At 37.0% G+C, this 284,347-nt stretch overlaps 11 protein-coding genes, 1 long non-coding RNA gene and 1 other non-coding gene across 25 annotated transcripts; 4 read left to right on the top strand and 9 right to left on the bottom strand.

Annotated features, from left to right (window-relative positions):
• The first annotated feature begins 3,617 nt into the window (after positions 1-3,617).
• Positions 3,618-12,588, top strand: si:dkeyp-69e1.8 (uncharacterized protein LOC100001340 homolog). The gene is made up of 4 exons (XM_067372528.1): positions 3,618-3,870; positions 4,211-4,313; positions 9,346-9,500; positions 10,744-12,588. The coding sequence occupies exons 2-4, from the start codon at positions 4,220-4,222 to the stop codon at positions 11,536-11,538; spliced, it is 1,044 nt and encodes a 347-aa protein (XP_067228629.1). The 5' UTR covers positions 3,618-3,870; positions 4,211-4,219; the 3' UTR covers positions 11,539-12,588.
• Positions 12,589-45,247: 32,659 nt separating this feature from the next.
• Positions 45,248-46,171, bottom strand: foxd7 (forkhead box D7). Its single transcript, XM_067372527.1, has one exon. The coding sequence runs from the start codon at positions 46,169-46,171 to the stop codon at positions 45,248-45,250; it is 924 nt and encodes a 307-aa protein (XP_067228628.1).
• A 4,243-nt stretch (positions 46,172-50,414) lies between these two features.
• LOC137009995 (uncharacterized) lies at positions 50,415-52,290 on the top strand. Its single transcript, XR_010893083.1, has 5 exons — positions 50,415-50,482; positions 51,153-51,208; positions 51,454-51,541; positions 52,047-52,111; positions 52,229-52,290. It is a non-coding gene; the product is annotated as an uncharacterized lncRNA (long non-coding RNA).
• Positions 52,291-94,319: 42,029 nt separating this feature from the next.
• s1pr5a (sphingosine-1-phosphate receptor 5a) lies at positions 94,320-98,134 on the top strand. The gene is made up of 2 exons (XM_067372526.1): positions 94,320-94,470; positions 95,538-98,134. The coding sequence occupies exon 2, from the start codon at positions 95,732-95,734 to the stop codon at positions 96,929-96,931; it is 1,200 nt and encodes a 399-aa protein (XP_067228627.1). The 5' UTR covers positions 94,320-94,470; positions 95,538-95,731; the 3' UTR covers positions 96,932-98,134.
• Positions 98,135-104,474: 6,340 nt separating this feature from the next.
• On the bottom strand, positions 104,475-110,080 carry spc24 (SPC24 component of NDC80 kinetochore complex). 3 transcript variants are annotated; one of them, XM_067372523.1, is made up of 6 exons: positions 109,659-110,080; positions 108,068-108,261; positions 106,317-106,461; positions 105,949-106,053; positions 104,809-104,885; positions 104,475-104,720 (listed from the first exon to the last, which is right to left on the bottom strand). In XM_067372523.1, exons 1-6 carry the CDS (start codon positions 109,724-109,726, stop codon positions 104,614-104,616), a joined length of 696 nt encoding a protein of 231 aa, XP_067228624.1. In that variant the 5' UTR covers positions 109,727-110,080; the 3' UTR covers positions 104,475-104,613. The 3 variants fall into 3 exon arrangements, with proteins under 3 accessions (XP_067228624.1, XP_067228625.1, XP_067228626.1); XM_067372524.1 differs by lacking the exon at positions 109,659-110,080 and adding an exon at positions 109,510-109,572; XM_067372525.1 differs by lacking the exon at positions 109,659-110,080 and adding an exon at positions 109,159-109,292.
• Positions 110,081-111,269: 1,189 nt separating this feature from the next.
• kri1 (KRI1 homolog) lies at positions 111,270-120,697 on the bottom strand. Its single transcript, XM_067381504.1, has 19 exons — positions 120,318-120,697; positions 119,662-119,738; positions 119,464-119,569; positions 119,271-119,373; positions 119,038-119,098; positions 118,507-118,556; positions 116,759-116,849; positions 116,544-116,621; positions 116,312-116,421; positions 115,565-115,697; positions 115,361-115,456; positions 114,479-114,649; positions 114,249-114,324; positions 113,679-113,797; positions 113,426-113,597; positions 113,143-113,273; positions 112,385-112,449; positions 112,081-112,176; positions 111,270-111,915 (listed from the first exon to the last, which is right to left on the bottom strand). The coding sequence occupies exons 1-19, from the start codon at positions 120,391-120,393 to the stop codon at positions 111,420-111,422; spliced, it is 2,307 nt and encodes a 768-aa protein (XP_067237605.1). The 5' UTR covers positions 120,394-120,697; the 3' UTR covers positions 111,270-111,419.
• LOC137018242 (Z30 small nucleolar RNA) lies at positions 112,988-113,086 on the bottom strand. Its single transcript, XR_010894870.1, has one exon. It is a non-coding gene; the product is annotated as a Z30 small nucleolar RNA (small nucleolar RNA).
• Positions 120,698-125,058: 4,361 nt separating the features above from the next.
• Positions 125,059-135,991, bottom strand: LOC137017349 (low-density lipoprotein receptor-like). The gene is made up of 18 exons (XM_067381503.1): positions 135,789-135,991; positions 132,468-132,590; positions 130,994-131,116; positions 130,536-130,913; positions 129,749-129,871; positions 129,537-129,659; positions 129,303-129,422; positions 128,943-129,068; positions 128,689-128,860; positions 128,369-128,596; positions 128,161-128,279; positions 127,919-128,058; positions 127,700-127,841; positions 127,449-127,592; positions 127,133-127,348; positions 126,891-126,971; positions 126,246-126,409; positions 125,059-126,063 (listed from the first exon to the last, which is right to left on the bottom strand). The coding sequence occupies exons 1-18, from the start codon at positions 135,844-135,846 to the stop codon at positions 126,031-126,033; spliced, it is 2,613 nt and encodes an 870-aa protein (XP_067237604.1). The 5' UTR covers positions 135,847-135,991; the 3' UTR covers positions 125,059-126,030.
• An 8,189-nt stretch (positions 135,992-144,180) lies between these two features.
• LOC137017351 (low-density lipoprotein receptor-like) lies at positions 144,181-162,784 on the bottom strand. The gene is made up of 9 exons (XM_067381505.1): positions 162,679-162,784; positions 157,260-157,382; positions 154,608-154,730; positions 153,858-153,980; positions 151,850-151,972; positions 149,102-149,224; positions 145,571-145,693; positions 145,210-145,264; positions 144,181-145,062 (listed from the first exon to the last, which is right to left on the bottom strand). The coding sequence occupies exons 2-9, from the start codon at positions 157,318-157,320 to the stop codon at positions 145,056-145,058; spliced, it is 738 nt and encodes a 245-aa protein (XP_067237606.1). The 5' UTR covers positions 157,321-157,382; positions 162,679-162,784; the 3' UTR covers positions 144,181-145,055.
• Positions 162,785-163,387: 603 nt separating this feature from the next.
• Positions 163,388-184,705, bottom strand: smarca4a (SWI/SNF related, matrix associated, actin dependent regulator of chromatin, subfamily a, member 4a). 4 transcript variants are annotated; one of them, XM_067381501.1, is made up of 34 exons: positions 184,612-184,705; positions 182,088-182,371; positions 181,837-181,969; positions 180,498-180,947; positions 179,409-179,507; positions 179,008-179,260; positions 178,745-178,871; positions 177,576-177,749; positions 177,257-177,430; positions 176,953-177,123; positions 176,774-176,821; positions 176,053-176,183; positions 175,810-175,864; positions 174,525-174,634; positions 174,259-174,406; positions 173,985-174,148; positions 173,547-173,613; positions 173,261-173,371; positions 172,905-173,147; positions 172,655-172,768; positions 171,902-172,009; positions 171,723-171,809; positions 171,573-171,619; positions 171,324-171,490; positions 171,061-171,224; positions 169,981-170,208; positions 169,816-169,893; positions 169,499-169,717; positions 169,154-169,416; positions 167,939-168,044; positions 167,667-167,768; positions 166,177-166,315; positions 165,918-166,054; positions 163,396-164,971 (listed from the first exon to the last, which is right to left on the bottom strand). In XM_067381501.1, the coding sequence occupies exons 2-34, from the start codon at positions 182,304-182,306 to the stop codon at positions 164,939-164,941; spliced, it is 4,869 nt and encodes a 1,622-aa protein (XP_067237602.1). In that variant the 5' UTR covers positions 182,307-182,371; positions 184,612-184,705; the 3' UTR covers positions 163,396-164,938. The 4 variants fall into 4 exon arrangements, with proteins under 4 accessions (XP_067237600.1, XP_067237599.1, XP_067237602.1 ...); XM_067381500.1 differs by having other exon boundaries at positions 163,398-164,971; positions 176,774-176,824; XM_067381499.1 differs by having other exon boundaries at positions 163,388-164,971; positions 169,816-170,208.
• Positions 184,706-187,206: 2,501 nt separating this feature from the next.
• il12rb2l (interleukin 12 receptor, beta 2a, like) lies at positions 187,207-201,113 on the bottom strand. Of its 2 annotated transcripts, XM_067381496.1 has the most exons (15): positions 200,743-201,113; positions 199,452-199,721; positions 198,610-198,748; positions 198,291-198,442; positions 196,647-196,798; positions 194,711-194,855; positions 193,816-193,892; positions 193,446-193,692; positions 192,519-192,710; positions 192,236-192,337; positions 191,680-191,811; positions 190,551-190,694; positions 190,351-190,420; positions 189,465-189,534; positions 187,207-189,371 (listed from the first exon to the last, which is right to left on the bottom strand). In XM_067381496.1, exons 1-15 carry the CDS (start codon positions 200,804-200,806, stop codon positions 188,997-188,999), a joined length of 2,331 nt encoding a protein of 776 aa, XP_067237597.1. In that variant the 5' UTR covers positions 200,807-201,113; the 3' UTR covers positions 187,207-188,996. The 2 variants fall into 2 exon arrangements, with proteins under 2 accessions (XP_067237597.1, XP_067237598.1); XM_067381497.1 differs by lacking the exon at positions 199,452-199,721.
• A 969-nt stretch (positions 201,114-202,082) lies between these two features.
• On the bottom strand, positions 202,083-203,830 carry rln3a (relaxin 3a). The gene is made up of 2 exons (XM_067381495.1): positions 203,501-203,830; positions 202,083-202,756 (listed from the first exon to the last, which is right to left on the bottom strand). Exons 1-2 carry the CDS (start codon positions 203,661-203,663, stop codon positions 202,464-202,466), a joined length of 456 nt encoding a protein of 151 aa, XP_067237596.1. The 5' UTR covers positions 203,664-203,830; the 3' UTR covers positions 202,083-202,463.
• rfx1a (regulatory factor X, 1a (influences HLA class II expression)) lies at positions 203,820-239,931 on the top strand. Of its 7 annotated transcripts, none has more exons than XM_067381489.1 (19): positions 203,820-203,901; positions 206,176-206,269; positions 210,950-211,296; positions 213,330-213,439; positions 218,384-218,479; positions 222,348-222,445; positions 223,426-223,873; positions 226,220-226,419; positions 227,671-227,790; positions 227,878-228,011; positions 228,587-228,705; positions 228,832-228,941; positions 230,271-230,422; positions 230,638-230,735; positions 231,562-231,711; positions 233,209-233,417; positions 235,007-235,160; positions 235,334-235,379; positions 238,041-239,931. In XM_067381489.1, the coding sequence occupies exons 2-19, from the start codon at positions 206,184-206,186 to the stop codon at positions 238,199-238,201; spliced, it is 2,838 nt and encodes a 945-aa protein (XP_067237590.1). In that variant the 5' UTR covers positions 203,820-203,901; positions 206,176-206,183; the 3' UTR covers positions 238,202-239,931. The 7 variants fall into 7 exon arrangements, with proteins under 7 accessions (XP_067237590.1, XP_067237589.1, XP_067237592.1 ...); XM_067381488.1 differs by having other exon boundaries at positions 203,826-203,901; positions 206,179-206,269; XM_067381491.1 differs by lacking the exon at positions 203,820-203,901 and having other exon boundaries at positions 205,275-206,269; positions 223,426-223,822; positions 226,238-226,419; positions 238,041-239,930.
• Positions 239,932-284,347: the final 44,416 nt, after the last annotated feature.

Genomic DNA, 284,347 nt, shown 5'->3' with positions numbered 1-284,347 from the left:
AAGAGTGGGAACCCTGCCTTTGCACAAAAGTCAAAAATTTTTGTATGCATTTTTTTTGTATTCGTGATCCTAAAAATTCATCAGGCACAGAGACCTTGCACACTTAGTCCGATGCGTATTAATGAATCCGTTTTGAAAAAATTTGCAAAACAGTACAAAATGGAGTCTTCAAGCAGTGAGCATGATTTAGTCTTTTCTTAAAAAGAGAAAAAGAAAGAGGAAATATTGGGTCCATCCAATCCCGAGATTGCATAGAGAGGAAGGAGAGTTCCATCTCCTCATCAAGGAACTGATTCGTGTTTATTCCCGAGCATTTCAAAGTTTACTTCGAGATATCAGTGGCTCAGTTTGATGCTTTGCTACTAGGGTTGCAAAGGGGTGGAAAGTTTCCACGGGAATTTAACCTGGGGAATTTTGGAAATATTCCAATTTGGAAACTTAACAGGAATTTATGGGAATTAATTAGAAATTTTGGAAAATTTATATAAATTTATAATATTTATATAAAATGTATCATATACAAACATAAATATAAACATTTTGTTTGGTCATTACATGAAATTTCTTCTTCACATTCAATTCTAATTTAGGAAATATGTAAAATAAATATTTTTATTGCAACAATTGTTATGTGTTTATTTCAGTGTCACATGATCCTTCAGAAATCATTCTAATATTCTGCTTTGATACTCAGTTATTATCAATGTTGGAAACAGTTGTGCTGCTTTTTTTGGAACCTGTAATACTTTTTTTAGGATTCATTGATGAATAAAAAGTTACAAAGAACAGCATTTATTCAAAAAAGAATTCTTTTCTAACAATATCACTTTAATATCACTTTGTTTTTGAATTTGAATTGTTTTTGTTTTTTTTATCAATTTCACACATCAAAATTTTGACTGGTAATGTATATTACAAAATATTTCTATTTTAAATAAATGCTGTTCTTTACATTTTTATTCATTAAAGAATCCTGAAAAAAGTATCACAGGTTATAAAAAATATTAAGCAGCAGAACTGTTTCCAACATTGATAATTGAGTATCAAATCAGCATATTAAAATGATTTCTGAAGGATCATGTGACACTGAAGACTAGAGTAATGATGCAGAAAATTCAGCTTTGTATCACAGAAATAAATTATATTAAAATATATAATTAATTTTAATATTTAATATTTGTATATTAAAATAGAAAACCATTATTTTGAATTGTAGTTATATTTCACAATATTACCGTTTTTTTTTTTTTTTTTTCTCTGTATTTTTGATCAAATGTGCATGTTATGGACTGGGGGAATGCACAGTGCATGCAGGGGGTGTGGCCTCAATAGCCCTGCAGGAAGTAGTGTGCTGTGTGAATGTCAGGGTAAAAATTCAACTGAAATTGCATTAAATCTGGTTGTTTTAACCAAAATTATGCTGCAAGATGTTTTTTTCAACTACATTTAAGTACCCTGTTATAGGCTAACCTGCAATGTTGCAAATTCCCTGTTTATTCCCATTAATTCCCATATATTCCCATTAATTTAGATGCAAAGTTTCCAGCTTTGAAAATTCCCAGAATTTTGCAACCCTGTTTGCTACTGGCACAATCTGTCTTTATATTCTGTCTCTTTGTATTCCGCACTTTGTCATACAGTGCTCCTGTTTTGTGCTGTAGACGACGTGGATCAACTTGTCAGATGGCATTCAGGATTTTGCCGTTCTCTTGTACGATGGCTCTGAATTGTCAAAACGTCTCTCAAAATGCGTGCCACGGATGCGAAAAAAGCAGAAAATCGAACCTGATCTGAATTTTTTTATGACGGACGAAAGTTTCGGAGGCAGTGTGTAAATGTGATTGACACTACGTGAGATCGTATTTATTTTTTAACGTGTGAAAATTTTAGACGCAAATTTCGGACTCAGTGTGCAAAGACCTTTAATATTAGAAAAGCTTCCCAGCGCTGGAGAGAGCTAAGTGGGAAGGCCTGAAAACAGATGTGGAGGATGCTTTGATCCCGCTCATGTGAGTACACTGGGTTTTGATTGTCTGGAGCTGCTGTGCTGTTGGCGACTAACAACGAACACTTTGTATTTACTCTTGTGTACTGTACGTTCATTTTTTGTAATTCCTTGTTGTTTGTTCATCATCTGCACTTTATTTTTCGTGAAGCATTTTGTTGCACGTCAGCTGTGATAAACAGACATCCACTCTCGCATTGCGTGTGTAACAGTGGCTAGATAGTAAGAGTTGAGCAGGTAAACCACTGCGCACTGACGACCGCTAGAGAATGAGGTGTTTAGTGTCATTGTCAGTGCACTCACCTCGCATGTCAGCAGCAATTGGGCTGAAGTTCGAGACCGGAGCAGGTTGGTTAGGATTGGAGTGTGAGTTTTAGAGGTGGAGCAAGAAGAGAGGGGTGGGTTTGTTTGGGTTGATTTCAAATATCAACAATGTTTAACTGCGTTGTTCAAAATCTACTTATCCCACCTTTAATATTTCATTATTATACATAATATTTCATTATAGATTACATTTCATTACAGAATTTTTGATCAAATAAATGCATCCTTGGTGAGATTAAGAGACTACTTTAAAAACTTTAATGATTTCAGACTTGTCAGTGTATTGGATTGCATCAGATTAGAGTAACTACATTTGTGTAGTTCATCACATTAACAATGACCATTTTCCATTAAAAGGATAGTCCACCCAAAATTTAAAATTCTGTCATCAGTTACTCCCCCCAATTTCATTGCAAACCTGTGTGCAGAACATAGAAGATATTTTGAAGAATGCTGGTTATCAAACAGTTTTGGTTCCCATTGACTTCTACTGTATGGTCAAAAATTACAATGCAAGTCAAAAAGGAACTGAAACTGTTTAATTACCAACATTCTTTAAAATTATCTTCTATGTTCTGCAGAACAAAGAAAGTCATATGGGTTTGGAACAACATTAATTTAAGTGATGACAGAATTTTCATATTTGAGTGAAGTTTCCCTATCTCAAATATGTTTCGTTTTCATTTTGAACAGTAAATCCAGTATAACAGTACATTTTAACCCTGAATAACAAGTGAGCTTGTAATATTTTTCTTTAAAATAAATTATGCTTGGTTTGATATTTTTGTTCTATAATGTAAATACAGTCATGCATGTGACTTACATGTCCAATTAAATGCTGGGGTCACATAAAAAAACAAAAAACAAAAAAAACAACTAAAAGTTTAAACAATTAACTCTTTTCTTCTGTTAGTTTTTATGAACATTTCTTAGTTATTTTGCAGTTTGTTACAATGAAAATATAACACATTCTTGTATTTATGCATGTATGTTGCATGTGTTACTAGGACAAAATAGTTACTGTTAGAGGTTGATATGTTCACATTTAAAGCCTTTTCAACCCAGAAATTCCTGTATTGCCTCTTTTCCAAGAACCTTTTGTGTCCCCACAAGATTTAATTACCCTGTGGAATGACACATCGGAAGCTAAAAAGGGATATCAGTATAGATAACATTAACTATGGCACTGAGCATGCAAATGTTTGAACTATTAAGTAACTGAAGCGAGGAAGAGTGCTCAACTTCCTGTTTGTGGTTTCAGGCCATAAAAATACTGTAACGTTAGCTCTTTATCCACCCTGTTCATGAAAACAGCATTCATGGACACACCTTTAAAAAGTCTCTGTAAAAGAGCTGTTTCAGAGATAGAGAGAGGAGGAGGAGGAAGGCGACTCACAGCACCACATGTTTGGGCAGGGCCACACAGCCGGCAGTGTTTTGGCTAATCAGCAGGAGGAGAAACAGGAAGTGCAGAGAAACACAGAGCAGGCCAGCTCATAAGCTCACGGTACACACACGAGAGAGCAATTTCTCACTTGAAGGTAAGCTTTTCAAGCTTGTGTTATTCATCAGCTTTCACATAATCATAAGTAGACAGTTGTTTGGTACGGCACACTTTTAGTGGAAGCTGAACACTTAAGTTTTAGGCTGTTTTTAAGCTGTCATTTGAAATGAGGCAGTTTGAAATGTGCTTTACTGCAACTGAGGTATGTTAAATGTGTGTTTGTGTGGCCGTTCCTCTCTGCTGAGTCATCTGAATGGAATGATGTCCTCCATCATCACCCCCCTATTTTCCCATTTGATGACAACTGCTCTGTGCTTATTTTTAGGCAATTCACACTGCACACAATACATTGTTATGTTCTGTTGTGCCCTTTTAAGGTGCAGACTATGGAGGGAGCTACAACACAAGATGAAATTCACCAGGAGGAGAAAGAAAGATCGGGAAGCACTGAAGTAGGATGGACAGATCCAAAGGAAAGAGGTTTGAAGTCACATAATTTTTTAGCTGATTTACCAAAACAAACCATTAAGAGTTTTGTGGACATGGTACCAGCCTAAATATACCTTGTAGTACCATGGTAAATATACCTTGGTGTTTGGACTTGCCGAAGAACGTGTTTTCAAAAGATGTAATATAAGTCTAAGGTGTCCCCTGAATGTGTCTGTGAAGTTTCAACTCAAAATACCCCAAAGTTTTTCTTTAAATTATTTTTTTAAATGCCTATTTTGGGGCATCATTAAATATGCGCTGATTCAGGCTGCGGCCCCTTTAAATGCTCATGCTCCCCGCCCACGGAGCTCACGCTTGCCTTAAGGCCGGAACACACCAAGCCGAACTAGTGGCGACGAAAGCAGACTGCGGGGTCGGCTGGCGTCGGCAGCGTCTGGGTCCAAAGTTGCCCTGACACACCAAATAGCCGACGGCCAAATAGCAAGTCCGTTCTGCGCCTGCGTGAGATGAAATGCCTTTCCATGCCAGCAGGTGGCAGTAGTTTGTGTTCTTTGCTATGGTTCGTTGCTAGGGAGACCGGAAGAGCTACAGGGATACAAAACATAAACAAAGGTGCATGAAAAACCAGTTCTCGCTCATCACATACGGATTCGTGTTATTTCAAAAATGTCCGACACGTTGCAAATGGCACTGGCATTGTCAGCCCTTGGTCTTTTGCTTGTGGAAGAGGAAAAGAAGAAGCGGATGAGAAAAATACGGAGAAAGCGCACTAAATGGGTGAAACCATGGATACTCCAGAGACAGGCCCAAGGTGTTTTCCCGAACCTGTGTCGAGAGCTCGAGTTACAGGAAACTTGTAGTTTTAAAAATTTCGCTCGGCTTTTTCCTACTCTATTTCACATGTTAAAAGAACTTATTAGTTGGATCATGTTGATCAATTCGTCTACACTTGCCTCGTTCCAGATAGCCATGTCTTTCACGTACCTAAGGTAAACAATGTGTGTTCCCTCTTGACTTCGTCGTTTACTTGCTTCGTCACTTCCGTTTTTCTTTTCTCATGCACTGGTTCGCTAGCTGAACAGCCTATCAGAATGATCATATGGCCCGACGAGGTCCAACGCCGATTCAACATTTCGAATCGACCGAAACAAAGCCGACGAGGACCAACTTCAGCCGACGGTACGGAACATACAGAGGAAACTTAGTCGGCCGACGAAGAAAAACTGCCCAATGGCCGACCGTCGGCTTGGTGTGTTCCGGCCTTTAAACAGCATAAACAAAGTTCAAACAGCTAATATAACCCTCAAAATGGATCTTTACAAAGTGTTCGTCATGCAGCATGTCTATTCGCATAAGTACAGTGGTTATTTGGATGTTTACATTTGATTCTGAATGAGTTTGAGGCTGTGCTCTGTGGCTAAAGCTAACATTACACACTGTTGGAGAGATTTATAAAGAATGAAGTTGTGTTTATGAATTATACAGACTCCAAGTGTTTAAAAATGAAAATAATGACTGCTCTCTTGTCTCTGTGAATACAGTAATAAACGATGGTAACTTTAACCACATTTAACAGTGCATTAGCAACATGCTAACGAAACATTTAGAAAGACAATTTACAAATATCACTAAAAATATCATGTTATCATGGATCATGTCAGTTATTATCGCTCCATCTGCCATTTTTCGCTGTTGTTCTTGCTTGCTTACCTAGTCTGATGATTCAGCTGTGCACAGATCCAGACGTTAAAGGTACAATTTGTGATATTTTTTTCCGCTAGAGGTCGCTATAAGCCTATTCAAAACAAAGGCGTAGTTTGATGACGCCAAGTTTTAGAGCGGAAACTTGGGACATGTGGTCTCTAACTCAACGGACGGTGCAAAAGAATAGGAATTGGAGTCTGGAAGAACTCATGTTCGTGGATGCGATTATTAACGTTACTGTAGTATGAAGCAGAGCAGGACTGAGTGTTGTGGAGCTGAACGAGGAGCTGGAGCGATTGATCAACACACGCCTCACGAGCAGCAGGACTTTTATTATGAAACAGTCACCGGCGCCGCTTCCGCTTTTCCGGTCATGAGTTTACGGGAGCTGTCCTTGTCGACAGAACCAGCGGCAGATGGTAAACAGTAATTATGTTCCATAAATAAGTAACACAATCCACCATAAAACGTGCAAGAAGTAAATAAGGAACTGCTTGAAGCAAGCTAGTGGTTTGCTGGACGCTAGACACTACTTCCGCATTTGTCCACAGCACTGTTGTCATGTGGTTTCTACGTCAGTAAAGGCGGTAACAAAGGTAACTGACGTCATTGACAGGCGACTGCACTGCCCCGTGTCACCGTTTAGAATGGGAATTTTCTCATGATTTACAAGTAGTTGAAAACATTAGAGATACTGTTTGTAATCAGCTGGACAAAATATATAACACTAGCCTAGTGGTTTTTGGATATTTTACTGCAAAAAAATTACATATTGTACCTTTAATACTGGCTGCCCTAGACTAATGCCTTGAACATGGGCTGGCATATGCAAATATTGGGGGTGTACATATTAATGATCCCGACTGTTACGTAACAGTTGGTGTTATGTTGAGATTCGCCTGTTCTTCTGAGGTCTTTTAAACAAATGAGATTTATATAAGAAGGAGGAAACAATGGAGTTTGAGACTCACTGTATGTCATTTCCATGTACTGAACTCTTGTTATTCAACTATGCCAAGGTAAATTCAATTTTTAATTCTAGGGCACCTTTAAGGACTGTGTAATTTGTCTAAATAGTTCTATTCTAGTTTTCAGTGACAATGACATTCATTATAAACCAAATGTAAAAAACTAAGTGCAAATAGCGATAGATTCTATTTATACTAAGTTAAAATAGCATATTTTCTTAGTGATAGATGCTATTTACACTGAGTAAAAATAGCAATATATTCTATTTACACTAAGTGACAATAGCAGCATTTTCTTAGCGATATGTTATTTACACTAGGTGAAAATAGCGATAGATTCTATGCACACCATGTAAAAGTATCAGTTCTTTGCAATAGGAGTAAAGATGCCATCTTTACTTTATATGAGCAGATACTATTTGCAACTCAGTATTTTTGTACATTAACATAACTTTGCAATAATATCATAGAGTGTAAATGATTATATTTATGAAAATTATTAAATGGATGCTGCCTTATTGGGAGAATAAAAACCCAAGCGATGCTCCCTGTTTTACCCCACAGACTTCACAGAAGTTCGAAAAAAATGGCATTCTGAAAATATAATTGTATTTTCCTTAAATAACATGTACTCCCTAACTACAGGCCTTACTATTCTCATATCATATATAACTGATGTTCTGCAAAACAACACGCTTTAAAACTCTTTTTTTGGGGGGTGGGGGGGTTTCTGAAAATTAGATAATTTACCATGAAATCCGTTTTCTCTGTGGTATGTCACCAGTGTAAGCTTCATAGTGAATACGTCTACATCACTCTTGTCAACTTAGTCCATAGCAACAACAAAACGTAACTTGACTTTATCAAGTGGTTATTTTGGGGGAATCAGTAGGGGATCATTTTACCCCAAGGGGACGTTTTCCCCAACTCAACCCTATGTACTATAATACCATGGTGTTTTTAGAAGTACTTTGGAATATCACTGTAAAAAAGTGACTAATGTGACTCGTTTAGATTTCTTACTGAGATGCTTGAAACTGAGACAAACATTTTGGTTTGTTTTTTTCTTGCTTATAGCATCTTACAGTATGTTCTTCCTCAACTCCCATAGTAAAAAAAAAAACTTTTTGGTGGAAGATATTTTCAGAAAACAATTCAGAAAACATCCTTACTAAAAAATGAAAAAGCACATTTACTTTTATATGCATGGGAAAAGCAATAGAGCTTTATTTGTGAGTTGAAATGGGTGTAACCAAAACACAAAGTTACACCGTTTAATATTCACAACCTTTAGCAAATCCAACTTGAATTGTTTTCATTAAATGCTGCATTAGGGATGTTTCTTATCATAAAAGGTGTTATGTATCACTCAGTCTTTAGGTGGCGGTATTGCATCAAAATTATGTGATGCAGAACTAACAATATTGGCTTTCACATTACTGCATCCATCATAGTGACCATGCCTTTTTTTATGTATTTATTTATAAATTGAACTACACACACACAGTTTACTTTTTATTGTTTACTCCAGACATTTCTTGTTTATGTTTAGCATTTCTTTTTACTGTTTGTCCATGAAAACTATCCCACAATATCTGATCTGAAAAACAACATATATTATGGTTTTATGTTGCTATGCACTGTTATTGCTTTTTAGTTTCATTATTTTAAGTCAGGTCATGCAAAGGCATCAGTTTATTTATCCTAGTTTTTAAGAAGTATAACCCATGACTAGAATTACAAGCAGCTGAATTTGTCTGAATTTTCTCTCAGATGTTGTGCTTGTGAAACATGATTTTCCCTATTAGAAAGGAACGAAATTAAGCAATTCTTGCTTGCTGTTTGCTTTGCTAAACCCAGATTTCTAATAATTTGTCACACCATTAACTGACCTTGATCCAAAAATAATTTAACACTTAAAGGCTTTAAATTACACTCTGCATACATTTTGAACACTCGATAAAGATAAGATTTTGTTCCTATTTTGCATGTTAAGTTGCAATAATCCAGCTGATATTATGATAGAGTAGTAAAGATACAAAGATATTCAATTATTGAAGAAGAAGATTTTAAAATTCAAATTCAAAATGTTGTAAATAAAATCAAATTTGGACTAAAAAGTGTAAAAATGAATTAGGCATGCAATGATAAATTGCATGTTTTAATATGGCGGTATTGTTGGGGAATTTTCAGTAATTAAGTTGATTTATTTATAGATGAGTGAGGGATCATGATCCCATTATTTAATAAAGAGTACAACTAAAATCTAAAGTCAGCTGAAACATTTTATAGTATTATCGTACATTATTGTTTAGAGAACAGAGGTTTCTTCATGACTCGTGCCTGTCTTTAATAACTCTCAGTTTCTCTGTTTCTGTCTGTGGTTCCAGAGTTGAGACTGGTGCTGCTGGGCTCAGCGGGTGCTGGGAAAAGCACTGCGGTCGATGCCATCCTGGGCAGCCCGACATCTGAGTCCGACCGTACAGGCCCTGAGACACCAGTCACCGCCTGTCAGAAGAGACGTGTGACACTGGCAGGACGGCAGGTGGGTTCACGTCTCTCTCTTAAAACGCTGAGACGCCACCTGATTATGATTAGTCCTGCATGAATAGATTTTGTGTATAGTTTTAAAAAATGTCAAATAAATAAAGTTGCATCAAGGCAAGTAGGTGTTTTCCTATTATGTGACTATGCATATCAAAAGCATTTCATAACCTTAACATTTTTGTATGTTCACAGTTATATATGCACATCCATAACAGTTATCATACAAATTTAACTGACTTTTAGCAGTCTTTAACTGCCTTTTGGTTGGTTGGTTGGTCGTTTTAGAAAATATAATTATAAAACTAATAGTTTTGAAAACAGAGATGCCATCTGGGAAATTTAATGACATTTAATTAAAATTTTAACTTTGTAAATAAGTTCATATGTTAGCACAGTTTATATTTATCTACAAATATAAAACCTTTGCTCATGAGAATCAAATTAAAAAATAAAAATGTACACTTACATTACAATTACATTAGTTAACTGCATTAGTTAACAATGAAAAATACTTCTAATGCATGTAAATTAACATTTACTAATACATTAAAAGGTATCAAAAACGTTGTATCTGTTTATTGTTTATTATTTGATGGACCTGAGCTAACATAAACTAACAATGAACAGTTGTATTTTTATTATGCTAACAAATATGATTAAATACTGCAACAAATGGATTGCTCATTTTTAGTTAATGTTAGTTAATGCATAATGGGACCTTATTGCAAAGTGTTACCAAAAATTATAAATAAAATGTATATAAGGAATAAAATATAAAAAAAAGTATATAAAATATTTTATGCATACTAAAGTGGCCTAACATTACCTTAAACTAATAAACTATAATACCACCATCCCTTTACCATAGTAAAATCACTGTAAAGGCCCGTTCACACCAAGAAAGATAACTATAATGAAAACTATATTTGCGTCCACACCAGTGTACAATATCCTTCTGTTTATTCTAAACGTGCTGCAGTTTTGTTGTCTGCCATTTTAAATGCTCAGGATGGATTCTGATTGGCTGTCAATGTTTTGATCGTTCATCAGCTGGAACAAATCATTATGTAAGTGATCCCAACAATATCGTTTCTCAATGCCATTTTTAATATTCAGAATGATATGGTTATCTTTATAGTTATCGTTCTTGGTGTGAACACCATGGCCTTTTTTTGGACTAATAGTGTTCTCTTATGTTTATTGAAGGGGCCTTTTCTGAGACTTATTTTTCTTCTGCGCAGGTGGCTGTCGTGGACACACCTGACTGCTTGTGCATCGAGCGCCCCGCTGAGGACGTCCACCGCCAGTTCTCACTCTGCGCTGCTTTATCGGCCCCGGGGCCCCACGCTTTCCTGCTCTGTGTCCCCGTTCACCGGCCCAGCAACCTGGAGCTCCAGATTTTGGAGACCATCGAGAAGGTGTTTGGTCCTGAAGCGGTTAGTAAACACACAATGGTGCTCTTCACTCGCATGGACCGACTGCCCGAGGATGTTTCTCTGGATGAGTATCTCAGCACAGAACGGGCCGACTTACTAGAGCTCGTACAGAAGTGCGGGGATCGACACCACCCGCTGCGGCCGGGAGCGAGCGCAGAGGAAAAGGACAACGTCGAGGAGCTGCTGATAAAGGTGGAGGAGATGGTGAAAGAAACCGGGACTCAATTCTACACCTGCCCTCTCTTGAAGGAGGCAGAGAGGAGAGTGAAAGAGAAGGAGGAGGAGATCTTGAGAAGCAGAACAGAAAGAGGAGAGGACGATTCGGAGGGAATAAGGGCCGAAGCAGAGAGAAGTGTGGATGATTTGGCGGTTGAGGGAATCGCAGACCTCTGCGTCTCCACGCCTGACGACTCATTCTTACGCTGGTTGTGGGACAGTGTGGTCGGGTGGCTTCTGTGGCTCCCGAATATGGTGAGGGGGAGTGCTTTACTGGGGTCGTTTGTGGGGTTGTTCGTCGGGGGGCCCTTAGGAGGGGCCATGGGAGCGACGGTGGGCTCTGTGGCGACGGAGATGGGTAGACGGAAAAAAAAAACTAAATGAGCACTTGAAAATTTGGTAACATCTTATTGTATTTTTCACTATTAAGAAACATTAAAAACAGGATCAATTGTTCTTATACATTCCGATGTGAATATATAATCAGCTAATGAAATGCTTTTGCATGATTCTTGTTGAATACAAATTTTTTCCTTTACAAAAATTATATTATTAACTGTCAATTTGAGTGAAAAGTTGAGTTGGAAAATTAACGTGAAGTTCAGTCTTCGATTTTGCTTTTATGACAGAAGCACTTTACACAAGTTTGATGATAACGCTTGTCATTTCTGACCCAGAAATATTTCAATTTGAATAAATTTTACCTTATATCTTTTTAATTTTCAAAATCCTAAAATGTTCAGTTTAGACAGATTTTCAGTCTATATAAATTGTATAAAATGAATTGTGTATCTGTATGATTTTTTAATAAAAAAATCCAATTAATGTATAAATGCATAATATATAATATATAAACTATAAATGCACCACAGTGTGTGTGTGCACATGGATGGGTGAAATGAAGAGCACAGATTCTGAGTATGGGACACCATACTCGGCCACACACTTAAATTTTTTTCACTTTTATAAAATACAATATAAGCATAAATGAAAAAAATCTAATAACAATACAGCAATGTATGTATACAAAGTATTCCAGCTATACATGTACACATTAATTAATGATTTGTTAAGCATGACATATACAATAATGTTTGTTAATATTATTCATGAAAAATATAAAATATCATGTTACCAAATATTTGAGTGCTTAAAGAGTCAAGTGTTACAAAAGTCTATTTCTAATGGTGAGCAAAGAGAAGGGTTTAGATGTGACTTTGAGATTCATTTTAGTTTTTCACTAAAGCTTTTTTGCCTTAAAAGTTAGATGTTGTTTGATGTTTTGAGTTTAAAAAGCATCTCTTATGGAGCTAATGAAGATTACTGTCTTAACACTGTCACCAAAAAGCTTTATTCGACACACACACACACACACACACACACACACACACACACACACACACACACACACACACACACACACAATTTAAACTCACTGTATTACTACTAATCCTGAAGTGCTTTCTCTGAAGTGAGGATTGAACTTAAGCACACTATAAAGTCTGAATTTGTTTACAGACTGCAAACATCTCTGGATCTAGGTGCTTTTTATTAGATCACTGCTGCGCTAAACAGCTGCTATGGAACAAATGCGCGTTACACATTTTAAGACAGATCGCATGATCATAAATTTAATAACACTCATATAAGCGTTTTTCATGTGCAATTTTGTCACTTAATTGGTTTGCAGTTCAAATGTTTCTGCAGCTGTTCTGGAGTATGAAAATAAAGCGGCATAATGAAAACGATCAGTGATGGTGTGACTAATTTGCGTGTTTTATTTATGCGCACATTTAGAGTCTCTTTGCAATCACAGGTTTCAGTCATTCGTTTGGAGTTCAGAACTAATTCATATATGAAACTAAACAAATATGAAATGCCATGCACTTATAGCCATATAGGCATATGCAAAACATTTTAACTTCTAGTATTTATTTGTGATTATACCATGGTTTGTCTGAATACTCAGCTGGAGGTTGTGCAATAAAGCCGTTTAATGCACAGGTAGTTCCAAGTCATTTTAATCACCTTTCTATATTAAAGGTGCAGTGAGCAATTTCTGAAAAAATGCTGCAGAAAGTGGATTGGACCAAAATACACTTGTAGCCAATCAGAAGTAAGGGGCGTATACACTCATTAGGGGGGAGGTGCCTGTGTTGCATAGCTGTTTGTGAATTTGGGGGTAGAGCTATCAAGAGAGGGGTGTGATCCTTTTGGGTAGGGGTGTGTTTGTTTTGGTGATTTTAAATATCAACAGTGTTTCTCAGAAATCACTTACTATACCTTTAATGCACTGTTTTCATTGAAACACACACACGCGTATCACTCGTAAATCACACACACAAACATTCAGGAGCAAACTTATCAGCGCTGACTTTTAAAAATAAAATCGTTTCACTACTGAGTCGCAACATTATATTTTTCAGCAACGAGGGGGTAAAGTTGCTGGTTTTGAAGTAATTAAACTCACACCTTTATTGTTAATAGAGAGAAACGCTAAACAGACGCAGGTAATTTGCACACGCATCTCTTTCTCTTTCATTTAATCAAATAAATGTGATCTTACCGCTCTGCTTTATCTCTGTGTCTGATTCGAAGTGGGCAGAATGCTAGATATATTGAGCCGTAACTGATGAAAATAACCGTCATTTTTATGCTTCCGGTCAAATATTGTGCTGCAAACATTAATAACAGCTTTAAATTATCAATGCCGGGAAATGACTCGATGACTATGGTATAAGCGGGATAATCCACGCCTCAGGTGGTTCTTTGCCTCCACATTAAAGGATTAGTTCACTTCAGTATTAAAATTTTCTGATAATTTACTCACCCCCATGTCATCCAAGATGTTTATGTCTTTCTCTCATATAAGCAATTTGATATATTTTGCTATATAATATGAAGATATTTTATTATATAGCCTACTATGAAGACAAGTGCTCCCAAAACTGTTTAGGTGCCACTGTATCATATCCACATGTATGTATTATGTATTGCCTGCCACATATCACATTTCTGTATGGGATTTATTACGTTTAAACAGAAAGGATGTCTCTTTAAAAAAATATATATATATCTAAGAGAAACCCAATCAGTCCGGGCTTAGTCTTTTAACAGCTTCAGAAGCCACGAGCAGACAAGAATAAAGCGAAAAGGCTTTTATGCCACTGCAGAAAGACGTCAGACAGACAGATGCAAAGACGTCTCTCTCTCGCCCTCTTTTGCGAGAGCAGGTTTATGCTTTTGACATTGACATAAGTGATAGTCTGCTAAACCCATCCATCAAAAAAACCCATCCCTGTATTTCTGCCTTCAGTACAGCAAGGCGTTTCCTTATGTGGGTGGTCCGCCCAGGGAGAGAGAGCAAGTGAGAGAGAGACACAAGCCTGCTCTCATGTTTCTAAGCACAGAAAGAGAGAGAGCTTGCTGTGGGATGTACATCTGTCTTCCAGATGTGGCTTTTTGCAGTTGTTTGAAACAGGAAAAAAGAACGTTTAAAAAATAAAGGAAAATTGGTGCTAAACAGATTTTTATTGTCAGGGATTACGGATGTAGTGCACTATAGATTACAGTATAGCAGGCTGTGTATGACTCAGCCAGTACTGTATATTTTAACCTCAGATCCATCTTCTTAAAGAAACGGCGCAGGAATTATGTAGTGCGGTCCCCTGCGTACTTGGACTTGTGGATAACGTGTTTAAAAAGGAACACCTGTCCAAATATTATTCTGTCCTATTGGACATGCGTCCTGGAAGAGGACAGGGAGAGAGAAGGATGAGAAAATGAGGAAGAAATGCGTAAAAGAAGCAATGGAAAGAATGAAAAGGAGGGGACTATGGATTAATAGGAGGGGGGGGGGGGGGGGGGCACTTGAAAGATGGAGGGAAAATAATATAAAAAAACACCCCAAAACTAGTTTGTTCCCTCACATAAAAAAACAGCACAAACCTTGTGAACGCTCTTTTCATGAATGCTGTGGCGATGTGGTTGACTCTCAAAGGACCCGATGCCCTTGAGAGCTGACACCGTAATGATTTGTGCCGGTATGCGTAACATTGGCCAAAGTCTCGCGGATTCACAATTGGCCCATCATTAATACAGTAAGGATGAGTTATGCCGCCGCACCCCTCAGCGGAGATATTGTTGTAAGGGCCTTGTGGTGCACTCAATGAGGAGCAGAAGCGAACTGCAGACGCCTCGACATTGCCCTCTTATGATCGCGGCCTGTGGGCTAAGAAAGATGAAAGCGAAGCGGATGAAACCGAATGAAACTGTTCCCACAGCGTACGTCATCTTTTTAGCCATTAGGCTAGCTCGCATGCGTTTTTTTTAAAAATAAATAAATAAAAAAAATAAAAAAGCCGCTATCACTCCGCCAAAGGACACTTGATCAATTATAAATGTAGGTTTTCATCCTTGTATTATTTTTAAATTAATAACATACAGTAACAAGATTATTAGCCTACTCTAAAAAATAATATTTCCATGTAAAAAAAACGCTCGTCCATATAATGACACGGCAGTGAATAGCGACCAGCATCAAGCTTTTAATAAAGACACAAAAGTTCTTTAACATAAATTGAAGGTATGCACGTGACGTCGACCGTTAGGACTGCGGTCACGCCCACTGGCAAAAGACTGAGCGGCAGCATTGGTTTTCAGCGTGAATGCCGCGAAAAACACACAAAACGGGAAAGAGCTTTGTGACTGACTGTACAAATAGTTCTGACACAAAACCCGAGGTATATTTTTACAGACTGCTGAAAGCTACAGAAAAAAAAGAAGCAAATGGATCACTGCAATTCACAGAAACAGCTGGACTCCAGCAGAGAAACATGGATTTGCTGTCATCATTTTGTGTCAAATTGTTGGATTTTGAGGTAAAATCATACCGTATATATTGTATTGTTATATATTGTGTTGACAACTCGTCAATTAAATATTTACCATCTTATATTCTGCATAATTGGGTGTTTTTAAATGACAAAAACTATACAAGTTTTAGGGCTTGACAATATGACGAAATATTGATATAAGTGATCACTTCGATTTAGATCTACGTTAACGTTACCTATATTGTATTTATATAAAGCGTTCACAGGCAGATTTGCTTTATGTGTTTCCCCGGTGTCAAATCAGGCACATATAAATGTCAGGAAACACGATTCCTGGCTGCATGTCAATATGCATGGATTAGGTTTCTTTGACACGTCATTAAGGAACACTTTCTTTAGTGCAATCGTAAGTTTTACTCGCGTTTTCGCAGTTTCCCCTATTAAATCCAGTCACGCAGCAGGTTCTTTTGCCACTCAGTCCAGCTGAGTGGCACTTTCCCGCCAGCGTTCGGGAAAGTGACATCAATGCATACCCTCTATAGAGAACCTCAGGGATGACGTGTTTTTGTAGGCCAAACCCGGAAGCGAGTTAGCATTTTAGGACTTTCGATTCCATTGCCTTAAAGTCTATGGGTTTTTTGAATGGGTTTTTGCTAAATTGCCTGAAATAAGGTCTGTGGTTAACGTTTTGATCTATGACATAAAACACACCAGTTATAACCCACTTGTGTTTTTTGAAACCTTTACTGTGTCTTAAAATCGGCGGTTGCTAACAAATTGCTAAAAGGGACTTCCTTTGGCGGGGACTTTAGACGTCATCATTAAAAACGGGACATTTGGACAGCATTTCTCATGAAAAAGTGGATAAGTATTCATACACAGCGCTGATAATAATCAGTGAGCGTGTTTATAAATAGAGTTGTTTTTTAAATAAAGTTTGAGGACGCTTGATGGTGACGACGTTGATCTGCGACCATGGTGTGCTGTAGTCCGTTTATAGCCTACTGTTAGCCTTTTATATCTGACAACTTTATTTAGGCTTCAAAATCTATAAATGTTGTGTTAACTTGTAAAGATTATCTTCATAGACAAAACGTGTAAGTGTCATAACCCTTTGTTAAACACAGAGCTTATTTTCTGCGATTTTCCAATATGGGAAAAATGAATAGGCTTTCGATCGAGGGAACCCGTGCACCGCTAACTTCCGGGTTGGCCTACAAAAACACGTCATCCCTGAGGTACTCTATTAGTGCCGTAGTTCACTCAGCCTTGTATGGACGAGCCCAAGAAGGACATTGTTTTAAATTCTCTTTTTGTGATCCGAAAAAGAAAGATACTGCGTTAACCACACCAGGGTGAGTAAATTATTACTTATTTTTCATTTTAGAGTAAACTATCCCTTTAAGATAAATCACACAGATGGTTGCTAAGATGCCGTCATAGGCTATGTGCCATCAAACATTTTTTTAATAAAATGCTATTTTGTCAAATAAAGTAATAGTGTGTATCTTTACTCTTTAATTAAAATACGGTAACAGTTTAGTATAGGAACATATATACACTATTGACACTGATGACTTTTTTTCTTCAGTCGAACGCAAATTATGATTTTTAACTGCAACCGCTGCCGTCTGTCAGTCAAATAATAGCAGTGATTGGGAACTTGAACAATAAGAGTCGAAAAAATTTCCATAGACAAATCCAAATTAAACCCTGCGGCTCGTGACGGCACATTGATGTCCTGAGACACGAAACGATCGGTTTGTGCGAGAAACCGAACAGTATTTATATAATTTTTTACCTCTAATACACCACTATGTCCAACTTCGTTCAGCTTCCGGCTAGTGTGGTCTGATCGCGCTCTGACAAAGGAAGTGATGTCTCGCGCTTATTGAAGTATATGGGCGAGACATCACTTCCGTCACCAGAACGCGTTTTTTGACCTCACTAACAGGAAGCTGAACGAAGTTGGACATAGTGGTGTATTAGAGGTAAAAATGATATAAATACTGTTCGGTTTCTCGCACAAACCGATCGTTTCGTGTCTTAGGACATTAATGTGTCGTCACGAGCTGCAGGTTTTAATTTTGATTTGTCTAAGCAACTTTTATTTACTGTTATAGTTGAAGTTCCCATCTACTGCTATTATTTGACTGACAGAGGGCAGCGGTTGCAGTTAAAAATCATAATTTGCATTCGACTTAAGAAAAAAAGTCACCTACATCTTGGATGCACTGGGGGTAAGCAGATAAACATCAAATTTTCATTTTTGGGTGAACTATCCCTTTAACTATGACCTAAACCTAATTTACTGCTTATTAATAGTTAGTAAGGTATAGTGGTTAAGTTTAGGTATTGGGTAGGATTAAGAATGTAGAATAAGATCATGCAGAATAAGGCATTAATATAATTACTAATAAACAGCCAATATTCTAGTAACATGCATGCTAATAAGCAACTAGTTAAAAGACCCTAAAATAAAGTGTTACCAAAAATACAAAGTAGCAGAGGCAGATTTTGAAGCCCAAAGAAATTCATCCATCCATTATAAAACTAAAAAAATCCATATGGCTCCAGGGGGTTAATAAAGGCCTTTTGAAGTGAAGCGATGCATTTTTTGTGAGAAAAATATCCATATTTAAAACTTTATAAACTATAATAACTAGCTTCCAGTGGACGACCGTACACATACTGTACAAGTTGAATTGTGCCAAATGAGTAATCCTCTGACACGATGCATGACGCAGGATGTAGGAGTAGCGTAAGTGTATAGGCATCTCTCGTGGTTCAAACAAATAGGGCTGTGCAACAAACTCAAGCTTCTTTTCTCTTATATCTAAATCCTCTAACATTTCTCTTTAAAAATGGTCATTTTAGACTTACAATTCATGTCTGGTGTTCATCATTACATCATGCGTCGGGTCAGGGGTTACTCTTCGCCGCATACAGTCATCTGCCGGAAGCTACTTTTTATAGTTAATATGGATATTTTTATAATCTTTAAAAACCCATTACCCATTGCTTCAGAAGGCCTGTATTAAACCCCTGGAGCCGTGTGGATTAATTTTATGATGGATGGATGCATTTTTTTGAGCTTGGAAGAGCCAGGATATTTATTAATATATCTCAGATTCTGTTTGTCTGAAAGAAGATAGTCATATACACCTAGGATGGCTTAAGAGTGAGTAAATCATGGGATAATTTATTTTTGAGCAAACTATCCCTTTAGCATAGAAGTAACAAGCATGTAATAGTTACAAAAAAAGCTTTGCTGAAAACAAAAATCGAGAGACACTTGAAAACTAGGATAAACTTTTATGGGGATGCTATAGATTAGTTGTAATCTGTTACACCCGGTAGAAAAAAAAAACAGATGGCAATATTTTACATGTATCAGAATTGTTGCTTCATTTGAAAAAAAGAAGAAAAAAAAAATCAGCCTTAAAAAACTAAAAATGTGACGTAATGTAAATCAAAGAGATGCTGGAGACGAACTACACGCTGCTTAGCCACAGCACACGACTGCTGATTGACTGTAAACAGCGTGAATCTTCTGAAACACACTGATGTCCAGCGCTCCACCCGACTGGAGTCCCCTCATCTTTTTCCTATTAGAGCTGTTTTCATGTTCCTCCCTACAGAGTGTGTGTGTGTGTGTGTGTGTGTGTGTGTGTTTGCATGGCAGTGATTGTTTAGAGTCAGTATGTAACAGTGTGTGTGGCTTTCAGGCAACCTATAAAGCACTGATAATAGCCCTGGCTAAATTACAAAATAAAAATGGACCAACAAAAGTTTGCTTTCATAATAGCACGTTGAGTGCTTATTTTTTTTATACGCACACAATCAAACTGTTAATGTTTATGGGGCACTGGCAACATTTCAGTGCATAAAATGGTAGTGTTTATTTATTACATTTGTGAACACAACTGAAGTCTAGCTATGGGGTGTGTGTTCTCAAAAGCACTTTACATTTAAAGGTTTACTTTGCAGCGTCTACATTCAGCTGGAAAGTAAATTGAAGTCTTTTGAAATATTGTTTGACTACACAAGTATTAAAATCAATCTAAGGCTCCCAATACAGTCATATATATTCTCAGAATATTGCACCGATACTTTATATTCTTGAATCTTTTTTTCATTTATTTGTGTCTGCATTCATATTACGGCAGTTGATGAAGAATCAATTCCTGATGCTGCATCCAAAGAACTGAATACATTCAAAATATTTATTGCAATGTGTATCATATTGTGAAGTAGTGGGTAAAATTAATTGATTTGAATGATTTTGGTTTCTGATTCTGTTTCTATTTAATGGATCTACTTCATTTATGATTCTATTATTGATTCTTTTAGTGTTTGAAGAATAATTGGTCATGTATTGTTAGTGTGAACTATACCAAACGTTTGGGGTCAGTAAGATATTTTAAATGTTTTTGAAAGAAGTCTCTTATGCTCACCAAGGCTGCATTTATTTGCTCAAAGTCTCCAGTCTTCAGTGTCACATGATCCTTCAGAAATCACTCTAATATGATGATTTGATGATCAAGAAACATTTATTATTATTATCAATGTTGAAAATAACTGTAGTGCTGCTTAATAGTTTTGAATCATGATACATTTTTTCAGAATTTAAAAGAACAGCATTTATTTCAAATATATATATATATATATATATATATATATATATATATATATATATTTATATATTTTTTTTTTTAGAAAAATAAGTTTTGTAGAATATTTTAATGTTTGTTTAATTATTCTGATTATAAATTTTTGGTAACACTTTAGTATAGGGAACATATATAAACTATTAACTATGACTTTTCCCTCAATAAACTCCTAATTTACTGCTCATTAATTGTTAATAAGGTAGATGTTAAGTTTAGATATTAGGTAGGATTAAGAATGTAGAATATGGTCATGCAGAATAAGGCATTAATATGTGCTTAAAACCAGGGTTGGGGAGTAACGAAATTAGATCCGAAAAGTATTTTAGATTACCAAAGTGATTACTTTGAATTTTAATATCATTTATTTAATTTAAACATTAATGTAAACTGTGACGGGCAATTAATGTAAACAGCAATTGGTGATTATCTGGCTCTGACACTGCAAAAGCATCCTAAGCTACAGTTCTGCTCATAAGTTTCATACCCCTTGCAGAATATGCAATATTTTAATAATTTTAACAAAATAAGAGGGATCATAAAAATGTTATTTTTATTTAGTACTGTCCTGAATAAGCTATTTCAACAGATGTTTACATAAGACAAAATGACTGAATTTATAAAAATTGCCCCATTCAAAAATGTACATTCCCTTGAATCTTAACTGTTTGTCAACTCTTTTCATGTTTTGCAATAGTTGTTTGTGAGTCCCTTGTAATTGTAAAAAAAAAGGTAATTGAGACTTTTTATCTCATAATTCTGACTTTTTTCTAGAAAATTGTGAGTTTATATCACAATTCTGACTTATTTTCTAGAAAATTGTGAGATTATTGCTCACTACCTTTATAACTCGCAATTGTAACTTTGTATCATGCAATTCTGAGGAATTGGCATTAGCATTAGCATTCCAATGTATTCTAAAGTATTTATATTAAGTTACAAAACTTCTAACTTCTAACTTAATCTAACAAAATACGTTACAAATGACTTTTTAAAGCCTATATTTTGTAATCTTATTGAAATACATTTTAAAAGTAACCTACCCCACCCTGCGTATAAGCACTAATAAACAACCAATATTCTAACAATATGCATGCTAATAAGCAACTAGTTAAAAGACACTAAAATAAAGTGTTACCATATTTTTTAACTACAAGTCACATGAGCAATGTTTATGACTCAAGTTATCCATTTTGTCAGTTTACTGAATCAATTCACTGAATTAAGGTTCGCTGAATGAGTCAACAAAATGATTCATTCAGTGAGTGACACATTAGACTGATTCAAACCAATTACTTGGATCAAGACCATTTAATGAGCCTTTCTGGACAATTCATTAAAAAAAAAAAAACACACAAATGATTGAACGTGAATTAATTCAGAAACACTGCTGTTCAGAACCAATGCAGATCATCATCAACCTCTAACAGAACCTAATGCCATGAAAATCAGTGCTTTACCGCACATACCTCAGACTTGAGTGATCTTAAAATGGCTTAAGTGTGAGTACTAATGATCTTTCCCTCAAATCACAGCAGGATGGGGCCTTGCCGCGCTCCACACAGGTCCTTAATTGATTAATTGTGCGGGCCTCACTAACTGACATGCTGCTGCTGGTGAGTGGGTACGGCCGACGTTTGAAGTGCAGGCCTGCGGGATGTGTTTGAACATAGCATAGAGAGCTCACTGCTCTTTGTAATGGACACCACTCTGCGGTCTGATCGCGGCTCTGGGTCAAGCCAAAGCAAGCATACTGTTCCTCCCATTACCAGACACAGCAAGAGATCTGGATACTGCTTCAAGGATGAATTAATACAATGCAGATCTGACCAGGATTGCTCCCGTCCAATACAGCAGATCAGGGCCTTAATCCTGGCCCGACCGCACACTTGCGTAATGGAAGAGTCGGATCTGTTAGGATACACTCATGTAATTCGCAGCCCAATGTCAATCTGACAACCGAAGAGACTGAAATGCTAATGGGACAATTACATATACAGGGCTGTCTTTGTTTTCTGATGGATATGTTTGATCAAGAGGCTAATGTTAGTGCTACAGCACTTGTTGACCCATACCGTAAGGATTAAATCTAAAAAAAGGGGGTTTGAAGTGAAAAGAAACATAAAGCCTGTGAAACACATTTTCTTTGATGCTCCGGCTATTAGATATTTTAGAACTTGTGTTCAGAAGTACTATCCAGTTGTGTTACTTTAAATGCAAAACATGCACACGCAAGACCTTGAGCTAAAGAGTACTTTGAGACGGCGATCATCTGGTGTCAAGGCGGAGAGAAACGCTGCAATTGAGTTTGAATCCAGTTTTGGTTTCATTTAAAGGAACAGTGCACTCAAAAATTGTGTGCGTTTTTTCTTTTCTTTTCTTTCCTTTTTTATTTTTTTTATTTTATTTTGACAGACCTTGTTGAACACAAAATAGCTGTGTAAATATTCTTTAACCATCTCTTTTTGTGCTTCACAGAAAGAAATAACAGCAAGGGTTTGGAATGACATGAGGGAAAGTAAATAATGACTGAATTTTCATTTTTGCGTGAACTAATCATATAAGAACCCCGACCCCAAGTTTTTCATCACCCAATAAAAGGAAGACAGAAAATGATGAGAGGGAGGCAGAAAGAGAGAAAATTATGTCCTTCATCTGAAATCTCAAATGAAAGGCAGTGAGTTGGGCCTAAAGGCCAGACCTCTGATTTTCACTGTGGTCCTTTTGAAAGCATGCATCCAGCAGAAGTGATGGAAAAATAGAAAACAGAAATGGCTGCAATTTGTCTCGGGTAGGGGGATGGAGGGAATAATGCAGGCAAATTTCATCAATACTGTTCCTTATTTATGAAAAAAAGCTCTAAGGACTTTTCTTAATGTTGGCATGAAAAGAAAATTCATCCTTCTTTTTTTAAATGCATGTTAATGATCTTATTGTGAATTATTCATAACGGTATGTTAAATTTCTTTCTTTGTTACCACATTTTGATTAAAAAACAATTTAGAAAAGTGCTCCGTCATTAATGAATAACTAAATGAGTACCGCACTATTAACACTCTAGTAACTACTATTACCTAACAAGAAACTCAAATTAGTAGTAATAGTGCTCAGTATGAATGAGGTAGTTCACTATTAACTACTATTTTTGGTTGCACTTTATTTTACAGTACATGTACTTACTTACCTAAGAAAGTACTGGGTAATATAAGGTAACTACACTGGTTAGGGTTAGGTTTAGGGGTAGGTTCAGGGTTAGTACCTAGTTATTACACAGTTATTGCCCAGTTATTACTATAATAAGTACACGGTATGTACATGGGAAACAGGACTTTTTTATACCTCCCAGAGAACTACTGAGAACTATATATACAGGTTAATTATATATACTATATACAGGTTAATTATTAATGTGAATAATGCATAATGTATAATTAAAGTAAAGATCATGTAACCCACTAGTAATGACTAGACAGAAGGAATTACTATCCAAAACATTACAAAAATCTCAGTCATTACTAGGGAGTTATCATGCTTTTCACTTTAAAATACTGATTCAAATTATAAGTAATTCCTTCTGAAATATTTGGTAATACTTCAGTCATTACTAGTGGGTTACCATGACCTTTACTTTAGAATTAATTATACATTATGCATCATTCATGTTAATTATGAACCTGTATATAGTAGTTCTCAATAGTTCTCTGGGAGGTATGAAAAAATAGTAGTTATTGATTAGCTAATAGTGAACGACCACATTCAACTAAGCATTGTCACTTACTAATTCGCTAGAGTTTATTGTTAGTTAATAGCAGTGTTAATATTGCTTTGTTCCTGTGTAGTTTTTCATTAATGATGGAACAGTGATTACCCAAAATGTCATTCCTCAATGTTCCAGTGAAAAGACTGGTGATTGACTCCTCCAATCATTAGTCTGCTTAAACCCCGCCCCTTTCCTACAATTGACTGCAAGCTGGCATTCAGGTCTGCCTCCATCCAATCAACAACAGATGAATACAAGAACTCGCACTACAATTTATCTTTTTTATTAATCCTTTTCACTCTGATGTACGTCACGATATGGAGGATCTGTCTCTACTTCTGTTTCATCACAACTTTAATGTACATTATTTAGTGATTACATTTTATTCATAAGAAAAATGAAAAATAAAAAAACATTTCTTGATGAATATTGTTTCAATAAGACTGTTGTATTTATTTGCTTGATTTTACAAGATTTATTTATTATAAATGCATTATTTTTTTAATAATATTTTGTGTATTTTTATTTTATTTTTTATCTATTTATTAAAAAAATATATAATTATTTGACATTATTTTATTAATAATATTATTTGTGTTATTTTTAATGCATTTTTTCCTCAAATTTGCACCCAGGGGTGTCCATCCAGCCTCATGTATATGAACTTCACAGTTTGTTTTTATTTCACCTGTCCTGTGTTTTTGCAGAAAATAGGCAAAACGGGCATGTTTGTGCGTGCGTGTCATGAAAGGCGGGTAAAGCAGACGTGCTGCGGCCTCTTTGATGCACTTTGAGTCGGGCCCTTAGAATAGACACGAGGCAAAAAAACAAAGAGAGTTTGCGTCTGAGCAGCAACCACTAATGAACTGAGCACAACGTTTTTTCACTCCCAGTGACTCAAAGTCATTACTGTGTGCAAACTATCGAGCTGTCTGTCATGGCCAATGAAACTGGAAAAGATATCTTCAAAAGAGCAAGAAAAAAAAAAACCCTGTCCTGAACTTCCTGAGTGATGCAGCCCTTCTCAGAGGGAAACAAAACACTCTCTGCCACATCTGAATCTCTGTTACAATTCTTCCCTTTCCAGAAAGAGGTGAAAAAAGCAGAAAAAGGAGGGGATGTAGCATTGTGACCAATATGCTCCCCATATGTCTGACTGCAGCCGCTGTCTTTCAACCCGTCTCATGTTTTTATTTTTAATGGAATTTAGGTTTTTTTCCACACATCTATTTATCTAGCTTTTATTCTCCGGGGGATTTATATGTGTGTATTCAATGAGCGTGTACCATCCATTCACAGCTGAGGATATAGGTTGCATAGTTGTATGTGAGACGAGACTGAATAATGCACAACTCGAAGCCTTCTTGGCAGATGTCTAACGCCAACCAAGATATGAGGCACATCATCAGCACTGTATGGACTATCATCCATACAGTGGTTAAAATTGCTATCAGACGCTTCTATTCAGCATCGAGATGGCAGACGAAACCAAAGTTGGCACTTCATTTGATACCAGCTGGACTGATACAGTGATGTATTCTTAACATCTGGCAATCTGCTTTTTGACTTAAGCATCCATGTTTGAGTGAGAATTTCAGCATGATGATGTCCATCTGCCACTATAAAGGCCTGGTCGTTAGATCATAATAGTGACTGTGCGCTCCAGATTTTCCAAACTGATTGGAGAAACTTTATGAGCGTGTGTGTGTGTGTGAAAATCAGGGTGGTCTGGCTATGAGTAGCTTTGTGCGACCGTCACAACGGAGCGATTCTCGACACACTCCGACCGCTGTGAGATGCTAGATAACAAAGACACCATTGATGCTGACCTTTTGCTCCATGTAAAAAAAAAAAAAACCCTGACCTCTGACTTAACACAAACAAACAGAGATACACACATGTTTCAAACACACACGTAGACTCTCTTGCTCCCCGTCCCTCTCCCGTGTTGCTGTTCTGTGGAATGCATCTCAGGTGCAGGGCCTGCCCTGGTTCCAATTAGCCGAGTATAAATTAGCGTGACTTTCCCCTCTTCTATCCAAACATTCTCTTTCTCCCAACACATGCTATCTAAAAAAGCCCCTTCTCTCCTTCCACACCTCTCTTTCTAACCCCCTCCTCATTCACTCATTCCCTGACCACCCTCCCATTCCTCACCACATAAATTTCCTCTTTACATCTAATGTCTACACTCCCTACCGACATGCACTATTGGGCTGTGGCCCAGCAAGCGATATCTCTATTGCTCTTTCTATGGGATTTATATATAAATATATATATATAATATAACAAATACATAGTATTTATACAAGTATTTATACAAATACAAGTAATTATATATACATACATACATACATACATACATACATACATACATACATATATATATATGTATGTATGTATGTATGAAGAGTTCAGATGCAAAAGCCTCTAAGTGCCATCTGAAATTTTCTTCTAAAATTAGCATTTTTATCAAGTTTGTATGTTTATGTTCAGTTATTTCACTTTAATGGCAATGAAAAGACCTATTAATTAACATTAAAGTGAAATTACTGAACCTAAACATATGAGCTTGTTAAAAATGCTAATTTTAGAAGAAAATTTCAAATGGCACTTAGAGGCTTTTGCATCTGAAGTCTTCATATATATACACTGCCCTCCAAAAGTTTGGAAACGCCCTAGAAAAGTGGGGTTTTGGACAATATTGGCATGATTCCTTTTTAATTTGTGATAATTTTGCACTGATAAGGGACAACACAAACTATGAAATATTTTATTACATAAACAGTTTATACATAGAAAAACTTAAATTTTCGATTCATCAAAATATGCACCATTAGCAGCTATCCGACCTAAACTGGGTTCTAATTGGTTAATTGTATCTAAACTTAATTGGCAATCAATTGTTGAAGCTATTAAAGGGTTAGTTCACCCAAAAATGAAAATTATGTCATTAATGACTCACCCTCATGTCGTTCCAAACCCATAAGACCTAAGACGTAAGATCATCTTCAGAACACAGTTTAAGATATTTTAGATTTAGTCCGAGAGCTTTCTGTCCCTCCATTGAAAGTGTTTGTACGGTAGACTGTCCATGTCCAGAAAGGTAATAAAAACATCATCAAAGTAGTCCATGTGACATCAGTGGGTTAGTTTGAATTTGTTGAAGCATCGAAAATAACAAAAACTACGACTTTATTCAGCATTGTCTTCTCTGGAATCGGAATTGGAATTGGAATCCTTTCCATTGAATTGATTCCATTGAATTGATTCCATTGAATTGATTCCATTGAATCCTTTCATCTGTCGGCGTTGGTAATGCACTTTTACGTCGTTGTTTTTGGAGATTACGACATCCGCGACGTGCACACTTACACACCATTTAAAAAAATATAGCATTACCAAAATACAAACAATGTAGAATAGCTTGAATACAGCGTGCGTCTCCCTCAGACTGTAAACAAAGCTCGGATGCACCGGATAACACGTCAGCAGCGTCACTGCGGAGTCGTGAACCCGGACTGACAACAGACCCGGAAGAGAATACAATGCTGAATAAAGTCGTAGTTTTTGTTATTTTTGGACCAAAATGTATTTTTGATGCTTCAACAAATTCAAACTAATCCACTGATGTCACATGGACTACTTTGATGATGTTTTTATTACCTTTCTGGACATGGACAGTATACCGTACAAACACTTTCAATGGAGGGACAGAAAGCTCTCGGACTAAATCTAAAATATCTTAAACTGTGTTCTGAAGATGAACTGAGGTCTTACGGGTTTGGAACGACATGAGGGTGAGTCATTGATGACATCATTTTCATTTTTGGGTGAACTAACCCTTTTAGGTGTGCTGACCCAAAAATCTTTTACAAACCTGGGCCAAGTTTAAATCAGTAACCAGGCATCACAGCTGGCAAAGGATGTCTGACTTTGACATGTATATACTGCCATTATTATGTAATCAAAATGAAAATTATTATTGCTGGTCTTCAATGATGATGTCAAGTTACTGTAATGTATTTGCACCAAAAAATGATAAGGACTTATGCTGATATCGTCCAAAACCACATTTTGCCAGGGGTGTTTCTAAACTTTTGGAGGGCAAAGTGTGGTTTTGGACGATTTCATTTGACTAAAGAAAAACAGCAAATAAGTAAATAAAATGAAAAAGTCCTCTACCTCATCCTCTACCTCATTCCCATCCTCGTTTCCAGCTAATGCTCCGGTTCTGAACACCTTTCCTGCTGCTTGAAATGGATCGTTAAATTAGTCAATTTGCGAAATGTGGTTGAGTTCGTAGTACATTGAAATGCCACCAAGTGTGCTTTTTGTTTCTCACGAAAGCTTTGCTTTTTGTAAATTAGGAATTTTCCAGATGTTTTATATCGAGCAGCATCATTGCATAATGAGGTGGAATAAATGTAGTTTTTAAGCTACTTCTAAAAGGTAAATTGAATTTGAAATGTTGCCTGCGAAAGTATCTCCCTAATTTTAAAACCATTTACAATGGCCATTAAATGACGTGGAAGTGTTTTTTTTTCTTTGCAGACCCACCGTTATACCCCAAGAGACCACCAGAGATCTACTGCTATGAACTAGACCATTATTGGAATGATTTTGCAGGCACTTACTCGTGGACCTCCATTTTTTACATTTTTATACGTTCTCTCTTTATTACCACTTAAGTTTTAAAGAAAGGATCCAAAGGGGTTTAGATTTAGCTAAATCTTTTGGGAACATTTTCAAATTTGTTGTCAAAAGTCGAAACATACACTTCATCTTACGTTTGCCCTCCATTTCCGCGCGCTCGACACCTGCCATGCCAGTATTCACGTGTGTGCGCGCACGTCCTTTACCAGCTTGAACCGCAGCTTCAACAGGGAAAATAGCGAAAATAAGGAAATTAACGGAGCATGTTCTCCCGGAACTTCACAGGTTCACAGGAGTCAAATACCCCGAAGGCCGCACAAGTCTTTATATTTTCTTTCCACAGCCACTGTTTCATTTTAACTGCGCGCGAGACCTCCTCGTGCCCACAGCGCGAGACTTTCACGCGCCGCAACTCATCCAGAGGCGCGCAGAGAAAACACGAGCCTGGCCGCTTTATAGCTCCCCGGAGACCGATAAGCTCGACCTGACCCCCTTAAATAAGAAAGAAGTGTGGTTCAGGTCTGGGTTTTTACCTCCCCAAGGGGGGTTAAAAGGGAGGAAAGGACTGAAAGAAAGAGAATAGGTGAGCCATGAAGGAATTGGGGCTTTCTGTGATTTGTAAACGCCAGACACGTGTGAGGATAGATTTACTACCCCAGAGAAATACATTTATTAACGCCAACTTTCTCAAAAACAAATCAATTGTATAAAATGTATACAAATATGTGAATGTCTTTTTTTTTTTTAGTTAGATAGATAGATAGATAGATAGATAGATAGATAGATAGATAGATAGATAGATAGATAGATAGATAGATAGATAGATTTGTTTTAGAAGCAATAATTAGCTGTGGATTTTTCATTGAAAATATAGTTTCTTTGTTTTTTGCCAGAGCTAACACTAAAATACATATTTTAAGACATTAGTTCCCTTGCGAACCATTGTAATTTTCAGGAAGTGTCCAAAAATGAGTTTTTTCAGCTGTTCTTGGGGGTTTCCAGGGCATATGCAGTGGTTGCTTATACTAGCTGAAACCAAAACAATCCACCCTTTTATTATGTATATGTCCCTTTGTATGAAAATAATAATTTGTATGAGATGACTTGAAAACTTACAAGTTATAGGCAGTTCAAAAACTTCAGTTCAAATTCCTTCATCTCATGTGAATCATTATGAGTTGTCATGTGACAGTGTTGGTTTGTTTAAAACCCTACAGTATATAAGCCATAATAATAGTTACAGGTGTAACTTTTTTGGAGCAGGTGTGTGTCTTCTAGGAAGGTTTTAAAGCGCTAAGCTACTGTCCAGTCACAATATCTCTATTAACTCGCTAGTAGAAGACACAGCAAAATTTGTTTGTAATGGCGCCCCATATACTTGATACATGGAACGCTTAATGCATATTTCACCTTTCCCTGGTCTTCACTCCTCCACTCAACCTCTCCGGTAAACCTAATAGTCAGATAAGGAGGTCAAACTTTCACCTTTGTTACATAGAGGCCTGTCAAGTACAGCCCCCTCTCCCACTCTCTTTCATGACTCTTGGAATGCTGTTTTCCATCCATCTCAATCCAGGAGGAACAACTTTGGTTTGATTTGGCATGTGATAGATGTATCCCACACAACACCTGCGGTGTCCTCCAGGACTTCCATCTTTCAAAAGAGCTTTATTGTGTGCCTAGATCTGCCCCCAATGTAGAACAAAAACTGGTTTATGTGTAAAGAAGATATAAAAGTTATTGGTTCTTCCAACGTTCTGCTGTTGCCCACGAGTTTCTGAATGTGATATAACTTTCCCATGGAGTTTCCCACCAGAAACAGATGTTTGGAAGGTGTGAGTGCAACAAACAGTTGCTATTATTTTGGCAGTGTAGTGGCTTAATTAAATGCGGTGAAAAATTAACTGTAATATTTCAGAGAAACATGACGTCAAAGTGTCAGTTGAGTTGTGATTAGATCCTCAACTCTTGAATGTTCTTCGCAGCTGTAAGACCTCCAGTGACTGTAGGCACAAGGAGTGTCGTATTCTGTGATGGTGTTCCCATTCCGAATGGCAACTGCGTTGTGTCATTCAACAAAATGAGTTATTAAGACTCAAACACTTTGCTACTTTTGGCTTGGCAGGCAATACGCCCAACATCATTAGTTATTGGCACACAACAACTGGTCTAGAGGTCTCACAGTCTACAGCAGAGTAGACACCCTCCAAGTTTAGTGCTTCTAATTTCAACATGGTGGCTTCCCCCCCTCGTTCGCATCCACTCTTCTGTTCCAGATATTTGACAGGCGCACGTTTTATTTATTCACATTTTGCTCTGGGTGCAGGTTTTATAGCGCCTTTGGGTAATGCAGAGTTAATGTACAACTTTCTGTTTTTTCCCCCCTCAGCTCTTTAAATGTTCCTTAAGTGTTTAAACACCCAGGGTAATGACGTAGTGTTGTGAAAGTGAAAAACCATGCTGGAGTCGGAGACGCTGAAATGCTTCAGCAGTCCCTGAAGAGTGAAAGTGAATATAGGGGAGAGAGTCAGACAAGGCGGACAAAAAAAAAAAAAAAGGAAAACAAGGTATTTAAAAAGAATGAAACTGGGTAAGAATTAACCTAAAAGAACTATAAAGAAATATTTAGGGCCCCTGGAAACTAGAGTTGGGCACCGATCCAAAGATAGTTCTCAATTTGATTCAAAGCTCTTGATTCAATTCCGATTTCAATTTGATTCCAATTAATTTAGGTGTATTTAATTCACAATGAAAGAAATTCTCCTTCAGCTATTGCTGTAAATTGCGAACATACTTAATATATACCATTGAAATGATTAAAATAACAAATTATTATGCAGTTTACACTTACAGTTTAAGAGTGTATTCACACATGTCGGTTCACATTTAGTCCTGGTCCACTTAGTGTTCAGATTGGCATATTTATCACAGAATCAAAAGAAACCGAACCTAAAGGCATAAGGATACACTGACAACTTGATTGGTCGGCTTTTATGACATACAGCATATTTTGAGACGAAACTTACTGAACATCCAAGACAGTGCTGTGTGATGGGATAAATGGAGTCAAAACAGTGGCAGGAATCCCTCCATCACACACACATATATGATTTCCTGTAAAACCTTCGTTCATCTTCGGAACACAAATTAAGATATTTTTGATGAAATCCGAGAGGTATATGACTCGTCCATAGTCCAATAGTCCAATAGCAATATAATCACCACCGTCAAGGTCCAGAAAAGTACTTAAGACATTGTTAAAATAGTCGACATGAATACAGCGGTCAACCTTAAAGGGTTAGTTCACCCAAAAATGAAAATTCTGTCATTTATTACTTACCGTCATGCTGTTCCACACCTGTAAGACCTTTGTTCATCTTCAGAACACAAATTAAGATATTTTAGTTGAAATCCGATGGCTCCGTGAGGCCTGCATAGGGAGCAATTACATTATCTCTCTAGAGATCCATAAAGGTAGGCTACTAAAAACATATTTAAATCAGTTCATGTGAGTACAGTGGTTCAATATTAATAATATAAAGTGATGAGAATATTTCTGGTGCGCCAAAAAAACTAAATAACGACTTATTTAGTGATGGCCGATTTCAAAACACTGCTTCAGGAAGCATCGGAGCACAAATGAATCAGTGTGTCGAATCATGAATCAGTGTGTCGAATCATGATTCGGATCGCGTGTCAAACTGCCAACGGCTGAAATCACGTGACTTTGGCGCTCCGAACAGCAGATTCGATACATTGATTCATTATGCTCTGAAGCTTCCTGAAGCAGTGTTTTGAAATCGTCCATCACTAAATAAGTCGTTATTTTGTTTTTTTTTTGTGCACCAAAAATATTCTCATCGCTTTATAATATTAATATTGAACCACTGTACTCACATGAACTGATTTAAATATGTTTTTAGTACCTTTATGGATCTTGAGAGAGGAAATGTCATTGCTCCCTATGGAGGCCTCACTGAGCCATCGGATTTCAACTAAAATATCTTAATTTGTGTTCTGAAGATGAACAAAGGTCTTACGGGTGTGGAACGACATGACGGTAAGTAATGACAGAATTTTAATTTTTGAGTGAACTAAACCTTTAATTTTATAAAGTGACGAAAATACTTTTTGTGCGCAAAAACAAAACAAAAATAACAACTTTATTCAACAATCTTCTCTTTTGTGTCATTCTCCTTCACTGTTTACATTCAGCACTTCCGTGTTTATGTCAGAATGCCTGCTCAGTATTTGCCAAAGCTAATCACGTGAGCAGCCCGAGGCATGCATGTGATGCTGACACAGGAGCTGACCAATAACGAGTCAACGTTCTGACGTAGAACCTGGAAGCTCTGGATGAAAACAGCATATGAGAATGACACAGAAGAGAAGATATTGTTGAATAAAGTCGTTATTTTTTTTTCGCACAAAAAGTATTCTCGCGGCTTCTTAAAATTAAGGTTGAACCACTGCAGTCACATGAACTGTTTTAACGATGTCTTTACTATCTCTCTGGACCTTGACAGTGTTGATTATATTGCTGTCTATGGACGAGTCATATAGGCTACCTCTCGGATTTCATCAAAAATATCTTGATTTGTGTTCTGAAGATGAACGAAGGTAATTAATGACAGAATTTTCATTTTTGGGTGAACTAACCCTTTAACACTAAGAGTAAATATATGCAAAGAACTATTGACCAGGTTGAGGCTCATTTTATAAGCCTAATTCTATAGAATATGATCAAACAAGTTTAGTTTCCCTGCACTTTTCCCACCGTCTTCAACAGGACCGAGAAAATGTAATTAGTTTGGAGCTACCGCACACTTCATGTTCAACAGTTTACATTCATTCATTTACACTTAATGTTGTAACTCCCATATGTTCTTGATCTCCTCAGAAACTTCATGGAAACATCTCAAGATCAAATGCGCCAGCTGCGAAAGCCTCCTCAGTATGTATAAAATGGGAGATAACTATGTTAGACAAGGGTTACTTCCTTCCTCAGAGATCAATACAGTCTTGTTGCCCTCTGTTTAGTTCCAGCGCTTCCTTTCCTTAATTCTGTTTTTTCCTTGATATATAAAAGTGATTGGCTCTCTCGCTGCCAAAACGTGTCCTGCACGACCGTAAAAAACAGCTTCCCCACAGCAGCTTTTTCAAATTTTGGGCTTGTGACGCTCTGCCAAAAGCCACAAATTACCCCCCTCTAGCAACAGAGAATTAGGAACAATTTTCTGTTTGCTATAAAAAATGGGAAAAAGAAAGGCGAGGGTAAAATATAGCTTACACCAGAGACCACCAAGGCAGGCAGCGCAGAAATGAAGTGCATGCTCGCCCTGCTGACGGTTTGGGTGGCAGGGCAGCATTTGGCATTTCATGCACTTGCTGATACTCATAGTAATCAATTCGCTAAAACATGGTGTAATGTTTCTTCTCAATGAGGTCACGCTTACAGAGAGAAAGGCAGGCGTATTAATATCATGCCTTGATGGAGAACAGGCATTTTTTAAAATAAGGAATTGAGGAGGTGATTGTACCAGAGAAAATATGTTTTGCACCAAATCTAAGTCTATTGGATTAAGGATCAGAAGGAAATAAGCATAATTTGTTCTTCTGATACAAAGCGTGAGGTTTGGCTAAGTGTCCACTATGAATGCCAGCTCATGATTTTTCCCTTCCATAACTCGTTCCAATGCCTTTTAAAAGTCCAGGTCCAAGATCTGCTACACCGCTGCAGACGTTAACGGAGAAGAGCGGAAAACCAAACCAAAGAGTAAGGTTGAGGTTGAAGAACTGGTGAGGTTAAGAGCCAATCTCCTGCTGAAGCTCGCTGCTGGTGGTCCACAAACCTCATGTAGTTCCCATAGCAACACCCAGCGGCTGAGGGTGAAGGAGATCTCGAATAAACCACCTGACCATAGGCAGCCTGACCATCACCACGTCAGCATAATCAAGCTTTGGGCCCATTGAAAAAACACAGCAACAGTAACCAGAGACTGAAATGCACATTAACCCAGTTCTGTAGCCTCTGACCCATATGTTAATTATACTTCCTGTTCTCTTCCTGATTACATGACAGCAGATTTTTAGCAAAGGAATCAGCTAATTGTGAAATTGGAGGGGGTTGGGGGGCACCATTTGATGTTATTATGCTTTTGTTTAATTTTTAGTTGAGAAACATTTTTCATTCAAGAAACGCCACATTGTTGTGTTGCACAATGAGACTCTGACTCAGATATTCGAAAAAGATTATTTGGCTATGGTGTTTATATATAGCCTTCCTCTACTGATGCAAAAAGAGAGGCGTTGTTTGAAATAGCAAAGGCCTGCTACCAAACTACTACATACTGCTTTTTGCAGTCTATCATCCTACTCATTCTATATTATACTCTAGCATTCTATATTCGCATAATAGTGAAGTTAGCAAAACTACAAAATAAATGTTATCTCATAAAATAAAAGTTTAGAAATTGTTCAGTGACCAAAAAACATTCTGAATGGAATAGTTACTGAATGTTGCATGTGCAGTAGGTTATACTATATACGGCATTCATTTTTAAATTCAATTTTTGTCAAATTACCTCTTATTTTGCATGTGGTGTCTAGTTATCGCCTTAGAAATTGTTCACCTTAAAGGGATAATTCACCCAAAAATTAAAATTATCCCTTGATTCACTCACCCTCAAACCATCCTGGTGTACAGTGGCATGAAAAAGTATGTGAACCCCTTGCAGAATCTGTGAAAATTAGAATTATTTTGATAAAATAAGAGGGATAATAAAAAATGCATGTTATTTTTTGTTTAGTACTGTCCTGAGTAAGATATTTTACATAAAAGATGTTTGCATCAGGATTTTGAGAACTGTGTTTTCACACTGAGGACAATTGAGGGACTCAAACACAACTATTAAAAAAGGTTTAAACATTCACTGATGCTCCAGAAGGAAACACGATGCATTAAGAGTCGGGGTGTGAAAACTTTTGAACAGGATGAAGATGTCACAATTTTTCTTATTTTGTTTAAATATCATTGTTTTTCATTTAGTACTGCCCTTCAGAACCAACAGAAGATACTTGCATGTTTCCCAGAAGAAAAATTAAGTACAATTTACCTTGATATTTGAATTCAAAAGTTTTCACCCCTCGGCTCTTAGTGAAGTTCCTAAACGTAATTTAGGGAGGAGCGAGCCCATCTAATCTTCCAATCAACAGCCAGAGTATATAAGCAGCTGCTTACCTCTCTTCAGTCTCAGCTGTTTCAGCATCCCTCCACCTCCCCAAACTCCACCTTCATTTCAGGTACCTTGCCCTATGTAATCACATCCTATATTTATTCACTGGGGGGTGTATCAGAGCTCGAGTTGAAGATGCTTCATCGAGCCCCTCCTCAGTGGACAGCAAGCCAAATTAGCTAACCTAATATCCTAAAGATTATATGGGCAAACGAACTCGTTAAATGCACCGTGTTTCCTTCTGGAGCATCAGTGAATGTTTGAACCTTTTTTAATAGTTGAGTTTGAGTCCCTCAGTTGTCCTCAGTGTGATAAAATGGATCTGAAAATCATTCAGTCACTGCTGGAAAGGGATCAAATATGCAGAAGATGCTGGAAAACTGATGAATCTGCAGGAGCTGGAGGATTTTTCTGAAGAACAGAGCTCAGTTTAACTGCTCAAGACAAACAAGAGACTCATGAACAACCATCACAAAACAAACAAACAGGTCCAAGTAGATCATCAGGTAAACACACACAGTATTGAGAATCAATGGTTCACGAATGGGGTTATTTTAATAAATTCAGCTATTGTTTTGTCTTGTGAACTAAATGCAAACATCTTTTATGTTAAATATCTTACTCAGGACAGTACTAAACAAAAAATAACATGCATTTTTTATTATCCCTCTTATTTTATTAAAATAATTCTAATTTTCACAGATTCTGCAAGGGGTTCACATACTTTTTCATGTCACTGTATATGGCTTCTTTCAGAAGAACAGAGTTATATTAAAAAAAAATTGCTTTGAAAAAACAAAGCTTCGAAATGGGATTGAATGGAGCCCAAAGTTCCAAAAAGGCTCCAGTGGGTTAATAAATGCCTTCTGAAGCGAAGTGAGTAGACTCCTCTCAAGGTTTAAACAAATAGGGCTGTGCAAAAAACTCAAGCTCCTCTTCTCTTATATCTAAATCCTCTTACATTTCTCTTTAAAAATTCTTGTTTAAAGCCAGGAACGCACCAAGCTGACGCCGAAAAACTAGTAGCGATGAAAGCAGACTGCGGGTTGGCTGACGTTGGCAGGGTGCAAAGTTGGCCTGACACACCAAACAAGTAGCACGTCCGTTCTGCACCTGTGTAAGAAGAAATGCCTTTCCGTACCAGCAGGCGGCAGTATCTGAACAGCCAATCAGAATGATCAGATGGCCCGACAGACAGACGAGATCCGACGCCAATTCAACATGTCAAATCGTCCGAAAAAAAGCAGGCGAGGACCAACTTCAGCCGACGGTGTGGAACACACTGAGAAAACTTAGTTGGCCGATGAACAAAAACTGCCCGGCGGCCGACCATCGGCTTGGTGTGTTACGGGCTCTAGACTTCTAATTTGTGACCTGTGTTTTGTTTTGCACTTCCGCGTTCCTCAATACGTCATACCTCAGGTCAGAGGTTACTCTTCCACCAGAACATACGAACCCACTGGAGTCGTATGGAGTACGTTTAGGATGGATGGATGTGCTTTTTGGAACTCGAAAAAACCCGGGCGCCATTCAGTCCCATTACAGAGCTGTAAACAGCCAGGTTATTTTTTAATATATCTCCGATTGTGTTCAGCTGAAAGAAGATAGTCATATACACCTAGGATGGCTTAAATCATGGGATCATTTTCAATAACATTTTTGGGTGAGCTATCCCTTTAAGAAATCTTAAAATTTGAAATATTATAGCTTTGGCCACTTGCATTGCTGTTTAGAAATAGTGCAAATTGTATGCTGTGCTGTTCTGGATTCTGCAATTATCTGATTGTTCCACCTAAAGTTAGGACATTTTATACAACATTTAACAAATTCAGAATGGGATAACTTACTACTATTTCTGTAATGTTTAATGAATCATTGAAGTATATTTTTAAATTTTTTAATCCCTCTTGTCTTAGGGATGAAATATCTTTTCTCTTGTTCTAATGCTTTTTATATGTGTGTATACTACAATTTGAGATGGTCTGTCAGTTGTCTGTATGTTTTTATATGTATGTGTATGGAATTGTTTTTATTGTATGTGCATAAATTAAATTTTAAAAAGTGACTGAAACCATTTTTATACAGTACCGCTATATTTATTTTTGGTTCATAACACTGAAGTGTGAGCACACTGCATTACTATATTGCAGAAAGAAGTATACAATGTTAGTATGCCTAGTATGCTGTTTTGAAGCAGCAGGTTTCTAGTATGCACTAAGCGTGTGCATCAGGGCTCCATGTGCATGGAAGCAGCAGGGTGCCTCAGAGGTTAGCAGACAACCACTTCTTAACCTGGACACATTAAGCAGTCCTAATTAAATTTCTCATTTTCTTTCCCTTATGGGCCATTTGCACTTCCTTTTTCTCTCTCCATCTCTCTCATTGCTGTTCATTCATCTGCTCTGCCCATTGGTAGAGGAGCATGGCTGAGGTGTTAGCTCATACCCCTTCTGGGTGGCTTTCCTGCAGTATTTCACTGTCATCCACTGGCAAATTGATTTTGGCAAAGAAACCAGCTGGGGTGGGAGTGGGGAGGGGGCATACGCATGCACACATTTCCCACATACATACGTAGTTGAAATACACTGGCATACGTGTGCACGCAAATGTATATGTGCACTACTTGGTTACCCCTCAAATAAATAGTTTGGCTGAACAGTGAGCAGAGGCCCGCTGGTTCTGGAAAAAGGACACAAGCCCACTGACGAAAGGCAAAGGGTGGAGGTGTGGGGTGATTTATGACTCAATTCAGTGCAAATGGAGAGGTAGAGCGGCACACGTTTCGCCAGGAAAAGCACATGTGTGTGTGTGGTGCTCATGAAAGAGTGTGTGAACTGATCATCAGTCAAGTGCTGACATCATACAACAACTTCTTAATGTCTTCCCTGTCAGTAAGGATGTGCATCACTCTGCCGTAGTCTCTCGCAGTATCAGTAGATCTTTACTGTCCCTTTAAAGGGCAATTATGTTGCCGCGACGGATTATAAAAAGACTGTTTACACCTGGTATTAACATCCATCTCTTGTGAGCCGATCACAAGTGGACAGCTGAGACAGATTGCTGTTTACACTGGGTGTTTTCATGCATCTCAAATGTGTCTCCTGTGACCACTTGTGATCAGATTTCATGGAGGGGAGGGTCTCAGATACTGTATTAGTGTGTTGCTTCTGATAAAGTGCCAAAAGTCAACACTTTGTTGCTTTTTATCTCACTGTTTCAGTCGGAGCGCTCATTTTTTTAGCCGAGCACCTGGATTTGTATTGTAACATGAATGGATCAAAAGAGAGTTTGAAGTGTATACCGTGCTTGAACAAGGAGCTTGTGAAATATGAGATCTAGTTTAAGCTAAAAAACAAAACAATCTGCATCCTTGCTCAAATCTGATCACTGTTTCCGCTGCTGGAATGACCTTAAGTCCACCCAAGCAGCCTTTAGCCATTTTCAAGAAACAGCTAAAGATCATATTTCTTTCGTGAACACTTTGACCCATTAACACTAACGCACTACTTTAAAGGATTAGTTCACTTCAGAATTAAAAAACTCCTGATCATTTACTCAGCCCCATGTCATCCAAGATGTTCATGTCTTTCTTGCTTCAGTCGAAATGAAATTATGGTTTTTGAGGAAAACATTCCAGGATTTTTCTCAGTGGAAAGGTCACGCGTGATGTAGGCAGAAGTAGGTGAATCATAACATTATGAAGTTTGATTTGAAGCAAAAATGTATTTGAAAATCAGACAAAAATGCAAAGGCACAAGACTGTGTACTTAAAGGGATGATTCACACCAAAAATTATCCCATGATTCACTCACCCTCAAGTCATCCTATGTGTATCTTCTTTCAGACGAACACAATCAGAGATAAAAATATCCTGGCTCTTCCAAGCTTTATAATGGTAGTGAATGGGGGGCAAGATTTCGAAGCACCCCAAAAAAGTGCATCCATCAATCATAAAAATAATCCATACGGCTCCAGGGGGTGAGTAAATGCTTTCTGAAGTAAAGCGATGGGATTTATAAGAAAACCCATATTTAGAACTTTATTAACTATAATAACTAGCTTCCGGCAGACAGCCGTACGTATCGATTTGCGTGTCAGATAACCTCTGCCACGACGCATTACCTAATGATGAACATGAAAGCGCAGAGGATAGAGGGAAACAAATCACCAGTCACAAATTAAAAGTCTAAAATGAGAAAAAAATTTTTTTTTTGCTTCAGAAGGCCTTTATTAACCCCCTGGAGCCGTATGGATTACTTTTATGATGGATAGGTGCATTTTTTGGGCTTCGAAATTTCAATATATCTCTGATTGTGTTCGTCTGAATGAAGATAGTCATATACACCTAGGATGGCTTGAGGGTGAATAAATCATATGATAATTTTCATTTTATGGGTGACTCTTTAATAGCTTTAGTGAGATAAAGAACTACAATCCCATGAAGCATTGCGAACAGCATAATTTAATAAAAAATGGACAAATATATACGCATTTAAAAATTGTTGATTATTTATATAGCCAACTGCAAAATATGCATATATATATAAATATTTAAATAGTGTAGCGAGACCGACTCGATTACGTCATTCACAGTGCTTCATTGGAGTGGGCGGGGCTAAAGAGATCTTTTGGGCGTTTTGCTTGTTTCGACTCTGATTGGTGGAACTTTCTGTGTAGCTTCATGGTTAATGTAGTTTTTCAGCACGAATTCCATTCGCGGGCTGACGGGTTCAACAGAAGCAAATGTTACAAAACAACCTAGCTCACAGTAAAGCTGTCTTTTTGAAAATCACTTTCCCTGTGGAGAAAATGAATGGAATTTTTAGGCTACATCTGGAGCCCGACTGTTGCACTCTTGTCTGATGGATTTTGCTGTGGGATCATGGGTTGTGTAGTTGCTCAGAGGGAATTTAAGAAAAAAAAAATAAAAAAAAAAATAAAAAAAAAAATATATATATATATATATTACGTTTTTTAAGTTATTTTAACTGTACAAAACAGTCCATTATGCTGCCTGATATTGCAAACGGTATTTGTTATCTCATATATATATATATATATATATATATATATATATATATATATATATATATATATATATATATATATATATATATATATATATATTTTTTTTTTTTTTTTTTTTTCTTTATCTTATTCATAAATAGTTTTATTCTACTGCACTTTTAGGCTAATGAATCCGAAGTCTCGCGCCTAATATGTTTTATATCATCCCTTAACCCCTGTGCTGGAGTTTTCCGTCTTGAAACGTTTAGACCTGATCTAATAAGTGATCTATACTACCTTTGTTATGCCTTACATCACTTTATTAGCTTCGCAGCCTCAAACACAACACAATACACCTCAAACACACTGGGAAATTATGAGGGAACAGAATTTTCCTTTTCAGGAAGCTGTTTGGAAAGAGTAGGATATCCCACAGAGCACCTCTGCAGCTCTGCGTCTTATTTTGCGTGATTGGAGAAGAGAGGAGACCTGCACGAGCTGGTACAGGCTTTGAGGAATGATTTTAACCATCCTGTTTTACTTGGCATGGGGAAACAGGGGAAAGCGCCTCTCGGGTCAGGTACAAGCGGACCTTTAAACCGAACCTGCTCGTTCTTTCCCTTGTAAAAGCAAACCGTATATCTGGGGGTAAAATATGAATTATAATACGTCATTGCTAATAAGCTCGGGCTCATGAGAGCGCTCGCACTGGCAGCACTGCTGGGGGGTGTCATATAAATAGCAATTCATCACAATCACAATATTATTAACATGCTTAATGTGACACTGATGGAGCGTGAAGTGGAGTTTTCACAGATGACGTATTCAATTTCAGACCACAAATGTAGGGCTTATTATGATTTCTGTCTTCGTACATAAAATGACTTATTTTGTTTTAAGTTATGGGTCTTAGGCGACTATTTGACTGGAGAAAATATAATCTCGCAGATTGTTTTTGAGAAAATATGGGAAAGATGATACACTCCTTAAGCAAGATGTATGAGCTGGGTCACACATATATGCTGTGATGGTCATTGTAGAAATAAATATTTATCTCTGTATCTCTGTTGGGACGAGGCTAAATAAAGGAAGTTATTCAAAGCCAACAACAGAGGAATCTTTCTAAAGACAGCTGTACACATTTACACTGGTGAATTTTCTTGTGCTCACACACATACACTCACAAAGACACACTCTTTTGTTTCCTTTATTTTGTCAGGTGCAGGGAATTTCATCTCAGGTTCTGGCTCTTAAACGCTTGTTTTTTTTTCTCTCTCTCAAAGATTAATCCGGTGCATTTAGTTATCAAGCTCATTGTCCAACCAATTAAAAGAGAAAGACTGGAAGACGTCAAACATCAAACCACAGCTCAATGCCCTAATATTTTCATGTCATAAAATTAACGGAAAGCTATTTTTACTGTCTCAATATTCTAAGTGATCTGGGTTATGTAGCCCATATACCTACAATATATAATACAGACACAAATGAATCATTTTCGTCTGTCTAATATAGGCTATATCTGAAGTTTTATTCACATGTCTGTAATTGTTTTATAAAGTAGGGTTACGCAATATGCTCCCCAGTGGCACTGGGACAATCATCGAACAGAAAGCAGGATTAAAGCACGTGATTTCCCGATCCATTTGAGATGAATTCCACCCATCATGTCAGGATGGCACTCCAAATCACGGGATTGCATGACATTTGCATGCATTGAAACAGCACACTCAATTTATATACACTGAAGGACGCTAAATGTGGCCATGCGTGACATTCCTCTCTCTCTCCTGGTGTTTTGCTGTAACTTAGGCTATTGTTTTTGATGTTTTATTTAAAAAGGAGGCTATTTTAATAATTCCGAGGTATGCTAAAGTATGCTGTCAGTATGATAAAATATTGGCGATTAAGGATCTACTTAAAAAAAATAATAATTCGCCATTCTGCAACATAAAATTATAAATGGACCATTTTAATTGGTGGAAAAGTCAAACTTTTTTTTTTTTTTTTTTTAACTCATTAGGTGCCATTTCCTAAACGTTATATTAATATTAATGATAATTAATAATAATAGGCTAGCAGTGGTAGGAGTTAATATCAGTGAAATTTATTAGGCTATAACGCATGAAACAATTAAAACTCGGCGAGATGTGAAGCACAGACCTTTCGCACACACTATAAATAAATATTAATATATTTAGATAAACACATACAGTGTTCGTTTTAACGCTTTTTCTTCGTCAGCGACACTCTGCCCACATTATCTTTATTGTCTTCAGATGGAAGTATCTATATTTTGCACATATGTGCCATTTGACATTCTCTCCTGTCTATATATGCAGATTAAAAAGCGCATTACTGTACAGTACATCAAATAAAATCTGCAAGAGGTTGCCCTTATTCTTCATTCTGGTCTATTGTTTCTCATTAGAAATATAACTTTTTAATCATTCTATGAATTTGGTGACAAAATTATTTGATTATTATGAAATCATACAAAAAAAAAGTTAAATAATGTCAAGGGGAAAAAAAAAAGATGTTAACAAGGGACTCGGAAGAAGGATCAAAGTGAAGACATGCGGTCATTATATTGGCTGTATAATAGCCTATGCATGTTGTGTAGAATCTTTGAAATCGACATTTGAAAATTAATGTAGAGTTAAATGATTTCAGACTAACAGAATATAGTTAGGCCTGAGCATGCGCACATGCAGCTGTCATTTGGAGGATTATTTACAGTGCGCGCTCAGTTGGAAATCTGCTCATGCTCAGGCGAGATACTGCATATTTATAAAGCGCATTTGAGACTGATCTGGTTGATTATTTCCGCTTAACAAGCTTAAACAAATAAACCGACACGAGCGGACACGTGTTAAACTTCTAATTTCTTCATCTTATTTATGATGAAGATGGTCTAGCTATAAATGAACAGCCATATAGGTAGTTATCTGTGGTTTTCGTTACTATCAGAAATGACAAAACTTTTTTATTAAGTGACAATATAAATGTCCCCCTGCAAATGATTTTCAGAGCAATTTTACGTCATCAGCACGCCATCCAATTAATTCAAACACTAAATCGAATCAACTCATTGAAATCAATTCTAATAATGCACAATATACCATAATAATAAACCCTCCCATAAACTCATAACTAGGCCTAATTATCTAGATTTATAAAGGAAAGCACCAAGGGCACTTTACCTTTACATTTTTTAAAAAAAGTGGGGCATTGCCACTTTGTGAGCCCTGGTTTTATTTATGACTTTACACAATTTGAGTTCAAATATATGCCTATGCGTTTCAGAATTAAATGCCTATTTTATGAAGGAGATATACAATTAATGCACTTAAAAATGTTATCAATCGATTTCTTACCTGATCTTACCTTTTTTTGGAGGGTGGTTGCTTATTTGAAATTGAAACCCGTGTGTGAGACACGTCTGCAAAAAAGGTGCAAAAATGGCACTGTATATTTCGATGTGAATTTTGCAAGTCAATTTTGCACATTTTTTACAACATCGTCTTTTAACCAGCAGAAAAAAGAGACAGGGTTCAGGTTGTAGCTTATTTAGAAAGGAAACACTGTCTTTGCCAAATTATGAATAAATTAAGAATCACGACGTTTATTTTGCATTTACAAATGTCAGTTTTATTTCCGTCAAAATGCGAAAAGGAAATTCGTCATTTAAATAGCCTAGTTGAATCAGTCGATATTTAATCATTCCAATAAAATAACATGCATCAAAAAGAATTTTCAGCATGTAACAGAAATACACTCACTGAATTCTTTCCTGACAGAAAATAAACTCAAAAGTTCGTTAAAATGTTCGCAAACATTCGACGCGATGTTCTACACACTCTTATACACCTCGGGATAAATGAAATAATTCCTGAGAAAAAAATAAGTTTCGTGTCCAAATATGCGATGTTAGTCATTGACACTAGCCAGGTGTCTGTGTTTAGTGGACAAATCCACGTGGCTGTGCACATTTTGTAGCTTCTGGTATTCGTACTGAAAATTGAGGACCCGAGGGAAGCCCACTGGATTGAACAGTGCTGAGGACGCGTATGGAGAGGTCGGGGCCATTGCGCAGGCGAGGCCAGGGGTGACAGGCTCGATGGCCACTGTTTGGGACTGTGGGAAAGACTTGGCTGCGACAGAGTTCCTTGAGAAAAGTGTGGACAAGGCCGGTAAAATGCCGCCAACAGGTGGAACACCGATGGGTTGATGGAAGCCAAACGGGTAGATATCCAGCCCCGGTAAGTGAGCGCAGGACGCGCTGAGCCCGTACGCGCCGTAGCTGAGGTTCGGGAAAGCACTCGGCTGCAGCGCTTGATCTTTGAAGACCCCAAATTTGAAGTGCTGCCGTTTAAATCGCTTCCTCCTCCTCAGGAAACTTCCGTTCTCAAACATATCCGATGAATTGGGATCCAGAGTCCAGTAATTCCCTTTCCCGGGATTACCCGGCTCTCGTGGCATTTTCACGAAGCAGTCGTTTAGGGAGAGATTGTGTCGGATGGAGTTCTGCCAGGCTGGGAACTTCTCTCGGTAGTACGCGAACCGGTGGCTGATGAAGTCGCATATCTCGCTGAGGGTGAGACGCTTCTTTGGGCTCTGGAGGATCGCCATGGTGATCAAAGCGATGTAGGAATAGGGCGGTTTCACCGAAGGGCTTTTGCTCGAACTTGAGGGACACATGGAAGAGGGGACGTGGTCCTTGTCCTCCTTGTTATGCACCTGGTCGGAAGCAGAAAGAGAGGAGGTCGAAAGATGTTCGTCCCCAGACTCCTTGCCACCTTCTCCAACCACGTCAACAAAAAGGTCATCCATTAAATCAGTGTCCAGGGTCATAATCCACAAGTTGGAGTCCACGAGACGGGTTCCAAACAAGCAGATGGTCACGCGCGAGTCTTAAATTCTCTCACACTCGGAAAGGTCTGTTCCTGGTTCCTCGGAACACTCTGGAAGATGGATTATAAAGAGACGAGCACGCTATATCAACAGGAGATTTAATTCGGCCGCACAGGAATCCTTAACATTCGAGCGCAGGAGGTCTGGAGAGCTGCGTACACAGCAACAATGTCCATCGTCCACTCCAACGCAACTGGATTCCTGCAGCTGTTCGGGAATCAGATGACGATGATGTCATGACGAAGTTCTCAGGAAGAAGCTCCACTCCAATGAAAACAGGGCATCTCGACCAGGTTCTGCCCGCAGACGGTCCTCTGAAGGAACCAAGACTGATATCATGTCACCGAAGTCTCAAGGGTATTTATGTCGCTTAACCTCTATATTAAAAAGACAGACTCCTCTGCTCCTTTGACTGCTCGACATCAGATATCTTGTCATTTTTTTAAATAACAGAAAATAATAAAAGAGGGAATTAGCGTACACTAATAAAAGAGAGCATGAAACCTTTCACTGTCAGAATCTCAGAATAGTAGGAAATAAATTCCCATAATCTGTCAACACCAAAAGATTATAGTAGCCAATTTCTCTATTCACATAATAAGTTACATAATAATAAAATTGCCGAATTATTGAGGACACTAGAAATACATAACATGGTGATATTTTTTAGCCAGCATTATCGTCATCATATTTTTTATTAATTAATATTTAATATCTAATGTAATTTAATAATATTAGCATACTAGGCTATATGTAATAGAATTATTTGTATCTACATTATTTTATATCTTAAGGCCAAAAAGATCATTTTATATCAGTATGGTATTTTAATTTTGTCGGCCTACTATAGGCTATCTGGATTTCAAAACAACAACAACAATCGAAATAGAAAGTAAAACGTAGAAATATAAGGAAAGCATTAAAGTAAAAATACATAGGCATATAAAATAGCTAGAAATGTCGTTCAGCTTTGAAGAAACGAGGGTAAACAAAAAACAGATTCATAATAGGCTATTTATAATAAGGTGCTGTAGGCTATATGATCTTCGCACACGTTTCCTCTCTCCAAATAATATCTTGCATTTCTCATTGCGCTTAAAGTAGTTTTCTTTAATGATATGGTGAAAATTAGGTGTATCATATATAAAATTGTCGGGTCGTTCAGATGAAAGTGAAACATTTTCGCTCGCATTTGGCTGCTGAAGGCCGTTTGGTGTTTGTTTAATGTTGAAGCTCTTTGTTGAGGATTTCTACATTTCCTGCCCATATAATCTTATTGATACTGGAGCTGACGTGGGTGGGCATGATTTCACAAATCTATCACGCATGTCCTCGGATTGGAAACAGGCCCAGCGAGAGAGAGATGAATGACGGATGGGTTTGGAAGCGAAAACGGGATAATAATACAAACCCGACGCAGCAGCTCCACAGATAATGTGCTTTAATGTGGTACTCATGGGTGATGGGGTGTGTTCCTATAGGCTACAATAGGGTACAAATGCTACGACTTGCAATGTTGGGATTGTAAAATATGTAGGATATTCATATGATAGGCCTATTTTGGTTTTATATTACCTATAGTTTTCTTTTTTTTAAAGTTTTCTGTCTAAGTTAGTCAGAGCCAAGTCCTATAGCTAGCTACACTAATGTGTGTTCGGTAATAATATTTTTAATTATCTTTTTTTTTTCTTCCAAACTTATAGGCTAGTATATTTTTATGATATTTTTCGAAATAGGATCTGTTGGGTAAACGCAATAACAAAATTCTCAGAGCATGTTGTCACCACGTTATAAATGTATAATATAAAACATGATTTAGTCTGAAAGAAAAGGACTTTCAAAAACACACCTTAAAGAAATGTTCATAGAGTAGAAAGTGCGACAGCACTGATCCCAGATCTCAATTAAAAACAGACATTTAGGCTATAATTTGTTGAATTCACACAGGCTGTTTCTCTTTCCATTATTATCGACGCGGTATCGGGGTTGGCACCATATTTTATTTAGCCTATCGCGAATCAAAACGAGGCTTGAAAGAAGTTCAGTTATTAAATACAGGGTGTCAAAAGAGACATCAGCTGACGTAAACACTGAAAATGCATCTTTACAAGAATAAAACCTGCTGAAAAAGTTTTTCATTCGCGAAAGAAACAAAAACAAACATGGCGTCTTCCCAGATTAAGGTCTTTAGAGGTCTTACCTGTTCCTTCTTTGTGTTTGGCAGACATTCGGTTAACGTTTTAATGATTACACCACTATGACTATCATTTTACTACAGCCTACATTTGACACCAGCCAGAATTCACGGCCTGTATTGTATTGTAGGCCCACTTGTGCTCAAAACATCTTATTGACCTTAGGCCATGTTGCTCATTCTTGGCCTCAAAGACATGGCTGTTTTATGCAGATGGTATGAAGGCCTACAGATCGACGACTTAACAGACAAACTGAATTCAAGTGCTGCCGACTTGATGGAAAACTCTGCGGACTAAATAAACAGCGCCACCTTGTGACAAAATTGAGATGTTCTGCTGTGGTAAATGTTTTTTTTTTTTTAGTTGGTCCCACATAAAAATACTATAGTTAGTCATAGTAAATACTATAGTGTTTTTGAACCATATATAGTAAATTGTAGTATACTGTATATATTATAGTATTTACAACACTTTGTTGATGAATGCTACTGTAGTATTAACTATAGTGAACTGATAAACTGTAATAAATACTGTAGTAAGCTATACTTTAGTTTTTACTACAGTAAAGTGTAGTGTATTTATTGTAGTATAATATACCCTATAGTTGTAAAACTTAGTACAGCACTGGGTAAAGTAGTTTGTTTATATTACTTTAGTTGTTATATTAAAGGTGCAATATGTAAGAATTTTGCAGTATATCCAAAAACCATTAGGCCAGTGTTATATATTTTGTTTAGTTTGAATACTTACAATATCCCAAATGTTTCCAACTATTTGTAAATCGTGAGAAAATTGCAGTTTTAACCAAGGCTCCGGGACGTGTGAGGAGTCGCCTGTCAATTGCGTCATACCTGCGTTACCCTCAGTTTCAGACATTTTAATAGACAAGGGAACAACTGTTTTGATATATTTATAGACAGAAAAACGAATTATTGTTATATAGCTCAACACGTTTAGTCTTATTGTTTAAATCTAATTTTCTTGATTTTTTGTGAGTACCATGCTTTACCATGCCTCAGAGAAAAACACTATTTTGTGAAGTAGCTAACATAGCATAATCAGATGCAGCTTTATTTTTAGTAACAGTAATACAGCATTTTGTCCATCATACAATACGTTTTAAAATTAATTACATGCCATTTATCAACACAAGCCATCCAGCATTTAATATGATATTTTAAAATCCATCAATCTTACTGCAGTGTGTCTCGAACAAGTGTCTCACAGCAGCTGCCGAACGAACGCACAGTAACGTTTATAACATCATTTTCAACACACTCAAATGTATCTAATATGATAAACAGAGCTGTGTTACCTCACACTCATGACTGGAAAAGCGGAAGCGGCGCCGGCGACTGTGTCATAATAAAAGTCCCGCTGCTCTTGAGCCGTGTGTTGCGCACTCACTTCAGTGCCCTCGTTCAGCTCCACAACACTCGCTCCTGCTCTGCTTCATACTACACTCTAAAAAAAAATGGTTCTTCAGCGGTTCTTCAGCGGTTCTTTGGGGTGGTTAAGGTGCTATATAGCACCGCTACCTTATAAAGAACCAGTAAAGCACCTGTATGGTTCTTCAGCGGTTCTTCAGTGGTTCTTCAGCGGTTCCTTGCTGTGGTTAAGGTGCTATATAGCACCACTGCCATACAAAGAACCTGTTAAGCCTCTGTATAGTTCTTTAAAGGTTCTCTAACTCTCTTATTCTCTTAGTTTAGTTGGGGAAAGGATTAAAAACAACATTAAATTACAGTGTATTTTCTAAACATAACCTGGTTCTCAACCTTTTTGTCCCCAAGCCCCTCTACACTGTTAGTGAATATGGGTGTAAATTGGATTGCTATAACTATTTGAGTCTGATTACTTCGTCTTTCTGCGAATTGCTCTCAATATTATAGTAGGCTACACTCAACTGCTCAAATATCTCACTTTCAGCCAAAGGATAATTTCTCTTTAAGGACCCCGTGACAGACGGTTTTTTTCTGACGTCATGACTCACGAGACTTTCTGGAGTTTTCTGCTCGGCCGCCATTTTCTTTCCCCTGGACTCGGATGAAATAAGGTAGGTTGGAAATGTTTTAATTAATATACTCGAAAATGCAAAGGTTGAACATGTGTTTTAGCGGTTTAGAGTTAATTAGCGTTGTTTGTGAACATGAATACTAACGAAATCGTAACTAACCGAATTTTTGAATTTTCGCGGCCTGCAGTAACGTTATAAAGGTTAGCGCTAATTGAATATTTCTATTCTATACAAGATGTTGCATTACTTGTTTTATTCTATAGAAATGTATTGTTGTAGTGTTTGGACCATGTAAATATGTCTCTAAATAATTTTTAAAAGAAACGTCTCCTTTACCGTGTAAGCAGCGCGTGCTATTTGAAATGATGCGGGCAGGAAGTGCGTGGGGAGCGGGAGAGACGCTCGAGTCGAGGCTGAGGGATCCTCGCATTACAATTATTGAGTTTAGGTTTTTAAAGTAATGTTTGTCAGTTCTTTTAGTTGTCTTTTTTTCACGTTAGCTCTGATTTGTTCGACCAAAATGACGAATAAAGTGTGTGAGTAAAGACATATTTAAGGCTTAACGTTACTTCATTTGACTAGCGCGAGGTGTTTTTTTTTTTAGTAGAATGAAATGGCTGAGTATTTACACTACTAATTAATTACTTGTACTGCAGCAAACAAGTTTTTTTTTTCCATTTATAAACACTGATTCCCCTCTCCCTTTTAGGATCTAAAGCTCCTCAATGTTTGACGACTAAGGACACTTTGCAATAACTTTACATGGTAAGTAATTTCTATAAAAACGGCTATAATTGTTAATAGATAATATGAATTACCAATGTTTGACATGTTTGAATAAAATCCATCTAATGTGGTCTATTGACTTGAATGTCATCCTCATTAACAAACTTTAGACTAAGAATTATCCATTCCAAAACATTCATCAACTCCCTCTTATGCCATCTCAAATGCATGCGACTTTTTTTCTTGTTGTTTTGTATTAATTTTTTTTTTTTTTTTTTTGACAGTAGCCATTGACATTAAATTAATCACAGTTCCAGCTAAAAATCTTTACTGTTCTACTGAAGAAAAAAAGTCAACTTGGTTGGCCTGATGGTAAGTAAATTAACAGCTAGCTTTCATTTTTCGTGAAATATCCCTTTAATCAAGAATGATTAAATATATTAGGGTGTAAAGCTAATTTATTAATTGATGCATGTCTTATTTTCAGACTTATAATTATATATTATAAATTCATAATTTTAAATGAAACCAATGACTGATTCAGATGCATTTCTTAATTGCAAATCTGTAGTATTTTAGCACTGACGAAGGCCTGTGTGCTGAAACGCATTGGAAAAATAAAGAATTGATTTTTTTTTTTTAGCTCCTTTGTATTTATTTATTTATTTATTTATTTATTTGTTTGATCCCTCAACGCCACAAGTGTTGCTGGTATTGTCCATAAATATATTAATTGCAAATTTGGCCAGTCATTAATATGAATTATTTTCTTTTCTTGTCCTTTGCTATTGCATATCTGCAAAAATTTGATTTCCTATTACAGATTATTGTGCTTTTTTTTTAATTAAGAAAATTAATCACAATTGCTTTATCACAGGCTGAAAACATTCACCTGAGAGAAAGTCCTGAAGACCTCATCAAGGAGTACTTTCTGAGTTGAACGTAAGAATATTCTATTTTGGTTTATTTTCAGAAAAATAAGTCTAAATTTGTGTATTTTGTAGTTATGCTAGCAAAAGGTGACCGAATTTGTTTTTTTTTTTTATGTTTACTATTTAGGATAACCAGACAGATGATTGAGGAGCAGCTCACCATGGCGATGTTCATTATTTGGAAGGAGGAGAACTTCATGAACCATCTGCTGACATTGAGGGAGTTAAAGTTTTGAATCAACTTACTTCAGTTACATCAGCTTGTGCCCTGCTTCTAGGTATGACATACATCATCAACCTGGCTTGTCCGCAACCCCTTTGATTTACTTTGTATGTATATGTTAGAGCTGCACAATTTATCGTAGAAAGGTCGCAATCTCGATTCAAACACCCACGCGATCCTACTTTATTAATGACAATGATTCGCCTGCGTCTGTTAAACCTTTGACAAAAATCCTACCGGAACATTCGGTGTTCATGCTGCCACTGATCCAGAAACAGCAGTTTTGAACCACACTGTAGTTATTCAAGGATTTGGTTATTTGATTTCTTTCACAAATATTAAAATTATCACATAAGTAATAAGACAAAAGTTTACAGTTAGGATATAAACACTGGACATCAGATAGTGATCAAAATAGAGAAAATCGAAACTAACATGGTGCTTCAAATAACTGTTGTATATAAATTACCTTGTTAAGCCACTAGGTGGCAACCAGTGACATTGTCATTGAATCATTCATTCAATAGATTGGATAAGGTTAAACCCTGATTCATCCAGTAGTGAAACAAGTATTTATTAATGAGCCATTAATATATTCAAAACCATTTTTTAAAAATAATTCATTCAAATTAAACATTTTCCGGCAATTAGAGTCCAGCTATTAATATTTTGCTAGAACTAGTAAAATAAATGTTATTTTTAGTTGTCTATTTAGAATCGTGGGAGAATTGCGATCTCTATTTGAAACCAAAATATCATGATTCTCATTTCATCCAGAATCCTGCAGCTCTAGTGTGTGTCTCGTACAAATGTGAAGTTGTATGAATATCCAGTTGTGTTGTTTGAGAATTGCTTTGATTTGTGCAAGGGTAATCACCTTTAAAGGATTAGTTTACCCAAAAATGAAAATTCTGTCATTAATTACTCACCCTCATCATTGGAGGAACAGAAACCTCTCAGACTTCATCAAAAAGATCTTAATTTGTTTTGAGTTCAGAAAAAGCATACGCATAAAATACGAAGTATACTTTGGGCTTTACACACAGTAATGAATGTTTAAAAAGCAAAACAAAAAAGTATTGGGTAAAAGCATCCCCCGTGTTATGTTAACCTAATGATGTTATTTTGTTGAAAGGCCTACAGTTGGAAGCAGCTGTTCTCCTCTTGCCTGCACTGTTCAAGGTGGACCTGGGGTTGCTGTTTGACATTGAGGTGAGCCATGAACAGGTGACTACAGTGTGTGAAGCACAATCTAATCAAAGCACGAAGTACTTATTGCACATTTTGTTATAATTTAGCTTATAAGGTTTGCCTTTCAAATAAATATGTGAAGATGGTTAATGCTATTATCCCCTCTTCTCCAGGGCCATGCTCAGACCAGCCCTCCTGTCGTCCCAACACCTAAGATAGTGCCTAAAGCCTGCAGGAGGATCATCTCATGCAGTATGACCACATTTTGTTCACGTTGGATGGCCAGTTAATCACAGAGTAGAGTGAGGACATCTTGATGGCACTGGGCCTCCTCCTGTGTGTATATTTTGCGTTTGGAATCGAATCCAATCCAGTGCCCTAAAGGACTGAAAAAGACACTGACCTTTTTGAAGTATGTTGTTTTGAAATTGAAGGATGCAGTCGAACTTCCTGTCACTGTAAAATGAGTGTACAACTCAATCTGTGAGTAGACTTTTGGAGTCAATACTCTCTCTTGCTCCCTTTCTTATGGTTTAAGTTCCAGTTTCTATATTTTTTTTGAAATCCCGAAGGACAAAAAAGAAACTGCAGGACTTCAGAGCATAACTCAGTATGTAAAAACAGGACTATTGTCTTCAAAAATGTACATATTTCAAGCTTGTTGCATTATTTTGTATAAAAGGGAGTATAATGTGAGTTTATTTGCTGCTGAAAGAAATAAATTAAAAGGTTTTGAAAGTGTAATGTATTTTGTTTTTCAGTAAGCATTTAGTACATGATTTTGAATCTTTGAAGTCATGATTTGGTAAGAAATTATTAATTATCGTTCATAAAAGTGTAATTTAGAAGCATATTGACTCATCTACAGTAGTACCTGGCATGATAACGGGCCCTGCTAGCTCAAAAAACAATATATGGCACCTCTAATTTGACAAATGTGCTAGAAAACTATAAGAATAGGTGCTATATAGCACCAGAAAAGGTTCCCCTATCATAACGAGCCAAAGAACCACTGCTGGTGCTATATGGCACCTCTTATGGTTCTATATAGCACCATACGACAAGGTGCCATATAGCACCTTTAAAGATAGGTGCTATATAGCACCAAAAAAGGTTCCGCTATGATTACGAGCCAAAGAACCATTTTTGGTGCTATATAGCACCATTTTTCTTTAGAGTGTACAGTAACGTTAATAATCACATCCATGAACATGATTTCCTCCCGAGTCCTATCCCGATTATTTCCACCGGCTGTGATGTGAAGACCACATGTCCCAAGATTCCTCGCTCAAACTTGGTGTCATCAAGCTACGCCTTTGATTTGAACAGGCCTCTAGCAACCTCTAGCGGATATAATTATTACATACTGCACCTTTAACACACCAACTATATAATTACCACAACAAATTAATTAAAGTACTTTACTATAGTATGGTTCAAAACACTATAAATTAGTATTTTTTCATGTGGGATATTTCATATACAAAGCCTACGTTATTCTGTTCAAAACAGCATCAATAAACAGCATGTTCCCTCTGTGACAACCTACCTCACATTTGTTAAAAACACTGAATCTGAATGGAGACAAAAAAAGAGTCTTATTAGAGTTCTTAACAAAAACAAAGAAGAAATATGCCACATACAGGTGTAAGCCTGCAGCCGCTGCTTGCTTGTTTGTCATTCATGTCACATCATGTCTTATTCCGTTGAAGACAGTGGACAAACCTGTCCAGCTTTTTCATCCTGCTTGTACAACTTTTCAAAGACAAAGAAATGGGTGTGACATCATAATGCCATATAATAACAAATAATGTTAACAAGCAGTATATTATGTCATGATTTTTATGGGGTAAGCTACTGTAAAATGTCTGGGACATAACTGGATTATAATGAATTTAAGAATGTACTTTGAATTTCCACTAATGCAGCTCCAGCTATACTGAAACAAAGACTCCATGCATGCTATTTATTTCTTTGGTTTTCATAAACTCCTATTTTACGAAACACCCTCCTTACATTGTTACTTTAACCCACAATGTTAAAACGTGCATTCAAAGCTAACTTGACATTTGATATTCAACAGTGTTTTGATCTGCCTGCATTGACACCATTATATGCGAACTGAACTGAGCTGGATGATGATAAATTAACTAATAGATAAATTAACTAAATTATTAACTATTGTTTCTTACATCAGAATGAATCAGTACTGAATTTACTTTAAGAGCAGCTGTGCAGCCAAAATTATATACCGGTTATCACTGTAAAGCTGCATTGTAAAAAGTGCTTTATAAATAAAGGTGACTTGACTTGACTAATGATGTGGATATATGATAATGATATCACAGGCTGTCTGCTAATGCCACCTATGGCTTTCTTTCTTTCTTTCTTTCTTTCTTTCTTTCTTTCTTTCTTTCTTTCTTTCTTTCTTTCTTTCTTTCTTTCTTTCTTTCTTTCTTTCTTTCTTTCTTTCTTTCTTTCTTTCTTTCTTTCTTTCTTTCTTTCTTTCTTTCTTTCTTTCTTTCTTTCTAATATTATATCGCATGCTGGTATTTCCTGGAAAACAATCAATCTACTTGATAATGTATTGCCTTCAATAAAATGACCAGTAGGTGTCACCAAAACACAACCGTTGACTACTGGCCGATGGCACCAGAAGAGCCCTGAGCCCTTCTAAAGTCACCATGTCTTTATTTTTGATATTTATTTATTTATACTTTTATACTATAATGTTTAGGACATCACTGAAGATTTATATAAGTATAATGGTGGTTGGTATTTAACTACTTTAGTCATAAAGGCCTCCTCCATACTGGAGTCGAAAGTGCAAGCAACCTCCAAAACGAACACTTCTCTAGACTCACAATAACATCAGGTGTATTAGCCAACAGATGTGAAAAGGTTTCAAAGTTACTGTTGCAATACTGAGACATGTATGGTTTTATTCCATAGCCGTAATGGTTTTTATACTGTACAAACCGTATTTTCTATTGCCCTACACCAACCCTACACCTAAACCTAACCCATCACAGGAAAAACGGGGACATGGGGTAATGTCCTCATAAGTCACCCTCTCCTTGTAATACCTATGTCATACCCATGTAATTATACAAATTTGTGTCCTGATATGTCACAAAAACGCACGCACACACTGGGAACTGCAGTGACACTCCTTGGATAGGATTGTATTGTATTTAACATAAATAGGCTACTAACTTGATGGTATAATGGTACAAAATAGGGCCTGGAAAGCAACAAATCAGTCGTACTTAACATTAAGAAAAATTATAATCACTTTACAGGGACAAATTAAATATTATTTAGTTATTTAACACTAGCAAGGTCTTCATCAGGTATTTCCGACATCTACCAGCAAAGGCAAGCTGGGCCAAACCTTGACCTTTTAAATAGTTTTAGAACAACCCTTTAGAACAGTTCCCTTGTTATCTCTCTGAAAACTGACTAGAAAAAACTGACTGATTCTGATGAGTTGAATCACGTTTGATGAAGAAGACATCAAAAACATGCAATGCTGGGGGGCAAGAGCATTGAGAAACACGGTTACAGACCTGTGCACGCTCATATTTGGAAAGATGACACAGATCCCACAGCTGTGCTTTTTACGCCAACACCCAAAGTGTGACAGGTGACTGTTTCTGATCTTCTTAAGCTCTGTGCACACTTCTTGATTTGCTGCTTCAGGCTTTCCTCATTAACCTGACATCTGTTAACAGCCCACACACACACACACGCTCATCTTCAGTCCTGTCCTCGGCTGCTCTCTGAGCTCTCCCATTGTTGCTCACTAAGTGCTTCCAGGCAGTTTATCAGACAGCAGCCACTATGACGTATATGGCCTTCAACACACGCACTTGTATATATGGTTTATGTGGACTCTCCATAGGCGTAATGGTTTTTATACTGCACAAACTGTATATTCTATCCCCCTACACTAACCCTGCCCCTAAACCTACCCATCACAGGAAACTGTCTGCATTTTTTTAAATAATAATAAAAATAAAAAAAAACACTGTTTAGCATGTTTTAAAAGCCATTTATTTACAACAAGGACACAGGAAGTGCAGTCATAAACCATATACAGAAGAACACACACACACACTGGGAGCTGCAGTGACACTCCTTGGATAGGATTGGATTGTAAGGCTACTAAGCACTTAATGGTACAAAACAGGGCCTGGAAAATAAGTTAAAAGCAATTTTTTAAATCTTTTTTAATAAATCAGTGGCATTTATGACAATCACTTTAGGGGGACAAATTAAATATTATTTAATTATTTAATACAAAATATTTTATATGATAGTTTATGCTATTATTATTTTCTATTAATGTTTCTTGCAATAAAACATTAATATGTGTACATTTATATATGCATGCATATATAATAGATACATTTGGTAACACTTTAGATTTGGTACACATATTCACTATTAACTAATTGATTATTAGCTTGCATATTGGCTGTTTATTAGTGCTTATGAAGCACATATTAATGCCTTATTATGCATGACCATATTCTACATCCTTAATCCTACCACTTCAACTTAACAACTACCTTACTACTATTAATTAACAGTAATTAGATGTTTATTGAGGGAAAACCAGTTGAAATCTGCTAAAATTACTACTTTTCTGGACATCGAATGGCGGTAATTTCATTGATTTTTATGGGGGATAAAAAACCTTGGATTTCATCAAAAATATCTTAATTTGTGTTCCAAAGATGAACGAAGGTTTTACGGGTTTGGAATGACATGAGGGATTTTTTCATTTTTGGGTATATATATACAGTTTATGAAGACTTCAGATGCAAAAGCCTCTAAGTGCTGTCTGAAATTTTCTTCTAAAATGAGCATTTTTTTTATCAAGTTTGTATGTTTATGTTCAGTTATTTCACTTTAATGGCAATGAAAAGGACCTATTGATTGCCATTAAAGTGAAATTACTGAACCTAAACATACGAGCTTGATAAAAATGCTCATTTTAGAAGAAAATTTCAGACTGCACTTAGAGGCTTTTGCATCTGAAGTCTTCATAAACTGTATATATATATATATATATATATATATATATATATATATATATATATATATATATATATATATATATATTTAATTTCACATACTTAATTTTTGGTAAAAATGGAGTAAAATGTGGTATGACATCAGTGTGAAAAGACAAGGGACTGTTCAGAATAGTAATGAGATACAATGGTGGATTTCGGTAACAATGTGCAATTGTGATCCTGGTTTCCAGAGGAAGGTCCAGGGAAACAATGATTAGAGGGTAGTGTTACCTCTGCTGATGGACAGATGGATGGATGCATGGATAGATAGATGGATGGATGGAGCTTTCTGTGTAACTAAAGGCTCAAGGGTTTGACCTTTCAATGCATTAATAAAATGGCTGTTGTATAACAATATTCGAATGTATTCTTGTTACTTATATAACAATAATAATTAATATTAATATATTATAGTGCGGCCAGAACTTCCTCTGACACCTTGCATCTTGATGATGCTCTTCATGAAGATATCTCTGGTACGTATTTCTTGCCTTCAGAGAACATTTTCTTTTGACTAGAAACACATACCCTCAGAAAATCTAGCTTTGCTTATAATCTAGATATTTAATCTATATCCAGTGGAGCCATATTCATCATTCCAGTAAACAGCCTGAGTCGCAGTCTCTTGTTGAGTCTGAGATCATGGAAATAAAACCCTGATCCTTATAAACCTTCAGAACATCGCTGGTGGAGCAGAATTTAAACATCAGGGCTGCGAGAGGAAATGTGATAACACCGCTCAGATGTTGATGAACCACAAAGATATGCTAATGAACCACATTTTATTGCTATATAAACCCTATCTGGGTGATCAAGACCTAAATGGAAGAACATCTGGCTGTACAAGGAATATTTAGTACAACACATAAATGGACATGAAATATCGTTAGTTATTTGAGAAGAAAGAGACCACGCTGAAAACATCACACTGAATGAGGAACTTGAGCCATGCTTGCCTTAAAGGGAGTGTGCAAAGGGGTATTCGTAAGAAAAATATCCTTATCAGAATGAAGTATTCCAGAGAACTGCAATGTATTGATGCATAATGATGTAACAACAACTTAAATTGTCCAACATGCATTTGCAAACATTAACTTTCATTTTTGTTGTGTAACAATCATTGTCATTGTGACTGTGGCTTGTGGAACACTTGACAAGGACAAGTGTCAGCTGCTATCAGTGTGTGCCAAAGGTCACGACCCTCAGGGCAGGGTGGATGTGCAGAGGTCATTATCCGATACTGGAGTCTGGTTGTTTCTCTCCTTAGCTCAGCATAGTTTCCACACGGCCAAAACAACTGCTCCTGACCCTCGCTCACCTGTGCTTCCATAACGTTCCCACAACTGTTATCCTGTGAGAAGATCCACTCAGCAGTTCATCGCTTTGAATCTCGCATTGTGTGCTGCACACGTGTGCATCACTGAATCTGTGCAGTCAGGTGATTCACAAATTATTAAAGTAATCAGTCTGATTCTGTGGAGGCAGATAGGTGTCAAACTCTCCTTTACCGATTTGATAAAGGCACCATTAGAGTGTCTTGAGGCCTTCAGCACTTCTGCAGTGTGAGAAAATGAATCTTCTGTGTGATTAATTGAAGTTTTCTTTTCAGCTTTTCTTTATGAGTCAGAACAGTTGTTCTCAAAGTGCAGCCTGGGAACAAAGCAGAAAGGGCTTGAAAAACAAACCTTAATTGACCTTTACATTTACTTTTGGCTAAGGCAAGCATTACTATTGCTATTGCTCATACTTAGGGTAGGTGATTTAAAAAAAAAAATAAAATCCTAACCGTAAGTATTAAACTTTGCCAACTTGCCTGCACCATCTGTGCCTCATACATGATTCATACCTCATATCACGCAACATGTTGCAAATAGATTTATGATGTTTAGCTGCTGGAAAGATTAAACAGATTTAATTAACAGATTAAAACATCTCATAGATGTACACTGAATGAAGAACTTAAGCCATGCCTGAGGATTTCATTTTTTTTTCTAGATTATGGGTTCATTTCAGCAATGTTTTTTTTTTTTTTTATTAGCTCAAATGTATGTCACACTGGTCCAGCTAATAGAGAGAGAGAAAAGTAGACAAAAAGGACTAAATTGTGACCTTCCTCATTAGGAAATATATTTTTTTATAATATAATATAATATAATATAATATAATATAATATAATATAATATAATATAATATAATATAATATAATATAATATAATATAATATAATATAATATAATATAATATAATATAATATAATATAATATAAAAATAAACAGTGATTTCTGCCATAGTGTTTTAGACAAACATTTTTTTCAATAATTACAAATTGGCTACATAATAATATAATATAATATAATATAATATAATATAATATAATATAATATAATATAATATAATATAATATAATATAATATAATATAATATAATATAATATAATATAATATAATATAATATAATATAATATAATATAATATAAAATATAATATAATATAATACAATATAATATAATATAATATAATATAATATAAAAATAAACAGTGATTTCTGCCATAGTGTTTTAGACAAACATTTTTTTCAATAATTACAAATTAGCTACATAATAATATAATATAATATAATATAATATAATATAATATAATATAATATAATATAATATAATATAATATAATATAATATAATATAATATAATATATAATATAACATAATATAATATAATACAATATAAAAATAAACAGTGATTTCTGCCATAGTGTTTTAGACAAACATTTTTTTCAATAATTACAAATTAGCTGCATAATATAATATAATATAATATAATATAATATAATATAATATAATATAATATAATATAATATAATATAATATAATATAATATAATTAATATAATATAATATAATATAATATAATATAATATAATATAATATAATATAATATAATATAATATAATATAATATAATAAAATATAAAAATAAACAGTGATTTCTGCCATAGTGTTTTAGACAAACATTTTTTTCAATAATTACAAATTAGCTGCATAATATAATATAATATAATATAATATAATATAATATAATATAATATAATATAATATAATATAATATAATATAATATAATATAATATAATATAATATAATATAATATAATATAATATTGATGAACTTCATAATAAGATCGGAAATATTACACAAGTAAATGGGGTCAATCTTGATTGTGTTCTAAGTCAACACGAAATGTTGTGTGCAACCAATTTGCTTTCATATTGTAATGTATTTCCAGCTGAAACAGGACATTTAAGAAAGGAAAAATAATTTAGGTCAGGACCTTTAGGTGAGGTTACAGCTTGCATGGCCTATATGATGTCAACCAAAATAGAAAGACATGTCAAGGCAGAACAGGTTGTTACATTTTGCTAAAAGATTAGAAAGGCAAACATATTTTCTTTAGAATAATGTGCAGCAATAAATCAGTCACATTTAGACAGTTATTAAGAGTGAATGGATTCAATGTTCATGTAATGCTGAAAAGCACAAATAGCCACATTTCCTACATCCTGCTGCGCACCTTGAAGTGCCAAGTTTCTTTAGAAAGTGGAATTTACTTTTCATACTCTTGTCATTTAAATGACAAAAGGTAACAAATTTAACTTATCTCATCTTTACCAGAACCCTGGGACAGGTCAGAACAAGCTCCCTCAGAATCAAAATGCTTTGTTAATCATCTTGCCCAGCCACTCTCTAGCTATTCATGGGAATTCACACAAACTGCACTGTGTGCCCCGCCTCCTGGCAGCAGCCCGTGGTTATGCTGATTAAAAACAGGTTTGAAATGACACAGCTGATATCTGCATGTGGGAAAGTGGCAACACGCATCACCCACGTAAGTGACTTGAGATGAATAAGTCGTGTAGCAGTAATCGAGTGTGTTTCGTTGTCCTCTCTCACTGGCAAAAACAGCCGCAGTGGACCAGCAGGTCTCAGTGCAGTCTTAGTGCTTCCCTCCATTCATGCCTCCCAGCAAATGGAGAGTTTTATAGTCGCATGACGGCTCTGACAAGTTAACTACATGGTGAAGCCAGATAGCAAACAAATCATGTTATATAATTCAAGGTTTATTGTACACTGGAAAAAAGTTTTGTTATAACATGAAAAGGTATGTCATGTAAAACCCTGTGAAACGTCCCCCAAAAGACTGTATTTTTATTTATTTTTTTTTTTCATTTGAATTATTCTGGATTCTAATTTAATGGTTAATTGAAATGTCACTAATTAAAATGCATGTCTAATTGATATGATAAACAGGGGTGCATATAATTTTTTGGTCTGGTTCTCAAGGGAGCACCTGGAGATGTTGCTTGGTATTCACACTTTACGTGACACAAACATGGTAGATGATGATAATGTTTTTTATTTTTATTTTATTTTAATAACATTAATGACACAGAAAAAAGCAAGAATATTAGGCTGCTGTCACTTTAAGAAGGAAAGCACGGACTGACACACATCCGGTTTCTTGTTCACTTATGACATAACTGAGAGAATACTTGCCGAGACAAGTATTTTGACATAATTTTGTGCGATTAATTAATGAAATTAATTCGGTGTTGGAGCGCTGTTTGACTCTCTCTCTCTCTCTCTCTCTCTCTCTCTCTCTCTCTCTCTCTCTCTCTCTCTCTCTCTCTCTCTCTCTCTCTCTGTGTTTGTTTCAGGGGTGTGAGGCTGTGCGAGTCACGACTTTCACCTCTTCTCCCGCTTTTAAAATCATTTGAATGTGTTAACTGGCGAAACAAAACACGTCCAAATAATAAACTTTCACTCTATGATGGTTAAATTTAGCAGTTAATCCGCGAATCACCGAACCATTGGACTTTATCCATATGGATCACGGATTAACTGCAATCCGTTACACACCTACACCGTTTATTTTTACAGCACATGCGCACCTGCGTACCACTTATGTGCACCCAATGAAGAACTAATTTTTGATAAAAAAAACTTGACAAAAAATACAATTTTTCACCCCCCCCCCCCCCCCCCAAAAAAAAAAAAGATGTCTAATTAATTAAATTCATAACTGTAACATATAAATAACAAAATAAAGCTGGCAACTGTGTTTGCCAGAATAATTCTGTAAAAATACAAAAAAAGAGACATAATTATTGCATTTAAACCCTTCAAATGTGAAGTGTCACACAGGGAATTACAGGAATAACAGTTTACATTTTTTCACTGTAAATTATAAGATGATTTGTTCTTTTTACTTCCCAAAATGGTACATTTAACAGTTTTTTTTTTTACTGTAAAATTACAAGAAATGTAAGGTTAGATCTATTACAGGTTTTCTCCATATACAGTCAAACCAAAATTTATTCAGACACCTTGAACATTTCATTAATTAATACAGTTTATTCACTAGTTTAAAAAAATGGTAATAAAATATGACAATGTTGTGTCAGAAAAAAAAAAAAATAATAATTATGTCAGATAACACATGGTCAGGTCAAAGTGTCTGAATAATTTTTGGTCCCACAATTTTGATCAATTTTACTGTTAGTCCACTGTATGAAGAATTTTTGGGTGTAATACGTCACAGTTTACTTTTTTTTGATATCCTCACTTATATAAATGAACTATAGTATCCTGCACCCACTAGTAAAAATATAACAAAAATGATATCTAGTGTCTGAATCAGTACTGTATAGTACGAGACCTTACTGTTAACCATTTAACAGATTTCGCATTTTACAGTCTTTTACAAATAAAATTAAATTAAGTGTGTTACTTAAAGGATTAGTTCAATTTCCTGATAATTTACTCACCCCCATGTCATCCAAGATGTTAATGTCTTTCTTCAGTTGAAAAGAAATGAAGGTTTTTGATGAAAACATTCCAGGATTTTTCTCTTTATAGTGGATTTCAATGGACTCCAAACAGTTGAAGGTCAAAATTACAGTTTCAGTGCAGCTTCAAAGAGCTTTAAACAATACCAGACGAGGAATAAGGGTCTTATCTAGTGAAAAGATCAGTCATTTTCAGAAAAAAAAAAAAAAAAAAATTCTATACTTTTTAACCACAAATGCTCGTCTTGCACTGCTCTGCAATGCACCACACATTACATAATCACGTTGAAAAGGACACGCGTGACGTAGATAGAAGTAGGGCAAAAAACTCATCTCATCGTCCGACATCAGTTTTTAAATACCTTTTTTTTGGTCTTTGCACATTCACTGTAGACACTGTGTAGACACTGAATCGGTGATTCCGTGACTTTTCCAACATGATTACGTAATGCGTGGCAGATCACAGAGCAGTGCAAGACAAGCATTTGTGGTTAAAAAGTATACAGTTTTTTTTTTTTTTTGAAAATCATTTTGCTAGATAAGACCCTGATTCCACGTCTGGTATCATTTAAAGCCCTTTGAAGCTGCACTGAAACTGTAATTTGGACCTTCAACCATTTGGGGTCCATTGAAGTCCACTATAAGGAGAATAATCCTGGAACGTTTTCATCAAAAACCTTAATTTCTTTTCGACTGAAGAAAGAAAGACATGAACATTTTGGATTATATGGGGGTGAGCAAAGCACTTTAATTCTGAAGTGAACTAATCCTTTAATAATTTATTACATTTTTTTTTTTTTTTTTTTTACAGCAGGGCCCTATGAAATGTTTTATTTTATTTAAAAAAAAACCTGTGTTGGCTGTTTTAATTTTTCTGGATTGATGATTTAACACAAATTTATTGAAAAATCCACTTGGCTGAAACCTCTGAGGCGGCTTGCTGCTGCTTTCAAGTTAACTGTCAGTCTTAAATGACTGAATAAAACATCACAGCACAGGGTACTTTTTAGAGGGTCAAATCAGGCAGAATTGGCTCCTTGTGGTGTAATCTGCACACATTCACAACACAGAAACATTTACCTGGAAGAGCCTGAGGAATGTGGGAAGAGCTGGCAGATATAAATGAGTGGGCAAATTCTTTAGAAGTAAAAAATAAAGACTGGACTTGCCAAAGCGCCTCACTCCCAAGCATTCCCAATCATTTTGAAATCATTGCTGAGAATGGCTTCTGATGCTGATCCTTATGGCTTAATTTGGCAGCGAAGTAGAAAAGGAAAGTTTGTTTAGAAGTTTTTAGATGGGCTTAAATTGTCCATGGCAGCTTTGCACTGTGCCAAATGGTAGATTTATGAGGGTAGGATATACCGCACAGTGTCTTCATTGTGTTTTGAGCATGTGTTGAGGCATTCTGGGTAGCTGAGGTTAGATGGGAATTTCATCATGATCACCCTAGAAGAACAAATGAAACCCATAACTTTCACACTCTTGTTAAGAAGCACGCAAATGCAAACACAACTCTTGCTAAGGCTTTTGCTCATGCTTAGGGTTAGTGATCGGAACAAACACCTAACCTCAAGTAGCTATTGAAGTTCAGTATGTAACATCCTGAAACATTTGGGCTAAGGTCAAAAATGATACCTCAGATATTGGTGTACTATTTTTTGAAGTAGCCTACCCAAGTTACAGCTACACCATCATCAAAATGTGCAAAAATGTACCTCTAATGGTACACAGAGCATTCAAAGGAACACCTAAAGGGTACATGTTAGTACTTTAAGGTGAAGGATAAAGATATTATTATTGCACACTTTTATGACAGAGGCCAGAAAATGAAGGGGGTCTTTGGCCTTGGCGATCACCAAAACACACTCGCAACAGTATGTCTTTATTATTATTATTATTATTATTATTTTAACATAACTTGCTACTTCCAGTTTTTTTCAACTGCTTACACACATTTTCAAAACTTTGCCTCTTTTTTCAAAACTTTACACACAAATCCAAGAACTGCACACACAAAATTGCAAAAATCAAGCACTGCATTCAAAATATCACAAACACATCTCAAAAGCAAACATTTGTCTTATGTTGCAAACACTTTTGACATAATATTCATATATCATATACACACAATTATTCAAAACCTAAAGCTCCTCTTTCATGAGCTCATATGTACAAGATTGAAAGTAAATGGAAAAAAATGAGATGGTGAAAAATTCACGATAAACACGAATGCAAGATTGAAACCACACTTTTTTTCTACTGTAAGCATTTGTGGTTGTGAATATCATATTATGCAGTACGAAAGAAAAGAAATACATCTGTGTAGTACAGAAACAATGGTTGTGTTTGAAAAAGGAAATACTTCCTGTTAGATTTATGTGCGTTACATAGAGAATTGTGTGTTGTGTTTTGCAAAAAGTGTTTTATGAAATTGAAAACCGAGTCAAAGGCCAAGAATTGGCATATGGTTTTGCAGATTTGGTGTGTGGTTCTGGTGTTTGAGTGTCAGGTTTCAGAAATTGTGTGACAAGTAAGTATTTTGTGTGTAAGCAGTTAAACAAAACTAAATATTTAATAACAATACATTTTTTTAAATGTCATATACTTGAGTACCAGAAAGATAAAAAAATCACAAAAAATCACATTTTCACAACATTTTACATTTCACATTTTAGTCATGTTGTACTCAAATTCCTATATTTTAACTAAAATGCTCAAACGTAATGCAAATGTCATGCAAATACTGCCATGTCAAAAATAGATTTTGTTTGCAAATATAGCAGATGTGAAGGGTGTCAACACTTGACTTCAAAGTAAATACTGGAAACATGAATAATCTCTGAATCAGGTGAATAACTGTAAATGAGTAATATGAGTAATTAGCTCAAAGAAAACTCTTTAATATGCATGATGCAGTATTTAAGTGTTACTACTATTGGCACTGAACAACTCTTGCACCATTAACCCTCTACTGCACACATATTGTTGGCACATGAAAAAAAAAAAAAAAAAATCCACATCTTTTTTTGGTTCGTTTGGGAACATTTTATTGGTAAAACTTTTTTTTTGTGTTGCCATAGTCACCCTCACCCACCCCAAAATATTTAACAATGGTATAGAATCATAGATAAAATTATAAGACAATGCTCAGAGAGCAATGCAAAATCAAATTTAAAAAAAAAAAAAGTCAAGAAATCATTAAGTAAAAAGGGAAAAACACTTGAAAGACATTGATATATTGAATTTGATACATGTATAGGTTTGTATCATGTATGCCATATAATGTACTTCATGTAATAACTTCAAAAAGCACTTCTTCTCTGCTGTGAAATACAAGTGTACACTCTAAACAAAAATGGTGCTAAATAGCACCAAAAGTGGTTCTTTTTTGGTGCTATATAGCACCTTAACCACCCCAAAGAACCGCTGAAGAACCAATTTTTTTTAGAGTGTACATTACAATTTTTGCACATCACTTTAAGTGTTCCTGCACACCCAGGAACCCTGCATCTTCCCTTCTTATAACACATTATTGCCAATGTGAGGTATTGCCCAAAATCTCCTTGAAAAGTACCCCTTATCGCACAACTTTGCCCTGAGGCAATGAAAAGAAAAAGTGAATTTCTGAAAATAATTTAAAAAATGTCATAAAACCTGACAAAAGGCTTCTCTACACCCTACACACACACAGATATTTTTTATGTACAGTCCATGTCGTTTTAAATAAGATTACTAAAGCAAATAAGCTTGCCTTGTTCTCACACCATGAGCTCCTGATGCGTCAGAACAGGACATCCCACCTTTAAATGGTGCTTGATAGTGAGTCTCACACCTTACTGGACTGTTCTTTGGTACTTTCTCGACCTTTATAATTGGTTGTAATCAAAGAAAATGTACTAAACATAGGGCTAAAGAAAACTTTCCGTTGCTTGAGGGCAATGCTGGGTTAGTTGACCTAAAAAGTTTTTACTCACCCTCGTGTCGTTCCAAACTCATAAGACTTGTTCATCTTCGGAACACAAATTAAGATGTTTTTGATGAAATCAGAGACACGGCCTCTTTATATGATGATTGAATTTAGGCTTTTATTCACATATTCATCATCTCACACATCAGTAATGGTAAACAGAAGCTGTTTGTTTGACATGTGCGTGAACCAATGAGGTTAATTCTCGTGTGTGGTTCTTTATTGAAAAAAATATCTTAATTTGTGTTTTGAAGCTGAACGAAAGTCTTACAGGTTTGGAATGACATCAGGGTGAGTAATTAATGACAGAATTTTCTTTTTTGTGTCAACTAACCCTTTAATACCACAGACATGACCACATCTTATTGAGAGGTGCACTATTGCTTTTCTGGGTGATAATATTTACAGTATTTGTTTGGTTGGTGATAAAACAGGAGAAAAAATCCCACTGAAGGAGAGATCCAAGCCATAAAATGTACCTATAGATTTTATTCCTTTTCATGCAAATTACACTCTAAAAATTGCTGGGTTAAAAACAACCCAAGTTGGGTTGAAAATGGACAAACCCAGCAATTGGGTTGTTTTAACCCAGCAGTAGGGTTAAATGTTTGCCCAACCTGCTGGGTAGTTTTATTTAACTCAACTATTGTTTAAAAATTACTGTATTGCTTAATTAAAATTAACCCAAAGTATTTTGGAAATGAACATTTATTAATGTTCAATGAATAATTATTAAACAATAAACATTTATTAAATTGCTTATTAATAAATTTATATTAATAAACTATTAAACTATTCAATTTATATTAATAAAATATTAAAGCTTATTAATAAAAATTCACCTTTTGTCTATTATTGTTGCCTCTAATTGCATCTGGTTTTTAATTTAAACTATTTTGGGTTCATTAAAATAACCATTGGGCCATATAGCAATTTTTAAACAATAGTTGGTTTAAATAAAACTACCCAGCAGGTTGGGAAAACATTTAACCCAACCGCTGGGTTTGTCCATTTTCAACCCAACTTGGGTTGTTTTTAACCCAGCATTTTTTAGAGTGTGTGATTACAGGGGCAGATTATCAATTAATAAACACTTATTGTACTTACGTTCCTTGCAAAATGCCCTCAAAACACAAACACTTGACACTTGCATTACATTACACTCTAAAAAATGCTGGGTTGTTTCAACCCAAGTTTGGGTCAAAAATGGACAAACCCAACCATTGGGTTAAACGGTTGGGTTTGTCCATATTTGACACAAATTTGGGTTGAAACAACCCAGCATTTTTTAGAGTGTACCAACTCCATATGTATTCTTGCTTTTGTGACAGTGAACTTGTTCGTTAGCTCATCTGGCACAGCGTTGCTCTTGCGCTCAAGAACGAGTCCCATGAAATGCAATTCATGACAAAAGAGCTCGAAGACTTGAAAAAGCAGCTAAAATTGCATAGTTGCAACAGCAAATGTGTTTTTGTCTCACATTTGCTTTTGTTAACACTATTGGTTAGGTTTAGTGTAGGTGATAAGTTAATTTCAAACGCGACAGCATTAATCTTTCACTCACCATACATTTCATTCCTGAACTGCCATTAAAAAACAACTCATTTTGAAACTATGAAATCGATCTAAGATCTACTCTTATAACTGATGTTAGTTTAACATGTAAAGGGTAGCCAGTAGCTCTTTGGTAAGCTCTACTGGTGCTTGATTCTGTCTTTGAAAACAATCATTGGGATTGGTATGACAAATGATTTGAGGATTATTTTACACAGACAAGCCTGATTCATGTGGATACGGGCGCCTGTCCTAAAGTCTGAAAACAGGGAGGAATTACATCAAAGTCTTGAGAATAATGACTGATGTTGACCAGTGAGTTTGGTAGCTTTCCTTGGCAGCTCCGCTCTCCTTCTTTTCTCTTTTTCTTTATTAGTTTCTTTTTTCTTTCTCCATCCGCCCACACATCCTTCCACGTGCTTCCCAGGCCTTGGCAAAAGCAACTACTGCAAAACTAACAGCCTGGGCCTGTTTGTCTGCCAGTAGGGTAGGAATCATATTTCCAGAAAAATGACAGATGAAAAACTGCCTCGGATACACAAACACTCAATTCTATTGTGTTGAAAGTCTGAGGTTCAGGGCCATATCACTCAAGGAGCTGCAAAAATATTTTAAATATGGGAGAGCCTTTGCTCCAGGATTGGCCGGAGGCAAAGCCGGCTGTAGTGCACAATGATGGTGGTCTAGTTACTGAAATTATAGTAGATACACATTATTTGATTAAACTCTGTGATTTTGAGTTATTTGTCTTTGGATAAGTCGGTTTTCAGAAATCGGAGAAAATTCCGGAACCTGCTTGACAAGAATTTAAAGTAATAGTTCACACAAAAATTAAAGGTTTTGTCATTTACTCATTCCAAACCTTTAAGACTTTCTCTCATGCATGAAACACAAATGGAGCTGTTTTGCTAATCTCTAATTCTCATTAATGTGGACAAAAAAAGGACACAAAAGCATGTTAATAGCATTGTTTTAGCAAACTCACATTCAGTTCTGGCACCTTTTATAGAAAAAACAACTTTTCACTGATCCAATTAGTTATGGTGAACACAGTTAAGCCATGTCCTACATTACTTTTCTCACTGAATATAGTTTTTTTTTTTACTTGGAAACATGTTACATAATGAAACTGAGGTTACACTTTACTTTACAGTACATGCACTTACATTGTAATTACAGTCTAGTTACCCAAAAAGTACTGGTAGTTACCCAAGAAAGTACTGGTAACTAGAGTTAAGGTTCAGGGTTAGTACCTATAACCCAGTTGTTGTTAAAGGATTAGTCCACTTTTAAATAAACTTTTCCTGATCATTTACTCACCCCCATATCATCCAAGATGTCCATGTCTTTTGATGAAAACATTCCAGGATTTTTCTCCATATAGTGGACTTCAATGGGCACCAAACAGTTGAAGGTCAAAATTAGTTTCAGTGCAGCTTCAAATTGTTCTACACAAGACGAGAAATAATGGTCTTATCTAGAGAAACAATCGCTGATTTTCTAAAAACATAAATAAAATTTTATACATTTTAACCAAAAAAATTTTGAACTAGCTCTCTTCTTCTTCTTCTTTATTGGAATTCCAGCAGTGTAGACACTGCTAAGCGTATTACTGCCCTCCACAGGTCAAAGTTTGAACTAATTGTAATATACTATTGAACTAGCATATTGCATATTAAAATTAATTCAAAACTTTGACCTGTGGAGGGCAGTATTACACTTTGCAGTGTCTACACTGCTGGAATTCTAATAGAGGAGAAGAAGAGAGCTAGTTCAAGATCAGCATTTATGGTTAAAATGTATAAAATTAATTTTTTTGTTTTTTAGAAAATGAGTGATTTTTTCTCTAGATAAGACCATTATTTCTCGTCTTGTGTAGAACGCTTTGAAGCTGCAGTGAAACTAATTTTGGTCTTCGACTGTTTGGTGCCCATTGAAGTCCACTATATGGAGAAAAAAATCCTGGAATGGTTTCATCAAAAACTTTAATTTCTTTTCGACTGAAGAAAGAAAGACATGAACATCTTGGATGACATGGGGGTGAGTGAATTATCAGGAAAAGTTTATTTAAAAGTGGACTAATCCTTTAAGTACATTATAACATGTGGAACAGGACTGTAAAATAAAACGAAAATGGAATAGGTTGAAATTATTAGTGTGAACCTTAATTTGATTTACTTGATCATGTTATATCTCCTCTCCTATTGCTTCTTGCCTACACACACACACACAATATATATATATATATATATATATATATATATATATATATATATATATATATATATATATATATATATAATTTATTTCCTTTATGAATTTTCAGCATCATTACTCCAGTCTTCAGTGTCACATGATCCTTCAGAAATCATTCTGATATGATGATTAGATACTCAAGAAACATTAAATTATTATTATCAATGTTGAAAACAACAAAAAACGTAATGTTTTTGAGTAAGGCGTGATATTTGTTTTTCAGGATTCTTTGCTGAATTTGAATAGAATTCTCTTTAAACATGAAGAGGTGTTAGAATCAGATTTTAAACAGTTCTTTTTCCCACAGTTATTCTATAAGTGTCCGTCTTAGTGGTCAGCATTCCTGAGCGGGGCCCCAGGCGCTGCACTCACATTCCTCCTGACCACACTTGGTTAAATCCTGCTGCTTCCCTTCAGCTCTGCGGAGAGCAATCCCAGAAGCCAACAGCTGACCGCAACAGAGTCTTTAAAATGTGTCCGGGTTATAATCAAACTAGTGCTTGGGGGGTCAAAGGGCAAATCCAAGTCTTAAAAATGACGCTGCAGAGGTGGGCGAAAACTTTCACATTCACACTGTAGAGGACGCAAAAGAGTATTGTTTCACAGTTCTTCAAATGAGTATAGGCTACTGTAAATTTCTTTTTGAGTTTAAATGATTTGAAAAGTTTGAGCTGAGCATTGATTACAAGGCCTCAAAAACTTTTGACTTAATGCCTGACCACCCATAATGCCCTAGCAACCACATGGCAACAAGCTAAAAACTACTCAGAACGCTATATAGCAATCACGCACAATTCTGATAATATCATGGATGGAAACAACAAGTGTGCCTTATTTAATCTCCAAACCATTTCCAGTAACAGCGTCACTTTCAGTTTTACTGGCCAGGAAATTCTGTTCTTATTTATAGTGCTTATGTAACTGCACATCATGTAAAATAATAAAGTATAATGTTACAAAAGATTTCTATTTCAAATTAATTCTGTTCTTTTGAACTTTCTATTCATCAGAGGTTCCTTAAGAAAAAACTGTATCACTGTTTCCACAAAAATATGAAGCTGCACAACTGTTTTCAACATTGATAATATTAATAAATATTTCTTGAGCAGCAAATCAGCATATTAGAATGATTTCTGAAGGATCATGTGACACTGAAGACTGGAGTAACGATGCTGAAAATTCAGCTTTGATCACAGGAATAAATTACATTTAAAATGAATTACAATAGAAAACAGTTATTTTAAATGGTAATAATATTTCACAATATCACTGTTTTTACAGTATTTAAATGCAGCCTTGGTGAGCATAAGAGACTTAACGTTTGGAAGTGTAAATAAACAGAAATAGAATAAATAAAAACACAGAGAAGAAAGAAATATGCCCTTGTTTCAACATTAGTGGTCCATGACATGGGTTTTTCAATATCTGATGATATAATGATATATAACACAATTTAATGATAACAAATGAGACCATTTCTCAATTATGAAATACCTTTTACAATATTTACTCAGTACATTGACTACTTCTGTTGGCAAACATACCAGCTGATCATAAATGATATCATGTGATAAATACGATCACTATGTGAAACGCAGCACTCAAATTTCCCTTCTTCTTATAAGAAATGATCATTGAAAGGTTCTTTTTGGAACCTAAAATGGTTTCTCTATGGAATCTCTGTGAAACCCTCTTTTTGGAACTTTTATTTTTAGTAAGTCACAGTGTTTTAAAAATATAAACAGTGTTAAAGATGCACAAGGTCTGTGATGTCAAAATGGCAGGACGTGACGGGGAAACTCAAGAGTGCTCAGCTCATTTCCAGCAAAGCAGCTGTGTCAGATCCTGATGCTGCACACGCACTTGAGCATCCACCGTATAACTACGTGTGTTCCTCCACGCTGGCACTGTGCCCAACCGAAAACACCCCTTAACCCCACGACTTCTGACCTTATGACCTCTCTACCACTCGCCTACAACCACAGCTGCTTCCCACAGATTGGATGAGATTGTATATTTGTGTAAATTGCAGAATTGTATGTTTCTTTTTTTTCCCCAGCCCTTCATGATTTGAATTACTCAGGATGCAGGGTGCACAAAACTACAGAGAACAATGAAAAATAAATTCTTTCCTTATATTCAGAAGCAATTTCTAACTTACTGTAACACATTATATATATATATAATTTATTTTTATAGATAACTGAGGAACTGTGAACATTGGAAAACATTCCTGAGGTAAATGTGATGTTATATGACATATTGCTCAGAGACTGTTTTATAGACGTCTTTCCGCAGTTGAAACACAGATAAAGTGATTACATGAGACATTATACATTCTGGTAAGTTGTACTGTATCTTTCAACATACCTTTTGATGTTCATGCATGTTTTTCAAGATATAACTTGTATTAGTGTGGAAGAAAAGACTGCTGCTTCAACTAAAAGGCTCTACAGTGATATGTCATGTCACATTTAAGAGCATCAAAATGCCATTTATTGTTTTAATGCCATGATAATATGGACAGAATTTGATAGAGGAGACTTTATTTCTTATCAGAAGTAACAAAGCACAAAGCTATTTGCGATTATTGGATAGGAGTCTATCGATATCAGTGGAGAAATTTAGTATCTAGTGTATATATATATATACTAGATACTAAATTTCTCCACCGATACCTGATACCGATAGCCGATTATTCAGAATATCTGCTGATACCGATAACAATACCGATAGTTTGGGGGTTCTGCCCTTTATACCTTCGTTTAAATTAATGATAATTTCATTATACTTAATAATTAATCATTATATTTTGAAAGAAATGCAAATAAAAACTTTATTCTCTCAGTTATAAACAAACACATTACTCAAATTAATATTAACACACATTTAATTACTTTCTGAAGATTAAATGAATATTTCTTAACTTTCAGAATTTTATTAATTCATATAATTACTCTTAATATTGAATATCAAACTGGTTTCTTAGCATTTTCTTTACACAAAGCCCAAATGCAATGCATTTTTCCTGCCCTCTTTTGATTGACAGAATATTCATTGGCCCTGACTATTGGCTGTTTTTAGGGTAAAAATTGCTTTTATTTATTATTGCATCAAATATATATATATATATATATATATATATATATATATATATATATATATAGAGCCTACACACAATCAAGTCGCGCCTCCTGCAGATACTTTAATTTAAAATGAAAGTTCTTTGATTATTTGCAGACAGCTTCAGTCATGTTTTATTTTGCCTCGGGGTGGAGCCAGGACTGAACAACTTGATGCATGAAACCCCTACTTATACCAGCAGGAAACATCTATCTTTTTCTTCATCTGTAAGTGTGGGAACATAAAAAAAGGCTATGGTTGGTTTGTATTCAACTTTTCTTCAGGGACAATGTGATGATATGAGTATTTGATTACAAGACACGATAAGATCCGGTGGAAGACGAAGGGTTTGGTTGAATGTGTTCACATATTGAAAACCCAGCTATGGATATCTCTCTATGTTGTGACACGCCATGATTGTTGACAGGAGAGCTGTCCAGGCAAGATTTTAGAGCATAATGCAACATAATAATATGACCTACAGTATTATCCTAAAAGATAATATACTTGGATTAACAACATTAAGATGTTTCCCTCAATTTGATACTGACTGTAGGATTTCTCATTACCAGTATTTGGCATTATTTACACTATACATTAATATTTGCTTCCTCTAAGTTAAGTAACAGGTAAGAATTGTTGGCTGTTGTTTCTTTTCTAGAAATACTCCTTACAATCACAGAAAGCCAGACAGCTGCCCTCCACCTCAGATCAAAGGAAGTAAACTCAAGTCAAGAACAATCCATGTGACCGCCGGTATCCTGTGGCAGTACTGTCACACAGCTGTAGGGGAATTCACAGATAAAGAGCCAAAGACCAGATATGATGACTAAAGATTAAAAAAAAATGAATTGAAGAAAATTGTACTAAAGAATAGTTTGCAGTTTCATCCACAGAAGTCAGCTTCAGGTCTCACAAGGAGTTTGTAGGCCGCTCTGCATACATTCACATTTCCACAACAATATACTCTCTAACACTGTCCACTAACTACATTATTACCTCAGGTTAAATGATTCTGATTGGATAAAAAACAGATAATGTCCACACATGGAGTGATAGAAATAAGCATGTGTCCAGAGATTATACAGATGACAACAAAACACTGGTTTAGGCACGGAGTGACCTTAGAGGTCATAGAACTGCTCTTTTATGCACCAATTTGTTGATGATGATCCAGAGTGCAAGTTGTTGGTTGTTAATTTCACCAATACTGATCTGTAACAAAGGATATTAGCACACAGCTACTTTGTTGAGCAGGGCATTTCCCTAAAACATACTGATAACATGTTCTCAACACTCAGAGTAGAGGTACAGACACTCTGTTTGAAGATGAAAAGTAAAATAACTGCTTTAACATACGTTGAAGAAGTCATTCAAATTATTAAAAGGATAAATGTGGATTAATAACTTGATTATAAATCACTCAAAAGATATTATATATATATTGAAGCGGCAGTGGATTCCAGAAGCCACATCCCTTCCTAGCTCATATCCAAAAACAAGAATTTTATCAGTCTGCAAACTCATCTTTTCCTCAGCACAATGCATTCTGGATTCTTTCTTTGTCAATTGAGGATAAGGAGCAATTTAGATAAGAGTATCTCAGGATCTGTGGAAACAAGCAAAGGTCTTTGAAAGTAGTAGTAGTAGTAGTAGTTCAGGGGTATTCAATATTTACAATGTTATTTCGACTTAACAAAAGGACGAGGAAGTTCACAGTAAAATTCACAATGCTTTAAAGTGAGACTTTAAAGGTTTTCCATAAAATGAAAGCAAAGGGGATTATTTGTTGTCAAGGTTAAAAAACAAAAACAAATAGAGTATTGTATTTCTTCTGAAGCTATAAAAGCAAATGAACAGATCAAAATTTAATGTCATTTTTGAACATTTTTTTAATATAAAAAATTGGGCATGTAATCCATATGGCTCCAGGGGGTTAATAAAGGCCTTCTGAAGTGAAGTGATGCGTTTTTGTAAGAAAAATATCCATATTTATAACTTAATCACTGGCTTCCACACACAAGTCGATTCTGGCGGAAGAGTAAACTTTGACTCCACGCATGGCGTATTGATGAACACGGAAGCACAGAGGACAGAGCAAAACAAAACGCCAGTCACAAATTAGAAGTCTAAAACGAGAATTTTTAAAGAGAAATGTTGGAGGATCTTGAGTTTGTTGCCCAGCCCTATTTGTTTGAACTGCAAGAGGCATCTACTCTCAACTAAGCTTTCACTACACTTACATGCTACGTCATAAGCCGGAACTCAACTCTCTCGTGAACGTGTGGACGGACGTTATCGAAAGCTAGTGATTATAATCTATAATGTTATAAATATGGATATTTTTTTAACAAAAATGCATCGCTTCGCTTCAAAAGGCCTTTATTAACCCCCTGAAGCCGCATACGGATTACTTTTATGATGGATGGATGCGCTTTTGGGCTTCAAAATCTCTGTTACTATTCACTCCCATTGTAAAGCTTGGAAGAGCCAGGATATATTTTAATACAACTCTGATTGTGTTTAACTGAAAGAAGTCATAAGAAGTCATATACACCTACACTGTAAAAAAATATTTTCATGATTTGTCATCACAAATTTTTTTCTTTTCTCAAATCAGATCATTAATATGGTTCAGATAACAAAATATTTTGAGTTTCTGCTGATTAAACCAATCGCCTTCATTGTATTAACTCAAATTTTTAATTTCAATGAACTCAAAATTTGAAGGCAACCATGTAACTTACTTTTTAAGTTAAACTAACAATTCTTTTTCTACAGTGTAGGATGGCTTGAGGGTTTTTTATTGGATAATAAACCTTTTTGGGTGAACTAACCCTTTCATAAGTTCATTCTTATGTTACAAAAAAAAAAAAACATTGGGCTACATGGACTGCTTTTACGGCACTATTTCTTGGTCACTAAAAATTGTATGGAAAAGAGCTCCATAAAGGGGAAAAACATTGCAACGCTGATAATAATTTTCCAATAGTGTGTTAGTGAAAAACTGTAGTAAAACATACAGGGTATATACAGAATTTGAAAAGTAAAAAAGAAATGGCACAGTAGAAACTGTCTCTCTTGTTACGCCATTCAAGATCTCCTTCAGATTGTGGTTCTGGAAATAAACAAAGCAAGTACAGGAATGTATGTGATGTGGAGCGTCTGTTTTGTGTGTGTGTGTAATGGAATAAATCATATTGGTAAGTAAAAATTTCCCTCGATAAAAAAGCGACACAGACATCAAAGCAATATTTCTATACATATTTTCAAAAGCGCTTCCTGTTGTTCATCCAGGCTTCCATATGTTTCAGAGTCATCTCAAATATAAAGGAAACAGCAGGGATTGGTTTCTTAGAGACCATTAGACATCATGTAATGACAGGCCTCATTCTCCAACCCCCAAAACCAACAGAACAGACACAAGGCCAAGAAAAAGGAGGAGAGCACAAGAGGCCGAGAAAAGGGAGAACAAAAGAGGGGTGAGAGGGATGGGAAGGGTGGAGAGGTTTGGGAAATTGCCCCATTAAAGACAGAGATGAATCTCTGGTGGATCCCGGGGTCTACTAAATTACTGGCTACGTAGAGGTTAATGCCAGAATAACGCTGAGAAGAAATGAACTGATGTGTGGTTCTCACTATAATTTCAACATTTAGTGTTTAGTACAGCGAAAGCGCCGACACCTTTCTCTAACACATCTGCAGTTCACAATGCATTCTGTATTTATAAATATCTCCACATGTAGGCACATTAAAGAGCGTGCACATTTACCAGCACTTCAAACGGGGTCACAAAAGAGGCTGTAAAACATTACACATAGAATGCAAATCTATTCTATTACACTCATATTGCCTACACTGAATGTGGGCTTACATGCATGACTGTTTCCAAAGCTGATTTCAATGATATGCAAATCCTTTTCTCTGGAGATTTTATCTCAGTACTGTGAGAAAAGGTTGGTTTTTGGCTATGCTGTTTTGAGTGCCATGTTTCAAATTTTTGAAAAACACCATGAATGATGCCAAAATGTGAGGAACATGAGAGAGCAGTGCATTCAAAAAACTTTTTTTTATGAGCTAAAGAAAATGTGTGTGTTGCTTGCCTGTGCAAAAGCCAACATCATGATGGTAGAATGTTTTCAGTTAATAGGCTTTTGGGTGGTTGCTAGGGCATTGCTATTGGGGTATCTCAATGATTTTTAGTGTGTGGCTGTATAGTTGATATAGTGTTTTGGGTGGTTGTTAGGGTGTTACTATGCTGCTAAGGTGATGTAAGTGATTTCTAGCATGTTGCTATGCAGTTGATAATGTTTTGGGTGGTTGTTAGGGTGTTGCTATGCAGTTGCTAAGGTGTTATCAGTGATTTCTAGCATGTTTCTATGCAATCGATATAGTGTTTAGCCTAAAACACAACATCACCTGCATAACAACATGCTAGAAATCACTGATAACACCTTAGCAACTGCATAACAATGCCCTAGCAACCATCTTAAACTTTCCGTGGTTGCTGTGTTTTAACTTAAACACTATGTTGACTGCAAAGCTAAGTGTTATGAGTGATTTCTAGCAACACCCTAGCAACCACCTAAAAGCTTTTATGTGGTTGCTAGAGGACTGCTATGCAGTTACTAAGGTGTTTTGAGTGATTTCAAGCATGTTACTATGCAGTTGAGGTGTTTTGGGCAGTTGCCAGGGTGTTGCTATGAGGTAGCTATTGTGTTCCAAGTGATTTCAGGCGTATTACTTTGCAATTTATATACCATTTTGGGTGGTATGTAGATGATAAGATGTTTAAGTGATTTCTAGCATGCTGCTATGCAGTTGATATAGTGTTTTGGGTGGTTGCTAAGGCATTGCTATGGTGTGCTACATGATTTCTAGCATTTTTGCTATGCCTAAAATCTTTTGGTCTTAGCAAACATCACAATTATTCAATATCCAAGCAAAACTGACTACTTTTAGTAGAAATTCCCTGGAACTATAGGACATTGAATAAGTCTTGAGGAAATTGCCTTGTATGTGCAGAAGCCTAAACAAGAGGTCAAAACATAATCAGCAAAAGATAAAAAAGGAAATACAACAAATCTGAGAAATAACAGGATGTTCTTGATTACAGACTCGATAACAGCGGTGTATGGAGATCCTCACTGTTAGCGCTATCAGCTCAGACAGTGACAGCATCTGACCCCCTGTTTCCCAAATGCAGATTAGCACATTTTTAATACTGTCCAGTATTAAGGAGTAGTTTTCCACATCTTAGTGGTAGTATTTCATGTTACATTAAAACATAAAACAATGCTTATGCTTTTCATATCCAGAAGGGTCAGTGTTGCTACAGATAACATTATCAAAGTTCCTGAGAATAGTAACTTTACTACTATCTAAAATAGTTAGCCACAGAAAGGGTGCTGAAAGTCACAGATACTCCACCCTGAAAACCACAGTTTCAAGATGCATAGTTCAAGTGACTAGCAGAAGCATAATGCTGCAAACACAAATGTGAGAACTGTGCTCAGTAACAGGTTGCATTTAGTGGAACACAAGCGTATTGACACCTACAGAAGCTGTTAAACAACAGTGCACTTATTTCTGTCATTATTTCTCAGGAATCTAAAAAGGGTAAAGAAAAGCTTTGACCACACTCTTGGTGATAACTGCTATATAAGTACTAATGCTGTCTATTTAAATCATTCAAATCTTTTCATTCTTTTTAATACTAAAATCTGATGGGTCAATCACTGGTCGATATTTTATTTAATATTTTCAAATCATGTCCATTTATTAGTTTATTTGGAAAGTAGCAGTACATAAGCAGAATAATGTAGTAGTTTGGTCATCATCACACACAAAGAATACCTTGATAATTTAGCAGCCTATAAGCATAAGGTGCCTCATTATAAATGGTTGCTTTTTATGAACAGGAGCAAAATCGAAATGGGCAGAAATTGGTGTAGCTTTTGCAAAATGTATCTTTAACGAAACGAGGATTAACTGGATGGTCAGATGACACCATATGTGTTGTATGATGGACAATATGGTTTGCCAGTTCCTCAGCGTGAACTGCAGGTGAGAAAGAATTGCTCACAGCAGCTAACTTTCACATATGTGACAGATTTCACATCTAAGTTCACCTGTTACACCTGTGAATTGTGTTTCCACCTGGAGCTCATTGGTCACTGCCACAACTATTTGTATACAGACTATTAGTTGGTACGTCCATTGGCAACTAACCTGATGGAAGATGTTTGCACAATTTCACTTTATTACACCTGAGCTGAGAGAAGAAAGATCGTATTGTTTCTGATTTTTATAATGAGGTGCCATCTGAAAAATGGCCAACCTTCACAGCCAAACTTCCATCTGAGGAAAAAAAAAAAGTGAGAAAACAGCCAAACTTCCATCTGAGAAAAAAAGTGAGAAAAGACACCATAAGGTGAGAGATCAGTTTCAGGTAAAGTGTGTCTGTTTTTTTTTTAGGCAATTGACAGATTTGGTCAACAGATGCCACAAAAAAAAAAAAAAAAATGGAAACAACAAACTCAGTGACCCTATTTCTCTCTGTTTCCTCAGGAAATCCTACAGGGCCACTTCTGTCTGCTCACTTTATACATGTCTGACTGCCATTTAAATCCCAAAGCAGAGATGCTGGGAAAAGACTTGGGTATAAAATAGAAAAATTGCATTTGCTTACATACTACAGCGAGGCACATACTGTATTGCACAGATTGGACTAGTGTTACTAGTGTCAGTGAGTCCATTACTATTACTGCTCATTGAAGGTTTATCTTTGTCATAGTGATTATAACTGTGAGGAACAAATTGAGGATAAGGATGATCAGTGATTCTCAACTGGTTTTGCTTCAGGACAATTACAATGGACATCAAGTGGCAACCCAAAACATCAATTTTTTTTATTGTACAACAGTAAAGAAAAATGTCTTTGGTCAAGCTTTAAAATGTATTATGATTTTGAAGATTGTCAGATGACCTACTCTAGTGTCTGGCTGGATGCGTGACATTTGACAGTTGTATTTTCGCCTCCATTTTAAAGCCTGTTTATTTTTATTGTACTAACTATGCATGCTTATACTGTTAAATTATTTTTTAATTGTTTTTACTGTGCTGTCTGCAACCCCTTGAGAATAGACCTGTCACCCACCAGTTGAGAACCACTGATATGGAGATAGAGAGGGTTTGAGTGATGTGGTTCATATGAAAAAATAGGTCATCTATTTAGAGTCCCAGAAGACGTTTGGAGGAAGATGAGAAAGAAAGACCAAAGTCTTGGGTTCACATTTTGGTATAAGGGCCCCCATCATCACTATTCACATGTGTATGTAAGCAAAGGCCAGCTGGTCAATTAACTTAACACAGTCCAGATCAGCTTAAAAACCACTGTTAGAAAGAAAAAGTTAGAAAGAAATTATAAACATGGCATGTGGCCAGAGAAAGTCTAATGCCAAGACAACATTCAGAGACATTTTGATGGGAACTATACTGTTTGTTTAAACTAAATTTCTGTATAGGCATATCTTCAAATCTAGGCATAAAAAGCAACTGAATGTTTTCGCAACTACAGTCCAGGAAATTTAGTAGTGTTTTATTGGCTTTTTAATGTTTGTTTTTTTTAACCAAGCACGATTCAAACAGTAAATCAAGCATAAAACTACACTCTAAAAAATGCTGGGTTGTTTTAACCCAAATTTGGGTCAAATATGGACAAACCCAACCGTTGGGTTAAAAAATGCATTTAAAAATGTAACCCAATGGTTGGGTTTGTCCATTTTTAACCCAAACTTGGGGTGAAACAACCCAGCATTTTTTAGAGTGTATGAATGTAACAGCATAAAATATAAAAGCTAACGAAAAATGTAGCAATACTTTAATTTAGGAATGCGTGACATCTCGCCAATACATATCAAACAACTTCTAAAAAACACACATTTGTGTAATTGGCCTTTTGACTCAAAAACTCAAAATAAAAGAGATATCATTTTCCTGCCCCAGTCTGTCTACTGTGTATGTCCAACTGGTTCTGTTGTTTACTTCTTTCATAGAATCGGTGATAAATAGGAACTATTGTGGGGTATGGAATTTATTCAAAGGAAATGTTAGCTTCTCAGCTAATGGAATTTGTTTATATTCCATCTTAAAGGATGTTTGACATAAAGACATTATGTGAATGACTTCAGCATTCCAGTCCTGTCTGCCAGCTGAGTACATTTCCTAATTCGCCTCTGTACGAATGTAAACACTGCAGTCACAGAAAAGCACATCTGCTCCTAATGAATGATGAAATAATATCTTTATATATTCCTTTTGTCTTTACTGGAGACAATGAAACTGTAAGTAAAGTATATGTTATGAATCAAGCATGTTAATTTAGGGTGTAATTAAATTTGGTCAGTATTTTTTGGGTTATATATTATTTTGCATTTGGCAATGTATGCTAAGCTACTAGCATGTGTTAGCCCACTGTGGTTTCAAATACACACCGGCTAAAGCTTAGTTGACAGGGTACATTCCCTCAAAGTTATGTACAAACGATCTTCCAGTGAAGTTAACAGAACGAGCTATCTGGTCTGGTCTAGTTATCTGGTCGTTAGCTAAAGTTATTGTTCAGAGAACATTCAAAAGTAACGTTTCCATAATGTTTGCAAAATGATAAAGTAGAATATTTTATAAATAGCATATTATTTTATAATAACAGAATATTTTTGTTTGCTGGGAGACCACATTGTAACGTTTCCTTCCTATGACAAATAAAGGATAAGCACTGTGTGATTTTTAAGTTACGCAATGCCACCACAATAAATCACTGTAACCAGCATAATCTCTGGATTTAGCAGATTAATCCTTTGGCTTGTCTTAAAAAGTTTGCACTTTTTAACATATAAAAACAATGGATCTCTCTCAAACTGGATCTCTCTCTAGTGTAGGGCAATATTCCAGTTTTAAAGCCAAAGAACTCCCGAAAAGGAGTTCAGAAAGAGTACACCTTTTGAGCATTTTACAAAAATTCCCCACATTATCCTCGCCTCAGAGTTTTGCCAAATAGTAAACCAGCCGAGTTATTTTTTTTCTTTGTTAATGAACTGCTCCCCCAGACAACAAGCTTTAATGATTTCCAGAGGCACACTTGAGTCAGCCAATAACAACAATGCCACCAAAGGAAGAGCAATTCACTTCGTGTTGCTGCAGTGCCGTTGTGACCGGATACCGGTCCAGAGTCCACATGAGATTTCTTACACAGAGTTCATGTGTTCATATAAGGGTAAAGGCTTGTTGTGCAGATCAGCGGGACACAAGCTATGTATAAATCCAGTGTACCACCCAAAATTAAAGGTGGAACTGGGTAATGGAAGGTGAGGTAAGGTTGGAATACATGAACACGGATCTTCCAAACTTTCATTTGGAATGGCAACTGTTATTAAAGAAGAGTCTGTACTGCTTTCACATTATTTAGGCCTTTGACTGCTTGTTTTTAAAATATTTGTAAGGCTTAACTCAAAAATGTAATATTTTAGGACCCATCAGATGCGGAATGCGTTGGAAAAAAGTGTTTCAATCTGCATTAATGTTTAGGAATATCAAGCCACAGTTTCTTTCATGAAACCCTATAAAATGTCCTTAAATGCTTTGAAGAGGTTCAGAGCAAATAATGAAACGCTCTTGTGTAATAACTTAAAGCTCATCTTGTAATACCATCCTTGCATGGAGTAAAATGCATCTTTATTAACCATCTAGACACCTCAAAATGAGAATGGAGCGACTAATTTAAGGATCATGCACTAGTCCATTCTTTAACCATTTAGCATTCCTGTAGCCTGTGGACATTGTTAGTTTCTAGTGATGAAACTGAATGAAATAATGGATGTTTATAGTACTTTATATTGACTAATTCATGCAGTCATCCTAGAATTACCAGCACTGAGTGCTCTGAACCAACCACAACTTACCAACCACCTCATTTCTGCTCCACTCAAGAATCTTTACAACCACTTTAAGAGGTTTTCATCTTTTAACTGCCATCTTTCTAAAACAAAGCAGGATATTTGGATGAGAATAGTCTAAACATTGTATTTCAGCTCCATCTATGGCCCTTAATGTTGTGTGAATTTATATTCACAGGGCTTAAAATTGTGAACGCTTTCTACGTCACTTTGGATCTTTGTTATGATTCATTTCTTGTTCCTCTGAGCAAATAAACTCTAGATTACAAAGTGTATATACCATTCCTCTCAAGAATGTGTTTATATCTGATCTTTTTACTACACCAGACCCCCCTAGTTGTCTTCTCGAATTAAGCACAACTATTTTTTAGAAATATTTTTGGTGATTGTAGCTGAAACAGCCTCAAGTGCCAAATCGTTCGGCATCTGGATCTGATTATGAGGAAATTAGTCAAAAAATTACTCAAAAAAAAACGAGTAGGACCATGTGTGAACATGTGAACTTTCAAGCACTTCTGTGGGGGTGGATGGCATTAGTATCTTAAAAAAACATTGCACACTGGATTTTTCCCATAGTGCGTGTCTTCTCTTATTCCGTAAGCAACATACATCACACCCCATGAAGAGAAATTTAGAGATTAGCAGGACTAAAGACCACAACAATGGTCGCAAAGGTGACAAAATCTAGTTGACAAACCTGCGCCGTTAAAGACCCAAATACTTTTTTTACGGGCACGTTAGCATATGCATATAGTCAAAAGCGTAGCTTTTCAAAGTAGACTATATTTCATTTAATAGCGTGAGCAAGCGCAGGTGGAAGACACATGCACTCTAGAAAGTTTCATCTTTGTCCAGTGTCTGCGCCATTTTTCTCCAGAAGTTATTATTTTTCCAGTCGTAAAGTTGCGGTTATCTCATTAACCCCTCACACAAGCGTTTGTCAATTCATTGCATATGTGCGACGGTTACAAAAATACAATAGTACATGCGTACTATTCTGGTGACGTAATTTGCATCGCATACACTGTACGCAGAAGTATAGGCTTAAAGGGTTAGTTCATCCAAAAATTTCGTTCCTCACCCATAAGACCTTCGTTCATCTTCAGAACACAAATTAAGATATTGTTGATGAAATCCAATGGCTCAGTGAGGCCTTCATTGACAGCAAGATAATTAACACTTTCAAATACCCAGAAAGCTACTAAAGACATATTTAAATCAGTTCATGTGACTACAGTGGTTCAACCTTAATATTATGAAGTGACAAGAATACTTTTTGTGCACCAAAAGAACAAAATAATGACTTTATTCAACAATATCTGAAGAGTTCAGATGCAAAAGCCGCTAAACGCCATCTCTGTCAAAAATGAGATGACATTGAACGAATGCTTACGTCACATAGTACACGTTCAACATATCGCGTTCTTCAAATCCTCTAAATCGCAGCGTCAGCCCATTCAGAAATATCGGTTTGTTGGCAAAAGCCTCTAGACGCCACTTCCCTTTGGCAGCAAAAGCCGCTATATTCCGAGAACCAATCAGAAGGCGCGAATCGAATCATATGATTTCGAGCGGTTTCAATATAGCGGCGCGCTGAGGAGATTTTTTTAGATTCAGATTCAGATTGAGTTTTTTAAAATAAAAGATGGAGTACGATGAAATGGATCAGCCTGTCCTACTAATATTGAATGGCAGAAGAAAACATTATTTACCTCAAAACTCCGCCTGTCATAAGGCCTTGGTCGCAATTGTATCATGCACTCATAACAGTTCTTCGTGCAGTGCCGTTACTTTGAAGGAATCGGATTTATTATACATCAAACAACAGCTCTATTTCGCCAAAGACAAAGTCAAACAAGATGCTATCCTTCTGTCTCATATGGAAGCTGTGCCATATAAACGGAGGAGGCAAAAAGTGGAGGCTGAATAGAAGAGACGTGTTAGATCCCTGTGTAAAGAGGTTTGTCTACTGTTTAGTTTTGAAATTATTGTGCTATCATCTTTTTCAGGGTTTCTAGTTGCATCTTTAGTGATTTTTCAACTATTTACTATGTCTTTCCACAAATAGGTGGATTTTTAGGTTTTTGCAAAATAAGCACAAGTGGATTTAGCTGGTTTTGACGCAAAAGAAAATCTAACTCGTTAAAAACCAATAAATTGTCTAGAGTGACATTTTTGAAAAAAAGTTATTTTATTCACTAGCTAATAACCTTATCATTACCTTTAAAATGAAACTCCTGAACTTGATTGTAAAAGCCTGGTAAAAAAATGCTCATTTAAAAAAAAAGATGTCTGATGGATTTAGAGGGTTTTGCATCTGAACTCTTCAATGATGGGCGATTTCAAAACAGCTTTAAAGCTTTACGAATCTTTTGTTTCGAATCAGTGGTTAGGAGTCCGTATATCAAACTGTCAAAATCACGTGAACCATTGAAATTTTGAAACGTTTCGAAACACTTATGATGTAACAAAGCTTTGTTTACTGAAATCACGTGACTTTGGCAGTTTGATACACGCTCCGAACAACTGATTCTAAACAAAAGATTCGTAAAGCTTCATGAAGCAGTGTTTTGAAATCGCCCATCACTAGATATTGTTTCTTTCTGGGCTTTTGAAAGTGTTAATTATCTTGCTGTCAATGGAAACCTCAAAAATATCTTAATTTGGGTTCTGAAGATGAACAAAAGTCTTACGGGTGTGGAACGACAAGAGGGTGAGTATTTTTGGGTGAACTAACCGTTTAAGTAAGGTTTCATGTGCTTTTGTCAGATGTCATCTCTCTAGAGCATGTGCCACAGTTTCCTGTATGTGACAACAAACACATAGGAGGCTGTGATGTCTGATTTGCAAACAAATGACTCTAATGAACTGGTTCTTTTTAATTAGTCAGTCAAAAAGATACACAAAATGTCCTTGAACTCTTTTGTGATTTAGCTTTTGCTGGGTTAAAAACAACCCAAGTTGGGTTAAATATGGACAAACCCAGCAGGTTGGGTTTAAGGGCACCTACTATGCCCTCTTTTCACAAGTCTCTGGTCTGGTCAAGTTTCAGCTTAAAATATCCCACAAATTTGCCCCTATTTGGGGGTGAGGAAAAACATGCCTTTTACTATATTACTATATTGCTGGCTAAAAAAATAAATCAAAAATTGGTTCAAAAAAATGGCTGGGTGAAAACAACCCAATCCTTGGGTTTGTCCATATTTAACCCAGCATTTTTTTAGTGAATCGCTCAAGGCCGTTACCTTTCAAAACTGACTCCCTGGTTAAACCGTGAGTCATTTTTCAGTTATTCAAAATTAACCCGCAACCATTATTGCCAAGTTGGGCTTCTATAATTTTGCTACTTTTAAATTGTTTGATTTTTTCCCCACGGGTTAGAGGTTGCCCCCTCCCCCAACACCTCTGACTGTTTTTTCATACAAAAACATAATTAAAGATGCAAATTCAATTTTGTTTTAAATGTCAAGATTAATCAACTGTAAGAAAAAGTTTGTGTGGGTATCATAGGCCTATTTGAACCATAACACAAATAAAAATTTGACTTTTTTTCCAAACAGAATGCTGTTATTTGGCACAAATACAGTACGGTCACACCATCAACCTGAAACTAACGTATACTTAATACAGCTAAAAAACCACCACAAATTCATAAAATGCAACTTCAAGGGCAGGCATGACTTTTCAGAGGGGTTTATAGACTTCTTAAAGAGGGCTTTCACATGAGTCACAACCATCCCACTTCTGTAATCCCCCGCTTTGAATGTGGGAAAAGTGAAATTTCCCTCCTTCTTTGGTTCATAGGACTGAATCCCAGACTAATGACTAAATACAAAAAACAGCCTCAGCCCCCAGATGTGTGTGATGAGCTGTGGGGTTGCTGGACTGCACAGTGTCATAAACCACTGCCTTACTGTTGAAGTTAAAGTCAACAAGTATGTAAATACAAAATAACAATGTGGTGGAGAAATACTGGAGAACGTGAAACTATTTTGTCAATGGAGATGGCGGCAATTGTATATGTATGGGAAAGGAATGACGCATTATCTCTAGTGACTTCCAGGGCTTATCGGAGAATGCGTCAGATAGAGAACAAAGCAGAAAAGAGGAGAAAGAGAAAGAATGGGGGAAGGTGTTGAAGGAATAGTTCACCCAAAAATAAAAATCCTGTCATCATTTACTCACACTCTTTTTCAAATAATTAAAGGGAATTTGGGCCATCAAACTCCAAACTGAGAAATATGAGAACCAGTGGTGTGTGCCATTGGAGTCTGTACGCTATTTTTGTAATGCATACATAGTCCACTTCAGAGAGTAACAGTGAATACCAACAACAGTGGGATGATCAAATGATGACAGGATTTTTCCCCTATGTCTGTTTTGTTTAATACTGTATCTGACTGTATGTTTAAAACATTAATGAAAGAGGAAACAGGAGGTTTATGTTGTTGCAATTTAAATCTCGAGTGGGAAGAATTGGTCAAGAAGTTCATGCAGGAAATGATGAGGTTTGTAGCTCCATATAAAGTCTATAGTATACATGTTAGCTTTCAGAATAATCAAAATGGTCCCAAATGGCCGTTTCTTCCTGTGTTTATTTGTAGCAGAAATCCCTGCTGACCACAACAACATCCATTGCCGCAAATCGCTCTATTCTGTCTCCCTCTGTTTTGCATAAACGGAAATTCTGATTTGGCAATGAAAGCTGCACACTGGGATGCATTCAACTGTAATCTAAAATTTACAGCTTTGAGACTTGTCAATAAAGCCGTCTTTCTCTCGAATGCAGACTTCTTAAGTAAGTTTGCTTATTAAAGAAAAGTAATTCGAGCTATACTCCAGAAAGCTGCAAACACTAAAAATGACAGACTAAATCAATATATTCCCATACAGGGTTTGTTTTTGTGCATTTCTGTCTGTCAAACAGAATCCCACCGCCACCAGACGATGGTTGAGTGTCACGATAGGGGGCAGATTCGAATAACAAAGGACCCATCATTCAAAGTTTGTTATGGCTGTGATAGGCTCGCTGTGTTTAACCAGCATTCTGGCCGAGGGCTGTTTACCAAATACAAAATGGTTGAGTCGCTTTGGAGACAGACAACGTGGCCTCAAAATGAGTCCCCAAAGAGTGAAAGACAACAAGCAATGGAAGAGAAACCAATCCAAGATGTTCTTTTAAATAATAGCGTGACAATGTTAATCGCTGTTCTTCTGCAACACCACTGAAACTATTTTTTAAACAAAGAAAAATAATACAATCTTATCGTGATTTATTTTGATCTCTTCCATTCCATTTGGAACTTCATCTAGGCATTCAAATGTTTCATCCAGATATGTATTGCTTTAAAAGTACAAGTTATGCTTACTTGCAAGAACTTAATAGATCAGGTCTGTCGTTATTTCTGCTATCTAAGGCTTTAGACAGTTGGGCAGGGTCAAACCCACCCCCTCATAGGACACAGGAAGTCTCATGACCTCATAGGTCCAGCCTTTCCAGCAAGCCGAGGACAAGAAGACACAAATATCAGGTCTATTCTGAACTGAACTCTCGACTGGGAAACCTGAGGAAACAATTCTCCTATTTTTATTGACTCTATGATAAGCATTGATTACACATAGATGAGATCACAGTCTTCTGAATTGGTAGGGAGTATCAAATACATTTTGCATCAAAGTTGGAAAAACATCCAGGATGGGTCAAATAAGGCCTATACAGCTTGAATTAATTGATTTAATGGTCATCTAAAAGCTTGTTGGTTTGACACAAGTTCAATAATTTCAGTGACCAATGAGTCTCTTTGTGCGACAACACTGAGTTTAATTACTGACATTTACTGGGTTTTTTTCCCCACACCACCATAGCAGAATTTAATTAAGGGAGTTTCTTTCCATCACTCTCAACCACAAATAACAACAATAAAATGAATTGAAAAAGAAGGCTGAGCTGTTTAAATTTTGTGTATTCAGCTAATGCGATTTTGCCCAGAGAGAATGAAGTTAAAATTGATTGATTTGGCAAAAGCTTTGTGATCTCTGTAAGTGCTCGACAGTTAATTTGGATCATTTGGGTTAAAACTTGTGATTTCAAGCTTTTTAACACTTAACTGATGATTTGAACACTTAACTGATGAAATTTCAGTCAATTGAATAAGACAGTCATCACAACAGTAAAGAACTGAATGGTCCATTGAAGTCAATGACAATGCATGAGTGATGAATAAAGACAAAAGAAAACACAACAAACAAACAACATTATACATGTAGTTCAGCTGTAGCATTGCAGTTTCACCAGTTGAACCTAACAGAGTGTTCATGCGTTCTTAAATTTGATTAACTTTTAATTTAATATATATATATATTAAAATTATTAGTTTTAAAGAGGGATTGTTTTCATGTTGTTTTAATAAAAACAAAAACCTAAAAAATAAATATGGTTTTAATTTTTTACTTGAAACAAATGTTTTTGGAGTTGTTTCTGCCACTGGATAAAAAAATAAAAAAAGATAAATACTTTTTTTTGCTGACTTTTCTCAGAATTGCGAGATATAGACTTGCAATTGTGAGTTACAAAGTCAGAATTGAGAGATATAGACTCACAATTGCGAGAAATAAAGTCAGAATTGCGAATCATAAACTTGCAATTCGGACTTTATAATTTGCAATTCTGACTTTAAAGCTCGCAATTGTGAGTTTATGTCTCGAAATTCAGACTTTAAAACTCGCAAACGACTTTATAATTCGCAATTCTGACTATTTCTCGCAATTGCGAGTTTATATTAATTTATTAATATTATTTATTAATTCTGACTTTATAATTGGCCATTCTGACTTTAAAACTCGCAATTCTGACTTTAAAACTCACAATGCTGACTATTTTCTCGCAATTCTGACTATTTCTTGCAATTGCAAGTGTACGTCTCGCAATTTGGACTTTAAAATTCATAATTGTGAGTTTTTATCGTAAATCTGACATTCTGACAATTGCGAGTTTATGTCTTGCAATTCAGGCTTAATAATTGGCAATTCTGACTTGGAAACTGGCAATTCTGACTTTATTTCTCGCAATGGTGGATCTTGCAATTCTGACTTTATTTCTTGTAATTATGAGTTTATATCTCGCAATTCGGACATTATAATTGGCAATTCTGACTTTAAAACTCGCAATTTTGAGTTTATATCGCTATTTTGCCTTAATTTCTCGCAATTGTGAGTTTATATCTTGCAATTCTGACTATTTCTTGCAATTGGGAGTTTATATCACACAATTCTGACTTTTTAACTCAATTGCGAGTTTATATCACAATTCTGAGAAAAAAGTCAGAATTGCGAGATGTAAACTCACAATTGTGAGAAAAAAAAGTCGCAATTACCTTTTTTATTTTTTATTCAGTAGTGGAAACAAGCTTCCATTGTTATGCATAATGTTTTGGTAGTCTCAACAAGGGAAAAGCAATTGCTGAAATGACCACTGTATGTTAAAAGAAAAAGAAAAAGAAAAAAAAACCCACATATCACCTTCCTTTTGGAATTGCACCTACTTCTTCTCGGGAACCTTCACATCTGTATCACAGGAGCTCCAGACATTCAAATGTCTGAAACAGGAGCCAAGAATCAGGGTGAGCCAACAGTCTCTGTGGGGAGTATCAGAGCAGAGTGCTTGATTATCAGGCCTTTGTGTGTAAATGTAGGTAACATGCTGAGCCCAAGATATCCAGACACAGCAGGAGTGATGAGTCCGTCTGCTGGCTGGAGCTTCTCGTGAGGAGGTGGAGTCCCTCTGATATCGCCATTAGTGGACCCTGAGGGCAAGAAGCAAAAATGACTGATAAAGCAACTCTCCATTCACTTCTGGCACTCTGGCCACCCACTGGAAAGCACCAGAATGTGCAGAGCACTGAAAATGTGTGCCCTTGTTGCCCTGTGAACAGGTGAACAAGACAGACTTCTCCCATGTGCTTAACTTCTGCCAGGAAAAATTAAAGCATGCAATGCTTGGTACAACTTCTTCCAATTTCACATGTCATAAAACAAAGAATCCATCTTCCATATGTTTTCATCATCTCTCTGTAAAGTCATAGTTGCATAATGCATACTTCAAGTGATTGTGTTTGGAAAACTACAAGTCGTGGCTATACTATTCCATAGTTTGCACAGAGGGCACACAGTGTTCCTCTTGAGTGCTTTGTTCGGCACGGCCCAGTATGACCTCATAGGTGGTTCTCAAGGAAATCCCTCTCCCTTCGAGGTACAATGACAGAGTTTCCTGTTTAAGAAAGCAGGATCCGGCTTCTGACTTACTCACACTCTCCGCTGCCTTATGTAATTCCAATGCAATTCCAAGACCACTCATGTTTTACATACTTGTGCATCAGTTACTTTTAATGACTAGGGTTATTTACGTATTTAGTCACACAGCTTGTTTGTGTGCCTTTTTGCACGTCAGAATGAAGGAAGGGAATACTGTAGAGGACAATATAGCTGCATAACATCCTGCATTACAAGTTTTGTGACTGTTTTCAAATGATGAAGAATGGAAACAAATTTCACTTGCTAATGCAGGTTAAAAAGTACAAAAGAAAAAAAAGAGAGCAAGGGTTTTTAAATTAAACCAAAACAAGAATTATTAATTTTAACTGTTTATTAGCAACAACTTGGATGCCCCAGATAAAAAAAATAAATAATAATTTTTTGAATAAATTTTTTTTGTAGTCTACTGTAATCTTGAAAAACGTAAATAAATGTCAAGTGGTCTAATCACGAAATAAAAATAATAAGTTTTTCTACATTAATTTTTTCACATGACATTTTTGTTTATTAAACCCCACAAAAACATGTACATGTTTCTAATTCACGAAAGTAAAAAATATTTACTGTTGAACTGTGAATTTTTATATAGATCTGAAAAAAGCGTCACGCCATTGACCTATATTTAATATCAACGTACCTCCAAGCTAGCAGAGCAATTCGTTACCCATAAGTGCTGCATCAGCAGCCACAGACAAGAGGAGAAAAGCCGAATGCCAAGACCAGCCCACTGCAAGACAAGTCTTGATCCAGGCTTCAACTCTCACATCAGCTGCTGGCCGCCCCGGTTGTCAGTTGTGCGCAGGACACGGGGGAGAGAGAGAGAAGCAGAGGAGGATTTGTCATTTCCAGACACAGCTACGAACATAAAAGGTACGTTAATTTACTTTGGTTACTGAATATAGGTTAGCGCGTCTATTAAAATCAGTTTAGGAGAATGTAAACTCGCGTGGTTTTGCATGGACTTTTCGTGCATTCACAAACTGAGAAACTGCTGCTTTAAGTTTAGTCTGACCATATCGTAATTTGCAAAACTACCCATATAACAATATAGAGTAAATCTTCTGTATACGAACGCGTAAACGATGGCATTTTCGCGACACGCGCAATAGTATTGCGATCATTTAACGAAAAACGTTTGATTGTCCGACTACGCTGTAAAAATTTTATAATTTTAACGGTGGAAAAATGCTATTGTAAAACTGTTAATTCGTTAACTAGGTTTCCTTGCCATATAACTATAAAATATTAACATGTGCATGCACTGTAAAATATGGAGAAATCGTTTTTATAAGTTAAAAAAAGGTATGAAATAACGTATGGAGGAAATGTACAACCAATTTAACGCTACAAAATGTATATTTTTTTTACAGTAAAATATTAAAATGATGTTTTTATATGTGCAACATTTTACAAAACAACAACAACAACAAAAATGTATAGCACAATCAGGTTGGTAGGTTATATTAACATTAAACAATTTATTGATATATATACAGTCCGTATTTGCTGCAATACAACAGGCATATATAAATTTGTAACATTGTCCCTGCATTAGTTTTTTTTAGTTTGGCAGCTATAGCTGCAGTACTGTTACTGATTTTTACAGTCTACTAATTTTAATACTCCCATGGTCACACATTCCTGTGATACCCACACAATTTACTTTATTACTTTTTATTATTACAATTATTTCTGTTCTCTTCCTATTCTACAGTTCTAATAATTTCAGATTAAAATGTCTATTCATTTTAGATAAAAATTGGTCTACTGTCTACACCAAAATAAAGTATTGGCCATGAAGGTATCATCATAAATTTGAAACAATATGATAAATACTAAATAACCTGTTTATGGTTTTATCTGTGACTGTTTTGTTTTTACTATTAAATTATGCTCACTATGATTATTTAACATTATTTTCTAATGCTTTATTTCAGTACCCTCTGGTGGCCTTGGAGGATATAGCAAAGCTGTGATTTGAACACCCAGTGAATATTTCAGCCTGCAACACCTTAAGGATATATTATGTTAAATCCTCCTGAGAGTTGTTTTATGTGCTTTGGTGGAATATGGCAATAATTACATGCTTAAGAGAGATCCTTAAGGAAAGTTTTTATGGACAGCAATAAGAATGGAAGCTTCATACGCTGCTAGTGCTGCCGTTGCTCCAACTCTGCCACCGATGACCCCGTCTCCAGGTTACCTGCTCAGAATGTTCCGGGAGTACCAGAGCAACGCCGTCATCATGGCCCATTACAACTTCACCGGAAAGCTGAAAGAGAACAAATACCGGGATGGAATGAAACCTGAGGCCATTGTGTTTCTCATCATTTGTCTTCTCATTGTGGTGGAAAATGCCATCGTTCTGGTGGCAATATGGAAGAACAAAAAATTCCACATGCCCATGTACTACTTGCTGGGAAACTTGACACTCTCTGACTTGCTAGCAGGCTTCACTTACATGGTGAACATCATAACTTCGGGGGCAAACACTCTCACAATGACTCCAGTACTGTGGTTTCTTAGAGAAGGCGGCGTGTTTATCACTCTTTCTGCGTCTGTCATCAGTCTCCTCGCTATAGCTATCGAGCGGCATGTCACGATGGTCCGGATGAAGCCGTATCAAGGGGCCAAGCGTGGCCGAATGTTCGGTTTGATCTGTGCAAGTTGGGTCCTGTCGGTGCTCCTCGGCATTCTCCCCATCATGGGCTGGAATTGCATAGGAAATCTGGAAGAATGCTCCACCGTCCTGCCTCTTTACGCCAAGAGCTTCATCCTCTTCTGCATTACTGTGTTTACCCTGGTGCTGCTGGCCATCGTGGTGCTCTACGTGCGCATCTTCCGCATAGTGAAGTCTAACACCCAACGGTTAGGCTGCGGTCCTCCACGTAAAGGCCTGGCGAGGAAGTCCCAGAAGTATCTGGCTCTGCTGAAGACGGTCACCATCGTTCTTGGGGTCTTCATCGCCTGTTGGCTGCCGCTCTTTGTGCTCCTTCTGCTGGACTTCTGCTGCCCTGCTCAAGGATGCGACGTGCTGTTCAAGGCAGACTACTTTCTGGGCATTGCCATGATCAACTCACTTCTAAACCCCATCATTTACACCCTAACTAGTAAAGACATGCGGAAAGCCATTCTGAGACTTGTCTGCAGCTACTGTCTGCTAACAAAAGACGGGCAAGTGAAGAAGTTCGGCATGCCTTTCCTGGACTGTAGCACCAGTAAGGCAGAGGTGCCGTCACACAGACTGGAGGGCCTGGAGACGACGGTCTCCTCTGGGAACTTCACACCATCCACTATAAAAGCTATCTACCCCAGGATATTAAAGAGCTGAGGAAGAAGAACGCAGTAAGTTCCAATGGACTCAGAACAACTTCTCCTGGTTCAGTTTGAAATGCACAAGTCTGAGGTGCTCAGAAATGAAAGCAGGATTAGTTGGAGAGATGGGACTCAAAAATGACTTGGTTTCCTCCACATGCATTAAAGCAAACCTTGAGGCTACCTGAGATCATGGTAGACCAGACAAGTGGAATTTTCTTACTGTGATGAACACCAGTGTTTAAAATGGATTGTCTGCAAGCCAAGAGCTACAGGCTCTTCTTAAAAATAGGATTTTAAACAGCAAATAACAAACGGTTATACAGCAGAACTAAACAAAAGCAATGAACTGTGCAAAAATGCTTTGAAAAGAACTCTTGTGATGTTATACGAGTCTTGTATGTGCATTTCCAGACATAATGAGCTTGTGTAACAAGTCATTTTCACCTCCAAATAGCAGTTGAAATACCAGACTTTGTGGTGAAAAGACGCAAAGAAAATGACGGGTTGATGTCTCCACACACAAGCATGTTAGTCCTCGGGAACTTTATACATATGCAGACAAATAAAAGCTACAAGGCAAGTGACTATTTTTAATTTGTAAGATGTTTCCTGTTACAATGGTATTTTTGGGAAATATACTCTTATAAGAAATGGTTCTATATAAAACCTTAAAAGGTTCTTTCAGGTGCTTCATATTTAGGGGTTCTTATCATGGGAACATTTTAATTACTTTTGTAATTAAATTAATTTTACATTTCAATTAAATTTCATGAATTAAACAGCTCAAACATACTTTATTAGTAGGAAAAGTGAAAACATGAAAGTTTAATGCAATCATTTTAGAACAGTTGTGGCATAAATGGTAAAGTTCCCCATTGTTCTATATTAAACCCCAATTAACCCTTTTTCTTTTTTTCCCCTCAAAGTACTGTTTTCGTGTTAAAGCAAGTGTGCTATACTTGTTTATATTTGCCTATAGAGTAAATCTGGTTTCAGCTGACATTTGGAACAAGCTATATAAATACTGAATGTTTTGTAAATATTATATCAAAGTTTATGTATGGAATGCTGTCATTTATGTGTAGCACTGACATTCAAGCAATATTGCAATATTGCATTACTGTAAAAACGTGTCTGTGTACAGAAAACAATGCATTAGTATGTGTTTAAATGTATTAAATTGTACTAAATTATGAGCCTTAAAAATCTTTTATAAGTGCATTAATTAAAAGCTAAGTTTTTTCTTGAATGTTTTCTATTTGTCTCGTTTTTGTTTAGTGACGAAACCCATATTCTTAGCAAGCGTGACTTATTTCGCGCTACATCATATTACATTGTTTCCCATGAAAAATAAAAATAGAGGGTGACACAATATAGATATGTAGGTGTATGTGAAAACAAGAATGCTGCTCAAATGCAATGAAAATGAAACAATTTTCTCAAAGTGAGTCGAGCTGATTTCCAGTTTCCTCAATCACACCCACACCACATGTTAACCAAGCATAAACTAAACTTTACTGTGGTTTTGCCTTTTCACAAGGCATGAGCCACACACAGAATTTCTCACTGTTCTGTCTTTGCAAAAAACCCCTACAGAAAAAAGGCCTTAAGCTCGTGCCAGTCCGGATGTTTACTGAAGCTGAAAAGGCTTGTCTCTGCACCTCAAGGGTGCAATCTGACTCATTTTTGAAGTAAGACACATAAAGGTTAAAATGCTCATGCAAATAGAGTAGGATGACTAGACTTTTGAAAGAATACCCATCCATACGCACTGAGAGAAATATCCCAAAGTAGTGAAAATAAAAACAGTGAAAGTAGTGTAGTGAAAGTAAAGAAAGAAAAGATGAGGAAAAAAATGACTAGCACAAAGCTCAGTGATACTTTATCCGGATAAAACCTTCTCTGAATAGATGTTATATGTCCTACATCTTTACACATATTTAAAAATGTCTATTAAAATATTTCAATTGACTTGAGGCAGGAGCGTTACAAAATTACTTACTAAATCAGACTTCTTAATAAATCTGAACAAAATTGTTTCTTTAAACAAAAATCAGTATGTAGTGTGACCTCCTGGACTTTCTTTTTCTCATTTTCTCAAACTCTGAGAAACTTATCATCATATTTTGAAAGTTTTCTTCCAGTCCCTTTCCATTCCATTTAGGTTTAAGAGAGTCACGTTCCTGCTATTGCCCAAGTGTAAGGGGAGGTCACTACATGTTTGCCACTTTAGCCTATAAAATCTGTTTTTGCTCTTTTTAATACTACATACAAATTTATTGTGTTTTCTGGTTATTTTCTAATAAAGAGACAGAGAAACAATTATATATGGTCATTATATTATTGCTAAAACAACATCTAATGGTGGCCTAAGATTTTTGAACAATACTGAATATATATATTTTTTTCCAGCACTGTGAAAAAGATTTTATATTATATATAAAATCTAATATTCCTCTACAGTTTCTGCTCAAGGGTTGTTCATTTTAAGGGTTCAACGGTGATTGATTACCTTTTTTATTGGCACGTCAAGTACAAAAAATTGCCCAGAAAGCTACAAAAAACATTTAAAACCATTCATGTGACTATTATGAAGTGACGAGAATACTTTTTGTGCACCAAAAAACAAAACAAAATAACAATATCTAGTGATGGGTGATTTCAAAACACTGCTTCATGAAGCTTTATGAATCTTTCGTATTGAATCAGTGGTTCGGATCGCCAAAGTCACATGATCTATTGAAATTGCGAAACACTTATGATGTAACAAGCACCTGACATCAAAGCAAATTTAAAAGTGCTGGCTAATGCTAAACGTAAATATTCTAAAATCATTATCCACGTCGGCACAAATGATGTTCGACTTCGCCAGTCGGAGATCACTAAAATTAACATTAAAGAGGTGTGTGAACTCGCAAATTCAATGTCAGCAAAAGTAATTTGTTCTGGCCCTCTTCCTGTTCGTCGGAGTGATGAGATAGTTAGCAGGTTATCATCACTCAATGGCTGGCTGTCTAAGTGGTGTGCGCAGAATAATATAGGTTTCATAGACAATTGGAAAAGCTTTTGGGGCAGACCTGATCTGTTGAAAAGAGACGGTATTCATCCCTCCCAGGATGGTGCTGCTCTTCTCTCTAGAAATTTGGCAAATAGTCTTAGAGCTGAAACATGACAAACCAGGGCCCAGATCAGGACGCAGACAAACTGGCTAAACCGACCGTCTGCTAGCCGCCTCACGTCACAGAACTCAGATAATTCACAGCACATAGAAACACTTTCACCTAGATATTATCACATAGAGACTGTGTCTGTACCTCGAACTAGTAAATACAAAAAACTTCCAAAACCTTTTAAGGGTAAAAATTTAATTGATGTTCAAAAAATGAAAATCACAGATAAATCAGATAAACAAATGATAAAGCTTGGGTTACTGAATATTAGATCTATTTCTTCAAAAGCACTTATTGTAAATGAAATTATCACAGACAATAAACTAGACTTGCTGTGTTTGACAGAAACCTGGCTAAAACCAGATGATTACATTACTTTAAATGAATCTAGTCCTCAAGGTTATGATTATCGACACAATCCTCGACAGAAAGGCAAAGGGGGAGGTGTTGCTGTAATTTATAGTAATATATTCAGAATCATTCAAAAGAATTTCAAATATAATTCCTTTGAAGTGATGGTGCTTTATGTAACATTATGTAAGTTTACATTTGTGCTGGCTACTGTATACAGGCCACTAGGGCACCATACTGACTTTATCAAAGAATTTGCTGAGTTTCTATCAGAGTTAGTACTGGCTGCGGATAAAGTCCTTGTTGTTGGTGATTTTAATATCCATGTAGATAATAATAAAGACGCATTTGGATTGGCATTTGCAGATATTTTAAACTCTATTGGAGTTAAACAACACGTGTCAGGACCCACTCATTGTCGTAATCATACCCTAGATCTAATACTGTCGCATGGAATTGATATTGATGCTGTTGAAATTCTACAGCAGAGCGATGATATATCAGATCATTATTTAGTCTCGTGTATAATACAATTAGCCAAGGCTACAAAACCACCACCCAGCCATAAATATTGTAGAACAATCACGTCTGCCACTAAAGATTGCTTTATAAATAATCTCCCCGAGCAGTTTCATCGCCTTAGTATACCTGACAACTTAGAAGAACTCGATGCTGCAACAGAAACTATTGGCTCTCTCTTTTCCAGCACATTAGATGCGGTCGCTCCTTTACGTCTAAAGATTAAGGAAACTAATCCAACGCCGTGGTATGATGAGCACACTCGGGCTCTAAAACGAGCTGTTAGAAAAGCTGAACGTAGTTGGAAGAAAACAAAACTAGAAGTTTTTCGCCTTTCGTGGAAAGAAAAAATGATTGAGTACAGAACAGCCATAAGAAATGCTAGATCTACTTATTTTTCAAATCTCTTAATAGAAAACAAACATAATCCTAGGTATTTATTTGACACAGTGGCTAAATTAACTAGAAACAGAGATTCAACTGCTGACGTTTCCATAGAGCACAGCAGTAATGACTTTATGAACTTCTTTACTTGCAAGATTGATAATATTAGAGAGAAAATTATAAACATGCAACCGTCTACAGTTTCGCTTCAGACAGTGCACTGTAGTGTCCCTGAGGTAAAACTAGAATCATTCGCCGCTATAGGAGAGGAAGAATTATCTAAACTTATCAAATCATCAAAATCAACGACATGTATGTTAGACCCAATGCCGACTAAACTACTGAAAGAAATGCTTCCAGAGGTCGTAGGTCCACTTCTTGATATAATTAATTCATCTTTAACACTAGGACACGTGCCAAAAACCTTTAAGCAGGCTATTATCAAACCTCTTATTAAAAAACCTCAACTAGATCCGAGAGATTTAGTAAATTACAGGCCAATCTCGAATCTACCTTTTCTGTCAAAGATACTAGAAAAGGCAGTTTCAACACAACTGTGTTCCTTTTTAGAAAGAAATGGAATCTGTGAGGATTTCCAGTCAGGATTTAGACCATACCATAGTACTGAGACTGCTCTCGTTAGAGTTACAAACGATCTACTCCTATCATCCGATCGTGGCTGTATTTCTCTATTAGTGTTATTAGATCTCAGTGCTGCTTTTGACACTATCGATCATAACATTCTTTTAAAAAGACTTGAAAACTATATTGGCATTAGTGGAATTGCTTTGGCATGGTTCAAATCATACTTATCTGACCGTTATCAGTCTGTGGTAGTTAATGAAGAGATGTCGTATCGATCACAGGTTAAATATGGGGTACCACAAGGCTCAGTATTAGGACCGTTGCTTTTCACTCTGTACATGCTGCCCTTAGGAGAGATAATTAGGAAGCATGGTGTTAGTTTTCACTGCTACGCTGACGATACTCAGCTCTATATTTCCTCGCGCCCTGACGAAACCTACAAATTCACAAAACTAACAGAATGCATAGCTTACATTAAAAACTGGATGACAAGAAATTTCTTATTATTAAATTCAGAAAAAACTGATTTCCTAATCTTTGGACCAAAAACGTCCTCACGAAAAAACCTTAAATACTCTCTAACACTTGATGGGTGCTCCATTAAACCTTCGTCCTCAGTTAGGAACCTGGGTGTGCTCTTTGATACCAATCTTTCATTTGAAAGTCATGTTTCTAGTATCTGTAAAACCGCCTTCTTCCATCTAAAAAATATATCTAAATTACGACATATGCTCTCAATGACAAATGCGGAACAGTTGGTTCATGCATTCATGACCTCAAGACTAGATTATTGTAACGCTCTACTGGGTGGTTGTTCTGCTCGGCTTTTAAACAAACTACAGTTGGTCCAAAATGCGGCAGCTAGAGTTCTTACTAGAACCAGAAAGTATGACCATATTAGCCCAGTTCTGTCAACATTACATTGGCTCCCTATTAAACATCGTATAGATTTTAAAATCTTGCTACTTACTTATAAAGCTCTAAATGGTTTAGCTCCCCAGTACCTAAGTGAGCTCTTAATGCATTATAGTCCTTCACGTTTATTGCGATCTCAGAATTTAAGCCAGTTGATAATACCCAGAATATCAAAATCAACTGAAGGCGGCAGATCCTTTTCCTATTTAGCACCTAAACTCTGGAACAATCTTCCTAGCATTGTTCGGGAAGCAGACACACTCTGTCAGTTTAAATCTAGACTAAAAACACATCTCTTTGCTCTTGCATACACATAACACATTATCAATACATTAACATTTTTCAAATCCGTTAAAGGATTGTTACGCTGCAATAATTAGGTCGGCCGGAACCGAGAACATTTCCTATAACACTAGATATACCTGTACATCAGAATAAGAATGGCATCTACGCTAATATCTGTCTCTCTGCTTATCCTGAGGTTTGCCGGGTGCTGGATCCAGGCCGTATCCAGATCAGATGGAGAACCTGCGTCTGGACCTGACTACAACGTAGCCCAGGAGAAAAATCCCCGTATCCGCTTACATATATATATCTTCCAAGGGGTTTTTTCCCTCCTAGGACTTTTTTCCCAGTGCTAGCACGCTGGGTTTTTCTCCTAGGGGGTTTTTTCCACCCCTGGAAGTCAGCCGACATTGGCTTAATGTAGCACCATCTTGTATATGTTACATATTACCACGCTTTTTTGTACAGTTTTAACCACTTCCCTTTTTTTCTGTGCTTCTAATATGTAAAGCTGCTTTGAAACAATTACAAATTGTAAAAGCGCTATATAAATAAATTTGACTTGACTTGACTAACAAAGCCTCATTTACTGAAATTACATGACTTTGGTGCTCTGAAACACTGATTCGAAACAAAAGATTCATAAAGCTTCAAAGCAGTGTTTTGAAGTCGGCCATCACTAGATTCTGTTGATAAGTCATTATTTTGTTTTTTATGCGCACAAAAAGTATTATCGTCACTTTATAATATTAAGATAGAACCACTGTAGTCACAAGAACTGTTTTAAATATTTTTAGTACCTTTTTAGACATCTAAAAGTGTTAATTAAATTGCTGGCTATGCAGGCCTCACTGAGCCATTGGATTTTATCAAAAATATCTTAATTTGTGTTCTGAAGATGAACGAAGGTCTTACGGGTGTGAAATGACATTAGGGTGAGTAATTCATGATATAATTTGAATTTTTGGGTGAACTAACCCTTTAAGCATCAAGATTGAAACAAAAAGGCAGTACAAATTACAAACAAAATTCCCAAAGAGACACTAAAAAGCACTCCCTGTCATGTTAATGCCAGATACAACCCATCCACCCCTGTTTTCAAATATGTGCATGTCCTTGTCAATTATGTCAAAAAGTGTAAATTATTTTTTCTTTGTAAAACTTTTCAGTGAAATGTTTCCACCAGTGCTGTGCAATGTGTGCAAAAAAGATTTTAAATTTCATTAGATCAGAATCTCTGCTCTATGGAATTAGCAGGAGATCCTTATAACAAGGGATGAATAAAAACAATCATAAAATGCTATTCTGGGCATTTAAAAAGTGTACTTTTCCATCTGTGGGGGGTAATCTTTGAATGCATAGTGACATCTTGTGGTTTGTGATGCAAAGGTAGCAATTGAGGCCAATTTATTAACATACTTATATATACAAACACACACATAAAAACAAACAGTAAATTAGCGAACACCGTTCATGTGCACCAGGTCTACCATTCAGTATTGACCAGGTTCCACAGGTCATCGCTGACTTCGCAGGGAGAACGGGTGGATGTGTCTATGTTGATGGGGGTTGCCACATCCGCACCGTAGTGAACTGCCAAGAAACAAAGGGGATTTCATACAGTCTAGAACATAAAGCTACTATGTTGATCATCTGCATACAGTAAATGTGTCAGGATTACCTCCCCTCAGTATGTGCGGCTCTGTGTCCACCTCCAGCTTTATCTTGGTAACTTTATAATAGAGCTGAGCAACATATCTATATCAAATGGACAGCAGGAAAAGAAAAAATTACTGGACATGATTTCAATAATGTCCACTTTGTAAAAATGTCTAAGACGTCTGCACTCTGAAATCACAAATTTAAAATACCCTGATATTTTCAGGTTTTCCATGACCATGTGAACCTATCATAATGAGGTCAGTGTGTTTTTTTTTTGTTGTTGCTGCAAAAAATTAATACTCTTTTCAGCAAGGTGAATGCATTAAATTGATCAAAAGTGACAGTGAAGACATTTCTAATGTTACAAAAGATTTCTATTTCAAATAAATGCGGCTCTATACGTCAAAAAAAGAAAAAAAGAAATTGTCACCGTTTCCACAAAAATATTGAAGTCTGCATGAAACGGAAGTTGCGCTAATCTAATCTAAACGGCTTTTGGAAAAAAAAAAACATGTAGGGCGGGACTTGATTTTGTCCACGGGGAATTTGTATGGATGGTTGTGATTTGCTATTGGCCGATCTCATGTGAAGCGAAGTTATTCTGATTAAAGATTACGAGGGCACATTAATTAAAAATATAATGATAATCATTTATAATAAATACTGCAATATTTCATTAAAAAACAGAAATTTTAAATTTTGATTCCCTGGTGACTAAGAACACAACCGTTTTCAATATTTATAATAATACAAATATAAGTAAATCATCATATTAGAAAAGATTTCTGAGAGATCATGAGACATTGAAGACTAGAGTAATGATGCTGTAAAATTCAGCTGTCATCACAGAGCTATTATTATTATTATTAATATTATTTTAAAACTGAAAACTGTTATTTTAATTTGTAATAATATTTCAGAATATTACTGTTTTCACTGTATTTTGGGTCAAATAAATGCAGCCTTGATGAACAAAAAAAAATCTAACTGAACCCAAACTTTTGAGGGGTAGAAAACTGGACAATTTCAGCAGGCAAATCTTGTATTATCTAGTTCTTTGTCATTATAAACACACATCTTTAAGACAATTACCATTTTTGTCCCAACTATACCAAGATCTTAAGAGATCCACTCTTATAAGGTAAATTAAAGTACTTACATGGCTGAAGGAATGACCTCAGTTGTGTCCTCGTCCACTTCCTGTTGCAGGGTTTGAATTTCTTGCTCAGCATCTCTGAGTTTTTCCAACTCTTTCTGTAAGAATCTGACCCACCAGTTAAGGCGGAAAACCACCGTGAATAACCAAACAAACAACAATGTGCATGATCGAAAAGTAACTGAAACAACACTCATGCTTTGCTAAAAGAAAACAGATCTTATCTGTGTAACATTCAGCAACTGAAAAATCTGTGTGCATCAAATTTACAATGTATCCTGGTCACCTGACATCTACAGTAATGTAAATAAATATGGCCTCTCAGTGGTTCTACTGAGAGCAGGTTTTGGTTCAGGTCTCAGGAAGGATACTCCTGCTCTGAGTCTAGAATTTGGCTTTTGGACAGACTCCGCTGCACTTCCTGCTCCATCATCTCGATCTCCTGCAATATCTGGCTCTTCTGCCGCTCTAAATCCAGAAGCTTGTGGCCGACCACTTCCTCTGCATGAACAAGACCTTTAAAGAGAGGAATACACAGTAAGAAATGTCTCAAGTTTAACATTTTTTTAATATGCAAATGTTTTGTGTGCATGAAATAAAACGATGAACATTTGCCAACATGTTCAGTATTGTACTGGGATTGTGCAATACAGTATCCCACAATGCATCGTGCTTGACTTAACCTTCCATTTGCAGTGAGGTGTATTAGCATGACTTTTATCATCTTCCTTGATTTATTATTTATTTTGACCAAAAGTTGCAATTTTTTTCCAGTTAAAGTCGGCATGAAACAGAAGATGCGGCACTCTCTTCTTCCCTTTTGTGACATATATCTGTATAAAATGGCTTCTGGAATAAGAAAAAATGTAGGGCAGGTCTTGATTTTGTCCATGGGGAATTGATTGGATGGTTGTGGTTTGCTATTGGTCGATATCATGTGAGCAGAGGTTGTGTTAAACAAATATTTTCTGTCATTGATTTTTTTATTTTTTTTATTTTTTGGCAGTGACCTTAAAATCTGAGGGCCATCCATCATTTTGACAGGTCACACTAAGGGGCCAAGACACAAGACACCATTTTCAGCAAAAAAAATTGGTTTGGGCCGTTCATTTACATGTCAATGCCGTTTTGGGGGCCTGAAAATGCAAACTTTTGAAAACGTTTTTCAAAGTAAAAGTTTTTGAAAACAGTACTGTTATCATCTATTGTCATGTAAACTACAAAAACACGAATTTATGAAAACTGTGACGACGTGTGCATGCGTATTACATGTTCAGTCTATAGGCGCGTATTGTTTCTTTACAAAGTGACATCGCCAACTACTTGCCTCGCATAAATAATACAGTATTTTTAGTGTTTTCGTGGACGTTTTGTTCATATTATAATCGAATTGTATTTTGTAATATTGCGTTGTTCATGTTTGTCTGTTCAGGCACAAAGGCGACGTTTTAGTGGCCTATGCTGTCACTGCGAGGGAAGAAACAAACATTCATCTACTCATCTACTTCAAGGGTCTGTTCATCTGTTCCCTTTCTTAAATAAATGCTTAATATAGCCTATATGCCCGTCCTGTTAGTTCATGATTAAAACTGAAAATGTGAACAAAAACAAAAGCTATTAAAAGTCTTATTATCATTAAAATATGAACATTTAAATGACGGGTATTAATAGATTATGACAGAATTTTTCTGACTGTCCATCAAAGTGACAGACAATGAGAAATTCTAATGCGACCTCTGCATGTGAGTGACAGGTTGTCTCGTCCTAATGCCAGTAAACACGTTATCAGAGAAGAGATGTCACCGCAAGAGGGAGGGTAATATATTTTGATTAAAGGGCCATGCATTTAATAACAATATAATGAGGTGCATGGATAAATCATTTATAACAAATACCCAATCCATAAGAATGGTCATTTCTGATTTCAAAACACAAAAGAATCATATTTATTTCTGATAAAAGGATGTCACTTGTAGAATTAAATATGCGACATGATTGGGACATATGTGACAAACATAGTCGTGTCACTACAATATAGTCATTAATTGCTTTTTTAATGTTTATCGTATTCAGTTGATACTGATTAGCAAGTTGAAAGTTAATATTAGTACTAAAGTAATACCATTTAAGAGCTCGGTTGTGGTCTTCTTGGTCTTGATGTGGTGGTCGAAGAACTCCTGCAGTTTTTCTCTGGCTCCTCGAAGAGCGCTCTCTGCCTTACTGCTCTTGATGAACTCGATCAATGCTTCCCCAGATTTCTCAAGGTCGTCATCATGCATCGTTTCGTTCTGTGACATGTCTGCATTGATTATATTTCTGCAAAAAAAAAAATGAAAAGGTGAAGCTATAAGATGCCATGACAGGACATTTATTCATTTAGCAGACAAAGCAGCTTACAAATGAGTAACAAAACAAGTAATATGTCATAGAGTCAACTATATTCATAGTATACAGTCAATACTATGTTTAGAAAAAAAGAGAGCAGTAATCAGGCTAGAGCAGAGGTGAAATACAGAAAAGATCTCTAATAAATGACTAATTTTGAGTTATAGTAAATGCATTTTAACCAAACAAAATCAATTTTTGTTTCCCCAGAAAAGAAAAAAGATAATTAAATGCCAAATTGTATTAGTAAAATCTGCAATAATATGTTGGAAATTCTACAGCTATAATTTAACTATAAATGGCACACATTGCATACATTTTCAACACAAGAGTATGTTACTCTTATAAGTGTTTTGATGAATTTGTAAAAAATGACATGTAATTTTTTACAAATTCATCAAAACCCTTACCTATGTTAGCCTGCTAGATTATATTGGTAATAAGCAGAACTTGCAAAATCAATGTAGTATGTAACGTTACATCACACAAACCAAACATTGAAGTTTGTAAGGCATAAAAATGGATGTACAACATCAGTGAATGGTTATATAAATAAAATACAGCAAATCATTAGTTAGAAGCTCTGTTGGCTGTTAAAATATATTTTAGTAGGACAGTTGTATATTAAAATCAAATCACGTAATGTTACTGAGCAAACATAAACAACTCAAAACTAACGTATACAGCCACACAATAACGCATCCGCAAACACATGTTTTCTTTATTCAGTCAGCCTAGCGTTTTGAAACACTGGTCCAAATGACGAATAACAATGAAAATGTACAATATAATTTGTAATGGAGTGTATTTCAGAGCAAATAGTCTCACCCAGTGCTCGCGCTGTTTATCCGGATTTCAAACTGGCGGCTGTTTGGCGCGCTTCCCCGAGTCGCGCCTGAATAAAAACCAGCCTCACTACTTCAAGCATTTGTTTTCACCATATAAGGATCGTTGTTTTAATATAGTAGATCCTATATAAAATGAATTATGTGCCCATCTAAACTAGATGAGTTTGTTTTACATAGCAACTCTAGAATTTCTGTCAGGCAACTATGAGACACCTAAATATCGCTTGTCAAATCCACACAAGCAAGCCGCTTTCTTTTGCTGCGTTCCAATTCGCCTACTTATACTACACCCTAAAAGTATATACTCTTTCTGTGAACTAAAAGTACTTACTTTTGAGTGTGTAGTAAAAGAGTAGACAAGCTTTGGGACATACTAACACGTCATACAATCGCGTCTTTTCTCTCTGTCGCATCCTGTCACCGTAAACTGGCCTGTCAATCATCTTACATCCTCCACATTTCATTTAGTTAATTTCCTACCGTATCGGAGTGAAATGCAGCACGTTGATCTGCAGTCGCGGGTCTTTCATGTGGAGAACTCTCCTCATATTAATGCATAATGATGCATTTAAAAGTTAATGGCCAATCGGATCTTTATAAAAGTCCACATTGGTATTTGCAGATGAAAAATAACACGGGTAACATTAAATATATATTTTCTATCAGGTTAAACTGATTATTAGTCACTCAAATCTCTTAGCGTCAATCGCGTATATCCGCCATGTTTTGTAGTTTTTAACACTTTTTACTCGTGTTTGTAGTTCTGAACTGAATCCTCGTCCAATGCGCAATGGGTTGTGGGCAATATTAGCCTCTATAGTGTGCACGGATCCACACTTCGAAAATCTACCGGAAATAGTAGACCATCCGGGGACTTTTGGCATACTCTTTTCAACATACTATGCTTTGGGACACACTAATTTTAATCTCACATACTATTTAGGATGGATAGTATGGACATTGGAACGCAGGGTTTCTCTCGTCTGTCTGTGAAAGCGATGTAGTTGATTTTCCCTAATCATAACTGATTTTATTTCTCATTATGACTTTAAAAAGCTGTTTTGAAATTTAAATAAAATTCAACGTTATCTCTTTACGTCGTCAATAAAGTGTTGATCTATTTCTAATTTTAATATCCGAATTATTCCCTAAGATGGTTCTGTGAGGGAAAAGTTGTGGTTGTAAAGCAGTTTCCAGGCTAACAAAGCTTGATGAAATCTGACCAGGTAATTTACCAGTGGAGTAATTGCATTTCATCAAAAAAGAGAGGCCTCCTGCCCTGTTAAATCTATTATTAGGGATAAAAAAACACATAGAATCTGACCCAACCAATTAGTTTTAAATGTATTGTTAGTATCGTTTGTGATGTAGCTGACATATGCATCTTCTGTAAAAAAGAAAGTGAAGATATAAAATGTTTCATAACTTTTCTGGAAAGATTTTAGTTCCAATTGTTTTTCTGAACTGTAATTTACACACATTAAGGATGTTGTTTGCTTTTTTGAAAACCAAAACAAATCTTTCGAGTCTACTGTTAACTTTCCTTGTGCAAAATTCTATTTTCACAAACAAAGGTTTCTTAAGAAAATGCTTACTTTTATAGATTTCTTATTTGTGAAGTAGAACATTTAATCAAATCACTAAGAGTAATTAACAAAATATGTATTTCTTTTTTGAAGATGTGATGAGATCTTTCATGTACCATGATTTATACTTGTTTTGGTGTTTGTTTTAATCCTTTTCTTTATTTGTTCTGTTCCTGCCTTTCTTTATTTAAAAAAATAAAATAAAAATTAATATATATATATATATATATATATATATATATATATATATATATATATATATATATATATATATATTGTATTTCATTAATGTCATCTTTGAATTGTTTGTAATTCCAATAAAAAATTAAATCAAGAAATAAAGTGTTGATCTTTGTATTTTGTATATTTTAAAAGGGCCTGGAGTAGCTCAGAACTGATAAACTAAGGATGAAGACTAAAATGCATTATTTTTCCAATTGCGAAAGTAAAGTGAAGAAATATGAAGAAAATTAATGAGAAAAAAGTATTTATAACAACTGCTTTTTTATTTTTTTAATAACATAGATAAAACATTCAGGTAACATTTTTAAAATGAAAGCAGTGTGTTAAAATTAAAAAAATGTTTTCTGGTCCCCCTTATTAACAATTTTTCAATATGCCAAACTCATACTCAAAATGCCATTTATTTTCAGCATCACTGTTTGCTCTTTTTCTCCTGCTTTTTTTCTCGTTCTTTTTGTTTCTGTCTGTACAGCTCTCTGAAGTGGAGTCTCTTTGGATTCAGCCCGTAGGCTTGGAGTCTCTGTCTGCTGAACTCTCGGCCAGCCACCTTCACCGTCATGGATCTGGACAGCAGGCGTCCACCTGGCCGCCTCATTTTCTTTTTAGGCCGTTTATGTTTTTCAGTCTTTTTACTGGCCACCTCCTCTTTCGGGGTTACTGCAGTTTCGTCCTGCTTCATCTTTTTCTTAGGAACCAGGAACTCCTCGTCATCCTCCCCTTCATCTTTTGCAGCGACTTCTTTAAGGTCCTGGATGTCTGCTTGCTCTATGCTGTCTGCTGGAAGTCTTTCAGATGTCTCTTCTGTCAGATCTGTCGTCTCCTTCTTGACCTCGGCCCGCTTTAGACGATCCCTCCTCTTCTTACCCACCTTGCCCTTAGACTCCATCAGCTCCTCCTGACCAGCGTTCCTGGGTAAAAAAAATAAGCACAAATACATTAAAACACAAGTGCTCATATGATGGGGAGTGGAAATGGATCTCAGAAAAGCATTTTCTGAGCTTTGCTGGTGCAAAGCTTAGTATCATTTGTATGAGGTTCATTCTCATTACTATGATGTTTAAAGCGACACTCACTCATTATACAAAGACACAAACACTTGCTGTTTCTTCCTGGTATTCCGTGCTTTGATCTGGAAGTTCTTCACGTCACTGAGTTCATCATTCTCGGACCTAAACAAGGAAAAATTAAGCAAAATGCATCAAAATTTATTCCAGGACAGAGGAAAAAAATCAAGAAAATAATTGGAAAAGGCACTCAAAATGTTCATGAGCTATTTTCCCTACATAATATCACTATATATTCCAAAACTTAACAACAGTTGTGGCTATTTATAGCAAAGGCAATTTATACGAATCACAAAGAACTACTGTACGCTACCTGTACATGCAGGTCTTCCTCAGTGAGCACCAGCGGTTCAATTCCTTTTCTTCTGCTTTCAGGATCTATGGAAAGAGGTTCAGGTGAGAATAACATGAAAATATTAGCCAGATGTTTTTTTCCCCCTTAAGAAGATACTAGTAAATAAGTCACAGAGAATAGTTTATGAAAAATTATCTATATTAAATCATACACACAAAAAAATCCATTAATGCTACTGTTCAAATGTTTTGAAAGTCTCTTTATGCTCATCAAGAATGTGTTTATTTAACCAAAAATACAGTAAAACGTTATAAATGGGATATTTAAAATATCTTCTCTACTTTTACATTTATCATTTATTATAAATGTAGTAAAAAAAAATAGTGAGATATTATTAAAATAACTGCTTTAATATAATTTATAATGTAATTTATTCCTGTGATCAAAATTGAATTTTCAGCATCATTACTCCAGTCCTCAGTATCACATGATCTTTCAGAAATCATTCTGATATGAGGATTTGATGCTCATGGATCACAGAGTGGCTCTAAGATTTGCTTTGAATGTCTGACCTAAATGTGAGACAAACGCTAGTCTACACTGGTGGTGTTTAATGCAGATCTGCTCAGAGAGAAGATTACAGTCCTCAGACCCTGGTCAGAGTTATTCCCGGAGGAACAGCAATACCAGGTCAGACACAATCACAGCTCATCAGCACAGAACTCAACTCAGAGTCAATCATCATCCAGGCATTACTGTTGCTCGCAGCTCCTCACCTCATCAGTGGACAGGCCGAAGTCATTCGGTACAACTTCTCTGTAGCGAAATCTGCATGGCAAGTCATCAATGATGTCCTCATAATCCAGTTTATAGTACTCGTCCAAGTACTGCTCAAATGTCTTCTCCTCTGGAAACACAACAAGGACAGAGAAGATTTTAGGATTACACCTTAGATTATGCATGAACACAAAAGTGTCAATTTTGGGCGGGATTTTCCTTTTGTTCTGTTTGAAAAAAAAAAAAAATGACATACTTCTGTTTTAAACATTCAACACTCACTTGGATCAAAGACAGGCTTGTTTTTGGTGATGATCTCAGCAAAGAGAGACTTCTTCCTCTTCTTTCCCATGAGAGGGGCGTCCTCTTTGGTCTTCTTTTTCTTCTCCCCTTTCTCTTTCTTTCTCTTCTTTTTAGAAACGGGCTGTTGACTTGGGTCATAGTCAGCATCCATCTATCCAAAAGATTTCAAATGTGATTAGAATATTGTAGTTCGCTGTAGCATTTGTGCCTCAATAATGAGAAAAGATCTTACAATAAAGTCAGGATCTTCACAGTTGGGCTGATTTTCTTCCTCCATAGTATAATCTTCCTCTTCCCAATCCTCTTCCTCATTCGCCTCGTTTCCCACCCATGTATCCCAGTTCCAATTTTCTAACAAATCACAACATATTCACATCATCATCATCAAAAAAAGTAAACAGTTATATATAAAATATATATTTAAAATAACTGTGTTCTATTTGAATATATTTTAAAAAGTAATTTATTCCTGTGATGTCAAAGCTGTATTTTCAGCATCATTACTCCAGTCTTCAGTGTCACATGATCATTCAGAAATCAATCTAATATGATGATTTGCTTATCATGAAACACGATTATGATTATTATCAGTGTTGAAAACACCATTTTTTTCACAATTTAATAAATAGAAAGTTCCAAAGAGCAGCATTTATTTGAAACAAAAATCATTTGTAATGTTATATATGTCTTTACTGTCGCTTTAGATCAATTTAATGTGTCCTTGCTGAATAAAGGCATTCATTTCTTTCTTTTATGTTTGGTGGGTAATGTGAACACATCCATCCAAGAGACACAATGTTACCTTCTAAATCATCGTCACCATCAAACTGTGGTTTCTCTTCCTCCTCCCCTCCATAGTATTCATCCCCAAAGAACTTCTGCAGATGAGAATGAAGAATGTGAGTAGTCAAATCCATGAAAGTACATGCAGCTCAATGTAAATATCAAATAGCTAAATACAAATTTCATTTTAAGCTGTGACTCTGAATGACACTTTTGTACGCAGTTTTTTTCTATTTTTTTCTGCCCCACCTGCATAAGTTGGTCATGTTGCTGGGGGTCAAAGTCTCCCTCCAGGTCGACATCATTGAAAGCCAGCTGCTCATTTCCTGTCAGTTCCTGAAGTTTCTTCAGTTTGTCCATGATTTCTGCTCGCTTCAGGTTCTTCAGTTCCTTCAGCTGTTGCTGCTTCTGTTCTTTCTCCTACAGGACGTTAAGAATGGGAATTGTAAGGAAGTAAACAAATCTGGTTCTGAATCCACTTAAATGAATAGTTTACCCAGAAATTAAACTGTAAAATGATATTTTATCATGTGACATGTGAAAACCAATGAGATTTGAGAGTTTTCATTTGAATTACTGGTCCTAACCACAATATCGTTCAAAGGTTTGGTGTCAGTACAATTTTTTTTAAAGAAATTTATATTTTTATTCAGCCATGATGTATTAAATTGATCAAAAGTGACATTTGAAATTTATATTTATCAAAGAATTAAAAAAAAAAAAGTATGATGGATTCCACAAAAAATATAAAGCAGCACAACTGTTTTCAACATTGATACTAATAAGAAATGTTTTTGATCATCAAATCATCATATCAGAATGATTTCTGAAGGATCATGTGACACTGAAGACTGGAGTAATGATGCTGAAAATTCAGCTTTGATCACATGAATAAATTATATTTTAAAATATATTCAAATAGAAAAGTTATTTTAAATTATAATAAGTTATAATAATATTTATTTAATTATACTAATAATATTTTACAATATTACGGTTTTAACCGTATTTTTGATTAAATAAACGCAGCTTTGGTTAGTATGAGACTTATTTAAAGATTAAAAAATATAACCGACCCTAAAATTTTAAACAGTAGTGTGTATATGCAACATTTTCAAAAAGATAGTTTACCTTTTTCTTCCTCTCTTTCACATCCTCCCTCTTCCTCTTTCTTCTATCGTCTTTGCTTCGGACAGATGTGGCAATGTTGCGTGGATAAGTTTTGATCTGTGGAGGAATATAGGGTAATAATGATGGGTAATAATCATAAGAAAGAAAACCTGAACCTATAACAGAACCTGAAGACAAATCATGCTGATGTTGACATCCTTTTACCTTTCCAGCATCAGGCTCCTCAAAGCGGAAGTTGTAATGCCTCTCAAAGTCTTCCTGTTTATGCAGGAATGATTCTCCTTCATCCTCTGAGTCATCCACATCATCCTGCATCAGCTCATTATAGGAGGGGATCCTAAAGCCAATCACAGAAAGAGATACTTACACTACCATTCAAACGCTTGGGAACAGTACGATTTTACTGAAAAGAAATTAATACTTTTATTCAGAAAAGATGCATTAAATTGATTAAAATTGGCAGAAAAGATGTTTATTATATATATTATATATATGCTGTTCTTTTGAACTTTCAATTCATTAAATAATATAAAGCAGCACAGCTGTTTTCAACACTGATAATAATCAGAAATGTTTCTTGAGCATCAAAACATCATATCAGAATGATTTCTGAAGGATCATGTGACACTGAAGACTGGAGTAATGATGCTGAAAATTCAGCTTTGATTAAAGGAATAATTTTTTAAATATTAAAATACAAATTAGTTATTTTAAATAGTACAATACTGCTTTAACTGTATTTAAGATCAAATAATTGCAGCCTAAGTAAACATAGGAGACTTTTTTGAAAAATTTTTTTTTTTTTTTTTTTTTAAATCATACCGACCCCAAACTTTTGAATGGTAGTGTATATTTACATAGAATTATACAGAATTCAACAACTGCTCACAACTTTTTGTTCTCTGTCATCACTAACTGACTCAATTTTGTAACACCACAAACAAAACCCACCTTTCTTCTTCATCCTCCTCCTCCAGGTATCTCTTGTTAAGCATGTAGTCTCGCAGGAAAGACTCTTTCTCATCCAGCTGGGGGTCGTTCCAGTAGTCTCTCAGGTATTTCTGGATTTATATCAACATTAGCCAGGGCAACATCCAATCAAAAAAAGAGCAGGAGTGAGTAAAGCCTGTAGTTATCTATTATTACATCCTAAAATATATTCAACCCAGAGCAAAACACTGACCATGTCCTGAACTTCCTCCTGCCCCTCCAGCTCTGCCTGACCCTTCAGCCATTCCACGTAGTCAGCTTCCTCTTTGTCCTTAAGAGAGCAGGAAAAAACAAGCACAAAGAAAATTTTAGGATTGGACACTGTTTTATATTACACAATTATCCAACATACTACTTTAACATCCAGAAATTAAGCTACTGTATGTAGGAGAAATTCAATTTCAGCACCTTCTCCTCTTGTGTTTTGGTTCTCCGCATCAGCAGCTGTCCGTCACCATCACTGTCCTCTTCATCACTGTCTTGCACAAACTTTCGCAAACTGCCAAATGAAAATACAGACTCAAGTAAAACATATTGTAATGCTATCAAATGTTAATATGAATGGGAATATACTTCAGAGATTTTTTTACTCATAAGAATTTTTAGGGGTGCCAATAATTGTGGCCAACATGTATTGGAGAAAAATATTTATTTCATAATGTGAGTTCCCCCCACTTTCAATTGTTTTACTTCAATGAAATGAGGAATGAATGAAAAATCTGTCATCAATTACTAACGCTCATGTAGTTTCAATCAATATGTCTTTCTTTTCTCAATTTCCATATGGGAATGAATTCATATGGGTTTGGAACGACATGAGGGTAAGTTATGTGTTGGAAAGTTACTTTTAAAAGTAGTATTAAAGGATTAGTTCACTTTCAAATTAAAATTTCCTGATAATTTACTCACCCTCATGTCATCCAAGATGTTCACGTCTTTCTTTCTTCAGACGAAAAGAAATGAAGGTTTTTGATGAAAACATTCCAGGATTATTCTCCTTATAGTATACTTCAATGGAGCCCAAACGGTTGAAGGTCAAAACAGTTTCAGTGCAGCTTCAAAGGGCTTTAAACGATACCAGACGAGGAATAAAAGTCTTATCTAGCGAAACCAATGCTCATTTTCTAAAAAAATTTAATTTTATACATTTACTTTTAAAGCCCTTTGAAGCTGCACTGAAACCGTAATTTTGAGCTTCAACCGTTTGGGCTCCATTGAAGTCCACTATAAGGAGAAAAATCCTGGAATGTTTTCATCAAAAACCTTCATTTCTTTTCGACTGAAGAAAGAAAGACATGAACATCTTGAATGACATGATGGTGAGTAAATTATCAGGAAATTTTAATTTGAAAGTGAACTAATCCTTTAATATTAATATTTCATTGTAAATTTAAAAGTAATGCGTAACATTAATAGTTACTTAAAAAAGTAATCTTATTATGTAACATATGTACGTTATATGTAGCGCATTACACTGATAAACACTGATGATGAAAGAATTTCAATTTTGCCTGAACTACCCCTCTTTCTGAAAATTGATAAATGACACACAAGCTGCTTTCCCACCAAAATTTCCTGGAACTATTTGTCCCAGGAACTTTTCCCCCCCAGACCCGTTGTTATCTGCATTTCCATTGTGGTCTAAATTACTGTGAAGATTAGGCAAGTGAAGTAGGACTGTGTCCGACATTCCAGTTCCCGCTGGATTTTGTCCTCCGCATATAAGCTTATAAAGCGTGAACCTTGTCGTTGGTTCATCGGTTGTATTTTTTTTAACTCCATTGTTGATGGAAATAGCAAGCAACTCTTTTAAAAATGGTGGTTGAAATAAAATGCTGAGTGGAGTCAACCAATCAAAATTGCTGCATGAACTCAACCAATCAGCATGTTCAGTGTCCAAGTCCTACCCCCGAAAGTTCCTGTACTTTGAAAAAGTACTACCTCGCGAGCAGGGACTTTCTGAGGGGAAATTTTTTACCCGGAACTTCATTTAGACCCTGGTTCCTGCGGTTGAAACACACCGAGTACCACCCCAAAGTCCCTAGTTCCTGGGGAAATTTCCTGCGGTGGAAACGCGGCTTTTGACAGCAAAGTTATTGCATATGGTATACATTAAGTAACTTGATCCAAACAGATAATGGTGCAAAGACAATCACCTTTCCTGCAGCTCCTTCTGTTCTTGAATATAGGTGGGAGATGCAGCTCTCTGTAATAGAAATGCAAACACATTCATGATTAATGTATTAGATGTTAGTCATGACGCAGTTTCAGATACTGAAGAAGCCACTTTAATGAGTGGAAAAAACATCTTAAAAACCAAGTCCAAAACCATATGAATTAATTTATCATTCTACAAGACTTTAAAAAAAAAATTAAAATCTTCACAGACCCTTTGACACAAACTTTCAAAATGAAACTGCGTTCACAACCCATTTTGCTTTGCAAAATTAAACAATTTTAAAATTATCCAACCAGAAAAAAAAAAGCTTAAAAATGATAGTCATCATAATAATCATACTTTATCATATTATATGTAATCAAATTTAAGTTTTTTGTTATTATTTGGAATAATGTGCATAGATTAATCGTGCCCAATAAGACCAGGAACATTTACATTTTAAAAAGTAAACAGGGTCAATTTTCATTCTGTTTTGGCTTTTAACATTATACATCTTAAGTAAAATTACCTCCTGCATCTGTCTGGAGACTTCTTCATCAGCACTCTCATCCTCGTCATCATCATATTTCCTAAAATGAATTATTGTCAATTTTATTATATACACCAAACCAGAACACATTAGAAAGACTGTTATCAGTTATCTAAATACTTGATTGTCATTATGCTTCCACCATTTGTGCTTTCCAAAGATATATAAATACAACCACAGCTTTCATCATTTATAAACACAAGATTTCTTACCCTCCTCTCTCCAGGATGACTTTCCTCTCATAGTCCTTCAAGAACATGGGTTTCTCTGCCTTTTTCGAAGTGGACGGCTGCTCATCGCTGCCTGATCCAGATGCTGTTTATTAAGATAAATCACAGAGTGCTGGAATCAGTACAGTCTGCTTCAACCAGAGGAGAAATCATAAAATGAAGCTACTTTACATACCGTCCTCTGTGTAGAACTTGGCATCTTTCTGATAGATCTTTGGATCTTTCTTCTTCAGAAGCGAGAGCGTTCTGTAAAAATCCCTGTCCAACTTTGGGTCCAGCTCCTACTTATTCATTTATCAGAGCATTAGACATGGAAATCTCAGTATGATGTTGGCAAAAGGGTTTCAAACAAGAAAGTGAGAGAATATTTTACCACTTCACTCTCATCAGAGTCAGAGTCGGAGGAATCAGATGAATTCTCCTCATCCTGGTCTCCGTAACGGTCCTTCACTGGAACATTAAATATTTAGAGGTAACATTTATTAAAATTAACAGATTTAAAGGCACAGTTCACTCCAAAGTTAAATGTATGACTGCCTGTATGACTCAATTGTAGCAAAATGTCCAAGTAGTGGGAAATGTTTTGTCTCATGTCTCAAGAATCAGTGTCTGTGAAAATACTACATATGCTACTGTAAGCTGATGATTATATAAATAAATATTCAACATATAAAACAAGCTTTTAAAATATCTACTTTCTAGTTTATTAATATTCGTGGGTATTATGTACCACAGTTTTGCTGTAGTAAACTAACGTTATAGCAATTGTGGTTACCATTGTGAATATTTTCATATTTGAAGAGTAAAATAATTGCCTAATTAGACTATCTTTATGAATATAAACAAACATTAATCGTCATAAACATAAGCCTCTCGACAACAAAAATAAATTATAGCACATTTAACGTTTAAGATCGATATAAGGAGCATTCACCATATTCAACACATAAATATACATATAATAAAACGCAGATTATTAAAATTTGAAAGTGTAAACAGCCCGTGCTTGCGTTTCAAGCAGTTACTTACATCTCTGCAGTTCTTCTTTCTGACGATATTTCTCATATTTTTCTGCAAACTTCTTATTAATCTTGAGTCCCGACATGGTCGTTTACAAATGCAGTGTATCTTATGATTTGAGATTAGATTAATATCTCAATAAATCGAATAAATCTCACGTTAAACATGTTACTCTGCTGAACAGCATGGGCACGTGACCTATGACCCTCCTACGTCATAGAGTTCAGGGTTTAAATATCTCCTCCGAATGTTTTTTAGCTAAATTTTTTCTTCGTAGAAATTAAACGGTCTAATTTGTCACAGATTTAGACCGTATATTTTGGATTTTGGCTGAAAACGTGCGTCTTTGTTCTTCCACGTGGCTTGGTAGAGGAAAAGCAGGTTCGTGTTCAGTCAGACCTCTAGAGGGCAGTATATCACCTCACGATGGGAGAAACGAAGCTTTTCAAAGCTTCGAATCAATTTGAACCAAAATGATTCACTGCTTCGAAACCGGCTGGTCAAAACAGTGCAAATGCAACGAACTCAGACCATATAAACAGCTTTTTACAAATCCATAGCAACTATTAAATTGAAAATATAATCATTTAACTAATCATTACCATTAAATATTTATAATATGCGTTCTTTTATCAATTTTCAGGGCTTTTTTTGATGTATGGCTCAGCAAACAGGCCAGTAGAAACTATTAACTACTATTATTCATTTTAATTATAGAAATGTCTCATTAAAACGTCTACGAATTTATAAAACTGATCAGAGATCAGGTAAAAACAACAAAAACAAAACAAAGTTTAATGGTTCGCCGCTGGGGGGCGATTCATGCGTTCACAGAAATCACAACGAAGCCCCGTTTACTGAAACACGTGACTCGAACCACTGATTCAAAACAAAAGAATTGTAATTGTAAATGTTTCGAAGCTTCTTGAAGGAGTGTTTCCACAGCGCCCATCATACATCTTTGTTTTGATCTCGTTAAAGTTTCATTTTATAAATCCCTCTAATCCGTTTTGGTCTTAATCTGATTTTGTGTTATCTGCACAACCCAGGTTTACTAGCAAATTAATTTGTTTTAGTATTTTTTGTACAGAACAGAAGACACTGATACTGTTAGACACTTGAATTGTTGGTCTGATGAAACATACCCTTATATGCTTAGGTCTACAAGCCAGTGTCTCAGAGAAAGTGTCTTTAGTAACAATATTAACAGTATTATTAGCCTGATAATAATATGAATGTACCAATGTAATAATGAGCATAATTATATTAGTAATATTAATACACAAACATCTATCATATCCTCTTGGAGGCCCCTGCTCTGGCCTCTGTATCTGACTCAATGTCCCATTGACTGCGATTACGGAGAAAGGAAAACAATTCCCTTTACTACATATAGATATGGCAGGAGGCCAAGGTACATAAAAACATAAGATGAAGTTCAGAGTTCAGTTTTTACCTACTATTCACTGCTTTGATGTTCTTCGTCAGCGTTCATTGTTGATTAGGCTCTGACCTTCTTTCTTCAAACTTGCAGCTATGGCTGAGAGGAAGAAGAGAGTTGTAAAATGAACTGAATTGTTTATTTATTTGATAGGGACAATGCATGTTAAGGAACATTTGTAGTAATACAAAATGTAAACAAGCTGGATTATAGTAACATTGCTAATTTACATCCACAAATGTAGAGTAAAGAGTATATTGCATAATTATTGATCAAAGCTGATGTTTAAGAGGCCAGAGAAAGTGATTTAATATTTGCGGGGAAGTATCCGCTCACATGTACATGGTTGTATGTGTATATATATATATATACACACACACACACACACACACACACATACACTGCTTAAAAAATTAAAGGAACAATTTTTAATCAGAGAATAGCATCAAGTCAGTTAAACTCCTGGGATATTGATCAGGTCAGTTAAGTAGCAGAGGAGGTTGTTAATCAGTTAACAACAGGTACACTAGATGGGCAACAACGAGACGACCCCCAAAACAGGAATGGATTTACAGGTGGAGGCCACTGATATTTTTGTCCCTACTCATCTTTTCTGACTGTTTTTCACTACTTTTGTGTTTGGCTAGGGTCAGTGTCACTACTTGTAGCATGAGGCGATACCTGAACCCTACAGAGGTTGCACAGGCAGTCCAACTCCTCCAGGATGGCACATCAATACCGATTCCATTGCCAGAAGGCTTGCTGTGTCTCCCAGCACAGTCTCAAGAGCATGGAGGAGATTCCAGGAGACTCTAGGAGAGCTGGACATGGCCATAGAAGGTCCTTAACCCATCAGCAGGACCGGTGTCTGCTCCTTTGTGCAAGGAGGAACAGGATGTGCTCTGCCAGAGCCCTACAAAATGACCTCCAGCAGGCCACTGGTGTGAATGTCTCTCACCAAACAATCAAAAACAGACTTCATGAGGGTCGCCAACGTCTTCTAGGTGGCCCTGTGCTCACTGCCCAGCACCGTGGAGCCCAATTGGCATTTGCCATTGATCACCAGAATTGGCAGGTCCACCACTGGTGCCCTGTGCTTTTCACAGATGAGAGCAGGTTCACCCTGAGCACATGTGACAGATGTGAAAGGTTCTGGAGAAGCTGTAGAGAACATTATGCTGCCTGTTACATCGTTCAGCATGACTGGTTTGGTGGTTGGGTCAGTGATGGTCTGGGGAGGCATATCCATGAAGGGATGCACAGACCTCTACAGGCTAGACAATGGCACTGCCATTAGGTATCTGGATGAAATCAATTCAATTCATTCATGAAATACCCCAGGACACCATCCGTCATCTCATTAGGAGCTTGTCCCGACGTTGTCAGGCATGCATATAAGGACGTGAGGGCCATACAAACTACTGAGTACCATTTTGAATTGCTGCAATGAAATTTCAGCAAAATGGACTAGCCTGATGCATCATTTTTTTTAACTTAGATTTTTGGGGTCTCTTTGAATTCAGTCCTCTGTAGGTTGATAATTTTCATTTTCATCAAACGATGTGGCATCCTTTCGTTCCTAACATAGTACCCAGTCCATATCAGTATAGATATCCAGCATGATATTTTTCCCCATTTAGATCTGATGTGTTTTAATTTTTTAGATAGATAGATAGATACATAGATAGATACATAGATAGATAGATAGATAGATACATAGATAGATACAAAGATAGATAGATAGATAGATAGATAGATAGATAGATAGATACATAGATAGATACATAGATAGATACATAGATAGATACATAGATAGATAGATACATAGATAGATACATAGATCAGCTGTGTAAATATTTTCTATGTTTCATCCTACATTGAGTAGGAGATCAGCTGTGTAAATTAGAAAGCTGAGTGTATTTAACTGCCAAAACCAGCAAAGATGTTAGGTGAACGTCCACTGAATTTTGAACCCTTAAAAAAAAAAAATCTAAATTAATCAATCACTGAACTTTTTTGCGAAATTCTTGACTTTGACTCTGGAAGATTTTACCACATAGAAGTAAAAGAGAAGTTAAAATGATTAAATATAACAAGCATTTTTTTTTTTTGGCCAAAGCAGAGTCACAGAACAAATATGCCACACAAACACTGTGAGTAACAGAGTGTCCAGGTGATGTACGGCTAATCATTAGTGATTATGGTTTTTCTGGGAGTTGCTGGAAAGAAAACAATTACAGGCCGTTCTGGACACACTGTGATGTACGGAAAATCAGCATATTATAATGATTTCTGAAGAATCAATATCACTGTTTTTACTGTATTTTTGATCAAATAAAAGCAGCCTTGGTGAGCATAAGAAACTTTTAAAAAAAAAATCTCACCAGTGCCAATCTTTTGAAAGGTGGTGTAAATAGAAAGATTAGATAAATACATTACAGCAAATGATTGTGTTTTTATCTAATGTAACCATCCATAACACAAACCTTGAACTTTGCTTGTAAAATAAAGCTGCCATACACTCACATGAAATCCCACCCACCTCAATTCATGCCTCGTTTTCTGGTCGCCCCACACAGTACTCAAAGGAGTGCCAGAAACGTGAGCGATAACAAAACATTTTGGAGGTAGAGCTGTTTGCCCAGTTGCCTTAAGTCAAAAACATGTACAGGTCACAGAGGTCCCTCCTACCCACCGGCCCCTACTAATCCGTGGCCTACTTTTCCCAGGATGTCAGTAAATCATGGTGTCCTCCCATGGGGCAAGTGTGTTTTGAAGACTGAGACGAGGGGCTGTGTGAGGCCTTTCCTAGAAGTAATTTTCCTAGAAATCACTTCCTTTCCTAGAATACCAGAAGTCGTTGCTTTATTATCGTTCCTTTGTGGTTTTGAAGGTCACTCTACATGCAGCCAGCAGAAAAGTGGTCTTATTTATAAGTAGTCAATTGTAAAAAAGAAAAAGAAAGGCCTTTAGGTTCACATAGCTGCCTTTGTGATGTGGGTATTTTGCATAAGTAATTTTAGTCTGGGCCTCATGCGCTCCATATGAAGGGTTACATTCAGCAGATCTCAAGGATTTGCTGAAACTGATCCTCATGGGCCGGCCGTTTTCATTCTAACTTCACTTTAGTGAAACTATTAAGTGTTTCATCTTTTGCAGCTCTAAATTGTACTGGAATATTGGGTTTAATATTAAGCAGCCCTGGAAAATGTTTGTGTCACAGCAAAATTACTGCATGAAAAAAAAAAAACAGTCAAGTAAAATCTTTAAAATGTTTATTTCAAGTTATTATTCACTAGAATAATCAATCAAAATGTACAGAATCATTATATAAATGTATATTTTACAAATAAACAACTGACATGTAGTACACAGCAAAGCCAATTATCAACCAAAGATTTAGATTCAAAATAAATAAAACACTTCTTTATATACAATACTGTATACTTAAAAATACAAATGCAAAATATATGAAACATATTTACACAAATACATTATTTACACATTCGCATTGAGAGCGTAAATGCAATAAATTTTGTAAGGAATCATTGGCTGGGATAAAGAGGAACTTAACTATAATTGTGATTAAGAAAAGTAACCCCAATATCAGTACTGCATATGAGAAGGTCTTTTTTTTTATGATCTAGCAGTTTCATATGTAACATTGACCATTTTGGCACAAAAATAACATGATGAATGCAAATGGTGTAAACAAATGGCATAAAACATTAGGAAAACAAACTTTGCAAAGCTTATGACAGAAAGTGGTCGATTTATGCATAAAAATATTCAAATGTACCGTATCGTTAATTAATTAATTAACATATAATATGAACCAAATTACACAAAAGTTTTGGGAAAAGTTAACGGTATGCAATGTTTTTTGATCCCTGCAAAAACAAACAAAAAACTCTACAAAATATACTAACACATACCATATTTACAATAACTTATCATGGACGTCTCATGAGAATAAAACCTTGATTTGTAAGTGCTGTTAAAATCTATATCTCTACATATATTTTTTATATTACTTATATATAGTGAAGTGCTAAGCTGAGGTTGATGTTGTCTGAGGTTTCTTTGTTTTAATTTTTTCTTAGATAAGTCTGTCCTGAACCATCAGCCCTGGATTGTTTTTGCAGTAAAAGCCTTGTTTGGAAAGGCGGTTTGTATCTCCATTGTTCCCCAAATGAAGAACTGACTCCAAGTAGGTAAGACATTAAATATGGCTCTAGTCTTGAAATGTTGTCAGTTTCAGCATGGGCATCAATGTCATCATCATATTTCATCATCAAGATTCACAATCTGTCTCTGTGAAAGCCAAATAAGACCATCATTATTAGACACATCATTTACCTTATATAGCAGACAGTCATCCAAATAGGCTTATAAGTAAACTTAGACACGCTAGGACATTATCTTAAGCTAATATACTATAATGAATATTGTGTTCAATAGATATTTTTACTTATAAAGTATTGAAAATATCTTACCTGCGGGTAAAAATAGCCATCAGAACTACGGTTTCTGCATAAGTGCACCTGGTCCTCAGTGGTCTTTTGATAAACCGGGTTGTCAAAGTGGATGCTGTTGGTATTTTTCTGACGCCACTTTCTCCAGAACAGCACAGCGCCACCCACAACCAAACACAGAATTGCTTTGAGAAGATAATAAGACATTCAAATTAGAATAGGAGTTTTGAAGCGATATAATAGATAAGAGTATAGAACAGATACATTTTGAAGAGTATCGCGCCATTACAAAACCAAGTGAGTTGCTTTACTGTCCAGGTAACCATCATGAAACCTCATCAGACTTATTATATGTGCATAACTTAATGTTATGCACATATGCTGGACTCCTCCAATCATTTCATTTCCATAAACCCCACGCCTTTCTTTCAATCTTTCATTAGGATTTGTCTCCATCCAATCAACAACCGATGAATAGAACCTAGTCCCCACCCTACATTTTGGGATGTTCACCCTGGTGTACATCACAATTCAGAAGAAAATATCTGTTGATACCTCTGTTACATCGTGACTTTAAGTCGCCTACTTTTTGGAACAGCCTCTGTGTCCAGAGCGCATCTACATAATGCCTTAAAATGTGTAGGTAACTCAGTAGTTTTCACTCACCAAGAGGAACCACAATGTACAAGGCCCAAGGTGTGGAAGATGATGGTTCGGAGACAGCTTTAACATTACTGAAGTGTTCATCTAAAGAGAAAATAATAACAATTGTAACACAAATTTCAATGAAATATCATGTTGAGGAATCACTGGGATCTTGAGATTATGGTTGGGTTTGTCTGAATTTGCTATGAAATGCAGAAGACAGGGACAAATGATAATGTCTGGGTGGATAAAGCAAGACATACCTGTCTGGGTGGAAAAAGGAAGTTTAGTTGTGGTTTGGGAAGGCTTGAAAGGGGCAGCTTGAGTGGGTCGGTTAGGGGTCACAGGAGCAGGGGTAGGTGAAGGTTGTGCATTGGTTGTGGAAGGGCCAACAGATTTTGGTGTCACCTTTGAAGGTACTTGAGGTTGACTAGTTGTAACTATTTTGGGCCTGACAGGAGTTGCTGGTGTGACTACAGCTGTTCAAAATAAAAACACAAGTGTTGGATGAAGGAATCAGTAGGAATTACATTAATAACCTAATCCCAGTCCTGACAACAAGAACCAAATATGACTTGCCTGGAATACATTTTTGCATGTCTTTGGCCAACATCATATTGTCTGGGCAGGCACATGTGTATTTGGGTGAGGATTTATTGATTTGAGGGGCAGCAAGGCACAGGAACTCACAGTGACCGTTGTTGGCCCCACACCAGTTGGTTCCTGGGAGGACATTCAGAATTCAGGAGGGTTTAGTTATGGATGGAAACTAGCTCACTGGAAGGTTCTATAAAAAGTCAAATTGATGGCTATATACTGGCCAACATTACCTTTGGGCTGTTTGAGGTTGTGGTACAGGACAATGTCCTCTGGGGATGAGAGATGTTCGGCCACTTTTGTGATGTCTCCTCCAGTCACACGATTTGCACTTAGAATTGCGTTATTGCTCACATCCGTCCAAAACACTTTCTCCTAAAGAATTCTTGAGTGAGCATTGAAATAACCTCCTAAAAAGGTCAACAAATTCCAAAGGAGTCTGTAAGTAGTACCTCAAAAACAGTGAGTCCCAGAGGGTGGGCAAGTTTGCCTTGGTCAATGATTAGAGTTCGTCGACCACCTCCCTGTACGCTGATGCTGGAGAGAGTATGTAGTTTGGAGTCAACCCAGTACAGACGCTGGTTCAAGAGGTCTAGTTATGAAAAAGGACGAGAAAGTGGATTAGACCAAAGTTACCAAATGTACACTTTGTGGAGAGTTGAAAAGTTATGCATGCAAATGGACAAGTTCATACCAAGGGTTATTCCGTTGGGCCATTCAATGTTATCTGTAACCAGGGCACTGCGGTCACCTCCATTAAGACCACCTCTCTCGATCTTGGCTGGTGTGCCCCAGTCAGTCCAGAACATGAAGCTACAACATAACGGAGAAGATTTAACATAATAAATCACTTGCCCACATAGTTTGCCCCTACATTTGAGAGTTTCTGGGACTTGACGTACTTCTTAATAGGGTCGACCACTATAGCACGAGGCTTGGCCAGGTTCTCTTTGAAGAGAGTCTTGCGTCTGCTTCCATCCGCTGTTGCCACAGATATGGCACCTTTGATACTGTCCGTCCAGTAGATGTTTCCATGGATCCAGTCCACAGCGATACCTTCAGGTGCATCTAAGCCACTGCCAATCACAACGTTGTGTTGAGAGGAGTCATCTGCAGTGTCCATTGGTGCGCTGGGAAAGAAATGCAAAATATGATACTAGGTAACAAGCAAATGATCCTCAGAGCCCCAAACTGACCACGAGTCCAAAGATCCGCTCTTTACCTGTATATCTTTTTGAGGGATAAATCCGACCAGTAGATCTCCCTGGAAGCAACATTCATATCCAGCGCCACAACGTTCTTCAGGCGGGGAATGACACGTGCATACTCGCTACGATCAAGAGTCATCTTCCTTACCTCATGGCGATTAGTGAAAAATAAGTAGGCGATGGTTCCTGTAAAACCATGTTTGTGATGAGTATGCGTTTATCAGTATGTGACCATGGAAAAGGACCATTTGCAAGTTAAACTCTGTACCAATAGCTTTGCAGGCCTTGCTGGCTGGGTCCACCTGGTAGCCATCTTCGCACTCACACTTGTAACTACCTATCTGGTTGACACAGATTTGGCTGCAGGTGTCTGGGTTGGCGCACTCATCGATGTCTGAAGAAATCAAACAAAACTGCGGGCTTCAAGTCATTCTGCTGCATCATCATGGACTTACTCAACAAACTCTAACCTTATTTCAAGCTCAGAAAAAGCAAATAAGTTTGAAGTTCAAATTAAGTCATTCTTTGAACTGGATCTGCACCAAGGTCTGTTATCAGAGGTGAAACAAACTATGACCAGATTTTCAATATCTGATTCAGTATGGGAACTAACTTCAGATTCTTATACCTTTGCAGTCTCTCTTGTTCACCAGTTGGAAGCCAGTGGGACACAGACACTCATAACCAATCTTCAGGTCATTACAGATATGAGAGCAACCACCGTTGTTGTAGAGGCACTCGTTAGAATCTGTGAATTTAAAAATCATAAACTGTAACACAGACTGGCTTTTGCTCGGAAACCATTACAAGAAGATCCAGGTCTACAAAGGCAATGTGCCTCCTTTAATGCTGTGATACCTACCGCATTCTCTTAATGGCTCATCGGACCAATCTCTACAATCCCGTTGCTTGTTGCAAACTTTTTCCATGCCGATGCATTCACCACTGCGGCATTTAAACTTGTGTGGTGGATCACAATGGGATGCTGAAAATCAGAGAGGAGAAATCTGAATAACACCTAAAGCATATTTTTTGCTTATCATTAATGTAAAGGGCATAATTTGTATGGTTTACCATTAACACAGCCCAGCTCATCACTCATATCTTTGCAGTCATATATGTGGTTGCACTGCCGGCTGCCATGGATGCAAGATCCGTCACCACATTGGAACTCATCCGGTCGGCATGTGGGCAAAGCTGTTCATATGGAAAAATCAAAATAGTTCATTATGTCTTGAGGAAAAATGGCCACTTGCTGATTACAAAAAGTGCCTGATGCTTTTAAAGGATTAAAATCATGCCAAGATTTACTCACCCTCAAGCCATCCTAGGTGTATATGACTTTATTCTTTCTGATGAACACAATTGGAGTTATATTGAGAAATATCCTGACGCATCCAAGCTTTATAATGGCAGTGAACAGGATCAACGAGTATGAAACTCAAGAAAGTGCTCAAGAAGCTTCACTTCAGAAGGACTTTATTACCCCCCGGAGCCATGTGGAGTATGCTTATGATGGTTGGATGCACTTTTTTCTTGAGCTTAATACTCACTGGTCCTGTTCACTGCAATTATAAAGCTTGGATGTGATATTTCTCAATATAACTCCAATTGTGTTCATCAGAAAGGAGAAAGTCATATACACCTAGGATGGCTTGAGGGTGAGTAAATCATATTCAATGTAATTCTTGTGGGCGTTTTCTCTATGCAAACAGATTCTTCCTGGTATCTTTGTGTGTGCCATGCAAAGATCATCTACATGTCAGTTCGACAGAGCTTAACTTGTATTGAACCTGAAACATTCTTTTAAGAATAACAGGATCAATTGGCAAATGTAATTTTAACAAATCTTATTTCTTACAGCAGTTTTTCTCATCTGAGCGATCCAAGCAGTCTTCTCCCCCATCGCATTTCCAGCTACTGTGTATGCATTCCCCACTGCCACAATGGAATTCCATAGAGGAGCATGGATTTTTGGTAGGTTTAGGTGTCCCTGGGTCGCATTTCTGAGGCAATTCATCAGAGCCGTCAGCACAGTCGGCATCTCCATCGCAGACCCACAGTTGAGGCACACACTGTGCATTGTTGCACCTGAAGGAGCCAGAGCCACACGTGGTGGGCGGGCAGGAGACTTCATCACTGCCGTCTTCACAGTCTGTTTCGCCATCACACACAAATGCAGTCGACACACACTGGCCATTGTTGCACTGGAATTCGCCATCCAAACACCGTCGAGGAGCTGTAAGTGGTGATGGAAGTTTTCAACACACATGACAACTGGCAGCATCATGAAGAGATACATTTCAAGATGTCACTTACCACAGCCTTCCTCATCTGCACCATTCTCGCAGTCTGCTCTGCCGTCACACTTCCAGGTCTTAGGCACACACTGGTTTAGTCGCCCACCACAACTGAATTCACTGGGTCTGCAGGTCTTCATCACTGAAAGAGAGAGAGAGAAACAAGATGTTATGCTTTTCCTTAGAAAGTGGTGCTAGCTAGGGGTGTACAATATAACCATACCAGTTTGCAATAGCAATAGATGCTATTTACACCAAGTGAAATTAGCATATTTTCTTAGTGATAGATGCTATTTACACAAAGTGAAAATAGCAATATATTTTATTTACACTAAGTGACAATAGCAGCATTTTCTTAGCGATATATTCTATTTACACTATGTAAAAGTATCAGTTCTTTGCAATAAGAGTAAATAGTAATTAGATGCTATCTATACTTTATACTGGCAGATACTATTTGTACCTCAGTATTTTTGTACATTGATAGAATGCAATAATATCATAGAGTGTAAATGATTATATTTATTAAAATTATTAAATGGATGCTGCCTTATTGGGAGAATAAAAACCCTCCCTACACCTTGCCCTAACCCTACCCAATAAACACTTTTAATATTATTAAACACTCGTTCGCAGTTTATTTCCACTTTTAGAACATTATTTTCATTTTTATTGAAAATAAATGCATTTCTGATGTGATATGTGATGGGAAAATGGAGAAGAAGCCTTATTAGCTACTGTTGCGCCACTGAAGTCATTGAATTCCATGCGTCTTGGTGGGCGGAGCTAATGTAAATAGCGTTTGCCAACAAGGGATACTATTTGCACTTAGCACATGTTTTTGGCATTCCGGTCGATATTGGATTTTTAATTGTGCACACTCTTTTCTGCTTATTTTCACATTTATAATACCTTTTTTCACTTAAATAACCTAGCTCTCACTTATTTTTAATAACAATTTTATAATCTCTAATGATAAGAAAATCAATTTCTTTAAATGTTCAAAATAATGTTACAATGCCAAAATTCACATTTTAAAATATTAATTTTACTAAGCTTGTTTTTTCATTGCACTGCTGCAGCCATGGAACGGCAGCAAAGTTCCTTGATTATTACGCCGGAAAGAGAGTATAGTTCCTAGCCATATCAGCCTAGAAAATCACAACTTTTTATTTTCCGTCGGTCTTAGTACACGATTTAACTACAGAAGAGTCAAGTATTAAATAGGAAAAATATCAAAACTCTTTGGTCATTTTTAAGCGCGATGCTAACGGTCTAATCAGATTCAATGAACTATGCTAAGCTATGCTAAAAGTGGTACCGCCAGAACCAGAGATCGGCTGAATGGATTCGAAAACGGTAAAACTCAACTGTTTAACTCTAGGGGAGCTGGAAAATGAGCGTATTTTCAAAAAAAGTGGAGTGTTCCTTTAATGTTAGACCAACATATTTCCTCTTCAGGACAACTGACTTATCTTTGGAGGAACACTTACAGCAGGCAGCAGGAAGTTCATCAGTGCCGTCTCCACAGTCATCAGTTTCATCACATACCCATCTCGATGTGATGCACTTTCCATTGCCACACTGATACTGCGATGGATCACAAGTCAAGACACCTGTCAGATGGAGACATAAGTGACACATTTTAGTAATTTGTGGTCACATTAAAGATAAGCTAAAATACTAGAGGGCTAGGACTGAATGAATCACTTTTGCACCTTTAAATCATCTAAGACATCTTCCTTAGCCCTGCTATCATATCATAATACACAATCTAATGCTAAGACCGGGAGGGAACTACATTATATATGTCCACCTAGGTATGATTTACTGATTTCAACAAGTATGGGCAAAGATGGTGACAAGTTTTTCCTGTTTGTACTCCAAAAAAGGGTGTCAATGCCAGTAGTGACAGGATGTTTGCACTACTGAAACATGATGCTAACAATCTTACATTCTTAAACTAACAAAATCGCTGTACGCACAACCTTAAATCCAATAAACAATGCATTTATTAATACAATTGATATTTTTGGATAAACATTTAGTTTTAAAATTACTAATCACAAAAAAACCAGCTATTATGTTGTCAGTACAGTTCATTAGCCTTAATGTAGGCTGTATATGGTTGCCAAGCAATGTAGCAACTTCACACGTTAATATAAAAAATATTAACTTTATATCAACCATTTTACAACACCTTCAACCTGAAACATCCAATCAGGATTCGTGGTCTGTTTAATAATGCAAATGTGAACATAAACTGATTAATGATTACACATTTAACGTGTAGACAGGTCTTATCAGTATAGAAAGACAAAGCTTCCGTTGATATGAAACTTGGTTTATGATCTTGGTTTGACATTATACATCATCTCTCCAAAGCATAATGCATTGTTCATTGTTTACAGACACAGTTGAAGTCGGTGGCCACAGAATGCAACGTGGCAGTTTGCTTTTTTCATGGACATCTCTGCACTCTTTCAGAGTGTCTAATTATCTAAGATATCTTCATGGTGGATCAAAACACATGACAGACAATGCAATGGTGTTATGAATCTGCTTTATCACATAAACTGCCTTGGAAACTTCAATGCATCATAGCTGACAAGTCCAAATGTCTATAAGAAGCATATAACAGAAGCATATCTTTCATCTTTCTCATATGTGAATGAGGTTAATGGTGTTAAAAGCCATCAGTGCTGTTGTCTACCTATAAAATGATCTGACAGATCATAACAGATGGGCCGGCATACACAGATCAGTCATAACATTATGACCACCTTCCTAATATTGTTATGGTTCCACTTTTGTTGCCAAAAACAGCCCTGACCCATCGAGGCATGGACTCCACTAGACCCCTGAAGGTGTGCTGTGGTATCTGACACCAAGATGTTAGCAGCAGATCCTTTAAGTCCTGTAAGTTGTGAGGTGAGACCTCCATGGATCAGACTTGTTTGTTCAGCACATCCCACAGATGCTCGATTGGATTGAGATCTGGGGAATTTGGAGGTCAAGTCAACACCTCAAACTCATTCCTGAACCATTTTTGCTTTGTGGCAGGATGCATTATCCTGCTGAAAGAATACCGTTTCCATAAAAGGGTGTACATGGTCTGCAACAATGCTTAGGCAGGTGGTACTGATGTAAAAGAAAACATGATTCATCAGACCAGGTCACCTTCTTCCATTGCTCCGTGGTCCAGTTCTGATGCTCACGTGTCCACTGTTGGCTCTTTCGGCGGTGGACAGGGGTCAGCATGGGCACCCTGACTGGTCTGCAGCTATGCAGCTCCATACACAACAAACTGTGATTCACTGTGTATTCTGACACCTTTCTATCAGAACCAGCATTAACTTCTTGAGTAATTTGAGCTACAGTAGCTCATCTGTTGGATCGGACCACACGGGACAGCCTTCGCTCCCCACGTGCATCAATGAGCCTTGGCTGCCCATGACCCTGTCGCCGGTTCACCACTGTTCCTTCCTTGGACTACTTTTGATAGACACTGATCACTACAGACCGGGAACACCCCACAAGAGCTGCAGTTTTGGAGATGCTCTGACCCAGTCGTCTAGCCATCACAATTTGGTCAAACTAGCTCAAATCCTTACGTTTGCCCATTTTTCCTTCTTCTAACACATCAACTTTCAGGACAAAATATTCACTTGCTGCCTAATATATCCACCCACTAACAGGTGCTGTGATGAAGAGATAATCAGTGTTATTTATTTCACCTGTCAATGCTCATAATGTTATGCCTGATCGGTGTATGTGTAGTCCACATGGGTGAAGTTTGCATAGCTAGAGATAAGATATCTATGCCTTCTTTTCTTCAATTACACCTGAACATACTGTAGCTACTGTTTAGGAAGCTAATAAAGAGTGTATGTTTTTATTCTTTTATTGATTTTAAGTTTGTTTGTTTGTTTGTTGTTTTGCTAAAAAAAAAAAAATTGAGAACACCAAAAGTGGCATCTCCACAAAAACATCCAAACAATAGCAATTCTATTCAAGTATATCACTCTACAAAAAATCTTGTCCAGTCCATCTCCACCAGTACCCGAAAGACCTGCCAAACCAACACTGTGAGACCAAACAACTTAAGCATAGCCATTATGTCTCCTTAAAACCTTGCTTTGTCTTATCTGACAAAATGAGTAATGCATCTTTTTGGTAGAATATAAGTTTGAAGCCAGTTGGTTTCTGGTTCATGCCATGGATCTCTGCTACTACTGTCCTTGTGTGACATCATCCACTGCAAAGGATTTAGAACTTCTGGGAAAAGCGTGTGTGCGAAATTACTATGGAAAGAGGCCCCTATAGCAGAGCCATGGACAGCACATGTGGTTACTGTAAGGCAATACTATGTTTTGCCCTGTTTTAGTGAGGTTGGAGACTTCATGTTGAGCAAAACAGTGAATGAGGCAATGGTTAGTAGAAAGCAATAATACCTCTGAATAGTTTAGTATCATTAAACAAAATTCTAACACATAATAATATCATAAGAATATATTTCTTTAAATATTTTAGGAGCCAATAAGTAGGAAATAATTATGTAAACATCATCAATGCAGAAAGGGAAATATTGTTGTAGTTATTAATGCATAATAAATACATTGCAAATTGTGGAAAGATAAAATAGTAAAACTTTTTAATTAATCCAACCTTACGGGCCAGATTGTCCACCTCATCATGTATGTAGAATACTGAAAACAATTTCTTCTATGCAGCTTAAACACATTTATAAACTAAGAAAATGTAATTCATGATCATTAAAGACCCCTAAAGAGTAAGCAAACCTGTTTACTCACCTGTTTGAACAGCACAGAAGAAAGTAACTGCCAGTAAAAACATTAAAGAGACCCCCATAGTCTCTCAATGAGCTGTGTCTCTGGTTATTGCTTTGGTTTGTATTGTGGATGCTTGGAATATATAAATGGCTCTGATAAAGCAGATGCAATCCTGTTCGTTTGATGCTGAGGGGAAATGGTTAGTTTAGACGCGGTGAACTCAACGCAGGTAATTGTGTTATTATGATGGTTGAACTTGAACCATTCGAATTTGAACGGGGTTCGTAGCGTGGGCGGGGCTTCGTGACGTGGTGTCGGTGGTGAATTAGGTGGTGTGATTTAGGAGTTTCACAACAGAGGGCGTGGTCAAGCGGAGACCACGCCCATCCCAAACAGTTCCACTCCACACTTTTCCTGGTAGAGGGGGGATGAGAAATCTTCAGCTTATCATTTATGACGGGAACAAAGTAATAATGCGAAAAACGTGATGACTAATCTGATAAGCATTTAATGCTAATATATCTGGACGAGACTGCAGCTGTATAAACTATTGTAAACATGTTGTAAAACTAAATAATATATCATAAATCTAAATCACATCCGTATTTTTGTTACCTTGACATTTTTGATAACCTACATTAATGGTCATATGCGTAGAAACAGAGTAAAAGGAAACCTCAGTCATAAACACATTGTGGGCTGTTTGCTTGTCGGTAGATTCTTTCTCAGTTATCTTTGTTAGAGAGATAATAAAAAAACAACAACTAGAAGGCGTTTTTATGATTATTATACAGATGTATAGATTATGTAGGATAGAAAACAAACAAATAACACCGACACACCTTTTATTTAGGCTACAATCCATTTTGAAACCATGGGCTATAGAAAAGTACTCAACATTTTTCTTATTAAAGAATAATGTAAGGCTGTTATATATTTATCGTATGGTTTGGGACACATTATCAAATGTTTAACTAGACAAATCAGCAGCTGGGTAAAAAACACTGTGGAAAAAGGACTCAATGTCTAACCTTGAACTTGTGGTCTGCACGTCATCAGAACAGAGTCTTCTTAAACCTGCACTGGGACATTTATCAAAACAATATAATGTTGTCCTGTTATCTAGATTTTTGGGTATTTCATGATGTTTTAGCTTAATATTTAGATCTATTTTAATTTTTAAAAAGATAGCAGGCATGCATGTTTGGTCCTGGCATGCCAGAAATGTTAAGTTACTGATAGCACATCATATAGTAGCCTATAAACAGACGTTCGCTAACCTTGCTGTAGGAGGAAAAACATGTGCAAGTTGGAGCTGGAGGCCCCTTGAACCAGATCTGCTAAATTCTGTGTTTGACATCCATGGGAATAACACAGTGATCCTTCAGATCAATGGAATACAAACAAAGTAGTAGCTTCACAGAGCACTGCAAAAAAATGCTGTTCTTACTTAGATTTTTTGTCTTGTTTCCAGTCCAAATATCTAAAAATTCTAAGATCAAGAAACATTTTCTTGACAAGTTAAATTTATTTTCTTGTTTTTAGGAAAAGTAAGTCAAAATTAAGTGAGTTTTTCCTTAAAACAAGCAAAATAATCTGCCAATGGGGTACGCAAAATAATCTTAATCCAAACTGAAAACAAGATTATATAGTTTATTCTTGGTTTGAAATAAGATTATTTTGCTTGTTTTAAGGAAAAACGTACTTAATTTTGAAAACAAGAAAAATTTTTTTACTTGTCAAGAAAATGCTTCTTGATTTAAGAACGTTAAGATATTTTGACTAGAAACAAGACAAAAACTCTAAGAACAGCATTTTTTGCAGTGAGGCATCCGCCATAAAAATGTAGTTGTATGAAGTCAGAATGAGTAGTCAAAAAAGCAACAGCTGATGTGGGAATCATCAAAGCTGCATTTTATATAATCTAAAATATTATTGCAATTTATAATAACTGTTTTCTATTTAAAGATGTCATTTATTCCTATGATCAAAGCTGAATTACTGCAGTCTTCAGTGTCACATGATCCTTCAGAAATCATTCTAATATGATTTTACTGCTCAAGAAACATTTCTTATTATAATCAATGTTAAAAAAAATTATTTGATGAATGGAAATTCATTTTGTGATATTATAAAAGTCTTTAGTCACTTTTTTATCAATTTAAAGCATTTTTAAATCAAATGTATTGTAGTTTTAGTTTATAATTGTTTAATTTTGGGTAGGCCTAAGTATAAGGAAAGCTTGATGAAAAAATACTATTTTCTGGCAGAACGGTTAGTGCGCAAACACCTATAGGGAAATGACAAGTGTGTGCGCAAATAAAAAAGTCCAATGTTTGTTTGGTGGGCAAGTAAGGTGAACACGCTTATCTGTTCTCTTTTTCATCTGAAAAAATGCATCTCACTGCGATCGGAAACCGGATCAGTCACTCTGCCACCCACCACTCAACAGCAGCTATACCGGGAAGCTTCCCAACTTGTCAAAACAGAAAAACAGACATTCTAGTTCTATAGGTTTTTGAACAAAACAAGTCAATTTATACTTGGGTGTAAAAGTGTTTCTTTAATGTTTTATGTTGCAAGTAGGTTCCAAAAGCTGAAAAATCAATGTGAAAGCATGAAAAAAAATGAGTGGGAAACAACTTAGCATCAGAAGCAAGATCCTATATCAACAATTAAACTCTGCAAATAGAAAGTAAGAGAAAAGAGTTGTGTTTTTTACGCTTGTTTGAGAATTGAATGTGTCCTTCATGCTTTTTTGACTATACACATCCTGAATAGTTTACATTAGTTTGTTTGTAGTAACAGCATTGTCTTCAGAAGACATTGAGAGCGTTATTCTCTGTTTTACCTGCAAACACAATGAATATGAAGTGATTAAAAAAACTGAGTATGTAACTTAACATATCCCATCAAAAAAGTCATTTTTAAAATATAAAAAGCATGTGGAGCTCCTACATTTATAACCCTCAAAAATGAATTTGGCTGGTATAACTTAATGTACACAGCAAAATTCCCAGAGTTAAATCTACTCTGCTTAGAGTACATATGGTCCCTCTCTAAATAGTGTTAAAGTAACACTGAAACTGAGTTTTTGTGTTTCTCTTTTCTTCAGTGATTCAGCTTGTTAACAGCAGGTGTTCATCACTAATGCTCAATCATCACTTAATTAATGTGAGCAGGTTTGACAGGCAGGTTTTTGATAACCGATATTATACAAACATATTAGTGACCCTGGACCACAAAACCAGTCAATTTTTTTAAATGAATAAATGAGCTTTCCGTTCATGAATAGTTTGTTAGGATAGGACAATATTTGGCCGAGATACAACTATTTGAAAATCGCTCTTAAAGTTGTCCAAATGAAGCCTTAGCAATGCACATCCACTCACAAAAATACATTTTTGACATATTTAGAGTAGGATATTTACAAAATATCTTTATGAAACATGATCTTTACTTAATATCCTAATGATTTTTGGCATAAAAGAAAAATCAATAATTTTGACCCATACAATGTATTGTTGGATATTGCTACAAATATACCCATGTGACTTATGACTGGTTTTGTGTTCCAGCGGCACATTTTATAAGCAAACTCCCACAGTACCCTGGTCAAAATCTCTTGCCCTGACTGCTGATTATGACATCCCATCAAAGGTAAACATTAAGGTCTCTGAGTTCTTATGGTCCCAGTGGTTAAAGTCCTCCCCAGCACCTGACAGGATACAGAATCAGTACATTTGAATGCAGTCATGATGAATACAGAAGACCACCAAACCCTGACTAATGACATCAGCACAGACTGTCAAAGCAAAATCCCAAAAGATTCAGTGTGGTCTCTTTGCTCTGAAAACCTGTCATGAACATGTCATCCGGGTCATATGCAATTGCAAAATCAAGAAAGAAATAAAAATTATACTTCTGCATAAAGATAATTAGTACTTTTTATGGACCATTGTAATATTCATGACAAATAATCACTTTTTTTCCACAACTCTCAAAATAGGCAGTTTTTTCATTCAAAATAGTATTATTTCTTTCTTCTAATTTAGGGATGAAATGTGACCTGGACATGTTTTTGTGTCACAGGTATTGAGGGGGAAGTGTTGAACTGATAAGCCACACCTTACTATCACCAGATCTTGCGCTGCGAGTAACAGATGGTCTTTGAGCAAATCAGGCTATTTAGTTAGCATGTGCAAACACACTTTGACCTCGATCAGTCGCATGTACAGTACAAATACAATGTATTCGCCTCCTTTTAGCTTTAGCACATTCTATTGTTACAACATGAAATCAGGAAGTATTTGATTGAGAACCATTTACATTCCTGAACACAAAGCAATCTATAATGACAAAGAATAAAATACAGATATTACGAAATCAATTACAATTAAAAATGAGTGTATAACTGAACACATAATGTGCCTTTTGTTGTCTGTTTCACCAAAACGGGAAAATCCAGCTACAAAAATTCTTCCCACTGTCATTTCATGAATGACTGAAGATAGATAGATAGATAGATAGATAGATAGATAGATAGATAGATAGATAGATAGATAGATAGATAGATAGATAGATAGATAGATAGATAGATAGATAGACAGATATGGATGGACAGACAGACAAACAGCTACTGTAACTCCTTCAGGGTTTCCATAGGCCTCTCGACTGTTTCCATTATGGATCTTCCTGTCTAGCTACTTATTTTTGGAGTTCAGCCAGTTTTGGGTAGAGTTACTGTGTGTGTGTTTTTTCTCATATTTTCTAATTCTGTGAAAATTGGTCTTCACTTCGCTCCAAGCCATATTTTGCTTTGCTCTTGTCCTTACTGGTATTTTTCAAGTGCCATATCACAGATTTACGTGGAATGTTTTTTGTTCTTCACAGTGTACGATAGTGTATCATTGGAGATGTGCCAAGAGGTTCACAATGTATCTGATATCTTCATTAAACACACGAACAGGCCAATCAAGTAATCATTTGACTCAAAGAGAGTTCGTTACTTCGGGAGAGATTAAGGTGCGTCAAAGCATAAAGACAGTTAAAAGGTGTGCACGATATTGTAAGACTGCTTCTTAAAACATATGGGGGAAAAAAGTCCCAATTTGAACCTGATACAAGTGAAATTATGAAGTTTTAGCCACAGGAAACATCTGTGGTAACTTATACATTCAATCAGGGAAGGAAAAGCTGGAATTTCACCTTTTGTTAAAAAAGATGTTATTGACCCTCCATCTAACTGTTTCACTAGACACTGAAAGAAGACTGAAAACATTTAGGTTTCCGCAGCAATTCAGTGTGTTCCTGATGAAGTCAGACTTCTTTAGTTTTGACTAACAGCACCACCTTGTGTTCAAAACGAATCCACACACACAGTGGGGACATTCCATAGGCGTAATGGATTTTATACTGTACAAACTGTATTTTCTATCGCCCTACACTACCCCTACCCCTAAACCTACCCATCACAGGAAACTGTGCACATTTTTACTTTCTCACAAAAACTCATTCTGTATGATTTATAAGCCTTTTGAAAAGTGGGGACATGTCCTCATAAGTCATCCTCTCCTTGTAATACCTATGTCATACCCATGTCATTATACAAATTTGTGTCCTGATATGTCACAAAAACACGCACGCACACACATGCACACACACACAAAAAAAAACAAGCAAAACAAACAAACAAACAAAAAAAACACTCATTTTGATCAGAGTAAGATTTCAAACCTGTTGTAATCTGTTATAATCAAGTGGAGGGCAGTTCTGTTCTTTGGCATAAATTGTTCATTTTAAATTATTATATCAAATGATTCATTTATCTAAACACTTTGTTAGCAGTATTTTACTCTGTAGTTTGCTATAACATTTTGAAGACTTGATTTATTTTAAATGTGCTACAGAGGATGTTTTGTTTTATACATTTTTTTGCAATATTACTTGAAACTGTCTTTACTAACTGATAAAAGACTATTTATTAGGTTCAATGAAAGGAATAATATTAATATACATCGGCTGCGTCCGAAAACCTAGGTAGCTGTCTTGCTGCCTCGCTATCTTATAAGAGAATGACTTGTATGGCAGCGTTTGTGCATGAAGGTACCTCACGAAACTGATTTCGGACAGACTTCTGAGGCAGTGTAAGTTTAATGATCTACAGCAATATAGCGCGAGCTTTGGTGAGAACTAAACAAATATTTAATTACTACAGTAGTAATTTCTCGATAGAAATGATATTAAAATTGAAATATGTTGATCAAAATCGTACATTTATACACAAACTGAGCAGCAAACGCAACTTTCGAACGCCATCTTTATTTTTCTAGCTCAACTGTCACAGAATGGAAAGCACAGGATTGTGGGATATCAAAAGCAGCTAAGGATACATCCATGCTTCCTTTAAAAAATCGATCTGAGGAAGGTATCTCAGCAAACAGCAAGTGAAGCTAGCATTGGATTCGGACGCGCCTTGATTAACTTACTACCTTGAAATGTGTCTTCAGAAGGCAGCATTTTCCAGTTTTCGGACGCAGCCATCATCTGTGCACGAGGTAGGGCCTTAAACGATTGGCCCTCTGGCTTGTCAATCACTGCCGTTACGAGCGCGGCTGCGTGCTCCAGTTACTTTCCACACTCCACAGGCGCTGCATGCAATGTTTTTGTCAGGAGTACGGTGTTCATATTAGGACTTCCTCACACCTCAGTCATACACCGAAAAGGCGTCATGCCTCAGACTAAAAGGCTTCAATCATCGGACAAAACGGCATCGCGCCTCAGACTTAAAGGCTTCAGGTCTCAGGAAAAACGACGTCAGGTGTCAGGTCTCGTACAATTAGGCATCGAACTAAACAGCCTCAGACCAAAAGGCTTCAGACTAAAAGGCATCATTTTTTTTTTTTTTTTTTTTTTTTTTTGTATAGCCTAACTTTCTGTTGGCTTTTATCCCATCATATGTCGTCCTTCAGTTGTCTTTTTCTTTACTGTTACTATTCCCAAATTAATTTAAGGTGTGTATGTGTGCATGTTAATTATGTAGAATCTATCTGTTGATGGTATTCATGTGAATAAGAAAAGAAAAGAACAGAAAAGAACATGCCGATTTTCACATTGGTCTGCAGAAAAACAGCAACGGGCTGAATGAAAATGTGACTCTTCCAAAGATAGTGGTATTCTGTTTTTATTGTAATCTTTTATGCATTCCATTTTTATTTTTATGTATTTGTTTCCTTTTTATGTAAAGCACTTTGAATTACCATTGTGTATGAAATGTGCTAAATAAATAAAATCGCCTTGCCTAATCGATTCTCTGACAGTAGGTGCCGCTGGAACAGCAGAAATAAAGCCGTTTCCTTGGTAACCTACGTACACAAAGCAGCTTAACTTATAACTACGCATTCAAATAGCTCAAAATATTTTTTTTTTTTACCTGTCTTATAAAAATGAAATAAAACAAAATGGTTATTGTAGTTAACCATGGTAACCACAAATTAACCATGGTTTTGTTATACTATAGTTTAAGGTATTTGTAGTAAAATTATTGTTATACAAATAGCCTATCAATCCAAAAAAAAAAAAAAAAATCATAGTTAACACACTTTTAACCATGGTTAATTGTCATATGTGTTCGCAATGCAAGCTAGTTGCAATGTGTTATTTTGCTAACTTTTTATAGCCTACATGCAAATAAAACTAGTGAATAATACAAATTTACAAAATAATCTCAGTGGGATATGTTTTATACAACTCAGTGTAATATTTAACTGAAAACTGCGTGCACGTGACATCACATTGAGGCGGGGCAATTCGCTTCTTTCTAAGTCCGTTTCGTCTGATGCCTTTGAGTTTGATGCCTTTTAGTCTGAGGCCGTTTCGTCTGAAGCCTTTTGGTCTGAGGCTGTTTAGTTCGATGCCTAATTGTATGAGACCTGACACCTGACGTTGTTTTTCCTGAGACCTGAAGCCTTTCAGTCTGAGGCGCGATGCCGTTTTGTCCGATGACTGAAGCCTTTTAGTCTGAGGCATGACGCCTTTTCGTTGTATGACTGAGGCGTGAGGAAGTCCTAATATGAACACCGTACAGGAGACAGGAGTAACAACTGCAGATTATGAGTTTTGGGAGAGCTGTGAAGGAGGGGGGCTGTTCTTACGCATGCGCTCATTTCAAAAACTCACTAACAGTCTTTGGATTCTCAGTCGACGAAAAAATCCTATCTATCACCTTTAAGTGACTTCAAATATGTGGCTATTTACTGTTTTTAGAGGGCACTTCAAATATATATTTCGAACATTTCCTATGAAAACAATCTAAACCTGAGAATTTAGGGAAACAAATGTTGTGTATGGATGAGAAATGTTTGACAGTATCAAACTGCATGTTACCAGTTTACTTTGATGAGAAAAAGTCTAAACAAAAAAGAAAACATTTTATTGACAGCTTTAATGTTTTAGTGACACACAGAGGTCAAAAATGATGACAGGGCTATTTTAGGATGATTAATTTGCAACCAATATGTTCCTTTTTGTCTATTGAGCTGACCATGAAAAGCAGAAAAACTGAACTTTTTTGTATAATTACTGTAAAGGTATATTTTAATGTAGATTAGCATTACTCTCTGCAGATGCTTTACAGTAACACACTGAAACTAATAAACAATGTAATGCTCATGTGGGGTAAAACTAGGCCTGATGTTCCCTGATATTACGTCTGATGCACATGTAGAAACAAGCATTCACATTTATGAACTGTTTTGCTAATCTTATTTTGAGAATCAGAATTAGGTTATGAATGTGTGAACTGCTGTTTGCAAATACATAATGTGAATTAGTTCACACATTTATAATCAAGCATTAAGCCCCAAGATTTACTGTGAATTTAGAGCAGCTAAGGGGTTTACAATTGAGCTGTTCTAGCTGTTTTAGCCATAGGTATGTATACATAGATGCCTTATTCCACCATTATTCCATCTTGTCCCGGTCAGGGTGTCCTCACTCACAATAAGAATCAATGATGGCACAACATTGTGCAGCTTCTGGTTATGAAACAGCCGAGATTTAAATTCCAGAAGAAATGGGATAAGGTGAGGATGGGTTGGTTTGTGTTTTTCACCTTCAGTTTTTTCTAAATTCAGTTTCTGTATGTCTAAAATTACTTTGGTCTTTTCCAGTGTCTTCATATTGTTTTTCCAGTATATGATTCATGGTAATGCTGGTTGGAGGGTCTGTCTTTGTCTCAGTGTCCGAGTCACTTGCTGCAGGACAGGTTTCACCTGGGTGCTGCCAAAATCATCTTCTAATTAAAAAATAAAAACATAGCAACATTAGGGGGTGACCGAAACACTATGTTTGTTGTAAAAATTATCTGGCAGAATGCTTTTGCTACTGCATGTTAGTTAACTTAGTGAGCTATGACTTGTAAGATTGTAAGCATGAGCTTTACCTTCGCTTTTCTGTTAGATTCTTGCTTGTAACTGGGGCATCTTCATCTTGAGTGACTAATGTTTTCAAGAGAGAGAAGAACGTTACCTAGCATCTCTTTTATTTTGCTCCAAGCCTTGTGATTTCATTGTTTGCATTGGAATTATTATATTTATTCATTAAAACTGATTTGGCAGCACCGTATTCCTCAAAAACACAAATGTTTTCAGCAGAAACTTTAAATTAACGAGAGATTGATCACTTAGCTGAATTTCAGAGGCTCTCTACAAAAAGTGATCTTACAGCGATCACTTTCAATCTATCTGGGTTTACATACTTACATAAAGTTTGGCAACAGAAAGATGGGATTTAAAGAGACTCACCACAGCCTTCCTCATCCGCACCATTTGGACATTCCTTGGAACCATCACATCTCCATCTCATAGGCAAACACCTTTTGCGTTTATCACCACAGCTGAACTCAGTGGGTCCACAGGTCTTGACTTCTGTTCAAAGCAAAAATAAAACAAAAACAGTCATGACATCTGTCAGCAGAAATGTTACTTCAGTGGTGGAGGAAAAGCCCTCACAGTCTGTTTCTTAATCCAATGTAAATGTTCCAGTTTTACTTAATGTTGGCACATTTTCAATTAAAATAAATAATAAACATATATCAATAGCATCCAACACAACAGGGTTTTGTATGTTTACATTAACATGTATTTATTTATTTATTAAAACCAAGCATGTATCTTAAAGGGAACCTATTATGTAAAATTCACTTTTGCATGGTGTTTGACCATAAATGTGTGTTGGCAGTGAGGTTACACACCTATAATGATAAAAATCCACCCACTCATTTTTTAATCCTCATAAATAATAAGCAGTGTCTCAGAACAAGCTGTTCGCAGATTCTGGGCAAAGTGACGTCAGCACATCCTGATTTTGCTGAGTTAGATGCGTTCCTGGGTCAACATATTTTGTTGATCCTGGAACAACATTGCAGTCTGAAAATTTAGTCTTAACCCTATTCCTACTCCTAAACCTCACCCTACCAATAAGTTATCCCAAAAATAAGATGGAAATGATAGATGAATAACACTGATGTAGAAGCACCAATTCATGATTTTAAGCCTAAACTTGACAATCTGTAAACTTGTCCCTCAAATCTGATTGGTTGATTGGTTGATCTGGTTGATTTGAATGTTGTTCCAGGATCAACAAAAATATTGACTCAGGAACATGTTGAACTCAGCAAAATCAGGTTCTGCGTGACGTCACTTTGTACAGGCTCCGCCCATGACTGCTGACGGAGTCTGTGATATTAGCATAGACCTCGTCCTGAGCGAGTTGTAAACAGTCCGCCATTTTCTCCAGGCCGGAGCAGCTGTTGTGACAATAATGTCTTGTAAGCAACTCGGATGTTTTGTTGTTGGATGTAACAACGTGTCTACACCAGACACGACCGTTGTTGCATCGCATCGCACCGCAACAGCGGACATAAACAAGGAAGTTCTGCAATGTGTTCACTGCGCCAACTGTGTAACAGACAGGGAAGAGGAAAATTGTTGAATAAGGTCGTTATTTTTGTTTTGTTTTTGCGCACTAAAAGTATTCTTGTCACTTTATAAAATTAGATTGAACCACTGAAGTCATGCTGACTTTTTTAACAATGTCTTTAGTACCTTTCTGGACTTTGAAAGTGGTGGTTAAATTTCTGTCTATATACCTCTCGGATTTCATCAAAAATATCTTAATTTGTGTTCTGAAGATGAACAAAGGTCTTACGGGTGTGGAACAACATGAGAGTGAGTAATTAAAGCTGAAACTTCAGGGATATCAGAGACTTATTTTACATCTTGTAAAAAGGGGCATAATAGGTGCCCTAAAAGTATTTTTACAAACCTGATTCCAAAAAAGTTGGGACACTGTACAAATTGTGAATAAAAACAGAATGCAATGATGTGGAAATTTCAAATTTCAATATTTTATTCAGAATACAACATAGATGACATATCAAATGTTTAAACTGAGAAAATGTATCATTTTAAGGGAAAAATAAGTTGATTTTAAATTTCATGGCATCAACACATCTCAAAAAAGTTGGGACAAGGCCATGTTTACCACTGTGTGGCATCCCCTCTTCTTTTTATAACAGTCTGCAAATGTCTGGGAACTGAGGAGACAAGTTGCTCAAGTTTAGGAATAGGAATGTTGTCCCATTCTTGTCTAATACAGGCTTCTAGTTGCTCACCTGTCTTAGGTCACATCTTCCTCTTTATGATGCACCAAATGTTTTCTATGAGTGAAATATCTGGACTGCAGGCTGGCCATTTCAGTACCCGGATCCTTCTTCTACGCAGACATGATGTTGTAATTGATGCAGTATGTGGTCTGGCATTGTCATGTTGGAAAATGCAAGGTCTTCCCTGAAAGAGACGACGTCTGGATGGGAGCATATGTTGTTCTAGAACTTGGATATACCTTTCAGCATTGATGGTGCCTTTCCAGATGTGTAAGCTGACCATGCCACACGCACTCATGCAACCCCATACCATCAGAGATGCAGGCTTCTGAACTGAGCGCTGATAACAACTTGGGTTGTCCTTGTCCTCTTTAGTCCAGATGACATGGCGTCCCAGTTTTCCAAAAAGAACTTCAAATTTTGATTTGTCTGACCACAGAACAGTTTTCCACTTTGCCACAGTCCACTTTAAATGACCCTTGGCCCAGAGAAAACGCCTGCGCTTCTGGATCATGTTTAGATATGGCTTCTTTTTTGACCTATAGAGTTTTAGCCGGCAACGGCGAATGGCACGGTGGATTGTGTTCACCGATAATGTTTTCTGGAAGTATTCCTGAGCCCATGTTGTGATTTCCATTACAGTAGCATTCCTGTATGTGATGCAGTGCCGTCTAAGGGCCCAAAGATCACGGGCATCCAGTATGGTTTTCCGGCCTTGACCCTTACGCACAGAGATTGTTCCAGATTCTCTGAATCTTTGGATGATATTATGCACTGAAGATGATGATAACTTCAAACTTTTTGCCATGTTTCTTTGAGAAACTCCTTTCTGATATTGCTCCACTATTTTCCGCAGCAGCATTGGGGGAATTGGTGATCTTCTGCCCATGTTGACTTCTGAGAGACACTGCCACTCTGAGAGGCTCTTTTTATACCCAATCATGTTGCCAATTGACCTAATAAGTTGCAAATTGGTCCTCCAGCTGTTCCTTATATGTACATTTAACTTTTCCGGCCTCTTATTGCTACCTGTCCCAACTTTTTTAGAATGTGTAGCTCTCATGAAATCAAAAATTTCCAAATGTCTCACTTTCAACATTTGATATGTTATCTATATTCTATTGTGAATAAAATATAAGTTTATGAGATTTGTAAATTATTGCATTCCTTTTTTATTCACAATTTGTACAGTGTCCCAACTTTTTTGGAATTATGTTTGTACACTGATTACAAAATATTACTTATATAAATCTATTTATCACAGATTTGATTATCTGATGCACAGATTAAAGGCAGGTGCACAGACCCTAAATGTAAAAAGACCCTAAATGTATTTTGATATGTCAGGTTCTCAACAACCCTCTCAGACACTTTTATTCAATGAAATGTACGCTGCATTGAAGGCATACATTTTGATAATTAATTAAAATAAATGCTATAATTCATTAATTCAAATAAAATTAATCTTACTGTGGGCAGAATGCTAGTTCTAACAAACTGTAACTGATGAAAATATAGCATGATTTTTACCCTACCAGTCAATTATTGCACTGCAAACACTATAACAGTTTCATCTTGTCAAAGCTGGGAAACGACCATGGTATAAGCGGAATAACCCATGGCTAGCTGTGCATTAAACTATAGATAAAACTAAACTAAAGAGACTCACCACAGCCTTCCTCATCTGCACCATTCAGACAGTCCTTGTCACCATCACATCTGAATACCATAGGCAGACACGTTTCGGGTTTATCACCACAGCTGAAGTCAGTGGGTCTGCAGGTCAGACCCACTGAGGAAAGCAAAAAAACAAAAAACAAAAAACAAAACCCAAATTAACTGAGAATCATGACATGTAAAGTCTCAATCAAAAAAGATACATTCAATAACATCACAAATTTCAGTAGATGTAAGATTGTAAACATCAGTTTTACCATCATTTTGCATTATTGCTTGTGTCTGGGGCATCTATATCTTGAGTGACTAATGTTATCAAGAGAGAGTAAAAATAAAGTATACTTGAATGCACTAAAATACTTAAATACAAGCAAGTCAATTTGTAGTACTTTTTTTTGTGCTAAATAAAACTGTAAAAGTTATACACTATAAATACACCAATTAAAAGTATATTTCTACTTCAATAGTACTTCAGTGCACTTAAAGTAAAGTATACACAATACGACTAATGCTTAAATTGATTTAAAGTGTAGTCAGATAAAGTAATCAAATATACAAAGAGTTTTATCAGTGCATTACTTAAAAGTGTTCTATGATCGCTTTACATAATTTTAGCGGATTTTTATATTATACTATCACTAAGTTCTATTTTAATGGATTTTCATGAAAAATACAGTACAAATGTATTAATTACAAGTAAAACATCATTAACATATACTTAACTACATACACTAACATAGTTACAATACATTTAATATTCATTATTTAATGTATAAAATTATGAGGGCAATACATTACAAATACATTTTGTACATATTTATTATATATTCTTCCTATATTTTAAATAATTCATAAGTCTATTTTCTATGTCTGATGAGTATATTTAGAAGTGTATGAAAGATGGGTTTAAGTGCACTACAAGTGGTAAATAAATAAAAAAAACTTAATACAGAGATAGTATGTTAAAAGCACATTTTAGTTCATATTTCATGGTGTCTCAAATAGTACAGCTGAGCACACTTAGATGTTACTTAGTACTTAAGAAGTACTAAAGAAGAAGTTTTAGTATATTAAGTACAAAATTAGTGCATAGCTAAAAGCAAAAAAAATTATTATTTTTTTTTTTCTGGGGGTGGGGTTGCAGGGGCAGACACATACGCAGGGTTATTTGGCCCAAAAAAAAAAAAAAAAAAAAAGAGAAGAATTATCAATTATTTTAAAATGATTTTCCTTTAAACTAACTTGTAATGTATTTGCCATTGTCATTAGCCCTTGACAGGCTCAGATTACAGATTATGGTGGGCTATTTGAAACAGCAATACCAAGAAAGGTTACTCACTAGAATATGGGGCAAACACATGTAACATTTAGGATGCTTCTGAAATCAAGTTTTGCTGGTTAGCTTTGTCCTTGACAGGGTAAGATGACCTACAATCTAAAACATGAAATTTCTAAAATATCTAAAATTGTTTTGCTCCAAAGAAATAATGGTAAATTAAAGCTGCAAGCACTGATGAAAGGGTCCTTGCACCCGTGCCACCAGCACTCTGTGGCTTTAGGAAAACAGAGCATGGTGGGAAACATGCATTTAAGTAGGTAAATATAGGAGGACTATGTCAGTCATTTGTATTTGCCACACTTCCTGCTACTAGCTAGTGGCGATAGGACTGTAACTAAATTTTGACATGTAGATGTCTTCAGGACAGGGCACTTATTAAATGTGAAGTTTGAGGCAGATTGGATATTGCATGCCTGAGTTACAACAACTTCCTTTTTCGTGGCATTAATCGCATACATTTTAGCACTTAGCCAAGTGTTGCATTATTTAACATGTTTCTAGCATGTTTGGTACTTCATGGCATATTAAAATGTGTTTCAGAGGGTGAATTATTGTGTAAAGCATGCCATTTCCTGTTGCCAACAGGTGGTGCTATGACTGTAACTGAATATTGGCATGTAGATGTCTTCAGGCCAGGACTTTTACCAAACAATTGAAAAAAAAAATGCACTTTTGATGATCTGTTGTGATATTAGTACTAAGAGTTTTGAAAATTTACTAATTTCTTGTGAAAAGTGCACCAAAGCAATTAAAAAAAAAAGAAGTAATTTCTTACACCAACTACCAAAAGGCTTGCCGTCTCTGACTATTTCTTCTATCCACGCCCAGTGCCATTTATTTTTAAGTCCTTTATCAATTAGGACGTCTTCCCCAGGCTTCATAAACATCCTGCCGAGTATGTTTGCTTGCTACTGTCCAATGTGACGTCTGCATCTATGCTTAGTAGCCCTGCATCCCAATATGCATACTATCCACTCTATCTGCCCTAAATAGTATTGAATATTATTAATGTCACATATTATTTAGGATGGATAGTATACACATCGAAATGCAGGCTAGGACTCAGTTGCAGCTGGATCTCAACCACACTTTTTTCAAGACCCGCTGCCCCATTCTCCTTCTGATTGGCTAATGTTACTATGGTTGAGAGTGAAAGCTGTGTTCCTCTCATACCACTGGTAGGTGAACTCATGAACTCGAATGTGATATCAACGCGTTTTTTTAAATGTAGGACTGTCTTTTTTCCCCCACAGCCAGACGCCGCATGCCGGAGATCCGGCACGTTGCCAGGTGTTGTGCCAATTTTTGACTCCCTGCCAAATGAACAACCCCCTCTTTGAAGTTGCTACCTGATTGCCTAATCCTAACCCCACCAGAAAGATGAGATTTAAAGAGACTCACCACAGCCTTTCTCATCTGCACCATTCAGACAGTCCTTGGTACCATCACACCTCCATCTCATAGGCACACACCTTTTGAATTTATCATCACAGCTGAATTCAGTGGGTCCACAGGTCTTGACTTCTGTTCAAAGCAAAAATAAACCAAAAACAGTCATGACATCTGTCCGCAGAAGTGATATTTCAGTGGTGGAGTTCTGAAAAGAGGAGGAAGTCCTCACTGTCTGTTTTCTTAATCCAATGTAAATGTTTCAGTTTTACTTAATGTTGGCACATATTCAATTAAAATAAATAAATAATAAACATTTCTTATACTATCAATAGCATCCAACACAACAGATTTTTTTAATGTTTATGGGTCATTAACTAATAAGGTTTTTAAACTTGTGAAAAAACATAATGGAGATTTTGTAAATTTTGAAGTTTTATTAAGTGTTAACAATGAGATTATGTGTTTTTTATAATCAATTTTTCAAGATGGACAAAATTTGTCACCTAAAAATTCATTCAGTTTTCCCAAATGACACTTTTGGTTATACCGAATGACGATTATTTTCAAACAATGCTAACATGCTGATATCTAGCTCGCTAGCTAGCTGCTGATAATTAGCTTGCTAGCTAGATAGCAAAAGGAAAATCAATCATTTTATATTTAGGACAAGTTTTTAAAATATTACAACATTTTCCATGTTTTATAGCGGTTGTACAGAATGACCTGATATTTCGGGACATGCGTATGAGCAAGTGAAAACATGAATTTTTCAAATAGTTAAGAGAGATTTAGTCACTTTGCTTCATGACCATGTGATCCTTGGCAGGTGTCTGAATGATGTCACATCCTGTCACATGATATTGACCACATGACTTCCAAAATGGTCCCTTTATATTGGTTAATCCGAATGACATCAATGAAATTCATTTTTCCGGACATTCTTTCTCATAACAAAGCAACGACTTCTACACATAACCATACTATTTTGCACTATGTTGAAATATGATGATATAGAATCATGCCAGAATAAAAAATATATACATTTATTACATTTTAAGATATTTTAATCACAAATGAAATGGCTGTATTGGTTAAACCGAATGACTTTCTTTAAAATACCTTTATATGTAGCAAAATATAATTAAAACCTTTTGGATTCAATCAAAGATATCTAGTTGTACTACTTTACATACTTTGGATATTATATCTTTGTTTTTTATTATTAATATTAAGGCCTTTGGACCAAAAAATGACCTGTCATGTCATTGAGCCTTACATTAACATGTATTTATTTTTTAAAACCAAGTATATATCTTAAGTGTTTTAAGTATTTTTACATTGATTGCAAAATATTACCTATATAAATCTATTTATGGCAGATTTGATTATCTGATGCACAGGTTAAAGGCAGATGCACAGACCCTAAATGTAAAAAATATATTTTGATATGTATATATATATATATATATATATATATATATATATATATATATATATATATATATATATATATATATATGAATTTTGCATATGAACTTATATATATATATATATATATATATATATATATATATATATGAATTTTGCATATGAACTGACAACAACATTAATGTGTGTAGGCACCTATTGTATCTGTTAGTAAGTCTATGTCAGCCCATAGAACCATATGGTATTGTGGCAAACAGGGCAAGGCCGAGAGCTGTGGGAACGGAGCGAGGCCGGTGACGTGAGTGCTAATGAGCATTACCTGCACATAAGGGTTTGAAAAAAAATTCTTTTTTTTCCCTGTGATAATTTGGGTCAAGATGATTTGCTTTTAACATTCGTTACATGCAATCTGCACTGCAAGCTGATTGGCATCTACTGATTCTGCAGCCAATGAGACTGCTTGGTCAACAGATAAATAGTCTGGTTCAATTAGTGTGATTAGCTGGTCCTGCAGAAAAGAAAGATAGATGGACAGATAGATAATCTAGGTATGTGCAGAAAAGATGAGATTTAAAGAGATGTCACTCACCACAGTTTTCCTCATCTGCACCATTAGAACAGTCCTTGGCACCATCACATGTCCAAATCATAGGCACACACGTTTTATGTTCATCACCACAGCTAAACTGACCAGATCTGCAGGTCTTGACTGCTGATCAAAGCAAAAAATTATACAAAAAATAAAACAAAAGCAAACAGAGAATCATGACATCTGTCGGCAAAAGTAATACTTCAGTGGTGGAGTTCTGAAAAGAAGAGGAAAAGTCCTCACTTTGTGAAAATAAATTGTACACACATAAATAGATACATACATATACATAATTACCATGGTATGTCTGAATACTCGATTCTGATTAGCTGGAAGGTGTGCATTAAAACAGTTTAGTGCGCAGGTAGTTCCTATCCCTTTTTTTAATCGCTGCTTTCATTGAAGCTTACATCAGTGTTTTTGAAACTCACAGTTTCACCGTTAGTAGAAAGATGTTGCTTGGAGATGTTGCACACACGCATCTCTAATCTCCCATTCTCGATAATTATTTCAAATAAATTTAATCTTACCACACTACTTTATCTCTGTATCAGTTTTAAAGTGGGCAAAATGCTAGTTCTAACAAACCGTAACTGATGAAAATGTACCATAATTTTTACCCTACCAGTCAATTATTGCACTGCAAACACCATAACAGCTTCATCTTGTCAAAGCTAGCAAACGACCATGGTATAAGCGGAATAACCCATAGCTAGCTGTGCATTAAACTATAAATTTAAAGAGACTCACCACAGCCTTCCTCATCTGCACCATTCAGACAGTCCTTGGTACCATCACATCTCCATTTCATAGGAACACACCTTTCGGGTTTATCACCACAGCTGAAATCAGTGAGTTTGCAGGGCCTGACCACTGATCAAAGAAAAAATAAAACAAAAAACCAACTGAGAATCATGACATAAGCAAAAGTATGTAATACTTCAGTGGTGGAGTTCTGAAAAGAAGAAGAAAAGTCCTCACTAGCTATGTTTCCATCCACCTATTTTTATGTGCATTTTGGGATATTGCATAAATTCTAAAATGAGTAGGATAAAGTTTTAATGCGATACGAAAACATGCGCATAAATTATGATGGAAACACTTTTAGCATATAAATTCCTTGATGCTCATCAAAAAAGACACTTTGTGATGTGATGGCATAACTGGACGAACCAACTAGTGGACCGATCTCATTGCACAGCATCTGAAATGCTGTTTTGGTCATTCTGTAATGCCTGAGCAAGTTAAAATGTAATTAAAATGGTTCGATATAATTCCCTCCCAGAAGCGTCTCACACTACTGTGTTCACAAACACCAGGCATCTGAAAGCAAGATAACATTACAGCATTTATTGGGTTTCGTCTGCGCGCTCTGAGGCAATTATAAAGTAATTTATTATATAAAAAAATTATTATATACAGTGGCTTCTGCTGCAGAAACTTCCAATTTTCTTAGTGATATTTAGCGCCAGTTGATCAGGAAGTGACAATTTTGTTCTATTTGGCTCTCTGGATTACGGAAGAGGATTAGGGCCAAGCAATAATAAAAAAAAAAAAAAACATCTTCGAGATTAAAGTTGTTAAATTTCGTGAAAAAACTTGTTAAATTTCGAGAAAAAAGTTGAAATAAAATGTTGAGAATAAACTTGTTAAATTACGAGAAAAAACTCGTTAAATTTTGAGAAAAAGTCGAGATAAAATGTTGAGATTAAAGTTGTTAAATTTCGAGAAAAAAGTTGAAATAAAATGCTGAGAATAAAGTCATCAAATTACGAGAAAAAAGTCGTTAAAGGTCCCATTTTTCGTGTTTTTTTGAAGCTTTGATTGTGTTTATAGTGTGCAATATAACATGTATTCATGTTTCGTGTGTAAAAAAACATTGTTCTATGAAGTCCCTCCTTCAGAAATACGTAACGAGTTCTGATTGTGCCAGTGGTTCATTCCTGTGTTGTGATTCGACAGCTCTGAGCGCATCATGCCCGGAAAAGTCACGCCTCTTACCATAACGTGGAGATCACAGTCTATGGTGGAGATGCATGCGCTCGGTGTTATTGTAAACATGTCTTTAATTTTACCCTATCAATTTGAGCCGGAATCAGACCCAGTGATTGGACTGCGGGTTGAAAATAACAGCGTTTCGACGACATGGCGACAAACACACTCTACAAACGCAACTCTTGTGTATTCCTGTGGGCGGAGGTTAGTCAAAAAACTGTTTTAGTGACGTCATTAAAGAAGGAAGTAGAGGGATGTAGTCCAAACTGGCCGTTCGATGTAGGCGACTTCTGTTAAATAAAATATCTCGCTTGGCATTGAACTTTGAGCTTTAAAATTTTACAGATTTTATTTATACTCTAACAACATTACACACTAACTAAAGTTTGAAACATGGGATCATGAAGAATGGGACCTTTAAATTACGACAACAAATTCATTAAATTATGAGAAAAAAAAGTCGTTACATTTTGAGAAAAAAATCATTAAAAAAATGTGTGTACTCGTTAAATTATGACTTTATTCTCAACATTTTATCTCGACTTTTTTCTCAAAATTTAAAGAGTGAGTATTTTCTGAGAATTTGCTGTGTATTTTCTCCTTAAAACTGCAGTGGGAAAAAAAGACAGTTGGTGTCCTACCTTGTAACCAATCACATCAACATGCTGGCGAGCTTTAGCATATTACTGACAGCTAACTATCAGGGGAGTCTCGAGTCTCATTTCTGTTGATATGAAAAATCGTATAGATTTAGCACTATGTCGGGAGTATGATTTATATTACGATGTTATGATGAATTATATGCCATTCTCCACTGATGTCCTAAATTGTTCAAAGCGTTTGTAAGGATACTGATTGTTAGAAGGCAGCTGTCTGACTTGTGAATGTGAACATGATTTGTGTAACATTAGCAACACATCATTAGCTATTTGATAAAGTAGTCAAGCAAAACGCTAATCATATTAATTACAGTTATGTGTCCGATATTGTAAAGAGCGATACCATCCTGCAGCGTTTACCTCAGTAAGTTGAGCGAGTGGATCTCTGAGATGGCGAGCAAGTGGAGGCGGGGCTTATTTGCATATCCATTGATCCGTGTATATTAAATGAGGCAAGGGTGAAGAGTTACATTCAAGCTATTTTAAGGTATGATACAAAAATCTTTTTTTTTTTTTTACAAAAATAAAAGTTTAAATATGTCATTTTAGTGATCAAAGATTAGTTTTAAGTGTAAAATTATCGACTACACGGGGACTTTAAATTAACGAGAGATTGATCACTTAGCTGAATTTCAGAGGCCCTCTGCAGGACCAGCTTACAACGATCACTTTCAATCTATCTGGGTTTACATACTTACATAAAGTTTGTATCTGTGGCAACAGAAAGATGAGATTTAAAGAGACTCACCACAGCCTTCCTCATCCGCACCATTCTGACAGTCCACGTCACCATCACATCTCCATCTCATAGGCAAACACCTTTTGCGTTTATCACCACAGCTGAACTCAGTGGGTCTACAGGTCTTGACTTCTGTTCAAAGCAAAAATAAACCAAAAACAGTCATGACATCTGTCAGCAGAAGTGATACTTCAGTGGTGGAGGAAAAGCCCTCACAGTCTGTTTCCTTAATCCAATGTAAATTCATGTTTGAGATTTAATTAATGTGGGCACATTTCAAGTTAAATAATTAAATAAATTCATAATAAACATTTCTTGCCCTATCGTAAGCATCCAATACAATAGTATTTTGTATATTTACATTAATAATGTATTTATTAAAACCAAGTACAGTATAAGCATTTTTACATTGATTCCAAAACATTAACTATATAAATCTATTTATGACAGATTTGATTATTTGGATGCAAGATAATAAAACAAATTTGGATACTTAGATAACGTAATTTTATATCAAAAGACAACAAATGTAACAGCCAAGTGTGATTGAGGTAGTGATAGTAGCTTCTTGACGGGACGCCGTCACCATACTTCAGGGAAGTATTGGATTATATTTTATTAACAACTAGGAGAATTTTATTTAATTTTATTAACTAGGAGTTGTTTAAATTGTCAGTGGGGATGTCAGATTTGTATTGAGAATTTCCACGACAAGTGTATAAGAGAAAATACATATGAATGATATGTAAGTTAAACCTGTATATTATGTTCCGGGTCAATCTGACCCACAACACATATTTGAGTTGTCAGAAATACTGTTTAACCTAGGAGGTTTTTCTTGAAATTGTTTGTCTATTTCTCATTTAGGGCCATGAACATGCCTGCAAACTTTCAACACTCTGATGTATTGTTGAATGTGCATACAAAATGTCTATTAAAATTGTGGTGTTAGCAGGTCATTTCTGCATATTTCATGGTTAAAGGCAGGTTCACAGACTCAAAATGTAAAAATAGAAAAAGATATGTCCCTCTCAGGGTATTTGCATTTGGCATACACTTTTATTTGAAGAAATGTATTTGCAGTGCTGCATTGAAGGCATACATTTTTACCAATTTATATGCATGTGAGCTTTGCATGAACTGACAATATTTTAATGGCCATTTTCGTTAGATTGTGCCCAGCTCCAAGTCTACTTTGTCTCCGCTGGTCCTTCCCAGCTCCAAGTCTACTTTGTCTCCGCTGGTCCCACCCAACTTTAAGTCTCCTTTGTCTCCGCTGGTCCCACCCAAGTCCAAGTCTCCTGTGTCTCCACTGCTCCCACCCAACTCCAAGTCTCTTGTGTCTCCGCTGGTCCTTCCCAGCTCCAAGTCTCCTTTGTCTCTGCTGGTCCCACCCAAGTCCAAGTCTCCTGTGTCTCCACTGCTCCCACCCAACTCCAAGTCTACTTTGTCTCCGCTGGTCCTTTCCAGCTCCAAGTCTCCTTTGTCTCCGCTGGTCCCACCCAAGTCCAAGTCTCCTGTGTCTCCACTGCTCCCACCCAACTCCAAGTCTCTTGTGTCTCCGCTGGTCCTTCCCAGCTCCAAGTCTCCTTTGTCTCTGCTGGTCCCACCAAAGTCCAAGTCTCCTGTGTCTCCATTGCTCCCACCCAGCTCCAAGTCTCGTTTCTCCACTGGTCCTTTCCAGCTCCAAGTCTCCTTTGTCTCCACTGCTCCCACCCAGCTCCAAGTCTCCTTTGTCTCCGCTGGTCCTTTCCAGCTCCAAGTCTCCTTTGTCTCCGCTGGTCCCACCCAACTGCAAGTCTCTTGTGTCTCCGCTGGTCCTTCCCAGCTCCAAGTCTCCTTTGTCTCCGCTGGTCCCACCCAAGTCCAAGTCTCCTGTGTCTCCACTGCTCCCACCCAGCTCCAAGTCTCTTGTGTCTCCGCTGGTCCTTCCCAGCTCCAAGTCTACTTTGTCTCCGCTGGTCCCACCCAACTTTAAGTCTCCTTTGTCTCCGCTGGTCCTTTCCAGCTCCAAGTCTCCTTTGTCTCCGCTGGTCCCGCCCAAGTCCAAGTCTCCTGTGTCTCCACTGCCCCCACCCAACTCCAAGTCTACTTTGTCTCCGCTGGTCCCACCCAACTTTAAGTCTCCTGTGTCTCCACTGCTCCCACCCAGCTCCAAGTCTCTTGTGTCTCCACTGGTCCTTCCCAGCTCCAAGTCTACTTTGTCTCCGCTAGTCCCACCCAACTTTAAGTCTCCTGTGTCTCCATTGCTCCCACCCAGCTCCAAGTCTCGTTTCTCCACTGGTCCTTTCCAGCTCCAAGTCTCCTTTGTCTCCACTGCTCCCACCCAGCTCCAAGTCTCTTGTGTCTCCGCTGGTCCTTCCCAGCTCCAAGTCTACTTTGTCTCCGCTGGTCCCACCCAGCTCCAAGTCTCTTGTGTCTCCGCTGGTCCTTCCCAGCTCCAAGTCTCTTGTGTCTCTGCTGGTCCCACCCAACTCCAAGTCTCTTGTGTCTCTGCTGGTCCCACCCAAGTACAAGTCTCCTGTGTCTCCACTGCTCCCGCCCAAGTCCAAGTCTCTTGTTTCTCCGCTGGTCCTTCCCAGCTCCAAGTCTACTTTGTCTCCGCTGGTCCCACCCAAGTCCAAGTCTCCTGTGTCTCCACTGCTCCCACCCAACTCCAAGTCTCTTGTGTCTCCGCTGGTCCTTCCCAGCTCCAGGTCTCCTTTGTCTCTGCTGGTCCCACCAAAGTCCAAGTCTCCTGTGTCTCCATTGCTCCCACCCAGCTCCAAGTCTCGTTTCTCCGCTGGTCCTTTCCAGCTCCAAGTCTCCTTTGTCTCTGCTGGTCCTTCCCAGCTCGAAGTCTCCTTTGTCTCCGCTGGTCCCACCCAAGTCCAAGTCTCCTGTGTCTCCACTGCTCCCACCCAGCTCCAAGTCTCTTGTGTCTCCGCTGGTCCTTCCCAGCTCCAAGTCTACTTTGTCTCCGCTAGTCCCACCCAACTTTAAGTCTCCTTTGTCTCCGCTGGTCCTTCCCAGCTCGAAGTCTCCTTTGTCTCCGCTGGTCCCGCCCAAGTCCAAGTCTCCTGTGTCTCCACTGCCCCCACCCAACTCCAAGTCTACTTTGTCTCCGCTGGTCCCACCCAACTTTAAGTCTCCTGTGTCTCCACTGCTCCCACCCAGCTCCAAGTCTCTTGTGTCTCCACTGGTCCTTCCCAGCTCCAAGTCTACTTTGTCTCCGCTAGTCCCACCCAACTTTAAGTCTCCTTTGTCTCCGCTGGTCCTTTCCAGCTCCAAGTCTCCTTTGTCTCCGCTGGTCCCACCCAACTGCAAGTCTCTTGTGTCTCCGCTGGTCCTTCCCAGCTCCAAGTCTCCTTTGTCTCCGCTGGTCCCACCCAACTGCAAGTCTCTTGTGTCTCCGCTGGTCCTTCCCAGCTCCAAGTCTCCTTTGTCTCCGCTGGTCCCACCCAAGTCCAAGTCTCCTGTGTCTCCACTGCTCCCACCCAACTCCAAGTCTCTTGTGTCTCCGCTGGTCCTTCCCAGCTCCAGGTCTCCTTTGTCTCTGCTGGTCCCACCAAAGTCCAAGTCTCCTGTGTCTCCATTGCTCCCACCCAGCTCCAAGTCTCGTTTCTCCGCTGGTCCTTTCCAGCTCCAAGTCTCCTTTGTCTCTGCTGGTCCTTCCCAGCTCGAAGTCTCCTTTGTCTCCGCTGGTCCCACCCAAGTCCAAGTCTCCTGTGTCTCCACTGCTCCCACCCAGCTCCAAGTCTCTTGTGTCTCCGCTGGTCCTTCCCAGCTCCAAGTCTACTTTGTCTCCGCTAGTCCCACCCAACTTTAAGTCTCCTTTGTCTCCGCTGGTCCTTCCCAGCTCGAAGTCTCCTTTGTCTCCGCTGGTCCCGCCCAAGTCCAAGTCTCCTGTGTCTCCACTGCCCCCACCCAACTGCAAGTCTCTTGTGTCTCCGCTGGTCCTTCCCAGCTCCAAGTCTCCTTTGTCTCCGCTGGTCCCACCCAACTGCAAGTCTCTTGTGTCTCCGCTGGTCCTTCCCAGCTCCAAGTCTCCTTTGTCTCCGCTGGTCCCACCCAAGTCCAAGTCTCCTGTGTCTCCACTGCTCCCACCCAACTCCAAGTCTCTTGTTTCTCCGCTGGTCCTTCCCAGCTCCAAGTCTACTTTGTCTCCGCTGGTCCCACCCAAGTCCAAGTCTCCTGTGTCTCCACTGCTCCCACCCAACTCCAAGTCTCTTGTGTCTCTGCTGGTCCTTCCCAGCTCCAAGTCTACTTTGTCTCCGCTGGTCCCACCCAACTTTAAGTCTCCTTTGTCTCCGCTGGTCCTTTCCAGCTCCAAGTCTACTTTGTCTCCGCTGGTCCCACCCAACTTTAAGTCTCCTTTGTCTCCGCTGGTCCTTCCCAGCTCCAAGTCTCCTTTGTCTCTGCTGGTCCCACCCAAGTCCAAGTCTCCTGTGTCTCCACTGCTCCCACCCAACTCCAAGTCTCTTGTGTCTCTGCTGGTCCCACCCAACTTTAAGTCTCCTTTGTCTCCGCTGGTCCTTCCCAGCTCCAAGTCTCTTGTGTCTCCGCTGGTCCCACCCAAGTACAAGTCTCCTGTGTCTCCATTGCTCCTGCCCAAGTCCAAGTCTCTTGTGTCTCCGCTGGTCCCAACCAAGTCCAAGTCTCCTGTGTCTCCACTGCTCCCACCCAGCTCCAAGTCTCTTGTGTCTCCGCTGGTCCCACCCAACTTTTAGTCTCCTTTGTCTCCGCCTTTGTTTCCTTAGTTACCTTTGTCAGTCACCATAGCATTTTATCAGTTTCACCTGTGCCTTGTTAGCATCTTGTTACCTGTATTTATACCCCTGTATTTCAGTCTTTGGTTGTCAGTCATTGTCTTTACACAACATTATTAAAATGTTGCGTTTCTTGTTCCCCCATTGGATAATCATCTTTGTCTTCCTGTTTGGATTTATATTTAGTTTGGATTATTGTCATCTACTTTCCAAATTTTATCTTTGTTTTTTGTATATGTTGAATAAAGACTGCTTGCTATACGATCCGCACCTCTCCTCGTCCCTACATCACTGTGACACCTCTTAGACATAAAAATTTCAGTTTAACCATATTTAATTTGAATCGTGTTTATTAACAGAGACACTGTGCTTTGTACCTCTACAAGCATGATTAACCCAGGATCGATATTACCCTGAGCCATTACATGTTGGATATTATTATGCTATTATCAGTTGCATGTGCATAGTGTAAGAGTACTGAATAGTATAAGTGGTAGTAGTAATAGCACTTGTGCTTAAATCTTATGATTGTGACTGAGAAGGTCAATTTATGTACATCATATATATAAAGTTATGTAAAAGCCAAACGTAAAAAATTACAGCCATTTCTGTTAAAAATGTCACAAGCACATTGGATGAGTAAACAATTAATAGTTGCTATCTATACACTCTGGGCTTACCTTTAGTCACATTCTGAGTGACATTAAAAGGATGAACAGCTCCAGTAGGATCTTGTGATGGACTCTCTGTGAGTGTTTCTGGAACACAGTTTGTAATGTGTTTATCGTTTTTATTACTCACATGAACTGATTTAAATATGTTTTTAGTACCTTTATGGATCTTGAGAGAGGAAATGTCATTGCTCCCTATGGAGGCCTCACGGAGCCATTGGATTTCAACAAAAATATCTTAATTTGTGTTCTGAAGATTAATGAAGGTCTTACGGGTGTGAAACGACATGAGGGTGAGTAATAAATGACAGAATTTTCATTTTTGAGTGAACTAACCTTTAATGCAAGGTTATAAGAAATGCTCTGTGTGCTGCATCCTTTCCTGCTGCAACATTTTTTGGTCTTTGTTTGGTAATATCTCTTTGGTCAAATACGTTCTGTATCAATAACAAAATTAAGAAAGTTTCTTACAAAATACTTAATAGAATTTATCCAGCTAAGCATGTTTTGGAAAGATTTAAGCTCAATATTTCCTATAACGGTGAATTGTGTGGACAAGGAAAAAATAAACCATTTTGCATGTTTTTTACACTATTTATGCAAGATTATTTTGGAAAGATTTAGAATTCTATATTAATAGAAAACTGGAGTGTATGATAGAAATGTGTATATTTTATGTACTTTTTTATACAGAGAATGAAAATTTGAAATTTATTTTATTAGTAAGATACCATACATAAGAATACCATATACACAAGAAGTGGGCTCAAGTTAAACCAAATTTTTCACATTTTATAAATGACATTAAATTATATGTAAATTTTTTGGAACAAACCAAAAGATTTAGATCAAAGATTTGTGCTCTGCATTTTACCCATCCAAGTGCGCACACACTCTCTGAACACACACCCGGAGCAGTGGGCAGCCATTTTTGCAATAGCGCCCAGGGAGCGAATAGGGGATAGGTGTCTTGCTCAAGGGCACCTCAGTTGTGGGTAATGAGAGTGGAAGAGAGCGCTGTTCATTCACCCTCCCCACCTACATTTCCTGCCGGGACTGAGACTGAAACCCGTGAACTTCGGGTTACAAGTCCGACTCTCTAACCATTAGGCCATGTATGCCCCAAATAATAATAAATCCAAAAAAAATAAGCTTGTTTGCCATTCCCAGACTTCCAAAGTTAAGCAATATTGGGATATTTACAAATGTCACTGAACCAACAGTTCAGTATTTGCTTTTCTTGAGAAATGCACTATGATACTTTATGAGAAAGTGGACAACAAACAGCAGTACTTCATGGTAACAATCATCTACTGAAAAACTGTTGCGGCCACAGTGGGGTCAAAAAACTCATGAAGCAACACAGTGCTATTTGCTAAACCAACAAAAGGACAAATTGTGCAAATTCTTGAAATCCTCAAGAGCACTGGCTGCCTGTATACTGTATCACCAAGAAAACATCTTCATTTTACCCTAATTTTTGACTATGCACAATATTTGTAGAACTGTTCACCTTGAATAGTGATGAACAATTTAGTTATTGTGTCTACAAGCAGAAATAAAAGAGAGAGTGTGACGTCACATGAAAACTATGAAATGATCCATTTCTACTCACAACTATATGCAGTTCACCAGTATTGAAGTCTTGACTTGTGTGCAAATCAACTGTGAAGCATTGAGTATTTCTGAGATGCTTTTATTGTGCATTTTGGAAATCCAGTGACACTGACACAGTACAGAATCCTACACCCTATTCTCCCCCATTTCTCCTGACAAGGAGGAAGTACCTTAATCCTGTTTGCAATCTTAATTTAAACAGAGACATCAAGAAAAAAAAAATGGAAAGAGAACTAACTGGCTGCGTTTTCCACAAACAACATGCATTCTGGGGTCTGGGGGGGATGAAGGGGTGACGTTCACACGGCTAAAAACAAGAGGACGTTGAAACATGATCCACTCTTACTGGTCCACTGAGTCAGTCTGTCAGATGTCTGTCCATCTTATGTCACATCCTTGTGAAAAATCATAAACACAAATATGGAAAGAAACAAAAGCTCAATACATAAACTGTCTTGCTATACACAAATTGATATCATCTGCTTAAATATGCAAATGGAAGGGCTTTCTTTTTCTGCATTTTATAGTGTCATTTTCTCATTTAATCTGTGTCCTCTTTCTAAAAAGGGTAAAACTAGGCCCTTCAGGAGCGGGCATCTGTCAAATCTGTAGCTGACGTGAGAGAGAGACGTAAATTGGTCCTGAAGGAGGTTTAATCTTCCTCGCTGCCACTAACCGAATGCTCCTGTACAAAAACATTTGAAAAACAATTAGCTTAAGTGAGCAACAACATGGACGGTAAATATCTTAATATCTGTACTTTTCCAAAAAAAATAATTTTCACCAAAATAATTACAATTCTCATCTTTTTCCTTACCCTCAGCCTATTTCAGATAAACACAAAGATTTTTAGGAAAAAAAATCTCTAGGGCTTTTCACACTGCGATTAACCAGGTGATCATTGTTCCAAGCACCACTTTTAACCCCGGGTAAAGGAAGGCTTCACACTTGTAATTTAGCAGTGGGGTTAGCACTGCATTTTACCCGGGGTTTTGAAACTCTGCTCCATTGGTTTGAATCCCACTCGAAGTGGTACGAGTAGGACGAGTCATATTGGTGCCGTGACCCGGATGGTAGTGAGGTTTAGGAAGATGATAACTTTGATTGTGTTCATCAGAGAAGATAGTCATATACACCTAGGATGGCTTGAGGGTGAGTAAATCGTGGGATAATTTACATTTTTGGGTGAACTACTTTATTTCAAGTGGGAAAAGGCCTTCTGAGAGTCCATATAATGCTAGTGATTCGGTGTTGGTCATTTGGCGCTTGAAAAAAAAAAAAAAAGCAGCGATCACGAGGGTAATCCATACGACCCCAGTGTCCTTTGCACTTGCGCATTATTTCTCGCACAAGCTTCACAATGCACTTATGTCACAACATCCCTCTCAAGAATGCTTATATGACCCTAGACCGCAAGACTAAAAATCACGATTGCTGTTTTTTACAAGTGTCAAATGAACAGCACTTATTAACTTGCATCATTTAGAATCACACACATGGATTATTTTCCTAAAAACTTTATCTGTAGACAATGTCATACACATCGGGGATGGCATGAGGGTGAGAAAAAGATGAGAGAATTTATTTGATGAACTCTTTCTTTAAGTTCAATATTCATTATTCTTGAGTACCTCCTCCTGGTCCTCCTCACTGTCATCGTCACTAACGACAGGTTTAGGGCGCGAGCTGCGTCCAGTCCGGCGTCTTCCCTTCCCTCTCTCCACCTTGTCCTTTCGACTCAGCTTTATCTTCACCTTCACTGAGCGAGCTAAAACACACACACATATGCATGTTAATCATGGACTTTTAAATTGTACGTGTGTAATACTCGGATAATAGTTGAATTTCACAAACATTTTTCATCACCGTATCATCATCATCAATACTTACATTCAGACTCCGATCCTTCATCTGCCTCATCCTCTTCCTCTTCGCTCTCTTCTCCCTCGCTCTCTTCCTCCTTCTCTTTCTCGATCTTCTGCCGCACACTGGTGAACACAGACTGCAGCACGATAGAGTCCTCATAGATCTGAAATATAAGATCATAATCTTATCTGATACAGCTAAATAAATTATGACACCAAGATACCTACTAGTGTTATTTTTAAGTTAAAACGTTAACTGAACTGTCTATATAGTGTATTAATTTACCTTAAAATTAATAAAAAAAAAAAAAAAAAAAGCCTCAAGCAGCAATTAACGTGGTTCAAGTGCTTTAAAGCTGCGTAAAATGATACGTTTTGTTTAGCAAGCATGTAACCACAACATAGATGGAAAAGACCATTTACAGCCAATTTAGGCAATTTACTATAGGAAATACATGGTTTTTAAAGCATTTTTAACAGTTATAGTGCCACCTATGGTCCGATCTCCATAAAAGTTTGCATGCTTGTTTAGAATCATGTGTTGCATATGCTCAACTAATATTGTGAAGTTTTGAGTTTTCACATGACAATTTTCAAGTCAATCAGACTTAGGGTTGCCTGGTTATAGCCATTTTTTAAAAAAATTCATAGGACCACCAAGTGGCCAGTTACCAAGTCCTTTTTCACACAACCACAGAATGAGCTCTTACATTTGCGTACTGAGTTTGGTGAAAATATCTCATTCTGTTCATGAGTTATAGCCATTTTAGTAAAAGTGGAACGTTTTGGCGGCCTCTTAGGGACCATGAATGAAAGTGTCCACTTAATTATTGAGCCCAGAGAATCTTGCTGCACTAGTTTTGTATAGATCAGGCCAAAAACCTAGGACTAGTTCGCAAAAGTAGGTTTAAAAAAAAAAAAAATCCAAAATACCCAAAAATATAACTGGGGGACGATTGTCATGTATTGAGCCAAGGATTCCAATGATATAAGACACATTAGAAGTAGGCTCAAAGGAGTTATGAGCGATTTTGTACTTTTTCACCGCTGTAGCGCCCGTCAGGCCGATAGGGGCGAGCCTTGGTGATGTTGTAGGTGGTATGAGTACCACCAGCCCTCAAAGTTTTAAGTCTCTACGACTTATGGTTTGGTCTGCCCGATCATTTTTATGGGAGAATGCTGATCCTTGGAAATTTGAACAATTACAATAAGTTTTCAGTGTTATGTGCATGAAACCCTAATTACAAACACGTAGCAAAAAAAAAAATAATCAAATCATTAATAGTATATTAATAATAAAACACCTTCGATATATTTTGCATGAAGTGAATGGAGAAAATTAACATGAAGGGTTGTAATGACCCAATGCAAAAAAAACTCTTAATGGTCCTAAAAATAACTTTAAACATTAAACAGAATACCCTGCAAATTTGAGAACAAGATAGTCCATTAGTGCTTTTGATTAGTGTAATTCATTTAATAACACTCAGTGTTAAAGAGGATGATGAATATTACCAGCGATCCCTCGAGATTGAAGGTCTGAGCGTTCTGACAAAGCAGCATGACATCTTTCTCCAGGTCATTCAGACTTCGGTACTTGTGGCTCCTGATGCGCTCCTGTACAGAACAGACCAGGATTCAACACTTGAATCTTTATTTACCAATATATTATTATGAATTTAGTTAATGCATTTCAATTGGTGTTTGTGAACCAGCCAAAACATTCATAAGTGTAAAAAAAACCTTAAAATTAAATCAATTAAAATAAAAATTAATAGTCGACAAACCTTGATCTTCCTGAAATCCACAGGTTTGCGAATGAGTTCGTAATATTCTGGCAGCTCTTTACGAGACGGCAGCTGAATAAACACCTCACTCAGTTGCCTCCCATTGCTGTTGAGAGATACAGTGAAAAAAAAAATAAATAAATTGACTACTAAATGTTTATCTTATCCTCATCAATTAAAGCATAAAATATCTCTATAAGCATGGAAACACCGTGTTTATCTGGTCTGGAATCCTTTTTGGTATGATTTTTTTCTTCTAGCCCTTGTTTTCTGTTAAAAATCTGGGTATAATCGTTACGGTGTGGGTCAAAATATCCCTAATTGGATTCAACAAATTTTAATTGAATAATGAATTATTCAATTGAATAATGAATTATTGCATTAAGTTCACACAACAACATTTTAAAGTTTTTTTTTCTTCACAAAATGTAAATTTTATAAACAGTATTTTAACTATTGTTTAACTATAAAATAACAAAAAACCTTGTTAAAGGGGACCTATTATGCCCGTTTTCACAAGATGTAATATAAGTCTCTGGTGTCCCCAGAATGTATCTCAAGTTTCAGCTCAAAATCCCCCACAGATCATTTATTATAGCTTGTCAAATTTGCCCCTATTTGGGTGTGAGCAAAAAAACACCATTTTTGTGTGTGTCTTCCTTTAATTGAAAATAAGCCGTTGCTCCCGGCTCATTTTCCAGAAGAGGGCGGAGCTTTAACATGTTGCTCAACAACAACAAAGCTGGAGAATCTCACGCAGCCAAAATGAGGATTGTCAGTAACGGTGTTCAGCCTTACATTGTTCAAACCGGAGTCGGACACTGATGGAGAGACTCAGGAAGAAGTTACAACTTTTAGAATGAAACTGGACGTTTCTAAATGGTTAGTGGATAAATGTATCTAGTTGCTGTGGAGTCGATTCAACTCATCGACTAGCATGTGCCGTCATGTTAATCTTTTGTGCAAATCCAGAGTTGAAGAATTGACCCTCGTTTGTAAAGCAGTTTGGCGTAAAATGACAACATGGCAACACCACTCTACTTTTTTAATTCTGTGCAGCTGCCTTTAACCATGAAAAACATGGGTCAAATTAACCCACAAACTTCAATCGTAATAGAAATTTTGTACTCATCAGTGTGTCGACACTTTGCATGCATGTTCATGATTCTGAGAAAAATTAACAAAAGAGACAGAAACATGGCCGAAGAGACTTACCCATCCTTGTATTTGATTACAGCATCCACAACCTTCTTCATTTTCTTGGTGAGTGTGGGAGGGTTGGGAGAAAGTTTTTCAGCAGGAGGACGGCCACGCTTCTTCTGCTTCTTACTGTCGTCATCTTTATCTCTACTCCGCCCACTGGAGCTAGGCGTGGCCGGGCCTGGAAGGTCGAGGTCACGGTCGCGCTTCCTCTTCCGGGTTGTTTTCTTGTGGCGCACGTCCTCCTCAATCTCATCAAGTGTGCCTTCCTCGATGGCCTGAGCAGCAGTAAAATAGGTCAATACACTTGCCATTTTATACAAAAGAATCAATACAATTCAGTTGTGATTCCTCATTCACCTTCAGCCACTGTTTCTCCGTGAGGGAGTCGCTGTAGTCCACCTCCTTCCTCTGACGGGAGCCGCGGCCGAACATCTTCTCTTCTTCTTCTTCGCAGGTGAGTCTCTCCACCTCCGCATCGTCCTTCATGATCCAGGTGGGCAGCTCATCCTCCTCCATCAGCCGGGGTCTGCGCTTCGGGTTACGAGCTTCTTCACGACGGCGGTCAAGATCCATGCGCTGGACGGAAAAGAAAAGGAAAATCAGGAAGAATTGGAATAACAAAGTCGAACAAAACAAAGAGTGTCAAGTTAATGAAAACAAGGAGCACTCCTGACCATGAAGTGATCAAACTCTTCCTCGCTTCTAGCGATCATCTGATTAACGGTCTCGTCATCGGGTACTTCATCTTCCTCCTGAGAAATGAGAAAACAAATGAGAGCGTAAACATTAACTACAGAAAACAGAGTCTGAAATTGTCTATCATAAATGAGTGTCTGTACCTCATCCTGCTCTTCGTGCTCCAGGATGGCCTGCAGGAAAGCTTTTCGCTCATGACTGGAGGATTTCTGGTCGAACATACCAGCCTGGATGACCTTTTGGTCCACGTTCAGTTTGTATTTGGCAGCGGCCAGGATCTTCTCCTCCACGCTGTTCACAGTACACAGACGCAGCACACGCACCTCGTTCTGCTGCCCGATACGATGGGCACGATCCTGGGCCTGCAGATCCTACAAGCAAATAAGAAAGGCGTTCAGAGACATTAGGCATGTGACGGTATCAAATTTTCATGTTGCAATTAATGGCTGAAGCTTTCATCACGGTGTACGGTATTATCACGATATTGAAGTTGCAAAAAAAAAAAAAAAAAAAGGGTATCATAGTATAACAGGTTTAAGAACTCTTTCTTATAACAAAAAAAACTCTGAATGTTTAAATACAATAATACAATATTCAAAAAAATATATAAAGTAATATTTTCAAACAGATTAAAGTGCAAAAGAATTAGGCTATAAAGAACAAAAGGTAACATTTCACAATAAGTAAATGCAGAATACAGCAGTGTTGTGCATTTTATATGGTTGATGGGGAAAGTATTCTTAAATGCATTATAAAAATTTGTAATAAATTATTATTTACTGTATTTTGAAGTGCCCACAATAACAATATTGTGCATATTCATTATCGTGATATATCGCATTATCGAATATCTAAGAGACATCAAATATTGTGGGAGAATTCAAACTAAAAAAAAAAAAAATAATTATATCAAATAAAATTGAAAGCGTGTCGCATAAAGCGTGAGTACCAAGCAACATCTCCAGGTGCACCCTTGAGAACAAGACCAAAAAAGTTATGTGCACCCCTGCATTTCACCCATCAATAATCATGTTTAAGAAAAAAAATAAATAAATAATGATTTCAATATTGACCAAAATAACTGCAGCCCTACCATACATTATGTAAGATCTAATACAACGGAGTGGGATTTATGAACACTACAATCACTTTTTTGTCAGTGGACTTCAAGAGCTTCCCCTCTTCTTAAATATAACTAAATATTTTAAGGGACAGTATTGTACCTGGTGAGGGTTCCAGTCGCTGTCAAAGATGATAACAGTGTCAGCAGACTGCAGGTTCAGTCCCAGACCTCCTGCTCTGGTGCTCAACAGGAAGATGAAGTATTGAAAGGATGGATCATTAAAGTTCTTCAGCAGCATGCCACGATCCTCAGCCTTAGTGGTTCCTACAAGGACAAAAAAAAGATGCCAGCACGATTAGACGGATAGTCTTTAAAGAACTATTAAATCAAAGACCTTTCAGAATCTGGTTGAAGCCGACTCACCGTCCAAGCGCAGGTATTTGAAGTTGCGGTAGGCGAAGTAGTCCTCCATGATGGTCATGAGCGAGGTCATCTGACAGAAGAGCAGCACTTTGTGGTTGGTGGCGCGGAGCTTTGGCAGGATACGGTCCAGCAGCTCAAACTTTCCAGAGGCACGGTACAAATCAGGTCTAAAGATACAGAATATAGTACGTCACAGAGAAAACCAACGAGAATGCAAAGTTATGAATGCAAACTTTTTGTTCTACGTACCCCTGAACAATGCCTCCAGTGAAGCCCAAGTGCTCAGAGAAAGATTCCTGCAGAATAGATATAGGTCAAACAAGGTGCCACAAATCCAGAAGATAAACATACAGGGATAAATATGACCTCATATGCAGAATATATGAAACAAATGATCACCTCAATGTGCTGGAACATGTAAGGGTGGTTACAAATCTTCCTCAACTGCATAATAGTGTTCATCAGAGTCTTGGTGCCTCCTTTACCCTGTTATAAACAGGAAGATGGATATTAGACTCATTCAGAAACACACACTGAATGTTCCTCACACATTCTCTGTGTGAATCACGTCTTCTCACCTTCTTGTCTTTCTCAGAGCCGTCAGTGAGAAGCACTCCTTTAGCCTGCATGTGTCTGTACAGCACTCTCTGTAGAGCCGACATGTCGCACTTGATCACATATTCCACCTGAACGCAAGGAAACAGACGGACAAAATCACATTTCAATGTAAAAATAGAAGCTTCAGTAGCAAACATGCCATTTAGTTCTTTCCGATTCATAACTGATTCAGTGATTTGAAGTCTCTCTGTGGCATTTCATGTGTATTAAAATGTTTTAATAAAAATACACACTAATGTTTAAAAGCTTGGGGTCAGAAAGTTTCTTTTTTGAAAAGAAATTAATACTTTATTCAGCAAGTATGCACTGAATTTTTGATCATACACGGTATGCATGAGCAATGCCTTGGTGAGCATGAAAAATGTTTTTTTTGTTTTTTTTTTTTTAAACGACTTTTGAACCGAAGTGTATGTAGATAAATATTGCTGTCTATTACTAAGCATTGTCATATTGGTGCATATAAACACAAAAGAAAGGTAAATAGTCTGCTTATTTAGTAAATAAAACATGGAAAATATGCCTGGAATATTATAAATTTCTATGATTTTTTGCATTAAAGAATTTTCTGTTTAAACTTCCGTTTATTGAGGAGGGAGGAGGAAAAGGGAAAAGGAATTTCAGGACAAACACAAATTGAGAGATGCATATTCAATAGTCAAAAGAGTGAAAATAGAATTGTTTTATCCAAATAGTTTGCATGTACAAAAACAAACCTTCTCCGGCAGTTGGGCCTCCACTTCCTTCTTGAGTCTCCTCAGCAGGAAGGGGCGAAGCACTTTGTGCAGACGACGGATGATCAGAATGGTCTCCTCTTCATTCAGGTCCACCTTTAAATCATAACATTGTACAACTAAGTTTAAAGAGCGAGATCACACAAAAACAATTTTAAATTTGTTGTATCCTGTCCAAATGTGCAGGTACACCTCCTAAAACTTCTCGTGTCTTGATTTTAAATCAGGTTACCTTCTCTCCAGTCATGGCGAACGGAGCGTTGAACCACTGCTCGAAGGTGCTGCAGCTCTTGAAGATGGTGGGCAGCAGGAAGTTGAGCAGTGCCCACAGCTCAGGCAGCTTGTTCTGCAGCGGCGTGCCGGTGAGCAGCAGACGCCGGGGCGCCAGGTAGTGTGTGTTCAACACCTGAGTGAGTTTACAGTGGTGGTTCTTCATACGGTGACCTTCGTCCACTATCATGTACTTCCAGCGGAGCTAAGAGAGACACAGAGAATCGTTACTAATTGAACAAGTTAGTCAAAAAGCTTTGCAGAAAACAAGGATGTAAACGAGTGACTATAATAACTTGACACCAGGCAGGTCTGTACCTTGGCCAGCACTTGCTTGTCTTTGATGATGTACTCATAAGTGGTGACCAGCACGTTGAACTTGCCGCTGCGCAAAATGGGAACGAACGCGCGGCGGGCAGCAGGAGAGCCCTGAGAAGAAAACAAGCAATTAACCTTGTAATATTCTCCATGCTTCTCCAGTAACTTGCTTCAGTGACTATTTTATTTTGTATTCCTTTGCATTCATTTTTGGAAAACCAGTTGAATTTGCCAAAATTGTTTTATGACATCATTTAAATACTACATAAATGTATCAAATAGCTACCTTATAAGAAACTTTCACCACAGATGGAGCCCACTTATCAAACTCGTACACCCAGTTCGACAGAGTCCTGTAAGAGAAAACAAATAAAAGTCACTGTAATTATTTCTGTTGAAATGTTACCAAATATATAATAGATCAATAATACAAAATGACAAAAAGAAGATGGTTTAACCATAGATTAAAAAAGATTGGTTCTTGCAAAGAGTATATTACAAGTGTAAACACCCCAAATTTCAGTTGTAGAGGGATGATTCACACAAATAGTCTTCAGAAAAGTAGTTTTTTAAAATTATTCATTCTAGATAGATTCATTCTTTCCAAATATAGATATTTAAGTAATCATTTCTGCATATTCTTGGAATATATAAATTGCAGAAAAACAAAGCATCCTCAGTTTTTGTCGTGCAGCCCTGGTGTAGAGTGTGTAAAGTGACTCACGAGAGGGGGACGATAATAAGGAAGGGTCCGTTGAGGCGTTTGTACTCCATGAGGTAGGTGATGAGTGCGATGGTCTGGATGGTTTTTCCCAAACCCATTTCATCAGCCAGAATGCCATTCAAGTTATTGTTATACAGAGACACCAGCCACTCTAGACCTTTGATCTGTAGATGGGACAGATGCAATAAGTTTGGCACATGCCTTTTATCAAATCTCACCAGTTCACTTAGGACATGTGGATGTATTACAGTTCTTTTGCTCTGTATGTGTGTACCTGGTACTGTTTGAGCTGTCCGTTGACTAGCAGGCTTGACTGTCTGTCCACCTTCTCCGTGACAGCGTGAGCCACGGCGTAGTAAGACTGCAGGCCGCGAGCGAATGCTGCGTTACCGTATTCATCATCAACATCCTGCTTGGCATGCCTGCGTGAGAGAGGGATCTTATTTATATACACCGTTACGACAGAATAGAATTACAAAAGGACCACGGGGTGGGTCAGAAATAATCCCATCTGTATGCAGCTTTAAGCCAGTAACGTACTCAATGATGTGACGGGCGTCCACCTCAGACACATCCTCACTGTCTGGATCTGGAATAATCTTCTTCTCCTCTGTTAGGGACTGAGAGGACTGAGGCTCATCATCATCCTCCTTTAGAGAAAAAAATTAAATGGTACATTAATACATTGAACTGTAAAGATATGTATTCAACTCCAATTTATTAAGTTACACATAGATGCTGATATAACTAGATGCTTTTTGTAATTATTAATTTTACATACACGATGTTGGGGAAAGTTACTTTTAAAACAAATGTGTTACTCCTTAAAAAAAAAAAAAGTAACTAATTGCATTACTTACATTTTATGGAAAGTAATGCATTACGTTACTTTTTCTCACCTGGGCTGGGCTTGCTTGTTTATTTTTAATAAAAAAAAAAGTTTATTTTTTAATGCAAATTCACACCTGTACGGTTAATAAAGTGAGATTAAATACATAAAGTATATTGCTTGTGTTATGTTTTATTAATACATGTTTGTGTAATATTCTGAGTTTGCACTTTACTGTTTTTTATTCATTTTGAGGGTTACTGAATCAGTTTTTGTGCAAGTGAGATGAGTAAATGCTCACTTTAGGTCTAGAACTACAATAAGCATCAAGTTAACCTCACACATTTCTCCCAATTTCCCTCAACATAGGGAAAGGAGAGCTGTCAGTCAATAAATAGGAAAACAGTAACTCAGATATTTTGTTATAAATGTAAAAGTAAAGCATTACTTCACTAGTTACTTAAAAAAAGTAATCTGATAACATAACCTACATTACTTGTAATGCATTACCCCAACACTGTACATACCATTTTTCAAATTTTGTAATTTTATATATACATTGTGATTCTAAATAAAATTTCATTAAATGAATAGGTTATGAAAAATGTATAACTACTGGACAACCACATAATAGACTTTCAAATTTTGTAATTATATAATTTGTGATCATAAATAAAATTAAACAGAGGTTGTAAAATGTATAGTGAATGGTTGAAATGGCTTTTAAAATTTCAGCCTACTGTAATGGACACCAGTATCAGAAGGTTAAAATGTGTATAAAAACAAACATTTGTTATCGGTGTCAGGTCACGGCAGCAGTATCTCACAGTAAACTAGCCATTAATCTTATTCTGATGATGGCCTACTTGCTGACAGCTCAAGGCTGTGAACACACACACTAGAGTTCTCTCTTCAAGTGCATTTAAAGCAGAAAGCACAATGTGTTGCTCATAAGATGCCGAACATACAGATATGAGAGATGAAGAACAGCCATACCTCTTCATCTTCTGAGCCACTATCTTCACTATCTGACCGCGGGGCAACCTCGTACCTACAGAAAATGAACAAAACAACATTCAGACAAATCTGCTGCTTTAGTTAGATATATGCAAATAACAAACACACTATATTAGGATCAAAACTGTTGTGATGTGCTTGTGCTACTCCAACCATTTTCATAAGTAGATACTCAAGTACATATTTTGAAAGAATGAGATGCCCAAAGTGTGTCTCACTCACCCTGGATTCATCTCCAGCCAAGTATCCAGTTGTCCAGCTTTAGGAGCATCCATGCCAGTGAGGATCTTCCCACTGTCCACATGAATCACCTTCACCGGTAAGTCACTCATTTGACTGGTCTCATCCAGAGGCTAAAATAGAAGACAAAAACATAGTTGTATAAGATTAGGTTACCGCTGCTTTTAACCAATACATTTCCATACTTAAATTGTAATCATTACTGTTTTTACTGTATTCTTGATTAAGCATTAGAGACTTCTTTCAAAAACATTAAAATCGTAATCATTCCAAATCAGTCATTTTCAACCGATTCAAAAGAACAACTCACAAATTTAGCATTACTATGATTTGCAAGCATGTTTAACTATACCTATCTGATATATATATAAAAAAAGTGTAAAGCAAAGCTATAAAAAATAAATCACAATACTTTTACACACTCTTAAAATTCCCTGAAGACAGTCAGAGTCCTGAGTTTACAATACATAACAGCGAACAGTGATTCTAAACTGCTTTTGCACCATGTCCAAGACAATATATGCAATTAGTTATGATTTACCAAAAAATTTTGAAATTAAACATTATAAATTTTACACAAAACTTAAAAGAACACTTATTTTGAATCAAGTAAATCATGAATTACCACAAGAGACACATTTGCACAAATGACAAACCAAACTAATTGCAAAAAGCCAAATATCGGCCAAATTTAAGGTCTCACCTCTCCATCTGGACCCAGAGCTGGAACTCCACCCTCTGCATTCTCTGGCTTCTGTGAAGAGAAAAGCATACAGAAAGATCTCACACACACTACTGGAAAAAAAACAACTAAGCACAACTCGATTTAGATTCCATTACGGAACCCTTTCCATTCCATTCCATTCCATTAAATCCCCTCACCTTCTTTTTCTTCTTCTTCTTCTTCTTGTCTTTGAGAGCCTGGACAGCTTTGTGAGCTCTGACGAGCTCGGTGAGGTTGGCCACATACTCGTCAGTCTGCTGCAGCAAGTAAGCCAGACGTTTGTCTTTCTTCTGATCAATCAGCTTCCTGTAACCCTCTTCATCTTCAGCCTGGGAGAAACGCACACAGAACATGCTTTCTTTAGACATTTGTTCAGACAAAACGCACTTCAATTTTGTGTTTAATGTTTAGTTGTTGTCAAGTCTTTCAAAAAAAATATGGCAAGTGTGTGCATCTCCTCACCATCAGTCTTCTCATTCTCTCCTTCTCGATACGCTCGTTCTCCTTCTTCTGCTCTCTCTCAGTGTTGGCATGGTACGTGGCTACGGCTTTGGTCAACTTCTGCATCTTTGCGGTGATGGAGCGATGGTACTCCTTGAAGTCTTTAGCATGCTGCAGGATGCTGTTGAGATACTCCTACAAACGCAGTAAGAGAACAGGCGGTTCCGTCACGAACAATGTTTTTTGTCATTTGTGAATCAGGTTTAGGGTGCAAAGCACACATTTACAACATTTTTTGTACATATCTTTTGTAAAACTCATGACTGAACTGTAAATGTACCTGATGTTTCTGTCGGCGCTTACGTTCCTGCTCGATCTTCTGCTGTTTCTCCAGTTTTTCAGTGATACGAGCTTCACGCAGGGACTGTCTCTTGCTGCGCTTGTAGGCCTTGCCATTCAGTGCGGTCTCCAGAGCCGTATCACGCCGCATACACACTACGACTTCCTGCCGGAGCTGTGTTGACATGGACAACATGGGTCAAAAACCACCTAGATATGGCAGGACTAGGCTGAGCTCAATAACAACCACCTTCCAGAGAATTATGCATTAATATTATTGAGATGCGAGATATTTCTTGGAAAATCATGTATAAACTAATTAAAATGATAGTTGTGTTACATTTTATAATTTATAAGAAAAATAAATATATAAATACAAATAATAATTTGTATACCAATATTGTAAATAATATTTGTAGAAATCATACATATATAAAATAAAATAAACTAAATAAATAAAAATAAATAATTGAATAAATGATAAATAAATACATAAATAAAAAAAAAAGAGTAATTGAATAACAACAACAGGGATATGCCCAAAGCCGGCAAAGACACTGAATAATGAATGAATAACGCACTCTACGGAGCCTCTAAAGGGACATGCTTAAGGCTTGCTGCGGTAGTCTTGAGTTGCACAGTGTTTGTCCATACACTGATTACATTACTTTCACTGTCAATAGACCATTTAGTTTAGTTGGACAACAGACGCTACAATTATGAACTGAAATCTCATAATTTCTGCTCTGCTCCACATATAGCATGAGCTGCAGTTGCAGGACAGTGCAGCAGGAGTCAGATTACACTCGTCACATGACGAGAATAAGGAGAGATGACTGACAAGACGATGGCGGAGGATTTGGTGCGCTACAGATCCTAAGCATCATTGACAATTATCTTATCTTGTAAAATATGCAGTCGTACCTCCGCTTCTTACACAGAGTATGCATGACTGAGAATTCAAAAGCGCATTCAAAAGTGATTTCATATCACCCAGCATATTGATAGCAGCTCCCTGATACCTGCAAATTATATACAATATAACTACCCGACTATATAATTGCGAGAGGGAATTTAGGGACTCCGTAGAATGCATTCGTCATCCATGCTTTTCCGAATAAGGTATTTGGGCTTCGGGCAAGTCCCTAAATAATATGATGGAAGTCATACCTGTCTCTGAAAGTTCAGGAGCCTAAGTGCCTTGAGCTCGATGTTTGCTTTGGTCCTCAAGTCTCCAGCCAGAGAGCCTGGAAGGTTCTCCAGTTCCTGAATACGATGAGCAATACGAGCTTGTAACCTGACCGATTGAAACAAAATCATTCAATTTTGGTGAAACAAGATAGGCGTTCACAGAATATAACAAGTGTGTTTTACTGTAAAAACTCAGTATTTGTCAATTCTTGCCTGAACGCATCAGGATAGCCTAATCTCACCTGTACTCTCTCTCCTGGAGGATCTCCACTGGGTCCAGACCCCGAGGTTTCTGGATGGGTGTGATGCGGTTTTGTTTCTGATGCAGCATCATGGGCGGCTGGGCCGGTTGTCCTGGAGACTGGGTCTGAGGGGGCATGACGGGAGAGGCAGCGGGAGGAACTGAAGGCGGCGCTGGAGAGGGGCGGCCCGTGGGCTGAGGAGGTATCAGCTTCTGTGGGGCACTTGCAGGGGCGGCAGCGTTCACCATGGGCCCTGAGATTACAAACGCATCGTAAATACGTGACTAAGAAATTCCTTTAATAAAACCCGGATAGCTGTTGAGGTTTCCCGAATACAATACAAGACTACATTTTAATTGCTTATTGGTAGTGATTGTGGATAATTTAGACAATTTACTGACCTTCAGGCCAAGCTTTAGGTGGTCCATTGGTGGGTTGTCCCTGCAGGCCTGGAGGAACACCAGAGGGTCCTGGAGGCGGCATGTTTGGACCGACCATTCCTGAAACACACAAACGGTTAAAACATTTGCATCAGAGTAAGATTAAAATAGATTCATTGTAGGAGTCTGCCAAAATCTGGTCAAGAACATGTTCAAAATCATTTTAAGACCAAAGAAAAAAGTTAAATTTTACTTTGCAATTTATTGTTTATGTTTATTGTTTAAACATGTTTATTGATTTTTTCTTTTGCATTTTGAAAGACTGAAAGCTAATTTAAAAAAAAAAAAAAGATTAAAATATTTTATTAAAATAAATAAAAAGTATTTGTAAAGTATTTGTATATTAAAGCTAGGGTAGGCAATATTTTTTTATAAACACTTTGTTATACTGGTTGAAAATCTTCACATCCTGAAAAAAAAAAAAAAACAATAATAGAAATGGTCTAAATATTAAATGTGTGTACATACACTTCCATTCAAAAGTTTTAGATCTGTAAAATTTTTTAATGTTTTTAAAAGTAGTCTCTTATGCTCACCAAGGCTGCATTTATGCAGCTACATCAATAATCAATCATATTGTGAAATATTTTTTAAAATTTAAATGAACTATTTTCCAAATAACTTTTTTTTTTTTTTATATATTTTAAAATGTAATTTATTCCTGTGATGCAAAGCTGAATTTTCAGCATCATTACTCCAGTCTTCAATGTCACATGATCCTTCAGAAATCATTCTAATATCACTAATATTTCAGATAAATGCTGTTTTTTTTTTATCTGTTCTCAACTGTTTCCATTATTAATGATAATAATAAATGTTTCTTGATCATCAAATCATCATATTAGATTTCTGAAGGATCATGTGACACTGAAAACTGGAGTAATGATGCTGAAAATTCAGCTTTGCATCACAGGAATAAATTACATTTTACAATATATCCAAATAGAAAACAATTATTTTAAATTGTAAAAATATTTTAGGGCTGACATTAGGTGGTGGTTATTTTAGCATTTTCTGAGAGCTGTAAAAAATTATGAAATGTCGCCTTACCAGGTGGTCGATTGTAGTTGGGTCCTCCAGGACCGGGTCCCCCAGGTCCAGGAGGTCCTGCTCCTTGTCCTGAAGCAGGGGGCATGTTGGGCATCCCCTGCTGCATGCCTGGCATGGGCCGCTTTCCCTGCACGGCCATCTGCAGGTGGTCAGGTAGAGGCTGCCCACGTGCCAGCATCTTATAGGCCATGATCTGTGCCCGCAGCTGGTGAAGCTGGTTTTGGTTGAAAGGAGTGGGTCCGCCAGCACCACCAGGCCCACCTGCATTTGGAGGTCCTCCACTGGGTCCCGAACCTGCAACACCACCTGCACCTCCACTCCGGTTCTGCAGGTCACCGCCCTCCATGGGGACGGCACCAGGACCAGAAGGCATCATGGGGCCAGACGGAGGCCCGTTAGAAGGTATCGGGCTGGGGGCATGTTCAGATCCGCCCAGAGGAGAAGGGTAACCTGGAAGAAATTAAAGGAAACATTTAATTGTTACATTTTCAAAGAAAATATTAGCCCTTGCAAAAATCACTGAGTCATGGGTGTTTTTCAATGCATTGCTAATGTGTTCAGAGTTGCTTTATAGTGCTTAAATCACAATTTGAGGTGACATTTTTGTCTGTTGCACAGTACAGGATGAGTTACACACCAGTTTAATACTTGGGGGAAAAAGTATGATCAATTACATTAATGATATTTGCTTTAAGGCAAATAGAAAGATATTAGGTTATATTATAAATATACAAAATATAAATGCAAACTCTCTCAAAAAAAAAAATTATACAAAATTACAAGACATTAACTGCAAAATTTAGGTATACTGCAGAGCTGCAGAAACACAAAACACACATATCTGTTGTAGTCTGTAAACATCCTATTATTATTATCATATTTGTTTCTTTTTCTGTCATGACTTTGTGGTTTCCAACAACTGTGTCTTTTGGTTTCAAAAGGTTAACCCCCATTCACTTTACATTTCTGGAAAACAAGCGTGCGAGTGGCCCCAGCGGAAGAAGAAAGCAGTGCACACATCAAAGGGAAATGTGAGCAAACAGGTTGGATGGCTTTTCTATACCCAGTCTAAACAGTTTAGCAGTGAGCGCACCATCTGTCTGCCATTTATCACACAGTGCACTAAACATCTGCATCCCTTATATTTCACACATGCACATGTAAAATGATATTACATTATATATCATAGATACAATGATTGTTAAAAGATTAATAGAATGACAGATAGATAGAAATAAACAACAGAATTAAAGATGGACAGACAGACAGATAGATAGAGACAGATTCAGTTAGATAGAATGGATGGATGGAACCACAGATCAAAAGATACTGTAGATACCTTGAGAGTGTTGGTCCATAGGGCTGGGTGGGGGTCCCATGCCACTGTGCCCACCCTGTCTCATGCCCATACCCTTCATTTGACCGTAGCGTTGATCTTCGGGAATGCCTTTCTCGAGCATGCCTTCCATGGGCTTCAAAACAATAAAAATAAATAAAGAATAACTCAATGATATGGACCAAACAGCATAAATGAAACAAGAAACAAAACCACAAACGAATCAGATGCATATTGATTTAACCTGTCAGTACCTTGTGCATGTGCATGTTGTCCTGGGGGTAACCTGAGGGGCCCTGTGGAGGTAGTGGGTGTCCTGAGGAGGGGGGCCCAGGGCTGGGGCCCATCATGCCATGGGCAGAGCCAGGTGAGGGTCCAGGACTAGGCCCTAACATGGCTCCTGGAGATGGCCCAGGGCCTGGGGAAGGGCCCGGCCGAGGGGTCCCGCCCATAGGTGGGTCAGGGGTGGACATCTCTCAGCAGAGCCAGAAGACGTAAGAGGCAGAAAAACAGTGTCCTGTGTCCGTTTTCAGAAAGCCTGGAAATGAAAAATAACTTTAATTTCAGCAGCTTGATAAAAAAAAAAACAACAACACATGAAACATGCCAAAACAAGCTTAAAAACAGCGCATATATATAGAGTGTAAATAATATATTTTACACAGTATACTGTGGGCCCTATATTATAATATATATATATAAAAAATTGTTAGTGATAATGAGAAAAAAGCTCATACTTGTCATGTATATAGCAACCATATTAACTATTATATAATATTTAAGATTTATTGTACAGCTGTAAAAACATACGTATTATTAAACTGTATAAATCATATGCACTTCAGATTAATTCAGCTACAAAAGCACGGCCCTTAAAACGACTAGAAAATGGGTTAATTAATCTGTGCCTTAATGTATGTCAATGAATACATTAACACATTTTAGTGCAGACCCTAAAGTAGGCTTTTTATCAGACTGTATTTCGTTTTGCCTATTGTATATTAACATGTGCCACTTTAAAATATGTAAAATATGTTTAACACAAAGATTTAAAGTTGTTCAAAAGTGACTATATATATATATTTTTTAAAATCTTATAGTCACAATCACGCATATTAAGAAATTGCCTTGCCTTAAAACATGTAAAACAAAACTTTATAAGGTTTTAAAAAGACTTGTCTTAAAACAAATCAGACATGATCATAAACTACAGCTTACAACAATATAGATTTAAAAATGTTATATAAATAAATATTAAATTACACAGATATGTCCTTATTTAGCGCTTAGCAGTGAAATTTTAATTTGTAAAATAAAACATCCACACTAATATTCCAATTTTATTATTTATTTTGTTATTACTGTGAACACTGTAAAAATACACCAGCACAGACAACATAACTATATAATGCCATGCCATAAAGTGTATCATTTTCATAACTGTTTTCCCCCATACTTTTTAAAATAAGCTCAAAAGCCTGTTATAATGTTGAATGTCAGATTTTATTAAGACAACATGCAAACACCATTGGGGTGCATTGACAAAAAAAAAGTCAATCTATATATCTGTTTTTTCCCCCATAGGCAATAATAATGGAAATATTCAATAGTGTTGTGTAGCCAAAAAAATTACAAATACTGAAACAAATAAACCCACCCTGAGAAGTATTAACTGGAGCCAAAATTGTGACAACTAGCCCCGGTGTCTGTCAACTATAAATAAATAAATGCAAAGTGCGTTTTCTGCCGGTTCTCATAATATTATTTCACTTGTGAAACAGCTGAAAGTAAATTATGAGGTCTAATTAATGCAAAACAATTCACTTTAATGATTAAAGTAATTACTAGGTAAAAATACATATGCCGGTTAACAAGCTTTTCTCGAGTTTATGTATAAAAATAACCTAATTTTACAAACACTTCTAATTAATTATGGAGCAAAACAAACTTATATCAAAAACAGTTTTAATAAACAGTGATAAAAGAATAAACGACAAATTTAGTTTTTTGCCCCAAAGGCTAACGAGAATTAGCAGCCGGCTAACACTGAAAAGCTAAACATTAGCCAACAATAACTTCACTAATGTTTGTTTTCAACACTATAAAGAATAAAGATATAATGCTGACTGAATTTTCTAAAATATACAGGAAATTGTGGTAAAGCGAAAACTATTTTAGTGATTTTTGAAGACGTGACCCAACTAAGGAACAAGAGAAAGACAGAGCTCCATTAAAACCAAAGACATAAAACAAAACGACTTTTAACCGGTTAAAACACCCCCCTTATGTTTTCACCAGATGCTATGTGTTCGCGCAGAGTTTAAACCTTATAAAAGCCGTTTAAAAATAGCTTGAAAATAATAAATAAGACCGAAAAGGAAAGACAAAGGACCGGTTTGTATGTATGTGTGATTACAGTCGGCCATGCTGTGCTTCCCCTTGTCTGTGTGTGCTTTAAAAAAAAAAGAAAAAAAAAAAAGAAATAATTTTGAGTTTTCCAACTCGAGCACAGAGCGAGCATCTTTTTAAAGATGATTGATCCAACCCGCCTTCCGTACGCTTGACCCCGGTACCCCGCTCGAGTTACATTCCCAAAACTTATTCATTCATTCCGCCGCTGCTCTAGCACTGTAATGTCGGACTGATCGGAGCACAGCAAACCCGCGACATGAACAACTTACTCGCGCTCTACAACTGTTACAAAATGTATCAATTTAAAAGTCCGCCGTGATGTCATGGGTCCTGCAAACATTGTGCCGTGTTTAGAGCGTGACTTACAGTGTATAATCGCGCCGGTCTCTTCCCCGTACTCTTCGGCAAATCTAGAAACAAAGGACAGCACAGCTAGTTCCTTTTTCCTTCTCACTTCCCCCTCCCATCTGGTCTGATTGTATCTCTAGAGGGCCTGAGCGCATCAGCCAGCGGCTCGCGAGCGCCCCCTAACACCAGCGAGCGGAAGCTCTTGGTTTGAGCCTCATCACGCAGGATGGAATGTAGACTGCATGGCTTAATGGGGGATGGGTTTACTGCTTAGCCTACCTACTGAAAATCTGCGTTTATATATGTATATGTTTTTAGTTTTCGCTCCCATTGCTTTTCATTAGTCTGTTATGGAAGCCACTAAATAAAAAAAAAAATAAAAAAAGAAGAGTAATTGCGACTTTTTATCTCAGAAATCTGATCTTTATATCTCACAATTGCGAGAATTGCATGTTTATCTCAGAATTCTGACTATATACAGTAGGCCTGCTGTGCAAAAGTCTTAGGCACGTCAGTATTTTCACCCCCCAAAAAGGTTTTAAGCCAGTTATTTATATCTTTTGCTGTCAATAGTAAATGTCCGTTCACATTTCCAAACATTCATTTTGCCATTAATTGTAATAATCCAGTGAGATTTTTGAATACACAAGGAGTCTGACAACAGCCGGTGCTCCACATGGAGTTCAGAGCTCACTATCATCAAATCCGTCTGTGATTACATGAAGAAACAGATGAAACTGAGACAAACTAAATCCAGGAGAATTGTGGCCGTGTCACTAAGATGTTTGAAGAAACCTGCCTGCAAAGATACAGTACTGTGAGGAGTTTCAGGCACTTGTGTAAAAATGCTGTAAAGAGAGGATTTAAAAAAAAAAAATACTGTTATAAATAGATTTTATTTATCAATTAACTCATATTAACTAAATCAAAACAATATTTTGTGTGACCACCCTTTACATTTAAAACAGCTCTTGTCCAGGTACACTTGGGCATCATTTTTCAGGTAGCTTTGGAGGCATGTTTCTTAAAGGGTTAGTTCACCCAAAAATGAAAATAATGTCATTTATTACTTACCCTCATGCCGTTCCACACCCGTGAGACCTTCGTTAAACTTCGGAACACAAATTAAGATATTTTAGTTGAAATCCGATGGCTCCGTGAGGCCTCCATAGGGAGCAATGACACTTCCTCTCTCAAGATCCATAAAGGTGCTAAAAACATAATTATTTAAATCAGTTCATGTGAGTACAGTGGTTCAATATTAATATTATAAAGCGACGAGAATATTTTTGGTGCGGCAAAAAAACGAAATAACGACTTATATAGTGATGGCCGATTTCAAAACACTGATTCAGGAAGCATCGGAGCATAATCAATCAGTGTATCGAATCATGAATCGGATCGTGGGTCAAACTGCCAAACTGCTGAAATCACGTGACTTTGGCGCTCTGAACAGCAGATTCGACACACTGATTCATTATGCTCTGAAGCTTCCTGAAGCAGTGTTTTGAAATCGTCCATCACTAAATAAGTCGCTATTTTGTTTTTTTGCCGCACCAAAAGTATTCTTGTCGGTTTATAATATTAATATTGAACCACTGTTCTCACATGAACTGATTTAAATATGTTTTTAGTATCTTTATGGATCTTGACAGTGGAAGTGACATTGCTCCCTATGGAGGCCTCACTGAGCCATCGGATTTCAACTAAAATATCTTAATTTGTGTTCTGAAGATGAACGAAGGTCTTACGGGTGTGGAACGACATGAGGGTGAGTAATAAATGACAGAATTTTCATTTTTGGGTGAACTAACCCTTTAAAATCTCTTGGAGACACGGCTACAGTTCTCCTGGATTCATTAGTTTGTCTCAGTTCTTCATGTGGAGCACCGGCTGTTATCAGTCTTATTGTGTATTCAAAAATCTCACTGGATTATTACAATTAATGGCAAAGTGAATGTTTGGAAATGTGAACGCATATTTCCTATTGACACACTACAGCAAAAGATATAAATAACAGGCTTAAAACCTTTTTTGGGGGGGTGAAAATACTGACGTGCCTAAGACTTTTGCACAGTACTGTAACTCGCAATTGCGAGAAAAAAAGCCAGAATTGCGAGTTTTTATCTCAGAATTCTGACTTTATATTATATTATATTGTGAGATATAAACTCACAATTGCGAGATAAAAAGTCAGAATTCTGAGATAAAAAGTCGCAATTACTCTTTGTATTTTTTATTTAGTGGCGGAAACAAGCTTCCAGTCTGTCGTGAACAGACGATGACTGCTATTTTGTAGCATATTAAATGAATGAATGTTCTAAAAATGAAAGCCTGCCTGAATTTGGAATGTTTACCAAACAAATATGATTCTGAGTTAGGATATTTCTGTAATATGGCTCCAAATGTTGACAGAGGATGAATTCAATTGCCTCGATTTTCCTTTCTCAGTACAAATGAACAAACAAAGCTGGTTAAATAAAACATTTTAAGCTATTCTTTACTTTTTGAAATTGTTAGCAAATCTTTGACCTGCGAGTTGCCAATTTCGACAATGATTTAAAATACCACTTTTTTATAACATGGATGTACACAACATTCAAAAGATAGAGAGAGAGAAATAGTTTTTTATTCAGCATGGGTGCATTAAATTGTTCAAAAGTGACAGTAAAGACATTTATGTTACAGAAATGCTGTTCTTTTGAACTTTCTATTCATTACAGAATCTGGGGTGGGATGAAACATCAGTTTCCAGAGCAATATAACTTTCCACTGATAATGATAAAAAATGTTTCTTGAGAACCTGTAGGATCATGTGACACTGAAAACTGGAGTAATGATGCTGAAAATTCAGCTTTGTCATCACAGGAATAAATTACATTTTTAATATATATTCAAATAGGAAACAGTTCTTTTAAGTAAGCAATAATGTATGAGAGGCAGTGCTGTATCGTGAATACGCCCTTCAGCCGTGACTTATTCAGGATACAGCCCTAGCCTTGAGTACATTATTGCTTTTATAAAACAGTTACCACACAATACAAATATTAAAGCCAAAAATATGTATCAATGCAACTCTCATGAAGTTTCACTAAAAGCCTTCCTTCCGCCGGAAAAAAATAGTCCCTGACCATGAACAGCAACAGAAGTTACATTATTACGCCATTAGATGGCAGCAAAGACTGTCTTTATGAGTGTGTCAGTCAGTAGTGAATACTTTTACATTGAAAAAGACTGAATTGTTGTGAACAAGGAACAGTGCTGTCAGTCACGGGAAAACCCCTTAACTATTAAAAGGACAAGATAATACATCAGACATTTAAACAGATTTTATATTATGAACATAGGACTGACCTGAAGGAAAATGCTAAATCTGAATGCAGGTAATAAACTCGCTCACTCCATCCCTTTCTCACAATACTCTTCTACATAATATAGTAAGCTTTAATGAACAATATCAACTGAGGACATACAGTTTACGTTGCTAAGAGTGTTGTGTAGTGATACATAGAACCGTTGGGTGAAGCGGTCAAAGTCGTGTTTTATCATGAATAAAAAAACAGCTATTGGACAGGACAGGAACTAACCATTTTATAAGTTGTAATAATATATTGTCACAATATTACTGTTTTTACTGTAAAATTCAGTTATTTAATTATTTATCTGATCATCAAATATAGACAAACAAGTGTTTACTGTACCGGCACTATTGCACAGTCATTTTAGGTTCTATATTTACATGCCAACCTTACATCATCTGTCAAATTACTGCAAAATGTATGAGAAATTCACAACACAACATTTCTGAGTAGTCATACAGAAACATATTCATATATATAAAACATATTTATTATGTACAAAAAATTGTTACAGTCAATTGTAGATATCTACCAGCAATAAAGTCTCATTTGTGTCACAAATGCAATGTTTTCAATGTTAAAATACCTTTAGGTTTAATGTGCAGAGACCATAAAACATTTATAGTCTGAACTCCCTGAAAAGTATAAAGCACATGGGACTGTGGAGCTGTGCACTGTTCCAAACAGCCCAACAATGGCTCAACTAACGGCGTGAGTTTGTGGCAAGAACATCTGTTTGAGCACCCAATGGCAAAAGAGGAAAGTGTTCTGGAAACCTGTTTGAAAACAGTCCTGATTCCATTTGATGGAATAGTGGCACAAAACTGTACTTCAACTTTAAACAGTGCAGCTAGTTTGGAAGACTGTAAATGTGAAAATCTGTGAGATCTCTCCAACAGACACATATGGAATTTCATGAATAACGTCTTAATACTCTTTTCAGTACGATTAAAGAGTTCTTCAGTAAAAACAATCATGTTTCTGATTGTTCTATTTAAGGCACCACAGTAGAGATAAAACATCATGAGGTATGAAACAGCAGAGTTAATTCACCTCAACAGGCGGCATGAAATGTCTTTCATAGTCCGAGACACACTGCTGGTCCCACCAGTCTTCACCACTGTTATCCTCCTCTTCATCAGTGTCAACCATCTCACTGTACTCTAGCAATCTGTCCTGCTTTGAAATGTTTCCTCTGTTTGATTCCTCCACGTCTTCTAACCACATCTCCCCACCTTCATTTGTTCTGCCCAGTCCATCCCGCACCTGAAAATGTTGGTGTTTCACATCGATTAAAATCTTCTCCAGCTCAATCTCTGAGGGAGGGGGAGGTGTATCGGGATGCAGGTTCTCCACAATCTCCAGCTCAGAGATCTTCACAGTCAATTCTGACGGAGGATAGAGCCATGGCCACGTGTGCTGGAAGAAAAACAAACAACAAATATTTTAACATTTTTATATGTGTGTCTCAGTCTTTTTCATATAGCTTTATAAAACTTCATAGATTCTCACCTGAAAGTTCATATGTTTAAATGATTTACTGTTTAATGGATCTGGGATCTTCTGAGAACAGTAACGTGACCTGTACCAAGATAGCAGATATTCATTAACCACAGTGTGTCTAATTTACCAGTTAAGGGGCCTGATATAGTTCTTTTCCTATTCTTCGCTTAGGGGTGAAAAGAAGATACACTGTTTTTACACACCGGTATAACATCCTGACACAACCTATGCTGCTAAGAGCGCCGTTTAAATGAATATGTAAATATGTGTTGCATGCTTTTCTCTCAATATCAAAATAAACAACAAAATGACAGCAATGAGAAAACACTTGTTGAAGGGATAGTTCACCCAAAAATGAAAATTAGCCCATTATATACTCATTATATACTTAAATATATCTCCGATTGTGTTCGTCTGAAAGAAGATAGTCATATACACCTAGGATGGCTTGAGGGTGAGTAAATCATGGAACAATTTTCATTTTTCGGTGAACTATCCCTTTAAGAAAGCATCTGATCATAGTGGTGTAGGTATGTTTGCATGAACTCTGCAATTCGGCACTCCAGTAAAGTCAAGTCATGTTTATTTATATAGCACTTTATACAATAGATAGCTGCTTTACAGTATTAAACATAAAAAAATGTGTCAGAGTCTCTTTCATAGCAACTTCAATTTCTACTGTAAAGCAAAGAAGGCGGAGCCACAAAGCGTGCATGGAGTAAATTATCTCTTTTTACATTTTCACAAAACTGTATGCAAGACAATAAACGTGCATACAATGCCAATGCTAAATAATAGAGTGATATAATGGAAAGCAGAGGATAATTTTTTATCTGATAATTGAATGCAATTGATTGGAATGTATGATGGAATTATAATGAAAGGTAATACTCACAATAGGAAGATAAATGTTAAAACGAACATCAATGGTATGAATACAGCCAACAGTGCTGAGGTAACAAAACCTAGGAGATGAGATGACTGATTTACTACCCGAAGCTGAATTTTTGAACTACACACTGTATGCAAAAAGGACCTCTTAGTATTTTGGATGACGGAAGGAAGGAAGAAACAGCTTGTTTTGCTCATTCTTACGGTTTTCATTAGTGGTGGAAAAAGTGGTGATGCTCCTCTTGCCTTCACCAGCAGCGCTCACAGCGCTCACCCAGGCCTGGTACTGTTGGGACGGCTGCAGGTCTGACAGCTGCATGCTGGTCTTGTCAGTGCTTATGTTAGACCCTGTTAAACAGGCCAGAGGACAGAGATATACTCTACTGTTAAAGTCTGGGACTGGCAAGAATCTCTTCTGCTCACCAAGGCTGCATAGATTCGGTTCAAAATACAGTAATGTTAAGTATTATTACAATTTAAAATAACTCTTTCCTATTGTTATACATATTAAAATACAAATTATTCCTGTGATGCAATACTGTATTTTCAGCATCATTACTCCAGTCTTCAGTGTCACATGATCCTTCAGAAATCATTCTAATATGATGATTTACTGCTCAAGAAACATTTATTATTATTATCAATGTTGAAAACAGTTGTGCTGCTTCATATTTTTGTGGATACAGGATAACGAAAGAAATAAGTACATTTCTAAAGCCCAGGACACACCAAGCCAATGTCAAAGAACTAGTGGCGATGAAAGCTGACTGTGTTGTCATCTCTCGTCAGCTGCATCTCGGCCAAAAAGCTGTGCTTGAACACACCAAAAGGACTAAAAAGTAACTGTCAACTAGCATGTGTTTCTAAGAAAATAACTGTCTATATCAGCAGGAATCAATAGTCTATTTTCGTCATTCAAAAAGGGAAACCAAAACTAGGACTGCAGATATACAAACTGTACACAAAGAGAAAGCTCACTTACCATTTTGAATATCAATCATGCGGATCACTTTCTTCATTGCAGTCAGCTCATGAATTATGAAAATATTTGAATGCTCAGGTAAGATGTAAAAATCATAACAGCCTTCTGGCTTTACTTCTTTGCTTGCTTTTATTACTTTCGATCGCTAAGCTGAACAGCCAATCAGAGTTCTCTCTCACCAACAGCACAGATTAAACATGCTGAATCAGGCAACAAAAAAACAAAAAAAAAGAAAGAGTCTGACTAGAGCCAATAACTAAGACCATCAACGCTGACAATGTTAAACGGCTGACCGTCAGCTTAGTGTGTCCAGTCCTTAAGACTCACATTAAGGTTGAGATAATGGGTTACCTGTCTCATCGATGCCCACCAAGTAATGCAGGATGAAACCTTTGCTCTCATGCACAGGGATGGGGCTCCACGTCAGAATGACAGAAGAGTGAGAGGTGATCTTCACATGAAATTGTGGGACTTCAGGAGGAACTGGACAGGGAGATGAAGAGATGATACCAGTATGAGGGCTAGATGACTAGAAAATCTGAGTACAGGATCTTGCATTTACTAACCAAGTACTTTGTACCCTAAAACGGCCACAACTAGCTCAAAGTAAGAACATGTTTAACGAATGAAATGCATTACACTTTTTTGCAATCAATCTAAGTGAATGGTAAAGATGCACCTAGGGTTGTCAAAAGTGCCGACAAGTCGGTACTCAAATTACCACACCAGCATTTCCTCCTAGCATTTTGAGGGGATTCTTAAACACCTCTGATTGGCCATTGTGTTCATGTGCTCAACAGATATGTCTGTGATTGGCTACAATGATCAACACTTCAAACAAATGTAAATAGACATATTTAATGTTGGTAACGTAACATTTTTAAAATTTCAGTAAGGGATGCCATACTTCCTTGAAGTGTGTATGCAATCGCTGACTTGAGGAAAGTGCTGTGGTTGGTGAAGACGGCAAACAGCGACACATTATATGCGGTGTAGTTCCTGAAGTCACCTGTGGATGGAGACAAACGCAAAATTACTGTCAGGGTCTGAAGAAATAACAGCTTTCTCTCTTTTTCACACAATCACAAGCACATAGACATAGGCACATGCACACCTATGTTTCACTAAATTGCGATTTTTTGGCCCTCACAAACATAGCTAAACCTGTACACACATACTCATAAACCCACCTGTGATTGTAACAGAACTCTGGGTTCTGTTCGCTCTGACCCAGTTCAGGCACGGATGGTAAGGTACTACAGACACGTACTGTACCACATACTCCAGGATACTCTCAGAGAACTGTGGGTGCACATGCCATGAGACCTGCAGTGTCTGATTCTCACCTATCACACTCAGATTCACCTCAGGTGCCGTCTGTCCTGCAGGGCATAAATATGATATAAATACAATTATACACTCCCATTCAAAAATTTGGGATTGGTAAAATTTTAAGTTTTAGCTTTTTTGTTGTTGTTTAAAGAAGTCTCTTAAGCTCAGCAAAGCTGAATTTATTTTATCAAATACGGAAAAAAAAACTGTAAAATTGTGAAATATTATTGCAATTTAAAATAACTTTTTCCTATTTTAATGTTTTAAAATATTTTTTTTTTCTGTGACGTCAAAGCTGAATTTTCAGTATCATTACTCCAGTCTTCATTGTCACATGATCCTTCAGAAATCATTCTAATTATTGATGCTCAAGAAACATTTCCTATTATTATCAATGTTGAAAACAGTTGTGCTGCCTCATATTTTTGTGGATACAGCATTCTTTGTTAAATAAAAAGTAAAAAAAAAAAAAAAAAAAACAGCATTTATTTGAATCGGATATCTTATAAATATTATAATTGTCTTTACTGTCACATTTGATCAATTAAATGCATCCTTCCTGAAAAAAAGTGTTTCTTTCAAAAACAACTTACTAAGCCCAAACATTTGAAAGGTAGTGTAGGTGTATATTGCATTATTTTATACAAATTTAAATATAATTAAAAATATGTATATAGTTGACAAAATGAGAGATAATGGCAAATGACTAATAATTCAAATTAAATATCAAATATAAACTTCAAATATAAAACATAACTTCTAATCAAAATTTTGTACTGACATACCCCTCACAGGAAACGGCATGAATGTTGGGTCGGACGTGCCCATTGAGGTGTTGGCAGACACAAAAACTCCCATAACACCCATCTTGAGAGTGAACTGTCTGAGGTGCATGCAGTTCTGCTCGTGGTGATGCTGACTTCCTGTGTCTCTCCGTTGCCTGGTAACCTGCTTGATCTCAGTGCCATTTTTAAGCTTCAGAGTCACAATATAGCTGCTAATTTCCCCTCTAGCCTGAGACAGGGGCATTTCCTATGAGACAGTAAATAACGTCAGACAGTCAAATATTTACAGCTCATTCATGATATGATGAATCATGACTGAGCCACTGTTCAAGAACCAGTTAAAATGAAGTATTATGGGAGTATAACCTACTTTCCAATAGATGTTACAGGGAGAGTTGTCAGAATTAGGGGCACAATCACTCCAAACATCCAGCTTTCCAACCGGTGCTGAAACGACAGAATATTCATCATGGATTATCTTATGTATTAGATTTAGAATGGAATACTAGCATCTGTGCAGTATGTACTGTATACCATTAAAAAACCTCAAAAACAATTCAAACACTAGTATGCAGTATGCGATATTGTATGCATGACCTAATAGTATGCATGACCTTATTTCACACACACACACACACACACACACACACACACACACACACACACACACACACACACACACATACATACATACATACATACATACATACATACATACATATATATATATATCTCACCATAGCAAGATACAAGCAACCATCTTAACATAGACGTGAGAACGGAACAGGATAAACAGAAAATGAGAGCTCTGTATCTTTTTTTAATACATACTACACACACAAATCAATAATCAATAAATAAATCAATAAGAACAGTTTTTTGCACACTAAATCGGCATTACTACAATGATTTTAAGCTTAATCATGACAGGAATAAATTACATTTTAATATATATTCAAATAGAAAACAGTAATTGTAATAATATTTCACAATATCAGTGTTTTTACTGTATTTTGATCAAATAAATGCATCCTTTGTAACCACAAACTTTTGAACAGTAGTAAGGAGTGAAAATGGATATCATGGAGGTCGCTTTTGTTTAAAAGTGAATTGTGGGGGTATTTGGTACTCTTAAAAAGAGACTGACAACTGTATTCTGCTGCTGTGTGAATCTGAATCAAGATCATCCTTAATAAAACAGTAAATTAACAATAAATGAGTGCATCAATGTCCTAAATGAATGCATTGAGGTGTCTTTCTCTGACCTGCAGGGGGCGTTCTGAGTGAATACACTGAACTCCATTCACTCATGACTTTCTCTTCATATCCACAGTGGCAGCGAACACGAAAACTATATTGTGTGAATGGCTGGGAATCCTCCAACGGAAACGTGGACTGGAAATCATCCTCCTGCACAATAAAAATGTAACAATTTAACTAGAACAAAAATTATTAAAGGAATAGTTTCACCAAAAATTTACATTCCGTCACCATTTATTCACTTTCATAGTGTTCTTGTGTTCATAGTGAACTAAATCTTACAACTAGTATTGACAAATCCCTGACACGATAAAAATGATTCAGTTATTGGTAACACTTTCATTACAGTATTAGTAGTCTATCTACTTAAGATCTGCTAACACTTTATTTTTATGCTCCCAACAGACATTCTACTGACAATAAGTAACTTTGCAACTACAATGTTAACTATTAATCCGAACACCAACAGTCTACTAATACTCTAGTGAGAGTGTGTTGACATGCAGATTCAACTACATTGAATTTAACACTTGACCCATTAACACAAACACTTATTATTTTACTCTATTTCTGTTATTTGTTTTTTTTTTTCTGTTATTTATAAAAAAAAAAAACTTGCTAGGTGTACTGTGCTAGACTAGTCACAGCGCTTCGATCCTATTGTTGGTTTGATTGCTTCTATTGTTCTCCTCATTTGTAAGTCGCTTTAAATAAAATCGTCTGCTAAATGAATAAATGGAAATTAATGAGAGTTAGTTGACAGGTAGTTGCAAAGTAACTTATAGTCAGTAAATTAAAGAGGACTATTGAAATAAAGTGTAACCCAATTATCTTTGATTGTATCCTTACGGTCAAATACAAGAATACATTTACATTAAAGAAGCAAACAAAGTGAAAAATGTAACTAGTTGACACAAAACACAAAGCAGTAGTGTTTCTCCTAATCCAATATGGATTCTTAAAACCCAAAGATCCATCTTTTAAACTACATCTTCATCCAAAAATAAAAATTCTGTCATTAATTACTCACCCTCTCCAATCTTTCTGATGAAATCTGAAAGCTTTCTGTCCCTGCATTGACAGTCTGTGACACTACGCTTCAAAAAGTTCATAAAGAGATCGTAAAACTAATTTTTAGTCCAAATTTTCTGGACTCAATCACTTTTTATGAGGAACAGATTTAATTTAGGCTTTTACTCACATATAAACATGAACAGCCAACATAAACAAAAGCTCAACTGAACCTACTTGGACACACAAGAACAAACCTCTTCCGGAAGCTCAAAGGTGCTGCGTAACACAAGAATGAACCTCATTGGTTCTCAAACTTCAAGCAAACATGCTTGAGCTTCCATTTACCACAAGTGATTTGCGAGTTGATGAGTGTTTACCTGTGAATATAAGCCTAAATTCAATCTGTTCATCGTATAAAGCGATCGAGTCTATTCAGAAAAGTGGACTAAACCACTCAATTCATACGGATTAGTTTTATGATCTCTTTTGAAGCATCAAACAGGTACAGTACTTGCGTAGCCGTCAATGGAAAGACAGACATCTCTCAGATTTAATAAAAAATATCTTAATTTGTGTTACAAAAATGAACGAAAATCTTACAGGTTTGGACCACATGAGGGCGAGTAATTTATGACAGAATTTTCATTTTTTTGGTGAACTACCCCTTTAAGCTTTACTTTTTTTAGCACACCTGTGATCCTGCAGATGAATGGATTTTCTTCTGAACTAACTCATGATGGAAACTCAATTTACAAAAACACTTGAACACATGAATGAAAATGCCAGAGCTGCACCCATGAAGCCACAGTGACACCAAGCTTAGAGGAAAATGCTGAAATATTCTTAGCTGAATCAGAATCGAATAAGGATTTTGTGAATCAGAGCTGAATCAACTGAAATTGGATTGAATCAACTGCTTTCTCTCACCTGAATCCAGTCCAGTGGGTGATGGGTGGTGTGTGCACTGTACTGCACTTGACAACTCTTGTCTAAGGGTCCCACAGACTCACAGTGCATGTTCCAGTCGATCACCAGCGGCATGAAGGTGTGGGTAATATTGTTGGGGGGTTCTGGACGAACTAGAAAAAAACAGAGAAAAGATTTAAAGCTAGAACTAAGCATTTAAAATAGTTACTTTTCTAAATGATGAAACTTAATTTTTAGCTGTAAATCTCATTAACATGAGCTACACTACCATTTAAAAGTTTGGGCTTTGGTAAGATTGAAACAAGGCTGCATTTATGACTACATTTACACTAACCCGGATACATTTGAAAGCAAATCTTTTTCTATACGCCTTACGTCCACACTAAGACAATGTTTTTTGTACTGTGAAAACAGCTTTCTGAAGACACTCTCCATTTCATGTTGTAGTGTGAACGGAGGTATTTGAAAACAATGACATGTTTAGTCATGTGACACATATTGTACTGATATTAATTTTCATATGATTGTGTTGTTACTTTGTACAATCTTCATTCTTCATATTACAAACCTGCAAAGATAGAAGACAGAAAATAACACGAGGGAAACCGTTTCCATATATGGAATGGCGATTGAATAGGACCTGGACACACTAGAAGTGGTGAGAGATTTTGCTAATCATGACTGATTGTGTCAGAAGAATAGCCTGAGAACTTTATTTACTGTCTGGTCCATCTGTATCATTTCAGTGAGCTTTTATCACAAACTAGAGGTCTGCATTCCCGCGGTCGGTAACTATAGTGCACCTTAGGCGGGAGCAGACGGTCTGACAATAACCCGGTCGTTCCCGAGATGCTTTGACATCAGTGTCATTCTATTCTTGCGTGGATGTTAAAAAAAGATTTCATTTTGCAGTATAGCTAGTAAGCCAACAGTTTTCGTTTTTATGTATTTTTGGCTTAGCCTATAGTTTTGAAGGACATGCTGTAGGCTATTTAATTTAGCCTACAACATTTTTTTGATAGCACCATAAGACAAATAACAAATAAAAATCTTGTATATGCTATGCAACATTTTATATTTGTTATCCCCAATCACTCTCTTTCTTTAGGGGAAGTTTAAACGCGGGATTCTGGAAACCGTTGGGTCGGGAAGAAAATTTAGGCAGGAAAGGGAGCGTGTGGAATAGAATCTACAAAAAAAACAGTCCCGCGCAGACCTCTATCACTTTAAAGTACAGTACAGTAAAACTACAGTAATATTATAAAATATTATTACACTTTAAAATAACTTTTAATCCTATGATGGCAAAGCATCATTACTCCAGTCTTCAGTGTCACATGATCCTTCAGAAATCATTCTAATATTCTGATTTGCTGCTCAAGAAACATTTATTATTATCATTAATGATGAAAATGGTTGTGCTGAGTTCTTACTGGCCCCAAACCTTTGAATAGTAGTGTATATCTAGAGAGAAGAGATAGACTTGGAGGTGGTGGGCCCTTTTTTCTACATTTATTAATAATAATCTTCAGAATTGTGTGTATACTGGCTACTTTGCAGTGCTTCAAAATGCAGCCAATAAATTGCAGGCACATGGTTCTAAGAAAATGAGCGATGATTTACAATAGAGTAAACATGACTTACAGATATGGCCTGTGTTGAAGACAGACTCTTCAGATTCTGCAGATCCCAGCACGTTTTTGGCAGTGACCCATGCTGTAATGTCAGTGATTTTCGAATACTTATCCCGGGTTATGACGGCATTCTCTTTATCACTCTCCTTTGAGTAAACATCCCTGAATATAAAACACAAAAAAAGTTTAAAGTTAATCTTTTATATATTTGAAGTTTAAATTTGATATTTTGAATCATTAGTCATTTGCAACTGTCCCAAATTTTGTTAAAGTTCTTCTTAAAAATGCAAAAGTTTCGACTACTTATTAGTAAGTAAACACTGCCACACCCATAAACGTTTTGCCAGTGAAGAGTGTAAATGGTTGGAATCATCAGCTCATTGGATTTAGTCCAGGAGCAGAGTATGTCTTCAAAATCTTCCAAATCTCCAATAGTACAAATAGGGGGAGACGGGGGAGATGGTGGATCTGTAAAAGATGGAAAACTATTCTTGAGGACAGTCAACAAATAAAGTAAAAGTGACAACTATAATAGCCAACACAAAGATATACAAGAGCACAATTATTTTATAGACTGAGAAAACAGGAAGTCATGTGGGGATATCTGCAAAACTAAGCCATCAGGGTGTCGCACACTTCCCCTCCTTGTCTAATTTTGGACAACATACATGCATTTCTGAAAGAATTTTCCAGATTTAAAACAAATTAAGCTCTGGTACCAAATAAAATAATTTAGAGTTACACATTCGGCTGATGTTTTTATCCAAAACTACTTTAAAGGTATACATTCATGCATTCCCTGGGAATTGAACTCATGCTCTACTGGCTGAGCTGTTGCAACACCACATTTAGTAAGGCACTTACAATGGGAAGTCTATGGGGCAAGGCATCCAAGAGAGCTTAAACAGAGATACGCATCTTGTATTTTTGTTAAACTGCTTATACTAATTCTTCTATTCATTAATGTGTGTTATTTGAGCTGTAAAGTTCTGTTCTAGACAGAAAATGGCTTATAATCCTGTTTATAATTATATAGTTTTAGTAAACAATTCCCTTCTTGTGTGTGTGTGTGTGTGTCATGTAAACATAGACACTTATACGTAAAACGTATGAAACCCAGAACATTCCCGAAAGGTCATTAGAGACAAATGATCAATTATGTGATACTCACAGCCTCCTCTTACTGTAACATTGCACGTATCCGTCATATTTCCATTGCACATGCATCTAATATGCCCTGTATGTTTTGCTGCGATAAAGAAGCTGAAGGTTTCTTTGGTACTGACACATGTGCTGGGTAACAGATGTCTGTGCCCCGGTGTGATAACATAAATCTGGCAGAGATCACAACTGTTTGCACTCGTGTGGCACACAACAGACACATTGCGGTCCACATGAAGAGCTTGATTCCACCAGCAGTTTACATCCACTTCAAATGAAGCTGAATAATAATAATAATTAAAAAAAAAGACAAAGAGAACAAGTTGGGTCAAAGATGCAGAACTTAGTTCCATAAAAACATGCAAACAATGTTTAACATACATTAATAATAATGTATTGTGAAAGCTGATAAAACAAAAGCTCTACAGGTAAAGTTGCCTTAAACGTATTTGGACATTTAATGAATAAATGTTACTGGAATAGATGCAAATGAAGTGGCAGCTGCTAGAACTTCAATTTTCTAAGGTATTTTGCTATTAGTACTGTTGTTAAGTTGGCTTGAAAAAGCCAACTTACTTATCCGCTATATAAACATATTATTATTATTCTTCTGACCAAAAATTTGAACAGTATCTCCTCGTAGAGCTTTAAAGCTACAACCACCAAACTCTGCTCAGACCTTCAGTCTGTTCGGACTTGGGTTGCTATATCTTTTGAAACTGATTCGACTTACGGTTCTCCTAAAAATGCTGATCAAAACTCGGAAAAACTCCCATAGACTTGCATTGAAAATCTGAACATGCCATCAAACCTGCTGTCACAAATTCAAATCTAAACAAACTGAAGCCCATTAGACTCAATGAAGCTTCCATTCTATGTACAATATTACTGAGCCATTCAAACTCAAACTAACTAACTTTCTATCTAACTAACTATCTACTGTATCAATGTAACTTACTATCTATCTAACCTACTAACTATCTAACTTACTATCTATCTATCTACACACACACACTATCTAGCTTTTAAACTACCAAACTAAAACTTAAACTATTTCAAATTTCAAGCTTTTAAAACTCCAAACTTAAAGTTTGTCAATGAACTTTACTCAACTAGATTAAAATGTGTGCTTATGTATAAAGATTCTATATATGAAGACTTCAGATGCAAAACCTCTAAGTGCAGTCTGAAATGTTCTTATTAAATGAGCATTCATTAGTTTTTTTTTAATTTTTTTTACGAATATGCATACCAGTCCTTATGATAGAATGAAATATTCCAAGCAAAACAGTTTTGCTCACCTTGAGAGCATATCCACATGTAAAGTGGAATAAGAAAATGCAACTTTACATTCCGCCGTGCCATCGCTCACGGCATTCGTGCACGCAAAAAGCCCAGTATGACGCAAAGTCCTGTTAACAGAGTAATTGCACGTTCACGGAAAGTCCGCGATCAGACATGTGTTTGTTTCGCTCTGAAGTGACATCTCTGACCAGCATGGAGCACATTAAAGTTCCTCTGTCGTCAATTAAACATATTAACGTCCCTCTCAACATCCTGGAACGAGCATTTTCTTATCCCTGTGATATTGTTCCCTTATATTTTTACAGCTAAAGTATTCCGTTGCAGTCACTGTGCTCAACTTTCTTCAAATGCAAGCTCGAGCTTGCTTTACAAGTAAACACACAGAGCCGCCCAAGCTTAAAGAAGACCCCGCCCATACGCCGCGTACGCACGGCCTGTTGACCAATCAGATCAAGGGTAATAATTCTCAGCACGTTCCTTCCTTCCTTCTTTCAGTGAAATGAACTTATGCTCAGCAAAAACGAAAACCTCTTGTTTAGTTTCTGAGACCACGCCCCAAACTGAACTTACATTGTATAAAATTGTGTATCAGGTAACCTAAAAATGTGCTTCACATGATAACTTATAAATGAACTGGTTTTCATTCAAGTCAAAAATATTATTTAGTAAGAATGGATCCACATTACACTGGGTCAGACTCCAACAATGAACAACATTTTTAAGTCAGATGCAGAAAAAGCTCTTTAAGGTAGGACCTTTACTACACTTTACTTATTTTACTGAGCAGATTTGCAAAATTTGATGATAACACTTTATTTTACACGTTACTACATGTAATTACTATAGTAATAACAGTAAATTATGCATACTTGCAAGTAACTAACCCTAAACCAAACCCCAACCCTAAGTGTCTCTATAGTAAGTACATGTAGTTAATTAATAGTACTCAGTACTTATTTGAGTAATTACAATGTAACTACAGCACTGTGAAATAAAGTGTAACCAGTTGATTGGTCAATTAATTATTAGTCATAATTCCCATATCCTGTAAATGTGGTCTTTAGGAAATTGTCCTTTGTAACCGGATTTTTAGCTTCCCCTTTTGCATAGAGTTGACAATAAACTGCCTAAAGATACACAGTGGCGTCCAAAAGTCTACGACTAGTGAAAGCACTCCTCTGTTGTATTTTATTCCCCCTAATTTAATACATTTTATTACAAATTTTGTTATTAGAATAATATTTTTTTTAGCATTTCATCTCTGATATTATCCTGATCATCCACATTATCCAACATGATTTCAGAATGTTCCAAAGACCATCGACAGTTAAAATTTTATTAAATATCTGTATTTTTACATATATTTGAATCCTTAAACTTGTTTCCAACTTTATAGAACTGAAAGCTTGCAATGCAAACACACTGTGCATTTGTTCATATTTCAGCACAAACTGATTCATTAACAATTAATGCAAATAATCATCTTTATTCAAGATTGAAACATATCCTGGGTAAAGATTAAAAACTGAACACACTGAATGGAATACAAAAATTAACTTATAACATTATAACATCTAGCAATGTAAAATCACTATTTAAATTGCAACATGAGAGCTCAATGCAAACAATTTAGGTTCCTCAAGCACAATGAACAGAGACAGAAACATTGAAAAGACACACACACACATATTCACTCATGCCATAGAGAAGGTTAGTCTTAGCAAAGGGAGCTGATTTCTCCTTTGCTGCAGCCCCACTTGCAGCAGGCGTTGGACAGTCCCACCACCACATCGCGGCCCTTTCTGTCAACGGTGCGCAGCGCTTCAAGCACCTCCTCTGAAATGAGAGCACGTGCAGGCCTGCTGAACACGCCACCTTCCTGTTCATCTTGTGCCAGTGATGGAAGATTTGAGTCAGATGCATGCTGGGAGGATGTTGCAGCACCGGCGTACAGCACAGAGGTATCTGCAGCATTATTGTCATACGTGTTGAATAAGTCCAGTATTTCATCTGTGGAACATAAGAGATGCTGATTAATGTAATAGTTTTAAAACAAAAGAAACACTATTATTCATGTATGTACAAGTCAGAAGTTTGAATGCATTTTGAAGAATCTCAATGAGACTTTTTTTGATGGTAAGTTGGTAGAAAAGAAGTCTCTTATGCTTAAAAATTACAGTGAAAACAGTAATATTGTGAAATATTATTACAATTTTGTACAGTTTTGTATTTGACTATATTTTGAAATGTTATTTATTCTTGTGATGTCAAAGCTGTATTTTTTAGCATCCAGTCTTCAGTGTCACATGATCCTTCAGAAATCATTCTGATATGAGGATTTGATGCTCAAGAAACATTTCTTCTTATTATTATTATCAATATTGAAAACAGTTGTGCTGCTTAATATTTTTTTCAGGATTCTTCGATGAATAAAAAAGTTCAAAAGAACAGCATTTATTTAAAATAGAAATCTTTTTTTAACATTATAAATGTCTTTACGTCACATTTGGTCAATGTAATGCATCCTTGCGGAATAATAAATTTCTATCTTTCAAAAAATTGTACTGACCCCAAACTTTTGAATGGTTGAGTACATAATTCCCATACTTCTATTTATATTATTTTCATAATTTTGATTATTCTGCTATTGTAAAACATAGTAAAAATAACTAATAAGTAGGTATATCAAAATGTTTGACTGGTAGTGTATTTGTAATATTGTTTTAAGACTCCTGTTCTGTTTTTAATACTAACCTGTGTTTGTTAAGGAGCGTTTCCATCGAGAGCCTCCACAGGTGAAGATGACTGCACGGATGAACTCCCGGCCACATAATTTCACTCCATATGAGGGGCCGTCCAGTGCCTTTACTCCAGCCAGCAGCAGACACACTGCGAGCGCTGTGGTTTTCCACATCATGCTGAGAGCAGATATTCACTGATGGCAGCGGTTGATGTTCAGAAGCTGGGTTCCTGCTGTGTTCCCTTGGGTTTGGAATCAGATGCTTGTTTGATGATTTTTCCCGAGTATCTGTTCTTGCTTATAAAGAGGCGAGGGGCACCCCCCCCACCACCCCCAGGAGTCAGTTAGGAGTCACAGATAACCCAGTACGATAAAGTCAGAGACCTTTCTGGAAACAAAAGCAAGAACAGGAAAGGTGATTGTGTAATTATAAAGGTTGCAAAGGCGTACTGTGATGTGAAACACTCTTCCTCCATTTAAATTAATGAATCATGTTTGCAATACGACTCATGTCAAGTTATTGCTGCGTGCAGTTGTGGGTAAATTACTTGCAAATTGTAGTCCATTACTGATTACAAATTTCATGATGGAAATTTTAGTTAGTAATGTAATCTTTTTGATTACACATATGTGACCCTGGACCACAAAGCAGTCATAAGTCACATGGGTATATTTGTAGCAATAGCCAACAATACATTGTATGGGTCAAAATGATCAATTTTTCTTTTATGCCAAAAATCATTAGGATATATTAAGTAAAGATCATGTTCCATGAAGATATTTTGTAATTTTCATACCATTAACATATAAAAATGTATTGTTGTGTGGATATGCATTGCTAAGGACTTAATTTGGACAACCTTAAAGGCGATTTTCTTAATATTTTGCACCCTAAGATTCCAGATATTCAAATAGTTGTGTCTCGGCCAAATATTGCCCTATCCTAACAAACCATATATCAAAGGAAAGCTTATTTATTCAGATTTATTCAAACATTGACCCTTGAGACTGTTTTTGTGGTCAGGGTCACATTTGTTAAAGAATCCTGGGAAAAATTTATTATGGTTCCCACAAAAATAGTAAGCAGCAAATTTTTTTTTTTTTTTATACATTGGTGATAATAAGAATAAAATAATAATTACATATACTTATAATATTAAAGGGATAGTTCACCCAAAAATGAAAATTTGATGTTTATCTGCTTACCCCCAGTGCATCCAAGATGTAGGTGACTTTTTTTCTTCAGTCGAACGCAAATTATGATTTTTAACTGCAACCGCTGCCGTCTGTCAGTCAAATAATAGCAGTAGATGGGAACTTCAACTATAACAGTAAATAAAAGTTGCTTAGACAAATCAAAATTAAAACCTGCGGCTCGTGACGACACATTAATGTCCTAAGACACGAAACGATCGGTTTGTGCGCGAAACCGAACATTATTTATATAATTTTTACCTCTAATACACCACTATGTCCAACTCCGTTCAGCTTCCTGTTAGTGAGGTCAAAAAACGCGTTGTGGTGACGGAAGTGATGTCTCGCCCATATACTTCAATGAGCGCGAGACATCACTTCCGTTGTCAGAGCGCGATCAGACCTCACTAGCCGGAAGCTGAACGAAGTTGGACATAGTGGTGTATTAGAGGTAAAAAATTATATAAATACTGTTCGGTTTCTCACAAACCGATCGTTTCGTGTCTTAGGACATCAATGTGCCGTCACGAGCCGCAGGGTTTAATTTGGATTTGTCTATGGAAATTTTTTCGACTCTTATTGTTCAAGTTCCCAATCACTGCTATTATTTGACTGACAGACGGCAGCGGTTGCAGTTAAAAATCATAATTTGCGTTCGACTGAAGAAAAAAAGTCATTGACCATTATGACTGGTTTTGTGGACCAGGGTCACATTTTAGGTAATGTAATCTGACTACTATTTGATTACTTTTAGATTACTTTTGACCTAACTTGTGTATCGCATATAGATTGAATAAGATTATTACATAAAAATACAAAGAAAAAGAAGATATAGTACATTCTACCACATGACGTGCGTTAGGAGTTTGCGAGTTGGTGAAAATCTTAAATAAATAAATCATAAAAATGTACATAATCTTTAAAAAAACACAATAAAAACACACTTACTAAGAAAATATATATTTTATTTGTTTACCTGCATGTCAATGTAAAAAGAAATGCAAAATAGGGAAAATTAACAATTTGTGTTTATAATATGTAATCATGCAATCCTTAAAAAAGTCATTTTAATCTGAACATTTTAAAATGAATATAATCTAATTACAAGTATTTAATTTTGTAAACTGATTACGTAATCCAGATTACATATAATCAGTTATACTACCCAGCACTGTGTGTATGTAACAGTTTTTGGTCTTTAAGACGTCTATATCAGTTTTTCCATTTAATTTATTGCAGTACATTTTTTTTAATTTACATTTTTATGCATTTGACAGACACTTTAATCCAAAATGACGTATATAGCATTCAAGACACACATTTGATCAGTTTGTGCACAACTGCACCTGTTTTATCATCCACTAGGTAAAAACTGCAAGTCTGATCACTTACGAAAGTAACAACACACCTCTCAAAAATTTGTCCTGATTTCACCCGAACGCTTGATTTACCTTCTTTGCACTACTATGCATAATTTATGTTTCCTTTTTTTCAGAAGGTGTGATGACTCTGAGGTTAAAGGTTAAGAGACAAAGAGATGTAGCGAGCATGGCATTTTCAAAGTGTGATAACACAGTCCATTGCACATGGTAATCTTTGTAAACACACGGACAAAGGTCGCCAATATCCAAAATGACAACAGAATAATGAATTTTTAATGAATGCGACGATAACAATGACAACAGCGTGACATTTCGAGAGACATTAACCATAATGTTTGACGTTTACATCCTTGCCTGCAAGGATGGCGGCCATGGACTTGGTTTTTGGTTTTTGGTTTATACAACTATTTAAATATAGCATGTATTATTTTAATTCTTATATTGTAGAATATGTTCTTATGGTAAATACAGCATAATATAGTATGTCTCAATTCACAACTATAATCATATGAAAAGCCTTCACATGTGTGTGTTAAGGTTGCAGAATACAGGAGAGTACAAGGCCTTATGCATTTGTTGCTAAGTTTGCTGAGAAATGTGTTTACATGTATGGGAAATTCTATTCCAAGCTGAAGAATGTAAAAGGACCTTTCCAAGAATATCTATAGAATGTATGGCAAAGGGCATTTGCCTGGATATATAATGCCAGGGGCCACTTGCATGAACTTAGTCACTATATTAAGACTGTCTTAAGAACTAGTTTGACCAACTTGCAGTTAACCAGACTTTAAAAATTTAGGACCACTCTTCAAGGAAATCATTAGTGTCTTAACTTTTAAGACTAGTCTAAGTGGTTTATGCAAAAGCAGAAATCTGGAGCTTTGTTGTACAATAAAGTAATAAAACTTTGAGAAGTGATTTTTTTCACATAAAATAGAAACCACAAAAATATCAAAGCATGAAATTTAAAGTACATCATGTTCATGTTCATGTACGTTTTTCCCCCCCAGATCTATTAAATTGTTCAAAATATATGCAATTCATACAAAAAATTACTTGAATACAATTCCTTAATTAAAAGTAATTAAATAATAATTAAATATCTTTATATAAATAATTAAATTAAAAAAGTAAAAATGTATAGGTGATGTATTTTTATTATCACATATTTTAAGGCATGTTTTGTTCAGGTCAAATGCAGTAAAAGTGTTTAATTTAATTTTTTTTTGGTGTTGTTATTGTTATCAAAGTTATATATTATATGAGTGTTTGTTAACAGCTCGTATACAACGTAGATTCAGATCAGCTTTCTTTTTTTTTTGCGCTGTAATAGTGAACGTAATCGAATCAACGCGACTGATTTCAGATCAGCTCATAAAAAGCGTGATGCGCGAATGATTGACACGCTTCAGACGAACCAGGTGCTGTATGTCGCGTTGGCTCCCTAATTCCACAAATAAGAAGACGCGGCGTTATAGTTATTGTACTTGGACCAATCAGAGCGAAGGAAGGGGGCGGGAACACAGCGAGTGGGTAGCAACAGTTGCCTGGGTGAGGACGAAGCGCCATAGCCACGGTAGTCGTGGTGACAAGAACCCAGCAACGAGAATCAACAACAACAACAACCCGATTCATTGAAAAAAGCATTAAATCAAAAGTACCGCTGGAAAAGTCGCTCGGAATAAGAGGTGATTCCGTTTTTTATATTTCATATGAAGTCACACTATGTTGAAAACAGAAGCAGGTGCGAGGATGATGATATTCTTAGCGTCTATCGATGTCCAGTAATCATTATTGGTGGCAGGGATTGCTGAGCGATCGAGTCGCGCGCTAGACAGACGCGTCTCACAAACGCTAGACATGACCAACAGCCTCACCAAAAGCTGCTCGTTGTTATGACGATATACTAGATAGGTTGTACAAAATGGCGGGTGTTGTTTGCAATAATACGTGAGTCTCTATACACATTGCTGGATAGCCACCCATCCATAGCATTCGGCTAGCGTTGCTATGGAGCCAGGTGTTATAAACGCTGTTGGCATAGTTACACCGACGAGCACGCTGACAAACCTGCAGTTATTGCTGGATAAACCGGAGACCCTCCTGTTCTTAACCTTACTGACCACTGGATGATTATTGGATATGAAACCATGTGTGATAATGTGGCGAAATAACATTCCGTGCATTGTAAATAATATGCAAATGTCTTCATGCAAACCAGGACATTTGGTTGCGCAGATACTGTTGGCACGTAAAGAAAATGTAATTATTTTCTGCATTATATATGAAATATTTCTGCATTACTTCGTGTTTACTTTGTGATTATAGTAAATATGTTTTATTTATTGACACTTCTATTGATTTTAATTATTATTATGGGTTGCATATGCGTATATTGCAGAAGAACAGACTGGCATGTTCTTATTGATGATATCAATACTTGTTAATTTTTGTAAATTTCATTTTTATTTTATTACAATACATATTTATTACGTGTCATTATTATAATAGTATATTTTTGTTTATGTAGAGCCTTTCATGAACCAAGTGTGATGCATAACAAAACAAAATTCATAAGAATACAAAGGAAACCAGATGTATACAGGTTTGATTTGAGGATTATTGCATAATTGTATGGCGAATTTGAGAAATTAAAGTAACAGTGATGAAGCAGATGACATTTAAAGAGATATGCGTGACAAATTCTGGAAACTTTAAGGTTTTACTAACAATGAGTTTGTAGTTTTAAAGATCAAAGACCAAAGATGGTTATTTTTATTGTAGAAATACACTTTATTTTCAATTATATTTTCATTTTTTAGTTTCCAAGTCCCACTTTGTGTTCTTGACAATGCTGTGTGCCCTCATTCATTTGCAAGCTGTGATCAGGTTACTGGTAATAAGACACCAAAGGCTCTGCCCAACCTTCCCTCCTCTTCTTTTTGCTGGCCCAACAATGGTTGTAGTCTTTAGGGCTTTCTTGTAACCGCGTGGTTGTGCCAAGGTGGTATTTAGTGAAAGTGATTAGTGATAATGATAAAATGCCAACCAACTTTAATACTGTTGTTATCAACGGCAAGCATTGCTATTAATATTGGTCAGCCTTTAACATCAGTGTATAACTCATCCTGCACTATTGGCAGTTTTTACCTTGTGAATGGATGAAATTTTACACAACTGCATTTAAATGTAATTTTCTATTATGTTGTGTTTATTACACAGCTCTCTGAAATGCTTGATTCTGATTGGTCAGTCACAATGTTCCAAGGTCAATAGAGTGCATTAGTTCCCTCCCCCCTTTCAGCAGCACTGGTTCTGGGAGTATTTTTCTCCCATTCTTTCCCATCCCATTTTTTCCATTGGGATTTTAAAATAGTCTTCATTAAAGTGTCATAAGACATGAACCAAGCCAATCAGCTACGAGGTGAATCACAACATTACAAGTTGTGATACAAAATCGGACAAAAAGACAAAAGGTACAAGACCGTGTACTTAGACTACAAAGAACTACAATCCCATAAAGCTTTGCGGAAAGCATAATCAAGTTAAAAACGATGGAGAAATGTATAACTCATTTATGAACGTTGATTATATGTATAAAAACAATACAATAATAAGATTTTAAGTTTATTAAAAGTTAGTGATTGGGCGGAGCTAAAGAGCTATTTTGGCATTTGTTGCTGTTTTCGACTCTGATTGGTGTAATGCTACATTCATGCTATGTCGGAAATACTGTTGTCTCAAGTTGACAACACGTGGCTTTTATTCAGAGCTGTTCACGTCCTTAGACTGGGAATCATGCGTTTCTATGGTACCACAATCAAGCCTAGATCTGCAGCAGTAAGGTGTTTCAGTGGTCACGTGGTACAAGTAGGAGCTCTCAAACAATTCCCATCTTACAAGCTGTAATTACGAGATCTAAGAGGACGTGAACGCTTTTTACAAGTTGAAATCACGTAATTGCGTAATTATGACATGGTTTGAACGCACCTTAATTTTCTGTACGCTATCATGGTTAATGTAGTTTTTCATGAGGAATTCCACTCTTAAATGATTATTTTAAAAAATAATCTGAAATAATGCTGACTAACGGAAAGAAGCAAACCATGGGTTAACAACCTCATAGCTCATGGTAGGTCTGTCTTTAAGGGATTATAAGTTATCATTCAAAATCAGTTTCCTTGTGGAGAAAATAAATGGAGTTCAACTTTTTTAAATAATCGTGTTGAAAAACTACATTACCCATGATGCTGTACAGAAAATTCCACCAATCTGAGAATCGCCATGAGCAAATTGCACCTAAAGAGCTCCTTAGCTCCGCCCCCTCCCATGAAACACATTGAATGACGTGTCGGTCTTTCTATGCTCTCAAAATACTCAAATATGTGTGTGTGTATATATATATATATATATATATATATATATATATATATATATATATATATATTATATATAATATATTATTGCAATGAACTTAAAATATATTGTTTCTATAGATATAATCAACAATAATCTTGAATGAATAATATTTATGGAGTATATTTCTCTATCTTTGATTCTTCCATCTCCAACATAATCTCATTGATTATGTTGTTTGCAATGCTTCATGGGATTGTAGTTCTTTTTAGTTTGTTAAGAACACAGTCTTTTACCTTTTTGTCTTTTTTTCTGATTTTCAAATACTTCATGGAAAAAACTTGCGGGCACTAATGCACTCTGTTAATCCCCTGATAATGACCGGCTTCAATAGCAACACTGTATAATGACCACTTATCCGGTTATTTGAGGCTGGCATGTATTACATGTCTCTTATTACACATGATGTATATTATCCATTACATATTATCATGTGAGCCTGTAATTCATTCCCCCTTTTATTGCACTCAGGAACCCAATGGCAACTCCAGCTTATGTGAGAGAGCTGCAGCAGACCTCGCAGCCTCAGGGAGGAGGTGTGACTCCAACATCAGGGCAGGCTGCCACCGTCACGGCAGCTCCCCAACAATTCCTGGCTGAACTTCAGACTACAGGGGCCACACCTTCAGCGGCCCCGTCCACTGGCCAGACCACGCCCCCTCCTTCACAAGCACAGAAGAGCCAGGCAATCGTCCAGGCACCACCTGCACAAGCCCCGCCCACTCAGACTCAATATGTCACAGCTGAGATTCAGAGCTCACCTACACAGTCCAGCAATGCTCAGAATACACCTCAGTACATTGTTGTCACAGTTACAGGTAAACAATCTAAGAATGAATGACATGAGATAAACAAAATATGTGAGAATGTTTTTTTAAAAGATGCTTATAATGGGATATCATTTTGGTAATAGATGTGTTCTTCCATCAGATATGATATTTATGAAGACACAATATCTATTTTTTTACTATTTTTGCTTTTGGCTAGGCATATTTAGTGAGGAGGCATTTTTTTATGTTTAGATTTGCATATATAAATTTTGTCTATTTAATTACTACACCATATAACCATTATACACAAAGAAATATTTAAGTCAAGTGATTTTTTGCAAAATAATACCAGAGATGTTGGGCCTGTCCAAATACCCACACTTGCGGTTTAGGCCACTTGAGAGAGTATACGTGCAACAGGAAGTAAGTGCGCAAGACTGTTCCAGTTCTTGAAAACTGGTAATGCACGATAAACCCACACTATCTCGAATACTGCCTTAGAGCTTTTCGAAGCTAAGCGTATTGCATCATCTTCAGGACCTCATGTGCCCCCAAAATCGCAAGATGTCAAGGAAAACATTCCACTGTAATTAGATATTACATACAATTTGGTAGTAAAAAAAAAAAAATAAAGCTTTGCACATTTTATTGGTGTAAAGAGGACTATTTGTATTTTGTACAACTTTTGCAACTGCTTCACTTAATTAGAAGCAATTACTAAATTGTGTCATCATAGGGACTACTGAACAGACATTCAGAAGTTTATTTTAAAATGCAAAGTATTGAAAATCATAATAAAGCTCTGTAAACACTTGAATTTGTACAACACTGTAAGTGTGCCCCATTGGTTAATCAAAAGTTGAACTCACATGGTCTTCATACCCACTTGAACACTTGGCCAATAGACAAGTAGACAAATGGTTAAGTGGAAGGACCGCAAGTGTGGGTATTTGGACAGGCTCGTTGACTGAAGGTTGACAGAATGACATAGACAATTGATGTTGGAGTCTTCTTATTTTGAATCATATTATGATTTTTGGGTCACGGATTGGATCATTTTTCATATCAGCAAGAAATAAATAAATAATTGGGGGAAGGGGGGTCAGTAAAAAATAAGAACAAATACACTAATTACAAGCACAGATACATACAATATAACAGAGTTACAAATAAAGTAAGGTCTAACTGTAGTATTCAGATACAAAAATGTAATAATAAGGTCTAAATGTAAAATAACACTATAGTGTTCACTGTATAAATTAGAAATAGATTAATCTTTGTTAAAGCTGTTCTGCTTTTTGAATAACATTAAAGGGTTAGTTCACCCAAAAATGAAAATTCTGTCATTAATTACTCACCCTCATGTCGTTCTACAACCGTAAGACCTTCGTTCATCTTCAGAACACAAATTAAGATATTTTTGATGAAATCTGAGAGGTACATGACTCATCCATAGACAACAATATAATCAACACTTTCAGAAAATGTTGATTATACCAGGAAGGTACTAAAGACATGACTACTGTGGTTCAACCTTAATTAATAATGTTTGTGCACAAAAACATTATCAACAATATCTTCTGTCATTCTCCTATGCTGTTTACTTTCAGCGCTTCCGGGTTCTACATCAGAATGCGCACAAAATGTATTCTTGTTGATTCAAAACATTAAGGTCGAACCACTGCAGTCACATGGACTATTTTAACAATGTCTTTGCTACCTTTCTGGCCCTTGAAATTTGTTAATGCTGCTGCATATAGCATAAAAATATAAAGCTCTCGGATTTCATTAAAAATACCTTAATTTGTGTTCCAAAGATGAACGATGGGTTTTGAAAGAGGGTGAGTGATTAATGACAGAATTTTCATTTTTGGGTGAGCTAACCGTTTAATATCATTCCTGTATCTCAAATATAGCATGTCATGAACTTAATAAAATGTGTACCAAGTTGCTTTGTGTTAAAGCATCTGTCAAATGCATAAATGTATGTTATGTTATTTTAAAATGAATGTACTTGATTATTTTTCTCAATTGTTCCCCTCCTATCCTTAGCAGTTTTCTCTTTTCTTCTTTTCCTGTAGAGGGTTCTCTTCATTCCAGTGACTCTGTGTCAGATTCTAGTCCTCCTGCTGCTGTAGTCCAGACTGGAGTTCCTACGCAGGTGGTGCAGCAGGTTCAGACCGCACAACAGGTAACACAAACCTCAAACACCAGCCCTGTGCATCCAAATACACAGTAAAGCCACCCACACCACCACTCACCTCAACAAGCACAACTTTGGAGTGCACTGCAATGGCTTCAAGTGTTAAATCAACAACAGCAACAAAAAATTAATGCAACAGCATCAATTGTTTTGAGTTATGACAACTTTGAGTGAATTTACGTTCCACCGATAAGCTACATTGAGTTAGTGGAACTTAATAATTTGTAGCATAAACACAAATTATTAAGTTGATTACTCAAAAAAATTAAGTTGCTCCAACTACCAGTTGCAGCCCTGGAATCAATTAATCTATTTTAGTTCAAATCAACAGCTATCATAGCACATGCTAATACAACTTATTTAATATACATTAACAAGTAAGATATTATCATAATGGTAACCACAAAAACTTCAACATTACAGAAACTCTTTTGAATGTCAAACATAACAGCATTAAACACTAACAAGTCTTTCCTTTCACTAAAAACGCATAAAATAACACTTAATTTCAACATTGTTGCTGCGTCCCAATTCGCATACTATGCATCCTAAATAGTATTCGAAAAAAGAATTAATATGTCCCAAATCGTAGTATGTTGAAATGAGTATTCCAAAGATACCCGGATGGTGTACTTTTTCTGGTTAGAATTCGAAGTGCACACTTCTAACGGCTAATATTGCCCATAACACATTGCGCTGTGGACGAGGATTCGATTAGAACTACAAATACGAATAAAAAGTGTTTAAAAACTACAAACATGACGGACGTGCGAGGTACGACGGTTAAGATAAAGTGGCTTGAATGATTAATAAGCAGTGTCTAACCTGACAAAAAGATATTTATTAAATGTTATCCACATTATATTTCATCTGCAACAGCATTGTGAACTTTTATAACGATGTGTTTGGTCATTAACTTTTAAATGCATCATTATGCAAAGATGAGGAGAGTTCTCTGCATGAAAGACCCATGACTGGCAGATCAACGTGCGACTACATTTCTCTCCGAAACAGTAGGAAAATAAATTTAATTAAATGTGGAGGATTTTAACTGTGACATGATGATTGACACGGTAGTTTAAACAGTTACAGGTTGAGTAACTAAGCAACAGAACGTCCGTTAAAGACGCAGTTATGACGAGGTAGTATGTCCCAAAACTTGCATACTCTTCTACTACACACTCAAAAGTATGTACTTTTTCTTTACAAAAAGAGTACATACTTTTAGGACGTAGTATAAGTAGGCGAATTGGGACGCAGCATTATTCTTCTTATCCAGTCCTATGCAAAGCATGCTGGGAACTAGGGCTGACCGATATATCGCATGCGATTTGTCAGGCGCATTTCATCAGTAAAGCCGATTCCCTGATTACCGCTAAATCTCCATCACCTGCTTTCAAATGGAGCGGCATTTAATAGACAGTGATATTGCTTGGCTTTACTGACAAAATGCGCGTGACAATCGCATGCGATATATCGGTCAGCCCTACTGGGAAATAGAAATGCACTGCCTAATTTCTGAAGTTATCAAGACAATTAAATTACGTTAATACAACTTAATTTTTTTTTTTTAAATATGCAGAAATTTGAGTTTAAATTACAGATTATATTACTTTGATGTAATGATCAACATTATTATGTCAAGAGAACTCATCAAAATAATATTTGCAGCTTAAAAAGTTTAATTACAACAATAGATTATTTCATTGTTTCAATTTTAACTTGCAACCATGCATTTATTAATGTTGTGGTAACAGGTCCCCTGAATTACTTTTTTAGAGTGAAAAATAATTGAATATATACACTACTGTCCAAAATGTAATACTTTTTAATACTTTTATTTGGCAAGGATGCATTCAATTGATCGAAAGTGACTGCTGAGAGCTGCTTCTTTCAGAAACATTCTAAAAAATTTTAATGACCTCAAACTTTTGAACAGAAGTGTAGATAGATATACAGACTGACAAATGTGTATAGAAGCCTTTTGGAATTATCTGACTCCTCAAAATGTGATTATGATGGTCATGATGACAAAAAAATGTCAATGCAGTCCTATTAATGTTTTTTTTTTTTTCAATATCTGTACACAAATAAAACTATTAAAGTGATCAAATTCATGTGAATGTCTTGAATGGGACATTGAATTAAACATGAATTAAAGTGTTCTAAAGAATGCATTATAATTTAGGTAGTTTTGACCTATATTATTATATACAAAAAATACAGAACTGTGGTTTTCTTTTACTGAATATGGTCTAATTAAATTAGATTTCATCAGATCAGAAGAAGTGTTGTTGAGGCTTAAAAAGCTGGGAGAAGATTTCTGAACACCTGGGCCTCAATCAGTCCACAGATGGAGAAAAATTCAGCACAGCTTGTTGTTTGAGTTTTGTAGAACAGCAGTTCTTATAAAAAGGCTGGAAGGATTTCGCTGTTTTCTAAACAACACTAGTGTACAATGGAGGTCACCACCACAGAGGAAACCTCTGCTCTCAAAAAATAAATCCCATTTTAAAAGTGTACAATAAAAAGACCACTTGGTAGTAATATTCTATTTTTTAACCCTCTACCGCATAGTGTTGCCATATGGCAACATACTCTTTATGTTCATTTCCTTGCCACCATCTCTTTAAGAGAACATTCTAGTTTTTTTTATTGGTAAGAGAAGACCTTAATTTAGCCAATTATGTGCTTTGGTTAAGTCACATGATACGCAATTTTTTTCTGTGACGCGATATCTGACAGACTGCTGTCTCTTGTCGGTAGTTGCTGAAAGCAAACTAAAACGTCAGTAACAAACAAGGACCTGCCCATGTCACATTCACAAAAAAATTGTTAACATCATCTCAGGTAAGGTATGATGACATATTCACCACTGAAAAATGTTGATATGAAATTAGTTTTTGGTAAATCGAGAAAATGTTTGTGTTGCCATATGGCAACACTGCGCAATAATGGAATGGCTTTATTATAATAGGTTAGATAGCTAGCAAAGATCAGCTGCAGTCTGTTAAGCTATAACAATAAAAACATTAATGCTAGTGATATAATGTTGATTAGTCATATGTTAAGGACTGCCGTGGCATTTGTATTATGGATTAAATCATCATCAGAGATCTGCCACCACAGCCAGTATACTGGCCCAGACCTACCACTTTCCTATCATGGTGTCTCAAAAAGGCAGATGCAAGTGGCTGTAAGTGTATTGTAAGTGTGAAGAGCACCAAATGTGATGTCTACATGTGTCTCACCTTTGGAAAAAAAAAATGCTTTTTGAAGTTTCATACAGAAAAAAGGTGAAATTTAAAGAATATAAAGCATTATTCAGCAAAAGAGAATGGAAAAAAACAAGATGTTGGAAAATAAGTATAAGGTATTGTTTATAATTACTGCTAAAACTTATAATAGCACTAATTGATTCAATACAAACAACATTTCTGAGGAAAAATATGAACTATATACACTTACACTTATTCTAAGTTTTTCCACTATTGTACGTTGTTGCCATATGGCAACGTATCATAAAGTACCTTAAAATAATATTTTTTTTCCATTTTTTTTTTTTTTACAGCACTTAAAGTTAAGCCATTCTAAGAAAAGAAAAAGAGTCAAATATTTTTTTTTATAGATTTATCATAATGCGTGCGGTAGAGGGTTAATGTGTTAAAAATAGAATAGAACAGTAGTATGTTAAAGGGTTAGTTCACCCAAAAATGAAAATAATGTCATTTATTACTCACCCTCATGTCGTTCCACACCCGTAAGACCTTTGTTCATCTTCAGAACACAGATTAAGATATTTTTGATAAAATCAGAGAGGTTTTTTATCTCCCATAGAAAGAAAGGAAATTACCACATTCATGGACCAGAGAGGTAGTAAAGACATCGTTAAAATTGTCCATGTGACAGCTGTGGTTCAACCTGTTATGAAGTGACAAGAATACTTTTTGTGTGCAAAAACAAAACAAAAATAATGACTTTATTCAACAATTTCGTCTCTACCTCCTTGTCAGTTTCCTACCCAGTTAACACAGTGCAGTACTTCCGTGTTTACGTCCAAACGCTGGCTCAGTATTGGCTGACGCTGTTCACTTGAGCACCACAACACATGCGAAATTGTTGAATAAATTGTTGTCTTTATTTAGTCATTTTTGCAAAAAAAAAGTATTCTTGTCACTTTAAAAACTTTAAGTTTAAACCACTGTAGTCGCATTGACTATTTTAACGATGTCTTTACTACTTTTCTGGACCTTGAATGTGATCATTTCATTGCTTTCTATGGAAGATCAAATCAGATTTCATCAAAAATATGTTAATTTATGTTCTGAATCTGAAGATGAACGAAGGTCTTATGGGTGTGGAACGACATGAGGGTGAGTAATTAATGATAGAAATTTCATTTTTCTGTGAACTAACCCTTTAACAGACTATTGTTATAGTAGTAATATTGTGTCTGTGTTCCTCTGTATTGCACAACAATGGTCCTCGACATTATACTGACACTTACCATCGTGGATGAAGCTATAGTTACATTATAATACATTACAGTAAATTTACATTTACAACTATCAATACAGGAATACCCAATTCACAGTTAGTCATGATTTATTCCGTAGAGAGAAGGTTCTTATAAATGGGGTAATGTGAGTAGTATTCAGGTTAACATGTGATCTAAACATCTCTGCCCCAAATAAATCAGCTTTTATTAGGCCACTGATATGACTGGAGTCTTTATCTCATTTTATCTCATGTCAACTTCAAGTTTTAAACACAGCACTATTCATTTCTTCAGAGGAAAAGCTTTTTAGTGAGAAAAAGCATGTAAACCGTGCCTCAGATTAGATAAACTGTAATAGACTGTGGTTTGTCATTCTCACATTAGCTTGTTCATCGAGCTAATGTTTTTCATTTCCCCCTGTAATCTATTAACAGAGATCAGTAGTTCAAGCCACATCACAGACAACAAAAACTGAGCCGAGCCCCCAGCTGAATGTCACCAGCCTACAGTCTGTGCACCTGACACAGGAGGTGAGCTGTCTCTCTCATATAAATGTGTGTTGTTATGTCAGTAAAGACTGACTTTGCTGTCAGGTTGATGCCACTAGCTATGTTTCCATCCAAAGTTGTGAATTTAATTGTAAATAAAGCATCATTACTTCCTGGGAAATTGGCACAAATTGGAAGTTACTGCAATCGGGTTAGCCACTGTGGCTCTTTTATCTTATAAATGACTTGCGTCTCAAAGTGCACAGACAAAATTTAATAAATGCTGTCATGTTACCTTGCGTTCAGAGGCCTGGTGAAAGCAATCGTGTGAGATGCTTCTGGGAGGGAATCGAACCAGATCATTCTGAAGACAGGCTTTGGCTCATGCATTTCAAAATTATCAAACCAATCAAACCTTGATGCAGTGTGATGAAGCTGATCCATTGATTAGTCCAGTTATCCAATCACAGCCACTGTTGAGGCAAAGTCAAGTGTTTTGTTGCGCATCGAGGGATTTATTTGGTAAATGTGTTTCCATCGTTTATTTGCAATTTCTTATCATTTAAAATATAAAAATATACGCCTCAGTATTTTATGTGCATTTTCAGAATAGCCGTTTTCATCAACTTTCTACAGACACAGTGTAAATTGAGGCGCCATTGGCTAGTATTTTTTTTTTTTTTGCTCACCAGACTTTTTACATGGAATGCATGAACAATGCAAATGAAAAAATTCTACATAAATGTAAAACAATATTTACATTTCAAACACTATTAAAGTCATGTAAACAGTCTGTAATAATATAAGGTCAAAGAATCAAACAAGCAATAGCACAAACACAATAGAAAAGATGCCAATTAAATGAACAGTGCCTTTGAGTTTTTTTAAGTAGATCTAACAGTAATTAGATGTAGATGAGGTACAGAAATTGAAGTAATGAAATGTAAAATAGCAATGCATAGTCTTCACTGTATAAATTAAATACAGATGAATCCTTAATAAAGTTACAAAAGTTATTAAGTCAAGAGCACTGTGTTTTTTTTTTTTTTTTGCAATTAATCTGTTGTTTGATTAACATTAAAAACACAGACAGCAGCAGGAATATTAGGCTGCTGTCACTTTAAGACAAATGCACTGATCCAATATAGTGTTACACACCCGTTTACTTTCTCAACTGTTTACATTTACTTAAGACCTAACTAGGTTTACTAGGATAAGACGGGCATTTTGACATAATTTTGTGTGAAATTGCCCGTTCAAGCACAAGTCGTGAAAGAGGGCTCAATTCAGTATTCACGTGCTGTCAGACGCGGCTTTCTGGGTGTGCGCTTCGAATATGGGCGCACACAAAACTTCTCACGCGGTGTGAGCGAGTTATCTTTTGTGTCTTCTTGCTCTCGAATGTTTAAATTAGCAAGGCTTAAAACATGTGCAACTGATAAACATTCATGACGACACAGGACTGGTCCGATCATGCTCTCTCTTTCTCTCAAGCTGAGAGATGGCTCAGCCAAGAGATGGTGTGTAAAGCTCAGCAGGCAATGAAATTATATCTGCGCTAAACTTATTTTTTTGCCTCTAACTCAATTGCAGGTGACTGAAATCATACAGTTTACTAGCTATTGGCTAATAAAAGAAATTACTCGCATTGTAGAGGGTCATTCATCCAGCTGTTTTATGCTGTATTCCCAAATTCACATAAACATAAGTGTATGGAAACATGGCTCCAAGTTTAACCTTTGACCAATGTAAAATGAATTTCATGTGCATTTCATCTAAAGTTCATAATCATGCCACCTTGAATGTATCGCATTAAATAAATAGTTTAACCATAGGCTTAACCATTCCTTTAATGCAAAATTCTCTAAGCAGGCAGTCGTCTAACCCTCTGATGGTTGCTTTCAGAACCCTTTTCTCAGACAGAGAGGAAGTGATGCACAGAGAGAGAGTGAATTGAAGAGAAAGAGACAGATAGGAGACTGGATGGAGCATAGGGCAGCAGTAGTACTACTAGAGAAATGCACTAACCCGTTTGGAGAGAGCTTATCTTACGCAGCTGTTAATGGAGGTTTGCTGGATTGCTCATCTTGTTTCCCCCCATCTCTACCTGTCGCTTATTCACCAGTCACCTTCTCCCTACCTGTCATGTCTGTGGGCTGGGAGACAGACAGGGTCTCCTACAACTCTGCTGCTGTGCCAGATGTGCAGTCTTTCCTCTATGAGATGCCCTCTGCTCATAGCGTAGGTGACTTAGGTTAAACCACAGTATGTAGGTAAATCTGTGGTCATTGAGTCATTGAGACATTGTGTTAGATCAGTTAGTGCAGTGATTTCCAACCAGAGGTCCATATTCTTCACAGGACACATTGGGTATTTTACTTTGTTAAAATTATAAAGCATAAATTAAATAATCTTAATTAATTTAACAAAAAAATTATTGTTCAAATCTTTGGGGTCTGTAAAAACATTTTTAATGTTTTTTTTTTTATTTATGTTTTTGAATGTTTTTGAAAGTCTCCTTTGCATTTGTTTTCTCAAAAATACAGTAAAAATAGCAATATTGTGAAATATTATTACAATTTAAAATAAGTGTTTTCTTTTTGAATATATTTAAAAATGGAAGCTGACTTTTCAGCATTATTACTCCAGTCTTCACTGTGTCACATGATTCTTCATAAATGATGATCTGTTGCTCAAGAAACATTTCCTATTATTATCAGTATTAACAGTTCTTCTTCTTAATATTTTTATGCAAACATTGATATTTTTTTAAGATTCCTAGAAAGTTCAGAAGAACAGCATTTATTTGAAACAGAAATATTTTGTAACATTATAAATGTCTTTACTGTAACTTTTGATCAATTTAATGCATCCTTGTAGTAGTCTTTAAATAATAAATAAATAAATAAATAAAAATAAAAACCCCAAACGTTTGAACTGTAGTGTAGATTAGGGGTGTAACGGTTCAAGTTACTCACGGTTCAGGTTTTTCTCACGGTTTTAGGGTCACTGTTTTGGTATGGTTCTGTACGTGCTATGTTCAGGGGAAAAAGGACAACTGTCAAATAAAAATAAAGAAAATAAGAACAAATAATAAAACTACAAGCACAAATAAAATAAACAGTGCTTTTCAGGTTTTTGTTAGGTAGTTTTCAGGTAAAGAAACTGAATAAAGTAATCAAATTTAAAATAAAATTGCATATAATCTTCACTGTTTAAATTAAATAAAGATGAACCTTTATTAAAGTTACAAAAGCTATTCAGTAAAGAGCAGAGAGCGGTTTCCTTGTCTTTTGTAGTTTGATTAACATTAAAAACAGACAGCAGGAATATTAGGCCACTGTCACTTTAAGACATAATGCACAGATCCATTAATGCTGATACAGAAGCATTGTCTCGACTTAAGACATATCCTGCTGTGTTTGCTAGGATACTCACCAAAGACGGCATATTGACATAAGTTTTGTATGAATTTGTCTGTTCAAGCACAAGAGAATGTGCATGAGTATTTGTGCGCTGTCTGAGACGCGGCTTTCCATGTGCGTGCTTCGGATGATTGCACGCACAAATCTTACAGTGTTCACGGGTTCTCTTTCGCGTCTTCTTGAGTGTTGTGGTTTTTTTTTTTTTTTTTTTACAGAGAACCGTTACACCCCTAGTGTACAAAATATATTTAAAATAAATAAAATCTAATCTATTTTTTACATATTCATAAAAAAGCTTTTAGTTTTCTGTTGAGCATGAATACTTTTAGAGGGGTACATCAGACTAAAAGGTTGGGAAACACTGATTTAGTAAACTGAATGTGGCTGCAGGCTTTTTTTTTTTTTAAATAAACAAGTTTATTGCAGAACTGAGATGGTGTCGATTGTGCCTTCTCAGTTTGTGTATTGGTGTATGTGTGCCACAGGTACAACAGCAGCTCCAACAGGTGCCAGTCCAGCATGTGTATACTAACCAGGTGCAGTATGTGGAAGGAGGAGATGCTAACTACACCACCAGCACCATGTGAGTAGTGACGGAAACCCCTGCTTGCCCCGGCATCTGTGCTGAATCAATTACAGAGCTTTTTACACTAAACATACTTCCTGAGATAAAGGGTTAGTCATTAATTACTCACCCTCATGTCGTTCCAAACCTGTAAGAACTTTGTTCATCATTGTTCAACACAAATTAAGATATTTTTGATGAAATCTATGAGCTTTCTGACAGTCCTATATGAAGCAACATCATAACCACTTTCAAGGCCCTGAAAAGTAGTAAAGACACTGGTGGTTCAACATAAGTGGTTCAACTTTAATATTATGAAGCGACGAGAATACTTTTTGTGCACAAAACAAAATTTATAATGTTACAAAATACTTTTATTTTGAAATAAATGCTGTTCTTATGAATGTACCATTCATCAAATTAAGCACCCAATTAGAATATTAGAATGATCATGTGACACTAAAGACTAGAGTAATGGCTGCTGAAAATTCAGCTTTGCATCACAGAAATAAAAGGCATTTTTAAATATAAATATAAATAATTTAGGGATATTTCAGTTTTTTCTGCATTTGATCAAATAAATACCTTAGAAAATAAATCTTACCAACCCCAAACTATTGTATGGTAGAATATGTTTTTTGTTTTTGTAGTATATTTCAGAAGACTTAAGACAATATAAAATATTAAGTAATTATTTTTAATTTTATATATGTAAAGTCGTTATTATGGCAGTTATTTTGTGCCTATCATGTGCTGCACTTGCTGAAACAATGTTTTAAATACTTTAAATATGCAAATATTAACACAGGTTTTTACCAATGTACAATCTCAAAATCAGAGTACCCACTATTAATTACTAACCCCGGGTTAAATATAAACAGTTTTAAACAGAGAACAAGACCATTTTGAATTATGTCCACAAAGTGTGAAAATCCCAAGGTAATAAAAGTTATGTTTCATTAAAATTCTGAATCCTGACCCTTGTCATTTTCTCTCAGTCGTTCCAGCAGTTTCCCCTACACAGAGACCCCTCTGTATACCCAGACCACTGCTGGACAGTACTATGAGACAACCCCTGCCTCCGGTTCTGAGGCCACGTCCCCCGGCACCCCTCTCACCGTCTCTGTGACAACAGGGTCCCCTGGGGTGTCCATGTTTGTGGCGGGGACAGGGCAGATCGTGGCCAATCCCACAACGGCGGCTGGGGGCGGAGTCACAGCTGTAGTGGCAGCCACGGGGACAGCAGCGAACGGTTCTGGAGATTCCGGGAGCGAAGCTAACGGGAGCAGCGGGAGCTACGTGATTCAGGGCGGTTATATGCTGGCCGGCAGCGGGACCGGCAACAGTGGAAACGGTCACGGTTATCCGCACCCCACCCGTGCCTCTCCGACCACCGTGAGTATAAACGAAGGCGAGGACAATAGCGTGCCGTCGGCAGACAAAAAGGTATGATGACAGCAGGGGCGGGGCTTAATCGTCACTCATCGCCACTCACAGATTCCCTCCTCTTCCCGCCACCCAAACGAATTTAAGCGCATGGCGATCTCATTGCTCAGTTCCACATGTCAGATAGCACAGTGATCCTTCCAAATCCAAATTCAGTTTTATTTAAATAAAGTCATCAGACTGACTTTTGTTTCCCTTACAGAAAAAAGCATGCTATTAAATGACAACACATGTCCAGTTGACATGTTTCTCATCAGTGCTGCTTGCTTAGGCTTTCACTGTGCTGTCATGTTCATCACAGAAAACATTCAAATTCAGTCATAACCATATTCATATTATCCATGAGAGACAGATGGCTCTGAGTGGCCCTGTTCAACATGTTCATATATATACAGCAGCCTTCCAAATTTGCTCCACACTCTATTAGAAAATTCTTTCAGTTAAGGATTGAGGCATTCCATTGATTGAACGTTTCATCGCATACTCGTCTTGTATGCCACGGCACGCAAAAACAGTTGTCGAATGGTATACAGTGCTGTGAAAAAGTGTTTGCCCCCTGTCTGATTTTCTGTATTTTTGCATATTTGTATCAGATTTACAAATGTATCACTGCTTCCACAAAAATATTAAGCAGCACAACTGTTTTCATCAATGATATTTAGAAGAAATGTTCTTGAGCATCAAATCATCATTATGATTTCTGAAGGGTCATGTGACACCAGGATCATCAGTTCCGCTTTTGCTTCATCTATCAGCATACTTCTTCAAACTTGAATTATTGCATAAGTGAAACCTTGAACACCACGTAAAGGAAAGACACACTAAAACTTTGTTTCTATTTTGCCCATATACTATATACTACCACAATATATTAAAAAGGGAGATGTCATGAAAATCAGACTCTTTCTTTGTTTAAGTGCTGTAATCGGGTCCCTGGTGCATCTACCAACCTAGAAAATGTGAAAAAGGACAACCCAGTAACTTTTTTTTTAGCAAGGCTTTCTCTGCTAGCATGTGAAAAAACGAGCAGCTTATTCTTATTATAATATTACCATCCATTAATCTGCACATCCATGGCCACATCATTTTGTTTTCGCAAATGAAAACGGTGTACCAGTTCTAAGGCCATGGCAAAAGTTTGAGCAAAGCATGCTAACTGTTCCGTTGTTGGCTGCACAGATGAGCACAGAACACTATTTAGAGTCGCGTTAGCTTGGACAGCCTGCAAGTTGACCCTGGCAAGGGAGCGCTTCGATCCGAGTGACATTTTGGAAAAATATTAGATCTTTCACAGCATTTGATAGCAATCATAAACGTTAGCCTGGTGTGTATGGCTTTGTTTGGCAAACAGGTAGGGTACGCTATGTATAGTGGGCGTCCTTATGGGTTTTGCACAAAAGATTAACATGACGGCACATGCTAGTTGATAAGTTGAATCAACTCCACAGCAACTACATACATTTATCCACTAACCATTCAGAAACATCGTTTCATTCTAAAAGTTGTAACTTCTTCCTGAGTCTCTCCATCAGTGTCCGACTCTGGTTTGAACAATGTAAGGCTGAACACTGTTACTGACAATCCTCATTTTGGCTGCGTGAGATTCTCCAGTTTTGTTGTTGTGGAGTATCCAAAGCACGAGCTGTTAAAGCTCCGACCTCTTCTGGAAAGTGGGCTGGGAGCAACGGCTTATTTTCAATTAAAGGGACACACAAAAATGGCATGTTTTTGCTCACACCCAAATAGGGGCAAATTTGACAAGCTATAATAAATGATCTGTGGGGTATTTTGAGCTGAAACTTCACAGACACATTCTGGGGACACCAGAGACTTATTACATCTTGTGAAAAGGGGCATAATAGGTCCCCTGTAAAATGTGCACAAAATCAAAAATTCAGACAAAGACATATTCACAGCACTGTATGTTTTCATGAAGCTGACAGAATAACAATATTTGTAATAGACATGGATAAATAATGCCATTTGTTGTTTATTTAAAGTCAACATGAAATTAAAATCCACTGCAAACTCACATTCAGGTCCAGAACAACTGCTTCTTATCCAATCAATTCATGAATTATTAAATTCTACATTGTTTTTGTTTGAATATTTTGTTTCACTTTAAAATGAGCTAAAATGGTTTAGTGCTTTCTGTTGACTTTAAATGATGTAACATAAACTCTGCATGAATGCATTATTACAGTGCATATGCATGAGCAGTGTCTGCATGCAAATGCGTACTCACACATTTGCATTTTAGCTGTTTGCGTGTATCTTAGGACATCCTTTAGCCTGGGCTCTCTGTCTGAGTGTGTGTATGGCTGTGTTTGTGTCTTATCCCGGCAGCTGTCCTCTGGCCCTCAGGTGCAGTGGTTGTTGGATAATTATGAGACAGCAGAAGGGGTGAGTTTGCCCCGCTCCACTCTCTACTGCCACTACCTGCTGCACTGTCAGGAGCAAAAGCTGGAACCTGTCAACGCGGCATCCTTCGGAAAACTCATCCGCTCGGTGTTCATGGGGTTGAGGACCAGACGCCTCGGCACACGGTGAGAGAAAGGTCACATGACATCTGTTTGTTAGAGCCCAATTTATTTTAGTTGAACAATTTGTTCAAACTCAAGTGAAATGTAGTTGTTTATCATTAAGTTTTCGTCTAAGTTATATAGACTTTTTCATTATCTATACAGTCAAACCAAAATGTATTCAGACACCTTGAACATTTCATTCATTAATACAGTTTATTCACTAGTTTACAAAAATGGTAATAAAATATGAAAAGATCTCAGAGTTAAACTGTGTCAGAAAAAAATAATCTTAATTATGTCAGATAACACTTAAGCAAAACATGGTCAGGTCAAAGTGTCTGAATAATTTTTGGTTCTAAATTTTTTATCAATTTTACTGGTAGTCCACTGTGTGAATAATTTTTGGGTATAATATGTCATAGTTTACTTTATTTTTGTTATCCTCACTTACATAAATGAACTATAGTGTCCTGCACCCACTAGTAAAAATATATATATAAAAAAATATTGAAAATGTCTAAATAATTTTTGGTTTGATTGTATATTCAAATCAGATGAAAAGAATCAGTTCAGAAGAATGATTCGCTCAAACATCAAGTCACAGTAAATGATTGTGGCATACACTACCATTCAAAAGTTTGGGGTCAGTAAGATGTTTTTTTTTTTTTTTCTTGAAAAAAATTGATACTTTTATTCTGCAAGGACACATTAAATCAAAAGTGACAGTAAAGACATTTATTTACATCCGACTATTTCAAATAAATGTTCTATTCATCAAATAAAAAAAGTATCACATTTGCACAAAGATATTAAGAAGCAAACCTGTTTTCAACATTATAAGAAAATAATTTTTGAGCAACAAATCAACATATTACAATGATTTCTGAAGGATCATGTGACACTGAAGACTGGAGTAATGATGCTGAAAATGAATCTTTGCCATCACAGGAATAAATTACAATTTAAAATGTATTCAAATAGAAAACAGTTCTTTTAAATTGAAAAAATATTTCACAATATTATTGTTTTTACTGTGTTTTTGATCAAATAAATATAGCCTTGGTGAGCAGAACTTTCAGACTTTCAAAAACATTAAAAATCCAACCCCAAACTTTTGAACAATATAATATAATATACTCCTAGTTTTTAATGTATTCATTAAATGGTAGTGTATGTGTTTGTTAGTCATACACACATATGTGGTTAGAAGCCTCTGTAATCCTATGGTTCAGGTCATGCAGGTGCACTGAAGCTTTGGTGTGTTTGTTCCAGAGGGAATTCCAAATATCACTACTATGGACTGCGGATCAAAGCGAGCTCATCTCTGCTCCGACTGATGGAGGACCAGCAGCACCTGGCTATGAGGCAGCAACCCTTCTCCCAGAAACAGAGGTGGACACACATCCTCTCTGTCATTTCTTGCTCTCAGTCTCTCTGGTTCCTGTGTTTCTCAGTCCGTCTGATTCTGTATCCCTGCAGGTTGAAGCCGGTACAGAAGGTGGAGGGAATCACTAACGGGATGTCGTCAGGATCTGGACAGCAACAGCAGCAGCAGCAGAGCTCAGGTCTGTCGGACATCAGCACCCAGGTCCAGCAGTACCAGCAGTTTCTAGGTGAGCAATGACATCAATGTGAGCCTTAAAAGGCAGAAGTGTAACCCAGAATGCGTGCTCTAGAGGAAACACTAATGCAAAAAAAAAAAAAAAATGACACAATGAATAAATATTAAATATTCCTCTCTTTTTGGTAGGTAATCATATACTTGCCAAACAAATTATAAGATCATATAACATTTGTCCATCATAATTTTACTTAAAGCTAATGATAACATTATATTTTATATATACGTCATTGTGGGAGTATTGTTCAATGTATCAAGCAAGGAATATCCCACATCTGCTTTTAATCATGATCACAGTAATTAAATATGACTTGATGTTTGAATCGTTCTCATAAACTGATTATTTTTAAATAATCTGATTTGAACATATTAACAATTAAACATCTGATAACCTAAAACAAAAACAGTTTTTAACAACATTTCATTTGAGTTTTTTGGAAAACTTTTTTTAGTTCTTTGAAACTTACTTTTCAAACAAACTGATTCACTAAAATAAATTGAACTCTATCAGTCAAGTAGATTTTAATAACAAGCCATTATATGGTTGCCGTAATCCTTGATGTTTAGATGCGTCCAGAGCTCTCCCCGAATTCCCTGATGTTGACCTGCAGGGTAAAGCTTTACCAGAGGGCATTGAGCTGGAACATCTCAAGAGCTTTCAGCTGCTATACAGAGAACACTGCGAAGTGAGTCGTCTTTCTTCTTCTGTGTTTGAAATCAGTGATTGATTGTAGGCATCACAATGAATATCTGTATATAAGCTAAAAAAAATTTTCAAGTTGTTTTTTTACTGATGTTGTTTGTTTCTTTAGGCCATTCTTGATGTAATGGTCAACCTTCAGTTCCCTTTGGTGGAGACTCTTTGGAAAACATTTTGGAGGTTCAGTGAAAGTCAGGCAGGAGACTCAGCAACACTAGCTGTGTAAGTTTTCTTCTCAGCACAACAAACTCCTGTAGACCAACACTACATGTCAAGGTTTTCACAGTTTTATGCTTTCAGGAGGATTTTAGTAAGGTGGTTCTACTGAGCAAGGGTGGTATAGAGCCTGATATGTAATAATTGTCAGACAAATCAATTTTTTATTTTTTTTTTTTAAATGAAACCGTTTATTGAACATTTAGACAAAATATAAAAAGTATCATATTTGATACATCAGACTTTTATGATGAATATAGTATTATATAAGAGAATACTATATTAGCCATAAAAAGTCTGATATAAAAATATAAAAAAAGCATCATATTTGATACATTAGACTTTTACGGCTAATGCTATAGGAGAAAATGCTATAGGAGAATATGTTGCTCATACTCAAAGAAGAAAAAAAAACGACTTAGTTTTGGTGCAGATGATGATATTTATGGACAAAAAGTAAGATGAAATTCTGGTAGCTTGTAGTGTAAATCAATTAGTATTTTATAACGGTATAAGAGACTACTTCTCCCAATCATATGTTGATATAGTTTTATGATCAAAACTCTGTTGTTTTATTGTGGGGATAAAACAAATAATGCAATGCAATACAATGATGATTAAGAGATGTACAAATAAACGTTCCTCAAAAGCATGATGTACCAAATCATCTTAACATGTTTTTTCTAGAAAAGTATTAATTGATAATCAAATAAACTTAAGTTACTTCAGTCCAGTAAATGTTGATCTAGAAATATTACTAACAAAATAAAAAGTTATTCTTACGTTTATTTCTGTAAAATCAGTAAAGATTTCACAGCAAAAAGACACATGTACCACAACCTAAAGGGGGACGTTTTTAGAATTATATGAAGCATTTTACTCACTAAAAAAGTATAAACTGTCAATCAGATGACAGAAGACATTGTATAAGTTTTTTTTTATCAAAGTTTTGATCATGTTGATAATTTAGAGGCCTTACAACACCATGTCTACACCAGACACGACAATTGTGGCAACAGCCTGAGGCTGTCTACACAGGGTGCAACAAAGCAACCGTTGCAAATCCATTTGTTCCTCGTGTCAGAAGGACTGTCAGAAATATAACAGGGTTTATCAGTTTACTGTTGGGAATTTGTCATGATGCTTTGCGTCACGCTGCTTCCAGTGTAGACAGCATCACTGATTATAGTGGGTTCTATTTGTTTTTGTTGTGTTGCGTCATGCCGCTCGCATCTGCTATAGAAATTTGTGAATCAAATATGGATAAAGTATTCTTCATAGGGTTAATGAATGGTAAGACACTAAACTTTATCTGTTTTTCTTTGGATGTCTTAGGCATGATGAGTCAGAGAAGAGGCTGCCCAAGTCATGTTTGGTGCTGCTCTGTAAATATGAACCAGTGCTTCGCTGGAGTCGTGACTGCGACAACACGCTGTACCAGGGCCTGGTGGAGATGCTCATCCCAGACGTTCTGAGACCTATTCCCAGTGAGTTCACCAATGTTCTCTCACTACAGATTTGCATATGAATATGCAGCAGTATGTGCCAGAGCTGGTGATCTATAAGGTGAGTTTCTTTTTTCACTCACATTCACCTTCATTTTGCCAATCTGTGGGTCAACATCAGGGCTACCAATTATCGGCGTCCACAGCCACACGACATCATATATTTTGCTGAAATTAATTCTTAATTCTTTCTCCAGGTGCCTTAACACAAGCCATCCGAAACTTTGCCAAGAGTCTTGAGAGCTGGTTGACTAACGCCATGATGAACATTCCTGAAGAGATGGTTCGTGTCAAGGTCAGTGAAATGAAAAAGAGAAAATGTACAGACCTCAAATGTTTGAATGGTACTGTACATCTTATTGAAAGGGGTACCCATTGGTCTTGTAAGTACTTGAAATTAAAAACCTAAAAAAAATTGTTGTGAGCGGATGGTTTGTAATCACGCACAGACAGCCCTGCGTGATGAATGCATGCTTTAACTAGCTCAATATCAGGGAAGTGCACATTCATCGATGCTTGGCTGAGTATTGAGCTACATTATAATTGGTTAATCAAAGTTCCAATGAATAATGCATAATAAAATAATGTTTATATGCACAGAGCCGCTATGTTTACAGATGTAACCAAAAAAAAAAACCAATATATTTCTGCTTCCATAAGCGCCATCTACTGTCAGAGATTTAATTTGCGTTTTCATTCAGTGCATCTGCATTGGTCAACCATGACAGTCTAATACCACAAAACGTCTGTTTTTATTAATGGCTAATAATAGTATGCTTGGTCTAATGGGAACTTAAAACAATGTGCTTGTGAGTAGTCAGACATTTAAACTAGGGGATTTACTAAAATTGAAAGTGTTTAAAGACTTAAAAACTTTCCCTAATGAATTTCATTTGGGAAAATGCAAATATCACACATCATCTGCATTAAGAAAGTTCCCTTAATACTGTTCTAATTTTAAACAGCAAAACAAAATCCTTAGTAAATACGTACAACAGAGATGTTTTATCTGTCACACCCAACAAACAAATAAATAAACATTAGATAATTAAACTTTAGAATATTAAAACATTAATCTGTTACTTATTGCCCCTTTTCTCTGTGAACCGGCCTTTGTTTAGGTGACGTCTGCAAGCGCGTTCGCTCAGACCCTGCGCAGGTACACCTCTCTAAACCACCTGGCCCAGGCAGCTCGTGCTGTCCTGCAAAACACAGCACAGATCAACCAGATGCTCAGCGACCTCAACAGAGTGGACTTTGCCAATGTGCAGGTGTGTGTGACTGGACATATCCCTCACGTCCCAGTCCGATTTGAGGATGGATGCTGTATTTATGAGGGTTGAACTAGAGATTTAATCTGTCACCATCTGAGATGAACTTGCATGTGGGTGTTTGTGGTCTGTCTAGCTATCAGGGTAACGGAAACTCAAATGAGTGTTTAGCATAACATACAGTTTGTTTCCTTGAAAGTGATTTTAAAAAGGGGCTTTGCTGAGTATGTCAGTAGTCATTTAGCTAATGATTTTATCCAAATGACTTGTAGTACACATTTCAATGTGAACCCTGAGCAACGTGTCTTACTCAAGAGCACAGGGGTGATAGTTTGTGGATCAACCCTTGCTGTGGTATTCAAAACATTTTAGGTAGCATTTTCATCATAGCTTTAACCACTAGGCCATAGCAAAAACGGAAATGCTAACTAATTTAGAGAAGAATGTGTTGGTGACATGGGCTAACACCAATCACTCATCTTCTTCAGAATGTAAACATGTACATTATTTTGCTGTTTGTTATAGATATTTATAGATAGAAAGACAGACAGACACTGATTGATTAATTGACTGATTGATTGATTGTTTGATTGATTGACTGACTGACTGACTGACAAAAGTTTAGAATAATTAAGATTTTTTTGTCTTCTGCTCAACAAGGCTGCATTTATTTGATCAAAAATACAGCAAAACAGTAATATTGAGAAATATTAATACAATGTATAACTTTTTTTTTCTATTTGATTATATTTTTAAAGTGTAATTTATTCCTGAGATGGTAAAGCTGAATTTTCAGCATCATTACTCAGTCTTCAGTGTCACATGATCCTTCAGAAATAATTCTAATATGATGATTTGCTGTTAAATTATTATCATAATTATTATTGGTGCTCAATTATTACACTTATATTATAATATACTATATATATATATATATATATATATATATATATATATATATATATATATATATATATATATATATATATATATATATTATATATATATATATATTATATATAATATATATATACTGTATTATATAATATTAATATTATAAGTATATATAATTATTATTGGTTCTCAGTTATTAATTATGGTTCTTACTATTATCAATTTTTGCTACTTACTATTTTTGTGGGAAGCATGATACATTTTCCCCAAGATTCTTGGATAAATAAGAAGGTAACTGAACAGCATTTATTTGAAATAAAAATCTTTTGTAACAATATAAATGTCTTTACTGTCACTTCTGATCAATTTAATGTGCCCTTGCTAAACAAAATGTATTATTATTACTTAACCTAAACTTTTGAATGATAGTGTATCACAGTTTTTTTTAGTTAAGCAGTACAACTGTTTTCAACATTGATAATAATAATAATAATAAATGTTTCTTGAGCAGTGAATCAGCATTTTAGAATGTTTTTTGAAGGATCAATAATAGGTAATTAATTTAGTATGGGTTTTTGAATCCACATGTGCTTTCTCCTGTAGGAACAGGCCTCTTGGGTGTGCCGATGTGAGGATCGGGTGGTGCAGCGGCTGGAGCAGGACTTTAAACTGACCCTTCAGCAGCAGAACTCTCTAGAGCAGTGGGCAGCCTGGCTGGATGGTGTGGTCTCACAGGTCTTAAAACCGTACCAGTCCAGCTCTGCCTTTCCAAAAGCAGCTAAACTCTTCCTGCTAAAGTGGAGTTTTTACAGGTGAGTCTCAGAAGAGGCGAAGAGCCTTCATAAACACACACACACACACACATATATATATATATATATATATATATATATATATATATATATATATATATATATATATATATATATATATATATATATAAAATCAGTGGCATGCAGTGGTGTTCTGAAAAGAGGAGGCACATTTTTTTTTTTATTTATGAATCAATGTAAATTAATGCATTACTCTTAACATTGACACATCTTCCTTGTTAAATGAACTTTTGTTTACTTTACATCAAAAAAGAAAAAAAAAAAGAAACCAAAGACAATTCTATTTTGTAATTTTACATTAACAATGTATTGTAATAAATGTTCTATTTATCAAAACCAAGTCAGTCTCATCAAGTTAGTGTTTTAAGCATTTCTGCATTCATTCCAAAATAATAACTAAAGGCAATATTAATTTAAACAATATATTTAATTTGTGTATTGATGTTTTTCTTTTTAATAGTCAACTTAGGCTATTTTGGATCATCAGTCATGCTCCGTAAACACCATCACAGACACAAAGATATATTTTTAATTTCACCAAGCTGATTGCTCTAAAAACCCCCAGTCATCATGCTTTCAGTCCATTTCAAGTTTGATTTTGACGTGACAAAGCAGTGATATCTAACTGGGTGATCTGTTTACTTACTTTTCAACTAGTCTTCCCATTGACACCATCATTTGTTCATTCAAACTGACGCAGAGAACGTGCACATTTATCGCGGGATTTATCGCACAAACCAATCATATTCAATCATAATCAATTACATCCAATCATAGCGTGATGGAGATATTCTATGGTTTCCTATGAGTGAAAAGGGAGGCATAACTCCTGCTGTAACTTTACCTGCGGGTTTCGCTGTTGGACAGTGTTCCTTTAGAACACGTGACTTGCGCTCTTTTTAATGTCATAATTTGTAATATTTGTGTTGTTTTGTATGTAATATGGATTATTTTCTCATCCTATTTTGTTGAGGAGGCACTATATATATAAGATAGATAGATAGATAGATAGATAGATAGATAGATAGATAGATAGATATGATTGATATGATTGATTAATTCAAATTATAAATCATTAAAAAATACTTTATATTATAACTATATAAATTAAATGTATTTTTTTATATTTGTGCTTTATTTTTAGTTAATTATTTTATTATGTACTTACGGAGCCCTGCACCTGAAACGTGGACATAAATATATATATATATATATAACCCAAAAAATTCAAATGAATTATTGAGAAAGATTATCTGCTTTTCTTTATCACTATCTCTTTATTTTCTCAGTTTTTTTAGTCTTGAATAAATTATACCTATATGCTGTATCCATGACAGATGCATGGGACGCTCCGTTAGATTTTTCTTAAGCAATAAATCCTTAAAGGTAACATAATTTTGCTGTTTGGGGCAGTCACATTGTGTGTAGGTTTTGTTACAGGGCTGTAATGACTGTTGGAGCATCTAACTGTAATGTTTCCCTTTTACTCATCCTCTTATGTGTCTTACCCACCAAACAACTCTTGTCTTTCTCACACTTCCTGTATCCTTTCTTTGTTCTCTCTTTAGCTCGATGGTGATCAGAGACCTGACTCTCCGCAGTGCTGCAAGCTTCGGCTCATTTCACCTAATCCGCCTGCTCTATGATGAGTACATGTACTATCTGATAGAGCACAGAGTTGCCCAGGCCAAGGGTGAAACTCCCATTGCTGTCATGGGAGAGGTATAAACAAACACACACACTCAAAGAAACACTTCTCATTTCAATGTGTGATACAAAACAAAAGTGCCTCATGCTTCTCATAACAGGATATTAGACTGAGGAACTGTGAATGTGTGATTCTGAATCGAAAAGAAAGTTTGAAATGTCCTTATTTTCTCTTATGCTCTTTTAAGTTTGCAAGTCTTGGCCGAAGTCTGAACCCACTCGATCCTGATAAAGGTTAGTAGTTTTACACACAAAAACCAAACACATAATAATCTTCTAAAAAGCAAACAGGCACACAGATGGATATGCAGTGCCTTTGGCTTGATGTATTCTCAATCACAGACTTGTGATTGTTTCTTTTTCATTTACTAAATTCAGGTTTAGGTAAAAATCCCATCAGCTTCCCAAAGAACTTTAGTAACCATGTAGCAATGCACTACAACATTCAGAAGACCTTAGCAGCCACATTGCTACACCCTAGCAACCAACCACAACACTGTTGGATCATGGCAGTGACTTGAGAAAGTGTGCACCACTCACAAATACATTGTGTATTTTTAATGTAATTTTCAGTATGTAAGTTTTGCCACTAGAGGTCGCTTATTCAAAACAATAACAAGGGCGTAGCTTGATGACGCTGTGAATGAGCGTGGAATCATGGAAGTTGTAGTCTTCATCTCCACAGCTGATAGAATGCAATCCAACGGAACTCAGGCAGAAATCTTGTTCATGGTTGAGCTAATATATTAAAGTTTTATTAACGTTACTTAGTTATGAAGCAGGGTGGGCTGAGAGCCTGGGACGTTTGTAGCTGCTGTTTATATTATGCTTATATGTCGCATATTTTACGATTTAAGTTAACGATTTAAGTAACATTTAACGTTCGCCTCCTTCCCTGAACTTAAACTTTATGCTTCATAACTTAAATTCACATTATTTTCTTTCATTGTAATGAAACAGCTGCAAGTGCTGAATTACTACTTGTACAGGTCACTTTATTTGAATTAAAATTGTGAAGTAACACTGCGCTGTTTTACTTGCTAAAAACAATCATGCTAAAAATAAAATTGAGTGTGTTGAAAGTTGTTATATCGTGACTGCATTCGCTCGGTGGCTGGTGTGAGACTCTTGTTGCATACTGCAGTAAACTAGACTATTAGAATATCATATTAATAAAAGCTGGATGACTTGTGTTGCTAAATGGCATGCAGTTCATTGTATAGTGGAGAAAATGCTTTTACCATTACTACAAATAAAGCTCTTTCTGATTTTACTATGTTAGCCACTTGACATAATATTGTTGTCTCATTTACTTTTTGGGTACAAACATGTTCCTCGTGGTAAATCAAGAAAACGAGAGATTCAAACAGTAAGACTAACTTTGTTGAGCTATATAGCAATGATTCATTTTCTGTCGATAAAGGTATCCAAACAGTTGCTCACCCGTCTAATAAAACACGTAGGGCCAGATTTACTAAATGGGGCAAATCAGCGTGAGACCGCAATTCCACAAATACACCGATGGGAGTGGCAAGTTTTGCGCGTGATCTACCGCAGACGCGCAAATTAAAGACAACAGACGCAGTCAAATCATTTACATAATGACCAACACAATCTGCAAAGAGCAGCACAAATTATCGTTTGGTCGCAAATAAGCAGAGCTGATGCTCTTATCAGGTGCAGGTCGACACAGGCGCAAATTGTTACATGGAATCTGACAAACACGCACACGCATTTTTTATATATATATATATATATATATATATATATATATGAGGCCAACATGGCTTGGTAAACAATATGTTCGGATAACATCTTCCTCTGGCACTCCAAAGAAATGAATACGTATGGAAAATATTTTCTCCCTTCTACCACACGCTATCTGTTCTCTGCGGTGTTTTCTCCCAACAGCAATGATTGTCGCAAAACACTTTTTTTGGGGGGCTTTAAAAAATGGAGCAAATACCAGTAAATTGACTAGCACAAACATTAGTAAATCGCGTTGCACGATTCATATAAATACTCCTCCCATAAATTTTTCGTCTGAAAGGGAAACTCCTACAAATGCATATGCTATGAGGTCAGCTGCAAAAACAACTCAGTCCACGCCTTTTCAGTGCTAATTTTGCAGTGTGCGTCTTTAGCAAATCCCGACAGTAGATTTTTAACGCCAAAAGAGGGTTTGCGCTAGCTGTTAGTAAATCTGGCCCATAATATATTAAAGCATCTTTGGTGTTTCCATGATTTCTATGGAAGTAATACTGGAAATCAAGGCGAACCAATGAAACGGTCATGTTCACTTGTTAAAACCGCTTATTTTTCTGGATTTAAACATTGTTGGAAACATTTGGGATAATGCAAGTACCCAAGTCAACAAAATAACATTGTTCTACTGGTTTTTGGATATTTTAATCCAAAAAAATTTACATATTGTGCCTTTTAATGTAATTATTATGTGATTTATAATTTATGTAATTTAAATTTTAATGTAAATTTAAAATAATTTAAAAACATCAAATGTATTATTGATGTTTTTTTTTTTAAATAAACTTTTAAAAATAAACTTCTAAAATAATAAAATAAAATATAATAGTATAATTATAAAAATGTGTGTTTAATATTAAGTAATTATTATTTACATTAATTTATAATTCAAAAAGAATTAAAAATATCAGATTTATTATCAATGTTTTGAAAATAAAAAATAAAAACACAGAATTTATAATAATTAAAATTTAAAGGTATTTTAAATAAAATAATTATAAATTTCAATAATTTACATTTTATTATTTAATATTATTTAAAAATATATCAAATGGATTATGAATAATTGTTACTACTGAATAAAATATATGTATTTTTATAATTGACATTCTCTGTATGTCTGTGTCTCAGAAGAGGAAGAGGAGGAGGAAGAAGACAGTGATGATGAGTGTCAGGAGTTGTCTCTGCAGTCTGATGTGGGCGCTATCGGGGATGAATCTCTGGAACCGCCCGCCAAGCTGGCTCGAACCGACCAGAGGGTGCTGTTCACCACAGGAAGCATGGATAACTGAGAACTTAAAATACATACACATGCACCTACAAGCACACACTCCACATGATAATCACCCATCATTTGTGCACTTAAACCAACACATGCATCTAAAACACATGAATGCTGCAGCTTACATATTTACACGACATTTCAGATGTTCGTATGTACATTTCCATGCCTGTCGATGTCTCAACTGCACATAAACACAAGCATTCACTGAAACACAGATGCACAGATAGCGCCGCCCTCGTTTGGAGACACACATGCTCATAACATGAATGCGATCATCGATAAACGAATCATATCGAGATCTTAGACAGGGTGTATCGCTCACTAAGAATAGCTCTCGAATCTCAACCTGATTCTGTGTCTGTAGCTGTTAAGACGCAAGAACTCAAAAGAAAACTGCTGCAACTGGATCCTAAGAGTCGTTCGTGATGGACTGAACTCTGATTGGCTACTGAAACCTGAATGAAGCTGTCTGTCAGTCAAGCTTTTTGAACCTTTAAGGGTTGTGTAAGGAGAAAAGATGGACTGTAAGTGTGTGTGTGTTGTGTGTTGATGTATACTTTTTGCCTATCCATGTGTTGTTTGTGTGATGGTGAGTGACCCGGGACATTATCGTTTTATTGGCTAATGGCTAGCGCGAATGCGTGTGTTTTTGTGCATGTGCGAATGACCGTCTGTGGTTTTCAAGAAGTGTGTTGATAGTTGTTTTGGTCAGTGGTACCTTTTTTAGTTCTTGATGCCTTCAGTGACTGCCCTGTCATTAAATGTTTAAAGCATATTACAGCCCAGCTCTTTAAAAACTCAATTTCCCATGAGTCTACTGGGTTTACATGATTCAACTGGGTTCTGTTCAACTTTTTATTTTTTAGGGCTAGTCTATACATACCTCTGCAAATGAGAGCAGTTTGCCAGAAACGAGAGGAAGGTTTCTTTCCCAGTATGCCTTTCCTCTCACTACTTCTTCTTTTTTTTTTTTAGTTTTTGGTCCTATTTTGTTGCACTTTTTCCTCTTGCCAAATGTCGTCCTGAGCTTGGTACAAGACATTAGATGTTTCTGTCCTTTTTATATGGTCACAAAGTGACAATCTTGATGTGTACAGCATTGTCTTAACACTGTTTAGTGCATATTTGATGGTTCGCTGTGTATTTGAGATTTGGGTTAAGATATTTTACTAGAACCCTTCAAACAGACTTGACACCACTGCCCATAGTAGCTAGGAAATGTAAAAGTAGAGAGCGAAAAGATCTTTCTGCCCTGTCCTTCTCGAGACTCATTTGTTTAATCCTTTTTTTTACTTGTGTTGTGGCATTGATTATTTAATGATCAATTTGAGAGACCTACAGTACATTAAAACTCTATCCCATATCATTCGACATATGTAAACGATGATTATTGCTGCTGTATATCTGATGGAGTACTGAGCAGCACGCAAGATGCTGACTGATCTCAAACCAGCATAAAGCTTTTCTTTCTCTCTGATTCTCTTGATAGAACCACATGAAACATATCACAAGCTCTGTAAATCCTCTCTGTATGACAGCCATTTTCATAACAAAATGAATTTTCCCTTTTCACTTTTTTGAAGTTGTTTCCATTTCTTGCTTAAAAAAAAAAAACAAACACAAAAAAGTGTGGCAGTGTTTTGAGTAATCTGAACCATGAGAATGGATGTGCCTTTGCAGCTATCAAATTGAATCCAGATGTTTTTAATTTAAAAAATGAATAAATTAATAATTTCTAAAATTGTGAATTGTTTCAAATATGTAGTTGTATCTAGTTGTAGTTTTTCTTTTCTTCAGCTACTCTTAAAACCTGCAGTTTCACCCCGACGTTGTGATAATGAGTTGTAGGTGTCTTACTAACAACCTCACTGCAGTTTCGAAGTGTGACATCCTACCCAAAAAACAGCAAACGTGACAAAGAAACATCACATGTGGTAATGCGAGGGGGTTAATGCATTTACTTGTCAAGGTACTTTCCTATCAGACTGTCACATTATGTGCCTCATATACATTTCTGAGAAAAGCAACTCATCAATATCGAGAAAAAGAAAGGCAAAGGTGGTACAAAGAAGCAACCGAAAGAAAATGGACTTCCTTTCGGAAATGAATTATATGTATGTTTATGTATGACATATTTTATATTTAAACACTACTGTTCAAAAGATTTTTGAATGTTTTTGAAGATCCTTTCAAAAGAACAGCATTTAAAATAGAAATCTTTTGTAACATTAATTCCTTGCTGAAAAAACAAAACAAAAAAACTTTTTGTCCCAAAACTTTTGAACGGTAGCATATGCATGTGTGTACACACACACACCTTTGTGGTTAGCACTACAGGAATATTTACTGTAGAGGTAAGTTGAGAAGTTCTGGTGGAAATTTTCAGTCAACGTAAGAGCTTGCTTTATAAGTTTGCAGTCTGGTATTAGTGGTTTCCTTTGCTGTTCACTCACCTATAAACTTCCCAGACCGGTCCACTTATGTCATTTTGAGTTTCTGTGTAAAGCATTCTGAAATTTCCCAAAGAACTACATTGTGGTAAAAATGCAGTCCGTTTTTTTCTTTCTTTTTTCCATATCCATACACAGGGGAGGTTCCATGTACCAGCAATAGGGGGCGGTATAACATTGCTTGTGGTTGAATAAGTAAGGCCAAATGTGTTAGAAGAAAGATGCTTTTTGTTTTCACACACATTACAGGACAAGAGGGACATTATAAACAGACATTAGACAATGCAGAAAGCTGGTAGTTTATCAAACATGGTGTATTTCACTTTAATTCTACACTTTTAAAATAAAGTTTCTTTATGTTTCCATAAAGAACCTTTAACATCCCTGAAGGTTTTTTATAATGGAAAATCTATTCTTTTCTTTTCTCTGAAAGATTCTTTTATAAACCAAAAAAGGTTCTTCTATGGGATCACTGCCAAAAACCCCATGATTTTTGTGTGCACCTAATTTAAAGAAGTGCACAAATGAATTGTAATTGTTTTGGCAACATCAAACTACTCCAGAACTTGGCTGCAGCTGTTTGCACAGATGCTTAATGACAAAACAGTTCCTCAGGACTGGATGCATTTTTGGACCTGAGAAATGTCACTGACCAACAGTCCCTCTGACAACAGCTGCAGTTAGTAGATGTTAATCATCTTGAAGTGACAACAGACTGATCAGTACATCATGACATCTTCATTAACAAAACTGTCTTGAATTATCGCTGTACTTTTGGGAGTTAGAGTAATTTTTTGTCTTGTTTCCTAAATTAATACTTGTCATTTTTTATTCAGTCATTTTTTTATCAGTTTTGTTGGCATGTGCTATATGAGTCTGTTTAACCTGAACAAAAGTGATATTGCAGATGCAGAAAGGATGTTTTCAAACTGAACTGATGCGACAAACACACTTTAGGGCTTTTCACACTGCACTTTTTGTCATTCTTAACCCCTGGTAGAGGAATGTTCACGCTTGTAATTTAAAAGCTGGGTGACAGAAAATGTGTGGAGTTTCATTCTTACCTTTTTATAGTGTGAAAAGTCCATTCAGGAAAAAATTGTACAGTCAATATATAGGCCTAAATATAAAATATATAAAATTAGAATGCACAAAGTTAGAGTCTGTTTGTAAACGGGTCACGTGCTGTGTTTGTCCAATCATTGGATAAATTTGTTAACCCCTGGGTAAATTAGCAGTGTGAAATTTGAAGAAAGATAACTCAGGAATCCGTTTACCCGGGGTTTACAATGACCGTCAATTATCATAATTTTAATGGTAAAGACTGAAAAAATGCAACTGTTAAAACTGCTAACTGTTTATAGCCTATACAGTGTTATATACTATTATATACAGTGAAAACTGGAATAAATCTAACAGAACATTTAATTTTTTAGCAACTTTTTAATCTCAGTTCTGATTTTGTCACTTACATGTTTATATCTCACAATTCTGAGAAAAAAGTCAGATTGCAAGAAGTATAGTCACAATTGTGAGTTAAAAAGTCTAAATTCAGAGTTTATATCTCACAATTCAACTTTTTCTCGCAATTCCAATCAATTCTTTCAATAAACTCAGAATTGCAAGAAATAAAGTCAAACTGCAAGAAAAAGAATTGTGAGATATGAACTATGAATTGTGAGAAATAAAGTCAGAATTGCAAAGTTATTAACTGAATAGTGAGAAATAAAGTCAGAATTATGAGCTATAAACTGAATAGCGAGAAATAAAGGCAGAATTGTGCATTATTAACTCTAAATTGCGAGAAATAAAGTCAGAATTATGAGGTACAAACTGAAAAGTGAGAAATTAAGTCAGAATTAAAAGTTATAAACCAAATTAATTTAGAATTGCGAGTTACTAACTCTAAATTGTGAGAACTAAAGTCAGAATTGCGAGTTATAAACTCTAGGTCAGGCTTTCTGGGATGATCCTCAAATGGTTCAGGTCATACTTAGAAGGGAATGGTTACTATCTGAACATAGGTGACCATAAGTTTAAATGTACATCCATGACATGCGGAGTCCCACAAGGCTCAATTCTTGCACCACTCCTGTTTAACTTGTATATGACCCCACTGACCCAAATGAGAAAAAAACAAATTGCTTATTGCAGATATGCAGATGACACCCAGATCTACTTGGCTCTATTGCTTATCAACTACAGCCCCATTGATTCCTTGTGCCAATGCATTGATGTAATCAACAACTGGATGTGCCTAATCTTTCTTCAGTTAAAGACAAAACTGAAGTCATTGCAGAAACAAAGATGAAATTCTTAAGGTAAAAGCATACCTTGAGGCTAGGGGTCTAAAAACAAAAAATCAAGTCAGGAATCTTGGTGTGATTTTGGAGTCTGACCTTAGTTTCAGCTGTTTTGTATAAGCTATAAGTAAATCAGCATCCTATTATCTCAAAAATCTTGCAAGAATTAGATGTTTTGTTTCCAGTCAAGACTAAGAGATACTTTCATCACCAGCAGGGTGGATTATTGTAATGGTCTCCTCACTGGCCTTCCCAAAAAGACCATTAGACAGCTGCAGCTCGTACAGAACAGCAATGAACACATCGCACCAGTCCTCAGGTCTTTACTCTGGCTTCCAGTTACATTTAGAATTGATTTTATAGTACTATTACTTGTTTATAAATAACTCAAAATCACTTTTTTTATGTAGGTATCCTCTTTTTATTCTTTTAATAATTGTTTTTCAGTTTTTATTATGGTTTTAGGGTCATGGTTTCAGTATGGTTTGGTATTTGCGATGTTGATGGAAAATAGGACAACAGTCAAAATAAAATAAAATAAAATAAAACTGCAAGCAATAGCACAAATAAATACAATAGAGCAACGAGTCTTTCTCCACTGTTATACGCTCACTTAAGCGATATGTTTGCTGTTGCTAGGAAGCTTGCCAAGACGGGCATGTTGACAATTTTTGTGTGAATTTGTCTGTTCAAGCACAAGACTTGAAAGAACTCAGTATTTGCACGCTGAGATAAGTGTGTGCTTAGGATGAGCGCACACACAAATCTTCTTTCGTGTCTTGCTCTTGAATGTTTAAATCAGCAAGACGAGTTTAGTTTAAACAGAGAGCAATGCGTGCTGTTCAGGTCTCGCCCGGGTGATGACGCTGTGAATGTCTGGTCAAATGAGAACATACGGCACTCAGGGTGAACCAAGTTAACAAAGAGTGACTGTGTTGTTCACGTTTTTTGATCATTGCTGTTGTAACGTATTGGGAAGCCACAATGCGTATTCATCGACTGAAACATACATTGGCCAAACTCTGTCTGTTTTAGACGTTGTTATTTTCAACAAACCATTTTATAGATGCGTCATCAGATTTGCAGTGAACTGCGGTGCAAGTGCGTGCAAAAACGTGGGAGGAGAACAGTACGGTTCCATTTTTTTAACAAACACCGTTAGACCCCTACTATTTACCTAGTTCTGGCATGAAACTCTAGATGGCATGTAATATCTGTGAACATATTGGCAGTAGAAAGTCTCGATACTTGCTCTGCAGGTCTATTCTGCCAAGACCAAATACATTAACATTGCCATATCCATTACCATGCCAATCTCTCTGAGAGTTGCCATGACAGAAATAAACTTGCCTTGCCTAAATTGATTGTTCGCAAAGACCCGCCCCCTTTAGTTACTGTTGCTATGTCCGACAAGCCATGCCACTCTCAAGTCACACATCATGTTCTCACGCAGTGAAAAATACATCGGGGAGCAAAGAGGACACTGACAACGCGTTGACAGACAAGACAACAGGTTACTTTTGATATGAAACAGTCTCAAATTTTGTCATTTTAAAGAAATTTAAACAATAAATACCGTTTTGTGGCTCTTTAATGTGTCGTGACAGATCACTGTTGCACCTCAGCTCAAGCGGCTCGTGAACCGATCATCTCTTCCTACTAGTTAATTTATAGCATTAAATAAACATGAATGAATGTTGTTTCAACCGCAGAAAGATGTCAGTACACACCATTTTTCAAGTTCAAGTCCACCGAGGTTAATCTTCTAACTCCTGACTGCTTTCTCGGACAAAATGGTGGATTCGGCGTTATGATTGGTTAGATCACCTGTTAATCAAACCCCCGTCGAAGGGTCAACTGCCAGAAATAAAGTCAGAACTATGAGGTATAATATAATTCTGACTTTTCTCGCAATTCAGAGTTTATATCTCACAATTCTTACTTTTTCTTACAATTGATGAACATTCTCATGTTCATTCATGTTTATTTGATGCTATAAATTAACTAGTAGGAAGAGATGAGCTTGAGCTGAGGCACTACAGCGATCTGTCACGACACATTAAATAGCCACAAAACAGTTTTTATTGTTCGAATTTCTTAAATTACAGTTTGAAAGCTGGGACTTTGTTTAATAATTAACCATGTCTGTCGACATGTTATTAGTGTACTCTTTTCTCCGCAATGTATTTTTCACTCTGTGTGGCGTGACGGCACATTGGCTTGTCGGACAAAGCAACAGTAACTAAGGGGGGCGGGTCTTTGCGAAGGGTCAATTCCGAGTTTATATCTCACAATTCTGACTTTATTTATTACAATTTTGTTACAACCCATGTTGTTAAATTTAATATTAATTACATTTAATGTTGTGCGTTACCATGGTGCTTTGTATGTGCATATTGTACACACTGTTTACCTCAGCTTGTAAAAAAAAAAGGTATTTGTGATGAACTTCACACTTTCTCTTGACCACCTGTGTGTTTTGGTGGTTGTCTGTATTATAGTTAATGACATATATATAAACCTAAAATGTTGCTACTGTATTTTTTATGGTAAAGTTCTGGCAACGACAGATTTTTTGTATGTTTGTTTTTTACTCTGCAGTATTAAATTGTGAAGAGACCTCTTCTATGACGAGAGAAAACATCGACAAGTTTCAGAATAGAGAGCGAGAGGGCATTTGAAACAGGGACGAGCAGGTTTTAGGACGTAAACTGAGCTGCTGTTCAATAGGCTAGCTACTCTGAGACGTCTGGCTATATTTGGACGTCTCCCCTGAGATCTGCTCCGTGCCAAGTTGCCATTTCCCCCCTCCTTTTTACCGTTTTCCGTCAAAACCATGACTTAATGATAAGAACTTTTCCACATGACGAGGAAGAATGCGTACTTGAAGTGTCAGGATTTGAAACACACGTGCCAGCGCTGCCTTTCTACTCGTCTGCCTCTTTTATATCTCTCTCCTGTTGTTCCTGTTGCTCGTACGGCATAGTGTGTGAAACGCTGCGGCCAAGTCGTGGAGAGAGAGCATATGCCCATCTCTGCCTCTCTCACTCTCTCTCATCCTGACATGTGTGTCCTCCTCCGCCCTGCGGCCACCTGTGAGTCTTCCTGTGTCCCTTCTGCCGTTGGTGCTCCTCGACCGTTTGAGCTAATATTCACCTCCTGGCCAACGGGTGCTGCTGACGTGCTAACGGCCACAATCAGCGCTGACGTCCGGCCGCAGCTCCTGCTAAAGGATTGCTCCAGGCAATTATGTTCTTCACGAATATAATTATCCGAAGGAAGCAGAATTGTTCAAATAGTTTTTTTCTTTTTCTGTTTGCCCGTTAAAAAGCGCGGGGTTTCTAGCGCCTTGCTAGAGCTTATCCACAGAAAATAGCTAATATCAGGCTGAAACAAAAGCAAATCATTAAAACGTTTAAGCAAATGAAGTGTTGGGTTTGTCCATATTTGACCCAAATTTGGGTTGAAAGGGACATTCTAAAACGCTTAATGTGAAAAAGGCTTAACGTGGCTTACTAAGACAGTGATTTTAACAGACCAAACTTACTAAATATCATTATAATAAAGTGTGCAAAAAAATCATATGAGCCCAAAATATGATCTTAACACGTTTTTGCACATAGTATACTTTATTATAATGATATTTAGTAAGTTTGGTCAGTTAAAATCACTGTCTTAGTACATTAGCCACGTTAAGCCTTTTCTTATAACGGTTTTCTATGGGAGAAAAAAGCTTAACGTGTTAAAAAACGTGTTAAGATCATATTTTGGGCTCATCTGATTTTTTGCACATAGTATACTTTTATTATAATGATATTTAGTAAGTTTGGTCTGTTAAAATCACTGTCTTAGTACGTTAAGCCACGTTAAGCCTTTTTCACGTTAAGCGTTTTAGAATGTCCCGGTTGAGACAACCCAGCATTTTTTTTTTTAGAGTGTACCAAAATATAGGCTACAAATACAATACAAATACCGTTCAAAGTTTGGGGTCGGTTAATGTTTTTCTTATGCTTATACTAAGACTGCATTTGTTTGATCAGTATATTGATATTATTACAATTTAAAGATTTCTGTTAATATAATTTAAAATGTAATTGATTCCTGTGATGACAAAGCTGAATTTTCAGCATCATTAGTCACACGATCCTTCAAAAATCACTCTAATATGAGGATTTGATGCTCAAGAAACATTTCTTATTATTATAAATAAAAGCAGTTGTGCTGCTTAATTTTTTTTTTTTTTTTTTGTGGAAAAAAAGAAAGATCAACAGGATTGGGACCCAGCTAGGTCTCGAACTTATCCCCTCATGAACATTTTGTCTCATTTTGAACTGTCCACACCAGTAGATGTATTTTTATACTTACACCGATAGTGTGAATAAGTCACAAGGTCTTGTTAGAGATAACGCACAATATGTAAACTATTGTAAGTTTATGTAAATTATTCGCATATATTCACATTTCTCATTCACATTTCTTTCCACAACAATCAACAGTAACAAGTTTCGACTCCCACATCTCACTAAATTTTGTGGATTAATTGTGTGCTTCAAAGTTTTATCAGTGGCTCAAACTCTTTGACAGCAGATGTTTATATACAGTCAAACCAAAATGTATTCAGACACCTGGCAATTTTTTTGCATATAACTTCTGAACGGTTGTCCAAAAATCTTAAATTTGGTCTCTTTACATTCGGGGCATCATGCCGAGTTGTGATATTCGTTTTCCCATGTCGGCCATTTTGGCCATCGGCCATTTTCAATTTTGTAATAAAATGCTCTATTTTATGAACGCATTAGCGTATCGTTGCGAAACTCTGTCTTTGGCACCATGCCCTGACAGTACACAAACACTTTTGTGGTCAAAAGATATAACGAAATTTACAAAAATGCTATTAACTTTTGACTATATTAACCGATTGTAATAAAACTGGTCTCAGTAGATTTCTTGGGTCATGCTGAGAACATAGATATCAAATTTGCCATAGTCGGATGAACATCCTGTCCGCCATATTGTTTTTCTTTAAAAACCTACTTTTTCAAACTCCTCATAGACTGTTGCTCCGATTTTCACAAAAATCAAACCATTTCATCTTCAAACCATGCTGACCAAAAGTTATGGATTTCAAGTCGATACATCAAACCGTTTTCGTATACTGGAGCAACGAATTTGAGGCATGTGAGATGTAAAACCGACTCTTGAAGCTGTATCTCTGCAATGCCAAACTTTGCATGAGTCACCGTCACCTGACTTTGACCATACCACAACAATTTGGTCACAGCACCACCTATTGGTTGAAACTGATGAATCATTAAATCATTATTATTGAAGGTATTTATGATTTTTCTGTCATTTTGCCTAAATATGTCTTTAATTGCTTAATGTAACAGTAACTGTGATGCTCCCAGCTATGCTAGGATGACTTGTTGTGCCTTCTTTGTGCTTGGCCCCGATAATTGCTGCTTGCAGCTATATTTATTATTATTATTTTACAAAAATCGTACTTGCACCAAACTTTTGAACAGTGAATGTACAGTTAGAGATGATGTTTGTTTGCATGTATGTGTATTTGCATAATTCAAACTGAATTTCTCAAATGCCTTAATGTCTCAAACTGCTTTTCACCACTTAAAAAGTGAGTCCAGCAAGATAAATCCACCTCCTGACTCCTGAGCTTTAGCACAGAGAGAAACTTCTATTACGGCTACAGCATCTGAGCTATTGCTAGTAAAACCCAAACTAGATGCTGTACACTGAAGTATATGGTTATAAACAAGATTATAAAGTAAATTTTGTAGCGATTGCCGAAAGTATTGCATTCTGAGAGTATGGAAATTGCTACCAATATTATGTCTGGACTTCAAAGAATGAGAGTAGAAATGGCTCACAATCATGGAAGCCATCTGTTTAAGAAGAGTTATTTAAAAAGAGAGAGAGAGAGAGAGAGAGAAGATGGTTTAGAGGAAGGGAGACAGGAGGGAGGAGGGTTATAAAGAGAGAGAGAGAGAGTTAGAATAAATCCTTACCACATAATGATTACGGCTCACAAGTCCTGCCTCTGAAATGGAGTGCAGAAGGAGCCGGGATTACAACTACAGTAATCTGAGAACCGCAACTGCACTCTACAGCCACAGACGAGCACATCAACTCCAACAAAACATCAGGGGTCAGGGGAAATGAGGCACCTTCAACTACGGAAGTCAAGAAAATAAATACAAACTCAAGGGAATAAGAAGCTAAAATATCTGTTGGCCAACAATCAACAACCTGCTAAAACAAGAAACTCCACCTGTCGGCCTGCGCCACCTGTGTGCCCTTCCAACTGCCAGTTTGGAATAATCCATGTTGTCTTTTACTGGAATGAGGACTACACTGGAAAAATGAGGCGGGAACAAGTTAACAAGGTAAATGAAAGGTTACGATTTGTTCTTTGGACTGAAAAGAGACTCTGAATACATGGAATATTCCAACAGGAAATTCTAAATTCTATTTTACCTGTTCGTTTTGACACAAAACGACGAATTCAATTGTGCTTTATATTGACTGATCTGTAAGCCTTATGTTTTTTCCATTTCATTTGGATGCAGATGAGATGCTGACAGACTTGGACCTGTCCAATGAAAGTTGAGACACATGTGTCCACCTAACCAGTGACTGTTCTGGACAAGGAGCTCTATGCACGTCTGCACCAGGACACTTGTGGACAGCCGTCTCCTGCCTCTCATTTCTCCTCTGGCATCCGCTCTCCCTCCATCTCTCCACGCCACCTCCTCTTTTCCTCCCCCCCTCCCTCCATCCGTCCCACCCTCCCCTCACGGAAGATGATGTGACCTTCTGCCAAACTGCTAGAGACCATGCCACTGTCACAGTGGGCTGTTCTGTCTACACTGAAATAGAATCAAACAAGAGCCACGAGAGAGAGAGAGAAAGAAAGAAGGAGGGGGGGACGGGGAAAAAAAAAAGAAGAAGAAAAAAAATCAGGACGAGTCACGGAGGAGAAAATGTGCTGTCGGGCGTCCGGGCTGGATGTGGTTTGCCAAAGCAGGTAACTGATCACCTTCACTTCTGGCAGGGATGTTGCTGGCGCACACATGTAGATACACTTTAAATGGGATTTTTGAAGTTGCGCACCTGTTAATTTGTGCTTTTAGTGACGTAACTGTGTTTTAATAGTAGATTTATTTAGGCTTTGTGCAAATGCTAAGTGTGTATGTGCGTGTTATGAATCATCCTGAAAGTGCCTTAGTGTGTTCGGACAGGGCTGTGAAACTGTGTCATCTCAAGCCGCTGCACCCACAGGTTGGATGCTTGTTGAAATTGTGAAGTTTTCTTTCACAAGTGTAGCCGAAACACACAAACCTGTGGGTTAAAGCACGTTGTTTCTGCAGTATGTCGCTCTGTGGTTTTGGACTTGCAGGTACTACATGGATTCTCACAGCAAATGGAGTGCGTTTCCTGTTAAAGTCGTTGTGCTGGAATGTTAAAGCAGCTAGAAATTGAATTCCGTTGAGAGGTGAACTGAGAGATCTTGGATAGGAAGCAATGACAGCTTTCAGTAATTACTGTTGGGAGCAGTTATTATGGAGCACACACTGACGCATTTGGGATTCGTCCCGCTGAAGCTGTGATAATGTGCCACTTTCGTAGTGAGAAGAGGGTGCTTCAAAAGAACAAGGTGGATAATGGAAAGAGAGGTATTTGGGATGGATAGAAAAAGACAGAAGGAGAAAGCTTTCAGATCCAATCACAAGTAATCTTGTATAAAATGGTCAGGAAAAAGAGGAGGGAAAGTTATCAGGAAATCGCAGTGGTGGGTGACGGTTTCAAAATTAGAAAGAGCCCAGCTAAATATTTGCTCCAGGGCAAATAGAAAAAAATCATCACAATCATAATTATAGCTCTTCTTTTGTCCGTCATATCGAGACGTTTTTCAGGGAAACATTATTAAATAGTTAAACAGGTAGTAAAAAAACCAACTATTATTTTCAAATATATGCATGGAAATTGTCATTTATTGACATTTATCTGAAAAAATGAAATGACCTGATTGCCCTTGTGTCCTCGTTCTCTTTCAGAGCAGTGCTATTAGAGTAATAAGCCTACTTTTTTTCTCTAAGAATTATAACTGTTTTATGAACTGAGATATGACCTGATATATGAATGAACTTTTTTAATAATAACAATATACTTCAATATGAAAAATGTCTAGATTTAAACCCATTGTATGTTGTAGTTATATTCGCTGAGACATGTACAGAAGATCTGAGAGGGTTGGCACTGCATCAGTAGTGTGTACTATGAAGGACACAGTGTAGAAGTGTAGGAAAGTTACGTCAAGTGGCTGACTGTTACGTCAAGACTATGAGGTGATCTCTCTGCATTCAAGACTTAATTGCAGACTTTATGCTGTGTAGATTAGTAATATTTCAGCAGAGATGTCTATTTTTCAGGGTTTTTTTTTTTTTTTTTTTTAATCAATCATGAACCACTTGCAGGTTACTAGATTTCTCAAGGTTAACCTGCTAGAAATTTGCAAAAATGATAACTTTAGCTTGTCACTGGGGTAATAACCTTAAAGATTTGCCTTATAGGGTGTATATTTGTGCCTCAATAGGGCACATTAGTACCTTAATTTACTAAGGGATAATTTGTGTTGCTTTGTGCTCTTTGTACTTGTGTTGCTTTGTACTGTATTTTCGCTTTGCACTATTTTAATTGTATGCAGTAATGCTATTTCATTGGCAATGCAAATGTAAACAATGTAGCAAGAATATGAATACAAATTCTGTATTCCTCAATATCAAATAGCACTGGGAAAACAAACACAAAACTCTTTATGAAAACTTAAATAGCCTTAAACTGTCCCGAGACTTCATGCAAACTTTGAAAACCCTTATGGGGGAAAATTATTATAATATTAAAGTGTTGGTTGCTTAAATTTGTTTTAATTATAGAACAAATACAGTTTGTTAGGATAGGACAATATTTGGCTGAGATACAACTATTTGAAAATCTGGAATCTGAGGGTGCAAAAAAAATCAAAATATTGAGGAAATCGCTCTTAAAGTTGTCCAAATGAAGTCCTTAGCAATGCACATCCACTCACAAAAATACATTTTTGATATATTTATGTTAGGAAATCTACTAAATATCTTCATGGAACATGATCTTTACTTAATATTCTAATGATTTTTGGCTTAAAAGAAAAATCGATAATTTTGACCCATACAATGTATTGCTATTGCTACAAATATACCCGTGCGACTTATGACTGGTTTTGTGTTCCAGGGTCACAAATGTGTTTTTTGTTGAGCATCACATCTGATATACATCAGGCTTTTATAATATGATTTATGATAGACGAATATGGAGCTCATACTCGAAGAAGCAAAAACACTTGAGAGTCCCAAGTGAGCAAAATTATGAAATGCATATAAATATCAGTTGTCACTCTATATCTATGGTAATATTAATGCTTATTTTATTATTAAACCTCTGAAGTTTTTAACATGGGGGAAAAAGCATAAAATGCAATGCAATACAATGAAGACTGAGAGAGGAACAAATAAACTTTCCTCATAGGCCTGATTTCTTCAAAAAATTATGTATAAAAAATGGATAATCAATTGAGTAGCCTAAGTTGCTTTAGTCCGGTAAGTGTTCATCTTGAAATTGTACTAACAATATAAAAGTCATTTATGTTTACTTTAAAAAACAACAAAAAAAAACAGTAAATATTCCATAGCAAAAAGACACATGTACCACAACCTAAAAGGGGACGTATTTATTATACTAAAAGGTCTATTACTTGCTGAAAAATATAAAGACGACAGAAGGGATGTACACAAGCAGGTTGTAGACAACAGGTTTTTCAAGTTTTGATCATGTTGATCATTTATATGTTATGAGCTCTAGTATTAGTGACTCACACAATCTTGAAAACATACAAAAATGAGAAGAGAGGTGGTAGAGGAAGAGCTTGGGAAAGTTGAGCCAAGACATGGAGAGGGTGAGTGTGTGCTGGTTCTCAAATGCCCATGTGTGCTTCTATGTCAGAGAGTGTGTGTGTACGTCCACCCTGTTGTGTGGTGGACAAGTCAGTGCAGTGCGGAGCCAGCGAACCCTGGGATCAATGCATCTGTTCTCTGCTTACAGAGAACACAAGCAGCATAGAGCTGAACGTCCACTCGCCTTATCTGTCAACTATCAGTACTCGCAACGCTAATCCCATCTGATTCTCTACACAAAAATATAATTTCATCTAAACATAAATTACATAAATAAGATTTCATCTAAACTATTTCTTTCCAAACTGTTTAGTGAAACTGATATATGCATGTCTGAACTAAGCATTACATTCATTCACTTGAGAATGCTTTTAAATTAAAACAATTTCAATTCAACTTCATTTGAGGTAGCAAACAGGATGCGGAATTCAGATGCATTTCACATTTGAATGTAAATCCGTACAATTAAAATCAACTGAAATTGAAATAAATTCATGTCACTATAATTTTTAAGTAGAAAAGCAAATTTTACCAAGAGAAGTTGGTTGATTGATTCTTCTTGAATTGAGTTTCTCACATTTATTCTCTATAAAATAGCAGAAGGTTGACATCTTGTTTCAGTTTTACTCTCAGCAACTGCATAACAACACCCAGACAAAGACTTACAAGATTCTACCACTTGTTTTCTTCAGAAAGTGTGTTTTTTTTTTGTTTTGTTTTTTTGTTGAACAGATTGTAAGATTTGTTTTTTTTTTTCTGTGTGTAGCAGGGTGAGCAAACAGGTCAAATCAGCAGTCAAACAGACATTTCTAAACAGATGTTGTCTTAATCTCCACTACAGCATGAACATATTCAACTCACTTCCACACCAAACACACAAAATATTTGTTACACAGATGCACACAAAAATATCTCACACACACAACAGTGGTAATGCCACACCCCATGTGAACAGATACACTTTAGTAGTGGTGGGACTGAAACATTTCAACAGCTGATGAAAGGAATTACATTACATTCATTATGTTGTCTGAGATCAACCAATGCCACAGAACGACATTCGATCTTTGCACAGATGAATGAGTTAGACTGGGGCAGTTGTGCTGTTGTTGCTGGCAGTATAATGAATTGATGTGGTTTATGAAGATGATGCTGAAAGACATAATGACAGTGCCGTAAATTCAATGACTGTCTGAGCTATGGCTGTTCACCCAAAAATTAAAATTCTGGCATCATTTATTCTACATCCCATCGTACCCAATATTTACTCATCCTCATGTAGTTTCAAGCCATTTCTGTCTTTTGTGAACCTTAATAGGAGATGTTTTACAGAATGTTCACACTGCTCTTGGGTCTAGTTGACTTACGTGCGCTCACATATTCGAAAATTCATACAATAGCTTGTGTGGAACTGACCAAAACTAAAACCAGGAGTACCGGAAGTAAATGTTAATGTTTCTTTTTGGGTGAACTGTTCTTTTAAGATGGTTGTCTTGTCCAGTATTTTAAATGAGTGATTGGCTCTGCTCACACTGCTTGATGAGAGCTGTCTCTCAAGAACAACATCCAGTGCTGCATCACACCATACAGGACAATGCCTTGTCAGCAAGTTGTTACAGTATGTGTCGCCCAGAGCTGATCAGCTTAATGAAATGTTTGAATGACTTTAAACTGACTCCTTCGGTGAGGAAAACTTGTTAACAACAACAATATCACACACACTTAAAAGCCATTCTCAAAATATGGCGACTTTCAGACTTTTTTATTATTATTATTTTATGTCACAAATGCAGCATGTGTTTTAAGAATCACTTATGCTCAGAATAGCGTACTACTGGCTCTTTTCCACTGAACGGTACGGTTCAGGGCTGCGTTTCCCAAAAGCATCGTAAGCCTAAGTTGATCGTAAAAACGATCGTACGAGTGATCTTAATATTAAGGTCTGTTTCCCAAAAGCATCGTAACTTAAGTTGCACTTGAAAATGATCGTAGATCTACGAGTGCTCAGGAGTAATCGTTAAGCCCTAAGTGCATCGTAAGAAGACAGAGTTATGAGGTCACCTACAGGACAACCGGCAGAATACACCTTTATTCAAGTGCAATGTGTATAACATAGCTAAGGTTTTGACTGTATTCCTCTTAAATCCTCTTTGTTGTTTAATATGAAAAGAAAACGGAAGAAAATAAAAAAATAAAAATACACATGATGTCATAAATAGTGCTGATAAAACATGTCTGCAATAAAAAAATTGTCTGTACACCTGTAGAAATTGGCTAGATGAAGTACATAATTTGTACTACTGTCACCCTATATACCCTTTATATAGGCTTTATATAGGCCTACCACCCATGGCCTAAAGCTCTATGAAATACTATAGGAGTTCTTCCAAATGTTTCTGAAGTGACTGACTTTTTTCAACTATAAACTAAATTTTAAAACATAAACAAGTTTAGATATTAACTTCAAAAACACTGAATCACAGTTTGATTGATTTCACACACACACACACACACACACACACACACACACACACACACACACACACACACACACACACATATACACATATATATAAATATATATATATATATATATATATATATATATATATATATAAACTATAATTAATTTAAGTTAAATATAGACACTATAGTTAATTTATGTAAGTGAGAATGACAAAATAAAGTAAACTGTGACATATTATGCCCAAAAATTCTTCATACAGTGGACTACCAGTAAAATTGATACAAATTTGGAACCAAAAATTATTCAGACACTTTGACCTGACCATGTTTTGCTAAAGTGTTATTTGAGATCTTGTCATATTTTACTACCATTAAAAAAAAAAAAAAAAAAAAAAAAAACTATAGTGAATAATCTGTAATAATGAATGAAATGTTCAAGGTGTCTGAATAAATTGTGGTTTGACTGTGTGTGTATATATATGAAGACTTCAGATGCAAAAGCTTCTAAGTGCCATCTGAAATTTTCTTATAAAATGAACAGTTTTATCAAGCTTGTAGGCCTATGTTTATGTTCAGTTATTTCACATTAATGGAAAAGAAAATGACCTATTAATTGCCATTAAAGTGAAATTACTGAACCTAAACATACAAGCTTGATAAAAATGATAATTTTAGAAGAACATTTCAGACGGCACTTATAGGCTTTTGCATCTGAAGTCTTCACATATATATATATATATATATATATATATTGTTACGAGTGGCTGGTAGAGAGATGAGGCAGATACGGATTTCCACGATAATAGAGACTTTACTTCAAACAATGGCAATGAACAACAGACAGACACCTTAACAAAACAGAGAACGGACGAGGAGTGCAGGGAGTGAGTGCATTATATAGGAGTGCTAACAATAGAGTCCAGGTGCAGGTGATCTGTGATGATGAGGAGCTGACGAGGGAAGTGAGTGCAGGTGTGGAGAACAGGAGGAACATGGGAATTGAAGTCCAGGGAAACAAGGGTTCTGTGACATTACCCCCCCCTCCCGGTAGGCGCGTCCTCGCGCCGTAGATGTAACAACCGGGAGGGGGGCGGGCGCCCTGGAGACCTCAAGCTGGTGCAGGGGGAGGAGCAAACTGGAGTGGAGGTCTCCAGGGCAGGTTCAAAAGCCATGGCAGGTCAGGGGCTGAAGGCAGCCATGGCGGGTCAGGGGCTGAAGGCATCCATGGCGGGTCAGGGGCTGAAGGCATCCATGGCGGGTCAGGGGCTGAAGGCAGCCATGGCGGGTCAGGGGCTGAAGGCAGCCATGGCGGGTCAGGGGCTGAAGGCAGCCATGGCGGGTCAGGGGCTGAAGGCAGCCATGGCGGGTCAGGTGCAGCGGGCAGCCATGGCGGGTCAGGTGCAGCGGGCAGACATGCAGCAGGCATACATGGCGGGTCAGGTGCAGCGGGCAGCCATGGCGGGTCAGGTGCAGCGGGCAGCCATGGCGGGTCAGGAGCCGAAGCCTTCGAGGCGTTGAGCCCAGGCGTCGCTGAAGGACTGGCGGGTGATGGCGGAACCGAAGGCTCCGCCGACCGAAGCGCAGCCGGGGCTCCAGAAGGCCGCAGTGAAAGCAGAAGGACAGCCAACAAAACGAACACCGGGGGGAGTGAGGAGGCCAACTGAATCCGAGGGACGGAGTGACGGAGCGGAGACGGAGGAGTGAAGTCCAGAGGGGAGGGCAGGCTGATGAATGACCAAGGTGTGAGTGGAGGCAAGATGGAGACTGGTGAAGCTGGAGGACTGATGGGCAACGGTGGAGCAGAGGGAGGTTGGAGCCGGGGTGAAGGTAATCGCCCAGAGGTCCGAGGTGGAGATCTGGGCGAGGGGGCTTGAGGTGGAGGTGCAGTATAGACATGACTTGGAGGAGGCGGGAGAGGGAGGCAGGGAGGGAAAACAGTCTTTGGGCTGGAGGGTTCAAAAACACAGTTCATAGGAGCAGTAGGTTCGGCGGCGGCGGCTGGAGCGGCTGGCTCGGCGGTGGCGGCTGGAGCGGCTGGCTCGGCGGCGGCGGCTGGAGCGGCTGGCTCGGCGGCGGCGGCTGGAGCGGCTGGCTCGGCGGCGGCGGCTGGAGCGGCTGGCTCGGCGGCTGGAGCGGCTGGCTCGGCGGCGGCGGCTGGAGCGGCTGGCTCGGCGGCGGCGGCTGGAGCGGCTGGCTCGGCGGCGGCGGCTGGAGCGGCTGGCTCGGCGGCGGCGGCTGGAGCGGCTGGCTCGGCGGCGGCGGCTGGAGAACTTGGCTCGGAGGCGGAGACTGGAGAACTTGGCTCGGAGGAGACTGGAGAACTTGGCTCGGAGGAGACTGGAGAACTTGGCTCGGCGGAGACTGGGGTTGAGGGCCATTTCATCCCCTCAAATACAATTAAAATCCCCACAGGCACTGGAGCTGGCTCTGTGGGGACTGGAGCTGGCTCTGGAGATACTGGAGCTGGCTCTGGAGATACTGGAGCGGGCTCTGGAGATACTGGAGCGGGCTCTGGGGATACTGGAGCGGGCTCTGGAGATACTGGAGCGGGCTCTGGAGATACTGGAGCGGGCTCTGGAGACACTGGAGCGGGCTCTGGAGATACTGGAGCGAGCTCTGGAGATACTGGAGCGGGCTCTGGAGATACTGGAGCGGGCTCTGGAGATACTGGAGCGGGCTCTGGAGATACTGGAGCGGGCTCTGGAGATACTGGAGCGGGCTCTGGAGATACTGGAGCGGGCTCTGGAGATACTGGAGCGGGCTCTGGAGATACTGGAGCCGCTTTCTTCCTCCTCCTCCGCTTACTGGGCCCAGTAGCGGAATATGGGTCCAGCCTGGGGCAGGCAGGGAGTTCGCTGGAGCGGTGTGCGGAGGAAGCCGGAGGTTGACTAACTGGCCCGGCCAACCGTGTTTCTGGATGGACCGGACGACAACACTGATCCTGAACCTCTTTCACTAAGAATTTGGAGCCATTCAACCACAAAATTAAATTGATAGTGTCGCTTAAGGAGAAACAAAAAACAGGTTCATCAAAACGGATAGTGTCGTCATCCAATCCATCCAAAAACAGGGAGATCAACTGAGCGTCGGGCCAGTTAGACAAGTAAGCAAGCTCAACGAACTCCTCCACATACCTCTCCAGCGAACGTCCTACCTGCAGGAGCCCGATAATGCGTTCGCTGGCTGTTAGGGTGAGAGGCGATGGAGGAGCTGGATCCAGGGAGCTGGGGATAGTCTCCATTCTTTTTTTTCGTGGAAAATCCGGTCGGTTTTGGTCCGTTCTTCTGTTACGAGTGGCTGGTAGAGAGATGAGGCAGATACGGATTTCCACGATAATAGAGACTTTACTTCAAACAATGGCAATGAACAACAGACAGACACCTTAACAAAACAGAGAACGGACGAGGAGTGCAGGGAGTGAGTGCATTATATAGGAGTGCTAACAATAGAGTCCAGGTGCAGGTGATCTGTGATGATGAGGAGCTGACGAGGGAAGTGAGTGCAGGTGTGGAGAACAGGAGGAACATGGGAATTGAAGTCCAGGGAAACAAGGGTTCTGTGACATATATATATATATATATATATATAGCTTAAAGAAATCGTCTGAAAATTACATCTTTGTTTAGCTCTACCTCCTCCAGAAGAACATTAATTTAATCTTTTTGAAAGGTATCTTTATTTATTTATTTATTTTAAACCACATCAGGTGACGATTATTATTAGGTTAAACGTTAAAGGATACGATTTTATAAGGTAATATTCAGCACTTGAGAAACGGACAGCGACTCTTAAGTAGCACGTAGAGCGCGTTCTCGCGCGTTCATGTTAAGGGCATTTTTGGGAAACGCACGTGGAATTGCAGCGAGCGTTCGTAACCTCGCACTTAGAAAGCGCTCTTAAGAGCTAAGATACATCGTTATTGGGAAACCCAGCCCAGTTCAGTACAGTACTGTATGCAATTTTTGCCGTTTCCATTGTCAAAAGTTGTGAATGGTACCCTAATTCCGAACCGTACCGTACCACTTTTTTGGGATGCTTTCGTTGGGGTACCAAGCACAATTGTACCGTACCAAAAGGGTGGAGCTACACTCTGCAGAACGTTGATTGGTTGACAGAGAATCGTCCCTTGCACGTGCTACAAGGGGAATGACAACACAAGAGGCGCCACACACAAATGTGGTTCAGACAACGCGTGCATTAATTATCTTCACTTCATGTAGGCTATAAAACAAAATATAATATAAAACACAACCCTGCCTCTTTCCATTTTCATTTAAAAAAAGAGAAACCTATTAATGTGTGGTTCAGGCAATATGTGCATATGTACTCTGATTATCTTCACTATGTAGCCTACAATGTAGCCTATAATAAAATGAAATAAGACAAAACAACCCTCTCTTTTTGTTAAAAGTCAGTTTTAATTATCAATAATAACCATTATCAAAGTACAAGTATAAAATATGAGAAGCTATACAATAAGAAGTAAAGACAAGCAAACAATTCAGTCAAACGTACAGCACACTAAGTACAACGTAATCTTTATAAACATATAAAGTTATTCAACTTCACTTTGCCCTCAGCCAAAACGATTTGCCCGGGAACAAATTATAAATTCATGAGACCAAAGATTGCCCGTTATACAGAAGATGAATGATATCTCGTTTTTAACCACTACAGAGACGTCTGAGCCAGCGGCAAATGTCAGAAGGACTAGCCGAGGTACAGCTGCTCTCGGATGGGTACATTAGCACTGAGCGCCCTGGTGATCGCCTGGATCTCACAAATTTTCAAATTTTCAAATAGGCCCTATCTTTATAAATAAACCACAGATTTGAGCTTCAAACAACTATATTCTTGCCTGAAAAACTTTTAGAACTACATTTCATGACACAATAAAGTAGTTTTTAAATTACGCGGGTTTTCTCCTCCGCTTCTCAGAGTAGTATCTGCCTGCAATATTTTAAGGACTGCATTTCTAGGACCGCAGTTCTAGGACCCTACCAATGATTTAGTTGTTTAATTGATTAAGTTTAAATCATATATTGTCCTAACCAACCTCTAGCCCTAAACCTACCTGTTGGTAATGCTATTGATTCAATTTAATTGATATATTGTCCTAACCAACCCCAATCCCTAAACCTACCCATTGGTAACCCTGTTTAAATATTTAAAACTAGATGGCGCTCTTAGAAAAAATAGGGTCCTAGAAATGCGGTCCTGAAAGTGCAGCTTCCGGTACTGCAGGCAAATAATATTGGCTTCTCCGCTATTGACACTTGCTGGTAGGTGCTGCTGCATGGACGTCTGAACTTTGCGTACTTGGTATTCTGAAACACCGAATGTTGGTGTGCAACAAGCAAAACTTGTCTTCTTCTTGTGACAGACAGCCTCAAGCCGAGAAGCAAGAACAAGATCTGCTGTATGTCCTCCATTGTTGTTTACTGTGTCGTTTTCTTCTTCGCGCGAGAATGACGTCGGTCATTACTTTCTGGCTACACCACGCCTATCAAGTAAGGGTACTGTTGGCAGGTGGAAACACAAGCCTGATCAGGGTGTACCATTCCGAACCGTACCGCTCAGTGGAAACGAGGCATACCATACAAAAAAACAAAATGTCCTTTTTTTTAATTCTAAGAATTAAATGTGCAATGTGAGGTCATGACTCATGAGATAAATGTAGCGTAACCTCTGAACTGATAGATAGATAGATAGATAGATAGATAGATAGATAGATAGATAGATAGATAGATAGATAGATAGATAGATAGATAGATAGATAGATAGACAGACAGACAGATAGACAGATAGATAGATAGATAGATAGATAGATAGATAGATAGATAGATAGATAGATAGATAGATAGATAGAAATTGATTTAAAAAGGAGAGAGGTTAGTGATGCAAATGAGTACAACCCAACACGATTACATGACAACCATGACACACCCGCTGTGGGACAGATGAAAAAGCAGAGCTTGCAAGATTGCTCCAAGGTCATGTAGGGGAAATTGTACATTTCTTAAGCAACAAGCTCCCTTGGCCACATAATCTGTCAATCAGTGTAATTCCTTTGAGAAACAGGCAGGAAATGAACATTTCTCCTTCAACTGCAGGTGTAAACATGATTACGCACGTGTCTTTCAAAGTTCAGAAGCGGGGAACCTCCGTTGGCACACTCAGGTGTTACTGTCAACAAAACACGTGCTTGTATTTGTATTCAGAATGCAATCCAAGTGCACCCTGTCCACTATAATGTCCTCTGGCAAAGAAGAAACAACGCTGTAGGATGCAAAGAAAACAACAGCTTATCCCTGCTCCCCTGCACTGCAGCATTATCATCTGTGATATGCAATATGTAATTGTTTTTACAAATTAATGCATTTGTAAATGTATATAATTACAATTTGCATTTACAAAGTAGTTGTTTATTGTTTATACAAAGTATGTTCAAATCAACCCTAAATTTTAATCCTGTGCCTTGTTGGAGAGAGGAGTGCTATTACTTGTCAGTGTGATCAAATTTATGATATTCACTTGAAGGATCATAAAAACAGGTGGAAAAAATCCCTTAGACTTAAAAGACAGACATAAAAGCAGAGAATATCAGACTTGGTGGTGGACTCTTTTGACTTGTTGAGTACACTATAAAAAGTAGTAACCTGTATTTGTTACCTTTTTATGAGCTTTTTCTAAATGATCTAACCCTTAAATTTAGTTCTCATTATATATCCTAATTTAGTTAGCTTTGTTTAATATGAACCTTACTGGTTCTTGCGGAAGCTCAAACGTGCTGCGTTACACAAGAATGAACCTCATTGGTTCTTGAGGAAGCTCAAAGGTGCTGGGTAACACACAAGAATGAACCTCATTGGTTCTTGAGGAAGCTCAAAGGTGCTGCGTAACACAAGAATGAACCTCGTTGGTTCTTGAGGAAGCTCAAGCGTCCTGCGTAACACACGATAATAAACCTCATCGGTTCTTGAGGAAGCTCAAAGGTGCTGCGTAACACAAGAATGAACCTCATTGGTTCTTGCTGAAGCTCAAACGTGTGGCGTAACACAAGAATGAACCTCATTGGTTCTCGAGGAAGCTCAAACGTGCTGTGTGACACACGAGAATGAACCTCATTGGTTCTTGAGGAAGCTCAAAGGTGCTGTGTAACACAAGAATGAACCTCATTGGTTCTCGAGAAAGCTCAAACGTGCTGCGTAACATGAGAATGAACCTCATTGGTTCTTGCTGAAGCTCAAACGTGTTGCGTAACACAAGAATGAACCTCAATGGTTCTTGAGGAAGCTCAAACGTGCTGCGTTACACAAGAATGAACCTCATTGGTTCTTGAGGAAGCTCAAACGTGTTGCGTAACACAAGAATGAACCTCAATGGTTCTTGAGGAAGCTCAAACGTGTTGCGTAACACAAGAATGAACCTCAATGGTTCTTGAGGAAGCTCAAACGTGCTGCATAACACATGAGAATAAACCTCATTGGTTTTTGCTGAAGCTCAAACGTGTTGCGTAACACAAGAATGAACCTCATTGGTTCTTGAGGAAGCTCAAACATGCTGCTTAACACAAGAATGAACCTCATCGGTTTTTGAGGAAGCTCAAACGTGCTGCGTAACACAAGAATGAACCTCATTGGTTCTTGAGGAAGCTCAAATGTGCTGCGTAACACAAGAATGAACCTCATTGGTTCTTGAGGAAGCTCAAACGTGTTGCGTAACACAAGAATGAACCTCATTGGTTCTTGAGGAAGCTCAAATGTGCTGCGTAACACAAGAATGAACCTCATTGGTTCTTGAGGAAGCTCAAACGTGTTGCGTAACACAAGAATGAACCTCATTGGTTCTTGAGGAAGCTCAAATGTGCTGCGTAACACAAGAATGAACCTCATTGGTTCTTGAGGAAGCTCAAACGTGTTGCGTAACACAAGAATGAACCTCATTGGTTCTTGAGGAAGCTCAAACGTGCTGCGTAACACATGAAAATGAACCTCATTGGTTCTTGAGGAAGCTCAAACGTGTTTTGCGTAACACAAGAATGAACCTCAATGGTTCTTGAGGAAGCTCAAACGTGCTGCGTTACACAAGAATGAACCTCATTGGTTCTTGAGGAAGCTCAAAGGTGCTGCGTAACACAAGAATGAACCTCATTGGTTCTTGAGGAAGCTCAAAGGTGCTGCGTAACACATGAAAATGAACTTCATTGGTTCTTGAGGAAGCTCAAACGTGCTGCGTAACACAAGAATGAACCTCAATGGTTCTTGCTGAAGCTCAAACGTGCTGCGTAACACATGAAAATGAACTTCATTGGTTCTTGAGGAAGCTCAAACGTGTTGCGTAACACAAGAATGAACCTCATTGGTTCTTGAGGAAGCTCAAACGTGCTGCGTAACACATGAAAATGAACCTCATTGGTTCTTGAGGAAGCTCAAACGTGTTTTGCGTAACACAAGAATGAACCTCAATGGTTCTTGAGGAAGCTCAAACGTGCTGCGTTACACAAGAATGAACCTCATTGGTTCTTGAGGAAGCTCAAAGGTGCTGCGTAACACAAGAATGAACCTCATTGGTTCTTGAGGAAGCTCAAAGGTGCTGCGTAACACATGAAAATGAACTTCATTGGTTCTTGAGGAAGCTCAAACGTGCTGCGTAACACAAGAATGAACCTCAATGGTTCTTGCTGAAGCTCAAACGTGCTGCGTAACACATGAAAATGAACTTCATTGGTTCTTGAGGAAGCTCAAATGTGCTGCGTAACACAAGAATGAACCTCATTGGTTCTTGAGGAAGCTCAAACGTGCTGCGTAACACATGAAAATGAACCTCGTTGGTTCTTGAGGAAGCTCAAACGTGTTTTGCGTAACACAAGAATGAACCTCAATGGTTCTTGAGGAAGCTCAAACGTGCTGCGTTACACAAGAATGAACCTCATTGGTTCTTGAGGAAGCTCAAAGGTGCTGCGTAACACAAGAATGAACCTCATTGGTTCTTGAGGAAGCTCAAAGGTGCTGCGTAACACATGAAAATGAACTTCATTGGTTCTTGAGGAAGCTCAAACGTGCTGCGTAACACAAGAATGAACCTCAATGGTTCTTGCTGAAGCTCAAACGTGCTGCGTAACACATGAAAATGAACTTCATTGGTTCTTGAGGAAGCTCAAACGTGTTGCGTAACACAAGAATGAACCTCAATGGTTCTTGCTGAAGCTCAAACGTGCTGCGTTACACAAGAATGAACCTCATTGGTTCTTGAGGAAGCTCAAAGGTGCTGCGTAACACAAGAATGAACCTCATTGGTTCTTGAGGAAGCTCAAAGGTGCTGCGTAACACATGAAAATGAACTTCATTGGTTCTTGAGGAAGCTCAAACGTGCTGCGTAACACAAGAATGAACCTCAATGGTTCTTGCTGAAGCTCAAACGTGCTGCGTAACACATGAAAATGAACTTCATTGGTTCTTGAGGAAGCTCAAACGTGTTGCGTAACACAAGAATGAACCTCAATGGTTCTTGCTGAAGCTCAAACGTGCTGCGTAACACATGAAAATGAACTTCATTGGTTCTTGAGGAAGCTCAAAGGTGCTGCGTAACACATGAAAATGAACTTCATTGGTTCTTGAGGAAGCTCAAACGTGCTGCGTAACACAAGAATGAACCTCAATGGTTCTTGCTGAAGCTCAAACGTGCTGCGTAACACATGAAAATGAACTTCATTGGTTCTTGAGGAAGCTCAAATGTGCTGCGTAACACAAGAATGAACCTCATTGGTTCTTGAGGAAGCTCAAACGTGCTGCGTAACACATGAAAATGAACCTCATTGGTTCTTGAGGAAGCTCAAACGTGTTTTGCGTAACACAAGAATGAACCTCAATGGTTCTTGAGGAAGCTCAAACGTGCTGCGTTACACAAGAATGAACCTCATTGGTTCTTGAGGAAGCTCAAAGGTGCTGCGTAACACAAGAATGAACCTCATTGGTTCTTGAGGAAGCTCAAAGGTGCTGCGTAACACATGAAAATGAACTTCATTGGTTCTTGAGGAAGCTCAAACGTGCTGCGTAACACAAGAATGAACCTCAATGGTTCTTGCTGAAGCTCAAACGTGCTGCGTAACACATGAAAATGAACTTCATTGGTTCTTGAGGAAGCTCAAACGTGTTGCGTAACACAAGAATGAACCTCAATGGTTCTTGCTGAAGCTCAAACGTGCTGCGTTACACAAGAATGAACCTCATTGGTTCTTGAGGAAGCTCAAAGGTGCTGCGTAACACAAGAATGAACCTCATTGGTTCTTGAGGAAGCTCAAAGGTGCTGCGTAACACATGAAAATGAACTTCATTGGTTCTTGAGGAAGCTCAAACGTGCTGCGTAACACAAGAATGAACCTCAATGGTTCTTGCTGAAGCTCAAACGTGCTGCGTAACACATGAAAATGAACTTCATTGGTTCTTGAGGAAGCTCAAACGTGTTGCGTAACACAAGAATGAACCTCAATGGTTCTTGCTGAAGCTCAAACGTGCTGCGTAACACATGAAAATGAACTTCATTGGTTCTTGAGGAAGCTCAAACGTGTTGCGTAACACAAGAATGAACCTCAATGGTTCTTGAGGAAGCTCAAACGTGCTGCGTTACACAAGAATGAACCTCATTGGTTCTTGAGGAAGCTCAAATGTGCTGCGTAACACAAGAATGAACCTCATTGGTTCTTGAGGAAGCTCAAAGGTGCTGCGTAACACATGAAAATGAACTTCATTGGTTCTTGAGGAAGCTCAAACGTGTTGCGTAACACAAGAATGAACCTCAATGGTTCTTGAGGAAGCTCAAACGTGCTGCGTTACACAAGAATGAACCTCATTGGTTCTTGAGGAAGCTCAAAGGTGCTGCGTAACACAAGAATGAACCTCATTGGTTCTTGAGGAAGCTCAAAGGTGCTGCGTAACACAAGAATGAACCTCGTTGGTTCTTGAGGAAGCTCAAATGTGCTGCGTAACACAAGAATGAACCTCATTGGTTCTTGCTGAAGCTCAAACGTGCTGCGTAACACATGAAAATTAACCTCATTGGTTCTTGAGGAAGCTCAAACGTGCTGCGTAACACAAGAATGAACCTCAATGGTTCTTGCTGAAGCTCAAACGTGCTGCGTAACACATGAAAATGAACTTCATTGGTTCTTGAGGAAGCTCAAACGTGTTGCGTAACACAAGAATGAACCTCAATGGTTCTTGCTGAAGCTCAAACGTGCTGCGTTACACAAGAATGAACCTCATTGGTTCTTGAGGAAGCTCAAAGGTGCTGCGTAACACAAGAATGAACCTCATTGGTTCTTGAGGAAGCTCAAAGGTGCTGCGTAACACATGAAAATGAACTTCATTGGTTCTTGAGGAAGCTCAAACGTGCTGCGTAACACAAGAATGAACCTCAATGGTTCTTGCTGAAGCTCAAACGTGCTGCGTAACACATGAAAATGAACTTCATTGGTTCTTGAGGAAGCTCAAACGTGTTGCGTAACACAAGAATGAACCTCAATGGTTCTTGCTGAAGCTCAAACGTGCTGCGTAACACATGAAAATGAACTTCATTGGTTCTTGAGGAAGCTCAAACGTGTTGCGTAACACAAGAATGAACCTCAATGGTTCTTGAGGAAGCTCAAACGTGCTGCGTTACACAAGAATGAACCTCATTGGTTCTTGAGGAAGCTCAAATGTGCTGCGTAACACAAGAATGAACCTCATTGGTTCTTGAGGAAGCTCAAAGGTGCTGCGTAACACATGAAAATGAACTTCATTGGTTCTTGAGGAAGCTCAAACGTGTTGCGTAACACAAGAATGAACCTCAATGGTTCTTGAGGAAGCTCAAACGTGCTGCGTTACACAAGAATGAACCTCATTGGTTCTTGAGGAAGCTCAAAGGTGCTGCGTAACACAAGAATGAACCTCATTGGTTCTTGAGGAAGCTCAAAGGTGCTGCGTAACACAAGAATGAACCTCGTTGGTTCTTGAGGAAGCTCAAATGTGCTGCGTAACACAAGAATGAACCTCATTGGTTCTTGCTGAAGCTCAAACGTGCTGCGTAACACATGAAAATTAACCTCATTGGTTCTTGAGGAAGCTCAAACGTGCTGCGTAACACAAGAATGAACCTCATTGTTTCTCGAGGAAGCTCAAACGTGCTGCGTGACACACGAGAATGAACCTCATTGGTTCTTGAGGAAGCTCAAAAGGTGCTGCGTAACACAAGAATGAACCTCATTGGTTCTTGAGGAAGCTCAAACGTGCTGCGTAACACACAAGAATGAACCTCATTGGTTCTTGAGGAAGCTCAAAGGTGCTGCGTAACACGAGAATGAACCACATTGGTTCTTGAGGAAGATCAAATGTGCTGCGTAACACAAGAATGAACCTCATTGGTTCTCGAGAAAGCTCAAACGTGCTGCGTAACATGAGCATGAACCTCATTGGTTCTTGCTGAAGCTCAAACGTGCTGCGTAACACAAAAGAATGAACCTCATTGGTTCTTGAGGAAGCTTAAACGTGCTGCGTTACACAAGAATGAACCTCAATGGTTCTTGCTGAAGCTCAAACGTGCTGCATAACACATGAGAATAAACCTCATTGGTTCTTTAGGAAGCTCAAAGGTGCTGTGTAACAAGAATGAACCTCATTGGTTCTTGAGGAAGCTCAAATGTGCTGCGTAACACAAGAATGAACCTCATTGGTTCTTGAGGAAGCTCAAACGTGCTGCGTTACACAAGAATGAACCTCATTGGTTCTTGAGGAAGCTCAAACGTGCTGCGTTACACAAGAATGAACCTCATTGGTTCTTGAGGAAGCCCAAACGTGCTGCGTTATACAAGAATGAACCTCATTGGTTCTTGAGGAAGCTCAAAGGTGCTGCGTAACACGAGAATGAACCTCATTGGTTCTTGAGGAAGCTCAAAGGTGCTGCGTAACACAAGAATGAACCTCATTGGTTCTTGAGGAAGCTCAAAGGTGCTGCGTAACACAAGAATGAACCTCGTTGGTTCTTGAGGAAGCTCAAATGTGCTGCGTAACACAAGAATGAACCTCATTGGTTCTTGCTGAAGCTCAAACGTGCTGCGTAACACATGAAAATTAACCTCATTGGTTCTTGAGGAAGCTCAAACGTGCTGCGTAACACAAGAATGAACCTCATTGTTTCTCGAGGAAGCTCAAACGTGCTGCGTGACACACGAGAATGAACCTCATTGGTTCTTGAGGAAGCTCAAAAGGTGCTGCGTAACACAAGAATGAACCTCATTGGTTCTTGAGGAAGATCAAATGTGCTGCGTAACACAAGAATGAACCTCATTGGTTCTCGAGAAAGCTCAAACGTGCTGCGTAACATGAGCATGAACCTCATTGGTTCTTGCTGAAGCTCAAACGTGCTGCGTAACACAAAAGAATGAACCTCATTGGTTCTTGCTGAAGCTCAAACGTGTTGCGTAACACAAGAATGAACCTCAATGGTTCTTCAGGAAGCTCAAACGTGCTGCGTTACACAAGAATGAACCTCATTGGTTCTTGCTGAAGCTCAAACGTGCTGCATAACACATGAGAATAAACCTCATTGGTTCTTTAGGAAGCTCAAAGGTGCTGTGTAACAAGAATGAACCTCATTGGTTCTTGAGGAAGCTCAAACGTGCTGCGTTACACAAGAATGAACCTCATTGGTTCTTGAGGAAGCTCAAACGTGCTGCGTTACACAAGAATGAACCTCATTGGTTCTTGAGGAAGCCCAAACGTGCTGCGTTATACAAGAATGAACCTCATTGGTTCTTGAGGAAGCTCAAACGTGTTGCGTAACAAAAGAATGAACCTCATTGGTTCTCGAGGAAGCTCAAACGTGTTTTGCATAACACAAGAATGAACCTCATTGGTTCTTGAGGAAGCTCAAACGTGGTGCGTAACACACAAGAATGAACCTCATTGGTTCTTTAGGAAGCTCAAAGGTGCTGTGTAACAAGAATGAACCTCATTGGTTCTTGAGGAAGCTCAAAGGTGCTGTGTAACAAGAATGAACCTCATTGGTTCTTGCTGAAGCTCAAACGTGCTGCGTAACACACAAGAATGAACCTCATTGGTTCTTTAGGAAGCTCAAAGGTGCTGTGTAACAAGAATGAACCTCATTGGTTCTTGAGGAAGCTCAAAGGTGCTGTGTAACAAGAATGAACCTCATTGGTTCTTGAGGAAGCTCAAACGTGCTGCGTTACACAAGCATGAACCTCATTGGTTCTTGAGGAAGCCCAAACGTGCTGCGTTATACAAGAATGAACCTCATTGGTTCTTGAGGAAGCTCAAACGTGTTGCGTAACACAAGAATGAACCTCATTGGTTCTCGAGGAAGCTCAAACGTGTTTTGCATAACACAAGAATGAACCTCATTGGTTCTTGAGGAAGCTCAAACGTGCTGCGTAACACATGAAAATGAACCTCATTGGTTCTTGAGGAAGCTCAAACGTGCTGCGTAACACATGAAAATGAACCTCATTGGTTCTTGAGGAAGCTCAAACGTGCTGCGTAACACATGAAAATGAACCTCATTGGTTCTTGAGGAAGCTCAAACGTGCTGCGTAACATGAGAAAAAACCTCATTGGTTCTTGAGGAAGCTCAAACGTGCTGCGTAACATGAAAAAAACCTCATTGGTTCTTGAGGAAGCTCAAACGTGCTGCGTAACACAAGAATGAACCTCATTGGTTCTTGAGGAAGCTCAAACGTGTTGCATAACACAAGAATGAACCTCATTGGTTCTTGCTGAAGATCAAACGTGCTGCATAACACATGAGAATAAACCTCATTGGTTCTTTAGGAAGCTCAAAGGTGCTGTGTAACAAGAATGAACCTCATTGGTTCTTGAGGAAGCTCAAACGTGCTGCGTTACACAAGAATGAACCTCATTGGTTCTTGAGGAAGCTCAAACGTGCTGCGTTACACAAGAATGAACCTCATTGGTTCTTGAGGAAGCCCAAACGTGCTGCGTTATACAAGAATGAACCTCATTGGTTCTTGAGGAAGCTCAAACGTGTTGCGTAACACAAGAATGAACCTCATTGGTTCTCGAGGAAGCTCAAATGTGTTTTGCATAACACAAGAATGAACCTCATTGGTTCTTGAGGAAGCTCAAACGTGCTGCGTAACACACAAGAATGAACCTCATTGGTTCTTTAGGAAGCTCAAAGGTGCTGTGTAACAAGAATGAACCTCATTGGTTCTTGAGGAAGCTCAAAGGTGCTGTGTAACAAGAATGAACCTCATTGGTTCTTGCTGAAGCTCAAACGTGCTGCGTAACACACAAGAATGAACCTCATTGGTTCTTTAGGAAGCTCAAAGGTGCTGTGTAACAAGAATGAACCTCATTCGTTCTTGAGGAAGCTCAAACGTGCTGCGTTACACAAGCATGAACCTCATTGGTTCTTGAGGAAGCCCAAACGTGCTGCGTTATACAAGAATGAACCTCATTGGTTCTTGAGGAAGCTCAAACGTGTTGCGTAACACAAGAATGAACCTCATTGGTTCTCGAGGAAGCTCAAACGTGTTTTGCATAACACAAGAATGAACCTCATTGGTTCTTGAGGAAGCTCAAACGTGCTGCGTAACACATGAAAATGAACCTCATTGGTTCTTGAGGAAGCTCAAACGTGCTGCGTAACACATGAAAATGAACCTCATTGGTTCTTGAGGAAGCTCAAACGTGCTGCGTAACATGAGAAAAAACCTCATTGGTTCTTGAGGAAGCTCAAACGTGCTGCGTAACATGAGAAAAAACCTCATTGGTTCTTGAGGAAGCTCAAACGTGCTGCGTAACACAAGAATGAACCTCATTGGTTCTTGAGGAAGCTCAAACGTGTTGCATAACACAAGAATGAACCTCAATGGTTCTTGAGGAAGCTCAAACGTGCTGCGTAACACATGAAAATGAACCTCATTGGTTCTTGAGGAAGCTCAAACGTGCTGCGTAACATGAGAAAAAACCTCATTGGTTCTTGAGGAAGCTCAAACGTGCTGCGTTACACAAGAATAAACCTCATTGGTTCTTTAGGAAGCTCAAAGGTGCTGTGTAACAAGAATGAACCTCATTGGTTCTTGAGGAAGCTCAAACGTGCTGCGTAACACATGAAAATGAACTTCATTGGTTCTTGAGGAAGCTCAAACGTGCTGCGTTACATGAGAAAAAACCTCATTGGTTCTTGAGGAAGCTCAAACGTGCTGCGTAACACAAGAATGAACCTCATTGGTTCTTGAGGAAGCTCAAACGTGTTGCGTAACACAAGAATGAACCTCATTGGTTCTTGAGGAAGCTCAAACGTTCTGCGTAACATGAGAAAAAACCTCATTGGTTCTTGAGGAAGCTCAAACGTGCTGCGTAACATGAGAAAAAACCTCATTGGTTCTTGAGGAAGCTCAAACGTGCTGCGTAACACAAGAATGAACCTCATTGGTTCTTGAGGAAGCTCAAACGTGTTGCGTAACACAAGAATGAACCTCATTGGTTCTTGAGGAAGCTCAAACGTTCTGCGTAACACAAGAATGAACCTCATTGGTTCTTGAGGAAGCTCAAACGTGTTGCATAACACAAGAATGAACCTCAATGGTTCTTGAGGAAGCTCAAACGTGCTGCGTAACACATGAAAATGAACCTCATTGGTTCTTGAGGAAGCTCAAACGTGCTGCGTAACATGAGAAAAAACCTCATTGGTTCTTGAGGAAGCTCAAACGTGCTGCGTTACACAAGAATAAACCTCATTGGTTCTTTAGGAAGCTCAAAGGTGCTGTGTAACAAGAATGAACCTCATTGGTTCTTGAGGAAGCTCAAACGTGCTGCGTAACACATGAAAATGAACTTCATTGGTTCTTGAGGAAGCTCAAACGTGCTGCGTAACATGAGAAAAAACCTCATTGGTTCTTGAGGAAGCTCAAACGTGCTGCGTAACATGAGAAAAAACCTCATTGGTTCTTGAGGAAGCTCAAACGTGCTGCGTAACACAAGAATGAACCTCATTGGTTCTTGAGGAAGCTCAAACGTGTTGCATAACACAAGAATGAACCTCAATGGTTCTTGAGGAAGCTCAAACGTGCTGCGTAACACATGAAAATGAACCTCATTGGTTCTTGAGGAAGCTCAAACGTGCTGCGTAACATGAGAAAAAACCTCATTGGTTCTTGAGGAAGCTCAAACGTGCTGCGTTACACAAGAATAAACCTCATTGGTTCTTTAGGAAGCTCAAAGGTGCTGTGTAACAAGAATGAACCTCATTGGTTCTTGAGGAAGCTCAAATGTGCTGCGTAACACAAGAATGAACCTCATTGGTTCTTGAGGAAGCTCAAACGTGCTGCGTTACGCAAGAATGAACCTCATTGGTTCTTGAGGAAGCTCAAATGTGCTGCGTAACACAAGAATGAACCTCATTGGTTCTTGAGGAAGCTCAAACGTTCTGCGTTACGCAAGAATGAACCTCATTGGTTCTTGAGGAAGCTCAAACGTGCTGCGTTACACAAGAATGAACCTCATTGGTTCTTGAGGAAGCTCAAACGTGCTGCGTTACACAAGAATGAACCTCATTGGTTCTTGCTGAAGCTCAAACGTGCTGCGTAACATGAGAAAAAACCTCATTGGTTCTTGAGGAAGCTCAAACGTGCTGCGTAACATGAGAAAAAACCTCATTGGTTCTTGAGGAAGCTCAAACGTGCTGCGTAACACAAGAATGAACCTCATTGGTTCTTGAGGAAGCTCAAACGTGTTGCATAACACAAGAATGAACCTCAATGGTTCTTGAGGAAGCTCAAACGTGCTGCGTAACACATGAAAATGAACCTCATTGGTTCTTGAGGAAGCTCAAACGTGCTGCGTAACATGAGAAAAAACCTCATTGGTTCTTGAGGAAGCTCAAACGTGCTGCGTTACACAAGAATAAACCTCATTGGTTCTTGAGGAAGCTCAAAGGTGCTGTGTAACAAGAATGAACCTCATTGGTTCTTGAGGAAGCTCAAATGTGCTGCGTAACACAAGAATGAACCTCATTGGTTCTTGAGGAAGCTCAAACGTGCTGCGTTACGCAAGAATGAACCTCATTGGTTCTTGAGGAAGCTCAAATGTGCTGCGTAACACAAGAATGAACCTCATTGGTTCTTGAGGAAGCTCAAACGTTCTGCGTTACGCAAGAATGAACCTCATTGGTTCTTGAGGAAGCTCAAACGTGCTGCGTTACACAAGAATGAACCTCATTGGTTCTTGAGGAAGCTCAAACGTGCTGCGTTACACAAGAATGAACCTCATTGGTTCTTGCTGAAGCTCAAACGTGCTGCGTAACATGAGCATGAACCTCATTGGTTCTTGCTGAAGCTCAAACGTGTTGCGTAACACAAGAATGAACCTCAATGGTTCTTCAGGAAGCTCAAACGTGCTGCGTTACACAAGAATGAACCTCATTGGTTCTTGCTGAAGCTCAAACGTGCTGCATAACACATGAGAATAAACCTCATTGGTTCTTTAGGAAGCTCAAAGGTGCTGCGTTACACAAGAATGAGCCTCATTGGTTCTTGAGGAAGCCCAAACGTGCTGCGTTATACAAGAATGAACCTCATTGGTTCTTGAGGAAGCTCAAACGTGCTGCGTTACACAAGAATGAACCTCATTGGTTCTTGAGGAAGCTCAAACGTGTTGCGTAACACAAGAATGAACCTCATTGGTTCTTGAGGAAGGTCAAACGTGCTGCTTAACACGAGAATGAACGTCATTGGTTCTTGAGGAAGCTCAAACATGCTGCATAACATGAGAATTAAATCATTAATAATGTCTTCCTTTGTGTTTCAGAGATGAATGAAAGTCTTACAGGATTGGAACGACATGAGGATGAGTAAATGATGACGGAATTTTCATTTTTTGATGAAATAGTCTTTTAAGTATAGTAGTATAAGAATATTTTTGTAAAATATTTTCACACTTTGCGCACAGCTGTGTCCCTTCCCTTTGCAAAAGGTCACTGAAAGTTACTATGTTTTCAACACATGGCAGACTGAGGGGCGGATGGGTGTCAATCCACAAGCCAGATTACAAAACAAAGTGGTATGTTTATACGCGGATTATTCTGTGCGAGTGGGTTTGTGGCAGTGCGAGTTGGAGAAAGCAAGTGTTTTCCGTGAGCCTAGGGAAGCAGATACTCTGCTGTTAAAGCAGTCTGATGACATCTGGATGAGGGGAGATTCTGTGGCGGATGCCACAACCTCAGCTTAAGGCCGTCTTATCATGATCCTGCACTCCAAATAGCCCCGCACACACACATATATGTATCTATGCATACCAAAAAAACAAAAAACAGAATGCTTTTGCTGCACACCATAACGCAACTTGCACTGGAGTTTAGCGTTAACAGTGGTGCCATATAAGATATATGGAGTCTACGACTACATGTGTCAAGTAAAATGGATCGTTGCCCCTGCAACACATTTTCAATTCCAGCGTAATCTGCTGCCTTTCAGATGTTATTACAGTTAAACAGCCTGGAAAAAATCCTCACTCTCACGCAAAAACAGACCAAAAAAAGAAAAAGAAAATCGGCTTGTTGTGCTAAGAAGGTTGACAGTGAGTGAGAAATGTGTTTGGGGGAAAGGATCTTGATGGATGGACTCTTTGCATCCTTCTAGGACTCTGGGTTAATAGAGATCTTTACAGAATGTCCTAGGCGCTGGTCCAGGACCAGATCTGTATCCTTTCTGATGGTCAAGATTAATGCTGATGAGAGAGAAGCAGTGTGAAGAATGTTGTAACCTTTGTTTCTTACATTTGGCCCAAATTTATATGATATATAATGAATGTATAAGGGGCAAGTGTATTTCTGATGCCGAAAACAGTCACTTTTTTTTTCATAGCTTCTTTTGAGCACTTTCTTGCATTTTGCATTTTTCAAAATGTGTAGTGTGTATAACAAAGCACCTGACCTTCTAATCGAAGTGTGATGAATCATACCCCCCCCCCCTTTTTTTAATTACCCTTTTGCATTTTGCTGTTCATTAAAAGGTGTGACAAATTAATTTTTAGAAGTACAAATACACCATGTGGCTTCTCAATGAAAATCAGGTCATAAAAAATGCATGCATAATAATTAGAAAATGTTGTTTAGGTTGAGTAAGGCATGTCACACTGCAGGACACTTATGTGATTGTCATGTCACAGAAACCATGTATGAACTGATGATTCATTATTTATTAGTTGATGCCATTAGTGTAATTAAGAGGAAAATAGAGCGCCTCCATTTTTGTCTAAAATGCCAAGCTAAACACTAAACAAGTTAGTTTGTAGCAGTTAGCTAATAACTTCTAAAACTTCAGCGCATGTTTGTGCTAGAGTTTATGATCCATCAAATTGTGGAGTTTGTTGAGTGCTATTACTTTTTTAATTGTCATTTATATGATTTACGCTTTTTTGTACAGTAAAACACACAGAAGGAGGAACTAGAATGTCATAGAGACTTAGAATGGCTTGGAATTGTAAATTGCCAGCTAGCAACCACTTAATACTGTACACATTAGCAATCGCATAGCAACATCTTGGCAACCACCCACAACACCTTAGCATTGTGTTGGCATGCACAGGCAAACACCACTCATATTTTGTTTAGATAATGTAAAAATCTAGTTGCAATTACATTAGGTATCTGACAGTACAGATCAAGGTCAACCCTTTATTTTAATCTGGATCTTTGTGACTGCCCGTGACTAAAGATTATTTTGATTTTTTATCTCTATTAAAACACAGATAAAAAGATAAAGGGAAATAAATTTTTTTGCATTCAAATGCAAAATTTTGGGATGTAAGAAAGTTCTAGAAGGCTGTACGATGTTGGATCAGTCACCTTGTGAGGCATTTGATTACCTGCAGCAGCTCTTAGAATCAGTCAGTGTCATGTTAAGCCAGCACGACTGCTGCATGACTGTGCTTTAATGAGTCTTAATGGCTCTTTAATGGCTCGTTAAGCCACAGTCATGCAGCAGCCTTAATGAGCGCCCGGTGAGCACGTGCACATGCTAAAATACACTGTCAAACACAATACCTCAAGAGAATCAGCAAAAGTCTGTAGGCCAGTCATGTGTCATGATGTGTAATGGCCGTTTCATTAAGGGTCATTTTTAACCCTGGGTTTACATAATCCTAGGTTACCTTGCGTTCCATGATTCACTTTTTATACTTTACCTTGGGTTAATAATAATTCACACATTATACCCTGGGCACCACAATTCAGGGATAGCACCGCAAAGGCTCTGGAACAGGGATTCAAATCCCAGGGATAAAAGTAGCCTTAACCTAGAGTTAGTGTGATAACCCAAAGCATAGTGTGATAAGAGCTTAAGAAGATGCAGGGCAACTAGAGAAACTCATGACATTGAGAGCATTGGTTTGTGGGTTCAATTTAGAGGGTCATGGTTTGAAAGGTTAGCATGGGTAGATACAGTATACTGCTGATACATGCTGTAACTACACTTTTCTGCATGCAAAAAGCACACAGCAAAATCCCCAGAGTTAAATCAACTGCGCAGAGTACATATGGTCCCTCTCTAAATAGTGTTAAAGTTACACTGAAGCAGAGTTAATGTTAATGAGATAATTAACTTAAGTGATGATTGAGCATTAGTGATGAACACCTGCTGTTAACAAGCAGAATCACTGAAGAAAAGAGAAACACAAGAACTTCAATCTATCTATCTCTCTATCTATCTATCTATCTATCCATCCATCCAGTATAAATATTTTAAATGAGGTTTTTTTTTTTTTTTATATTACAGAAATGACAAGTTTTTTTGCATTGCTCTCTTGACAATTGAAAGTGGAGTGGTTATTTGTTATTAAACTAATGTCACTTTTATATTATATTATATTATATTATATTATATTATATTATATTATATTATATTATATTATATTATATTATATTATATTATATTATATTATATTCAAATGTGTCCTTCATTTCTGATAAACACGACTGGTCATGTCGTTTATGGTGAAAATTTAATATTTAACAAGACAAAATGTGTACATTTTACAGCAAATTATTATAATTAATAGTAGTTACAGTATATTATCAATAAATATGCATATTTGGGTGTTTTTTGTCATTTGATGTTACACTCTAAAAAATGCTGGGTTAAAAACAACCCAAGTTGGGTTAAAAATGGACAAACCCAGCGATTGGGTTGTTTTAACCCAACTGTTTGGTTAAATGTTTGCCCAACCTGCTGGGTAGTTTTATTTAACCCAACTATTGTTTGAAAATGACTATATGGCTGACTTAAAATGAATCTTAAATTAAAATGTTCATTTATTAAACATATTAATAAATGTTAATTTTCAAGATATTTTGGGTTCATTTTAATTAAGCAATACTGTAATTTTTAAACAATAGTTGAGTTAAGTAAAACTACCCGGCAGGTTGGGCAAACATTTAACCCAACTGCTGGTTTAAAACAACCCAATCTCTGGGTTTGTCCATTTTCAACCCAACTTGGGTTGTTTTTAACCCAGCATTTTTAGAGTGTATTTAGTTTTATTTCATTACTTTTGTGTCAATTGCTCTGATAATTCTGGCAATACCGTACAGTACAGTCAGCTGCCTGCAACCTGGAAGACACTGTGGAGCCTGAGAGCCATAACAAATGGATGCGGGCAGAATAGACAGAAAGTGTATGTGTGCATTATTTTGACAGCTTGTTACTGATGTTTATCACGAGGCCATAATGACAGGCATCATTTAATCAAGACAACACAAGTAAATATGAACCTGGAGATTGTAAGGGTTGATGACAGACAGTCGGATGTTGAGTTACGATAGCTAAGAGGTGAAATCTGATGGCAGGCTGAATTAATGCTGCAGTTTAAACATTTGTTAGCGCCACAGTCACGAAGATTCAGATTAAAATGGAGCGCTGACCTTGATCTGATGTGACAATAACGGCGTCTGTTTATTGACTCGGCTGTTTGTCCAAAAAAAGAGATCAGTGAAGGTGCGTGTAATTTGAAATTACCCTTTCAAATCCCCTACATGTCCATGAGCATTTTTATGGGAACTGTTTACTAAGCAAGTTGTTTAACCAAATTTTACCCAAACACTGTAAAGTACCTTATTATTATTATATGATTAATTTATTTATTTATAAATGCTGTATAAACAATATATCTTTTTTGCATTATAGTAATGGCAATCAGGAAGTGCCACTTCATGTATTATATTATATTGTATTATATTATATTATATTATATTATATTATATTATATTATATTATATTATATTATATTATATTATATTATATTATATTATATTATATTATATTATATTATATTATATTATATTAATCTGCAATATATAGTGATTATAATATTTAAAGCTACACAGGATGTTAAAGAGTCTTTTTTTGGCTCTTGCATGAATTTTTGCCAGTATGCTGTAATTCTTGTGCAATATTCAGTTTTATTTCATCTGATAGGTCAAGCATAGGAAGAGAAGATTTTTGAGAGCTTAATGCATTGGCCTAGTATTTTCTTTTTTTTCCCTCTTGATATTACAGTCAACTCTGGTGGATATGTGCCTTGTCAAGTAGGGAGTTATGGGAAGGAGTGAATCTTTAAATGTCACTGTTCCGTTATGAGGAATCTGACGGAATCGGAGTGTGATGGAACTGGAGTTGGAATATAATTCTCCTTGACATATCAAAGGTCCAGAAAGCTGCAAATGAATAGAAAATGAGCGCAAGAAAGGATGGAAATACTTTCCTAAAAATGATTCTTTTTAGAAATGTATAGTTCCTCTTAATATGTGAAGACTTTAATGGGAATTTTAAATGGGATTATTTTAAAATGTTTAAACTGCAGTGACAATGACCTTGAGGTTACCAATTTTGAAAGCCTCAGTACTTACAAAACCAGATTTCAGCTCTGAAACAGGTTGAGTTTACAGAAATATGTTGGGCTATTTTGGTAGTCAATTGATGTATGGTATCAATAGCAATCAATAAGAACTTTGTGATTGTGGCTTTTCTTCCTTCTATCATCCACTAGAGGGTGATGAACACTTTTTGAGGTTTGAAGCACTGTATTAAGTTCATGCTGTTAGAGATTTGATCAGGCCTGCAGTATGCACACATAATCTCCATATTATTTTTTGCTCAACACATTGCACAAACAATGTCCAAAAAAGAGTGGCGGATAAGGAACCAAATATGAGAGGGAATCAAGCTTGATGGGTAACTTCATGCCAAGATGGATCTGCGGTTGGTACTTTGATCTAATCTGGTCTATGTTCTCAGAGGCAGCCCTGACTTACAGAGAGCCAAATCAGAGAGGTCACTAATCTGAGCAGACACACAAACTTTCTAATGATAGCTTCTCGGGACAGGCAAGGACAGTGACACATATTAAACCCACAGAGGGAGTGAGAGAATAAAATAGTGTGAGAGAGAGGAGGGGAAATGGAATATAAATTATAGACTTGTAGATTGGTAGACTGGATTACAACTCTTAAAGGTGAAGTGTTTTATCCGTGTGCCACTAGAGTCAGCAAAGGGAATTGGAAAAATCATGATTGTTGTTTCTGGATAATTTCCCCGGTGTTCCGTCATTGGTAGGACAGATAGTCCCGCCCACAAATGGTGACAAGGTTGAGCTTTTGCTTCTGAATTGGGATAGTTGGGTTACTGAAACGAACAGAGCCAGTGTTTATGTTTCTCAAGGAAAACAACCTACACATTGCTTGTTTATAGCTCTCTTTGCATATTAAAGGTGCAGTAAGTGATTTCTGAGGAACATGTTGATCACTGTTGATATGTGAAATTAACCCAAGCAAACACACAAAGCAAGAACAGATAATGCAAGAGAGGATGTCTCTTTATCATAGCTGAAGTAAAGCAAAATGATACTTCAGGAAAAATAAAGCAAAGATGACAAACAAAAGACAAGGAAGAACAAAAAATTAACATATAGTACACAAGAGAATATACAAGCAAGAGTTAGTTGTTAAGGTCTCAATATGCTTCAAACAAAATCGAAGAACGAACTGATGTGACATAATTTCAAACAAAATCAGGCCAAAACAAAGTTCGTTTTGTGTTTGTTTTGGGAGTTTGAAATGGCTTGCCAAAGCGAACTCTAAGAAAAAGTTATCTTCAGCTACAAAACACCTTCGTACTACCATTGGTCCGTTACGTAACGTAATAGGAGGTGTGCGCTGAGGCTCCTCCTTCTTTCACTTGGAGCTCTTCTCTGACTCATTTTGTCTGTTGTGTCCATCGAGGTAAGATCTCCGCGAGTGAAAATATGACACACACTGGATAGTCGCTTTATAGTAGAAAATTAAGTTGTGCTTCTGATGAAATGAGGCACTGTTTGATACTGTAAAGCTGCTTGCTTTTTCAGTAATCTGTTGAATAAAGTGCTATATAAATAAACGTGACGTGACTTTATTGGAGTGCTACCCATGTTGTTACGATCAGACGCTTTTCTTATACTTTCTATTAAAAAATGTTAAACTTTTGTTGTGTTTATTTTGTTATTGAGAGGAAAGCTCGCAGCACATATTTACATATTCATCTAAACATCGCGCTCAGCAGTATGGGCGGCGTCAGATGTTCGTTTATAGTATATCGCTGCTCACGTATTTCGAACTTAGTTTTACCCCTAAACGAAGAACAAAAAAGAACTTCGCCTTGAGTATATAGGGGCCTTTAGCCACCAGCAGCACAGCATCTATAGACAAACAATCTGCTCATCTGTATGCAGATGATACTATTTTGTACACTTCTGCTATGTCATTGAAGGAAGCAAATTATAACTTACAGTCTGCCTTTAGTCAGGTACAAAAATTTCTGGTAGGATTAAAGTTGGTATTAAATGCTAAAAAAACAAAATTAATGGTTTTTACACGTTCACATTCTCATTCTCTTGAAGATTTCACTATTTTAACACAAAGTGGTACTCCAATAGAGAGAGTGACTTCCTACAAATACCTAGGAATTTGGTTGGATGATAAATTGTCTTTTGGGGTCCATATTGAGAGCCTTTTAAAAAAACTCAGACCCAAGTTAGGTTTTTATTTTAGATTAAAGAAGTGCTTTCCTTTTTCAGCAAGGAAAAGGTTGGTGCAGAGCACATTTCTATCAGTTTTGGATTATGGTGACCTAATTTATATGCACTCTACTTCACTTTTATTAAAAAAATTAGATGTATTGTACCACTCGGCTTTACGTTTCATTACAGGTGCAGCAGCTAGGACTCACCACTGCACTCTGTATGAAACTGTACAATGGCCCTCCCTCTCCCTCAGAAGGAAAATACATTTATTGATTTTTATTGCTAAAGCACTAATGGGTAAATTACCTGTTTATATTTCAAATTTACTAATTTACCAAAATAATGTTTACAAGACAAGGTCGTCAAAGAAATTACTATTAAGTATTCCATCAACAAAAACAGCCATAGGGCAAAAAGCTTTCTCATTTTATGCACCAAATGCCTGGAATGAACTCCAAAATACCTTAAATCTAGTGTCACTCCGATCTATTAATAGTTTTAAAAACCTTTTAAAGTCATCTCTGACTGAACAGTGCAATTGTTTTTAATTAGGTAATTTATACAATTGTATGTTTGTATTTGCTGACGTTTTTGTGTGGTGTATAATGTAATTTATGTTCTGTCTTTTATGTATTGAAACTTTTGGCCGCTTGTCTTGGCTAGGACTCCCTGGGAGAAGAGTTATTGTAACTCAATGGGACCTTTCCTGGTTAAATAAAGGAAAAAAAAAAAAAAAACAAAAAAAAAACAATGACACTCAAAACAGTCCTGTTACTAAAGCTAATATTACTACAACAGCATATCTTGGTTCTGTGAAACTTTGCAAAACCTGTGTTACTCACATGGAGCAAGAACAACGCAACCTTGCCGTCCGTTTTCAGGCCTCCCCACTTCGGTCTCTCCAGCGCTGGAAAGCTTTTCTAATATTATTGCGGGTCCTAAAGCACTTGCCTGATCAGAACCCTTCTTTTTCCAGTGATCTTCCTCTGATCTTTTGAAAGCTGCAGTTGTCCCAAACAATTGACCTTAAAATTAAAAGTAAAAAATCATTTGGTATAAATAATGAGGAATATTTTTTAGGACTTCCAAGATTTTTTTTGTTTTTTTGTTTTTTTGCGTTAAATAAATAAATTCATTTATTCATTAATTTAATCTGTATAAATTGTTAATTGTCATGGAAATAATGCCATTATATTATATTATATTATTGGTTAATACATTAATAAATTGCATACATTTTAATTATTAGTTTTTTTAATGTGGTTATGATGCAATGCGACATTCTAGAAAGGTTTTGTGAGGTAACACTTTAGTATGGGGAACAATTCTCACTTTTACTTTTAGTTAGTTTTTTAGTTACTTATTCTAACTTTTAGTTACTTATTAGCTTGCATATCGGCTGTTTGTAAGTATTTATAAAGCACAAATTAATGCCTTATTCTGCATGACCAGATTACACATCCCTTAATCCTACCCCATTTCTAAACTTAACCACTACAACAACTACCTTACTAACTATTAATAAGCAGTTAATAAGTAGTTTATTGAGACAAAAGTCGTAGTTAATAGTGAATATGTGTTCCCCATACTAAAGTGTTACCAATTCAACCCAGAAGTGGAAAGGAAGCCACTTAATTTCTGATGAACATTAGTCAAGACTGATCTTTAAAAAAACGTTTGATTCTGCAACCCTATTAACTCATGTACATCACAATTCCTTGTACGTGTGGACTTATGCATAATGCACCACAGCATCTGCATTCACATCAGTTATAGTAGCAATTTATATCAATAAATTGCTGAACATTTCTCACAGCTGTTACAGCAAACGAGTAAATGTAATCAATCAACCAAACAGACAAGCTTGTGCATTGAAATTAGTGCGTAGCCAGTGCACTCGTATGTCAGAGCTATTGGGGGAAAAAAAAATGAGATTGTGCCTGTTTACTTTTTGTTCCACTTGATGGATATTTGTGTATGGGTAACAAGGCCATGCGGACTGTGTGTCGTGCATCTCTTTCCTCCGAGTAAGCATGCATGTTTAATCTGCCAACTGCTGTGTTGAAATCTGTCACTGTCACTGTATAAAATGCTTCACCGTGCTTTAGCTCATGTTTACCAATAATGCGCTTTAGTCAAATTCACCACATGTTTTAATATGGTTCATTTGTCTGTGTGACATATACCTGAATTAAAATGCCATATCGACAAAAGCAAAGCGTTTGATTAGGTCACTGATGAGCCATTTGGCCAATCTGTTAAATTTTGTACTCTTCTGTTTATCAATAATTCATTGTGTAGCAGAACTTTTTTTATCTAGTAAATGGCTTTAAAGTGACATTTTACCCAAAAATGAAAATTCTGCCATAATTCACAGCAGAAAGAAAGTCAAAGTGACAGAATTTTCAGTTTTGAGTGAACTATCCCCTTATGGTTAACACAAACTGTAGAAATAGGCCAATTTCAGGGTAATAACATGGTAATAACAAGTTATAACAGTTGTTTGATGTAAAAATATCCTCTGTTACAATTATTTCTGAGTATATTTATATATCAGAAATATACACTCTTCAAAGGTTTGGCATATGATTTCTGAATAATGTGATACTGAAAACTGGAGTAATGATGTTGAAAATTCAGCTTTGCCTTTTCATTTTAAAATATATTACAATATAATAAAAAAAAAATGAATATCTCACAATATTACTGTTTTTAATTTTTTTTTTGAGCATAAGAGACTTCTTTCAAAACCATTAAAAAAAAATCTTGCTAGCTTTTTTTAGTGTATATATTTATGAAACATAACATGTGAACCTACTGTACAGGGTTGGTGCAGGAATAAAGGCATTACAGCAGGC

This window comes from Chanodichthys erythropterus, chromosome 3 (genome assembly GCF_024489055.1).
Source record: "Chanodichthys erythropterus isolate Z2021 chromosome 3, ASM2448905v1, whole genome shotgun sequence".
Classification (NCBI taxonomy): Eukaryota; Metazoa; Chordata; class Actinopteri; order Cypriniformes; family Xenocyprididae; genus Chanodichthys; species Chanodichthys erythropterus.
The sequence above is the reverse complement of the archived record's forward strand: the minus strand, read 5'-3'. Positions and strand labels throughout refer to the sequence as shown.

Excerpts from the sequence above, each read along its gene's own strand:
- si:dkeyp-69e1.8 (XM_067372528.1), top strand. The coding sequence starts at position 4,220 with ATGGAGGGAGCTACAACACAAGATGAAATTCACCAGGAGGAGAAAGAA. Across the intron at positions 4,314-9,345 it reads GACAGATCCAAAGGAAAGAG|AGTTGAGACTGGTGCTGCTG; the intron begins GTTTGAAGTCAC and ends CTGTGGTTCCAG. Across the intron at positions 9,501-10,743 it reads TGACACTGGCAGGACGGCAG|GTGGCTGTCGTGGACACACC; the intron begins GTGGGTTCACGT and ends TCTTCTGCGCAG.
- foxd7 (XM_067372527.1), bottom strand. The coding sequence starts at position 46,171 with ATGACCCTGGACACTGATTTAATGGATGACCTTTTTGTTGACGTGGTT.
- s1pr5a (XM_067372526.1), top strand. The coding sequence starts at position 95,732 with ATGGAAGCTTCATACGCTGCTAGTGCTGCCGTTGCTCCAACTCTGCCA.
- spc24 (XM_067372523.1), bottom strand. The coding sequence starts at position 109,726 with ATGAGGAGAGTTCTCCACATGAAAGACCCGCGACTGCAGATCAACGTG. Across the intron at positions 106,054-106,316 it reads ATTCTAGACTCAGAGCAGGA|ATTCTTACAGAAAGAGTTGG; the intron begins GTATCCTTCCTG and ends CTGGTGGGTCAG. Across the intron at positions 104,886-105,948 it reads GAGGTCATTCCTTCAGCCAT|ATATGTTGCTCAGCTCTATT; the intron begins GTAAGTACTTTA and ends CATTTGATATAG.
- kri1 (XM_067381504.1), bottom strand. The coding sequence starts at position 120,393 with ATGTCGGGACTCAAGATTAATAAGAAGTTTGCAGAAAAATATGAGAAA. Across the intron at positions 115,698-116,311 it reads GAGGAGGATGAAGAAGAAAG|GATCCCCTCCTATAATGAGC; the intron begins GTGGGTTTTGTT and ends GATTGGCTTTAG. Across the intron at positions 113,598-113,678 it reads GTGAAGATCCTGACTTTATT|ATGGATGCTGACTATGACCC; the intron begins GTAAGATCTTTT and ends TCTTTTGGATAG.
- LOC137017349 (XM_067381503.1), bottom strand. The coding sequence starts at position 135,846 with ATGGGGGTCTCTTTAATGTTTTTACTGGCAGTTACTTTCTTCTGTGCT. Across the intron at positions 128,059-128,160 it reads GCCCAACGGAATAACCCTTG|ACCTCTTGAACCAGCGTCTG; the intron begins GTATGAACTTGT and ends TTTCATAACTAG. Across the intron at positions 126,064-126,245 it reads ATGGCTATTTTTACCCGCAG|AGACAGATTGTGAATCTTGA; the intron begins GTAAGATATTTT and ends TGGCTTTCACAG.
- LOC137017351 (XM_067381505.1), bottom strand. The coding sequence starts at position 157,320 with ATGAGATGGAGATGTGATGGTGACGTGGACTGTCAGAATGGTGCGGAT. Across the intron at positions 154,731-157,259 it reads TGCGGATGAGGAAGGCTGTG|TGGTCAGGCCCTGCAAACTC; the intron begins GTGAGTCTCTTT and ends TTCTTTGATCAG. Across the intron at positions 149,225-151,849 it reads TGCAGATGAGAAAGGCTGTG|TGGGTCTGACCTGCAGACCC; the intron begins GTGAGTCTCTTT and ends TGCTTTCCTCAG.
- smarca4a (XM_067381498.1), bottom strand. The coding sequence starts at position 182,306 with ATGTCCACCCCTGACCCACCTATGGGCGGGACCCCTCGGCCGGGCCCT. Across the intron at positions 181,970-182,087 it reads ACAACATGCACATGCACAAG|CCCATGGAAGGCATGCTCGA; the intron begins GTACTGACAGGT and ends ATTGTTTTGAAG. Across the intron at positions 179,508-180,497 it reads CAACTACAATCGACCACCTG|GAATGGTCGGTCCAAACATG; the intron begins GTAAGGCGACAT and ends TGTGTGTTTCAG.
- il12rb2l (XM_067381496.1), bottom strand. The coding sequence starts at position 200,806 with ATGGCACGGCGGAATGTAAAGTTGCATTTTCTTATTCCACTTTACATG. Across the intron at positions 196,799-198,290 it reads CTTCAACACAGGCCATATCT|TTCGTCCAGAACCCCCCAAC; the intron begins GTAAGTCATGTT and ends GTTTTTTTCTAG. Across the intron at positions 192,338-192,518 it reads GAGTTCTGTTACAATCACAG|GTGACTTCAGGAACTACACC; the intron begins GTGGGTTTATGA and ends CTCCATCCACAG.
- rln3a (XM_067381495.1), bottom strand. The coding sequence starts at position 203,663 with ATGATGTGGAAAACCACAGCGCTCGCAGTGTGTCTGCTGCTGGCTGGA. Across the intron at positions 202,757-203,500 it reads ACGCTCCTTAACAAACACAG|ATGAAATACTGGACTTATTC; the intron begins GTTAGTATTAAA and ends TATGTTCCACAG.
- rfx1a (XM_067381489.1), top strand. The coding sequence starts at position 206,184 with ATGACTCTGAGGTTAAAGGTTAAGAGACAAAGAGATGTAGCGAGCATG. Across the intron at positions 211,297-213,329 it reads CATTGTTGTCACAGTTACAG|AGGGTTCTCTTCATTCCAGT; the intron begins GTAAACAATCTA and ends CTTTTCCTGTAG. Across the intron at positions 228,706-228,831 it reads TATACAGAGAACACTGCGAA|GCCATTCTTGATGTAATGGT; the intron begins GTGAGTCGTCTT and ends TTGTTTCTTTAG.